Source organism: Haliotis rufescens, unplaced genomic scaffold (assembly GCF_023055435.1).
Source record: "Haliotis rufescens isolate VD_foot unplaced genomic scaffold, xgHalRufe1.0.p SCAF_6, whole genome shotgun sequence".
Taxonomy (NCBI): domain Eukaryota; kingdom Metazoa; phylum Mollusca; class Gastropoda; order Lepetellida; family Haliotidae; genus Haliotis; species Haliotis rufescens.
In genome coordinates this window covers 29,362,267-29,650,624 of record NW_025964334.1, presented here as the reverse complement: position 1 = coordinate 29,650,624, position 288,358 = coordinate 29,362,267, and the positions used below count along the sequence as shown (strand labels likewise).

At 39.7% G+C, this 288,358-nt stretch overlaps 2 protein-coding genes across 14 annotated transcripts; one reads left to right on the top strand and one right to left on the bottom strand.

The window, feature by feature from the left end:
• The first annotated feature begins 883 nt into the window (after positions 1–883).
• Positions 884–52,501, top strand: LOC124141042 (harmonin-like). 4 transcript variants are annotated; one of them, XM_046508910.2, is made up of 20 exons: positions 884–958; positions 13,473–13,540; positions 21,355–21,438; positions 24,907–25,034; positions 25,946–26,019; positions 27,610–27,718; positions 28,483–28,507; positions 28,883–28,943; positions 31,758–31,861; positions 32,614–32,758; positions 34,161–34,217; positions 35,328–35,485; positions 41,319–41,386; positions 41,934–42,157; positions 43,307–43,438; positions 44,062–44,121; positions 44,811–44,907; positions 47,786–47,895; positions 49,158–49,213; positions 51,064–52,501. In XM_046508910.2, exons 1-20 carry the CDS (start codon positions 920–922, stop codon positions 51,074–51,076), a joined length of 1,812 nt encoding a protein of 603 aa, XP_046364866.1. In that variant the 5' UTR covers positions 884–919; the 3' UTR covers positions 51,077–52,501. The 4 variants fall into 4 exon arrangements, with proteins under 4 accessions (XP_046364866.1, XP_046364867.1, XP_046364868.1 ...); XM_046508911.2 differs by lacking the exon at positions 884–958 and adding an exon at positions 8,045–8,232; XM_046508912.2 differs by lacking the exon at positions 884–958 and adding an exon at positions 10,255–10,315.
• A 54,512-nt stretch (positions 52,502–107,013) lies between these two features.
• LOC124141045 (LIM domain only protein 3-like) lies at positions 107,014–284,815 on the bottom strand. 10 transcript variants are annotated; one of them, XM_046508919.2, is made up of 7 exons: positions 284,759–284,815; positions 195,278–195,328; positions 186,217–186,273; positions 137,429–137,518; positions 113,201–113,423; positions 112,398–112,523; positions 107,014–111,042 (listed from the first exon to the last, which is right to left on the bottom strand). In XM_046508919.2, the coding sequence occupies exons 3-7, from the start codon at positions 186,221–186,223 to the stop codon at positions 110,841–110,843; spliced, it is 648 nt and encodes a 215-aa protein (XP_046364875.1). In that variant the 5' UTR covers positions 186,224–186,273; positions 195,278–195,328; positions 284,759–284,815; the 3' UTR covers positions 107,014–110,840. The 10 variants fall into 10 exon arrangements, with proteins under 10 accessions (XP_046364875.1, XP_046364869.1, XP_046364876.1 ...); XM_046508913.2 differs by lacking the exon at positions 284,759–284,815 and adding an exon at positions 254,241–254,317; XM_046508920.2 differs by lacking the exon at positions 284,759–284,815 and adding an exon at positions 243,867–243,884.
• Between the last annotated feature and the right edge of the window lie 3,543 nt (positions 284,816–288,358).

Here is a 288,358-nt window from a genome sequence, read left to right as displayed (position 1 = left end):
CAGAACGGTTCACTCTTTATTGAAAAAATAAAACCGATAGTATTTGGATGTCAACACTGTTTTATTCATGACAAGTTAAGAGTATAAAATCAAAAATTTCAAGTAAACAATAAATTGGAGTGCTCTCCTTCGTAAATATGTGTAGAAAATCCAAACTAATATGCTAATACTACAGGAAAAGGATTCTCAAAGGTATAACAAAAGTGGTGATATGTGTTAAAAAATTTGTTAAAATTGTTGAATAATATATTTGTTGTGAAATGGCGGTAATTTGATGAAATTTTGTTTATTCTAGAAGATATAAATTGTAAAAGAAAAATATTACGATAGATATGATCAAAGATATATGTATACATTGGGTCACCAAACATTTCCTTTTCATTATTGTCTTACACCCCTTATAAATCATAAGTAGATCCCAAGAGGCTTCCATGCCTGGCTACCTGCGCAGATTCGACAAAATTGGGATGGAATGCACTAAAGCGTTTTTCGACCGATCAGATCAATTTCATTCCAGGAATTCGACTGATTATGGTGTAACCCAATCAACCGAGGCACGTGGACCTGACCGGAGACATAAAGAAGAATCGCTTTCATAGACCAACAATTTGTTGGTTGACACCTTTGCTTTTTAAAAGACATATGTATTCCCTAAGATTGAAATGTCTAAATATCGTGATGTTGTATAAAATTTGGCTCCACTTGATATGTATTGGCAAGCAATATTTTATTTATATATATTTTATTGTGTTGCAATTTGAGCAACAATTTGAGCAACAAAGAGCATTTTTTCTGTCAAGGTATATTAACTACCCCGAAGATTTTAACATTTTGAATTTACCCCCTTGATGTGTTAAGACGAAAGAGTTACTTCCCTTGATGCGTTCTTGGAAGCGGAAGCCGACCGACAACAGTCTTGATGATGGAGAGAAAGTTTGCACGTTATTTTCACGAACAGGTGGGTAACACATGTTTATTTAAACCTGTATATTAAAGGTTGCTTATTTGAATATTGTGGTATTGTGCTAACACTAAAAGCTGCGTGAGAAATGGCGTGTCTTACACTTCTTGGGTGTGTCCAAACCTAACCCCATTTGACAGGTGCTCGAATAATTAAAAAAATGTCTATTTGTAACGACCCCGAATTTGTTATGTGAGGCATGTTTAGATGTACTCAGTTGCCAGTATTTATTCATGGAACTAAGCTGCATAAATGTTAGATCTACGCCTTTGTGTAAACATAATAATAATACCTTAATTTAGGTCAGAATAGTCACAATTATTTCATGTTTTTTTAGTAGTTACTGATGCCAAATAACATAAAGCCATAGTCTTTTAAATATACAGATATTCTAAAACTGCTTTAATAAATGTCTGAAGTGTCAACACAACAGTATCACACCCTGAGCTCGGTGAAAATTGCCATATGATTGATATATTTACACATATGGGCTTATAAAATATAATCGTGATAATTCAGTCTTAATCTGATAATTTAGTTAAGTCAGTCTCGTTTCATATTTTATGGTCCTTTTCGTGTGAAATATCAATACAATATCTAATATACTTGATGCCAATGCTATATGGTTTGTATAAGGCTACGTCTGTGTGTTCCACAACAGATTAAGGTCAGTGTTAAGATGATTATGGTCGTGCAAACACCTCTGGGGTTAACCATAAATAGCACAGAACTGGTAGAACAACTTTTGTTACCCAGTTTCATTCACCTTGGATATTGATCCAATATTTACATATAGCTTGTTTCAGTGCTCCAACAAGTAGTAGAATATCAATGAGAGCTGTGTAATGTCTAGTATTTTGTATATCAATATATTGCAATACATATGTATTGTGATATATATTTCAATATCTTGTCATTAGCATTAGCATTTCTTATTGTTTTTTTCACCATAACATTAAAGGGACTATGCTTGTCCTAAAAGGCGACTATGCTTGTTGTAAGATGCGACTTACGGGATCGGGTGGCCAGGCATGCTGACTTGTTTGATGCATGTAATTGTATCTCATTTGCGTGGATCGATGCTCATTATGTCAATCACTGGATTGTCTGGTCTAGACTCGATTATTTACAGACCACCGTGATATAGCTGGAATATTGTTGAGTGCAGCATTAAACAACAAACAAACAAACAAATATACTTTGTTCTACAAGACTATTGAATCAGCAAAAAGAACACTTTTGTTGTGGTGTAAAAAGCTTAATATTCAGGGAAACAATAATATTTTCTGATTTTTCTCATATTAATATTAGTTATGTAATGATATAAAAAAGAACCCAAATGACTTTTTTTGTTCAATTTTGGGATTGAAAAAAGAAGAAGTTTCCTATAAAAGAGTATTCATACTCAGTGAAAAGTTTAAAAGATTTCCTGGATCCAATCCCCTTAAACAACATTTTTCAGACAATAAGACTACAGCACACACTCGCATTATCTTTCAATACTGCTGAAGCAAAATTGTCTGCTTATAACATGAACAGTAACATATAGCAAAGGAAGTAATCAAACCTTTACCATGTTGTATTTGTTTTTATGTTTGTTGTATATATCCCAGCTATATGACAATGGTCTGTAAATAATCAAGTCTGGACCAGACAATCAATGATTGATATTGTGAGCAATGATCCATGCTGTCAGGGTACGATGACATGCATCTACCATGTCAGCAAGCCTGACCAGGTAATCCATATGGTCTCCTCTCACAACCAGCATAGGTTGCTGGAGAACGAAGCTACCTTGGAATCCCAACAGGGGCCTTAGCATGTATTTAGTTTGCATATAAATGAAAGTTTTGCATGGAAGACTTATTTTTGTAAATATAGAGTAAAGGATAGATTTATTTTTCTATTTATATTTTATTTTTTTGGTTGTAAATTTGATTCATCTGATATGGTACCTTTCATTTCTTTTCTTTTTTCTTTGTATTAATTTTCCAGGTATATGTGAACATATATCGTCAAAATTTGCAATTGATTAATAATAAGGCTAAGTTCAGTGCAAGTTAATGCAATAGATTTTGGGGATATATATGAAAATGTGTAGACTTTGTAAGTGCACTTGTCACTTATAAAGATGAGCCAATGGATCTACAAAATGGATAGCTCTATTTTCTTTTACAGAATGCACTGGTCTGAACTTGTGTCAAATATTACTGAACACAGGTATTGATTGGAATTGTAACCTGTTGAGAATATGACCATTGAATTTGAGGATATACAACACAGTACAGATAGTTGTTATCAAGTTTCCCTGTTTGTCATGTTTATCACTGAGCAAGTTAACCACCGCATAGTAGCCATCCATACTAGCCTTGTTTTCTGTTCTCCCTCTAAACTATCATTGAAGAAATAAAATTATCTTGTTTAATAATATATCTACAAAATAAAATAATAAGTAAATCCAAATGGAGCCCAGAACAATGCATAATTTCAGATAGAGCTAAGGCATTGCCGCAATCTGGACTTGCCAAATCATTCTAGACTTGACGTGGATTCATTATTTCATTTATTCTCTAGGGGCTGGAAGACTTCTCTCTCCCTGGTAAACTGTATTAACACTCTGATCAACCATTGCTAATGACATCCATACTTTCTCTTAAGATGTTGAATGAATTCTAAAAGCAAGGTTTTTACAGGTTTGAAAAGGCTTTGAGTTTTAAGGTCCCTCTTGACATGCTTGAAAAGCCTTGATTTTTAGTGTCAACCTTAAAAAGACCTGAAAATCACCAAAATAGCTAGAAAAGCCTTGAATTTGTATAAAATGAAATAAACTTGTTTATGAAAGTATTACAATTTATGACTGAATTTATTGTATTTGTTTGTTGTGAAAATATATCATGCCGTTTCTTAAATATTGCAACTAATATATAGTGTTTTGAATTATGAACAAATATTGACACATTAAGGCAAATAACCCAGCTAAAAAAAGCCTTGAAAATGACAATTGAAAGCCTTGAAAAGACTTTGAATTTGAGTGTTCCATATCTGTATGAAACTTCAAAAGTGTTCTATCAATATGGCATCTGATTAATAATTACAAATATGTTTATCTGATAAGATTAACCTTACTTTGTTTGAATGATTACAAATTTGGAGATCCTAATTTTGTAATTGTGATAATTGTCCCATGTGCAACTAGAACAGAACATTTTACAGATTATTTAATAAGTAATTGACACTGGAATTTTGTGAGAAAAGGTGAATTATTTATGATTTGAAAGTTATTAGTATTCGTCATGTTCACAGTAATGTTGTTTGATGTTTCACATGATTCATGCAATATTCTGTAGTCACACATTAAGAAGGTATTAAAGCACTGTCAGAACCAGTGTTGCCAATATAGCAGAATCGTCCTTGTTTGAAAGTAGTAAGCATTCTTAGAAGAACAGGTTTTGCTGATTTACAAGCAGCAGTGTGGCATCACATGTGTAGAAGAAGTGTGACACATTTTGTAGCCAACATTGGATATTTATACACATAAGCACGCATTTATGGAAGCATGCATCACTTAAGGCATGCATCACAGATTTAGCAGCAACATCACAGACTTAAGAGAAGCATCACAGATTTAAGAAAAGCTTCAGAGATTTAGAGGAAGCATCAGCAATTTAGTAGCAGCATCACATACAAAGAAGCAGCATAACAGATTTAGAGGAAGCATTATAGATTTAGGAGAAGAGTCACATATTTAGAGGAAGCATTACAGATTTAGGAGAAGAGTCACAGATTTAGAGGAAGCATTACAGATTTAGGAGAAGAGTCACAGAATTAGATGAAGCATTACAGATTTAGGAGAAGAGTCACAGATTTAAAGGAAGCATCACTAATTTGGTAGAAGAGTCAGATTTAAAGGAAACATTACAGATTTAGGAGAAGAGTCACAGATTGAGAGGAAGCATCACTGATTTGGGGGAAGAGTCACAGATTTAGATGAAACATTACAGATTTAGAAAAGTCACAGATTTAAAGGAAGCATCACTTATTTGGGAGAAGAGTCACAGATTTAGAAGCATTATCAAAGATTTAGAAGAAGCATCACATATGTAGAGGAATCATCACATATTTAGGAAAAGCATAATATATTCAGAAGAAGCATCAAATACTTTATAAACAGCATGAAATATTAAAAAAGAGAACCAATCTTTCTGAAGCTGCATCACATGTTTAGCTGCCGTGTCAGATAGTTGGCAACACAATCACACAATCATTTCCATGTCGGACAAGATACGTATATCACACTTTCCAAAGCCATTTCACAGAAGACACATAACACATTTTGAAGCCATGTCACAAGATATATGTCCGAAATTGAGCGGCACATCCTACTCCAGAGAAGTTTATAGATGGTCCTGATGTTGTGCATGATGTAAAGTTGTCATCATTGTTTCATCGACTCCAGTAGCCCTTGCCAAACACACAGTAGTATCACGACACAATAGCTAGCATTGTGGCATCATCTAGTCGTTACACAGGTAAAAACATCACTGATAAACTATCCGCAGCACAAACTGTAGCACTGGTGGCTCTGTAGACGAAGGGCGGCGTGCAATCTAGGGGGCTATTGATTAAACATTATCAACAGGCTAACAGCTGGTTAGTTGAGTATAGTCTGTATCAGATTGAGACTTCCCGGACGACCACAGATTGTGTACATCTACACCGATCTTGTGTACAGGGAGACATGGCAGTAAATCATCTATCTAGTGCGAGCATCAACAACTTCTGCACGAACATAAGCCAATAAATAACATGAATATATGATTTCATACTCATGTTGTCATGGTAATACATGTGTTTAAGCTAAGGTGTTAATATATACAGAAAAGGGGTACAGAAAAAAAAAAGATAGGGATAATGAAATATGTGTTTCAAACTCCTTTTGAAATTGTGTGCTCAGCCTTCACTACAAACAAATATATAAAAAAATATTCATTATCCCTGACTTTTTTTAGTTGAGTCTATTATGTAACTCTGCTTGGGACATGTTAAACTCTATGTAAATAGAACAGATGTGAAGTACACCTTTTTTAGTTGATGAAGGAAAATGTTTTTTTTGTTTTGTTTTTTGCTATTGATGTTCATATCCAGTTACTGCTTGCTGCGTTTATGGTGATGATAATGGACATGTCAATGTGAAGTACCATGTTGACTTATATTTGTTGACCGCCCCCGTGGTCTTGTGGTAGAGCGTCCGCCCGAAGAGAGGAAGGTCCGGGGTTCGATCCCCGGGTCGCGTCATACAAAAAGACGTTAAAAGATTGTACTTGTTGTTACCCTGTCTGGCGCTCGGCATTAAGGGGCTAAAACAAGGACAGGTCGGCTCGGAGTCAGTATACTGTGTCTGAGTGCGGTATTCATGTTAAACTGCGGCATGGTATCTCAGTGTGCTACCACTATAAATCGGCATCAGTCCGGACTAGTACAAGCAGCCACACATACACGTGCATGCACGTCGCTATATAAGTGCAATAATCTTGGACTCGACGTTAAACCCAATTTCACCTCACCTCACCTCACTTATATTTGTTATCAACAGTGTTGGTTTGAAACTTCAGGAAGGTCCAAATACCCCCAGATTATCATGACATAGTGTCTATTTGCGTATGTGTCATCTGCATGGCATTTGGAAGTAAAACAAGAAAACATTAGTCGATGCTTGTTGTAGGATCTTGTTTTGTTTGTTTGTTTGTTGTTTAACGCCGCATTCAGCAATATTCCAGCCAATAATCGAGACTGGACCAGACAATCCAGTGATTGACATCATGAGCATCGATCCACCCAACTGGGATACAATGACATGTATCAACCAAGTTAGTGAGCCTGACCACCTGATCCCGTTAGTCATCTCTTACAGCAAGCATAGTCACCTGTTAGGCAAGCATGGGTTGCTGAAGACCTGTTCTACCCCGGATCTTCACAGGTGTTTGTTGTAGGAGCTGAAATATATAGATTGTTTATTGTTTGTTTAACACCGCACTCAGCAATATTCCAGCTATGTGACGTTAGTCTGTCAATAATCGAGTCTGTACCATGCAACTAATTGATTGACGTTAACATCGATGTACGCTATAGGGATACAATGACATGCATTCTGACCTAGATGAAACCTGAATAATGTTTCTCTCTCTGCTACCAGATTTCTTCTTGTACTATCATGGGTATTAAATATGTACACAAGGTTTTTTTTGTGTATAAGCATCATTACAAAACTTATGTACATATTTAATGCTCATGATATAAAATATCAAAATATGATATCATTGCAATGTTCTAAACCACTTAAACATTAAAGGTTTTCTAACATTTTTGTTTTATATAGGCATCATTTCATATATGTATCATGATATAACATTTATACTAAGTTTTCCTATAATAATTAGATCCACATCAAGTGCTTTTATGAGTTATCATGGTGTAATATGTATACATCATTTCATATAATTATAGTTTAGCAAGTAATACTTATCATCAGGTAAAATGCATATATAAAATATCAGTAGTTTCAGTTATAGCCTTTTAGATAGATGCTAGCCTAAGGTAATGGGAGCACATCTCCTAGACATACTATTCAGTAAGACAAGAGTTATGTCTACATCTATGTCTATGATGTGGATCTAATTATTATAGGAAAACTTAGTATAAATGTTATATCATGATACATGTATATGTACATATTTAATGCCCATGACAGTACATGTATATGGAAGTGTGAAAATACCTGGCTACTAAAATCTAAGAACGGCTCGTAAAAACATATCCAGGCAGCCTGGGCTAGTGCTCTGGAACAATTATTTCACAAACTGATCATAGGTAGTGACAAGGTATTGGCTTACAGTATCAAATTAGCCATAACTGACTTTAACTGTAACTCTGGTTTCTCCATTCAAAGGGGAGCCCAATAAACACACAGTAAAGTAGGTAATTGAAGCCTGTGAAAGCTGGGAGTGGAGGATGATGTCATGTCTGTGTCCTCTGTGTGTAAACAGCTTAATTTGAAACAGTGTATAGCAGCCAAACCTCACTTCAGTTGGGCCTTCCTTAAATCAAGATATGAGTGCAGTTGTCAAAGTCTCACTCGATAAAAGATAGCACATTTATTGCTGTTATTTTTGTGCTACAAAGTGCAGGCCTACAGTTTTCTTGAAAGAATTTATCCCAGTGTTATTTCAAGTACAATGGTATCATTAACAGGAAATGCGTTTTTCACAGAAAAGGTAGGTTTGTGACGGTTTCCTCATGTCAACATCCTGTCTTCTTCAATGTATTTATTTTTTTATATTTTCTTAATACATACTACTAAATTTGTATTTATCATTAATCTCAAATGCATACATATAAGTACTATATATCATATTAAAGTATCATGTGGTCTTTGTGTTATTGTTCAGAATATTTTACGATGTTAGAAATCGTTGATGGTTGATTTGAGGTGAATGATATTGTTGTTTGATGCCCTGGCCATGTACGGTGAGAGACGGTGCTCGGCATTAAGGCAAAAACAAGGACTGGTCGGCTCAGAGTCGGTATATTGTGTCTGAGTGGGGTATCCTTGTTAAACTGTGGCATGGTATCTCAGTGGGCTACCACTGTGAAACCGACATTAATCTAGACTAGTACATATCACACATGCACACACGCACGCACGCACGCACGCACACACACACACACACACGTCATGCATGCACACACACACACACACATCGCTATATAAGTGCAATAATCATGAACACGCCGTTAAACCCCCTTTCACCTTACCTTGCCCGTGTGGAGACCTGTTTGTTGCAACAATACCAGCGTACTTCTACTATTGTTACCAGGTTCATACTGTAAAGACTTTTGTTGTTGGTACAAACTACATCCCTGTTGAATAGTCTGAACATGGTTGACACATCCTGCTTTTGAAAATACCACATTCAGGGTAAAAAAAGAATATTTTTAGTGTCCCTTCACACAATGGAAAGTTAGGGTGTTGAGAGATAGTTACAAAGGGTGTCAACAGTAAAAGTTATTTCTGAAAAGAAACCTTCATTCTCTACAAATAAAGTTGTCATAATACAATTTCATTGCATGTGATATAAATATCTGTGTAGTGTTTGTTTTAGAGAAAATGACAAAAGTAAATTTTCCGCAAGATTATGATGAATAAATAAGCATTAGGCCTCAAAAGAAATTGCTTCCTTATCATAAATACAATTTTTTTTCATGTGGACTAATCAAGAATAGATTTGACCACACACAGCTGCTACTTTGTCCATCTAATAATGGATAGTCCTCTGCCATTTTTATTCTGTGGGATAGGGGCTGGGACGTTTGTTGGAGAAATATTTTTTCTGTGGCTTCTGCATAACTACTCGCGACTTCCATTCCGGACTATGCTTTTTAAAGTATTTTGAATAAGTCATACAGTCCGTAACAGTTGTTTTGTGTTGAGCTTTAGAGGTTGCATGATTAGAAAACATATTCCGCCAACAATGTAACATAATATGAATATTTCATTTTTATTTTTTTATTAGTAATGAAGTGTTTGTATTGTTATATATCGTGTAGTTGTCCGATTTTCGATCGCGAACGTTGATACTACTTATTTTCGTTTATCCGACATACTCGTTAGTCCGACATAATCATATGCAACCAATAATGTCAGATTAACGGGACCTGACTATTATGTTTATTCATGTTTTATTATGATTATTGAGTTATATACAGAATGAAATTCAAATAGAACTTTAAAATTACATAACATTTAAGGGAACTAATCTAGCCAAGTCCACAAAATACTGATTAACATAATTAATCATTTTTCTGGTATTTTTGTAAGGAACCAACAGATAATATCTTCTTTATTTAACATTTTTTGGTTCTTTTAAAAATGCTATCAATTACAACATATCTTAGCATATTATGTATGTAACATGATCAATTTTTGATCATGATTGGCAAAGAATTGTCAACACAGAAAAGCAATTTTTTAAAGACATGTTACATGATGATATGTACAGATGATATGTTTAAATATTAATCCAAGTGTTTGTAGTAATATTTATCGAAGATATGATAAGGTGTGTAAGATATTTGTTTACAGTATTAAATGTAATAGTACTGCATTTGCTGATATTGATACTGGAAGTACCAGACAGTCCATGAGATACGAGTGTGACATGCGGGCTACACACCTGTTGTGGTAAAGTCCATGTAATTATCATAGCCACTGGTATGTATGTCTGATATGGCACAAAAACTTGTCACTTTCTGGGAAGTTACTGGGAGTTGATAATGTATAGGCCGTTTGTGCGGAAGGTAAGACCTTTTACATTCAACAAATAAATTGACTGAAGTTAAAACATTCATAATTAAGCATAATTGTAGTCCTTAATTGACTTTTTCTTTTTCTTTTCCTAATTCTACAGATATTTTACATATATTGATATTTTATTTGACATAATTTCAAAACTTAATTATTTGTCTTTGTAGTAGAATAACAATGAGTTGTATCAGTATGTAAGGTATGTAACAAGATAAATTGAAATATAAAGCAATTCCTTTTTTTAAGATTAAGTAAATACATTTCATCTCATGAATATTAATAACACTATTCAATCTCACCTCATGCTTATCATATAGTCTATAATATATTCAGTCACTTAGATCGCTCAATACAGAAATGTGTATTGGTTGATGCATGTCATCTTATCCCAATTGCATAGATTGATGCTCATGATATCAATCACTGGATTGGATGTTCCAGACTCAATTGTTTACAGACCACTGTCATATAGCTGGAATACTGCTGAGTGTGGCATTAAACAACAAACAAACAAGTAAATCATTAATACTTGCAGATCAGAAAACACATTTTTTACTTCTGAACCATGTACCCGTGGATAAGCTGACCCCTTTCAATAGAATCTTTTTTCTGGTCCTCAAATTTGGCTTATCTGCGGACATAAATGGTATAATATATAATGTTATATGTTCATACATAGCCTCTAATTATACATCTGCTTATAACAAATTATTATTCACTTCTCCTGAAGCAATTGTAACATAGGTTAGTTTTCATAGTGTGATTATATCCTACTGATTACAGCCGAAACATAAATGTTCAAAATATGTGGGTATTAAAAATAAATAGAAACTTGTTTGTAAGTTTTTTTCAGACAGCCAGTATTGAATCTTGTAATTGTTCAAACTGAATATGTATCCTTTTATTATAAGACCTCTTGAATATCACTTATATAATTCTTTGCCAGAACAACTTTCCAATAGAGCTGGGACGAGTCAAAATTAACTACCCGGGTACCTGACCCCTAATTACCAGACCCTGCCCGGGTACTCACTGTAGGTCTCAAGAGATGGGTACAAAATGTCCGATAGGGAATTGCTTGACCAGAATCCTGGCAAAAAGTATTTAGGTACACTATAAAACGATCTGGTCTTGCATAACTGAAGTTGACTAAAGCTTTATCTTAATTAAAAATATATGTAAGTTACAAGGTATGCGTGAATAGTCTGAAAGAAATGTGAACATTCGTGACCTGTTGTGTATTCATGGAGTTCTAGATAATTTTCGATTTTAAACAATATGTCACGTGACTAACAAAGGGTCCGGGTAGTTCTGTGGGTACCTGGGTGCTACTCAGTACCCCCCTGACCCGAGTATCCAAGTTACCCGTCATAACCCTACTTTCCAACATTTCCTGTCTTTAATTTTGTAACCATGGCGACACTGAATTAATCATGCATTAAGATCACGTTGTGAAAAAAGGCCCTGGCTAAATATAAGAAATCTTTTCATATATGATTAGGAAAAAACAAAAAAACAATTTTAACATAATCATGATAATATGTAAATATTTTCAGTTGTATCATGAAGTTTTCTTATTTTACTGATAATTTTCCCCATGAAATACACTGTCTCTTACTATTGTTGTACTTCCCTGTGTGTGTCTAGTGTTTGGATATCTTTAGTTTGTTGTCCAAAATGAACACACAGATTTTGTGGCAGTTCACCCTTTCTTTAAACAGATTGTGGATCAAATTCCAGTTCCTTGTTGGTTTTTCAAACAATGGGCATGACACCAAGGGAAGGTGTCAAAAGGCAGGATGTCATTTTAAAAATAAAGTACCTATTAAATAGCCTTTGTAAAGTTGATGCTTAACTGTTTTGACAGTGTGACATTGAACGGTAAACCGTTTCATTACAAGTTTAGTGGTGTGATGATTGCCAATTACCTGCTGAAGACTTTTTGATAAATGAAAATGCAATTTTGATATTGCCCCCTGGTTTGTGAGCAAATAGTCTCGTCATGTGAAATGTGAAACAATGCAGATAAGTCACCTTTGCAACTTACAAATGTGGGTTTTGGGTATTCAGAATGTGACATAACATAAGGATAAGTTATAAAGACAGTTTAGTAGTTTGCCCGCCTTTTCTACAAGTTCACGCAGGTTTATTTCACTCTGCAAATGATTTATACACTTGTCATGTGCTTCAGCCAGTATCGTGATGTATTGAAAGATTTATTTTAAGCTTGACGAAAAAATATTTGTTTATCATGTTTAGTACCAAGTTATGATGTAGTTTTACAGCCTGCTTTAAGATTAAGTATATTCCTATTTGTTGTGTTGTTAAGAATTGACTTCATCATTTTGTGTATTTATGGATGTGTAAATGTAAAAATTGTTGTGCAATCCTCATAGAACAGTACCTTGTCTCTTTGTTTACAGCAGATTCAGGGTCACTGGTGGCCCAGTCGCTTAAGGCGCCGCGATACCTGTGATTGTGGGTTCGAATCCCGATTCGCTCATATTAAGTTTCTAGGTTTTAGCACCATAACCGTGCTAGTGGGTTTCACCGAAATGGTAAACGTCTGAGACCTGCATCACTTCGGGCTTTCCTCCCCCATTAAGCTGACTCATTCACTCACTCACAGCAGATTCAAGCAATATATGTGCACCTTGATTTTTACCCCTTTTTTTCCATAAACGTAAAAACATTTTGAAGTCAATTCTTATGAATTAATATGTCAGCAATAAAACTTCAGTCTGCTTTTTCATTCATAACACGCACAAAAATGAGTGAGTATGATTTTACACTACTTTTAGCAATATTCCAGCAATATCATGGCAGGGGACACTAGAAATGAGCTTCACACGTAATCATGTTGGCATTTGAACCAGGGCCTTAGGCGAGAAGAGCAACGCTTGAACCACCAGGTTACCCCACTGCCCCCACAGGAACCTGAAGACAACAATGTGAAATCAGTGGCTTCCTTTAGCGCAATAAAGCAACAAAAGCCCCACCAATTCTATTATCAGCCAATCAGGAAACAGTAGTCCTTCCATAGTTTCATATTGGGTGTATGGAGGCATAAACGCAAAAATAATTGCTTTGTTAACCAATCAAATACACTGAACTGTGAAAATGTTTGAATTTATCTCATGATCTTTGCAGGTGAAGGAACTTATTCTTAATGAGAATGAAAGGGAGCAGATCTTTCAATCTCTTCGGACTTATCAATCGTAAGTACACAATATATATCTGGCATCATATGAATCGGCATTAAGTTTGTTGTTTAAAGCCACCCTCAGCAATATTCCAGCTATATGACGGCGGTCTGTAAAGAATCGAGTCTGGACCAGACAGTCCAGTGATTGACATCATGAGCATCGATTCACGCAATTGGGATACAATGACATGCATCAACCAAGTCAGCGAGCCTGACCACCCAATCCCGTTAGTCGCCTCTTACGACAAGCATCGTCGCCTTTTATGACAGACATGGGTTGCTGAAGACTTATTCTACCCTGCATCTGAATCAGCATAAAGAAACTGGCATTGCTGATACATGTGTTTTTGTGTGTTTATAAAATATAATGAGGGCACATGTTAGAATGCAGGGTACTGTGAAGAGTTGTGTCCTTTTGTTGCCAGGATCTGATAATCATGGAATTCCAGATTCAGAACATCATCAAGGCTGGAACAGAAATTGGTATTTTTTCCTAATAATGTGTTTCATCAACAGAATGATTTTGTTTTTGTTATCAATTTGATGACCATAAGTTGGAACACTAGCATGGCTCTAAATTGTGCTCATGATTCTCAACCCGTGGAAATCTGGCGTAGAATAGGTCTTGTCTTAAGAGGTGACTATGTTTGTCGTTTGAGGTGACTAAAAGGGTCGGGTGGTCAGATTTGCTGACTTGGTTGATGTGTATCAATGCTCATGATGTCAGTCAATGGATTGTCTGGTCCAGACTCGATTTTATGTATAGCATGATTATACTGCATGGATTCTGTTCAAATTAAGGGAACAGTTTCCATTCTAATAGATGAGGTAAAGTGCAAAGTTTGATTTTGTTATGTGTATTTTCGGAAAAGAGATAATGTTTTTCATGTTGTGAACTTTGAATATTTTTGTTTACTTCAACTTTTGTGCGACCTATTGCTTGAAAACAACTTTATGGATTCTTTTCCAATTAGGGATACAGTTTCTATGCCAGTAGGAGGGGTGCAATGCAAAGTTTGTTTTCAATATTTGGGTTTTCTGAAAACATACAGCTATTTTAAAAATGTTTGCTTAGAATTTTTGTTCCAAAATATTTGTGCGACCTATAACTAGAAAACTACTGCATGGATTCTTTTCCAATTTAGGGAACACTTACCATACTAACATAAGAGGTGCATTGCCTATTTTAATTTGATATGTATTTTTTCTGAAGTTTTTCCCGTTTTTTTTAAATATGTTTGTGTCAGAGTCATGGGTATTAGTGAGCCCAACTCACTTTTTGTCTTGTTGTTTTAATGGTAATGCACCAAGAATATTATCTTCTATTACCACCTGATAACTGTTTGATATTTGATTTAATTTGTCATAAACCACCACTATACAAACACACTGATAGGTCGACCATGATAGACAATGAGATCCCATCCTTGTACGTTGCATACCTGAAGTAGATAACACTAATCTCGTTGGGAGCCTTGTCTTGAACACGTGAATGCACAAACAATTTATCAATATGTTGCAATACATTGTGGTAACCACACAAACAGCGCTTACCATATTTAACATATTTTATGTTCTGTTGTATTTGAACCAGAAACACAGCGATATTGTTCCCAGACTGCAGGGCAGAATAGGTCCTTAGTACCCCATACTAGTCTCTCGGTGGGGATTCCGATTCTGGGGCAGAATAGGTCCTTAGTACCCCACACTAGTCTCTCGGTGGGGATTCCGATTCTGGGGCAGAATAGGTCCTTAGTACCCCACACTAGTCTCTCAGTGGGGACTCCGATTCTGGGGCAGAATAGGTCCTTAGTACCCCACACTAGTCTCTCGGTGGGGATTCCGATTCTGGGGCAGAATAGGTCCTTAGTACCCCACACTAGTCTCTCAGTGGGGATTCCGATTCTGAGGTAGAATAGGTCCTTAGTACCCCACACTAGTCTCCCCTTGGGGATTCCGATTCTGGGGTAGAATAGGTCCTTAGTACCCCACACTACTCTCCCCTTGGGGATTCCGATTCAGGGGCAGAATAGGTCCTTAGTATCCCACACTAGTCTCTCAGTGGGGACTCCGATTCTGGGGCAGAATAGGTCCTCAGTACCCCACACTAGTCTCTCGGTGGGGATTCCGATTCTGGGGTAGAATAGGTCCTCAGTACCCCACACTAGTCTCTTGGTGGGGATTCCGATTCTGGGGTAGAATAGGTCCTCAGTACCCCACACTAGTCTCTTGGTGGGGATTCCGATTCTGGGGTAGAATAGGTCCTCAGTACCCCACACTAGTCTCTTGGTGGGGATTCCGATTCTGGGGCAGAATAGGTCCTCAGTACCCCACACTAGTCTCTCGGTGGGGATTCCGATTCTGGGGTAGAATAGGTCCTCAGTACCCCACACTAGTCTCTCGGTGGGGATTCCGATTCTGGGGTAGAATAGGTCCTCAGTACCCCACACTAGTCTCTCGGTGGGGATTCCGATTCTGGGGTAGAATAGGTCCTCAGTACCCCACACTAGTCTCTCAGTGGGGATTCCGATTCTGGGGCAGAATAGGTCCTTAGTACCCCACACTAGTCTCTCAGTGGGGATTCCGATTCTGGGGCAGAATAGGTCCTTAGTACCCCACACTAGTCTCTCAGTGGGGACTCCGATTCTGGGGTAGAATAGGTCCTCAGTACCCCACACTAGTCTCTCAGTGGGGATTCCGATTCTGGGGCAGAATAGGTCCTTAGTACCCCACACTAGTCTCTTGGTGGGGATTCCGATTCTGGGGCAGAATAGGTCCTCAGTACCCCACACTAGTCTCTCGGTGGGGATTCCGATTCTGGGGTAGAATAGGTCCTCAGTACCCCACACTAGTCTCTTGGTGGGGATTCCGATTCTGGGGTAGAATAGGTCCTCAGTACCCCACACTAGTCTCTTGGTGGGGATTCCGATTCTGGGGTAGAATAGGTCCTCAGTACCCCACACTAGTCTCTCAGTGGGGATTCCGATTCTGGGGCAGAATAGGTCCTTAGTACCCCACACTAGTCTCTCAGTGGGGATTCCGATTCTGGGGTAGAATAGGTCCTCAGTACCCCACACTAGTCTCTCAGTGGGGATTCCGATTCTGGGGCAGAATAGGTCCTCAGTACCCCACACTAGTCTCTCAGTGGGGATTCCGATTCTGGGGCAGAATAGGTCCTTAGTACCCCACACTAGTCGCTCAGTGGGGATTCCGATTCTGGGGCAGAATAGGTCCTTAGTACCCCACACTAGTCTCTCAGTGGGGATTCCGATTCTGGGGCAGAATAGGTCCTTAGTACCCCACACTAGTCTCTCAGTGGGGATTCCGATTCTGGGGCAGAATAGGTCCTTAGTACCCCACACTAGTCTCTCAGTGGGGATTCCGATTCTGGGGCAGAATAGGTCCTTAGTACCCCACACTAGTCTCTCAGTGGGGACTCCGATTCTGGGGTAGAATAGGTCCTCAGTACCCCACACTAGTCTCTCAGTGGGGATTCCGATTCTGGGGCAGAATAGGTCCTTAGTACCCCACACTAGTCTCTCAGTGGGGATTCTGATTCTGGGGAAGAATAGGTCCTTAGTACCCCACACTAGTCTCTTGGTGGGGATTCTGATTCCGGGGAAGAATAGGTCCTTAGTACCCCACACTAGTCTCTTGGTGGGGATTCTGATTCCGGGGAAGAATAGGTCCTCAGTACCCCACACTAGTCTCTCGGTGGGGACTCCAATTCAGGGGAAGAATAGGTCCACAGTATCCCATTTTTGTTTAAGGAAAGACTAATGAGGATTAAATGGTCACAATGTGTGACCTGGTTGAATGTGTATCATGTCTAAAGTGTATGGATCTTTGCATATGTTGTCAGATAGTCATTTGCCTGGCTCTGCTTATATACTGACTGACGTGATATTCTGGAATATTTATGACAGTGGCATAAAATACCATTGCTGAATTTTCTTAAGTACTGGTAAACACTCTTTGCTTGAGACATATTGCAGATATAAAAGATCCGTGAAAGGGAGATTATTCTAATTCTGCATTTCATTAATAGCCGGGCGGTCGGGTAGCCTAGTGGTTAAGCGTTCACTCCTCTTGCCGAAGACCCGGGTTCGATCCCGACATGGGTACAATGTGTAAAGCCCATTTCTGGTGTCCCCTGTCGTGATATTGCTGGAATATTGCTAAAAGCAGCATAAAACCATACTCACTCACTCATTGATAGCCACTATAATCACAATAATCATTAGGCCTGAAAATCTATCTATAGTAAACTGTCTGTAATAAGCGGGGAGGGGGGTCCTTCAGATTTGCTTGTACAATATTTGAATCTATGCCCCCCCAATTTTGATATTATAAATTTTAGGGTTTATCCAGGTTTATGATAAGGACTGCTATTCTGTCATGTCAATTTAGAACAAAGGTTAACATAGGCAAGGTTGTGAATATAATTTATGGATTGGTGTTGTAATTTCTCATAGTATTGCTCCCACTGTATATGTCGTTTGTTATGTAGACTACGGTATTTTGGCACGCAAGGACATGTGGTTTACAATGAGTTCTTATCAAGTTACTAGGCTTATTTAAATTTCGTTAGTAATCTCTGTAGATTGTTGGAGCTGAGCGCAGCTGATAACCCATAATGCAGCTGGGTCACTGTCATGGCAGCCTGAAGCTGAATCTGGGGTAACAACTGTGACTTTTTGCAGCAACCTTCTAAAGTACTGCAGCCAAAGTGCAATCTGTTAAGGAATACCAAACACTTTCACTTGACGATTAAATAATATTTTTGAAAAAGCAGGGTTTTACTGGATGCAAATATCCGGATCCAGTTTGTCTACATATTGTATATGGATGCAAAAAATACATTGCAAATCCTGTGGAAGCGGAAAAGTATGACTGTTTGAACTGTTGAATATATCAGAACGTTGTTGATTGTATGAAACATATGACTAATACTTCTATTCTGGTAAGGTTATTCTAGAAACTTTTCATCCATTTACTTTACTCTGCCCTCAACAACTGCAGCTATTACAGCTATTTACAAGATAGCCTCTTCTCTCAAGTGAGACATCCCCGTAGTATGGGTTTTCAGACGATAAAGAAACATACATAGTTTTCAAGCTAGTCACAAGAACAACCGTAAAACATCTCACTCACTTATAAAAAATAACTTTATCTGAAAATCAAGCCATCACCTGAGTTTTGTGCCACAAACAACATTAAATGTAGTACATGAAAAGAACTTTAATTGCATACAAATGATAAGCATAATATGGGTCCCGCCTCGGTTGCCTATGCGAGGTGACCCGGGTTGACACCCTTGGGTCTTGGTGACCCGGGTATGATGAATGAATGTCCTGGGGTCTCAGGGACCCAGACTAGTGTATAGTGTTGGGAGGGATATGCCGGTCCTGGGGTCCGTTGACCCCAACGATCCCTAGGGATAAGCAGGTCCCGGGTCGTGCTGACCGGACAGTACCTCGCGTAATGCTCTTTGGGGGCCACAATCCTTCCATGCTCTGAGTATGGAGTAGCTGGTGAACATCCAAGAGCCCCCAAAGAAGTACAGAATATAAGTGAATAGGAATATAAGATGAATATAAGTACTCGTGAATAATAAACAACTGTTGAACATATAATACGTACTGAAAATATATGTGCCTTAAGGGCGAGCCCAGGCAGTCACTCAGTGCCCCAGCGAGTTACGCGCAAGTTACAGGCGACACACAGCCTTGTGGACTTGCACAAAGGTGGCTTCAGACATTCTGATGTACTAAGCATAACAGTCCTAAGTCCACCTGCCCATAGTCTTAATGAGGTGAACCTCACTGTTAACTGTGGCTGCCATTGTAGCCACCCCAATTCGGAAGAAATGCCCCGGGTAGTCCGCGGAGTTGAAGCCAGCTAGTGTGAGGACCCTACCTAACCATGAGTACACCGTCTTGGATATGGGTAGATATTCCCGACTGACAAACAGCGGATGCTGGTTTGCAGCATTCTTATGGAAAACAGTCTGGACAAGGCCGAGGAGGGACATGTCATGGTGTCAGTATCGAATAAAGCAATACGAACCCCTTGCCGAAAGGGATCAGTCTTTGACGCTTTAAGGTTATAGTACATTTTTTCTTAATGTCACTCATGGTGCTGTTCATATTGGGATCAAAGTTTGCCGAGCATGTGACATCTCCACATCTAAGGAATCCAAAGAACGCTGTGAGGCACATAATTCCATCAGCAAGTCATTGAATAACCCAACACATCAGCGCTGAGCTGCTTGACAATGGTAATTAACACGTGGTAAGTCACGGAAGTCTCTTCCTCAGCTCTGGTGTTTGGGCACGTTTGTAGCCTCTTAGAAGGGTTTGGATCCTATTCAATGCACCTTTTAAGATGTCATCAAAAACCGTCCTGATGCTGGCTTGCAGATCTGTCAATCGGATATCTGCCTGGCAGCTGTTTTGGACACTGGTCCTCAATGATTAGTCATGGGCTAGCGTGAATTTCGAAGGTTGCAAATTGACATTGATTTCACCATCTCCAATAGGTCTGTGTGAATGACATCCATCAGTAAAATCAGTAGTCCCCTCAATTAAAAAATAGACTAAATCCCTGAGTTTGCTGCTTTGTAAAATTTGTGGTATTTATTTTTCATACATTAATATCAGCACTGATTAGCATTACATGGTGACCAAGTTGAAGAAATGGGCTGATTGTAGCTTTTTACATCAGTGATGAACATGTATTCATGAGCTCAAAACTCACTGAACTCTACTTTTGGCACCAGACCGCCTCCATGGTCTAGTGGTAGAGCGTCCGCCCGGAGAGCGGAAGGTCCGGGGTTCGACCCCAAGCCACGTCATACCAAAAGACGTTAAAATATGGTACTTGTTGTTACCCTGTCTGGCGCTCGGCATTAAGGGGCTAAAACAAGGAATAGTTGGCTCGGAGTTAGTATACTGTGTCTTGATTGGGGTATTCATGTTAAACTGTAGCATGGTATCTCAGTGTGCTAGCACTATAAATCAGCATCAGTCCGGACTAGTACAAGCAGCCACACACACACATACACGTACATGCACGTCACTATATAAGTGCAATAATCTTGGACGCGACGTTAAACCCTATATCACCTCACCTTTTGGCACCAACTGTTTAAGCACTGTGAGTTTATATATCTGCCACTGTGCCCACTGTTGGGAACCTGGGTTAGAGTAGGTTCCCAGCAACCTAGACTTGTTATGAGAGGCAACTACAGGGTTGGGAGTCAGTCTTGGTGACTTGGCTTGGGACTTTGCTTATAATGTCAATCAGTGATCACTGATTTGTCTGGCCCTGAATATTGATTATTTGCCATCATGTTGTTGGGATATGGCTGAGTGTGGCATTTGATACATGGTTTGTATGCTGTGTCAATGCTGTCCACAGATTTCAATCCCACGGTGCATGGGTGGCCCAGTAGGCCAAGGCCAAGCTAAGCAGGCTCTGCTGATCATCGATTCAAATCTCGGATTTGCCCTAAAAATGTTCCTCAGTTTGTCCGCACCAAACACTTGCTTGTGGTGTTTACCAAAGTGATAGATGCCTATAACCTCAACCACTTATCATCCACACTGACATGATGTGTAACCGAAGCTCTGTTCAAAGCAGCTTTGAACCCAACTCACTCACTCCACTGGTTAAAACAAGACAATATTTTTAACAACACATGTAAGGAACAAGCCCCTTGGATGACTGGGATTTATGTTTTTCGTGACTGTAAGGTGGTTTCTAGCAAATTCAAGGTGGCATTAAACGTAAGTCACTCACTTGCTGTTTCTTCCACTCCTACAGGTCCCAGGAGCTGCATGATCTGCTGACGGAGCTGAGGAGGCTGCTGAATGAACCATCCAAACTGGAGCTGTATGAACACATCAGGTAGTTGTCTTCCTTGGCCAAAAGATGATTGGTAGTCATGCATTGAGTGAATAAGTATGGATTTACGCCGCTTTTAGCAATATTCAAGCAATATCACGGCGGGGGACACAAGAAATGGGCTTCACACATTGTACACATGTGGGCAATCGAACCATGGGTCTTTGGCGTGACAAGCTACCCTGTAGTCCTGCAGATAAAGGACACATCATATGTATGTAATTGTGGCTGTTTCCTGAATGATCAACTCTACCGTGGTCATGTATACAACAAGGGCAGATAACTCTCATAATTCTAGTACAAAATCATTCTGGAAAGCTCTACTGACTCCTACTGCCTCTACGGTCTAGTGCCTCTCTGCGTGGAGAGTGGAAGGAATGGTGGTTCGATCCCAAAAGATGCTGAAAGATGGTACTTCTTGTACCCTGCATGGCGCTCGACATTAAGGGGATAAAACAAGAACTGGTGGGCGAAATCAGTGTACTGTTTCTGAGTGGTGTAACCATGTTAAACCTCACCATGGTAGCCTAGTGGGTACGCTAACACTGAGACTTTGAAAACATTTCTTTATTTCTTCATTTCTTTAATTTATTTTTTAGAAAAGAACATTCCTGTCTCTGCTGTGTTCATGTGGAATCAATGAAACTAGACTTGGTTTAGTTTGATCTATAATTGCCTTGGGTTTTAATAAAAACAAAAATTATAAAATGTAAATTTGAAAGTCATGGAGCAGGATGACTTTGTGGGCTATGCACGTTGCAATATTAGTGCAAGTTTCTTGAAAGCAACGTTAAACCCCATTTCACCTCATCGACTCATTGCTGTCAACTGCAATTCAAATGCCATGACAGCACTGAATATTTTTTACCAGTTGTTCAATATTTTTCTGCTTCTGACAATTTACGACAAATGCATTTACAATAGTTTCTACTGCCACATGACATTATTCTTAAGGAAACTTATGTGCTTAGGAGTGTTTTAACATGACATCCCCTGTGGAGATGTGAGGTCCAAATACCTCCCCAGTGCACCATGCTTGTTATAGGAGTCTACTAAATAGGGGTTCTGGGCTGAGACACTTTGACTGATTGCATGTCATTTTACTTCGATGGCATGGATCGTTGCTCATGCTTTCATTCACTGGTTTGTCTGATCCAGGCTCCATTGTCAGCATGATGTAGCTGGAATATTGTAGACTGAGGTGCACTTAAGGTGATATGTTTTGAGACATTCCCAAGTCTCAGCAAGTGGGACTTGTTCTAACTCTCTGACAACTGTACAATTAGCATACAGTATTTACCCTGTGAAGAGCCAAGGCCTGTTACCGTCAGTTTACTTTTTAGACCATGGCCCCATTCCACCAAGCAGTCTTCAGAAGGCTATATTTAAGTATGGTAGAACTGTGGAACTCAGGTCCCAGGACCTGATTAGAGACCAGGCTGCCGTTGTACAAAACAACCTTAGCCCTAAGACTGTTGTAAGTCTATGTTAATGCATGGGAGTTACGATCACCTTAGCGCTAATATCGCTTTGTATGACGCCCTGCCTCATTCCACAAAGTAATGTTAGCGCTATGACAATTGTAAGCATATGTTAAAGTATGGAAGTTACAACCATCTTAGTGCTAAGATCGCTCTATAGAACAGGGCCCAGGACCTTATTAGGGTCCAGCTCTTATATATTATAGTCACCATCTTAATTACTTTCGTAGATATGATGAGAAGGGATAATCTAATTTATGACATGGTATAGTATTCAAATGTTAAAGGTAGAAATCCTCAGTTGTAGCTAGCTCTGCCTTCATGTGATAACCTGGTCTATTACAAAGTCTTGCCCCTTGACCCAACTTTACTCAGGGTGGCTCTTAATAGATAAAAAAAGGTAACAATTTCTTGTGATGGTCAGTTTACTGTTACATTATGTAAATTTGATGCAGGTCTCAGTTCATCAAGTTTTGCTGTACTGTAAACTGATGGACTGTTGTAAGAGTCTAGTAATGAGACACTCCCTGATGCAGGTCTCAGTTCATCAAGTTTTGCTGTCCTGTAAACTGATGGACTGTTGTAAGAGTCTAGTAATGAGTCTCTCCCTGATGCAGGCCTCAGTTCATCAAGTTTTGCTGTCCTGTAAACTGATGGACTGTTGTAAGAGTCTAGTAATGAGTCTCTCCCTGATGCAGGTCTTAGTTCATCAAGTTTTGCTGTCCTGTAAACTGATGGACAGTTGTAAGAGTCTAGTAATGAGACTCTCCCTGATGCAGGTCTCAGTTCATCAAGTTTTGCTGTCCTGTAAACTGATGGACTGTTGTAAGAGTCTAGTAATGAGTCTCTCCCTGATGCAGGTCTTAGTTCATCAAGTTTTGCTGTCCTGTAAACTGATGGACAGTTGTAAGAGTCTAGTAATGAGACTCTCCCTGATGCAGGTCTCAGTTCATCAAGTTTTGCTGTCCTGTAAACTGATGGACTGTTGTAAGAGTCTAGTAATGAGACTCTCCCTGATGCAGGTCTCAGTTCATCAAGTTTTGCTGTCCTGTAAACTGATGGACTGTTGTAAGAGTCTAGTAATGAGTCTCTCCCTGATGCAGGTCTCAGTTCATCAAGTTTTGCTGTCCTGTAAACTGATGGACTGTTGTAAGAGTCTAGTAATGAGTCTCTCCCTGATGCAGGCCTCAGTTCATCAAGTTTTGCTGTACTGTAAACTGATGGACTGTTGTAAGAATCTAGTACGGAGTCTCTCCCTGATGCAGGTCTCAGTTCATCAAGTTTTGCTGTCCTGTAAACTGATGGACTGTTGTAAGAATCTAGTAATGAGTCTCTCCCTGATGCAGGTCTCAGTTCATCAAGTTTTGCTGTACTGTAAACTGATGGACTGTTGTAAGAGTCTAGTAATGAGTCTCTCCCTGATGCAGGCCTCAGTTCATCAAGTTTTGCTGTACTGTAAACTGATGGACTGTTGTAAGAATCTAGTACGGAGACTCTCCCTGATGCAGGTCTCAGTTCATCAAGTTTTGCTGTCCTGTAAACTGATGGACTGTTGTAAGAATCTAGTACGGAGTCTCTCCCTGATGCAGGTCTCAGTTCATCAAGTTTTGCTGTCCTGTAAACTGATGGACAGTTGTAAGAATCTAGTAATGAGTCTCTCCCTGATGCAGGTCTCAGTTCATCAAGTTTTGCTGTACTGTAAACTGATGGACTGTTGTAAGAGTCTAGTAATGAGTCTCTCCCTGATGCAGGCCTCAGTTCATCAAGTTTTGCTGTACTGTAAACTGATGGACTGTTGTAAGAATCTAGTATGGAGTCTCTCCCTGATGCAGGTCTCAGTTCATCAAGTTTTGCTGTCCTGTAAACTGATGGACTGTTGTAAGAATCTAGTACGGAGACTCTCCCTGATACAGGTCTCAGTTCATCAAGTTTTGCTGTACTGTAAACTGATGGACTGTTGTAAGAGTCTAGTAATGAGTCTCTCCCTCAGGCCCCTCGTGATGCCCAAGCACCAGCTGGAGTACAGCCAGAAAACCCCTCAGACTCCGGGCATCAAGCTCAGAGTCATCCGACTCAAACGCCAGGCCGGAGAAAGTCTGGGGTTTGCGGTCAGGGGAGGTAAGTCACTCTAAGACTCTTTAACTTTTAACTATTTATGTATGTCAAAGTGAAGCCATTCTCCTAAGATCATGACAGTTATCATGGTTATTTGTTATCCCCCGCGACTCCACAGATCTTGAAAAACGTGCGATATTCCCTTGCCAGACTTGTCATTTAGATAGATCTAGCAGTGAAAATGGTGCCTGATGATAGTTTCTGTCTTTTGAACAATTTATTTTTCGAGTTTCCAAAGCAACAAAATATTTATAGAACTAGTTGAAGTATTTGCCATTGCAGGGGATGTTGATGACTTTGACTTCTTGTACGTTTCCTGTCACCCTTGAGTTGACAAAAGTTTTCAACATGTTAAATTTCCATATCAGCTTGTGTTGGCACAGCAGAATTTGTTGTTTACACACTCCTGCCAAGTTTTCTGTTTGAAAAAGTGCATCCTCAATAATCCTGCTTATCATATCTCCATTCTATTATGATGTGCACCCTGGACCCATTGCGGAAGGAACGTTAGCATGTCCAGTTGTATTTGAACGTCTCTCCCAAACACGGCAAGTCAAGGTACAGGTCTAGAAATTGGATGGGATGACTATTGTTAGTGTCAAGTCAACTGACACAAAATCAAACCAAAAATATAATAGTGAATGGGTCCAGATATATTTCATAACAGAATGGAGATATGATAAGCAGGATTATTGAGGATGACTTTCATGAAGAATTCATGTCTCTCAGACTTGGATGTTTAGCATTATTTAGTGGGACATGTGGTTAAAGTGTTATGGTTAAAGTGTTAGCTTGTGGCATGATTCCTAAGATGTATCAAGCTATTTCCTCTACCATAATATGCCTGTAACAGAAGCCTTCTTCACTTGATCACTCGTATGTATTTTGGTTTCATGGCTGTATTTTGTTTTCAGGATTTGAGCATGGTATAGGAGTGTTTGTGTCTCACGTGGATGCTACGTCACAGGCCAGCAAGCGAGGGCTCAAGGTAGGTCCAACCCAGTGTCGAGCTCACGACCATCAAAGGTGTTTGAACTGTCGTATTAAGATCACCAGTGAAGATCCAGGGTAGAATAGGTCTTCAGCAACTCATGCTTGTCGTAAAAGGCAACTATGCTTGTCGTAAGCGGAGACACACGCCATCGTACCTCAATTGCGTGGATCGATGCTCATGATGTCAATCACTGGATTGTCTGCTCCGGACTTGATTATTTACAGACCGCTGTCATATAGCTGGAATAGTGCTGAGTGCCGCGTTAAGCAACAAAACCAACCAACCATATATTGAGATCCCTTTCACAATATATTTTAATTTAATCTATCACCAAACAAAGTGATTCAGGCGAGAGACTAAAAGTCAATTTGTCAAAAATAGGATAGTAATTATGTCAGACAGATCCTGAAATTGCCTTTTGCTATTTACTGATTTGGGGCATTTTTCTTTTTCTTGATTTTCAATCATATCCATGGCAACAACTTTTTAAGATATGTTTGTCTTGACCACATCTCTAAAACTAAAAGTTACTTTTTCTTGAAACTGTGCACACACAAAGACCAGGTTGTCAACTGGTGCCTTTTGCTATTTAGGGACTTTTAGAATATATTTTTTCCATTTCCATGGCAGGACTTTGACTCTGTTCATATTGGTGTGTACCTGACATAGAAATACAATGTTACGAATCCCAATTCCATGATATTGTTTTGATAGCTCAGTAACTACTCTTGTATACGGACTGACAAATTAGATAGAAATTCTCTCATCAAGTTGGACTTAAAGTAACAGTCAAATGATTTGTTGTTTCAAATTTGTAGGGGCTGGGGTGATTTTTCATCTTCTGATAACTCTTTTTTCATGATGTCACAGCATTGTATGACATCATCATTTAATTGTTGCTGCATGTTAGAAATTGAGGGAAATGTGCAAATGCATGTTTTTAACTGTTTAGCACATATTTGAACTTTTTATCTATATACGGTTAAAATATTTAAAAAAGTTATTTACTATTTATTATACTTTTATGCGAAGGATGTTGAGGGATTTCACTATAGACCGCTATTGTAAAAAGTAATAAATAATTTGGCGCAGTACTTAATAAATGCGCCTAGTGCAATAGAATACACATGAACTCCTTCTTTTTCAATTGGAAAGTCACCATTGAATGCAGCGTTAAAATATGGACTTTAAAATCATGCTATTTTCCCATTGGGCCTGCATAGTTACAATTCCTAGATAAATCTCTGCATCATCATCAGACACCAACCATTTCATATTCACCTGGGGTTTTATTTTTCAATTAATATTCCTCTCCCCCTCCCCCAAATAATTTTGGGGTGCCTGAAAAATCTTTTACTCATTAAAAGTTGTTTGTCCTTCACATGATTGAAGTATAGCATTATGTAAGTAAACAACTGCAGTCACCCAACAAATAGATCATATGCTTAGGTTCCAGGACCTTTGAAAAAATATTAAAAAATATTGCGATTTGGGGTCTTTTTCACCATTTGTTGACGAGTAAGTATTCCATGCCTACCAGCCTGGTATGTTGGAAAGTACATGATGATTTGTGTGGTATTTTAGGTTGGAGATGAGATTGTTCGGGTCAATGGGTACACCATCGCTGAAGCCATACATGAGGATGTCCTCAACCTCATCAAGTCCCACGAGGAAATTGTCCTCAAAGTGACACGTAAGTCCACAATCATGATGTCCATGTGATGCTCAATGGTTCAGAGATTTTTAATGTGTAAGTCAGCACCGTGCAATATTCCTGGTACATGGTGGTGGCATGTAGACAATTGTGTGTTGGCTAAACAAATCAGTGATTGATATGAGCTATGTCCCACTTTGTCGAGGTATGTTTCCCTGCCTAGCTTTTGGCAGTAAGGGGACAAAACAAGGACAGGCTCAGAGTCAGTGCAATGTGTCTGAGTGGGGTATCTATGTTATTCTGCAGCATGGTATCTAAGTGGGCTAACACTATAAAACTGGCTTTTGTCTGGACTAGTACAAGCATCCGCACACGCATGCATGCACATCGCTAAGTAAGGCAAATAATCGTTTGAGGCACCCTATTTGGGGTTGTATAGAGAATTAGAATACTACAATATGTCAAAAACAGCTGATCATTATGTCAAGATTAGGTAGTGTTGTGATCATTTTTAAAATCAATGATGTATGATGTATACAATGACTTGGTTGATGCATGTCATTGTATCTTAATTACGTGGATCGATGCTCATGAGGTCCAGACTCGATTATTTGCAGACCGCCGCCATATAGCTGGAATATTGCTGAGTGCGGCGTTAAACAACAAACAAAATAATCTTTCAGTATCCTTCAATAAACAATAAATAAGATGTAATGTAATGACAATTGATTATTCATTACACAATTATGAATGATAGATTTTCAATTGTATATTTAATACCAGGTATATTCATTTGTTTGCAGATATTGGAATGCTTCCAGTTAAGAAGTATGTAGCCCTCTGACTTGTAATGCCCTTTTGTTTATCAATGTAGAATTAATAATAGGTGTTGATGGTATGTGGTTGCATCAACAACCCCAGTAATTGTGTTCCAACTTGTGTTTTCCGTATTCCTGAAGATCAAATACAATTCTTACCATCAACATTTATTGGACATTATCAGATGTACCTCTCATGTCATCAAAATACAATGAAAATGAAAATACAATGTCAAGAATGAATTTGGTTGTATCAGCATGTGAGTTCTTTTTAATTCTTCACATGAAGTAATTAATAAATAATAGTATGAAATTCAGTGTGAAATTCAGTGATATTTGATGAAATGATTGTATGGAAGTATAGCAGCTCAACATCTTGTTTCAGTAACCCGAAGGAATCGGTCTGTTGGAACTATGTAGAAACTCTGGACTCCTCCAAGGCCTTGGTGAGTTACAACTGAATACAAGCCTCAGAGGTTCCAGGACCCCCAGTACCCCATGCCTGTCTCCTTGTGGGGATTCCATTGCCCCAGTACCCCATGCCTGTCTCCTTGTGGGGATTCCATGGCCCCAGTACCCCATGACTGTCTCCTTGTCAGGATTCCATGGCCCCAGTACCCTATGCTTGTCTCCTTGTGGGGATTCCATGGCCCCCAGTACCCCATGCTTGTCTCCTTGTAGGGATTCCATGGCCCCAGTACCCCATGCTTGTCTCCTTGTAGGGATTCCATGGCCCCCAGTACCCCATGCTTGTCTCCTTGTGGGGATTCCATGGCCCCAGTACCCCATGCTTGTCTCCTTGTGGGGATTCCATGGCCCCAATACCCCCATGTGTCTCTCCTTGTGGGGATTCCATGGCCCCAGTACCCCATGCTTTGTCTCCTTGTTGGGATTCCATGGCCCCAGTACCCCATGCCTGTCTCCTTGTAGGGATTCCATGGCCCCAGTACCCCATGCTTGTCTCCTTGTCGGGATTCCATGGCCACAGTACCCCATGCTTGTCTCCTTGTGGGGATTCCATGGCCCCAATACCCCAATGTGTCTCTCCTTTTGGGGATTCCATGACCCCAGTACCCCATGCTTGTCTCCTTGTAGGGATTCCATGGCCCCAGTACCCCATGCCTGTCTCCTTGTGGGGATTCCATGACCCCAGTACCCCATGCTTGTCTCCTTGTAGGGATTCCATGGCCCCAGTACCCCATGCCTGTCTCCTTGTGGGGATTCCATGGCCCCAATACCCCCATGTGTCTCTCCTTGTGGGGATTCCATGGCCCCAGTACCCCATGCTTGTCTCCTTGTAGGGATTCCATGGCCCCAGTACCCCATGCTTGTCTCCTTGTGGGGATTCCATGGCCCCAGTACCCCATGCTTGTCTCCTTGTGGGGATTCAAGGGTCCCCAATACCCCCATGTGTCTCTCCTTTTGGAGATTCCATGGTCTTAGTACCCCATGCTTGTCTCCTTGTGGGGATTCAAGGGTCCCCAATACCCCCACGTGTCTCTCCTTGTGGGGATTCCATGGCCCCAGTACCCTATGCTTGTCTCCTTGTAGGGATTCCATGGCCCCAGTACCACATGCATGTCTCCTTGTAGGGATTCCATGGCCCCAGTACCCCATGCTTGTCTCCTTGTAGGGATTCCATGGTCCCAGTACCCCATGCTTTGTCTCCATTGGGGGATTCCATGGCCCCCAGTACCCCATGCTTGTCTCCTTTTGGGGATTCCATGGCCCCAGTACCCCATGCCTGTCTCCTTTTGGGGATTCCATGGTCCCAGTACCCCATGCTTGTCTCCTTTTGGGGATTCCATGGCCCCAGTACCCCATGCCTGTCTCCTTATGGGTATTCCATGGCCCCAGTACCCCATGCCTGTCTCTTTATGGGGATTCCATGGCCCCAGTACCCCATGCTTGTCTCCTTGTAGGGATTCCATGGTCTTAGTACCCCATGCTTTGTCTCCTTTTGGGGATTCCATGACCCCCAGTACCCCATGCTTGTCTCCTTGTGGGGATTCAAGGGTCCCTGTACCCCATGCTTGTCTCCTTTTGGGGATTCCATGGTCCCAGTACCCCATGCTTGTCTCCTTTTGGGGATTCCATGGCCCCAGTACCCCATGCCTGTCTCCTTATGGGTATTCCATGGCCCCAGTACCCCATGCCTGTCTCTTTATGGGGATTCCATGGCCCCAGTACCCCATGCTTGTCTCCTTGTAGGGATTCCATGGTCTTAGTACCCCATGCTTTGTCTCCTTTTGGGTATTCCATGGCCCCAGTACCCCATGCCTGTCTCCTTATGGGTATTCCATGGCCCCAGTACCCCATGCCTGTCTCTTTATGGGGATTCCATGGCCCCAGTACCCCATGCTTGTCTCCTTGTAGGGATTCCATGGTCTCAGTACCCTATGCTTGTCTCCTTTGGGGGATTCCATGGCCCCAGTACCCCATGCTTTGTCTCCTTGTAGGGATTCCATGACCCCTGTACCCCATGCTTGTCTCCATGTAGGGATTCCATGGTTTCAGTACCCTATGCTTGTCTCCTTTTGGGGATTCCATGGCCCCAGTACCCCATGCTTTGTCTCCTTTTGGGGATTCCATGACCCCCAGTACCCCATGCTTGTCTCCTTATGGGGATTCAAGGGTCCCTGTACCCCATGCTTGTCTCCTTATGGGGATTCAAGGATCCCCGTACCCCATGCTTGTCTCCTTATGGGGATTCAAGGGTCCCTGTGTCCCATGTTTGTCTCCTTGTAGGGATTCAAGGGTCCCCGTACCCCATGTTTGTCTCCTTATGGGGGATTTAAGGGTCCCCATACCCCATGCTTGTCTCCTTGTGGGGATTCAAGGGTCCCCGTACCCCATGCTTGTCTCCTTGTAGGGACAGGGGTAGAATAGTGGCAGTTGATGTTTCTAAGAATAAATTCATAGAAAATAACTGATATTGACCAAAAGTTGATTGAGTAACAAAAATGCAAGCCATAGAATGTTAAATTACCTTATGGAATATTTTTCGGATTTCTGGTTGAGTGATGTCATCAGCTTTGTATGTTCTATTCCTTTTTTTCACTTTTAGTATTTCAAGTACAGATTATATGTGCAGGCTCTGTGTTTATTTAGTTATATTCCACAGACAGTGTTTTACTTCAACATATGGAAGAGGAGAGATGTGCTGAGTTATTTCCCTTGAAACATTATCAAGCATGTATTCAGACTCACCCATTCTAAATACTCAAGCAATATGTGTAAATATCTCTGTCCCATTCCAGCAAGAGATTCTGGACAAAGATGCACAGATAGAAAAGAGAGGTTCCTCAGGCCCAGAGCTGAAAATCTTCATCAACACGACTGGTGTCTCCTCCATCGGATGTGGGTCAGTACATACTCTAAATGTTTCAGACCTGGGCAAGAAGTCCCTAGCACGCTATTGCTTGTCATAAGAGGTGACTCAATAGGAACCTTTAGCCAGAGACGATGGTTTGTTTGCGTGTAATTGTACCCCAATGACGTGGGATGCTCATGATATCAAACACTGGTCTTCTAACCAAGACTTAATATGATGAAATGTTGCTGATTGCAACACAGAAGAACAAACAAACATCATCATCATGCTTTTTGTTTAACACCACACTCGGGAGTATGCCAGCTGTGTGACAGTGGGCTTGTAAATAATCTAGTCTGGACCACACGATACAGTGATTGACATCACAAGCATCAATGTACACTATTGGGATGCATCAACAAGACTGACCACCCGATCTGATTAGTCGCCTCTTGTGGTAAGCATAGGTCAATTAGCTGGAATATTGCTAAATGCTTGTTGTATACTTGTCGGCCTTATTGGCGGTATAATGGATATTCATGGATATCTGACCCATGGGGTTCCAGGTTAGAATTGGTCCCCAACATCCTATGGTGGTCGTCAGTTAGAGGTTACTAAATCAGATGTTGTCAATCACTGAGTTGTCTGGCCCATACTCAGTTATTTGCAGGCCACCTTTGTGAAGATCGAATATTGCTGAGTGTGGCATTAAACAACACATAAACAAATCCTAAATATGAAAGACAACTATTGGTGAATGACTATGTCATGTATGTTACAGTGATATGCCATTTTGTTGCCAGGATTGTGAGTGGACCATCCCACTTCCCAGGGATCTTTGTAGAGAAGGTGCGCTCCGGGGGACTGGCAGAAGAGGTCAACTTGGAGGTCGGAGATCAGATCATAGAGGTCAATGGAACAAGCTTCCTTGGGATCACGCACAAAGAGGTAGAGTTACCTCCCCTATCTGACACAGCCACTGTTGGCAGGAGTGGGTGAATATGTTGTTTTGTGCTGAAGTGAGAGCTGTGAATATCTTTATAACTGCAGTTTGTAAGTATGAACATAGAGAAGATTGTGTTAATGAATGTATGTTGTTTCATTTGGCATTCAAATAATGGTTTCTGTGATGTTATTCTACAATCTCATTAAAATAAGATTTTTTTTCTTCTGATATTTGTCGCAAACAAGACCTGACGTCAAAGGAGGTCAGGTGAGGTGAACTTTCTAAACAGCCAATCAGTGAGCTTCTAGGACAGGACAAGTAATTTGGTGACTCGGGTCATGTGGGTACTGAGTAGGACCCGGGTACCCGCACTAATACCCAGACCTGAGGTTAATCACACAATATATTGTTTAATGACAAAAATGATATAGAACACAATGGTTACGCGACACATCACTCATGTTCACATTTCTTTCCTATTGACTTGTATATGTTTGTATAAAGATAAAGCTTCAGTTAACTTCAGTGTATGCATTACCAGATCATTTTTAGGTGTATCTAAATACATTTTGCCAGGGCATAGTCAAACTATTCCCAACTGGACATTTTGTTTCCATCTCTTGAGACCTACAGCGGGTAGCCATGTCGGATAGGGTAATAGGGGGTTTGGTACAAGGTAGTAAATTTGGACTCGTCCCGGCCCTAGAGGCTTATACATTTTCTGTATGGAAAAAAAATGAATGCAAATGTACAGTTTTTAATGGAGAATTATCATGACTTTGTACATCATGGTATGTGGGGGATACTTTAGACATTGTCATTTCTGACTGCAGTTAATTCTGCTACCCATGCTTGTCGTGAGAGGCGACGATGCTTGCCGTAAAACAGACCATGCTTGCCGTAAAAGGCGACTAATGGGATCGGGTGGTCAGGCTCGCTGACTTGGTTGATACATGTCATCATATCCCATTTGTGTGCATCGATGCTCATGATCTCAATCACTGGATTGTCTGGTCCAGACTTGATTATTTACAGACCACCGTCATATGGCTGGAATATTGCTGTGTGCGGCGTAAACAACAAACAAAGCAAAAGACTACAGTCAACATCTACACTGAAAAGGTGTACTCAGGTTTGGTTTTGTTCAGACCAAACTTTGTAAATCACATTGGAACGCGTTGGCAAAATTTAGAAGGTTTTTTGGGGGGGGTGTTTAGAAATCTGACACCTGATTGGCTGAAATACCCACACAACAAGTTGTGTGGGTATGATGGTCAGCTTTTGATAAGGCTCACCTGATCTTGATGAAGAGAGGCATTGAATCGGAGTATAGATCTTTTGTGATGAAATTGCTGTGTTGGAATTGTTCACAGACTATATTAGAGATGCTATATTTGCATACAGGCTGTGGTCACCCTGAAGAGTAGTACCCAGCTGAACATGATCATCAAGAAGAAAGTTGTAAGTATATTGCATCCATGTGTTTAGCATCTGTTAAGATTTATCACAACCAATGATTACCTGGTACAAACCAGTGCAGCAGCCTGACGATATTACCAATTGCTCATTACTTCTCACAATGTGAACATAGTAAAGTTTCACCAAATAACATGTAAAACTTTTTGTTGAAATTGCAATTTAGAAAAGTATAAACATACCCATACCCTTCATTCATTTTACACTCAAGGCATGGCAGAGGCCTACAGGCACTGAGCTGTATCTCCGCCAGGATTGGTCGTGGGTTCAAATATCAATATTGCCCTGATTATGATTCTTCTCTGTCTGCACCTTTCATAGTCCTAATGAGTCTCTACAAAGTGGTAAACATATACAAATCCTGTGAATACCAAACCTCAATTACATCATTGCCATAATCCTGTTTGTATAGTGTCATCACACTATAAATATCTTTTCAATTTTCAACAGAAGTCCTCTTCAGCTTATCCTAAGGCTATAAAGTGCGGAAGTACAGTGCTTTTTTTTTATTGTTTTGCTTGTTCAAAATAGATTGTAACCAAATATACAGTTGTGCGCCATCAACCTGGAAAAGGGTCTCCCTACATCAACAAGCATACAAACTCCTATTGCTACATTACCAAAACATGAGATGCATAGTAAAGCAGTGCGCATGTAAAGGGAAGTAACTGTGTGCTATATTGGATCGCATTGTTTTTAAGTATTAGGATCTTTTTTAAAATGGAAATAAAAACGAAACGTACGTCAGACTATATGATGATGCGAGCGGAGCCTGAGAACCAAGACTATTATTTTTTTTTAGCCTAATAAAGTCATTCAATCATTATTTACCCTTATGGGACTTCCGGATTAGAATACGTCCCAAGCAACCTATGCAAGTGGCTAGGTGCGACTTCTTGGATCGAGTGGTCAGGCTCAGCGACTTGGTTGATCAGCAACATTGATCATTGCTCACAATATCTATCATTGATGAGTATGGTCCACACTTGATTATTTACAGGCCGCCATGATATAACTGCAATATTGCATAGTGTAACATTAACAACATGGCCTTATTTAACAGATGACAATAGGAGAGTGATCAATGTGTTGTAGGGGCTGCCACTGTTCCAACATGGCAGTAAAAGACAAAGGAAGCCAGAGCCAGCTGCCAGTTTTAAGCCTACTATTGTGTCTGAGGAGCCAACTCCCGCGCCTGATTCCCGGACATCGTTTCGTACTCTCCAGGAGACCAATCAGGTTGTGAGCAGCAGGTACAGTTACGATGTGCAGAAACGACGGGTCAAGTTTGATGACCATGTTTACCATTAGACGTCCATCTTGGCAATGTGTTTTTGACATTTTCAGAAGAAATATGCTAGGTTTGATTGTTGATGTTGATTAATATGCTACAGTGAAAGTTTTGTACTGACGTGGAATTGTCATGGAGATGTATAGACGTTAACTGTTATCATGCAGAAACAGGGATTTTTAGGAAAATAATGTTTTATGGTAACTGTATGATTTGAAGAAGACACAGACTGATAGACTCGGTGTCACTCTTCATATTCAGTGCAACCCTGTGAATACAGACTTTGTGTTAGGAAATTGTCCAAATTATCAAAAGTCAGATACAATGAATTATCAGCACAAATAGTGTAACTTTATATACATGTGAGAGTTACCAGTATCATCGTCCAGAGGTCGGGTTTCCTTAAAAAATTCAGTTCAGAAAATTTATTAAATTGTGTGTTGTAACTCATGCCTCATTTATCATGGGCAGTCAACTGATTTGTTGGGGAATGTTTTGAATGCTGAAATTCTCATTTATGATTATTTTATTGTGTACTAAACATGTGTCTAAGCTAACTTACCTTGGCTTAGTCAATCAGATGATGAGGATAGGTTGTTAGATATACCATGTACACATCTTACCACATTTATCAGGTTGTACTGTTCATTCTGGTCATGATGAATGGCTGAAATAAGATCTTAAACAACAGATATTATTAAATCTGAAATTATGCCTTGAATTAGATCTGAAATCTAAAACAGTTGCAAGAATTAGATTTGCTACAAGATCTGAGACAATGGGTGGAATAAGATCTGAGAAAAGGGATAGAATTAGGTCTTTTGTTTACTTTTAGATATGAAACAATGGTTAGAATTTATTCAAAATAAATGTTTATTTATGTATTTAGTACATAAAATTGATATTTCACTTGAGTGAAAAAACACTTTATGCCGGAACTGCTTTTAGTCAGCTTCATTGACAGAATGTTTACTGTAAGATTGTGAAGATACAACCTGCAGTAGTTTAGGCTTTCCATCCACAGTGGAAGTAAAAACCCACGATTGATATAACTGAGGTACTGTTGCACTCTCCTACCCAGAGTTCCATGCGACCAGCATAGTACCTCTGCCACAGGTCGGTTCCATATGACGATTCGTCACATCTAACACAGTCAACTCAAGATATTGCATATGTTTTCATCTGTTTCATTTTTGACAAATCTACATTTCTAGATAAACATATGTCATAGAATGGTTAACTTTCATTGAGAAAATATCCTTAATCGTGAAAAACTATTTCCATTTGCGTAGTTATGATATGTTTACATTGGTTATACGGCTCCAGGTACTGTCATCGAAGCCCTATGGAGAGCTAGCGATACGGTCAATTTGATGTGTAAATATGTATTGTCATGCAACTCACTGTCGCAGTTGTAGTAGCATAGTTATATAATTATTCAAAACAATATGTAAAGTGCTCCCAAATACTTGCATTAGTCCGTTCTATACTGATTTCTGAAAAAGCGGGTTCGTTTACAAACGAGAAAAGTCTGGTCACGTGATATGCAAATTAGCCTGTGGTAGTGGTGTTATGCTAACTCATTGCTGCGCCGGAGTGTGGTAGTGTTGAAAGCAGTGTTCAACCCATCTCACCTACTTTGTATGATTCAGAATGAAATATGATGGGGTGAAATAATGATGAATAATGAAGAATTCTAACATATTGACTTTCTAGCTTTCACTGCACACAGTTGCCATCTAATTCTATATCAGACCCCATCATGTCTGCCAGAATATATACTGATATTAGAATACCAGTATCTATATCCACTCAACTATGTCTGGTGGTAGCAGATATGAGAAATATTGACCATGTTTTCAGATTCTGATTGGGCAATGGGCATTATTCCCAACTCAGCTAAGTGGGATGTGTGTTGATATATGCTGTGGCTGTGTAGCTTCCGCTATGATGTCAGATATGTATCTGTGCAGAGCCAAATGCTGTAGAACAGTGATGATGATGATGATGATGATGATGTGACAAATCAGATATGTATCCGTGTAAAACATGCTATGTTCATATAATGTGTTAAACTGTAAGACCAACGAACCTGACTTGAAGAAGATTGCAAGACATTTAATTATTTTGGGGGAGAACCACGCAATTTGAAATGTCCAGGTATTTTTAAAGATTTTTCTTGTTCTTTTTTTTTTCATTTTTTGGTGGTGGGGTTGGGGAGTGGGGGCCACTTACAGATCAAAATACTTCACCGAAAGATGTGATGAATTGGACATCATATCTACCTAACTTCTCCATGTAATAATGTTTCATTCCACTGTGGAAGTTCATAAGTGCTTTGATATGAGTTCATTGACACACCATCACTTGATAAATAGCCTTTGAGCACAAATTTGAAATCATTACCATCAGTTATGTGTGTGAAACTAACTTGAAAGTTCTGGTTGTGTTTGATGAGAGTGCTCTCCCTTTGATTGGTGTACTAAGTCAGGGATTTAAGAAACCTTGGAATTAACCCAGCGAAGTCTCAAAGTTAAGTAAATTATATCCTTCCTGATTTTACTAAAATATGTCCTTCCTGAATTTACTGAAATATATCCCTCCTGAATTAACTAAAATATATCCTTCCTGAATTTACTAAAATGTATCCTTCCTGAATTTACTAAATTATATACCTCTTGAAGTTACTCAAATATCCCCTTTCTGAAGTTACTCAATCATGTCAATGATTCCATCTTGAATTTATTTCTATGAAACCTGGAAGTGAAAATAACTCTTCAGAATTAAGCAAGTACAGAGGTATTGACTTTTCATGTTTATATGGGAATATACATTAAGATGAATACAAGCATTTTGTCAAAGTCACTGCATTTAGAAGTCTGTAGTTTAGTATATGACTTTACACTGTTGTTTTGCAAGAGATGTTTGTCATCTTTTTCTCATTTGTTATGATCTTTAGAGAAATAAAAGTACAGATAATTATGTCTTCTGATGTTACCCTGTTCTACAGTGAAAGATATAGAGAGCTGTTTCAGCATACAAGTCGTACATGCTGTGATTTCACCAGGTTATCTACATCCCCAGCAAGGAAGGAATCATTAGGGATTATCCACTGTATTAGGCTTAAAAAAATAAAAGAATTGGATCTCAGGCAATGACTTTTGAGAATATAGTGCGCAAGGGTGGTGCTTTTTTATTTTTATTTTGCTTGTTCAAACTAGTATGTAACCAAATATACAGTGTACCAACAACCTGGGAAAGAGCCTCCCTACATAAACAAGCATACAAACTCCTATTGCCGCCATTACCAAGACATGAGATGCGCAGTAAAGCAGTGTGCATGTAAAGGGAAGTAACTGTGTGATATATTAGATCGCGTTGTTTTTAAATATTAGGATTTATTTTGATAATGGAAATATAAATGAAACGTGCGGCAAACTATATGATGATGCGAGCAGAGCCTGAGAACCAAGGCTATTATTTTTTTAGCCTTATATGCCCATTCTATTATGATAAAAACCCTGGACCCTTTCACATCCAAATCATTTCTTTGGAAGTGATATCCCCCTCTCCACCTTTCTATCATCAGCTTAGAATAGAAATTGACTCTTCAGAACATGATTTTGGTATAGATATAGTTATAGCAGCTGTGTACATGCTGTAGGAGCGAGCCCTTGATACATTTAATCTAATCAGAAATGTCACTCTTGCTTGACAACGTTATTAGGATCTATACTAAAACATCGCAATAATAGTATTTTAATGTTATCCATAAATTGTGTCTACTTTGACTGTTATGAATGATGTTGAGTGGAAATTATTTTCCTAAGTATTACCATAGGGGAGTCTGTACAGTTATATTGGAGATTTGGTTGGACGGCTCTTTTTTCATAACCAGACTTGAAATGAAAGTATGGTGGTGAACGGTGTCCAGGGTATTTATAAAAATAGAATGGGGATGTAATATACTGTGTGATCAAGGATGGGAAGGACTCTGCTGTGGCCTAAACTTTAAAGTGTTTATATAAGTGCCATTGTATTTGTATCTTTAGCATTATTTGAGAAAATGGGAACATAGTCCACAACCAATGTTTATTATTCTTTTTTATACACAAAATGGAAGTGGCGTTTTGACGTGAAACCATTTTATCTAGGGCCGGGACGGGTCACTCAGTGCTCGGGTCAGGTGGGTACTCTTTAAGGACCCTGATACACACGGGACTACCCAGACCCATGGTTAGTCACATGATATATTGTTTAATGACAAAAAATACCTCGAACTCTGAATAACTACAGGTCACAAATTTTCACATTTCTTTCGGACTATTCACACATTCCTCCTGCCTTATATATTTTTGAATAAAGATAAAAATTCAGTCAAATTCAGTTATGCAAGACCAGATCGTTTTTGTAGTGTACCTAAATACTTTTTGCCAGGGCTCTGGTCAAACAATTCACTATCGGACATTTTGTACAAATCTATTGAGACCTACAATGGGTACCTGGGTTGGGTCAGGGTACAAGGGGGTTGGGTACCCCGGTAGTAAATGTGGACTCGTCCCAGCCCTAGTAGTATCCATTGCAACAATAGTGACTTATGGATGACACTCCATGTTACTTCAATGAAACATATCAGTACCAGTGTACTAGTCATCACCACTTGAATAGAATCACAAAATATCGCAATTATTAATTAAGGAAGATAGCTGCATGTGTTGTAAAACTTATGTTAACAAAATTAAAGCAAGCCATTCCGGTGATAAGGAATATTGCTTACAGAATGACAAAATATGTGCTATGTGCTAGAAAGGTTAAACAGAAACCCAATAAACCAAAATGACGCACATAGTAGACTTTAGTTGAAACTCAAGGACAGGAAGCATGGAGCATATGCTGTGTTTTGTAGTATGTGAGAAGAGGTTTGCAGTTGGGTGATGAACTGGGTGAGTTTAGATGGAAATACACATGTCCCTATGATTTGGTCCTCCTGGTTTAGTTCTTTACTCCAGCTATTGGTTCTATAGCAGTAGTTTTATCAGGAATTCAGTTAGTTTCTATATTCAGTCATGCAATAGTTATTATTGTGAGTTAGTTATTATGTTTTGTATTCGATGGTTAGTTATTGTGATCTGAATGTTCATTAGGTAATTAGTGCAGAATGGGCTTGTGTTCTTCATGCTTCCTGTGAGGATTGACAAGAGTGAGATTTGGATGGTCACAATGTGTCACCAGGCTGGTTATGTGCCGTCCTACACAATGAATTGCTCATGCTACCAACCATTGGTTTGTCCAGCCCAAACTGGATTAATTTCAGACCACCATGATATAGCTGTAACATTGCTGACATAAACCAACACTCACTCACTTAGGAGTAATGGCATGATTGTGTTTTTGTGTTAGAGGCAGTTCTGATAGATGCTTTTGTTTATGAGTTCGTTAATATCAATTATCGTAAATATATTTCAACATTATCACATACATATTGATATGATGTTTTTCAATAGCTCATAATAATAATTCTAGTAAATATGAAACAGCAATAGTAATGAACCTGATATTATTTAGAAGTAATTCTTGCATTGTCTGCAGCAAACATGATCATAAGACAAACAATCTGATGTTAAATCCATGGTACTTGTTTTAAGTTTGATAATGTGAAAAATGTTTGCTATGTGCATAATATTGTTGACTCTTTGTTTAAAGAAAACAGTATCCGCTGCCTCTCTCAGAAATGTCTTCAGTCCTCAGGCCTTGTATTCCATAACTGGATGGTGAATATGTTTGTTTTATTGCAGCACTCACCATGCTTACGAACCTGACGTGCCGCCATTGGATCAAGAAGAGCTGATTCAGCAGCATCTGAGTGAGATATTTATACACATTTAGACACAAGGATGTAGGGAAATACTGCACATATCACATACTCCAAATTTGGCTGGAAGTCTGGATATCTGAAGTCTGGGTTACTGGGGTCTGACTATGTCCGACTTCATAAACACATGACTTGACTGTATTTCCTTGACAAGCATACCCACTATCAAGTGACACAGCAATTTCTACAGTCATGCTTCTAGGTTTGTCACCACCTTACACATGCTCATGGGTTTTACCAAAGTGGTAAATGTCTGAAACATGCATCACTTCTGGCTTTTCGTCTCACATCAAGCAGACACGCCATGATATTACTGGAAAACTGTTCACAGCAGCGTTACACCAAACTCACTGTCTCGCTCTCAAGTGATGCCACAAAGAGAGGATTTATTGCATACATCTAGGTTCACCCTGTTGGTAGTAGGACAGAAATGTATCATGTTTTTTCCAAGGAGTCATATGCTAGTGTCAGTGGAGGCGCTTCATATTCATATTAGTATGAATTGATCAATTAATAATACATTGTTTTATTTTTACAGATTCAAACCGACCAAAATTCATGTCAACTGTGATGGTAGAATCGCCCCGTCCCCAACCACCGCTCGAGGTGGCACCCCTTCCCCCACCTCCGCCCCCAGAGGAACTAGAAGCTACGACCTCATTCTCTGCATGGTCAAGTCCGAGTGAGGCTGTTGACCACACTGCAGACCAGAGTGAGGCTCCAGCTGAAGACTGGCATGAAGAGATGAAATTCTCACATCAGGTATGACAGAAATCACCAGGCCCTCCTATCTCTTGGAATAAAAAGCATTGAATGGGTTTTAAATGAAGGCATATTGGTAGCATAGCTTCCGTATTGGTTGGTGGTTGGTTGGTTGGTTCGTTTGTTGTTTAACGCCGCACTCAGCAATATTCCAGCTACATGACTGTGTGTAAATATTTGAGTCTCGACCAGACAATCCAGTGATAAATATGATGAGCATCGATCCACGCAATTGGGATACAATGACATGCTTCCGTATTGGAACCGAATGCATTTATCATGCGTACAAAAAGAAACACTATCGGATTTGACAGCGGTTGTTAGCGGAATACGTGCACAGCCGCTATGGGAAAGTCGGCCAAATGCAGTGAATATCTTCAGCTGTATCCATCAACAGCCATTAATACAACACCCTTTCAATGTGGTGATAAACAAATAAGTGACAATCAAAGTAATTTGTTTTCTTTTGACTCGAAGTCTTGATTATAAATCATAACATCCATGGCATTGAGCAGCTAGTATTCACATGCATCAGAATTCATTATCTTAAGTAGGAGACATGTTTTTTTTTATCAATTATCACACATAAATGGGCAGTAGTCAGATATGGTCTCCGAAAACATGCTGAAGATGTCTGATATCTCGCCAATCTGCCTACCTGATGCCAGCAATCTTGGTAACTGTGTGGTTGCTCTCTTGTTACTGGAATGTCAAGACCATGCCCCAGCCCGGGCTCAGTTAAAAGAAGTGCAGTTACATCTGCTGTCTGTCGTAGATCTCCTAAAGCAAAGGGATGAAATAGCAAAGGCCAAACTAACTCTATTTCTGAGTAATGGACAGCTACTTGAACATATATAAACACAGCAGCCAAAGATAAAAATGAAATTATATCAACATACGAAAAAAAAATCATATCAATATAAAAATAGAAATTCTATGAATACCCAAACTCCCAATAGACGTGTACCCTACTCACACACACGAGTCCCAAAGACGGACAGGCCAACCAATATTGCTGAAGCAGAAGGCGACCTCTTAAACATTTAAAGCAACAACAACAATGAGAAGGGGATATTTCTTTATTAAACACATGCTCTCGGGTCTGTAAGAGAGACGATGCATTTCTCAATGTTTGTGTACTTCTTTCAGCCTGTGCAGCTTGGTGGGAAGGCGGCCATCTTAGCTGCCCGTCAAGCCAAGAACATGGGTCCAACTCTCCTCGGTCCGAGCAGTATGGCTGCTTTCACAAACATGGAGGACATAGAGGACCCTTATTCGTTGGTAGGTGGGGACAAATATCAAATGGGACTCCATATTAATGTTTCTTCAAAGGATTCTGTAGGATGTGAGAAATCATGCCCCGAAACGTTCCACAGAACATCATTCTAGCTGAAGAGATGACTAAATTTGATACCTTCAGTGTGAGACAAGGTCATCCTACCTATCATGCTATAAGACACTAGTTTCCTAGTGAAGACTCCATTTTTTATAGGCCAGTTTATAAATACTTTGAATTTAACAAATATATCCGAAACTCCTAAGAAAATCTGCAATAATTTGGAAAGCTTAGATAGCTGCTTTCTGTTATATTAGAAGTCGTTTTTATTAAAAACATCTTTCAATGTTATCATTTTAGAGACTAAATGTTAGCCAATAATTGTCCTATTTCATTATTTTTGACAAAACTTTTCCTCAGAGTGTCGATAATGACAAAACAAGGGAGACAGCCCATGTTAGTCAAGATGACTGATTTGGGTGACACAATAGCAATATTGAGAGACAAATGCTGTTCCATGTGTGCCTTTTATCAGATAGAACTAACTATGTAGTAGACTAGAGAATGCTTGGTTGTTAAATTGTTTGCTTTCAATTTGAATAATTCTACCACTTGCCTTGGTCTGCAGTTTCCCCCTGAGGTGAGCGATGGCAAGGATCTGTCTGTGATCACCATTGCAGTCGGTGAGGTAAGTGTAGTCTGTCTGCCAGACCCTAGAGCATGTTTTTTAAAAATTAAGTCTAATTCAAGTCTAGAATGACTTGGCAAGTCTAGATTCCCTGAGCTGAAATTAAGAATTGTTCAGGGCTCCTAGGGATTTTATTTTTCATATTTTGTAGATATATTTTTAAATTAAGATAACTTTATTTCTGGGACTGATTGTCAGTCTAAGGTAAGTAATTCTGTTTGGTCAATAAAAGATTACTAACCTGTATTATAATTTTTTTTGATGACTTTCATCATTTCTTTTTTATGAGAAATTAATCACTTTTTCCAGATCCCAGTCACCCAGTGCTCAGTGATGTAGTGACAACATATTTTTAAGAATAAATTAAAAAGTATTTTTAAAAATGTTTTGCAGCAGACGATCATGGAAGCCAAAAATGTATCAATTATAAGATAAACCTTGTGTGTTTTCAATTTAGAGCTTTCAAACTACCTGTAAATCTAATTTGAACCTGAACAGGATACTTATTTGAAGAGGTATCAATGACGTACAGCCAAACTTTCAAAATGAATTATTAAGTCATTTCTATTTCCCTTTGAGCAGGCTTTCATTGTTTACCGGTAAGTATTCTATCTGCAAGTTTGGTACTTCAGTTTATTCATGAAATCAGTTTATAATATGAAATTAATATAGTCACAACATCTATACAGAATGAGTCCCTGGGAATCGGCGTTGAAGGTGGAATTGGTACCCCACTGGCTGACAAGATCCTTGTGGCAGACATATATGGGGCTGCCGAGAGACAGGGTAGGTAACTCTTGCAAATCTCAAGCACAACAAGAAGTGGTGACAAACAAACTGTTGTTTCCTTATGTTCGTGGAAGATGGAACTGAACTCAGTATTTGGATCTCAGTTGAAAAAGTGATTGTTTGTCTTGATGAAGACCCCGCTCTCTTGTGGGGTGGTTTGCTCACATTGTCCTCTTCTAACATTTCTCAGTGAAGTGATTGGCTTAAACCTTTAAGAGACTGGGTTTTATGTGTAGGATAAAGCACGTGCAATTGTTTTTATGATATATAAAACCCACATTTGTGGGATAAGGGTTTTAAATATCATAAAACCCCAAGGTGAAGTGCTTTATCTAACTTATAAACTGAAAAAAGAAACTTTAAACATTTACATACTTTCCATGAACCCTAAGAAACGGGCGTAAAATATCTGTTGCTGGCGTTCGGTTCTTGAAAAAGACATTCTAAAACGCATTGCGATTTATCAGCGTCTCATGGCTATGTGGAACACTCACTTGGCTACAGATACGAAGGTTGCGTGTTCGATCCTCGGGAATATAAAGAAAACTTTTGTCATTTGACTTTACATTTCATTACATGTTACAATCTGAACGGAAATTGTACTAATAAAATACCCGGGATATTATAAAACATTATATTGCAACAATGCCTGGAATATCCTATGAAATCCTGGGGATATATATAAAATACCAGGGACATTACAACATCCCTGTTTATGAGATTTAACCCGATTGGAGAACAATAGGATGATGTCACTGGAGGGTTATAATACTGTTTATTCACCCCCCCATCCCCTTCAAACCCCCCAAAATAAAAAAAAACATGGTGAGTCCTAACTGCTTTGTTTTCTGTATACAGGTGAGATAGTCCGCAGTGCTATGTTCTCTGTATGCAGGTGAGATAGTCTCTCTGTATACAGATGAGATAGAGTCCCAACTTCTAAGTTCTCTGTATACAGGTGAGATAGTCCGCACTGCTATGTTCTCTGTATACAGGTGAGATAGTCTCTCTGTATACAGATGAGATAGAGTTCTAAGTTCTCTGTATACAGGTGAAATAGTCTCTGTATACAGGTGAGATAGTCTCTCTGTATACAGGCGACATAGAATCCCAACTGCTAAGTTCTCTGTATACAGGCGAGATAGTCTCTCTCTGTATACAGGCGAGATAGAATCCCAAGTGCTATGTTATCTGTATACAGGTGAGATAGTCTCTCTGTATACAGGCGAGATAGAATCCCAACTGCTATGTTCTCTGTATACAGGTGAGATAGTCTCTCTGTATACAGGCGAGATAGAATCCCAACTGCTATGTTCTCTGTATACAGGTGAGATAGTCTCTCTGTATACAGGCGAGATAGAATCCCAACTGCTATGTTCTCTGTATACAGGTGAAATAGTCTCTCTGTATACAGGCGAGATAGAATCCCAACTGCTAAGTTCTCTGTATACAGGTGAGATAGTCTCTCTGTATACAGGTGAGATAGAGTCCCAACTGCTGTGGTCTCTGTATACAGGTGAGATAGAGTCCCAACTGCTATGATCTCTGTATACAGGTGAGATAGTCTCTCTGTATACAGGTGAGATAGTGTCCCAACTGCTATGATCTCTGTGTACAGGTGAGATAGTCTCTCTGTATACAGGTGAGATAGTCCCAAATGCTATGTTCTCTGTATACAGGTGAGATAGTCTCTCTCTATACAGTCGAGATAGAATCCCAACTGCTATGTTATCTGTATACAGGTGAGATAGTCTCTCTGTATACAGGCGAGATAGAATCCCAACTGCTATGATCTCTGTATACAGGTGAGATAGTCTCTCTGTATACAGGTGAGATAGAATCCCAACTGCTATGTTATCTGTATACAGGTGAGATAGTCTCTCTGTATACAGGCGAGATAGAATCCCAACTGCTATGATCTCTGTATACAGGTGAGATAGTCTCTCTGTATACAGGCGAGATAGAATCCCAACTGCTATGTTCTCTGTATACAGGTGAGATAGTCTCTCTAAAAACAGGCGAGATAGAGTCCCAACTGCTAAGTTCACTGTGTACAGGTGAGATAAAGTCCCAACTGCTATCTTCTCTGTATGGGGCGGTCGGGTAGCCTAGTGGTTAAAGCGATCGATCGTCACGCCGAAGACCAGGGTTCGATTCCCGACATGGGTACAATGTGTGAAGCCCATTTCTGGTGTCCCCCGCCGTGATATTGCTGGAATATTGCTAAAAGCGGCGTAAAACTATACTCACTCACTCACTCTTCTCTGTATACACGTGAGATAGTCTCTGTATGCAGGTGAGATAGTCTCTGTGTACAAGTGAGATAGTCTCTCTGTATACAGGTGAGATAGTCTCTCTGTATACAGGCGAGATAGAATCCCAACTGCTATGTTCTCTGTATACAGGTGAGATAGTCTCTCTGTTTACAGGTGAGATAGAGTCCCAACTGCTATGGTCTCTGTATACAGGTGAGATAGAGTCCCAACTGCTATGGTCTCTGTATACAGGTGAGATAGTCTCTCTGTATACAGGTGAGAAAGAATCCCAACTGCTAAGTTCTCTGTATACAGGTGAGATAGTCTCTGTATACAAGTGAGATAGAGTCCCAACTGCTATGTTCTCTGTATGCAGGTGAGATTGTCTCTGTATACAGGTGAGATAGAGTTCCAACTGCTATGTTCTCTGTTTACAGGTGAGATAGTCTCTGTATACAAGTGAGATAGAGTCCCAACTGCTATGTTCTCTGTATACAGGTGAGATAGTCTCTGTATACAGGTGAGATAGAGTCCCAACTGCTATGTTCTCTGTTTACAGGTGAGATAGTCTCTGTATACAAGTGAGATAGAGTTCCAACTGCTATGTTCTCTGTATACAGGTGAGATGGAGAAGGGGGACCAACTGCTGATGGTGAGTGGACGTAGCTTCCTCGACCTAACGTCAGCCCAGGCCCTCAACATCCTCCGCGAGGCCGAGACCAACAACATGGTATGTAACATCATCGACCACCATACATTGCACTCTCACCTTGACAGGCTGCAGGGATGTTTCATGGATAAGATCAAAGATGGAAACAGCAAATATTGTCTATGTTGAAAAGTGCCATGGCCTGTTGTAAGGACCTATGAACACCTGGGTTAGATTTGGTCTTCAGCAACACGTGCTTGTCGTAAGAGACGACATACAGGATCAGGAGGTAAAAATTACTGACTTGGTTGATGCATGTAATCATATCCCAATTGTGTGGAACAATGCTCATGATGTAAATCACTGGATTGTCTGGTTCAGACTCGAATATTTACAGACCGCTGTCAAATAGCTGTGATATTGCTGAGTGTTGCATTAAGCAAGGAACAAACAAACAAACAAACACACACACAAAACCTATTGTAAGGGAATTAGTCAGAGGTGGAAGCAGGATTTTTAAAAGGATGTGAGGCAGTACAGAAGTGATAGAAGGGCACAGTTGACATGCACAGGGTGTCTGAACAAAGGGCTTTGTGCCAAGCTTAAACATATTTTGTAGACTTGATTCGTAAGACAGTGACTGAGACCTCTTGCATTGTACCATTTCACATGTCAGCCTTATATATAATGGTGTCATGGCTCAGGATGCTGAGCTGCACTGAACATTACGACCCATGAAGATAAGGGGCAGAATAGGTGTTCGGCAACCCATGCTTGCCGAAAAGGCGACAAGGCTTGTCGTAAGAATCGACTAATGGGATCGGGTGGTCAGGCTCGCTGGCCTGGTTGATGCATGTCATCGTATCCCAATGATGTCAATCACTGGATTGTCTGGTCCAGACTCGATTATTTACAGACCGCCGTCATATAGCTTGAATATTGCTGTGTGCGGCGTTAAACAACAAACAAACAAAACAAACCTCTGAACATTCCACCCCTACCCTAAGTCATCCCATGTTGATTTCAAATAAGACAGGTTAACTATATTCATATGAAACAATCGGATGTACTTCTTTTCAATAGTACATGTATATTAATGTCAGTTTAGTTTAATTTAGTCTGGACTAAAAAAGGTTTCAGTGTATATACTCAATCACACTGCCTTATGGTGATAGTAGGAATGGTCTTAATCAGATCTAAGAGACCAATTACTAATTAGACAGTGTGATTAATTATCCCAAATTACTTTTACATTTGTTTAATACAACTGATAAAAGTATTAGTTTAACAAAGTGAGTTTATGAGTTCACCATGTCCCTGTATGTAACTTGAATGTTCCCCAGGGTTCTGTGAAGGTGATTGTGGCCAAGGGAGGATTGCTCAATGATGAGGATGCTGTGTAAGTAGCTTTAACCTTATTCCTGCTGAAGGCAGATAAATCTGCCCTTTGGGTTTCAAGGTTTGTGGGTCAGTGTTAATGATAAAAAAAATCAAAAGGGCTTAGCGAAAAAAGAATAAATGGAATGGATGAAGCTAGTTTCTTATTGTCATTAGTTAGGTAGGTCCATAGGCAGAATATACTATTGACTTGAACCAAACTCTTCATGAGGGAACTTAGAGGCAGAATCAGGATTTGTTAAGGGTGAGGTGGGATTGGTGGTGGTGGAGGAAGGGTCGGGTGTGTGTTCAGGGTGTGCAAATTGGTTGTGCATTGGATTTGCATGCAGCAATTTTATAATGTGACTTGAATGAGTGAGTTGCTTTGAACAGTATTTAAACACTTAGGTTAAATCCATGGGTACGGGAATGGCAAAACAAGGGGGGTGTTACCTTCCAGGGATATCTTCACTTTACTGTATACACTAATATTTCAATAAAAGCAAGTTTTTTTTGTCAGTGGGGTTCAATAATTATATTTTGTTATTTTCAAAGGGGGTGGGGTTCAGAACCCATGATTCCCACCCCATAGATCTGCCATTGGACTCACAACCAATCTGTTTCACCATTACCACTGAATAAGTTCTTAATTGTTCCTCTTATGGCTAGGCTACATTGTGTGTAGGTATGTCTGTCAGGAGCTTTACCACATTCCTGAGGCAAGAGAGTTAACTGACTGAAGTCCAGTTTCCACCCTTGCCGAACTAGGCTGGTATTCCTGGTCTCGATCGTAGCCCCACCAGTGGCTTTTACCTGTTATGTCCCTTCTAGGGGCGGTCGGGTAGCCTAATGGTTAAAGCGTTCGCTCGTCACGCCGAAGACCCGGGTTCGATTCCCAACATGGGTACAATGTGTGAAGCCCATTTCTGGTGTCCCCCGCCGTGATATTGCTGGAATATTGCTAAAAGCGGCGTAAAACCATACTCACTCACTCACTATGTCCCTTCTAAGGCTCTCCAATCAGATTCCACCTCTAGTATCACTTGCGTTTGCTTCACACAAAATGGTGGCGCCCGGTCAAGACAATCTGATCGATAATCAAGATCTATATTGTAATAAAACGGGTCTTACATCGTGAAATGCATCAAATCACGTGAACACATGAAAAGATTTGGAACATAACAAGTTGGCAGTGCACATGCTTTGCAAATCCTGCAATCGACTGAAATCTGCTCGACAGTTTATGAACCGGATTTCAATTTCGGTGCGTGATTTTGATTGGACTATGCATAGACTCGTTAGTCCGGCCAAAATGTAACTCCATAATACCAGCCTTGTTCGGCAAGGGTCGAAACTGGACTTTTATAGTCAGTTAACTCTTTTGCCTCGGGAAGATGGAGTTTTACCTGTGTCAAAAAGAGCAATTCCAATTACCCAAGATATAAGACTATTGGCATCCCACAACACTATAATGGGGATTGTTTGGTTACAATGGCTGTTAGAGCCACACGTTTGTGTTCTTATTCATGGATTTATTTTTGCTCGAAAACTTCTGGTCAGTTGGTCGGAAAACATTAAAGTGAGAAATTTATTTAAGATTTATTTTGTTTATTTTGTACCTTGAGAAGTTATTTGTTGCCCTGTAAGCAGTGATAGTTGATCTTGTCTGTCCTGCAGTTAAATTATTCTTTTGTATAAACATTTCACAATATTTACTTACATATGTATTCGTATATTGCAGAATAAAAATCCTAAGAGACCTAAGTCTCACCAGTGTAATTATTATGCTATTTGTTTACATAAAGCTACCTATGGAACTACATTGAGTTTAAGAGACACAGAAATATTTTGGATGTTTGTTTTGGCTTTCAGGACCTACTTCTAGTACAGGACTGCTGGAAACTATGGAAACCAGGAGTCTTGGTCCAACCACTCCACTGATAGATTTCCATCATTGTATTTCTTGGTAAACAGATATACCATACAAAAATCAAAGAAAAGAAATCAAATAACTCTTCAAGTTGTACCTTTTTAAAAAGAATTTTGTAAGGGCATTTATTTTTTATTGGTTGGTTTACAGAGGTTTTGGTCTAAATTCAATGTAGATGGTTGAAATATTGCTTCGTTAAATTTCAACTTCCAGATCAGTATTGCTGATTGGTCAACTTTGTTTTGATCAAAAGTCATTATTATTTTTTTCAAATTTCAGTGTAAATGTCAGTGTCGTAAACCAACTTTAGAAAAAGGCCTAATGAACACAACCCTCCAAAGTGGCTCCCTATGTCATTGATGCAAAGTTTGATTTGACTTCTTACAACACTCCAGTATGCAAATATTGAAACAAAATTGTTCAAAACTTCATCCTTCCAGCAATTCCTTTTGAAGGTCACTTCAAACAGATGTTGTTGCATTTATTCTAACCACTCTGTTTTAAGAACACTCTGTGAGAACCATGTTATGTGAGCACAGACTTTCAGATCCCAGATAAGCACAGGTTCCACCTCACACTGACATTAATAGAATTATACCTACAGAGCTTCCACAAAGATTGTCCATCCCAAGGCTCTCCTCAAGAATGAATAACATGTTATTTTTATATTCAAACTTGACTTAATTTACATTTCCCAAATGTTCTTACAATGTTTAAGTGAGTTATCCTCTGTCATAATGTCAGTCTTTTATACACTAATGTCTTCCTGTAGAGGTATGTGAGTGGATTAATTCCTGTATGCAAGTATTGATGCAATATAATTGTTATTAACCCATCTCATAGGGATTATGGCTGACTAATCATCTTCAAAATTAAGCATTGATTCATCTTGCCTAGAAAAAGGTTTTTGCATGTGTAACAAAGCTTTGTCAATATTTTTTGTATGAAAACAGGCTCACTGTAAGAATATCCAAGGTTCTATGTTTTGATATATTATTTACTCGTATTTATTTGTATACAAGAAGCATTATTCAGTGTTTGAATATATTTCAGAAATATTAAATATTTAATTAATTTAATTTCAAACTGAAAAATGTGTTTTACGAATTTGTGCATCAAGGATGAAAAGCACATGACACCATTATCCATGTTTGTTAAGTCATGTTATTGGGACACATGTTGCCCAGTTGTCTAATGTGCTGCATTTTCACCATGCAGAGTTATGTCCCTTAGATGTGCTGTGATCCTCTAATCATTGGTTTGAATCCCAGAAATGCTGTGATTATGATCATTGGTTTGTCAGCACCATACACATGTCCCCAAGTTTCAAATAAATGGGGGGCGGTCGGGTAGCCTAGTGGTTAAAGCGTTCGCTCGTCACGCCGAAGACCCGGGTTCGATTCCCGACATGGGTACAATGTGTGAAGCCCATTTCTGGTGTCCCCCGCCGTGATATTGCTGGAATATTGCTAAAAGTGGCATAAAACCATACTCACTCACTCAAATAAATGGTCTTTAGCTTCACCACTTTGGACCATATCAAGCAGACACGCCATGATATAAGTTAAACTCACTGGTACAAATTTAGACTGTTTATGTTGAAGGTCATAGCATAAGCTGATGCAGTAATTGGAAACTTCAGGTGTTGAAGTTTGACAAATTTTAATTTTTACTAAAACATGATAAAACAGTTATCAAAAATTTAAGAGGCATTTTACCTTTAGCAAAAGGTTAAACGATTGTACATGTTTGTGAGTGACTCATTGATATTTTGAGCAACGAACACTTCCGTTGGAATACGATGACACAGTGTTAGCCATGTTAACCAACCTCATCAGCCATGTGAAGATTGGGATTAGAATCGGTCTCCACCAACCCATGCTTGTCATACGAGGAGATTAATGCGATAGAGTGTTCAGGCTTACTGACTAGTTAATGTACGATATTGTATCCCAGTTGCACAGATTGATGCTCATGATCTCAATCACTGGTTTGTCAGGTCAATACTGGACTATTTACAGACCGCCCTCATATACCTGAAATATTGCTGAGTGCAGCGTTAAATGACAAACAAACAAATCTTACCTAAAACAGCATAGGTTACTGGGAACCAATTCCAACTCAGAATCCTCACTTTGGGTTATTATGTTTATTAGTAAACATGTTGTGATTAGCAAGCAAATAAACAACACTGTAATTTAATGGGGTTTATTAGTCTGTTTCATGCCTTCATATAATTACTGTCAGTTTCACCAATTACTGGGGCGGTGGGGTAGCCTAGTGGCTAAATTGTTTGCTTGTCACGCCGAAGACCCGGGTTCGGTTCCTGACATGGGTACAATGTGTGATGCCCATTTCTGGTGTGATATTGCTGGAATATTGCTGAAAGCGGCGTAAAACCATACTCACTCACTTCACCAATTACTCTGATTGCATATGATGCAGTCAAGACTGTTGGTTTCAAGTTGCTCCGATGTGCACTCATGCTCTAATCTAGATGAGGCAAAAAACAAGTATGTGTGCTTCCTATTAGCCATCCAAATATAGGGTAGGTACGTCAGGGTTGTTTTAAAAAAAATATATTTTAAAATTCTTCTTTAAAATACGCTAATTTGCCTGCTGTCACATGACAACTAAGTGTTGCATACTGAAGATAATGACTGATTTATCTGTAGTGAAGTGCAGCAAATTATATGTTACATAAACACAAAATACTGAAAAAATTGTGTAGCAACTTGGGGAAAAAACACGAAAAAGGGTTTAGATCAGTTGCTTCAGGTTTGGGTTGCTTGAGAGACCCAAACATTTTTTTTTGGAGTGGGCTTTATGTCAATTAGGCTGCGGAATTAAAACCTAAGAGACTGATAAGCTCATCCACTTAAAGTTAAGTGACGTCTATGTTGAAACGAGAAAACTGTCTCCCCAACAGAAGTAATATACACATGGACAATAATTAAGCAACACTAAATATTGCCATACAAAATAGCAAGTTACTAATATACAGAACGGTAAATTGATTCTGTAATGGCATATTTGTAACTATTCCCTGGCAATATTTATTTACGAACTTTCAGTTGCCTCACATGCTTTGATATTATCATGTCCTTGTGACCATCTGGGGTCTTAGGCCAACTTTCCTACAGGTATCCTTGTTAACTTAGATAGTCACCATGTTGGAATCTTAAGTAGAAAGAGAGTGCTGCAAACAGCTACTCATTAAACTTGTCCTGTAAATTGGGTGAAAGGCCTTGGTTGATAATGTCATTGTATCCCCATTGCGTAGATTGATGCTCTTGATGTCAATCCCTGGATTGCCTGGTCCAGACTGGATTATTTTCAGACTGCTGGAATATTACCGAGGGCCGTGTTAAACAAAAACAACATCTACTAGGCAGATCTAAACCATTCTTACTGTATACAACCATGCAATATCCACCGATTCTTCCATTACATTCCTGCTTGGCGTGTAGCTGCAGGAGTTGTGCCAATCAAGCTTTCTATTTTGTGATGATTATTATTTTTATTACATTTATACACATAAAGTCAAGTCATATTTCAATCAAATCTGGTCAATTTGTGATTGTTTACCTCAACTGTTTTGCCAATAAACCCTTTAGTCCACATTTATTTGGTTGCTGTTCTCACTGACAACATTGAAGTGTTCAAATTTTAGGTTGCCTGCCTCCATGGTGTAGTGGATAGAGTGTTTGCCAGGAACCTGGAAGGTTCGGTCTCCTGGTTCTGTCTTACCAACATACGTCAAAAGATGCCACTTGTTGGTAACCTGCCTGGTGCTCAGCATTAAGGGTCTGGCTACCTTGGAGAAGACAATTTTTTGTGTCTGAGTGGGGTATTCATGTCAGATTACTTCATGGTATCTCAGTTGGCTAGCTAGCACTATAAAACCAACACAAGTCAGGACAAGTAAAAGCATGTGTGTCTGCATGCAGGCACTCACATACACTCATACACACACACCAACTCCCTCACACTCGTGCATGCGTGTGTATATATGCAATAATCTTGAACGAGATGTTAAACCCCATTTGACCTCACCTCACCTCACCTCACCTCCTGGTTGAGTGAAACAATGAACAGTGATGTGCATATACATGTATAACAAGGGCAGTCATTCTATCGAAAGAAGGGGCGGTCGGGTAGCCTAGTGGTTTAAGCGTTCGCTCGTCACATCGAAGACCCAGGTTCGAATCCCAACACGAATACAATGTGTGAAGCCCATTTCTGGTGTTCCCGCTGTCATATTGCTGGAATATTGCTAAAAGTGGCGTAAAACCATACTCACTCACTCACTCACTCACTATTGAAAGAAAACCATTGTATTGACAAAAACCCCTTGTATCCAATCATGCAGGTGAACATTTGCTTATCCTTGAAGGAGGTTAATGATCCTTTGACTTAGTCAGGACAGCCTCTCTGTGTACGAACATCAACCATTCATATGTACAAAGTGAAATAATACTATACTAAATATTGTCTTTTTAACAAGTACGTATACTTTCTTCTGAGTGAGTGAGGTTGCCTCTGTGGTCTAGAGGTAGAATATCTGCCCGGAAAACGGAAGGTCGGGGTTCGTTCCTGGCCATGTCATATCAAAAGACGTTAAAAGATGGTATTTGTTGTTACCCTGCCTGGCGTTCGGCATTAAGGTGCTTACACAAGGACTGGTTTTCGAGTTAAACTGCACCAGTCTCAGTGGGCTTGCACTATAAAATCGGCATTAGTGTGGTCTAGTACAAGCAGCCACACATACATGCATGCACATCACCATATAAGTGCAATAATCTTGGACATGATTTTAAACCCCATTTCACCTCACCTGACATCATGTCGCCAGTGGGGTAGTCATCACCATGTTTGACCATGTTCCTCCTGTGGTGGAGGTGAGGAGAAATTGAGTTTATTGTGTCTTTCAATAATATTGCACTGATACAGTTACATGCAGTGTATGTGTGGCTGCTTGTACTTATGCCAGTTTTATAGTTCTAGCACACTCAGATACCATGCTGCAGTTTAATATGCATACCCCATACAGACTAAGTATACTGATTCCGAGACGAGTTCTTGTTATATCCATTTATTGCCATGCACCAGGCAGGGAAACAACAAGTACCATCTTTTAACGTCTTTTGGTATGAGGCAACCAGGGGAATAAATCACCAACTTTCTGCTCTCCAGGCAGACTCTCTATCCACTACACCACAGGCGGTTTCTAGGCAGACACTCTATCCACTCATCACAGAGACGGTCTCCGGGCAGATGCTCTATCCACTACAGCATGGAGGAAGTCTCTGGGCAGACGCTCTATCTATAACACCACAGAGACGGTCTCCGACAGACACTCCATCCACTACACCACAGAGATGGTCTCTGGGCAGACTCTCTATCCACTATGCCACAGAGGCGTTCTCTGGGCAGACGCTCTATCCACTACACCACAGAGGTGGTCTCCGGGCAGACGCTCTATCCACTACACCACAGAGGTGGTCTCTGGGCAGACACTCTATCCACTACACCACAGAGGTGGTCTCCGGGCAGACACTCTATCCACTACACCACAGAGGTGGTCTCTGGGTAGATGCTCTATCCACTACACCACAGAGGTGGTCTCTGGGTAGATGCTCTATCCACTACACCACAGAGGCGGTCTCCAGACACACTCTCTATCCACTACACCACAGAGGCTGTCTCTTGGCAGACACTCTATCCACTACACCACAGGGGTGGTCTCCCACAGACGCTCTATCCACTAAACCACAGAGACGGTCTCCGGGCAGACACTCTATCCACTACACCACAGAGGCGGTCTCTGGGCAGACACTCTATCCACTACACAACAGAGACGGTCTCCGGGCAGACACTCGATCAACTACACCACAGAGGCAGTCTCTAGGCAGACACTCTATCCACTACACCACAGAGACGGTCTCCGGGCAGATGCTCTATCCACTACAGCATGGAGGAAGTCTCTGGGCAGACACTCTATTCACTACACCACAGAGACGGTCTCCGGGCAGTCACTCGATCCACTACACCACAGAGGCGGTCTCTGGGCAGACACTCTATCTACTGCACCACAGAGGCGGTCTCTGGCCAGACACTCTATCCACTACACCACAGAGGAAGTCTCTTGGCAGACACTCCATCCACTACACCAAAGAGGCGGTCTTCGGCAATATCAGGTCAAATGATCAGTCCACTATACCAGGGATGGGTCTGCTGCGGCAGAGTAAGGTCCTGTCAATACACTGTGTCTGAGTGGGGTAGTTATGTTAAACTGTGGCATGGTATCTCAGTGGGCTAGCACTATAAGATCAGCTTCAGTCCAGACTAGTACAAGCAGACACGCACGCACGCACGTACGCACGCACGTACACACGCACGTACATCCCTATATAAGCACAAGCATCTTGAAGGCAACGTTAAACCCCCATTTCACCTAACTTCAACAGAGTGACTGATTCTTTGATCGCTGTTTCAGTTGAGGTAGGATAAAAAGGTCATAGACCATTACAACTTTCACTGTTGCGAAACCCACGAGCAGGGCATGTTGCTTACAAACCTTGAAACACTTATCAGGGCGAATTTGATTTCGAACCCTCGAGCAGAGGTTTCTGGCACGCCCAAGGGACGCAACTCTACACAGCGAATACCGCGATTTAGACGACATGGCCATCCGTGCCCTCAATTTGCTTATAAAATCACACCTAAATAAGGAACACTGTGATCACGAACGCCATGCAAAGAAGACCCGTGTGCGCAGTTTTGTTACATCTGTTTTCATCATTTTGGGTTGATATTTTCTGAGTTATTAATGACTTATAAAATCCACAAAACACCAGTGTTTATGGGAACAGTGTTGGCATTGTCTTGCTCAACAAAGCGTATCGTGTAATGAATTAAACAATTCTCGGCGCATGCATGACGCGTATGATTGACTACCGGGACGTGTTTGCAATTGCCATTAGATATCCCATGTTTTGGGCTAGAATGCATGTTGGGTCACAAACTGACTGCACTTATCACGCCACATCATCACAAATGCAACGGTAAACAAATTACTCCGGTAAAAAACACGTATACAAACAAATTAATTTTGAGTTTAGATTAGCGAGATAGATTACCGAGTGTTTAGAATACAAGTGTCCAATTATACCCTGGTTTGTTGTTTACAGTTTACCAGAAATTTCAGAGGCTGAAACAAGGAATTTGTAGAATGTTTTACGTTCCTATTACGCAAACAATTTTCATAGTGTTGATTTATACTATGCAGAAGTGTGATGTCAGTGAGAGATTGCGGCGGCACAAAGAGTCGATTGTGTGAAGAGGCTTTCCCCCTGCATAATGCCCCTCCCCCCTGCACGTGCGCGTAAGGGGGTCGGATAGATATGCCATACGGCGAATTATGGGACCCGAGTTAACATGACTTCCAGTCAGCCTCTTCTCTTGTCAGAGACAGGCGTCGTCAATGTCGCCGTGGATGCTGCGTCTGGGGGCAGGGGTGAGCATCATGGAGAAGATTTTGAACCCCAAATAGTTTTTTCACAAGTTATTACTCTGTCCTCAACAAACTTAACTGGTCCGCAGAAATGCTTCTTTCTCAAATTCTTAGCCCAACTATGAATTTAACACAATTTTATTATGAGTAAAACAACTTGTATTACATTAGGAATTTAGGATTAAAAGAGTAAACCGGTGAAGTTGTATAAACAGTTCAATTCTTTGATTTGCAGTTTACAGTTGTGCATGATGACGCACTTGTTTGTTATCGGCTTCCCAGTATATAAGAGAACAGTTTACAGTTGTGACGTCGCATTTCTTTGTTATCTTCCTCGGAGCGATTTACAAGTACGTTGTCAAAAATCCTTAAGTTTTGGGGTGGAATTCGGAACAAAATCCTTAAGTTTGGGGGTGGAATTGTGTGTGGGGATGGGGTGGGGGGTGGGTGTAAACCGATGAAGTACACTCTTTTACAGTTAAGATAAATAGCATCGCTAATCACTTTATATTTAATCTGAAAATGAACAACATCACTGTCGGTATGAAGTGAAATCAAAGGATCGTGCCAGTACAAACCATATAATTGTTCTGTTGGTGTTGATCCACAGCTCTGATAGATTTTCTGTACATCCTCTTCGATGACATCAACATTTTCAAAAAATAATTAAGGTTTAGTTTATGCTAGGGTATGTCGCACAGAACTGCTCCCGTAGCTGATTCATCGTGCTTTCAAAAATGATTGTGATGTAAGAGGGGGAAGTGCTTGGTGTGGGTTAAATGATTTATACAATGGGAATACTAACAAGAACATGGTCAATGGTCTTTAATAACTGTTGCCTTGATATTGTAACGGCCCTGATGCCTCGGGCGCACACATTGAGACAATATACGAGTGAGTGAGTGAGTTTGGTTGAACGCTCCTTTGAACAGTATTCAAGTTAAATGACGGCGTGTCAGCTTATTGGGGAGGAAAGCCCGAAGCGATGCATTCCCCCGGACGTTTACCGCTTTGGTACACAAGTATGGTGCTGACAGACCTCGAAACATAATCGGAGCGTACCGGGATTCGAACCCAAGATCATAGGTTTCTGGCGTGCCCAAGGTAGGACTGGACCACCCGTGCCCCAGAGACAATATACGAGTCAATATGTATTTACAATGAATCAAAATGTCAACACCGTATGTATTGACCGCGCAATAACATCGTGTCACCACCTACTGGTAATCCCGGATAAGTTGAACCAACTCACAAAACGCGTTTGAGACAAGTAGGCTGTGCGCAGGGGTTAGGCAAACATATTTGGTTTGTTACAGGTAGCGAGGGTGTATGTGCACGCGCAGGTCACGACGATGAAATTGACTGTGCCCCCGTAGACACACATGCTGCTCATAAGACTATTCAGAGGCAGGTGTGACAAGGCGAGACCAGTATGCTTAGCCGACACGCACATATCAATCGTACTAATTGTCGCGGACAACCCGCTACCCCTTTCTTCATAATGGTACGCGCCAGTGGTCTTACCTGAAACATTGTCATTCGGGATTAATTGTCAGGTCACAACCCAACCTACCCTGGCTTACAAGTAGTTCAATCAGTTAGTTTGTTGTTTAACGCCAAAATATTCCAGTTATGAGGCGGTCGAGTCTGGACCTGGCAAACCAGTGGTTGATAGTATAAGCAACGACCCATGAGTTCGGAGATCGACGACATGCAAACAACCAAGTCTTCTAGCCTGACCACCCCGGCCATTTAGTCACCTCTTACAAGCTTAAACATATAAACCTAAACAAAAGAATCTTATCGCTTGTAAAATTAGTTTTATCTGAATTAAAGACGATGCTATAAGTTAGAACGTTATCAGAAAACATTCACCAGAAAAACACCCTGTGCACGCATGAAAGTCACTGTTTGCAGGATTCAGTGAATTTCGTGCAGTCATGAAAAATGGGAAAAAAGGGATTTGGGGGTATTGTTAAAAATGTTCGTGCGGGATTGTTGCATAAATATCCATGTGGGGCAGAGCAAGGATGCAGCACCAAAAAGAACATCAGAGAAATGCCGAGACTCAGACAATAGAAACGTGACACAGCTATTGGTATCAGAAACTTGTTGAGCCGTTATCAGCAAACAGGTCCAGACACAAGACAGTCCAAGATCGGGAAGACCAAGGGTCACAACGCCAGCTGAAGACCGCTACATCCGGACAATCCACCTGCGGAACCGATACGTGACGGCGACGTGAACGGCGGCGACGGCACTGGGACATCAGCAGCAGACGAACAGTCTTACGACGACTCTGCATTGGTGGTATCAGAGCCTACCACCCCCTCCATGGAATGGCCTTGACCCCTCTACACCGCCAACGCAGATTACAATGGGCAAGAAATGTACGTCGGTGGCAGCGGCGTGATTGTGAAAGAGTGCTGTTCACAGATGAAAGTCGCTTTAGCTTGTTCCGAAATGATGGCCGAGTTCGTGTTTATCGACAAAGAGGGGAGCGTCTTACACCTAACTGCATCAGAGATGTGCACCCTTATTCTTCTTGTCATCATCCGTGGGAATCTGACTGGCCAAAGATACAGAGATGAAGTGTTGCGACCTGTTGTGCCATTCTTACGTGGACAGCCAATGGGTACCCTTTTGCAGCGATAATGCACGACCTCAGACCGCCAGACTTGTTCGGAAATATCTGAACAACGTTAACGTCAACGTATTGCCTTGACCAGCATGTTCTCCAGGCATGAATCCCACAGAGCATCTCTGGGATCATCTTGATCGAAAGCTGAGACAACGCGTACCTCCCCCAGCAAACAGACAGCAGCTTGAACACGTTTCACTGGATAAGTGGCGCAGAATTCCTGCTGACGTCATCCGGCAACTGACGACATCCACGAGGAGACGTATTTTGGCGTGCATTGATGCAGGGGTGGTCGCACACGCTACTAAGGACATGTTTTGTTACATGATTTGACTTTATGAGCACCTTTTGAGTAGACTCTGTTTGACTCGTGTTAATGTATTTTGTCATTTCGCTCAGCCTTATGGGAAGTGCACTGTCGGTATGGCATTGCAATTTTGCCCAGACATCGAAAAATGATTCCTTTCATTAAAATAATCATCATATAGTTAACAACTGTCTTTGTTTCTTTTTTTTCGAGCTAATGAACAAGGTGAGAAGTTTCTTTTGCCCCGTAGTTTAAGTTACTGGGTCTTCTAACCCGGAATCGGGGCTGTCGGGTAGCCTAGTGGTTAAAGCGTTCGCTCGTCACGCCGAAGACCCGGGTTCGATTCCCGACATGGGTACAATGTGTGAGCCCCCCCGCCGTGATATTGCTGGAATATTGCTAAAAGCGGCGTAAAACCATACTCACTCACTCTATCCCGGAATCAAATGGACAGGCGTACACATCACTATTGGTTCACATGTAGTCTGTCTTACTGACCCTGATACAAATATATATCAAATACAGCCCATGCAAGTCTATAATGTTTGGTAAGTCTAGATTACTACAGTTCCAGGAAATCTGAAAATGAAGAGAGTCACTGGGCTCCCTTTTATTATAATTTGATTAAGATAACTGAACAACTGTATTTTCTGTACGATATGTTCATTTCAGAGACTAGATGTTAGTCTAGTTCACATGTAGAGATCCACGGAGTAGTCTTGTCGTTAAAGCGTTTGCTCATCAGGCCGAAAATTCGAGTTCGATGCCCATATGTCAAGCCCAATGTTTTTCTTGGTTCGCGGATCGTGAAATCAATAACATGTTTGTGGACTTTGTTTAAGAGATAAGTCGTTTTCTTAACTGACACATTTTCTTAAGAATAATTGCAGCTTTTAAAACAAACATATATTGACAGACACACATTTGGCGGAAACATACTATTAAATTAATTACAATCCACAAATAAAGATTTGTTTTATTAATGTGTTACCCAGAGAAGAAACGGACGCCTTAACATGAACTTATTTATATACACTCACCACCATAAATCGAAAAAGAGGATATTTTGATTCTAACGAATAAATAAACTTATTTATTATGTTGTTTTCATGTTTTTTAGTTAATTTATCGAATATATAGACAAGTCTTTTACCTTTTTAAGTTGATTTAATTCACATACATGTAACGAAATAATGCTGAATGAAACTTTTCTATCTCTTTTATCAAATCCACTCTATCTATACAGTTATAACTCCCCAAGTTCTGCCGCCTTTAAAAAATCGTTTTAGCATTTTTTTGTAAAATGTTTAAATTTAATCAGTTCTGGAATGTAAAACTCATTTATCCTCATGGTGTAAATTTTTGAAAAATATAAAATCTACTTCCTTTAAACATGTTATTGTAATGTCATTTGATGGCATTAAACCATGCAGACATAGGTGTGAAGTTTCATTTTTCTAAATTGTTCTTTTTTTATTTATTCCCTCGTGTTGCAACACTAGACACATTGACGAATCGCCATCATCAAGATTTATAAATCAAATCACATCAACTATCATCCACACTCCGTACGGCCTATTGGGTGTTCTCCGGGGCGCACTTCTTGCTCCACGCGTATTCGGACATGACGCTATTAACAAAAGTGTTGCGCTGCTCCCAAGGTGTTTGTGAAATTATATTTCCCCATCCCCAAGCGGGTGCCTATACTAGACACTGACATTTCAAATTGACCCGAGTTTTCAAACTGATTATTTTTTATTATCTTTATTACGGTGAATTTGATGGAATCACCTCTACTAAGTCGAGTCTGTTACCCTAATGATTTGAATTTAATTTGCAGCAAAAGCCAGGCCCGACAGGCGTGGAAGATTTTGCGGATAATATTCGTAGAGGCACGTTGTAATTGAATTAGGTAGCCTAACTTGACCCACGCTTGACATACAATTGCTGAAATTTGAAACCATTGATAGGGTTGTTAATTGTATTCCCGCCGCTAAATCCAATATATTTTCATAATACTTTTGTGAAATGCGTTCTGCAATGCCGAACCGTCTCCCATTCCACACTAACAGTCTAGTTTGATCTCAGTCATTGAATCTCTATGGATACTATTCACGTTCGTATCGCTACATTCAATCGTAACTTCTCCCGACCGGGATCTCTTTGACAAATGAACTTTCAAATCTATGCTGTCAACAAGGGGAGAGAACTCAGTCTGTGCTGGGGTTAACTGGTGGCTTGGTTGGTCGACGGAAAACGCTCGCGATCAAGCCAAATTGCTTCCTCTATTTTTCATAAGGTGACCTAATAAAAGAAAAGGCCTAATTGGAAAGCGAGACCCAGCTCCGCACACATGCATTGTACAATGTTATAAGAGGTATCTGGATGAAAGATCCGCGATTTGTCGCCAAGAAATCGAACCCAGCCCTACTTCAATCAAATCCCATCCCATAACAACTTTCAGAAGTTTTAATTGAACAAGTTTTACCCATCGCATGACAATTACATTGCAGATTTTGTTGAAATTAAGATTTGACGTGAGGGAAACAGTCGATTCCGCTTGATTAACTAACTGAATTTGAGACAGGTTCCCTCTATAATGCTCAGACCATAACTCGGGACGAACATGGACGATCCAACTTATCGCCAGTTGTCGTAATTGCTCCTTCGTCAGTCTCCGGGATGGTATTTACATAGTTGATGTCCGCGACATTGGTTGACGTCAACGATATATACTACTCAAAAGAAGTTAAAGAACACCCGATTTTTTTCATATGATTATAGTTAATCGGTCATGGTCGAGAAGTATTGCAACACTCGGCATTCCATTTGTTCTTGTTCCTTAACTTGTTTTGAGTTGTATACGTAGAGTGAGGGAATCTAAATTTACGTGATTGTAACATTAGCTATATTTTGGCGGCCTTTAATAAATCGAGTCTTGTAAAAATTGGCGCAAACTGATTGGCAGCACGAGCCACGACTCACGTGTTCAGGGTACGAAGCCATACAATCAGACATGGGGTGTATTGTAATAACGCAACTCAGCGTGCTCTAGTGACTTGAGTCCAATGTGAGTAAGTGAGTATGGTTTTACGCCGCTTTTAGCAATATTCCAGCATTAGCACGACGGGGAACACCAGAAATGGGCTTCACATATTGTACCCATGTCGGGATTCGAACCCGGGTCTTCGACGTGACGAGCGAACGCTTTAACCACTAGGCTACCCCACCGCCCCTAGAGTCCAGTGGGAGATATACTGGGGAATAATGAAGACAGGTGACAGTCATTACTAACATATTCTCACCATCAAAAGTTCCTGTGACACCAATATTTTAGTGTATTTTTCAAACAAGTAAAGTTTGGTTTTCAATATTGTAGTACATGTATGGAATCAAGTCAAAAAAACGCAAATGCTACAGAAAAGCATGCATTCCATGCAAAAGTTGACTTTTACGCAAGCACCATGCATTTCACTACCCAAGAATGGGTATAAAAAGTGCGTTAACGGGATTCCATATGCATTGTTTAGCATCGTGCTGACAATAACCGCTCAGAAAAACAACAAAATTACTCAATTATTCAACATTACGAAATGCCACGCCTGTCCGAAAATGAGTGTCTGCGAGCCATTGGTATGCTATAATGAATCGCCCCGTTTTAGACAAAATAACAAATGATTTGCACGCCAGGTTTGTGAAGAAAACACGTGCACATCGAGAAGCCTCCATCTGAACATAAGGGAACGATAGGCAATAGTTTATTCACCAAGCAGTCATAGGTGTATATAAATACTACCTGCTAGATAACCTCAGTTGTACACGAATCGGATCGTGATATTATATTTATCGACTTAGTTGAGATTTAACTTATTTTTGTGAGGTATCAGTAATGTTATATTATCGGATGAAAGTGACAGAACAATAATAGCTGACTGTACATTAGTATGTGATCAACCAGGTCAACTCAGAATCAAAATTTCATCTCTGATGGGTAGAGTAATGAAATAATATTCTTGGTAGTTAGCACTGTTTAACTTTATTATCAAATTTACCTCTACATTATTTTGAATTATAAATTCTGATGTGAAAGATACATTTAAAATGGAATTATAACATTATTCAATTGTGAATTATATGTAGATTAATCCCTAAGGTCGTCGTGTTCCAAGCCTTGAGGCAACGATTATTTAATTGTAGAGCTAATAGCGTTACTTGAGAAATGAATATAGAAGTCCCTTTGAGGGATATGTTCCCCGATAGCTGTAGTGCTCGTCCCTGGCGAGCCATAACAGACACCCAGGAATGAATATCAGATATGATTGGTACAATTATAAATCATACGACGTCTCTGGGGGAGATAGACGCGCCCTTGACTCGTGCTGCACGTGTTTCTACACATGCACGTGCTATCAGGCGGAGATTGTGACGCTCACGACATATAAAATACACCCTAAATTTGCTTAATTTCTGTATTTGAGACTTTGGGATATGCATACATGTGTTTGTTAGGCACAACATATTACATGTTCGTCGAAATCGTTTTATGTGTGATGGTTTTATCATTTTATCATCCCTGATCTAACAGGAATCTTTAAATTCTCAGGGTTGAGCGAGTGCAGAGATTTAGCAATTTTAAACCTTTTCTTCTTCTTCTTCTTCTTCTTGAAGGAAGAAAGAAAAAATACTTTTGAGACAGGTTTGAGTATGGGTGGTCTTGATAGGACGTATTGATAACAATAAATGACTCCCATCAGACCGGGGAACTGTTTTTATCCATTTTAGAGGGGAAATGTTCGAAATAGCATCTTTACTTTGACACCACTGAGTTATAAATACTCGATTTTAATGTATACTACTCAAAAGAAGTGAAAAAAACCGTAAAAGGAAACGTGTGCCCTGTAACAATTTTTGAGTTGTATAATTATATGCATTGCAATGGAATAGAGTGGTTCCTTTTCACTACACCAAGTATACAATGTCCCCTTCGACTGTGCCCCCGGGGGTTCCAGGTGTGGAAGAGGTGAGGTGAAATGGGGTTCAACGTCGCGTTCAATATTATCGCACTAACAGAGGCGTGCGTGCGTGCGTGCGTGCGTGCGTGCGTGCGTGCGTGGTACTAGTCCGGACTTATGCCGGTTATATAGTGCTAGTCCACTGAGATATCATGCCACAGTTTGACGTTTGTGGATGAGTGAGTAGGTGAGAAAGTCAATGAATGCGTGCGTGCGTGCGTGCGAAAGTGGATGGATGGATGGATGGATGGATGGGGGCGTGAGAAAGTGGATGGATGGGTGCGTGAGAAAGTGGATGGAAGGATGGATGCGTGAGAAAGTTGGTTTGGTTTGTTGTTTAAAGCCGCACTCAGCAATATTCCAGCTATATGACGGCGGTCTGTAAATAATCGAGTCTGGACCAGACAATCCAGTGATTAATATCATGAGCATCGATCCACGCAATTGGTATCGATGACATGCATCAACCAAGTCAGCGAGCCTGACCACCCGATCCCGTTAGTCGCCTTTTACGACAAGCATAGTCACCTTTTACGGCAAGCATGGGTTGCTGAAGACCTTTTCTACCCCGGATCTTCACGGGTCTCGTGAGAAAGTGGATGGATGGATGGCTGGATGGGTGCGTGAGAAAATGGATGGACGTGTGTGAGGTGATGTGAAACGGGGTTTAAGGTCTTGTCCAAGATAATAGCGCTTATATAGCGACGTGCATGCACGTGTGTGTGTGTGTGGCTGCTTGTACTAGTCCGGGCTGATGCAGATTTATAGTGCTAGCCCACTGAGATACCATGCCGCAGTTTGACATGAATACCCCACTCAGACACAGCATAGTGACTCCGAGCCGACCAGACCTTCATTTGGCCCCTTAATGCCGAGCGCAAGACAGGGTAACAACAAGTACCACCTTTTAACGTCCTTTGGTGTGACGCGTCCGGGGACCGAACCCCAGACCTTCTTCTCTCCGGGAACACGCTCTTCCACTAGACCTCGGAGGCGGTGATGGATGGATGAGAAAGTGGATGGATGCGTGAGAAGGTGGATGAAAGGGCGAGTAGGTGAGAAAGTCACTGTAGAAGGATAGATGTATGCGCGAGAAACTGGATAGATGGGTGAATAGGTGAGAAATGCACTGTGGATGGATAGATGTATGCGCGAGAAACTGGATAGATGGGTGAGTAGGTAAGAAAGTCACTGTGGATGGATAGATGTATGCGCGAGAAACTGGATAGATGGGTGAGTAGGTGAGAAAGTCACTGTGGATGGATAGATGTATGCGCGAGAAACTGGATAGATGGGTGAGTAGGTGAGAAAGTCACTGTGGATGGATAGATGTATGCGCGAGAAACTGGATAGATGGGTGAGTAGGTGAGAAAGTGGGTGGATGAGGGAGTGAGCGACTTGAGAGAAAAACTGTGATAACTGGTGAGTGTGTAAAAAGTAAAAACGTGGATTGGAGAGTCAGAAGGTTAGAAAGTGTGGATGGACGAGACATGTACATGACAGCAAACATTACTGCTACATGTAAAACACTGAATGACAGCAAACATTACTGCTACATGTAAAACACTGATTAACAGCAAACATTACTGCCACATGTAAAACACTGAATGACAGCAATCATTACTGCTACACGTAAAACACTGAATGACAGCAAACATTACTGCCACATGTAAAACACTGAATGACAGCAATCATTACTGCTACATGTAAAACACTGAATGACAGCAAACATTACTGCTATACGTAAACACTGAATGACAGCAAACATTACTGCTACACGTAAAACACTGAATGACAGCAAACATTAATGCTACATGTAAAACACTGAATGACAGCAAACATTACTGCTACATGTAAAACACTGAATGACAGCAAACATTACTGCTAAATGTAAAACACTGAATGACAGCAATCATTACTGCCACATGTAAAACACTGAATGACAGCAAACATTACTGCTACACGTAAAACACTGAATGACAGCAAACATTACTGCTACACGTAAACACTGAATGACAGCAAACATAACTGCTACATGTAAAACACTGAATGACAGCAATCATTACTGCTACATGTAAAACACTGAATGACAGCAAACATTACTGCTATACGTAAACACTGAATGACAGCAAACATTACTGCTACACGTAAAACACTGAATGACAGCAAACATTACTGCTACACGTAAAACACTGAATGACAGCAAACATTAATGCTACATGTAAAACACTGAATGACAGCAAACATTACTGCTACATGTAAAACACTGAATGACAGCAAACATTACTGCTACATGTAAAACACTGAATGACAGCAAACATTACTGCTACACGTAAAACACTGAATGACAGCAAACATTACTGCTACACGTAAACACTGAATGACAGCAAACATAACTGCTACATGTAAAACACTGAATGACAGCAACCATTACTGCTACATGTAAAACACTGAATGACAGCAAACATTACTGCTATACGTAAACACTGAATGACAGCAAACATTACTGCTACATGTAAAACACTGAATGACAGCAATCATTACTGCTACATGTAAAACACTGAATGACAGCAAACATTACTGCTATACGTAAACACTGAATGACAGCAAACATTACTGCTACACGTAAAACACTGAATGACAGCAAACATTAATGCTACATGTAAAACACTGAATGACAGCAAACATTACTGCTACATGTAAAACACTGAATGACAGCAAACATTACTGCTATACGTAAACACTGAATGACAGCAAACATTACTGCTACACGTAAAACACTGAATGACAGCAAACATTAATGCTACATGTAAAACACTGAATGACAGCAAACATTACTGCTACATGTAAAACACTGAATGACAGCAAACATTACTGCTACACGTAAAACACTGTTTAACATCAAACATTACTGCCACATGTAAAACACTGAATGACAGCAAACATTACTGCTACATGTAAAACACTGAATTACAGCAAACATTACTGCTACATGTAAAACACTGAATGACAGCAAACATTAATGCTACATGTAAAACACTGAATGACAGCAAACATTACTGCTACACGTAAACACTGAATGACAGCAAACATTACTGCTACACGTAAAACACTGTTTAACATCAAACATTACTGCCACATGTAAAACACTGAATGACAGCAAACATTACTGCTACATGTAAAACACTGAATGACAGCAAACATTACTGCTACATGTAAAACACTGAATGACAGCAGACATTACTGCTACATGTAAAACACTGAATGACAGCAGACATTACTGCTACATGTAAAACTCTGATTAACATCAAATATTACTGCTACATGTAAAACACTGAATGACACAAAGCGTAAGGTACGGTGACATACTTCTAAATTGAAAGAGATATTACACGCCCATGACAGGGTATTAAGCTTAATTTATTGCGGGTTGTATGGTGATAGCGCAGGTTACGAGCAACCTGACTTGGCAGTGTCATACATGTCACAACAAAACCGGTTCCCGATCATACAACACACCTTCTCGATACAGCTGTTACACAGGCACCTGCCACCGGAATATATATTACAGTCAGCGACCTAACAACAAATCACCATCTAAAAAATAATAAGTATTATCTCGATCTCGACAAATGATATTAAAAACGCACATATATTGTCCTGAACACAATGTCATGTTAAAAAATAAATAAAAAAAATATAATAATACATGTAAAAAAAATATATTATTATTCCAAAATATGTTACCAAATATAGTTTTAGTGATAAGTGTATTACATATCCGAGTATCGCTTATGAAGCCAGCGAACTCAACCATGATCGCCGTCGATCGTCTGGCTCGTGAAAAACGTGTTTTGTCTGATGGGATATCACGTGTAACACGTGAAATCATTACTCAGTTAGGTGTTGTTTCCCACATGTCTGATGAATAGGTACAGAGCAATGCATTTACGCAAAGACATTGACAGTCGCGTTTTGGGGAAAAAATCCCACCTTATAGAGTGCAGATAAAACGTAATTATTGTGAAACTTTAGCGAAGCTTGAAATATAAGGCAGTTAGTGACCATTGTCAAACAAACCAAGTGAAACTTAGTATATGGCCTTTTTATGAAGACCTTTTCCGTGGTCTAGTGGATAGAGCGTCTGCCCGAAGTGCCGTCATAAAGCTGGAATATTGCTGAGTATGGCGTAAAACAACAAACTAAACATCTGCCCGAAGAGTAATCAGAAGACGTTACAGGTAGGTACGTGTTGTTATTAATACTGTGGGATCGCCACATTGGTCTTGTGGTAGAGCGCCCGCCCGGAGAGCGAAAGGTCCGGGGTTAGATCCCCGGCCGCGTCATACCATAAGACGTTAAACGATGGTACTTGTTGTTACCCTGTCTGGCGCTCGGCATTAAGGGGCTAAACCAAGGACTGGTCGGCTCGGAGTCAGTATACTGTGTCTGAGTGGGGTATTCATGTTAAACTGCGGCATGGTATCTCAGTGGCCTAGCACTATAAATCGGCATCAGTCCGGTCTAGTACAAGCAGCCACACACACACGTGCATGCACGTCGCTCTATAAGTGCAATAATCTTGGACGCGACGTTAAACCCCATTTCACCTCACCTACATAAGTGCAATAATCTTGAAAGTCACCTTGACGCATCCTTCACACATCTCCCACATCGACGCATCCTTCACACATACATCATACACAGCGGCGCAACCTTCACACATACCTCGCCCACAGCGCCGCACCCTTCACACATACCTCGCCCCCAGTGACGCATCCTTCACACATACATCGCCCCCAGTGACGCACCCTTCACACATACCTCGCCCACAGCGACGCACCCTTCACACATACCTCGCCCACAGCGACGCAACCTTCAAACATACATCGCCCACAGCGCCGCATCCTTCACACATACCTCGCCCACAGTGACGCATCCTTCACACATACATCGCCCCCAGTGACGCACCCTTCACACATACCTCGCCCACAGCGACGCACCCTTCACACATACCTCGCCCACAGCGATGCAACCTTCAAACATACATCGCCCACAGCGACGCACCCTTCACGCATACATCTCCCACAGCGACGCATCCTTCACACATATCATTTATCACTCGCATGCATCACTGACACATTTCACACACCTTCGGCACGACTGTTATCGCCGAACATAACAAACGTAACTATTTGTGATATTAACAAATTGCACCCTGTGTTTTGACAGCAACGTCGGGGACACCACCGCACCTCCGCTACACTTTATGTCCCCGATTAATATAAATTGAGGCCAGGAGTTCCCGAACTTTCAACCAGATTGAATTGTATAAGGTTACTCCCTTATGAATCAGAATGGTTTCCACCAAACACATTTCATTAGAAAGTTGATTTCAGTTAATTTTTTTCGCGAAACACGAGATGAAGATTAGAAGGGGCGCGTCATTCCATCAAACTGATGGGGATGCATTCCCAACGACAATTAGGAAAGGACTGTATGAGAGAGTGTTCCAATTGCCCCATCCAAGTTATAGCAGCGTTCTGCACTGCTGGCCTGACAGTTCACCCCGGGGATCGGGGATCACCCCCCATCCAGGGGATCATCCCCCACCCCGGGGATCATCCCCCACCCCAGGGATCACCTCCCACCCCAGGGATCACCCCCTGCCCAAGGGTATTGTAATGTAATAGAGACTTGTGCCAATAACTGCTTTATAGTTTTGCAATGACTTTCGCCCTAGTGCCTCACTCATGCAAGATGATGTGAATTATAGATAGCTGGGTCGGGGGTACTTTGTGTTTTCCAAATGCAAACACACGCTTTGAGAAAGTAAACACCTCCCATTGAGCACTTTCACATAGGGAAAACCTTGGTATTGATGCCTCTTATTAATTATTGATGGCAACAAACTTCAAAAGGTTTTCAATATTTGGCCAAAATATTAACCGCTTTCCCAAATTGGGTTTAAATATTAATTTATTCATGTTACAAGAAGGGTTCAGACGGGAAAGTGTTTTTTCTCGGTGATGGTCGTTTTGCCGTCCAAAAGTTAAAAATAAAGAATGACTTTGCCTGTCATTCTTAATTATGTCAAGACTGAAGAACGAATGCCCTGTACCACTCATAATATCTTTATGGAATATATGTTCCTGAAGAACGAATGCCCTGTACCACTCATAATATCTTTATGGAATATATGTTCCTAAAATTGAAAAAAGGGTAATAGTGATAAACATATATGAAAGACATCAGCACATAAACAATATGTGAATCACAACTGTGATGTTCTTGGTTCCAAAATATAAGTGTTACCAGTATAAATGTGTGATGGGTGTGATAGTGGTGGAGCAGGTCTATATAAATGTGTGATGGGTGTGATAGTGGTGGAGCAGGTCTATATAAATGTGTGATGGGTGTGGTAGTGGTGGAGCAGGTCTATATAAATGTGTGATGGGTGTGATAGTGGTGGAGCAGGTCTATATAAATGTGTGATGGGTGTGGTAGTGGTGGAGCAGGTCTATATACATGTGTGATGGGTGTGATAGTGGTGGAGCAGGCCTATATGAATGTGTGATGGGTGTGATAGTGGTGGAGCAGGCCTATATAAATGTGTGAAGGGTGTGGTAGTGGTTGAGCAGGTCTATATAAATGTGTGAAGGGTGTGATAGTGGTGAAGCAGGTCTATATAAATGTGTGATGGGTGTGGTGGTAGTGGTGAAGCAGGCCTATATAAATGTGTGATGGGTGTGGTGGTAGTGGTGAAGCAGGTCTATATAAATGTGTGATGGGTGTGATAGTGGTGGAGCAGGTCTATATAAATGTGTGAAGGGTGTGATAGTGGTGGAGCAGGGCTATATAAATGTGTGATGGGTGTGATAGTGGTGGAGCAGGGCTATATAAATGTGTGAAGGGTGTGATAGTGGTGGAGCAGGGCTATATAAATGTGTGAAGGGTGTGATAGTGGTGGAGCAGGGCTATATAAATGTGTGATGGGTGTGATAGTGGTGGAGCAGGTCTATATAAATGTGTGATGGGTGTGATAGTGGTGGAGCAGATGGGGCGAGTGAGGGTAAGTGGGGGTCGTGTCTACTTTATCCATCGCTGTCCTGCTTCCCCCTTCTCGCATCCCACCCACATCCCGCGGATACCCAATACCGTCTTCTACCTTCTCACACTCCGCATCCCCCCCCCCCCCCCCCCCCCCCCCCCACACACACACACACACACCATGCTGACTGAAAATATATACTTTTGATAGAAACAGGCAACGTCATTTGGACAGGCAATTGAAAAGTTAAAAAGGAGCCCTTTGCCTTCCCAGTGAGATGGCAGCAAATTTTTGGAAAATCTAGACTTGCTTCATTTAGGGCTACAGCTTTACAGTTAGGGCTGTATGTGGGGTGGGGGTGGGGGTGGGGGGTGGTAATATGGTTTAGGTACAATCTACAAGCTGACATGTCGTGATAACTATTAAAGTGTTGAGTGAGTGAGTTGGGTTTAACGCCGCTTTTAACAGTATTCCAGTTATATCGCGGCGTGTCAGCCTAATGTGGGAGGAAAGCCCGAAGTGATGCAGGACTCCGACGTTTACCACTTCGGTGAAACCCACGAGCACGGGTATTGTGCTGACAAACCTAGAAACATAATCGGGGCGAACCGGGATTCGAACCCACAATCATAGGTTTCTGGCGTGCCCAAGGGACGCAACTCTGCACAGCGAATCGCGGCGCCTTAGACGACTGGGCCACCCGTGCCCCCATTAAAGTGTTGAAATCAACTTAAAACCCAATTGTTTTCAAGTTTATAATCCCAGTCATAAAAGTTGTAAGATTAGAGTTAGCATTTTATGCTAAAATCTTTGTTAAACTTTGTATACGTACTATCGATATAATATGAAATAGAATCCACCAAACAGATAAGTATTTAATAATAAATAAACAATGTTCGGATCTGCTTTCCGATAGCCATCTTACATATTATATGTCCGATTTTTTATCATTATGTTTTACTTGCATACAGTCTCATTAGACGAAATATTAGATAATTAAAGATATGTTAATTTGTCAAAGGGTTAACGATCCAGTTGAGTGGCCCACTGCGTAGGCACTTGATAGTCGCGACGAATGCCGATGTTCGGTTCCCCATACGGGTATAATGTGTGGAGCCCATTATTTGTGTCCCTCGGTGTTGCGTGGCTGGGATGCACCTAACTGACTCTGATATTTAATACAATGTTTAGAAACGAGAAACATAAAATATGCAACGGCAACATCAATTAATATTATTCGAATGATTTATAATATATATACATTGCAACATCGCCATCATAGATGTATACAGGAACATTATTGTTAAAATATGGCGACATATATATCTTTCGATATGCTGATGGTTTTATAAACAGCTAGCGTTGTACTACCTGTTCATCACTACATATACTGAAATGGTGAAAAGGGAGATAGTTCTGTGAATATACAAATTCTTTGTTTCAATAAATGTGACGTTTCGGTGTACACCACTTGCTTGATAACGGTGCTAGTATCCATTCGTGACCAACTCGTGTTATTCCGGGACAGGCCGAATGCAGGTTACGGAAAGAGGCGAGTGGTGACGAATGTGCTAGTATCAACACCGTCGTATGTCCATGGAACTCCCTTGTTCATCACACTAGCATCTAAATGCCACTTCAGGAAGTCACTAAAACATCTTCCAGAGGCTAGGGAGTTAACTGACTTTAATAGTCCATTTTCCAGTGTGGATACTGGACTTTTAAAGTCGGTTAACTTCCTTGTCTCGGTAAGATGTCACTAAACCGGTGTTTTTAATGGGTAACGACAGCGGTTTAATATTAACATGTTCATGTTTTGGACATCTTAAGCCGCGTCTCATTTACAACGCAAGGAGACCGCCTTCGTGGCCTACTGGATACAGCGTCTGTCCCCAGAACCAAGGTCGGTGGTTCGATCCCCTGGCCGCGTCAGACCAAAAGATTGACGCTGGGCATTAAGGGGATAAAAAGGCACTGGTCGGCTCGGAGTCAGCCTACTGTATCTTGATGGTGTATCCATGTTTAAAGGCGGCATGGTTTCTCACTTGGCTAGCCCAAGCATCAAATGTCATGTTTTGTCCAATCAGAACTTACGTTAATTCATGACGCTTACTGAAATTATTGCCATACAGTTCGCTCCGATATGCAAAGCGGAGTGGTGGAGTATTCTAGTGTTTAAAGCGGTCGCTCCTCATGCTGAAAGCCCGGGTTCGATTCCCCAGATGGGTACAATGTATGGAGCCCATTTCTGATGTCCCCCTTCTTGATGGTGCCGGGATATTGCTAAAGAAAAGGAAACTCACTCATGCTATGAATAACAACCGCCGCAATCTAACAATGATTGCACGCGGTCGACTTTTCCATCTCAAAGTTCAGTATATTAGGTAAAGTTAACAAATAATATTTTGCCAGATAATACTGTCAATAAATTCTTTTGCCGTGTTTTTTTCACAAACATAAACAATGAAATAACGGACACACTCGATATCCTGAAAATAAATGTGTTGAGGATGAAAAAAGCTTCGCCTTCAAGCAGTAACCAGAAATATTTTGTCTCCAACAAGAATCCCAGAACAGTGCGACGATACCACTATCCGTATTGCATCGTCGCACTGGAAGAATAAAAAAGAAATGATTCCCGTCTGTTAATCATATTTTCATTGAAACAAAATGATTTCATATTAATGTTATGCTTTGTCCAATCTAAACTTGCGTTGATTCTTGTTCATGACGTTTACTTAATCTTAATATGCAATTCGCTCCGATGTAAAGCGGGTGGGGTAGCCTCGTGGTTAAAGTGTTCGCTCGTCACACTGATACCCGGGTTCAACTCCCGACATGGGTTCAATAGGTGAATCCAATCTCTGGTGTCCCCGGCCGTGATATTGCTGGAATATTGCTAAAAGCAGCGTAAAACCAAACTCACTCCGACACGAAGCCAATACATCAATTTCAAGCACATATGACCAGTATAATGAAGATCACCAGACGCTCTCAGTACCCTTTGTTATCCCCGACATGAAAATTTACTTATTCAAAATTCAACCTCATGAATAGTTTGACTAAAGTTTACGAGGTCCCGACAGTGGATGAACAAATACCGTATTGAGATCCCGTCGCCTTCCATCTATACAGAGACTAGCTCAAAGATGCTTCAATCGATTAACAAGTCTCTTTCAATGTAAAACGTAATCCCTTTTTCACTAAAGTTAGTTTGTAGCTTCGCGAACATTGTTGTTTGTGATTACCATAAAAGAAGGGGTCTAGACGTGTATAATTGTTCATGACAGTAAATCTTTAACCACTTTCCTATTCATTAAGACTGTGGGCTGATTCGATAGAGCAATCAGCCCCATCGGAGCGCCCTGCAAGAGATTAACCCTCCTGGTCACGCTACACCAAATTTGATGAGGTGGAAAGTATAATTGTAAGATGTGAGATCGTTATCACTGGTCAACTTTATTCTTGAGGAGGCGGTAAGTTTGGGAGGCAAGGGGATTCTTTGTATTCGTTGCAGGAAACTGTTTATAGAATTACACATACTTTGCGACATCCCTTCCAACAGCAGGCTTACGTTTGTTGGGGACAAACAAGAGTACGTTTTTTGAGAGAAGCAATGAGATTGGGTTCAAACATCTATCTAGCTGTTTTTCACATTTGGCTTTCTTCTTATGATCTTCGCCTGTTGAGGAAACAGAAACTTGTGTCATCGCATACGTCAGTCGGCAAACCTCGCCCGTTTCTGCAACCGCAAAGACTCGGCATTCCCGACTCGTGCCCCTCTCACGGCCATTTTTGCGACCGGGTTGCGTCTTTGTCAACAATTGTCAACTCGTTGCGTAAATGTTCACATATATTTCCCCATATATTATATATATTTCAGTTGCAATTTAAAACACATCGGGATGTGCGGGATTATACAGTATGATTAAATACATACAACTGTGTCTTGTGTATATTTTTAGATGCAAGACATATGTAAAATCAAACATTATTTCTGAGGGATTATTTGACGAAGACCTTGAAATTATACGCGCATTCTGATTGGTTTGTCGTATTTCCGCAAGCGGCGAGTTGTGACGAATGAAGACTCGGCTGTGAATGTAGGAAATGGGACAACTTGTCCCCCATACAGTAAACAGTCTTCCGCCTAAATACGCTCGCGGATGCACCTTTTATACCTTATCAGTTCACCTGTATTTAATTTTCGTTAGTCTCATATATATGTAGTTACTTATATAGTAGTTTTTATCCTGAATATATTCCAAAGATACTTTGATATAACAACGTTTTAAAAATATGGTTCCAACATGGTGACTGTAAACGAAAACATGACAATACCTGCACAGAGTGATCATGGCTTGTGTTGAGAACAAAGTGATCTTTCGCCATTCATAATCACATATCACTACCAGATTATGAAGTTATCAGATTAGCAGTTTTCTGCGACGTTCATCTGACAAGACTGTCGTTGCTGTCGGCTGCAAGATAGGATGTTTACGTCATGTGCACGTCATGTGGCAGCAAGGTCGACAGCTCAACTTTGGTGGCGGCATTAATACAATGGTATCGAGTCACCTCAGAGATTAATTTGCAACAGCTTGAAATGCCCGTGTTCAGATTGTTCATATGTATGTGTAGACCCGTCATACGATGGACAAACCTGGAGGAAAATTCCGGGGAAGAGTAGTGTCATATTCGAGCTGACTCGTGTGGTCGGGCTCGGTGGTCCGATGGCGTGGATGGTTGCTCGTGCTTTCAGTCACTGGTTTGTTTGACCCATACTCTTGTGGTTAAAGCGTTAGCTCGTCACGCCGAAGACCCGCGGTTCGATTCCCGACATTGGTACAATGTGTGAAGTCTTTTTTCTGGTCTCCCCCGTCGTGATATTGCTGGGATATTGCTTAAAGCGGCGTAAAACCAAAAAACTCACTCACTCACTTGTTCCATGTCTTATCCAGAAGGTCACATCCTGGTCTGTCAACTAGGAGTCCAAGGCAGCTACTGTTTCTTGGTCCCGGTTAAATTTCTGACCAAGAGGTGTTTGAGTATTTTAAAATTTGAAAACAGGTGGTGGCCTCTAGGGTACAGGCCTGGTGAATAACGCCAATAAGGAAGAAACGCGTATTCCCATTCCGGTACACAGCCATGACTGGTGTGAACTGGAGCGTTGTCTTGATGGAGAACACCACATCGACGTCTGCCGCAACGTTTGCCGCGACGCTTCTCTTTGATCGACTCCACAATATTCACCAGTCATAGTTGTTCCCCATGGTAAATAATCGATGTGTATTATGCCTGTGCTGTCCCCAAAGAATGTGGACATAACTTTCTCAGTGCATCTGGTTGCTTGAAACTTCTTGGTTTCGTGGATTCTTGTTTGCTCTCGGAATTAGAGGTTGTGACTCGTGTACCCTTCATTTCATTCGATATCATTCTAGGAACCCAACCGGCACAAACCTTTGACATGTAGATGTTCCTGAAGGATTGTTTCTATTGACCTGTACGAGAAGCATTACTTACACATGTAATGGGCTTATTGTTCTGTAACAGGTTCTGGACAGCATCAATGTGTTCTTGTGTGGGACCGCCTCCGTGGTCTAGTGGTAGAGCATCCGCCCGGAGAGCGGAAGGTCCGGGGTTCGATTCCCGGCCGCGTCATACCAAAATACGTTTAAGATGGTTGTTGTTACCCAGTGTGGCGCTCGGCATAAAGGGGAAAAAAGATGAACTGGTCGGCTCGGAGTCAGTATACTGTGTCTGAGTGGGGTATTCATGTCAATGTGGTATCTCAGTGGGCTTGCACTATAAATCGGCGAAAGGCCGGCATCTTACTAGTACAAGCAGCCACAAATATGCGCGCGCGTGCATGAACGTCACAATATTATCTTGGACGCGATGTTAAACCCCATTTCTCCTTAACCTGAGCAGGGGTCATCTTCCAAACTCTCTCCCACGTTGAAATTTCAATTAATTGTGGCATTTGATTTTTGGGTTCGAATCCCGGTTCGCCCCGATTATGTTTCTAGGTTTGTCAGCACCATACCCGTGCTCGTGGGTTTCACCGAAGTGGTAAACGTCTAAGACCTGCATCACCTCGGGCTTACCTCCCACATTAAGCTGACACGCCGCGATATAACTTTAATACTGTTAAAAGCGGCGTTAAACCCAACTCACTCACTCACTGAAAGCTGACAGTTGACATTGACCCCAATTTACCTCGTATCCGATCTAACCTTATCCCATCTTACCTCGTATCACATCTTACCTCGTATCACATCTTACCTCGTATCCCATCTTACCTCGTATCACATCTTACCTCGTATCCCATCTTACCTCGTATCCAGGGGGCACGGGTGGACCAGTCGTCTAAGGCGCCGCGATTCGCTGTGCAGAGTTGCGTCCCTTGGGCACGCCAGAAACCTATGATTGTGGGTTCGAATCCCGGTTCGCCCCAATTATGTTTCTAGGTTTGTCATCACCATACCCGTGCTCGTGGGTTTCACCGAAGTGGTAAACGTCTAAGACCTGCATCACTTCGGGCTTTCCTCCCACATTAAGCTGACACGCCGTGATATAACTGGAATAAAGTTAAAAGCGGCGTTAAACCCAACTCACTCACTCACTCACTACCTCGTATCTCATCTTACCTCGTACCCCATCTTACCTCGTATCCCATTTTACCTTGTATCCCATCTTACTTCGTATCCGATCTTACCTCGTATCCCATCTTACCTCGTATCCCATCTTACCTCGTATCCCATCTTACCTCGTATCCCATCTTACCTTGTATCCCATCTTACCTCGTATCCCATCTTACCTTGTACCCCATCTTACCTTGTATCCCATCTTACCTCGTATCCCATCTTACCTTGTACCCCATCTTACCTTGTATCCCATCTTACCTTGTATCCCATCTTACCTTGTATCCCATCTTACCTCGTATCCAATCTTACCTTGTATCCTATCTTACCTTGTATCCCATCTTACCTTGTATCCCATTTTACCTCGTATCCCATCTTACCTTGTATCCCATCTTACCTTTATCCCATTTTACCTTGTATCCCATCTTACCTCGTATCCCATCTTCCCTTGTATCCCATCTTACCTCGTATCCCATCTTACCTCGTATCCGATCTTACCTCGTATCCCATCTTACCTCGTATCCCATCTTACCTCGTATTCCATCTGACCTCGTATCCGATCTTACCTTGTATCCCATCTTACCTTCAACCCCATTTACCTCGTATCCCATCTTACCTTGTATCCCATCTTACCTCGTATCTCTTACCTTGTATACGATCTTACCTCGTATCCCATCTTACCTCGTATCCCATCTTACCTCGTATCCCATCTTACCTCGTATCCCATCTTACCTCGTATCTCATCTTACCTTGTATCCCATCTTACCTTTATCCCATTTTACCTTGTATCCCATCTTACCTCGTATCCCATCTTACCTTGTATCCCATCTTACCTCGTATCCCATCTTACCTTGTATCCTATCTTACCCTGTATCCCATTTTACCTTGTATCCCATCTTACCTTGTATCCCATCTTACCTTGTACCCCATCTTACCTCGCATCCCATCTTACCTCGTATCCGATCTTACCTCGTATCCCATCTTACCTCGTATCCCATCTTACCTTGTATCCTATCTTACCCTGTATCCCATTTTACCTTGTATCCCATCTTACCTTGTATCCCATCTTACCTTGTATCCCATCTTACCTTGTATCCCATCTTACCTCGTATCCCATCTTACCTCGTATCCGATCTTACCTCGTATCCGATCTTACCTCGTATCCCATCTTACCTCGTATTCCATCTTACCTCGTATCCGATCTTACCTTGTATCCCATCTTACCTTCTACCCCATTTACCTCGTATCCCATCTTACCTCGTATCCGATCTTACCTTGTATCCCATCTTACCTTCTACCCCATTTACCTCGTATCCCATCTTACCTCGTATCCCATCTTACCTCGTATCCCATCTTACCTTGTATCCTATCTTTCCTTGTATCCTATCTTTCCTTGTATCCTATCTTTCCTTGTATTCCATCTTACCTTGCATCTCATCTTTCCTTGTATCGCATCTTACCTTGTCCTTTGCGGAGAGTTGTGTTCGTGGTGACTTGGGGGTTACGGATTGCCCAGTCGTCTAAGGCGCCGCGATTCGCTGTGCAGAGTTGCGCCCCTTAGGCACACCAGAAACCTATGATTGTGGGTTCGAATCCCGGTTCGCCCCGATTATGTTTCTAGGTTTGTCAGCACCATACCCGTGCTCGTGGGTTTTACCGAAGTGGTAAACGTCTGAGACCTGCATTACTTCGGGCTTTCCTCCCACATTAAGCTGACACGCCGTGATATGACCGGAATACTGTTAAAAGCGGCGTTAAACCCAACTCACTCACACTCACTCGTGGTGACTTATGGTGGTGTTCCCTATGGGTCTACGGCTGTCTTTCACGATATCCGACACAAGTACACATGTGTTCCAAGGTGTACGTTATGTTCACAGGACGGAATTCTTTTCATGGAAAGGGGACATATTACTTTGAAGAATAGGACCACGCAAAGATACAATACACACTAGATACCTTGGCCAGGCAGGATGGTTCCAGGCCCCGATCCACCAAGCCACCCCCGCAAGGTTAACCTTAACCACTGAGGTAAGAATTAAGGTAACCTTCACAAACCAACCTCAGACCGAGCTTAACTTGCGCTTAGGTTGTGATTGTAAGGCTGTATGACAGCCTCTGCTGAAACCATCACTCAATATAGAGCTGAAATTTAACTGACTAGGATTTCATGCCTTTTTCTAACACAATTTGTGACTGCCGATTTACATAATCGTCAGATTTCTAAAATTGACCTACATGCGGTTTAAAATCCATGGGTACATATGATGAAGAGCCAGCTGTATTTAATTAATAATAAAACCTATAACACAACAATTCTGTAAACATCTACCAAAACTACCAAAATACGTGACCTACCAAAATACAAATCCAATCGCGGAAAAATTGTTAGGGCAAAAAAAGACGCAGGTGCAGCTTGTCTGAATCGTCATCAGATATTACTTGAAGTGTCAATTTTCTTTGTATATGTAGCTGATCATGATAATAGGTAATAATTCTCTCGGTAGCAATGCTGCTTATATCCATGTTCTATGAACGTATCTAAACATACATTCACAACACAATGTACTACAACTACAGATATCGACTCATTACTCTCTTATACATTCGTCCGTGCAAGATGTCGATTCCGGAGCAGATCTTGAAAACCGTACACTCTTTCTTCACCAAATTTGGAACATAAATAGGACAAATTGTGAACTGGTGCTTTTTGATAGTTTGGGAATTTCAATTTTCGAGTTTCCATGGCAACAACTTTGACTTAGGCTAGAAAAGGCGGTGTGCTCGTTTCACCAAACTTGACACACAGATAGGCCTAGCGGTGAATAGCGATTATTTACGGGCCTCCGTCAATTTTAGTGCAGTGTTAAAGAGCAAGCAACCAATCGCACATAATCCTTCTTCATTACGATAACACAAATATACCCGCGTGTCTCATAATAGTGCAGCGTTAAAACCTATACGCACGCACGCACGCACGCACGCACGCACTCACACGCTAACACACGCTCTAGATTCTAACTCTTCGTTTGTTTACAAAAAATAAAATAAGACGCTGGTGACGTTTTGTAACCGTTTGGTAAATGCTTATACATCAGCACCTCATGTACCCTATATTTATATTTTACAAAACTCTTTGCAGAGTTGCGTCTCTTAGGCGTGCCTGGAACCTATCTTTGTTGGTTTGAATTTTTGTTCGACCTGGTTAATGTTTCTAGGTTTGTCAGCACCAAACCCATGCTCGTGGCTTTCCCCAAAGAGGTAAACGTCTAAGATCTGCCTGGGGCTTCCCTCCCACATCAAACTGACCAACCGCGATATAAGCGAATACTGCACAAAGCGACGTTAAACCTAACCCACTCACTCGTGGGGAGCGGAGATTCTTTGTCCAGCCATTTTAAGCACGTAATTACCCTGTCAAGTGTAATACTGTTTTCCGTAAATCACTACCAGTAACAGGGAAAAAGAGCACATCCGGGGTAAAAAGAAATCAGTTTATTACAGTGACATGATACAGATTTGTTAATTCCACTGACATGAATAATCCAGATACGAGAACATTCAGGTGCCCCGCAAAGAGTGGAGGTCACAATATTTCCAACACCAACGTTTGTCCAGAGAACATGTGGTCATCGTGCCCGAAGGCGGTAACAGGTGTTCATGCTATCAACCACTGGTTTGCGTGGTCCGGAGTAATGCATATACACTATTCAATGTTTAAGGACCACACGATTCTTTCATTTAACTATAGTTAATGTCATGCCCTGACAGATTAAGTATTTACATGTTATAATATGAAAGACACGGTTGGTCCTTAACTTATTTTGATGAGAATACATGCCACCGCCATATATAGCTGTAGTATAACTGATTGCGGCGTAAAACAGCATTTATTTACTAGTTTTACAATAACTCACCCGTCCAGTCTGCAGCAATGATAACAACAACAGCAAAAAACAACAAATAATCACGTTGTAATAAAAAATCTCCGCTCTTATCCTAACGCAGGAAATACGCTATTAACACACGACTGGAATTCGCAAGAAGTAATATAAAACTAATATGATGAATTTGCATGTAGCTTGGATTATACGAAAACAATTCAATTACTAACATAGTGTCTTCATTATACCGCTCGCCTAATCGCTTGAAGCAGGCGGACGAAATTGGTGAGACGTTGATCTGAAGAAGCACTGGCATGCCGTATGGAGGAAATTGCCACTGTAATCGTTCTTGTAGAGCTAGCGCTATGATCAGCCATACAGGTTAATGAAATTGGTAATGGGTTCCCATAATGCAACAGAACGGAAATTATCGTTGGGCAAATCGACCGACAATAGATGGCTTTTTCGGGGTTTAGTTTATTGAGCGTTTTAGCTTCAATTAGGCAATAACCCGAGTTGTATCTATGTCTGTCAATCGGACGTGGCCACGGCGACTTTGGGATTGCAATATTATTTGTATATTATTGTTTGTATGTGCTGTTCTGGGAAGTCCATGCATGCTTTCATTCATCTAGTGTCTTGTTATCTCAATGAAACATGATGCTATCTTTTCAAGTCAACACATTTTCTCTAAGAGATTCGCCTAAATACAGAAACTGTCTTTTGCGTCCGCAACCCAAGCGATACATGTGCCATTCTTGCGTTAATGTGTGAATGTGAATACTATTCTGATTATAAAGCAGCTGAAAAGAGCGAAGTAAGCTAAAAAAATACTTCATTCCTGAAGTGTTGTTAAACGTATTGATGAATACAAGATTACTGCTTAACGGTGTTGGTTTGTTGTTTAAGGACGCACTCAGCAATATTCTCAGCTATATGACGGCGGTCTGTAAATAATCGAGTCCGGACCAGACAATCTAGTGATTGATATCATGAGCATCGATCTACGCAGTTGGGATACGATGACATGCATCAACCAAGTCAGCGAGCCTGAGCACCCGATCCCGTAAGTCGCTTCTTACAACAAGGATGGGTTGCAGAAGACCAGTTCTAACCCGGATCTTCACGGGCTGCATAGCTATGAATGGGTAAGTTGGGTTCTATATAATAAAGCCACTTTTAACAGTACTTCAGTTATTAAGCTGACAAACCAAGGTTCATAATCAGGCCGAAACCAACCCACGAACAGCGGATCCTGGCATGCATGAGGCACATAACTCTGCATAGCGATTAACGGCGCCTTTCACCACCGAATCACTCGCTAACACGGCCGTATTTGGCAACATTAATGGAGAGCATGTGTGCAGTATTTGCACACCAACTTCGTGAGAAATTAACAATTAATATTCTATGACGAGACTGGCTGATATCGTTGTTTGCAATTAACACATTCCTATGGAAACATAAGAAATAATATTATGTTGATACACCTTAGTTTTTCTGTAGTTTTATCAAGGTATACGACTCCGTGAAGATCCGGGACAGAATAGGTCTTCAACAATTCATGCTTGCCGTAAAAGGCGACTACACTTGTCGCAAGAAGCGACTGGCGGGATCGGATGGTCAGGCTCGCTGACTTGGTTGATGCATGTCTTCGTATCTCAGTTGCATAGCTCGATGCTCATGATGTCAATCACCGGACTGTTTTGTCCAGACTCAATTATTTACAGATCTGCGTCATACAGCTGAAATATTGCTGAGTGCGGCGTTAAACAACAAACAAACAACCAAACTGAACATCTATCACCGTCTGGGAGAACATACAATGTCCTTGAATACTACTCAGCTTTTGATAGTGATGTTCTTTTATCCGCCATGATACATAACAATGATTCTCATACAATGCCAAGTGTATATTTAAACATATCTGACCATCCCTATCAAAGGCTGAGTAGTATATTAGCTTTTATAGCTAAAATGGATAGAATTATCATAAAAACGCCCGCAAGTTATCAGAAATGAGCGGGCCACTGTAACTTGATAATGCCCTCATATTACTTGACGACGGGCCATTATCACGCCCGTTGTTAGGTGACGTCATAGGATAGGGATAGGTGACGTAACGTTCAATAGTGACGTCATCTGGTTTGTTCTATGACGTTTCCATATTTGTAAAAGTGGGTCAGTGACATTCGTGTTGATTGCAGTAAATGTTTCAAAATCGACATTGTTGTTTCTTTTTATTTGATAACAAATTCCATCCATTTTAGCTATAATAACGGTAACGCTATTTTTCAGGGCATTATCATTTGCAGAAGCCCTCGGTCTTTTCAACTGCCCTCCTTCGTCGGGCAGTTAATGGAAGACCTCGGGCTTCTGCAAATGATAATGCCCTGAAAAATAGCGTTACCCTTATATTATCATCCAAAACTGGCTCCCACAGGAGATATCGCTTGGGTGAGATCAAGCGATATCTACACTGTAGATATCGCTGCAATGAAATTGCATCACAATGCTTTGCAGACCATTGTGACGTCATTGGTTACTATGACGTCACAATCAAATGATATCACTGATGGTTCTGCTACTGAAGCTGTAAGCAGTACTTTTTACACTTAAGACACTGCTTATTACTGTTTACAAACTGAAAAAGTTGGAAGAATGATGTTGGATGATAAATAAAATCTCACCCTCGTGTCTTTTGATATCAAATATATCAACACTCGTTGATAAAAGTGGGAAGAAATCCTTGGCAAGCCTCAGAGTTTTCCCACTTTTATTAACTCGTGTTGATATATTTGATATCAAAAGACACTCGGGTGAGATTCTCTATTTCACCCGGCATCGGTGATCTCAGACATTTATCAAATGATATCAGTGTAGATATTTCCAAAAAACATGGGAATTCGGGATATATGAAAATAAAAACAAATCGGTTGGTTCTTAACCTCTTCCGGTTGTATAATTCTGTATATACATATCTACATTGATTATGATATTTGACGCAAATGTGGCCTTGATAAAGTTAAGATACTTTTGGCACAAAGAAGCAGAGGAAACTAGTTGATGTCTGGTTACTATTGTGTGGAGCACTTACAAAACCGTCCATTAGATAACCGATATCAGTGTACGTGCTTTAAAATTGTTTTAATTCACCTGATGAAGCGGAAGTAGTAGTCCTGAAACGCCGTTACAAATAATAAAGAAGTTTTTACCCATAAAAAGGATCATATGTTCTTGAATATGTCACTTTGTAAATAAAAATAAAAGTGTCATGTCATAAAATTAAAAAAAGATAATAACTAACAAAAATGACTATTTTATATGAAAAAATATAATTGGGGCACATAATGTTTTTCAGCCGTGCGTGCGTGCGTGCGTGCGTGCGTGCGTGCGTGCGTGCGTGCGTGCGGACGACCAACATATATAGAATTGTAGCACCAATATTTCGGTGTTCATTGTTCATTATCACCGTATTTCTCTCGTGCGCATTGCAAAACTGGCAGTGAACAACTCATTCGCGAAATTCAAAAATATCATACAATATTAACTCGCAATATCTGTTCACCTGAGCGGTACAATATGTCTTTAAAGATAACATTAACCAAAAATAAACCACATTCTGATTTCCCGTTTCGAAAAGATATAAAATGATATCTGAATTATTTTGTATTTTTTTGTTCCGTTATCATGGCACACGTGAGTCAAATCAAGATATTTCATTATAAATTCATAACTCATGGCCCGTACTCCGTGAATCACAAGGTCAAATTAATTCGTTTCTCGATAACAATGTCACCTTTTACTAGATAGGAATACTAACGGGTAGAAAAAACATAAACTTCATGCGGAAAACAATAAAACTGACTGCGATAGTTTTCAGCAACATTTAGCCGAAGTCTTATCATATACTGCCGCTAATAAACTTAATGGAAGGAATGTAAAAATAAAGCACAGTGGTGTTATCTCAACAAGTTTGCTCGCTATTAAAAATTCAAAAGTCAGGTATAAGGAGCTAATTTCTGGGATGATCACGTGTACACCGTCAGCCGGAGCCGTCGTTATCGTTGACAATAGTATGAATGATCGATGTTGTTTTAATCCGAGATATGTAAGTAAATGACTGTATCGACAGAATGCTTTTCGTCGCACGTGGAGGTGTGAGTAGGCTGTCTCATCTTTGGTTTAGCAGATCGTTCACAGCGACAGTGTCATATCGTGAGAGAATTATTTTGTTTTGAAAAAAGTAAGTCAAGACTCTTATAGTGATAATTAAGGGTTTGTTAAACTGTTTGAGTTAAACACATTTGTAATTAATATCATTTTTAGGGTGCTCTTAGGGGATGTTTATTTCCATCTTCGAATATCAATCCTGAAGTTATGTTATTTTCTCATTAAAACCAAATCTATTCTGATCTTGCTTTTTATCAAAAGTAAATTAAATACAGGGATTGATTGGTTTAATGTAAAACCTCTTGTGGATATTTTCATTTTTGCTAGAATAAACATACAACTAGTTTTATAAGAAAGGCGTGTTCATAAAAGTACCCCGAATTCCGTTAATTGAATTCCATTTTAGTCGACCCCAATAAACTCTGTTTTGTCATATTGATAAAGACTTTCCTAAATGATGAGTAATAAAAAAATATAAAAAAATGCACGTCAGTAATTTATCATAATCAAATCATCATAACAATTACGTATGGTGTGTAGACATTCGCTCTCAGAGTGTACCACAGTGGCAGATTTCTACATTCTTTACCATTTTATTTGGAGATCTTCAGTCCATGTTCGTCTCCCGCGATCCTATCACTCGATCAACATGCGAGTACGAGCACTGCTATCAGCGTTTTACATTTCACCTAAATCATTCATATACGAGATCTGGGTAATGGCAGTGCCACGAATGGTATTTTCTATGTCAGTTGAAGAGAAACGGATAACACGATTTATTTCAACTATATCTAAACATTCTGTGAATATCTGCTTGTATTATTCATACAATCTGCGAGCAAACGCCACAAATTTGACAAAAAATGATATCCAAATTAATGAATGATTAAAACAATGATAAAAGGACAGGTTTAGAATTTACTTGATAGATTGCTCTCCGTGGTTGATTAGCTGTGAAGTATTTCTGTACCGGTTGACAGATTTACAGTATAAGCCGATATGATAAGAATATAGATATTTCCATACTCTAATACCAGATGGGTCATTTTGAATATTCTGAAATTATCTTCATTAAAATTTCAATTTTGAAAATCCCCCCCCCCCCCCCCCCCCCCCCGTTAAAAAAGGCTTTAAAGATAAAAAAAAATCTTCTCGATAAAATATTGCAGGTATGTTAATAGTTGAAGCCAATGCTGCAAAATGATCAATAATTAATTTAATTATAACACAATCCGGCAATTGAGATTACACACGAAGGTACTTGGCGAGTGCGGCATAGTTTGGCGATGTAATAAAGAAGGCCTCGCGGTCATCTGTCAAAACCGGACCAGATTTACTGCTCGAATTCACTGTTAATTTATCAACAGGGGGCACAGATGGCCGTAATTTGCTGTGAAGAGTTGCGTCCCTTGGGCACGCCAGAAACGTATGATCGTGGGTTCGAAACCCGGTTCCAACCGATTGTATTTCTACAGGTTCGCAGCACCATACCCGTGCTTGTGGGTTTCACTAAAGTGGTAAACGTCTCAGACCTGCATCACTTCGGGCTTGTCTCACACGGTAAGCTGACACGTCGTGATGTAACTGGAAAACTGTTAAGAGCGGCGTTAAACCCAACTCACTCACTCACTTATAATAACACGAAATATTTTACTGATCCGGACTTCCTTCACATCGCATTCGCCACGAAGATTGTGGGATAATACTGACCTTCCTGGTATGACTTGTTCAAAACCACGTAAAATCTATATCACTGCTTTTAAAAGTTTTCTTGATATATAGTCTAGTATAATGATGATGATTGATTGATTATTGTTTAACGCCGTACTCAGCAATATTCCAGCTATATGACGGCGGTCTGTAAATAATCGATCCACACAATTAGGATACGATGACATGCATCCACTAAGTCAGTGAGCCTGACCATCCGATCCCGTTAGTCGCCTTTTACAGCAAGCATAGTCGCCATTCGTATAATAATGTGGAGTACGGGTTGTCCGGTCGTACAAAGTCTTGCACTAAGCAGTGCTGAGTTGCCTCCATTAGACGTGCCCGACACCTACATGTATGATCGCGGGTTCAAAAACCAGTTCTGCCCGTATCCTGTTTATCTGTCAGCACCGTACCTGTGCACGCCGTCATATAATTGAAATACTGTTCAAATGCGGTGTTAAAATCTGTATCACATCGGGCTTTCATTAACATGATAACTCCCATACCTTAACATAGACTTACGACAGTCGTAGCGCTAAGGTTATTTTGTACAACGGCACCCTGGTCCAGATTCCAGTATTTATAGGCCGTTGTCATTTAGCTGAAATGATGCTGATTGGGACTCTAAACACTCACATACTCTATCAACAGATTCAATAGTTCTACAATGTATGCAATGTGCACAGTTTAAACTGTCTTTAGACGACCGCCTCCGTGTTCTAGTGGTAGAGCGTCCGCCCGGTGAGCGAAAGGTTCGGGATTCGTTCCCGGCCGCGTCATACCAAAAGACGTCAAAAGATGGTACTTGTTCTTACCCTGCCTGGCGCTCGACATTAAGTGGCTAAAGCTAAAACAAGGACTGGTCGGCTCGGAGTCAGTATACTGTGTCTGAGTGGGGTATTCGTGTTAAACTGCGGCATGGTTTCTCAGTGAGCTAGCACTATAAATCGGCATCAGTCCGGACTAGTACAAGCAGTCACACACGTCACACACGCCACAATGTAAGTGCAATAATCTTGGATGCGACGTTATACCCAATTTCACCTCACTTAACCTGTGTTAGACCTCGGTGGGATTCTGGAAAGGACTTGATCGCATGTACCCCATGCTTGCCGCAAGCTAACCCCGTTGTTAGACTCTGTGATGTTGCCAATTGATTCGCTACTAATGTTTTCATTCGCTGGTTTACCTGGTCCAGACTCGACCATACACAGGCTGTCGTGATACACTGGATTATCACAGACTGGGGCGTTAACCAGCATGGGACTGGGGCAAGATGATTTTTGTAATAATAATTGAGTGGACACAACTGCTGTGTCTCATCCATTACTGAGAAAAAACACGACTATAGGCTGTGCATGAAAGACATGCGTCGATTGGGGAGATGTGTTGCAGAACGACTTGGCAACTCATGATGTAAATTCCACTACATGAGGTTGCCAAGACTCACCATAATGATTCAGCCCGTTGGCTGTATAACCACAGGTGACTTCTCTATTGTTGACAATAATAGCCTTCGTCGAGTTGTCAAATATGGCCCAAAATATCGTGAACAGCCTGATAGGGATCACAGCTTCAAAATCATTACGGATGGTGTCGAATGTATGCCCCCAAAAATGTGTCAGTAGAGAAGAACCTGCTGGATGTCTTTCACAGTGGGTTAAGTCATTGCACAGACTGAAAAGAGGTAACAGAATTGAAAAAAACCCATTTTCTCCCACCCAGCTGTCATCCAAAGACTGGTTGCACTACATTAAATGTTTGACCGGCTTCAAATAACAGCCAGTATATGTAAGCGCCACTACATTAACTGTTTGAATAAAAAATACTTGGCATAAGTGACATATCAAATATTGCCACATACGGCACACCCGATGTTTTCACCTGACAGATTAAGTATTGACTTTTGAGTAGAATATATTTTGAAATCCTTTCTGAACTCTGGTTGCAGATTTATATTTGGATACAGAAATAAAGATATGAAATAATTAAGAAATAAAGTAAATAATTCCCAATGTCTTAGAGTGAGTGAGTGAGTATGGTTTTACGCCGCTTTTAGCAATATTCCAGCAATATCACGGCGGGGGACACCAGAAATGGGCTTCACACATTGTACCCATGTCGGGAATCGAACCCGGGTCTTCGGCGTGACGAGCGAACGCTTTAACCACTAGGCTACCCGACCGCCCCCCAATGTCTTTGATGTAATATTCTGGGAGGAGGGCTGGCATTTTGGTAAACGACAAGGCAATGTTTCCGTTGCTGCTTTAAGACACACAATATTGCTCTACTGAAAAGAGGAGTTGAATGTTTTTGAGACCCAGAACGTGTTTATTGTAGGACATTCCGTGAACAATCATATTTTACTGTAGAAACCTGAGGCAATAATATATTTCCCAGTATAATCTGGAACACATTATTTTGTATGAAACAATTCCCTCAAACCAAATAATCTGTCCTTATACCTTGCATTATCTGTAAGTGCGTACGTCTTTATATACCCAGCGTCATTATTGAGGGGTCACGCAGATTATTACAGATGAAAGTATTAAAAATCGTTGCTGACTTGATTGATGCATGTCGTTGTATCCCAATTGATCGATGCTCATTGTGTCAATCTTCGAGCAACCACAACAAATCTGAAAAAAATGATATTCAAATTAATTAAAGATTAAAACAATGATAAAAGGACAGGTTTAGAATTTGCTTGATAGACTGCTCTCCGTTGTTGATTAGCTGTGAAGTATTTCTGTACCGGTTGACAGATTTACAGTATAAGCCGACACGATAAGAATATAGATATTTCCATACTCTAATACCAGATGGGTCATTTTGAATATTCTGAAATTATATTCATTAAAATTTCAATTTTGAAAATTCCTCCCCGTTAAAAAAACTTTAAAGGTAAAAAGAAATCCTCTCGAGAAAATATTGAAGGTATGTTGATAGTTGAATCCAATGCTGCAAAATGATCAATAATTAATTTAATTTACAAACCTGAGGCAATAATAATATATGTCACAGTATAATCTGGAACAAATTATTTTGTATGAAACAATTCCCTCAAACCAAATAATCTGTCCGTATACCTTGCATTATCTGTAAGTGCGTACGTCTTTATATACCCAGCGTCATTATTGAGGGGTCACGCAGATTATTACAAATGAAAGTATTAAAAATCGTTGCTGACTTGGTTGATGCGTTTCGTCGTATCCCAATTGATCGATGCTCATGGTGTCAATCACTGGATTGTCTGGTCCAGATTTGATTATTTACAGACCGCTGTCACATAGCTAGAATATTGCTGAGTGCGGCGTTAAACAGCAAACAAACAAACAGTTGCACCTGGAATGACTGTTACCTGTCATGCATTGCACGTGCGTGGGCTAAACCCCTTGTTGCGTTCAGGCGCGTGTTTGGGGTAGCTTTTTCCATCACATTCAATCTTGCATTTGCATTGTTTATAATAGTCGTTGTCCATTTTTTCCAGTTTCCTAAAATCATCCAGTCAGTGTGACATACACTCTTAAAAAAAAGAAACGCATAGGTGTTTTGAGAATTCCAATTAGATTTTTTTCCCCAGCAATCGTCATAAAGACAATTCTTATGTTTGATTCCCGTTAATCATGTCATGTTTGTTGTGCATTGCGCGCAAACACATCTCAAAATGTTTTTTGTAAACGTTTATCAGCAAAAATGCAAAGGATGCACGGAAATTGCTTTCAGAAAAAGTTTTCAGCACAATGCACGTGCAAACATATTCTCATTGTCGCTCTGTCGTAAGGCACTGTACAGTTCAAAGATCATAATTGGGTATAAAGAAAATGGTCATAAGCGAAATAACATCTCATCGTCTTGAAAACATGCCTCATGTTCACTACATATCAGATTACACATAGCTACATGGACAAACCACGGAGTAATGGGCCAGAACAGATTTCCAATATGGCTGCAATGGCGATCATGTGTGAAATCTGTTCAAAACCCTGTGTTGAAGATTTAATGCTATCATTGCTGGGATCACCCATGCAAAATTCAAAGGGCTTCTTGACAAGGCTCACATGATTCCTCGACCCAATGATAACACAACTTGACATGCAAGAATTAACATGGGTGTCCTGACATCGGTGACTGGGACAGTTGAACATGGGTGTCCTGACATCGGTAACCAAAGCAGATTAACATGGGTAATTTGGCATCAGTGACTGGGACAGGTTAACATGGGTGTCCTGACATCAGTGAATGGGGCAGATTAATATGGGTGATTTGACATCAGTGACTGGGACAGGTTAACATGGGTGTCCTGACATCAGTAACTGGGGCAGGTTAACATGGGTGTCCTGACATCAGTGACTGGGACAGGTTAACATGGGTGTCCTGACATAAGTGACTGAGGCAGGTTAACATGGGTGTCCTGACATCAGTAACTGGGGCAGGTTAACATGGGTGTCCTGACATCAGTGACTGGGACAGGTTAACATGGGTGTCCTGACATAAGTGACTGAGGCAGGTTAACATGGGTGTCCTGACATCAGTAACTGAGGCAGGTTAACATGGGTGTCCTGACATCAGTGATTGAGGCAGGTTAACATGGGTGTCCTGACATCAGTGACTGGGACAGATTAACATGGGTGTCCTGACATCAGTGACTGGGACAGGTAAACATGGGTGTCCTGACATCAGTGATTGAGGCAGGTTAACATGGGTGTCCTGACATCAGTGACTGAGGCAGGTTAACATGGGTGTCCTGACATCAGTGGCCGGGGCAGGTTAACATAAGTGTCCTGACATCAGTGACTGGGACAGGTAAACATGGGTGTCCTGACATCAGTGACTGGGACAGGTTAACATAAGTGTCCTGACATCAGTGACTGGGACAGGTAAACATGGGTGTCCTGACATCAGTGATTGAGGCAGGTTAACATGGGTGTCCTGACATCAGTGACTGAGGCAGGTTAACATGGGTGTCCTGACATCAGTGACTGGGACAGATTAACATGGGTGTCCTGACATCAGTGATTGAGGCAGGTTAACATGGGTGTCCTGACATCAGTGACTGAGGCAGGTTAACATGGGTGTCCTGACATCAGTGGCCGGGGCAGGTTAACATGGGTGTCCTGACATCAGTGACTGGGACAGATTAACATGGGTGTCCTGACATCAGTGACTGGGACAGGTTAACATGGGTGTCCTGACATCAGTGACTGGGGCAGATTAACATGGGTGTCCTGACATCAGTGACTGGGACAGATTAACATGGGTGTCCTGACATCAGTGACTGGGACAGGTTAACATGGGTGTCCTGACATCAGTGACTGGGACAGGTTAACATGGGTGTCCTGACATCAGTGACTAAGGCAGATTAACATGGGTGTCCTGACATCCGTGACTGGGGCAGATTAACATGGGTGTCCTGACATCAGTGACTGGGACAGGTTAACATGGGTGTCCTGACATCAGTGACTGGGACAGATTAACATGGGTGTCCTGACATCAGTGACTGGGACAGGTTAACATGGGTGTCCTGACATCAGTGACTGGGACAGATTAACATGGGTGTCCTGACATCAGTGACTGGGACAGATTAACATGGGTGTCCTGACATCAGTGACTGGGACAGGTTAACATGGGTGTCCTGACATCAGTGACTGAGGCAGGTTATCATGGGTGTCCTGACATCAGTGACTGGGACAGGTTAACATGGGTGTCCTGACATCAGTGACTGGGACAGGTTAACATGGGTGTCCTGACATCAGTGACTGAGGCAGGTTATCATGGGTGTCCTGACATCAGTGACTGGGACAGGTTAACATGGGTGTCCTGACATCAGTGACTAAGGCAGATTAACATGGGTGTCCTGACATCCGTGACTGGGGCAGATTAACATGGGTGTCCTGACATCAGTGACTAAAACAAGTTTTCTGTATATGATGGATCTTTTGTCATATTTTAGGGTCAACGAGTGTACTGGCGTCAGTGACCATTGTGAGACTTAACTGAAAGGGTTAACATGGATGTACTGACATCTGATAGGGTTAACATAGATGTACTGATATATGTGATTGATAGGGTTAACATTGATGTACTGATATATGTGATCATTGTGGGGGTTAACACAGGTGTACTGACGTCTGAATATTTTGGGGGTTAAATGTATATACTGACATCTGATAGTGTTAACATGGATGTACTGACGTCTGTGAATATTGTGGGGTTAACATGGATGTACTGACATCTGATAGGATTAACATGGATGTACTGACATCTGTGATTATTGTGGGGTTAACATGGATGAACTGACATCTGTGATTAATGTAGGGTTAACATGGATGCACTGACATCTGATAGGGTTAACATGGATGTACTGACACCTGTGATTATTGTGGGGATTAACATGGATGTACTGACATCTGTGATTATTGTAGGAGTTAGCATGGATGTACTGACATTTGATAGTGTTAACATGGATGTTCTGATATCGGATAGGGTTAACATGGATGTACTGACACCTGTGATTATTGTGGGGGTAAAAATGGCTGTATTGACATCTGATAGGGTTAACATGGATGTTCTGATATCTGATAGGGTTAACATGGATGTACTGACATCTGTGATTATTGTGGGGGTTAACATGGATGTACTGACATCTGTGATTATTGCGAGGGTTAACATGGATGTACTGACATCTGTGATTATTGTGAGGGTTAACATGGATGTACTGACATATGTGATTATTGTAGTGGTTAACATGTTAACATTGATGTATTGACATCTGATAGGGTTAACATGGATGGACTGACATCTGTGACTATAGTGGGGTTAATACAAGTGTACTGACATCTGATAGTGTTAACATGGATGTACTGACATCTGATAGGGTTAACATGGATGGAATGACATCTGTGATTATAGTGGGGGTTAATACACGTGTACTGACATCTGATAGGGTTAACATGGATGGACTGATATTTGTGATTATTATGGGGGTTAATACACGTGTACTGACATCTGATAGGGTTAACATGGATGGACTGATATTTGTGATTATTATGGGGGTTAATACACGCGTACTGACATCTGATAGGGTTAACTTGGATGGACTGACAGCTGTGATTCTTATGGGGGTTAATACACGTGTACTGACATATGATAGGGTTAACATGGATGGACTGACATTTGTGATTATTATGGGGGTTAATACACGTGTACTGACATCTGATAGGGTTGACATGGATGGACTGATATTTGTGATTATTATGGGGGTTAATACACGTGTACTGACATTGTGATTATTCTATGAGTTAACATGGATGGATTGACATTGTGATTATTGTATGACTTAACCTGGATGGACTGACATTGTGATTATTGTATGACTTAACATGGATGGACTGACATTATGATTATTGTATGAGTTAACATGGATGGACTGACATTGTGATTATTGTATGACTTAACATGGATGGACTGAGATTGTGATGATTGTATGAGTTAACATGGATGGACTGACATTGTGATTATTGTGTGACTTAACCTGGATGGATTGAGATCTGTGATTATGAGGGTTATCCTGGATGGACTGACATTGTGATTATTGTATGACTTAACCTGGATTGACTGATATCTGTGATTATTGTATGACTTAACCTGGATGGACTGACATCAGATAGGGTTAACATAGGTATACTTATATTTGTAAATACTGTGAGGGTTAACATGGATGTATTGACATATGTGACAATGTGTAGGGTTGAGTTAGATGGAGTGATGATGACACCTGTACAGGGAAGTTTCAAAACTATTCAAAGCTACACAATGAGTGATGGCTGTTGGACATTGCTACACTACACACACTGAACCAGTGAGGCCACATCTACACTGTCTGTCCATGGTGCTGCTACACCCCAGCATTGCTACACTACACACACTGAACCAGTGAGGCCACATCTACACTGTCTGTTCATGGTGCTACTACACCCCAGCATTGCTACACTACACACACTGAACCAGTGAGGCCACATCTACACTGTCTGTTCATGGTGTTACTACACCCCAGCATTGCTACATTACACACACTGAACGAGTGAGGCCATATCGACATTGTCTGTCCATGGTGCTACTACCACCCAGGATTGCTACACTACACACACTGAACCAGTGAGGCCACATCTACACTGTCTGTCCATGGTTCTACTACACCCCAGCATTGCTACACTACACACACTGAACCAGTGAGGCCACATCTACATTGTCTGTTCATGGTGCTACTACACCCCAGCATTGCTACACTACACACACTGAACCAGTGAGGCCACATCTACAGTGTCTGTCCATGGTGCTACTACACCATAGCATTGCTACACTACACACACTGAACCAGTGAGGCCACATCTACAGTGTCTGTCCATGGTGCTACTACACCCCAGCATTGCTACACTACACACACTGAACTAGTGAGGCCACATCTACACTGTCTGTCCATGGTTCTACTACACCCAAGCATTGCTACACTACACACACTGAACCAGTGAGACCACATCTACAGTGTCTGTCCATGGTGCTACTACACCCCAGCATTGCTACACTACACACACTGAATCAGTGAGGCCACATCTACACTGTCAGTCCATGGTGCTACTACATCCCAGCATTGCTACACTTCACACACTGAACCAGTGAGGCCACATCTACACTGTCTGTCCATGGTTCTACTACACCCCAGCATTGCTACACTACACACACTGAACCAGTGAGGCCACATCTACACTGTCTGTCCATGGTTCTACTACACCCCAGCATTGCTACACTACACACACTGAACCAGTGAGGCCACATCTACAGTGTATGTCCATGGTGCTACTACACCCCATCATTGGTACACTACACACACTGAACCAGTGAGGCCACATCTACACTGTCTGTCCATGGTGCTACTACACCCCACCATTACTACACTACACACACTGAACCAGTGAGGCCACATCTACACTGTCTGTCCACAGTGCTACTACACCCAAGCATTGCTACACTACACACACTGAATGAGTGAGGCCACATCTACACTGTCTGTCCATGGTTCTACTACACCCCAGCATTGCTACACTACACACACCGAACCAGTGAGGCCACATCGACACTGTCTGTCCATGGTTCTACTACACCCTAGCATTGCTACACTACACACACTGAACCAGTGAGGCCACATCTACACTGTCTGTCCATGGTGCTACTACACCCCAGCATTGCTACACTACACACACTGAACCAGTGAGGCCACATCTACACTGTCTGTCCATGGTTCTACTACACCCCAGCATTGCTACACTACACACACTGAACCAGTGAGGCCACATCTACAGTGTCTGTCCATGGTTCTACTACACCCTAGCATTGCTATACTATACACACTGAATCAGTGAGGCCACATCTACACTGTCTGTTCATGGTTCTACTACACCCCAGCATTGCTACACTACACACACTGAACCAGTGAGGCCACATCTACAGTGTCTGTCCATGGTGCTACTACACCCTAGCATTGCTACACTACACACACTGAACCAGTGAGGCCACATCTACACTGTCTGTTCATGGTTCTACTACATCCCAGCATTGCTACACTACACACACTGAACGAGTGAGGCCACATTTACACTGTCTGTCCATGGTGCTACTACACCCCACCATTACTACACTACACACACTGAACCAGTGAGGCCACATCTACACTGTCTGTCCACAGTGCTACTACACCCTAGCATTGCTACACTACACAAACTGAACGAGTGAGGCCACATCTACACTGTCTGTCCATGGTTCTACTACACCCCAGCATTGCTACACTACACACACTGAACGAATGAGGCCACATCTACAGTGTCTGTCCATGGTGCTACTACACCCCAGCATTGCTACACTACACACACTGAACCAGTGAGGCCACATCGACACTGTCTGTCCATGGTTCTACTACACCCCAGCATTGCTACACTACACACACTGAACCAGTGAGGCCACATCTACAGTGTCTGTCTATGGTGCTACTACACCCCAGCATTGCTACACTACACACACTGAACGAGTGAGGCCACATCTACACTGTCTGTCCATGGTTCTACTACACCCCAGCATTGCTACACTACACACACTGAACCAGTGAGGCCACATCTACAGTGTCTGTCCATGGTTCTACTACACCCTAGCATTGCTACACTACACACACTGAATTAGTGAGGCCACATCTACACTGTCAGTCCATGGTGCTACTACATCCCAGCATTGCTACACTTCACACACTGAACCAGTGAGGCCACATCTACACTGTCTGTCCATGGTTCTACTACACCCCAGCATTGCTACACTACACACACTGAACCAGTGAGGCCACATCTACACTGTCTGTCCATGGTGCTACTACACCCCAGCATTGCTACACTACACACACTGAACGAGTGAGGCCACATCTACAGTGTCTGTCCATGGTGCTACTACACCCCAGCATTGCTATACTACACACACTGAACCAGTGAGGCCGCATCGACACTGTCTGTCCATGGTTCTACTACACCCCAGCATTGCTACACTACACACACTGAACCAGTGAGGCCACATCTACAGTGTCTGTCCATGGTGCTACTACACCCCAGCATTGCTACACTACACACACTGAACCAGTGAGGCCGCATCGACACTGTCTGTCCATGGTGCTACTACACCCCAGCATTGCTACACTACACACACTGAACCAGTGAGGCCACATCTACAGTGTCTGTCCATGGTGCTACTACACCCCAGCATTGCTACACTACACACACTGATCCAGTGAGGCCACATCTACACTGTCTGTCTATGGTTCTACTACACCCCAGCATTGCTACACTACACACACTGAACGAGTGAGGCCACATCTACACTGTCTGTCCATGGTGCTGCTACACCCCAGCATTGCTACACTACACACACTGAACGAGTGAGGCCACATCTACACTGTCTGTTCATGGTTCTACTACATCCCAGCATTGCTACACTACACACACTGAACCAGTGAGGCCACATCTACACTGTCTGTCCATGGTTCTACTACACCCTAGCATTGCTACACTAAACACACTAAACAAGTGAGGCCACATCTACACTGTCTGTCCATGGTTCTACTTCACCCCAGCATTGCTACACTACACACACTGAACCAGTGAGGCCACATCTACACTGTCTGTCCATGGTGCTACTACACCCCAGCATTGCTACACTACACACACTGAACGAGTGAGGCCACATCTACACTGTCTGTCCATGGTTCTACTACACCCCAGCATTGCTACACTACACACACTGAACCAGTGAGGCCACATCGACACTGTCTGTTCATGGTTCTACTACACCCCAGCATTGCTACACTACACACACTGAACCAGTGAGGCCACATCAACACTGTCTGTCCATGGTGCTACTACACCCCAGCATTGCTACACTACACACACTGAACGAGTGAGGCCACATCGACACTGTCTGTCCATGGTTCTACTACACCCCAGCATTGCTACACTACACACACTGAACTAGTGAGGCCACATCAACACTGTCTGTCCATGGTGCTACTTCACCCTAGCATTGCTACACTACACACAGTAAACCAGTGAGGCCACATCTACACTGTCTGTCCATGGTGCTACTACACCCCAGCATTTGGCCAATGTTGCAGCCATTGTAGTGACACCCACCATGTTTCAACTACATGTACCCCATTCTCAACCCTCCCAGAACCATAAAGTGAAAATACATCTTTCTCAACCTTACAAATCTACAAAGTCAGTACCCCATTGAACCCATCCAACTCACAAGTTCAAATAATCCATTCTCAACCCTGTCAATCCCCTCAGTCATACACCCCGTTCTCAGTCCTCCCAAAAATGGAAAGTCAAAGACCGCAAATATTTCTGTCTTTGTAAAATGTATAGTGGATGGAACAGGTTTTATTCATTAAAGTATGCTGTGTGCACCAAAACATTCACACATTCACAAGGATAAATGGATGTAGTATAGGTCTTCAGCAACCCATGATTGCCATAAAAGGCGACTATGCTTGTTGTAGGAGGCGACTAACGGGATCGGCCGGTCAGAAGATTGATACATGTCATCATATCCAAATTGTGTGGATCGATGCTCATGATGTCAATCACTGGATTGTGTGGTCCAGACTCGATTATTTATGGCCGGTTGGCCGTCATATAGCTGGAATACTGCTGAGTGCAGTGTTAAACAACAAACAGAACAGACAGACACAAGGTCAAATCATCCATTTTTAACCTTCCCATTTCTCAGTCAAATAATTCCATTCTCAACTCTTTCAATCCTCTCAGTCATACACCCGATTCTCAGTCCTCCCAAAAACGCAAAGTCAAACACCGCAAATATTTCTGTCTTTGTAAAATGTATAGTGGATGGAACAGGTTTTATTCATTAAAGCATGCTGTGTGCACCAAAACATCGTGTCAGGATAAACTGATATTAAATCCCGATGATAAAGTTACAATGTTCCAGTGGTGGTAATTACTACAGTTGTCTTCCTTGGTAACTCCTTGTGTTAGTTAAAGTCATGTTGAGTTGCAGCACGCAATCAAAAGCTGAAATACGCAAAATTGACCCGGCGCCAACTCCCAAATTAATGAGCAGGGCACACTGGCAACCCAACGCAAATACCTTTGCCCCCATATGATGTAAATTGACTCTGAGTGTGTGCTGCAGTCTGATTGGTGGAAAAAATCGTTATATAGGATTTGAAACCTTGGGTGAGTGAGTTAAATGCTGCTTGGAACAGTCTTTCAGTCATATCACTGTGTGTTAACTTGGTGTGGGAGTGACACAGGTGTTAAACATTTGCCAGTTTGAAGCCATGAAGTGTGGATAATTTTTTACTGTATATGTATACATTTTGTGATCATAAGACTTGAGAATTGAATTATAAATCACCAAATTACTTTGATTGACAGTATTCTGCTAAACAGGCAGTTCAGTTGTGATTGGAGCATATATGATTTCATCACTTGTATAACATCATTGCATTCCAGAGTGATATAATGTTGAACAGTAGTTTATTTGCATGTAGACAGTTCTACTGAGCTATGACTCTTGTATCTATATTATATGTAATATATTCTCTCTCATTTACAATTCACTGTTTCACTGGAAACATGTTGGGAACTATATATTATTGCTACTGTAGGTCTATATAAATGCACAGAATCAACAATGAGCCTGTATCTTAGGCAAGTGAGTTTGTTCAAAATGTACCTCTGTTCACCCGGCATTGAGTGGGTACCAGGTAGGATGAGATGGCAATGTGGCTGTTAACTTTCTAGCGCCTCACGGGCAGCTTGGGTTGTATACTCCCCAGGGAGCTGAGAATGAAAACCTTGTGCACACTGATCCATTCACAATGGTAATAATAGTGTAGCACCATGAGCATCCACTTGGAATCTGGTGCATTATAAATGCACTTATTATTATTATTATTATTATTATTGAACTGAACATGGACAGAAACAAGCAGCAATTGTCAAATCACAACCACAGAGAAGTTTCATGTCAAAAGGTATCACCAATTCTGTAAGCATTCATGTGCAATATGAGATGCTCTTTTGCCATGTGCTTCCACTGGGCTATAAAAATGACAGGATTTCAATCTTGACATGTCAGATTTCTTATAACTGAAGATGAACAATAACAAGGCGGACACAAGACCAACATCAGAATGCCATCAGACCTATTTTGGCTAGGCTAACCCAGCAGAACATGACTTAGGCCACCTAGGTGACAAGGGTGGTCCAGTCGTCTGAGGTGCTACAATTTGCTGGGCAAATTGCATCCCTTTGGCATGCGAGAAACCTATGATTGTGGGTTTGAATCCCGGTTCACCCTGATTGTTTCTAGGTATGTCAGCACCATACCCGTGCTCATTGGTTCACAAAAGTGGTAAACATGTAAGACCTGCATTGCTTGGGACTTTCCTCCCACATCAAGCTGACACGGCTTGAGTACTGATCAAAGTGGAATTAAGTCCAACTCACTTACAACTAGTGCCATCAACAGGATGTGGATGCATTCACCACTTCTGAATTATCTCAGATAGGCTCAAGGCAGGAACACTAAGAGTTACCACTCCTACACAGGACTCCCACACAGGACTGCTACATTTGACTTTGTAGTCACTTCACAACAGCTACCAGAAACCTGACCTGACCTTCACCTTGACCTGGCCAACAGACAGACATCATGGGGACTGCCTCCGTGGTCTAGTAGTAGAGCGTCTGCACGGGGAGTGTAAAGGTCCAGGGTTCGATCCCCTGCTGCATCATACCAAAAAACGTTAAATGATGGTACTTGTTGTTACCCTGCCTGGGACTTGACATTAAGGAGCTAAAACAAGAACTGGTTGGCTTGGAGTCAGTATACTGTGTCTGAATGAGGTATTCATTTTAAACTGCGGCATGGTATTTCATAGCACTATAAAATTGGCATTAGTCCGGCTTAGTACAAGCAGACACACACACACGTGCATGCACATTGGTATGTAAGTGCAATAATTTTGGATTCACCTCATCTGACATGACCTCACCACACTAAATGTCAACAGTGGTGTAATCGTCACCGTGTTTGTCCATTGCTGTGGTGGAGGTGAGGAGTTTATAGTTTCCTTCAAAATTATTGTGCTTATAGAGCGACATGCAGTGTGTGTTACTGCTTGTATTAGTCTGGACTTATGCCGGTTTTATAGTTCTAGCCCACTGAGATACCATGCTGAAGTTTAACTTGCATACCCCATACAGACACAGTATACTGACTCCGAGCCAACCAGTCCTTGGTCCTATTAATGCTGAACACCAGGCAGGGTAACATCAAGTAGCATATTTTACCATCCATGGTTTGCGGAAACCAGGGTATCAAATCACCAACAGAGGTGGTCTCTGGGCAGATCTCTATCTACTACACCACAGAGGAAGTCTCTGGGCAGACTCTCTATCCACTACACCACAAAGGTGGTCTCTGGGCAGACACTCTATCCACTACACCACAGAGGAAGTCTCTGGGCAGACACTCTATCCACTACACCACAGAGGCAGTCTCCAGGCAGACACTCTATCCACTACACCACAGAGGTGGTCTCTGGGCAGACGCTCTATCCACTACACCACAGAGGCAGGCTCCAGGCAGACACTCTATCCACTCCCTCACAGAGGCGGTCTCTGGGCAGACTCTCTATCCACTACACCACAGAGGTGGTCTCTGGGCAGATGCTCTATCCACTACACCACAGAGGCAGGCTCCAGGCAGACACTCTATCCACTCCCTCACAGAGGTGGTCTCTGGGCAGACTCTCTATCTACTACACCACAGAGGTGGTCTTTGGGCAGACACTCTATCCACTACACCACAGAGGTGGTCTCTGGGCAGATGCTCTATCAACTACACCACAGAGGTGGTCTCTGGGCAGATCTCTTTCCACTACACCACAGAGGTGGTCTCTGGCCAGACACTCTTTCCACTACACCACAGAGGTGGTCTCTGGGCAGAGGCTCTATCCACTACACCACAGAGGTGGTCTCTAGGCAGACCCTCTATCCACTACACCACAGAGGTGGTCTCTGGGCAGACGCTCTATCCACTACACCACAGAGGTGGTCTCTGGGCAGACGCTCTATCCACTACACCACAGAGGTGGTCTCTGGGCAGATGCTCTATCTACTACACCACAGAGGTGGTCTCTGGGCAGATGCTCTATCTACTACACCACAGAGGTGGTCTCTGGGCAGACGCTCTATCCACTACACAACAGAGGCGGTCTCTGGGCAGACTCTCTATCCACTACACCACAGAGGTGGTCTCTGGGCAGATGCTCTATCTACTACACCACAGAGGTGGTCTCTGGGCAGACACTCTATCCACTACACCACAGTGGCAGTCTCTGGGCAGACGCTCTATCCACTACACCACAGAGGTGGTCTCTGGGCAGACTCTCTATCCACTACACCACAGAGGTGGTCTCTGGGCAGATGCTCTATCCACTACACCACAGAGGTGGTCTCTGGGCAGATGCTCTATCTACTACACCACAGAGGTGGTCTCTGGGCAGACACTCTATCCACTACACCACAGTGGCAGTCTCTGGGCAGACACTCTATCCACCACACCACAGTGGCAGTCTCTGGGTAGACGCTCTATCCACTACACCACAGAGGTGGTCTCTGGGCAGACTCTCTATCCACTACACCACAGAGGTGGTCTCTGGGCAGACTCTCTATCCACTACACCACAGAGGTGGTCTCTGGGCAGATGCTCTATCTACTACACCACAGAGGTGGTCTCTGGGCAGACACTCTATCCACTACACCACAGTGGCAGTCTCTGGGCAGACACTCTATCCACCACACCACAGTGGCAGTCTCTGGGCAGACGCTCTATCCACTACACCACAGTGGCAGTCTCTGGGCAGACGCTCTATCCACTACACCACAGAGGTGGTCTCTGGGCAGATGCTCTATCTACTACACCACAGAGGTGGTCTCTGGGCAGACACTCTATCCACTACACCACAGTGGCAGTCTCTGGGCAGACGCTCTATCCACTACACCACAGAGGTGGTCTCTGGGCAGACTCTCTATCCACTACACCACAGAGGTGGTCTCTGGGCAGATGCTCTATCTACTACACCACAGAGGTGGTCTCTGGGCAGACGCTCTATCCACTACACCGTGGAGGTGATATCAGGTCAAACGATCAATCCACTATACTAGGGATGCGGTCTGCTGTGGTGGAGTAACAACCTGTTCAGTGATGAGTCACATGATCTGCTGCAAAGGGCAGATGTGAGAGGAAGGGTAACAAACACCCACCTGATGATGGTACTCCGTTCTTGGCCGTGCACACATTAACAATATGTATAAAAACAAAGAGCTGGCAATTTTATCGTTTTATTCTCTATCCATCATTTAAATTACACATCATCTCTCCAACAGAAATGATAATGAAATTATGATACATGAGGACTGAGCGTCACATGACCGTCACATGACCATCACATGACCGTCACATGACCTCCAATCAATGAACCATATATACATACATGAAGACTAGAATCAACCTTACACCCTCACTGACTAGAATGGTATCAGACACAAAACAGAACAATTGAAAACCTCAAATACTGTTTTGGTGTAATCCTGAGCAAATAAAAATAGTTCATTAAGAAATAAATATTTAGTGATTATGCCATTTTCGAAACTATGCTTTCAACAAAGATTATTAATATATGTATATGAAAACAATTTGTTTAAATATTGTAGCGCTTGTAATTATTTTCTACTTCATGTCATTTTGTTTTCTGAGATTATTGTATATTAAAGATGTGTCCTAATCCATAAACAAAATAATCGTAATATATCTTCCCAAATTTTGATATATGCATTTTGATAATTTGGGGCACTATATGTACTTTGATTAAAAACTCACCCCTTGTGGCTTGGACAGGAGTGAGTGAGTGATGTGTGAGTGAGATGGTTTAACGCTGCTTTCAGCAATATTCCAGCAATATCACGGCGCGGGACACCAGAAACTTGGACATGAGAAACACCTTGTAGTCAAAGAATTTGCAAGTCTTCTGGCATTGTTTCAAGTATTTTCAGAATATTTTTTTTTTGGGGGGGGGGGGGAACATGTTTAAGAACAGTTGTAGAAAGTATGATTTTAGTTTGAATACTGTGGCAGCCATGGAATGCAGAATTCATTATGAAATGAAGTGGGGTTAAAAAAACTTGCAGAAACTTACAGTTTTCATGAAATATTTGTACAATATCCCTGAACAGACAGTGAGATAAGTGTGACATCCAAGTTTACACTAGTTCGGCCATCTTGGATTTTACAGCCATCTTGGATTATGGGGTGTAAGGTTTTCATGAGAAATGATACAATATGAGGGGGTTACAAAAACACACATTTGGATAATACAGTCTTTCTTCCTCTCTCAAATATATCAACTAATTAACTGTAATGTATCATTAAATCTATTTGAGAAATGTGTTAAAAAAAATGTCTTCTTATAAGTACTCATTTGAAACAGGTTCTATTTTGATAATTATTTTCATTATGCTTTTAGTGCTTGTTGTAAGTACATATAATTATTGTTTTCATTTACCCATTTCCTATGAAGGTTTTGTGCAAGTCTGAATTTTGAAACAGGCATTAGGTCAAGAAAGAACAAATAAATACTCCACCAGGTTGATAACTAGTTGGCCGACTTTCAGGTGCTATGAAACTCTTGTTAAGGCTTCTTCAATGAAGTTAGTAAAAATGACTTGAGTTGAATATTACTATGATATCCATTCTGCAATATGTGACCGCAAACATACTGACAATCATTCTCAAGTTAAATTCACTAAAGATACTATTCCCCTCCCCACTACCAATATGTGTGTTTCTTTTTTCAGCCTATTCAAATAGGGGGCTGGTGGGTGGGGGTGGTGGTGGTGGTGGTACTTCTCTTGTTTTTTTAATGGCAAATTGCAGCCTGCTTTCAAATGAAGATGACCGGTTTATGTATAACTAAGTGCAACAAATTTATACATGTGGGACAAAATCCGTACAATACTGGATAGTGAAAAACGTTTTGGATCAGGGGCTCCAGATTTGGGGAGGGAAATTGGAAACACACATTTTTGCAGGCCAAATTGAATGACAGTGGGAGAGAAGAAAGACTGTTGATGTTGACTGAAGAGATCATTGTTATAGTATCGCACAACAAAGCACTCATAACAATAACTGGACTGCCACAAGTGGGAAAGACACTTGATGCAAACAAGAAACATAATCTACAACATGAAGACCTTTTTCATTGTATTTTATACATGTTTTTCTCTCCGCATCAAGTGCCTGTGGTCGGCTTTCACATCAACAGGTTACTAGTCATGTCAAAACTGAAAATATCATGCCGAAACCATTGGCCTATATTTATGAATTTAAATACATCAAAAAAATATTTCCAACTATATAATACAGCAAAAGAATATTTTTTTGTGTTGAGAAGATCTTATTTTAGGCTTAACGTATTTTGGAATAGCATATCATTGTTCGACTGAATCATACGGACATGCCACCATTTAAGTCTTGTTTAATATTTCATGTTTGACATGTATTAGGCAAGTCATACTGATGAAGTTCATAAGGTGTTTGAAATGACCAGCAGATCCTGGTAACAAAGGGGGGTAACTCTGCATGTGAATTGTGGCAAAGGGCCTGCCCCCTTGTTTCTGTAGATGTTGAAAGAGTTTGTTAATCATGAACCAGTTTTACTGGTGAGAGTCTATACAAGTTCAGTTGTAACCTGTTGATGCCAGCCTTTTAACAAACTATTTGTCACATCCTGAAATGTACGTAAACAAACAAAAAGTAACATTGCACCTCAGAATTGGAAAAACAGTGTGATACAAATGAGCAATATTGAAAATGAAAACAACCAGGTCATTATTTCACTTTAATAATGCACAAAGATAATAAGAATCATAAATAAAATGAACTTCACTTCAAGCATTTTTTAGAAATCAAATTTATCTAACCTTTCAACGGTTTCATTGAAATCATTGAAATAATTACATTTTAAACAAAACATTTTTCAGGACATAAGTATATCTCTTATTCTTATTCTAAAACCATTCACATCAAATTAATTAATTAACAAAATGAAAATCTATCGAGTGCAATATCAAGTCTTTCCATAAATACCAGATTTTCAAGAGTGATTCAAGAACAAACAAATTAACAAGTTTGATATTTAATTATAAACAAACCATGAAATTTAATAAATAAAATAATGTGTTTCCTTGTGGAATCTAATGTCAACTCTAAACCCTCATCATTATATGTACATCTTTGGATTGCAGTATATACAGTTGGAGGGAAACTGCATGAGTTGACTAGAATACACAAGCACATGAAACACTTGTATTCATATGCAGAAGGACCATGATCAATTTCATAATAATAACACATAAATATATATTAAAGCTTCATCTTATGTTGACAATGCATTATCAATTAAATAAGTTTTAATTTTTTTATACTTTTGTTAAATTTCTCTTTGTAATGCACAATATAAGCATTGTAACAGTTAACATTTTGAAATGTGATCATGAACCTTGTTTTACCATGTATTATCCTCACCCTAGAACCAAGTGCAGTATCCATACTTGTGAGCAATGCACATCTAGAATTGCCTTTTGCTTTCAAACATGTAACACTATAAATATGCTCTGTTGTTGTGTTATGGCACAGTCAATATCAATTTAGAAAGAAAAATCCATAAAATGTGATCACAAGTTGATGTAGCACACAAAGTTGCTCGTTTGAACAGTATTCACAACTGCTTCCCTTGCAAGAGCCAAACTTTCATTGGCTGCCATTTTATGAATTGTTGATCAATGGTCATGGGTTGTAACACTGCAATTTCTGCGATGATTCAAGATGTCTTCTTGTCAAATCCAGCACGTGAACAAAGCACACTAAAATGTGAATACACAACAGTACATGTGTAATATACACCATGGGCAGATAACTCTGTATCAATCATTGAGAGTTATCTCCCTAATGTCACACCACCACACTCATAGCATGACCTCTCATACTTCAAAGTTCAGGTTGTAAGATTGAGAACAGAGAAATAACAATGATGAAGAAACTGTACATCAGTTTTGCACTGCAACAAGTTTGTCACATGCGCCGAGGGATTGATGACTATAACGAGCTGGGGCTGGGACTTCCGTATCCACTAGACACATCATCACTCAGGCTCTGGGTCTGTCTTTTCATCTGGGACAGGGCATTGTAGCCGTAGTTTGGAAGGTTGGTCATGTTGGCGAACACCATGCGTTCCTCGTAGTCGTATTCACACAGTATCTTGTTATCACACAAGTAGAACCGATCTCCCACACAGAACCTGCAACAGATATAAGGCTTAATGTACTTCACTCAAGTCTTATTGACATTTACCATATTCCTAAAGATATCAACAGATGTTTGGAGTGTTAAAAGATACGTTGCTCATAGAAATAACAAATTGTAATTTTCAAAATGAAAGAATTAGCATCATATTTAATTCATCCAAGTTACGATATATATGATTAACAATATTAGTACCAAATTTCTTTCTTCAGTCATGTAGAAAAGTGAGTAAGTATGGCTTTACGCCGCTTTCAGCAATATCACGGCGGGGGACACCAGAAATGGACTTCACACATTGTACCCATGTCAGGAATTGAACCTGGGTCTTCGGAGTGACGAGCAAACGCTTTAACCACTAGGCTACCCAACCACCCCCATGTAGAAAAGAAACTAGGTAACATTAACACACATTCTTAATTTGATGATGCCAAGAATATAATTATTTTTGAATTTTGGAAAACATGACCTTTAATCATTTGTACTCTCCATTGGCAAACAAGGTGATTTTCCCTATTTTATTTCTAAAACTGAAAGTAACAAATTTAATCTAACCTAATCACTTTTCTCATAAATAATTTAAATATAAGTGATTGATAAAATTGATATTTATTATATTTTCTTTTTCTGAAATTAATATCACATATCAGTCAAGTTATTGACATGCTGATCCAGGTTTATTTGTTTCACATCAATGAAATTTCGTACGGATGTCAGGATCACTTACGTCTAGACTCTAGATAAGTTGACACAATAAATCTCTCTTAATTCCCCTGCCACCTCCTCCACACATCTAACCCCAGGCCACATGTACCTGGTTGGCTCGTTAAGACAGGTGATAAACACATCAGGTGAGCAGACAGGAGCAACAGGTAGCCTAATCCAGCACAATTATCCCCAAGATTTACCTAAACAAACTCTGGATGTGCCGTTGGGTGTTGACATGGTGTCTTCAGGGGAAGCTTCAGATCAGGATGTCAACTCTCTGACTCCCATAAAACTGTCAGCTGGGCCATGTTGGCCCTTGTTTTAAGTTTATATTGCTTTGAGAATTTCCTTATGTGGTGTTAAAATGTAATGGATATGACTCGAGTGTTCTTTCAGGAAAGTGACAATTTAATGAGAGGATATTTTTTCAAAGGTCATGTACGCTTGTGCAGACATTCGTTTAACTGCGGGAACTGCTGGATTGATTTTTTCTATACTGAACGTCATGGTGTATTTGTACCTTGAATATCAGATTTCCTTTCAAATATTAAAACTATGTATAAAGAAAACAATTCATTATTTTGGGGGTAAATAGTATAAAAATTTATTAAATTTAAATTCTGAATAAAGAATATGTTAATTTACCTGTGATTGCACTGTTGACAAGCAAAACATTCCAGGTGATACACATTGGTCTTGGCCCTCATAACCATCTCAAACGCTGGGATCATCTTCGAGCAGGCTGAGCAGTAGCCAGTTGTACCAAATAATCTGAAATTAAAATTTAACAACACGGTTTAGCATGACAGAATCAATTTCAGTACATGGATGAAAAGGGCACTTGCTGAACATGTAGTCACATGATACCATCAGCATGGCTTGAGTAAGCAGATAAAGCCATAAGAAAGTAAATGTTAATGCAAATTGTAATTTACCATCAGCACAACATTTACGAGACAATATCTGGCTTTTTGCTCTTAAAAACATCTTTGTCTAAAATCAGAACTAAGTGGTGCAGGGAGGGCTGCAAAGGAGCAGTTGATATCTATACACTTTGCTAGCTTCTGAAAGTTATAAAGTATTTACAGCCTTTCAGTGACTGATTTCAGCAGATCTGTTTTCATCTTAAAAATTGTAGAAAATTGGATTTGAAATGTTTCTATATAGAATAATTATCAGCAGTCCTTCAAACTGGTTCCAATATTCAATCACTGCACTATGTTAATCTACAGATTAATGACTGGTGTAGTCTTTATGATTATTGCAGTCTGTTAAGGGACACCCAATTCTTTCATATTATTATAGTTATTCTGTCAAGACAGATTACTATGATCGGTAATATGAAAGAATTGGGTGGTTCTTAACTTCTTTTGAGAAGTATATAAGCATTACAATAGCTGTCATGTTTTGATCATTGTGAATGTGTCCAGCACCTGTCTGCACCTCACCTCAAATAGTCTCTTCTGCAGAGAAGCAGGTTGGCTTTTGTGAAGAGTGTGGACCCGACTTCACCGAGACGGCAATCGCAGCATGAGCACTTGAGACAGTCTTCGTGCCAGTACTGCTCCAGAGCCTTCAGCAGGTAGCGGTCACTGATGTTCTTCTTACATCCAGCACACTCCTGCCGCTTCCCCATCCCAGACGTGGCTTCCTGAGAGATCTGCATTGGGCCTGCAAGAGATCAAGAACTATTAACTCAGAGCTTCAGATCCAACAGCTTATGCAGAGATACTGCGAGTCTAACAACTAAATATTTTCAGAGTGATCATGTATGCTTTTATGTGGGTACTATTGATATCAGTAATAAGTCCACATATAAATCGCCAATTTCCACTCAAGTGAATTCTCATGGTGCTATATTATTATGAGCCCGGTCAATGGATCAGTGTGCACTCGATTTTCATTCTCAGCTCCCTGGGGAGTATACAACCCATGCTGCCTGTGAGGCGCTAGAAGGTTAACATTCAATGCTGGGTGAACCGAAACATATTTCACACAGTCACCTGTGTGAGGAGACACCACATGTGCTTCAGTGAGGAGCAGAACAAAAGCATACAGTTTCTATGTGTGGAATCAAACCCAGACCATCCAATTTCTATATGAGAGACTGGAATAATCCCTAAGAAACCAGGATCAAATCTAGAAACCTTCATCAACTTGAAATAATAGTGAGTAGGGTAATACAATGTTCTGTCATCATCATGGCAGTAACAAGGCACCATACCAATGTGTGGGAATTGAACCAGAGTCGTTAGTATGACAAGCCAATGCTTTAACCAATGGGCTAAACCACCCTCACTTGGAATAAAGGAAACAGGAAGAATTAGAAAATCACTGCAATCCAATGTCAGTATTACTTGATACAAGTTTTGATTACATTCAAAAATGTTTCAACAAACAGGATTCTAGTGTTGCATAAATGCCATGCCCCTGAGTGCAATATACACACTTGAAGCTGGCCCTGACTGACAGACCTCTTACAGGGTACGCTGGTCTTGTTGATAAAGACATAGCCACTAGCATATAAATGTTGACTGTCAAACTGACTGAGCAGTTCACTGTTGTGATAAAAAAATACAGCTACATTACACAATGCTAGGTGCATGACCCACTGTATACACATGTTTAAGTGCTTCATCAGGGCTTAAAACAACACAGTGCAGCCCAGAGCGAGGATAATAATTATGCCCTTGATGTCAATAGCACATGTTTTTCTTTTCATTGGCTCACAATAGTATCCACTGCATTGTGATTGATACTGTCCCAACCAAACAGCCATTGTTTCAGATGTTGAAAACGTAAACTCGCATCACACAATGGCTTCATTAACTATAAACTATGTTTGATGTGTGGCTGAAAAATCAAAATATTAATTACAACAAATTTGGGAATTGGTGATGCAATTATCAGGAAATTAAAATTCAGTGTATGAACATTAAATAAAAATGCATATCCATAGTAACAGCAGTTTGCTGATACCGGATCCTATCCTAACCCAATGTACTGACCCTGGCTGTCGCCTTCCTCCGTCAACATCCTCTCTATAGAGAAGAGCATGCTTTAGTTACTGTAGGATCACAAACACAAATACCCAGTCCACAATACTCCACAGCAGATAGATCCTACACAAATCTTGGCACAACAGAACAGGTGGTCAACATCAGAAGCTCCTGATGCATGTTCAGCTCCAACTTCAAATTGGTGAAATACTGACGTCTACAAATAGGCACTTCTGATTGCTTGTTATCAAACTGTGTTGCTAACTTTCCGATATGTAAGTCAAATACTAAAGCATCCAGAGGTTAGTGCAGCTGGCTGTCCTGTACCGACTATGTATCTTGTCACAACCCACACTATATACCCTCCAATCAATATACCATTGGTCTGATGTGAGCAGTCTGCTTGGCTCACCTGTCTGTAGTCTGCGCTGCCACCAGTTTTAATCTGGAGACAATAGGCTGCGGATCATGTGTTACAAAGCTTCTCTGGCTGTGTGCGTACACCAAACACTGCCTCATTAAGCAGACACTGGGCTACTCATGGGTCTAACTGGCCTTAGCTCCAGCTAATGCACTGAAGTCTATTATCAATTACCACCCATTATACTGAAACACTTACATTTATTAGCAATTAAAAGTCATTATTGCCAGGTCCCCTCAGGCATAGCTTGCAATCACAGGGGACCAAACATTAACTGCCAATATTTACATAATAAAATTGGCATGCTAGCAATAAAACCCTGAAACAAAACAATGGAGATACTGCTTGAATGGAAGGCTCCACTATATGGGATGATGAAAATGTGACGTGCTGAAGTTTTTTTGAATACACTTAGCTCTTGGCAAAACATTTCAGTTGATCAGTGTTCTCAATGACATATGATCTGGCATTTATGGTGTCTCTGTTGTTCTATGAAATTAGTTAGATCTCTTTATAACACAACGGTACAAATTCTCATATTTTGGATGTGTTATGTGGAGTAATGTTGTGAAAAGCAGACAAACACCAAGTTTAGTTTTTCATTATTTTAAAAAGATTGATTTTTTAAAATTTGAAGAATAATATTGCAGTATTATGTCAGCTCAGATAAATATTACTGCAGCAAACTGTGAAATTTAGCATTCATAAAACATTGCCAGATGGATGAATATTTTATTGAAACTGATCCAGATTAAAAGGCATCATGTTGAAAACCATCTTTGAAATGATATAATTAAATCCTTCATGACGTTTGCAACAGACTAGCAACCCGATGCTTTGATAAGCAAATGTCAACCACACTGATGGTGACTCCATTTCAATTTAATGAGGAAAATCTAAAAGACTTGCAGATACACACTTATGCAATACTCCTTTATAGCGATGCAGTATTAAACCTATTCTTTTTCAGTGAACATCTATTTTCATTTTATACAGATTTCTTAGTACATTTAGATTAATTTTTAACAATGCAATTTAATACAGTTTATTTTCAATTAAATACACTATGGATCATGTTAAGGTGTGGTGCAGTCTGTAAATATATATTATATGTAGGTTAGGTTTCATTGTTTAAGACATGTTATATTTAGTCTCAAACTAACAAAAATTAAACCTGTTCATTGTGTAGATTATTGTTGTTTAATGCCACACAATTTATACAATATTCCAGCAATTTCCCAACAATATTTAGTTCCAAGTAATGTTTCAGCCAATCATTGCAGGAAGACCAGAAATGGGCTTCACATATCGTAACCATGTGGAGAATCAAACAAAGGACTTCGGTGGGATGAACAAACACTTTAACCACTGGGCTACCCTATTGCCCCTGTCTGTTCTGCTGATTGCACAAGAGACAATGAGTTTCACACAGCACTAATAACAAAGCTTAGACCTAGACTGGACATGCGGACCAGACCAAGGAATATGGTCCTCGAACAATTATTTAGATAGAGACATTATTATTCAGATGAAGAGATTTGAAGAGAAACAAAAGAATGTGTTTAGGAAAAAAATGGACACTTCAAGTGAATCAAGAAAGAATGGAAAAAGCATTGAATTTAAAGATGGTTGTTTGACACGAGAAGAGAAACAGAAGATAAATATTTATCCGTGATATCAGCTACTACTCAACCACATGGTATGCATCACAGACCATAGCTGAAGCAACCATGCAACTGATTTGATTGCATACTTCAAACATTAAACAGCTTCAAAGCAAAATAATTGTCACTCTTAAAATCTAATCTTATGTTGATGGTATATAAACAGAGCTTTTGCTTGAGTAAATAAACTCTAATTATCTAGCAATACTGGAAAACTTTTCAAGGCGTTCATCCTCATAATGGCCATCTTTGTTGAACACTGCATCACTTAGTTCCTCAAGATTTATCTAAGCTGACAAAGCATCATGCATTTGTGTTCCTGAAACATTGCACTTCAGAAAATACTTAGGTTTTCAGGATTTGGATTGGCAACATTGAAACCTTGCAATAAGACGGCAGCCTTTGAAATAAAGGGAGATGTTGGGGTTGGGATATTGTGAAGGGAAATCATTGGATCCTTGTCTTGACATCAACTTTACAATTAAATGTCAGGAGGATAAGAGTGGGCTCTGCATGCTGAACTACTATAGTAAGAATTCTCCAAGAACCCCATTGTGTGGTGTCGGGACCCACAACAAATCCAGTAATAAGAAATCTCAGTGTGGTGTATGGTAATTTCTAAATGATAAAAAAGAATTGTACATATTTAAATAAGAATCTTAATTCAATAAAAATAATTTGGGTTCAAAGCAGGACATTACTTAATGCTATGAATCCAGAGATTATGAATCATATTTCTTTCCAATCATGAAATTATTTTATTGCCTAAACACAAAAATTTACCATTGAACATCAAAGGTAAAGTTATACACTACTTTGTAACTCCACTGTCACTTAACTTCAGCTGCAACCAGGTTAATTTTATTTTAGTTTGCTATATATTTATTTCAAGCGATATTCATATCATGATATTCCTAACACATTCAGGCTGATTACTGTTAGACCACAACAATACGCTTGTTGAAAGATTTACAACAGTTTTGAGTGTGTATTTACAGTACAATGACATGGGAGTCCAACGATCACCATTGTTTCGAGTACATGGGTCAATCAGTGGGTATTGGTCAGTAGGATTATACTTACATCACACTACAGGAAGGAGGCTAAAGCTTAGTGTTATCACATAATCTCACACAACTACAGACCAAACTCCAAACTCCAAACTCTCTAGAAATGTAAGACTCGGTCATGAATAGATATCAAAGATGTCAAATTGAAGAATGCTCATTCATGTCCCTTGATGATGGACAAATAATATTTGATTCATTTTTCAAAAACATAATACCAAAACTGAAAGAAAATATAATTTTGGAATAGCGGCCTATAGAAAAACATATAGAATTATGTCCACTGAAACAAGAGCAACAAAACTGTACATCAAGGGTCAGACTAGTCTTGTAGACCCTTGTGAAAGGCTAGTACAAGACAAAAAATATTAGACAGACGAGGAAGCACTAAATGCTTTCTCCCCAAATCTAGTCCCACAAACCAATAGTCTGAAACAAGTGGCCTAGTTGGAGTTCACTCGTATTGTAGACCTATCTCTGACATCAATTACAACCACAACTACATGTACTCAACTGCAACAATGCTACAATTTTGAAATCCGATTTACAATCAATCAGTCATCACCTTGGCTGTCTGAATCGTCAATCAAGCAGGGATCGGAGTCCGAAGAGGTTTCCTTCTTAATACCGTCCTCCATTGTAAACTAGTCTAAACTACAACTAGTGGACAAGCAGTGACTGTAGTGACCATGTGTTCGCCTCCCAGTATCCCAACTGGCTATTCTCTCAACACTAACACTCGGACTACCGTTTCCCTCACAGCTCATCAGGATAAGCGGCAACTCAAGTGGCATCCCACTATTGTGTAAACAACCTGCTCGGATGTAAGTACTACCGTAGTGCGTAGCAAAATCTTACATAATCCTCTTATCAGGGAATATATTTGCATAATATTATAACTTAGAAGATTACTGATATATTTAAGGGTAAATTTTCTAAGAATGAATTCAGAGGACATTAAAGTCGATATGAAATATCTGATATTTGCTATTGCCTTGTGCAGTAAGGTTATCTGTTATGACCCGGGATTAAAATCAACTTTATTCTAGAGCAAAACTGAGGCTAAAATAGGGCAAACAATCCCAAATCACTACTAGGTGAATAATAGAATGTGTCCTTAGCGAGCAGAAAAATGGCAATATGACAGTTATATGACTGCAATTTATACGACAATATCACCTCAATCTTACAGAGACATTTACAACATGTGAAAAACTCTAGTGTGGAGTAGGCAAAACACTGATTGAAATCGAGTGACAAGTTATGTGATCCTTTTAGAAATATTCAAATATTGTCATGGTGAAGGACACCTAATTGTTTTACATCCTGCAACCACGTGGGAATCAAACACAGGTATTCTGTATTATGATTGAACACCTTAACCATTTCACTACCCATCTATCCCTGGTGTACAATGAAAGTAAAACCATCCCGAGCACTGTTCCATAAAAGCTCTTAGCGCTATGACTGCCATTAGTTACGATAATTTTTGTTATTTTTGGTTTTTACATAAATCACAGAATTAAACATACCATCACCCATCACAAGTCAAACTCAGCCGGAGTCTTGTTCCACAAAGTGATCTAGAGCTACCACTGTAGAAAATCTAACTTACCTACTCTGGTCATTCCTGCTCCCCATTTAACAAAGCCATCATAGCACTCTCATAACTCATAACTCCCAAGTTTACAATACAGTAAACTAAGGTAATAACAAACTCAAAGAGACCACTAATTTTAGTTCGTTATAAGCCTATATACAGCAAATGTTGAGACAAAAAAAGAAGTTTGTTATATCCATCAGTTCATTATAAACATAATTTACTGTAGTTGTATAGCTAAGACTTCTTCCCGAAATGGGGCCCTTGTAAAAATATCAACCCAAGAAATACACATACTCATCACCCATCTTAACCAACCTCAATCCTCAATTCAGCTGATGTTTTAAACAGAGTACCAATGATTTATTCTGCAAATTATGTTAAGATTTGGTATGACTGTTTATTTCATAAATTACTGTAGTTCGGTCAGGCAATCTTTTGAAGGATTTGAGGCTGACACTAACCACGGGAGATTATAGGCCCTTAGTATCAGGGCTCAGCTCTCACAGATTAGGCTTCCCTACAAGTGGATATCTAATCTGCCACATTTGTTGATTTTCTACTGGGTTACATGCATGGCTCCAGATTCAGTAAGTTTTGCTGTTTGACTTCAATTATGTGCCCCATGATAATGCATTATGTGATTTTCCTTACAACCAATCAAACATTCATACTGTTTATAACCAGATGTCTGACCTGGCACGCAGTTGTTTTCAAATATTTCCTTATGGGATAATCAAGATTGTAAGTGTGATGTCCATATCCCCTCCCTCCTCAAACCACCACCCTTCTCTTGTGACCTCACCCTCAGATGTCTGCCCTTCCCAAAACCCCACCCTCGTACTTCTCCTTCTACTCCTGCCCTTCAATCCCTTCCCTAGTACATATCCTGCTGTCACCCACAGATCCCCTCCGTCCGATCCCCTCCTTCCTGCTCTCCCACCCTTGGAACCCTTGGAACCCTTGGATCCCCTCCCTAGTGCTCCCCCACCCACAGATCCCCTCCCTCCTGCTCCCCTCCTTCCTGCTCCCCCACCCTCGTATCCCCTCCTTAGTGCTCCCCCACCCACAGATCCCCTCCCTCCTGCTCCCCTACCCTCCGATCCCCTCCTTCCTGCTCTCCCACCCTTGGAACCCTTGGAACCCTTGGATCCCCTCCCTAGTGCTCCCCCACCCACAGATCCCCTCCCTCCTGCTCCCCTACCCTCCAATCCCCTCCTTCCTGCTCCCCCACCCTCGTATCCACTCCTTAGTGCTCCCCCACCCACAGATCCCCTCCCTCCTGCCCCCCTACCCTCCGATCCCCTCCTTCCTGCTCCCCCACCCTCGTATCCCCTCCTTAGTGCTCCCCCACCCTCCGATCCCCTTCCTCCAGCTCCCCGACTCTCCGATCCCCTCACTCCTGGCTCCCTACCTCGGTCCCCACCCTTCTGCCCCCTGACCCCCTCCCTCCTGTTCCCCTACCCTCACTGCCCCAAGCTCTTGCTCCCTCACCCAACCAGGACCCATCCTCCTGGTCCCTCAACCTCCGCCCCCTCCCTCACCCATCCGATCAGGCCCTCCAACTCCCTCGCCCTCATGTCCCATCCCACCTGCTACTCTTCCTTCAGTGCCCCCACCTCAGAGATCCCCTCCCTGTCCAACAATGTCCTCTCAGCTGAATTCCCTCCAGACTCCTTCCCTCCCGGAACTTGTTCAGTGTAGTGGAATTCCAGGTCAAGAGAGGGGGACCCCTCACCAGCAGCTGCCGAAGGAGATAAGATTGGACCTGATCTCTAATCCCCCATTTCCCAATCCCCTTGTTTATTCTAATTATGCCATTTCTCTCCCTTTGTTTGTTAGCATAATTTCCCCCTGTCCTGGGAGGTCCACCCGTGTTATTGAAGTATATTCACATCGACCCAGCTTTCACGTTGAAATAATAACATCATTGATTAATCTGATTACCTTCTCAACTTAACAAATGATCCCCATTTGAAATATGATGATGCCAGTTAAGTTGGATAGAAAATGAAGACACACAAAGAGAATCAATAAATAAACCAAGCTAGTTCACAAAACATACTCAACAATACTTCACCACTAATGTAAAACAACTTAGAACCTATGTCAAACAAAGAAACTTAATATTCATTAATGTATTATTTAATAGATCACACTTGCCTTACAACTATAAATATATATCATGGTAAAAGAAATCATACCACAAATGTTTTATTAAATTAATACATTTGATCTACTTATGTATTACTTATTCAAGATCCATCTTGAAATTAATTAAGCAGTGTTTTTTTTACACTTGAAGTTTGTCATAATTTCTAAAATTAAAAGAAATAAAAAGAGCAGTGGGAATTTTAAAATTTATTAGTTGTGAGTCATCCCAAATATGAATCTAACAGTTTATCATAAATTTACATATCTTTTATGATATGCTATGAAGCGATGATTTATGCTTAACGGAACTTGGGCCAGCCATGCTATCTCAATGGGTAGACAGCATGTTGCTCCAGAAAGAGTTTCAATTCAGACAGATGGTATGCCTCCTCTACTGAGAGCTACTTCTTGCAAGTTGCGTACTTACACACCAGAGAGCTTCTTTATATCATTAACTTATCTATTAATCGTCTAAATGTCTAACTGGTTGTCTGGACAAATGGAACATGTCAGATAGGAAGGCATCAATTTTTAAACTGGTGACTCAATTTTGCTTTGAAGTAGTTTGGAAGCAGAGTTGGGCCAAGTCCGCAGAATCTCCTACAGCTGGCTTGCATCATTTTGACAACACACCGACAATGACTCGCTTGTAAGCAAATTATTAACCAATTTTCTATGTAAATAGCAATGGAAACAGGCCGTGGAGAATGTCAAATAAGAGTTATTTGGTTTCAAAATGTCGTAATCTTATTGGCATCAATCATGAAGGGGAGTTCTCGAACAAACTCGGACAATTAGAGGCTAGACCTGTCTCAGCTGATAGTCGGGAGAAAATAGTTCTCACCAAACATAAAAACCTTAAATCCAACAATGGCCTATTACAACATCAAACATAAAAAGTATGTGTTTTGTTCCTTTTTCAGATATGTTGATATACAACTATATCAGATTTCAGTAAATACTCCCGACTTTATAAACAAGTGTAACTTATTTATTATTCTAGATGAATGGTAATTCAAGTTTTTCAGCTATGATTACAGAATTTGTTTTACTTTTCTTATTTATTAATAACTGCTTCACTTTAAAAAAGCAAAATAATCAAATACCCAAAACTGTTTTTCTTGTATAGTAATACGTCAAATAACAAATAACACAATTTGAAATTTCCAAGACAAGATTTTGCCCAAAAGCTAAAATGAAGTTTTAATGATCTAACTTCGCTTCTCCTTCAGCAGTTAATCGTCATGCAAGACTAGCAGCCAGTACTGCAGGTGGGTTGCATACACACAAGTCAATAAAGGCCTATCCATCCTGCCACCACCAGCCCTTGTAAATCACCAGCCAATGACATCATGTTTACTCAAGGTCAACTCCCAGGTTAACCAATTATGATTGGTTGAGGCAAGGTATGGCAACCTTTGACACCAGACCACACAAGTAAGGGGCAATTAGCGCAAATTAGGCCTGGCAGAAGCGTTGGAGGCATTTTCTTGGATTTAATAAGTAGTCGGAATCAGAGATTATCTTGATTAACCAGATAAAATGCATAGTTTCAACAAGCATTAACTTACTTTACACTCACCTTCCTGAGATATTAATTAGATTGTGAAGAAGGTTCAACAGTCTTGGGTAACCTCCCTGTGATTTAATGGCATGACCCAGCGTCCATGCTTGAGAGATGATTGATATAATGGCTTACAGTAGACATAAATATTTTCATGAATTTATGTTGGTTTTGTTTACTTTTGCCGCATTTAATTTACGACAAAACCAAAAGATCATGATGTTTCATAAATTCACAAGAATCTAAACAAATCTTTTACAAGTATCAAGATTCTGTTTCACAACAAGCATGCAGTGATATATCGCAAATACTATCTCAAATCAACATATCAGGCTTTACATATCACTGTTTCCTAAAATTAAGTTTACTTCTATCTCCTTACAATACATATATTTGGTTTAAATAGAGTGGCCTTAACTTAATTATCAATTCATTTATCAATAAATGACCTTCAGTCCCTCCAACTAAACCTGTATCCTATCTTTCAAGCGAGTCTCAAAACTCAAGGTACCTTCACAAGCTGTGGAAACTCGTGGCAGCTCCGGTCACCAGTCCATGTCTCCGACTACAGTGTAAGTACCTCACATCAAGGGAAGAACCCCGAAAATATCCATCAAGTGTAACACACGAAATGCATTAACACCCTCCTCAACAGACCACCACTCTGCACTGTTGTGAAGATGGTATGTGGTGATAGAATAAGCACGAAAACAAACGTCTTGCCCCATGCACAGCTCCTTGCAGGGTACAAAGCATCACTTGAGGCCCTCTCTCAAAGAGGCACTTTATGCTACCATAAACATTGCATCCAAATACTGTAAATGTTTAGATGGAGCCATTAGCGGTTGACACCTCACAGCCTCGATGTCATTCGAGACACATTTTCCCAATTCCTGAAAATTCAATTTTTTGCATTGGTGCGAGTGAGCTGTACGATGTTTTTATAGCCTGTGCATGCCGCTCTCGTTACCATATTGATGAAAGCTTAATTCTCAGGCTCCGCGACTTTATACCCGGACCACAGCCAGAGAAATCACAGCGGAGGTCGACAGCACCATCTTTGTTTTCATTCTTTGAGAGTATCACAGATTTCCGCACTGATTCATGAGCATAACTAAGCTCTGATCGGTGTGCTTGCCGTGCCAATCATGTCCGCGTTTATTTCCTATATTGGATACATTGCAAACTCAGGGCTCTTTCCTCGCGTCAGATGGACACGCAATACGTAGTTCTTCTCACCGTGAACATACATTGTTGTGAAAAATAACAACATATTTTCAAAAGGTTTTGTATTACACTGTAATTAAAGAAATTAAAACCCTTGTTCGCTTTTGTTCTTGTTGTTTCTAACAGGGAACACCTGGTTTGTTTAAGAGTTATTGTTTGAAAAAACAAAAAGGTTTCCAGATTAAATGGTTCTCATTTTTCCCTCGACACGTTTTTGGTGATTTCCATGCCAATAACTTCTTGTCTTTTTTTAATAGTTTTTACCATGTTGTAGAAACATGCAAATAATAAACTTGTTTCTTCTGAAAACCTGGAAGAATTACTTTCCTTATTACACTGTTGCCTCTTTATTTATAATCTCATTAAACATTTTAATATTGCCATCAAAATTATTCATAGAATCATAATCACACATAAAGCCCCCAAACACTTGGTAAAGGAAAATATTATCTGAGCTACCCACCGTCCTTTATACATTCAGCATAAGAGACGTTGAATATTTCAGAAACAATATTCGAACCTGAAACTCCCCAATGTATTCTTTGACCACCATCAAATAAGAGCTCCATTATAAAATCAGGATATAAAACAAACATTTTATTTTGAGAGCTTTTAGCACATAGGGATTTCGAGAGGAGGTAGCAGGCTACTTTAAAACAATCAACACCAAGCATTCCAGACATGGACGAGAAGATGGGACTATGAGGTGCTGAAACTACTTTCCTTACCACTAGCTGAAAATCTCATGTCTACTTCACTTGTCATATGGTAAAGACAGCCAAGATTTATTGTTAGGACACATACCCTCGACAATAAGAAATATGTGAAGCTCTTGAAGAATGTACATATATATAGTGGTTAAAATGGAACATGTTGCTATAATTCTTGCAAATGGTGGTACATAAGTATATTATGACAATTTGAAAATATTTGTGAACACATTTTGAAAGAAATGACACATCAATTTAGAGAAGTGTGAATTATTTTAACTTATTTTATGAAAAAATATCAACAGCAGTGAAAATAACTAGTTCTATGAGATATACAATAAATAAGTCATGAGAAAAAATGGTTTCAGCCTCGAAAAGTATAATAGCTATGAAGTTTATTCAAATGAAACTTTTATGAAGGCACAAAGACAATATTGCCATTTGTTATTCCACAGCAACCTACTTCTGTACTTCCAGAGACACTGGTACTGTTAAATTAGAAGTAAAATAATTCAACATTTAACTGTTAAAATTGGAACAAAGGCTACACTAAATACTCTATTCATACGAACAAAAAATGATTTTGTTTGAATATTCATTGAATCAGAATTTTATGGGAACTCTTGTATTCTGCAAAAACGTGTGGCCATTCAGTTTATTTAATAATGATTACAAGATACTATAATGACTAAAATCATAAAGTAAAAATGGGATGTTTGTGTTAATAGATAGAGCATATAAGGAAGAGAATTTATGGACGTCAACTTCTTTATTATGAGGAACGTGAATGAAGGAGTAAGCATATACTCCGAAACGTTGTGTTCCTCATAATAAAGAAGTTGACATCCATAAATTCTCTTCCTTATGTGTATCACTACTAAATGCCTTTCAAAGACTAGATAGAGCATAGTATATATATATTTAGATGAAATTCAAACTTAATTAATAATTGGGCTCATATGTTAACAGTGATTAACATAAGTGTATTTTAACACTCTCAACGTGCAGAGAACAGCTTGCTGGATTAATACATGTCCAAACCACCCCTTTACAAGCTTACATATTCTGGTATTGCAGACTCACATCTAAGAGTGTCTTACCTGTTGGCGAGGGGTCCATAGTTTCACTTTAATTTCTTTCCTTTAGGGAAAAGCTTCACCAATATTTGTACTCCTGTATTAGATTTTAAATGCTGCGTCAAATCTTCTACATAGAGTGTTTCCTCAAGGAATGAAATAACAGTTTTACAGTTTTTAAATTTGACACATATTACTTCAGAAAATGCTTAATTAAGCAATTCAAAAGATGAATTTATCAAATGTCCCATTTTCCAGACAATGTTCCATGTCCCATGTCTCCATACAGTTCCTGTCACAGTGTCCTCCGGACCAATATCACAATAACTGACCAGGTCCGCAAAGTAGCCCTTGTAATGTTACTGGCTTCATGAGGGAGGGTCCAAGCAGAAGGCTCCAAGGGGAGGGCTCACAAGTGAGCTGGGCCCACTCACACTAAAGTCACTGGCCTGTAGGATTACACAACCCTTCTGCATTCAGTGAAACCCACAGCGTCAATGCAAACCCCAGTTGCCTTCAATGAAACCCACACCTGCTCCTCCGTGATGACAAGACTTCAATGAAATCAGCCACTTTTGTGAAACCCCCAGTTGGCAAGACATCCGGTCTTCAATGAAACCCCAGCCTGTCCCCGCAGATGACAAGACTGTTCAACCAGCAATGAAAGCTCTGGCTTCAATGAAACCCCAGCCTGTACCCCCCAGATGACAAGAAGACATCCAGTGCCGTCTCCCCCATCATCTCCATCTGTTCTCCACCAGCTACAACTCAAGTCCCATGTTTACCCCTCTAATCACCTTCCCAATACATCAACATGCCACAGTGTCTACCCAATTACCGACCAATTAAGCAATCAGGAGACAAATTAAGTGGCCGACAGTTCTCTGTTTGCTGAAGCAAGTTCCGCTAATACACAGTATATCCAAAGTTTACGTGTATATCACCACACAGTCCACTGAGATACCGGCTTGATAGTGTTTGGACTAGAATATACTGCCTAAGTTTGACTTGTGAATGTTGGACTCAGGCCTGCTGTGGAGCCCTCCTTCTATAGGCTGCTTGGGGGGCTATCTCCACTCCTAAACAGACATTAACCCTTTAATTGACAAGCTTGCATCTACAGATAACCAGTGAGCTAACCTCCATCATCATCCATTAGGGCAATTAGACTCCAAGGCAGAACAGATTGGAGAGGTCACTTTTTCTGGATTTATTTTTTTTTCTGCTGGCAATCATGGAACTTTTTTTAACAGGTACATGGAAGTTCATGACATCTCCCGACGTACATGAACGCATTGCTAATAAAGTACCCCCAATCCAGACCAAGTGATGAAAAGGGAGGAAGACTTCTTAATTAAGGTGAAGGTATATGTGCACATAACACTGTCAATGGGTTCTTGTTCTGGAAACGTAAAGGAACAAAATGGAGACTTATAATAACCAGTGTTAGGCGTTAAAAAGCTATTGTTCAGTTGTTTGCTATATAAAAACACATCATCAAAGTAAAAAAAATATTCTGGGAGAAAAGGGAACCATTACGGAAAGCTCTGTATGATATGAGTAGGTTTGAACACTGTTCTTTCAGCAATATCCAACAATATCACAGCAGCGCACATCAGAAATCGGCTTCACAAAGTGGAATTGAACTAGGCCTTGGTGGGTTGAGCAAACACGTCAACCAGAAGGCTACTCCAGTGCTGTTTGACGTGATATCCTGCATATATCCTTGAAGTTGGTACACACCCAACACTCCCATTTCAACTGTGTAGCAGTAGTACTAAACAGCAGTTACCATTGTCCTGCCAAATTGATATGTCCATATATATATTGACATTAACTTGTCAGAAATACTAATAAAATGCTGTAGCTTGTTAGAGTGAGTTTGGTTTAACTCTAGTTTAACCAGCATTTTCTTCATATCAAGTGTGAAATCGGCATCATCATCATCATCATCATCATCATCATCATCATTATTATTCATATTAATGCAAGTCTGATTAATGAGAATGAACAACAAAGTAACCTACTTGTCTTTGACATTACCACTTGGTGAAACCCAGAAGCGCTGGTGTGGTGTTGATAGGACAAATCTGGATTCCAACCAATGATCAACGGATCCATAAATTGGTGCATATTTAGACCACTAACGAAACATGTTTGAATAAATACAAAACTATTAATCTGTCACAAGTAAAGTCACTTTCATCACACAAAGAATGAAGGATATATTGTACTATGATGTGTGTCATATTGCAACCTACATATAATATCAAGACTTACATATCAAAATACATAAATAAACATCATATCACACATAATCTGTATTGTTACAGTTGAATAGATTTTGAACAGCAATACCAGACCACGCTTGGTTAGTAAACAGCTTAGGTATATCAAAACAAAGAAAATTTGTATAGCTAAAATATATAGCTATATATATATATAATTTAGCATAAATCTGTTTGGGTCTGTTGGAAAAGATAAACTTGATTACTGATTATTTGATAACAACCACAAACATCTGAATAATGGTATCTGTTTATTCTTTAATCCATGAAAGAGTCAGGCAAATGAAAATAAATTCAAACTATTTGTATTTCATTTTCTTTTGGTTCTGGTTGGTCGAATCCTAAAGAGACAAAATTGAAACAGTGTGTCCTACAGATGACTTTGACAAGGAGTCATGATCGGAAGAGTTTAGATCTGACATCATACAAAGCAGTTCTGAGGATGCTACTACTACCACAGCCTGATCCCACACTGTAAACCCTCTACCTTACAGCTCATCCATAATAGCATGTCTACTGCACAGCATGTTTGAAATTCAACATGATACTGCTTTAGTTTTGTTATTTTCATATTTTGTTATAGTTTATCTATAATGTCTGAACTGTTTTTTCCCCGGCCCTTAGTTTATATAATGTCTGAACTGTTTTTCCCCCAGCGCTTAGTTTATATAATGTCTGAACTGTTTCCCCCCCCGGCCCTTAGTTTATATAATGTCTGAACTGTTTCCCCCCCGGCCCTTAGTTTATATAATGTCTGAACTGTTTCCCCCCCGGCCCTTAGTTTATATAATGTCTGAACTGTTTCCCCCCCGGCCCTTAGTTTATATAATGTCTGAACTGTTTCCCCCCCGGCCCTTAGTTTATATAATGTCTGAACTGCTTTCACCCAGCAATAAGTGGGTGTGCATGTACGTATATCATCCATCCATCAATCAGCATTGCGATAGTTTATAAACTTAGCCAACGAACTATCAGTGATTAATGAAAATAATATTCATCATCATACATATGGATTAGATTTCAAACAACCGAAGCAACTGGAAATTGAAACTTTCAGATATAAGACTCTCCAAATCACCCATCAGAAACCAGCGTTATTACAAGAAGTCCTTGACACCCTCAGATTAAATTTGATTAAAACAGTCATGTTACCAACACTCTCTATGTAACGTGTTGCACCAATTCTAATATTTCAGGATCAAAGATTTCATTTATTTTAGATTATGTACATAATTCATTGTGATAGATCATTTATTAATGGGAACATATGTGTTTGATAATTCCAGGATTAGCTGTTCGAGACAGGATAAGACCTGAACATTGATTTGTCAGAAATAATCAAAATATGAACACGTCAACCCTAAAATGGATGGCTTCTTGTTGATAGAATATTAAGGAAATTGAGCCTGCCAATTACACCAAATTAATTTAATCAAGACCTAATCAATCACTGTATTTACTTCCTATGTCAAAGATGCAATATCAATATCATTTAATTGTGCACCAAATACAATACAAAATCTGCACCGAAATGAATCAGCCACATATCCTAAAAGTTTCTACCATTTCACAAAGTTTTTGTCATTTCACAAAGTCAAGCCTGAAACATTCATATAGGTATAGCAGACTTCATAATTACCTTGCTCACAAATTCGGAATATACTCCAATGAAACTTCACTTATTACTTCGAATGATTTCAAACTGACAAGTCTATTACAAGCATGAATTCACCAACAGCAACGTAATGCACGGCATGATGATGAAGACAGAGTCCTTGCCAAAATGGATTCAAGAGTGGTATAAGAAAGTCCAAGTGAGAAACGTAACGCACTATAGAACCGTTAGACACTTACCCATTTCGTCTGTATATCTGTGCAGTATAAACAATATGAGCCTCTCTCGCTAACATACACACTGCTCTCAATGTCCTATACTGACGTGCATCAATTAACGAGAATCGTGTTTTTGTTCCAGTCGAATCAATATCTTTCTCCATACCAGGGTGCAAAACAGTAGGGTGAAATTTTCGGGCTTAAAAGCCTTTAATGACTTGGAGTGTCAATAGACCCTAACTGGTTTTCTCTGTTCAAGAGGAGAGATATAATGCGTGTTAAGAGTAAAAGCCTGTCCCACCGTTTCTGCTTCCTCGCTGTAAGTGGCGATACAAACTTGTGTGTCCCTAAACATGGCAAGATTGTACATAGGAAATTACAGCACTACAGTGCAGGCTAATTAAAGACACGTCTCAGCATAGAGGACAGCCGAGCTGAAACACAGAACCGCTTTTAATTGCTGGCTCCAGTGGACACATATCCATAGAGAGACTCTAATTCCTTCTTTCCTCTCCAAATTAAGGAATCTGACGTGACAGGATTTTGCAATTTCCAAACGAAAAAGAATGGCTTTGATCAAGGGGTTGAGACCCCTCACACTCCATTTCAACTATATCCACCATTTTTCAATTTCCTGTAAACCATAACTTCATTTTCGTTCATTTCATAAAAACAGACAGCTGGCAGTATCGAGTGAGGAGAAAGCATACAAGACCACTTAACAATGATAACCTATGCAGAACAAGCATTATCCAAAGAGAGGCTCTAAAGCATCAAGCATGTCTCGATGAAATATCAGATTCTCCACTAATTAGCCCGAAAGTGACAATGTCAAAAAATCTATACATAACAGAGAAGATGCATTCATTAAAGCAACACTGTCATTTATATCAATAACGGGCTCCTGTTTGTAACAGAAAAGTCGCTTCTCTCCTAGAGATAATTGGAGTCTGTGTGTAAAGCCTAATATTTGTACCACTACACTGAAAACAGCCAGATTTAAGGACATGAAACCATCTAATTTGGAAAGTCAATTATGTGTTTTTTTACTAAAGCTTTGAGGATTAAAAGACAACTAACTGCTATGATTTAGCAGTTTATGACATTATCAATTTAAATAACCACAGGAGATAGTTAAGAAAATATTTTAAATATATTTGTTTCCAGTGATATAGGAAATGAGATGAGAAGAACAATTCTCTGCCAGCAGACCCCTGCAGATATTTGAACACTTCCACATTTTGGACAAAAAATTCAGAATTAGTGTTGGCATTTCAAAGTTTCTATGAGCAGTATCGTTAAAATTTGCCAAATTATTTTCTATCAATTGATTTTCTTTGACTGTAGGTTTTATACCACCACTCTTCAATAATAAAGAAACCCAACTTCAAAGACAAAACTCTAACTTGCTTTTCAGGAAGTCCTCTTTAACAGAAAATAATTATGAAATTAGGTAAATTTGTTCTTGTATCAGAAAAGGGAAACTCAAGGCCCTATAATGAAGCAAATTTGCTGCTTTTAAGTCCCAAATCAATAGTTCTTTCTACCATTAACAATATAAAAGGCTTTACTTCAGTGTAAACAGTTGCTTAATGATGGCCTGCCCAAACAGACTGATTTATTGCTTTGGAAGACTCGAGTCAATCTTTTTAATTTATATTCAAATCAAACGAAATTCTATTGATACAATCATAATTGTGTGTACATAATGGAAAAAGTGTATATATTGACCAGTTGTCATGTCGATCCAATCTTTGCCTGTCACCAGGGCTCAATAATTCATTGATTCTATGTGTTCTTTTCTAATCTCACGAATCAGTGTATCAGTGTATATATAGACAACACAAGTCTCCACATATCCTCATCTTCCACCCACCTACCTTACATTCCATCCGTTTGTTGTACATATATCCACACAGAAATGCTGCCATCTGATCATCCTTCTGTCTCTTCACCCATCTGTCTAACCATCAGGCCATCCATTCAACCCATCAATTTAACCATCATCTAACTATCCATTCATTCAACATCTGTCAACCCATCCATTTAACCATCATCTAACTATCCATTCATTCAACATCTGTCAACTCATCCATTTAACCATCATCTATCCATTTATTCAATCATCTGTCAACCCACCCATTTAACCATTATCTAACTATCCATCCATTCAACCATTGATCAACATCAACCCATCCATCTCTCACTCAACCATCTATCTAACATCAACCCATCCATTCAACCATCCATACATCCATCTATCCCACATGATAGCACACAAGAGAGGTTGCATGTGTTGTTGCTCTAATAGCTGATCATCCAGGCTAACAAGAAGAAAAATATGAAAAATTCATCTCATAAAAACTTTCTCCCTTATGATGATTTGTTAAATATATATTATCTAGACTTGCCTATTTTAATCATCTGACCTGTGATGACCTGTGTAGATCTGGGTAAGAGGCGACTAACAGGATCAGGTGGTCAGGCTCGCTGACTTGGTTGATGCATGTCATTGTATCCCAATTGCGTAGATCGATGCTCATGATGTCAATCACTGGATTGTCTTGTCCAGAATCGATTATTTACAGACCGCCGTCATAACAAACAAACAAACAAACAAACTGACCTGAGATAACTAGGATATGCGATTGCAGCCTTCACATTTGGTGGGCAGGACTATTCCTATCAAGTGATTGATCACACAGTACTGACTACACAAAGTAGCCATTGTGGCCAGACAATACCCCTGTGGGAATCCCATGTTAGAATACATCCCTATCAACTTATGCTTCTTGTATAAGGTGACTACATAAGTCACGTGGACAGGCTCTGTGACTTGGCTTATTGTGTGCAATAACACCTTGACAGCATGGTCATTTTCTCATAATATTAATCACTGGTTTGTCTGGTGAACACTTAATTATTTACAGGACGCCTTCATACAGCTGGATTATTGCTGAGCGTGGCATAAACAAACAATTAACAAAATATTCCCCATTCTTGTAGCCCTTAAAGGGAGACTATGCTCCATGATCTGGTGCCAATGTTTGGTCATGGTCTTGATGATATAATTTGTGATTTGTGTCAAAACGAGACATTGTATACATTGTATGTGTATAATTTGGGTACTAGCGCTATAAACATCATCAAATTTCAGTTTAGAGATGAAAGAATAAGGTTTTGGAATGACCACATTCAAATGGCTAGGACTGCCCACTGCCTAGTCTAGTCTCCCTTTAAAACAATCCCGACTAGCACAAGCCTCTTACAAAAGTATGCAAAGTTCCTTACAACACAAATGTGCACAGACAGCACCTTCAAAGATTAGAAAACCTATGTGATGGAGCTTACACCAACCGTACACCAATGAGATAGACTTCATACTCACTTTAGCTGTGTGATAACCTGAATACTGAAGACACACTGGAGATTTCAGATCTGAGATGTGTCCATGTGCAGTTGCAGCACCACAGAGGGGTGTACATCATGTAGCTGCCGATGAGGCACACAAAGACCTGACAGCCCCGTCTGATTAGCGGAGGCTGTATAAAGAGTAGATCCAGGTACGATAATTTGCTACTTGGCTCCTTGTTGAATCAGTGACTAACTTTGGAGAAGATTACCCTCTTATTGGACCAACTCAATCAGGGGGCTCGTTTGATTTTAATTACCTCCCTTGCATTATGTCAGTGTATAATTAGGCAAGGCTTTGTTAAATTAATGAAAGCTCATTTCGTTGTGATTAGTCTGATGAGACTGTAATTAGAATGAATGAGAATTTAATAATTAATAATTGATAATTTTAATTACTCTGTGCAAGAGCAAAGCCCCATCCAACACTAAAACCAGCAGCTTCATGCATACTTGATATACATAGGTCCATAGTCATTCAACATACTTAGTGAACAATTTAAAATCTTAAAGACACCACTATCTGTGATTAAGGCCAAAGTAATGTATGCTACAGTATTCTATGCCAATTAATTTGAGTGGATACTGGTATTTGTAAAATGCATAGCACAGATTCTGATGCAAGATTTCCTCAGTACATTGTAATTAAGTAGGGATTTTCAAACATTCAGTTCAAAAGTTCATGTAGTAAACCTGTTCACATGAGACTGGGTTTTGATGGAAGACTAATTAGGTACCAAATGTCTGAGTGCTGCTTAAGGTTGTTGAGGCTACATTCTTCATGAGGTCACATTGTTCGTGCAGCCACATTGTTCATGAGGCCACATTGTTCATGAGGTCTCACTGGTCATGCGGTTATATTGTTCATGAGGCCACATTGTTCATGAGGTCTCACTGGTCATGCGGTTATATTGTTCATGAGGCCACATTGTTCATGAGGTCTCACTGGTCATGCGGTCACATTGTTTGTGAGGTCATATTGTTTGTGATGCCACATTGTTCATGATGCCACATTATTCATGATGCCACATTGTTCATGAAATCACATTGTTAATGAGATCACATTGCTGGTGAGGTAATATTGTTCATGAGGCCACAATGTTCATGATGCCACATTATTCACGATGCAACATTGTTCATGAGATGAACATCAATAGATTTGGTGAGATATAGATTGTGTACCATGATATATGCAGTATGACTTGTTTCAAAGTTAAATCCAAAGTGTGACTTGTCTCGGGAGATTAAAGGCATTGACCACTTTGTCAAACCCATGTCAGACCAAGGACAAATTTGAAATTAGAGCCCAAAACCAGCAGATCCTGGTACCCAAGGGAAGCAACTCTGCACATCTCCTGTTACTATCCGCCACACAGACCAGACCCTAGTCTGCTGATCCATCAACTGAATGCCAATGCCAGCTTCTACAATACATCAGCAGCAATCTTCAAATAAAACCTCGTAAAACCTAATAAAACTATCAGCCAATTCAAAACCTGTACGATAAAATGTTCCAAATCAATTGACCTTTATTCTCCAGAAAGACTTGTAGCAAGTCTATAGCCGGAATCCCCATTGTTCCATTAGCCCACTGCTACACTGCATTAGCAGGGCCATATAACAGCATATATCACCAACATGCTTTAACATGAGCTTCATAAAAACATCCTACATGTCCATCAACTACTTCAAACTGATTGATGAATACACAATTTCAAGACGTAAAAGAAACCGCAAGTATGTTAGCGTGTAGCGAGTTGAATTAGTTGGGATGTCCCCTGGCTTATTTACACACAGAACAAAAAGCTCAGCTGTACTTAGGAGTGGAGGACCAATAAAGGAAATGTAGAAACACAATAAATTAAACTTGAAAGTTTGCTTGATATAATTATTGAAAGAAAATGTTTAAAACTTCAAGGGTATTGGTTGATTAAAACACAAGGAAGAAATGAGGTAATTGTTGAGTCACTGATGGTGTCACCTTGCCGCTGCTGATAAACAACTTATACTACAAGATTAAAGCAAGAACTGCTTGCTAAATTATCGCTTAATTCCATGTGAAAAACACATGATGAGAGGTTTAAAATTAAATTGATTTGTTTACTTATCTGCATGAGAAACAAGCTCTTGAAGTGGCACCAAACAAGGCTACTTGTCAAATTATGAGCAAAAACTACTTCTAAAGAAATTTGCTTTAAAGAATGCACTTCATAGTATATTCTTGACGAGTAGTTCTTCTGTCAACATATTTAATGATGATAATTCTTGTTGTTTGACATTCAACAATGGTTGGTTAAGTCAAATGGCAGTTTCAATATACATTAACAATAACGTTCACATACCAAAATGGTATACGTCAATACACTACACTACACAGCTGATGGATGTGCTACACAGTTATATATATATATGTTTTGATATATAATTTTGTTTTTTGTATGTGTCTACAGGAATGTAAATTATGTATGTCTGCATATATGTATATATGAATCATAATGTCTTGTCTTTTAAAATTGCATCTGTCCCGTAATGGAACGTTTCTGCAATAAATATTATCTTATCTTATATGTACAGCAAAACCTAACAAACATTCATTTCTTGTAATGGGATTTTAGAAAATGTTAATTACCCATTTATTTAATGCAGCCTTTTGAACTAATGCCTCTTTCCAATGTACCACACCCATGTTGCAGAGGAACACATTGCTTATTGAGAGAAAATTCAGAACAGCTCCACTCCCCACCCACAGATTCAGTCCTCTCCCTACCCCTCTTCCCACCCCACCCATACATTCAATACACCCCACCCATACATTCAATACACCCCACCCATACATTCAATACACCCCACCCATACATTAAATACTCCCCATCCACACATTTAATACACCCCACCCATACATTCAATACACCCCACCCATACATTCAATACACCCCACCCATACATTCAATACACCCCACCCATACATTCAATACACCCCACCCATACATTAAATACTCCCCATCCACACATTTAATACTCCCCACCCATACATTCAATACACCCCACCCATACATTCAATACACCCCACCCATACATTCAATACACACATCCACACATTCAATACACCCCACCCATACATTCAATACTCCCCACCCATACATTCAATACACCCATCCACACATTCAATACACCCCACCCATACATTCAATACACCCATCCACACATTCAATACACCCCACCCATACAATCAATACTCCCCACCCATACATTCAATACTCCATAACCCACCCATACATTTAAAAATCCCCACCCATACATTTAAAAATCCCCACCCATACATTTAAAAATCCCCACCAATACATTTAAAAATCTCAACCAATACATTCAATACTCCCTACCCATACATTCAATACTCCCCACCAAAACACCCTCTTCTCCCCCACAAATGGGACCACCACCAAACAACAACAATCCCCCCCCCACACACACACACCTCACCCTCATCGTGTTCATTATCTGCCTCTGCCTCTTCCCTCCTCTCCATTACCTCTAGGAAAAACCTAGCAATACAATTAACTTCACCGAAAGGTTGCCAAAGTCACAAACAAGTGCTTGAAAGTCACTCCCAAGCAGACACAACATAACACAAACACAACACAGCATACACAAGCAGCACCTACCTGTCACTCCACTGTTGTCCAGTCTCAGCACTTCCTCACCAGTCAGCTTGCTTTGTGGGGACAGTTTTCCGTTCATATTGCAAATGGGATCTGTAACATGGGGAAACAGAACCACCATACATTACAAGCCATTTCAATTTTTAAGAATCTTGTCAGCATCATTATTTGACACACTGGCAAGCAAGAGTGAGACCATGACTGTTTCAACTCAAGAAGGACCTGGGACCTTGCATAAACACATCGCCACTTAAAGCTGGCTAGGGTGTAGATATGCCACTGTAATCATAGCAAACCACTAAATGTACTTCAATTACATTGTAGCCATACAGCTAAATGCACCTCTATTAGCAATGTGGCCTACAGACATATAATACAGGATTGGGTTTCGCCAATCTCAAGTCATGGGCGCTCTCAGGCCTTTTAGCCAATAAATCCTGCACCCACTAGAGAGAAAGAGAGTGGTTCACTTCACTACAGTGTAACAGGCACTTGATGCCATCTATTCATGGTCAGGGCGAGGCTTTGTGATACATGGGCCCTGAACAGGCATATGATAGACATTCAATACTGGTACCACTTTATAACATTAGAGATAGAAAGACAATAGACACTATGAACGAGTTCTCCTTTGTCAGTATGTGACGCCCTTTTACGGTCATCATCAATTAATGAATATTGGTGATTTTTCAGGGCAAAACTTTGAGAAATACTCTCACTACCCTAATGATAGACTAACATCTAGTCTCTGAAATGAACATATGATACAGAAAAAAAACAGTTGTTAAATTTTCTTAATAAAAATTTAATAAAAAGGAGCCCAGAGACTCTCTGCAGTAATCTAGACTTGCCAAACATTATAGACTTGCATGGGCTGTATTTGATACATTTGTATCAGGGTTTGTAAGACAGACTACCCTAATGATTAGGATAATTGATATTAAAACTATGCCTAGTAAAGTGTGTTTCTCAGCACATGGATATCAAAACTGGTTCTCTTTGTAGTAACAATGAAGACAGAGCTGACTTACAGATTTCAACTTCATTATTTCAAAGTGACATTTCCATACACGAGTGAAACTATCCAGCACACTTGCTTGATAAAGATAACAGTACCTGTAGGGAAACATGTCACAGAAATAATAAGGAAGTTGAAATCCTAAAGTAAACTCTCTCTCTCCTTGTAGATTGACAGTATTATCCCCTAATCATATTTAGGTTAAAAAACAGGTGAAATTGATACTGAAAGTGTATGTTTCCTTATCCACATCTGAGTAAGATGAACAAGGAAATATAAAAGTTGAAATGAGGTTGAACTAACCATAGCCCAAACACCAATACTTTAAAATAAATATAAATTGGATGGTATCACTTGATATCTGTGGCATGAAAAACATAAGATTTTATCAATTCTTTATTTGATGAGATAAGTGGAATACTATCCATGTCTATAATACTGTCTTGGGGTGAAATTCAAGATCGTTTCACATATATAGCGACCTGTGTCTGTTTGTGTGTCTGCTTGTACTAGTGAGTGAGTTTGATTTTACGCCACTTTTAGCAATGTTCCAGCAGCATCACGGCGGGAGACACCAGAAATGGGCTTCACACATTGTACCCATGTCGGGAATCGAACCCGGGTCTTCGGCGTGACGAGCGAACGCTTTAACCACTAGGCTACCCGACCGCCCCGCTTGTACTAGTTTGGACTAGCTTGTACATGCCGCAGTTTAACATGGATATACCTACTCTGACAAGTTTTACTGAATCTGAGCCAACCAGTATTATTTTATTGTGTAATGCCGATGGTCAGGAAGATAACAAGTACCATCTTTTAACGTCTTTCGCTAAACACGGCCAGGGTATCAAACCACTGACCTGCTCACCAGACAGATACGCTATCCACTTGACCACAGAGGCGGTCCATATCAATAGTCTCCGATGCATTATCATCAAAGTCTATGTATAATGTATACATTGTCATATATCTTCACATATGACTGAAGAAAATAATGATCACATGCCACAATAGCTATAAGCAGTTCTGTAATATTTCACCTGGTTCAATCCATGAAGATTACGACATAACACTGACAACTTCTTGGTAACCAAACAAATATACTACCTTTCTCAAGTAGTTTCCTGTGAGGATAAAAGCTTTTGTCTTTGATGTTAATGTCCTTCCATTTGAGCAGGCTCAAGAATATTCAGCAGTGAGAGACAAGTACTGAACTGCATTTGCTTCTCTGCGATGTATATAGCTTTCAACCCAAGAAACATCAAACTAGAGAATTAGATTGCCGAGAAATTAAATATTAATTATATGCGGACATTATACGGTGGTTTGTCAATTAACTTAGTCTAACTGGTGGTTTCTCATTACGAGCATTAAGTGTTCTGGCCAAAGATATGCTCTCTCCATTAAAAAAGGCCCCATCAACGTGTGAGGGACTGCTGAGATGCCATTAGAGGCCTTTGACTCCAGGACCCCGCAGTCGAAGAATCAGTAAATAGTGACAATAGAATTGCCAGCTAAATGTACCTCAATTAGAAAACAACATTGATGCTGGTTTAGGTTTCACAACTAAAAGCCCTGATCTGATGGTCCACACAGATCCAATTAACAACTCCACTCAAGCGAATGGAGGGCCGAGACACGAGAAACTGATACACGTAGCAAGATAGACTTTTCATCTTTTGATATTAACTGTTAAACTTTGACAAGAACAGTTAATATTTAGTCTTCATGATTGCAAATAAATATCTTATTTGAGAAACAGAAAAGATAGAGAATAAAATTCAACCATTGTTGACAATAAAACAATACCTGTTTCTTTCATAAAACCTATTGATAGGTTTTCATACAACTAGTACACTCGAGGTCACTCGAATTTTAGTTAACATCGCTCTGCAGAAATAAACATTAGCTCTGGGATTATCATCATAAATTTAGGCTAATATATTGGTTTGATTTCTGATGAAAATGATAGTAATGAAAACAATAATTTGAGTTCACATTTCAAACCTTCAAGATGACAAATTCTATGATGAATTAGTGGTATTCCGCTACACATATTCAGTAAAAGACATCAAAAGTTGCCTTCCAAACAAGAAACAAACCATCTGGCTTGTCTTGAAATCAAATTTTGACTGAGGTACTTCAGTAAATGAAATTACTTGTTCAACTATGGGTTATTAAAAATGATCAAATATCATGGTGCATCAGGAATTCAGAAGAGAAGTAAGAGAACCTCATTTCCAGGGACACTTAATTGAAATGAGATATGATCATCAATTATCAGAACTCTTTCCCCAAGGAATTTCTAGACAATGTATCTCAAAGGAACGTGACCATGACTATAAGAAGCAAAATAATTCTTGCATCTGTTTTCTCTTCAAGTAAAATACAAAATGGTGTTGAGGACGTTTCCCATGAGGTCAAATCTTCAAAGTAGTTTCTAATCATGATGAAATACAATGATTTTAGTTGTAATTTCTCTTTTTTATGACCCTTTGGAATTTTTTATATTTCTTTGCATACAACCCTCTTTACAAAACAGTTTCTTGTGAATTAAGATTATATTTGGAACATTTCACTTCAGGGTGTTTACAAACTAGAATTTAGAATTTACAGTGTGAATTTTTTTTAACTGTGTCTAGAATTACAAAGAAGACTCAACAAGCAATTAATATAACAGTTTTAGCAGACTGTCTGGGAAAAACGACAAGAATTTGATTATGAACGTTCATGAAACTAAACAAGTGAACAGGAAGTCATGTGATGTGTTTTTTACAAAGGTCACACCTTATCCAATTACTGACTAATTCTCAAGCTATGATACACATTTCATTACGTGAGGCTTTTTTCTGTTGACAAAGGGAACAAAACAACACCTTCAAATTCTGGTGACAAAAAGTTTAAATGATTTAATAAAGACTCACCCACAAGGCTGTCGCAATGGAAAAATTAAGTTCTCATTTTTTACAAAACAGTCCCTTGTAATTCTCAGTGGAATGACACACGAGTGACAACTTTCATGGGAAAAGGTAATTTTCTAATTACAAAGCCTAGTCTACTGACGGGATCCTATTGGGGATAAACTATTGTTCGAGGCTGTGACACTTACACTTTTTTGTGTTGTCTTTCTGGAACAGCTATTTGTGTTTGAAGCAATAGAAAAGAATTATTGAGTTAAAGCAGAAAATCAAATAACCGGTTTTACCATCAAAACTGACAGACAAGTAGTCTCTGTAGATTCCTCGAAAAGACAATTAACGCTCCAGTAAATGCATTTGATTGAAAAAAGAGGAAAAAATCACATTCCATGTGCAAAATAATAAGAAGCGAACACATCCTTTGACACTACGAGATTAGGTCAGGTGACTCTACTGTCAGATCTGGTAAGGGAAACTAGAAGATCATCATGGGATATCAATGATTATGTGTCACGCTACAGTGTATACGGTAAACGAGGAAGTTCACAATATGCTAATTCTTACTTTGATGTTACCAGTTGGAATATCTTCCCAAACCACTTCATGCATATTCATCCCACTAATGCATGTCACAAATCAGCTTACCAACTTTGAACTTCTCAAATTTGATGTAAAATTATTCTATTTATCTTGACGAAACATCAAATTACCATTTATAGGCACTTTTATTTGTATTGCTTGCTAATATAGACTGCAGGGTGAGCTTGGGAATAATTGAAACAAAATGGAATTGAAAGCTAATACTACTGTCACAAGAAGATACGTTTTAACTAAAACAGTTGAACACTGTCTGTGAAACAATTTACAGAATGTTTAGAACTGTAGGGTACAGTTCAGTCCGGTTCACACTTATCTCCATTGTCATCATGTTGAAATTGTACTAGTCAACACTATTACGCTTTTATCGTTTAAAACTAAACAATACTGTTTAACTCTATTGAAATTCATCTACATTAATTGTAATTGTTTTGTAACCAATTCTGACCAATTTGATCAACAGATCATGAATTTCATACTCAGATTTTCTACCTGTCTACTTTTCCCTTCAGTTATTTGACCCAATATCAACAATAAATCACCCACTGGCTACAAATCTCAATACAGTTATATTTGATATGAACACACAATGCCATTTAGAAAGTGGTCAAATGTAACAAATGTTATATTTGGGATAACACTTTCTTAGTAAAGTTCAGATTCTTGTACTATTTTGGTGTTGAGTCCCTATACTTTACCAAGAAAGTGTTATCCCAAATATAACAATTATATTTGATATTTCTCTGAAAAAAATTGAGATTCATTCATAATGCCCAAACATACATCACATGCTACTCCAACATGATATTGTGGTGAACAGACCTCTTCTCGAGTTACTTATTACACAAGTCAAATGTCATTCAAACTTCCATCAGCACAAGCACAGGACAGGAGAGTGTGACTTAAAGGGGAGCTATGTTTAGACAAACTGACAGCCCCAGTCGATTAACCCATTCAAACACTCTTTCTTTTCCTGCAAATTTAAAATTTTACATACCAATCTAGCAGTTCATGACTGCAGAGACCATAACATATTTGATAGTCTCTGATGACTGTGATATGTAGAGATATTGTGTCTGTCACACAAAGGCCATGGATTAAATCGTCTGGACCTTCATTGAAACTGGAATTGGCCAATAGGCCCTTGGACAATGTCCCCTTTAAACTCACCTCATGTGACTGGAGTGTCCTACAATGGGGCATAGCACTGTGATTTCTGACACAGAGAACATCTGTACATTAGGTATTATAAGGGCATTATGACATAGGATGATATGGGTGTGGCTGGTGTACAAGTGTGTGGTATCTACTGGCCTGATGGTTTGGGCTAGCGAGTTAACAAAGGCTTCACCTGCTGGTGACAGTCGGTAATGGATTTGACTTTGGGAGCAGGGAAAACATTGTATTTAGATATATATGTGAATGCGTGTTTGCACGTGATGCGGATATGAGATGTGACATGTGTGATGCTACATGTGATCTGTGCAAGGTGCAGAGAGGATATGTAACATGTGTGCACATGTATACACTTACAGATCAGGTTTATTAATAGTTGAGTCTGTTTAGCTACCGAGTAATATCCTAAAGAAAAAAAAAAAGGTAGAGAAAAAATATATAGTGAGTGAAAATGATAATGAAAGAAAAAAGGAGAAATAGCAATATATTGAAATGAAAACAAAAAAGGAGAGAGACGCCTAAATAAGAAAGAAAAAGATGTGGTAAAGGAGAAAGACATTTGAATTACAAGTAGGAAGATGTAGAAAAGGAGAAAGACAACTAAATAAGAAAGAGAAAGATCTAGCAAAGGAGAAAGAGATCTAAATTACAAATAGGAAGATGTGGAAAAGGAGAAAGACATCTAAATTACAAATAGGAAGATGTGGAAAAGGAGAAAGACATCTAAATTACAAATAGGAAGATGTGGAAAAGGAGAAAGACATCTAAATTACAAATAGGAAGATGTGGAAAAGGAGAAAGACATCTAAATTACAAATAGGAAGATGTGGAAAAGGAGAAAGACATCTAAATTACAAATAGGAAGATGTAGAAAAAGAGAACAACAGAAAGGATCTGAAGAAAGAATATAACAGGAGTAACAGACATAAAGAAGGAAAAGAGAAAAAAGAAAAAATTAATTATGAGGTTGATGATCCAATGCTAATGAAAATAATTCTGCTTGCTTCAAACACTGACCAACCTTTCCACAATCCAGCTTAAGGCTTAATGAGATGATAATCATACTACACCAAGCAATAACATCTCAACAAATGCATACCTTATTTTCAACGATCAAGTAAGACCTTGCAGCAGTGTCTGTCCAAGAGACATCTTCCAGAATTGTTATCACTATGCATCAATAGACCTCATTTGTGCTAATTTAATCACTAATTATGCATATTGACCATGTGACAACTTAGATTACCAAAATGCAGGGAGATACACAGTAATTATCTCCCTTGGGTGTCTGCATGCGGCAACATTTAGGTAGCGAGGCATTGTGGGATCCATCTTGCATGGGCCGATTGTGAGGCAGGGAATATCGTAACGGTATCTGACACAACTTCACAAAAACCTGCATGCGATTGTGACAGTGACGATTCCCGATCTCCATTCCACGAACATCCAACTAGAAGCCGAAAATGGAGTCTTCTGTTGAAGCTGAGTGCTTCTAATCAGGATTTTTCATTTGATGAGGCAGAAGTTAATCAAGGCTTGAGTCTCCGTCAGCTAGTATTAGCTCAGAAACCCATCTACGGCTTGCCTGCCCCGAGTTTTTACCCATTTGGCTAAACAAGACTCGCAAGGGTTCGATGACTCTATTTCCATTAGCGTTGGCAAGTACGTCATATGTCTACCAGTCTCCTTCAGAGGCACACTATCACCCTGACGATGACACCTTGTTTGTTTAGAAATTTACCAAATATTAGCAACATGGAAACTGTCACATTTATCTGTTTTGTCTCCTCAAAATAAATGGAATACCTCATGCCACAAATAAATGACACACGAACATGATCTAATCTACAAATAAATGATATCCTGATTTCTATCTGCAGAAGTAAACAATAGGTTATATTTGTATATGAGATATTCCATTCTGCTACTTTTTACACTGAACCTAAACACTTTATTTTATTAAGGTAGATTTTTTAAGGTAAGTGTTACAATTTAAAGGGGTTCTATTTATATCTAGGGATCTGCTAAATTTGTTACTATTAACACTGGGGTTACGACATGTACCGCTCGATTTTCATGCTTAATTTCAACCACTGTTAATGAAGAGGTCTCTGATACCCTTAACTAACCAAATCACATTTTCTTAAAAATATAAGTTCTGGCAGATCCAGAATCCTGGATACCCATGCAACAGAATGTGTATTTTGTGTCATAATTGATACATCCTGCAATTTCCATCTCATGGAGCCTATTCTAAACATCATTAATTATCAGTGTTTGACACAATGACCACCCTCTGACTCTCCCAGCATGGAGAATACTTGTCAGTCCCACAACAATTCTACAAAATTTACGAAAGTGGCATCGAGAACAATGGGAAAACGACAATCTTATTAAGCGAGAATGCTAACGTCACTTATCCATGTCTGGCTTAATCCTGCCCTTATCCTGGCTCCTGGCTTAATACAAATTAGGCCTACGAATGACACTTTGAATTTGGTCTTCACTCCATCATGGCCTAAGCTAGCGTTAAGGGAAAATATTAAGTAGATTGCATCAAAGTCCCTTTTTTTGAGCTACAGGCAACATCCAAAGATTTCACATTTCATTATCTTTAAGCTGTTCTTGTATTGCGCAGAGAAAATACCCTAGCTTCAGTTTTTGTTCTGCATCAGCTAATAGTGCTGCAGGATAAGAGGAGTCTTCTGTTCCTACATGATGAATCGCTGATACATTTGTGTATTTGTGAGTGACAGCATACGAAAACTAATAATACTGGAAATATTTAACCTCAAAATTGTATCTGTTGACCTGTTTAATTCTCTTATTGATAGCGTGGGATAATTTTATTAATCAATTATTGTGAAGAATTATGAGAGAGGGGATGGGAGAGTGTGTGATATTTCCGTCATGACAGTAACCTCTCAGAAATGATGTACAATCTGGAATAGAAAAACTGGTGACTGCTTAAGAGTCTCAGGAATAAATACCCACGAGTGCAGTTGGTACATCCAGAACTGTTGTCATCTGTGATTTCCAATACTCAGCAGCCATTTTGACCATCTGATTCACACATATCAATCTCCTTTCAAGCCTGATAGGATCATTGCTACCATTGAATCCATACAAAATATGAAACACACAAGAATCCTACAGGACATCCTTGACTTCCAATACTCGGCAGCCATTTTGACCATCTGATTCACACATATCAATCTCATTTCAAGCCTGACAGGATCATTGCTACCATTGAATCCACACAAAATATGAAACACACAAGAATCATACAGGACATCCTTGACTTCCAATACTCGGCAGCAATTTTGACCATCTGTTTCACACATATCTATCTCCTTTAAGCCTGACACGACCAATTCTACCATTGAATGAAACATGAGAGGAATATGGAAACACAAGACTCCTACAGACTTATGTTATAAATCGGGTCTGGAAAATTTACAATACATTCATGCAACATAATATAGTGTGTTAACATGATACACAGTGTTATAAAAATATGTTTTCTATTTTCATGTCCAAAGATCATCAGAATTGCATCAGTTTTGTTTTTTATCTAACATGCAGTTTCCCAGAATTGCATCACAAGAACACCTGCCAAACAGTCAGCCATATGTGCGCTGGTGATCTTAACATGTTTCATCTGTACAAATGCGGACATGCGATAAAGACTGATCTGAAAACTGCTCTGAAGTGGAAAAGGCTTGGAGTTTTTTTATTTCCAAATGTGCTATTGAATAAATCACATTACATGTCACATCATTGCTGAAAAACCCTGATAAATATCATGTCATGAGATGCAGAAACATTGCATCTCTAGCCATACAGGTTGATACGAGCTAGACAATACTGTGCACAATCATGTCAGGGAGACATAAATACATCCGATATCAAGAATACTTGCATGGAAACAGTCAAGATCTGAGTTATATTTCTACATATGATATCTATATAGAAGTACACCAATAGTTGCACATGTATCGGGTGATATAGGATCATATAACCCACAACCGATGTACAAAGGCATAGCTACAGAACCATTGTAACATATAACATTGATATCAATCTCATATAAAATCATCAGACATATCTGTTTCCAATGGACATTTTATTTAAAGTACTTAAATCCTTCAACAGCAAACATGTTTGAAGTAAATAATCCATAATATTATTGTTCAAATAACAATCATAGGACCAAGGTTTTTTTACATTGGTAATAATAGGTCTAGCTTTCACAAAAACAACACTTTTCCGTGAAATTATCATGAAAAATATTGTACAAAGAGGTCTTGACCACAAATGAAAATGAAACTATTTTGCACGATGAATATGGAAACAATATAGGCAAGAAGAAGTATTACATTAAAGCGTACTGTTAATACAACGACCACGTTCAACGATATTATCTCACCTCTCGCACAGCTAGATCGGCAATGATTGGCTCCACATATATATTTCACCATGCAATACGAGGCGATATTCTACATGCTCTCAACACAGTCATTATTAATAGGATTAGATTAAAGGCTGGGCTCTCGACATCATGTAATTCCCTCTTACCTGACCGCAATGAACACAAACGACTCACAACAAAGAGAATGGCATCTAACAACGTAACTCTGTCTCCAAAACCAGCAAGAACACCAGACCACTTCTGAACCGATTCCCCAACAATCTCCCCATGATTCCTATTGAGAGACGGCCAATACGACATCCAAATTTTCAATTTGTCCTTTACCAAAGCCGAGATAATGAAATTGCCATTTTCCTTGTAATGGAACATGGACCCTGGTCAATATTTGCCAAGTCGTTTGCAACTAATTAGGAGGAAATTAAAATCAGGAGAACTGTATGGAAATATAGTTTATCACAGAAGCCTACCATTTACCCCTGGCCCATTGGTAGGAACAAATTGAAACAATAAATTACCCACGTGCCCTGAGGTGGCAGTCTGAATCACAATTCAATACTATATTGCTACAAAATTGCTAATAGGGCACCATCCCTTAGAGTGATTGACTGGCTGCAAAAAGTCCAACTTTGGCTGTATCTTCTGATTGCAACAATGCTAATTTCTGGATTCACTTAATTATTTAAACAGTAATCATCCCCTTAGCTGATTGGGGTACCTCTCCAATTAAGAACTTCTTCAAGGGGGCTGTTGTGGAGCTCAATTAGTTCCACAATCTGTAGGGTAGGTCACCTAGATTGAAATCTTTAAATGAGTTTCCATGGTGATTTATCACGGATTTCATCATGACTAATGAATTTAGGGGTGTAAATTGTTTATATGCTAATTTTCTTTCTTTTTCTTTGACATTACTCAAATTATAATTTCTTAAAAGTGACTGTTCCCATCCTCGTGAATCCTGTACAGGTCTGTTCTGAAGTAGGATAGAAAACATCAGATCTGTGCTGTTATTTTCAGATCAGAGTGAGTTGGTTGGGTTCAATGACATTTTGTCAAGTACTTGTGTACAGTACTACATGTCAGCTTTACCTTTCAAAGACGTGTGCCAATTTTCAAAATCCAAATGCATGGTACAGTGCTTACATTCTGGAGAAGTTACAATTTGACCAATTAATTAGCAGATCCTGCTATGCCTAAGGTTAGTAACTCTGTACAATGATTTGCTGCACCATAGATGACTGGTCCATTGTACCCCACCTCTGATATCAAAGATGAGATATAGAAAGTTTCAGAAAAGGAATCTCACAAAACCCTGAGTGAGTGAGTGAGTGAGTGAGTGAGTGAGTGAGTGAGTGAGTGAGTGAGTGAGTGAGTGAGTGAGTGAGTGAGTGAGTGAGTGAGCAAAAAACATCTTAAGGTCAACCTGCATTCATCACCAATGCAGCAACATACAGAAGTGGACATCAGGAAAGGGTTTCATTGATCCAAGAATTAAACCAAGGCATTCCACATACGGAATGAAGGGAGGGATGCTAATTGGGATTGTTCAATAGCCAATATATTAGCTAATCTCGACGTGGGCACTTATTAGGTCGAATACGGTATATGATGACATGTCAGGTTGATGTGAGATGAAAGCCTAATAATTGCTCAATAGTGTCATGTTCCCCTGTGACTGAGATGTGTAAGAGTTACCCGCCCTTGATTTTGGCATGCATGTTCTGCGGGCAGGATGGTAAAGTGAATCGTGTTGCCCAGCCTGTTTGTTGTATAAGGGTTAAGCAAACATTGCCTGAATACAACGTTACAATTTATCAAATCAAGATATGTTTTATCACAGCAGAATAACAGTGCTCTCAATGAATGATCTGCAGCAAAGAACGTGAGTTAGTATTGTTTCCTGTTGTACCCTGGTGGCCTGTAAATAATCTAGTAGCCAGCGATTGATGGCATGAAGTGGGTCCAACTCATCTGAGAACTATATCTCACTCATATCTGACTTAGTGTGTGCACTAAATATGGCCAAAAAACAAAACAAATGCAGGTCTTACAACATTAGTGAAACCCACATGCACTGTATGATTGTTGGTTGGTTGGTTGATTGGTTGGTTGGTTGGTTTGTTGTTTAACGCCGCACTCAGCAATATTACAGCTGTATGACGGTGGTCTGTAAATAATCGAGTCTTGACCAGACAATCCAGTGATTAATATCATGAGCATCAATCCTCTCAATTGGGATCAATGGCATGCATCAACCAAGTCAGCGAGCCTGACCATCCGATCCCGTTAGTCGCCTCTTACAACAAGCATAGTAGCCTTTTACAGCAAGCATGGGTTGTGGAAGACCTATTCTACCCTGAATCTGCATGGGTCTGGACTGTATGGAGCTGACAAACCAAGAGTATTATTACCAGGGCAAATTTTGGATTCTGACCCTAGATCATAAGATTCTAGCACAACTAAGGGACTTAACTCTGCATGGCAAATGTGTTGCCTGTGCCCTGTGACTTTATCCACTTCATGTCAAGGGAAATAGGCTTTGGATATATCACTGATAGTCATGTGACCAAGGACAGTCCCATGTTGACATGTGCCCATATGCCCAGATAGTGCTATGCAGTTCACACAATGTAACTTGCCTTGGCTGACTACAGATGGCAGTCTGATGATTGGATGAACTTAGGAGATTATCTCCCTACAAAAGATCTTTGGCATCCCTCCCAACTAAACCCTGCTTCCATTCTACCAACACCCTGGCCGCAAATTAAATCACATACCATGATAAAAGCCATTACAAGCATACAGCACTGCTTCCCTGTGTGTGTTATTAAACAGTGCAATCTAGCAAATTGACTCTGTTTTACAATAGGGTTAATTGATTCTGAGATCCATTTACAAAATATCATAACACAATTTGTCAGCTGATAGCTTTCATTAGAAGCTTATTGATATAATCCTGATAGCAGGGGGTGAAACTGCTGTACTTGTCACTCTGCTTCAAACTCCAGAGGAAAAACGCTAATTGATTTTTTTTTCTTTCAAATTACTTTTTTGGTATTCTTTGAGGATGCGCTTTAATGAATAATTTGAGACATGGGTCTACCCCACTGAAAACCTACAATTATATGTGCTCTAGTGTTATCTTTATCCGACCTGTGCAGTATGAATGATGCCTGGTATATTCCAGCATGTTCATCTCCAATTCGTGCCTAACAGCAATGGCAGTATCAGCACCTATCCTGACCTCACCAACAACCACCAAGATGTAATCGGGGTCATATTGAGAGTCCTGTATCTGCTTCAAGACATTACTACAGATGCAATTTTTGTAACCAGTCACCATCAAAAGTATTATTACATATAAAAAAAATAATTCTACTAAATACTATGAACAATAATCTTTCAAAATTTGTATTTATAAAATATGTCATAACACTTGAAATTAAAATATATACCAAATGGATTTTTCTTGGTCAAACTATATTTTTCGAGAAAATCAAAGACTTCAAAAGCTCGAAGATCAAGATATTTCTTCCTATTCACAGTAAAATGGTTTGAGGCGCTATAGTTTGAATTTGATCTCCGACTTCATTACTTTGACTTCATCCAGGGGTTGAATGATTTATGGTATCTACTGTGTACAGTATCTGTGCAACATCATTATTTCAAAACTACTTTATTGTTTTTACCAAACATTCCCTTATATTCTTTCTTCAAGTCGTTCTGTCACTCAAGAGAAAATACAATATACATTATTTGTTGTATGGAGAATGTGACTGCCCAGAGTCTCTTGTCTTAAATGTTATTAGTCATTTCTTCAGTATGCAGATAAAGCCACCTTTTCAATAAGAAATGTAGTAACTTAATGCAATAAGTAGACAACCAAGCAAAAACAGAGTGAGTGAGTAAGTGAGTGATTTGTGTGTATGTGTGTGAGTGAGATTGTGGGTGGTTTGAGTGAGTGAGATTGTGGGTGATCTGAGTGAGATTGTGGGTGATCTGAGTGAGATTGTGGGTGGTTTGAGTGAGTGAGATTGTGGGTGATCTGAGTGAGATTGTTGGTGGTTTGAGTGAGTGAGATTGTGGGTGGTGTGAATGAGTGAGATTGTTGGTGATCTGAGTGAGTGAGATTGTGGGTGGTTTGAGTGAGTGAGATTGTGGGTGATCTGAGTGAGTGAGATTGTGGGTGGTTTGAGTGAGTGAGATTGTGGGTGATCTGAGTGAGTGAGATTGTGGGTGGTTTGAGTGAGTGAGATTGTGGGTGATCTGAGTGAGATTGTTGGTGGTTTGAGTGAGTGAGATTGTGGGTGGTTTGAGTGAGTGAGATTGTGGGTGATCTGAGTGAGATTGTTGGTGGTTTGAGTGAGTGAGATTGTGGGTGGTTTGAGTGAGTGAGATTGTGGGTGATCTGAGTGAGTGAGATTGTGGGTGGTTTGAGTGAGTGAGATTGTGGGTGGTTTGAGTGAGTGAGATTGTGGGTGGTTTGAGTGAATGAGATTGTGGGTGGTTTGAGTGAGTGAGATTGTGGGTGGTTTGAGTGAGTGAGATTGTGGGTGGTTTAAGTGAGTGAGATTGTGGGTGGTTTGAGTGAGTGAGATTGTGGGTGGTTTGAGTGAGTGAGATTGTGGGTGATCTGAGTGAGTGAGATTGTGGGTGGTTTGAGTGAGTGAAATTGTGGGTGGTTTGAATGAGTGAGATTGTGGGTGGTTTGAGTGAGTGAGATTGTGGGTGATCTGAGTGAGTGAGATTGTGAGTGGTCTGAGTGAATGATATTGTGGGTGGTTTGAATGAGTGAGATTGTGGGTGGTTTGAGTGAGTGAGTGAGTGAGATTGTGGGTGGTTTGAGTGAGTGAGTGAGTGAGATTGTGGGTGGTTTGAATGAGTGAGATTGTGGGTGGTTTGAGTGAGTGAGTGAGATTGTGGGTGGTTTGAGTGAGTGAGTGAGATTGTGGGTGGTTTGGGTGAGTGAGTGAGTGAGATTGTGGGTGGTTTGAGTGAGTGAGATTGTTGGTGGTTTGAGTGAGTGAGTATGTGAGTGAGATTGTGGGTGGTTTGAGTGAATGAGAGATTGTGGGTGGTTTGAGTGAGTGAGTGAGTGAGTGAGATTGTGGGTGGTTTGAGTGAATGAGAGATTGTGGGTGATCTGAGTTTGAGTGAGTGAGATTGTGGGTGGTTTGAGTGAATGAGAGATTGTGGGTGATCTGAGTTTGAGTGAGTGAGTGAGTGAGTGAGATTGTGGGTATTCTGATGCAAACACATCAAGAACCATAACCTTGGATTTGAACACATGATGAGCACAATCCTACCACATAGAAACGTAACAGCAGGTTGAATATAGCGTTTTTTAAAGCTAACTTGCCACATTAACATCTTTGAATGCAGCTACTTTGAAGCTACTTTACCTTATGATTATTTCATAGAGCAGATGTATGACAGCCAAAGCCTCTACCTACAACTCGACTACTAGGATCCTTCCTTTCATATTTCAAATTAAATTTTAATCCTTCAAGAGAACCATCCACTTGAAAGCAAATCTCTTAAAATGTATTAAAGTTTAATGGTCACACATGTGCACTGGTTTCTTGGCGTACTGTTGTCCTACGTCTGGATCAACCAGCCCTCGATGGCGGGTCACATTTCCAGCAGTTCTGACAGACATGACCACATTTGATCCCAGTACTCTGTGATCCTGCTTCCCAACATTTGTCTCTTTACAAATGGATGACTGCACAATTTATGATAATCATTAAACTTTTACCATAAACTTTGAAGTTTTCACTCCTGGGAATGATTGGCCCGTTTCAACCATGATTTATACGGGAAGCTCTATACCAATATTGCTGTTAGACACAGGAGACTAGTGCCGACATTTTTTACACATTAATCATGGGTTTCTAGGTTTGTCACAATTGTAGATAATACTTTGACAAATTTTGATACATCCCTTTCAAACCAATTGATATGTGATATTGTCATTTATTTCGTATGTTATTAGAACATGGCATCGCTTATCTTATGATTAACTTTGTGCTAAGGCTGTTGTTCCATCCAGACAAGCTGGTGGTTAAGAGAATGAGCAGAGAGACACATTGTGGGGGTATACTGACACAGCGGGGAATGTTGGACTGCAATCACCAAAGGGTTACAGTGAACGACAATACAGCTCTATCATGTTGGCCTGTAAATATCCCAGACAGGACCAGACAAACTAGTGGTTGATTATCATCACCTTGATAATCTATTTCAGTCTGTTCCGACAGCAGGAATAGGGCACTGGGGATCTGCTCCGAAATAGCAATGGAGGAAGTACAGAAATTTCAACAGGTTAAAACTAATGATGATGATGATGATGATGATGATGATGATGATGATGATAGCTTTGAAAACACAGAGTACACTTAGGAACATAATCTTCATTTCAGAACACCATACATTTTGAGTGACATTCAAGTGACAGCTAATGTACACATATTTAACCCTGGTTAAGTTGACTTGTCAAGATTTTAACAGTTTTAAGTTTCTCTGACATATCTTTTACTTGTGTGACACAAAACCCTCCAGGCCTACAGCTTGATGTACAACATTTATAAATATCCTCAAGATGAGACTCATTGTTAAACCAGACCCGACACCCTGGAAGAGGGAGCAGTCAACATGTCATTCGTAATTCAAAGAAACAAACTTGGTACACGAAGTGACCCCACTTAAACCCCTTGTCAATAAACATTCAAAACTTCATGTTAACAACAGAAACAAAATACTTCATACAAAAAAGCGACATGTTTTTTCATTTGTCACCTCTCATTTGATACGGCAGTGACCGGCAGCAATGGCCGACAACATTGACCGACAGAACAATGAATAAACTGCACTCTATTTCACCGCTATCCACCTTTTTAGGAGAAAATTTGCAAATATTCTTTTGAGGGAATTAAGAAGGAGAAATGTGTGTTTTGTTACAAAGAATGCACTGAAACTGTTAAAACCACTCTCTACCGTTTGTCTTTCTTAGTCCATTTCCCATGTCAATTTTTTGACTCTGTCCATTAACTTGAGACTAAACTCCAAAGCTTTGATTATTGAGGTTTCAAACTGGACTTTTTAAAGAAGGCATAAATCCCAAACTAATTTTGAAATGTGTTTGGTTCCCTGGCCTCCCTGCTTGATAATAGAGACAGAAAAGCTTTTAGCTCGATTGATATAAAGTCTCAGGGCAGACAAAGCTTTTAAAATGAAAGCATGCGAACACTTTGTCATGTTCTGAGCATTGCTGGATACTGCCTAATGCTAAAGACCAAAATGGAGCACTGCTCTATGCAAATCTTCTGAAAGCCGGGTATTTCCATGCTCACATGTAAGCTCCGTCAAACAAAATGCAGTGTAGGACATGCCCATCTTGAGCAAGTCTGTTGATCTATGTTCAATGTCGATGCATACAAAGAGTCTTCCAGTGTACATTGGGGTTGATATCACCCAAGTCATTTTGGACAGGTATCACCAGGTCAAGATACACAATTTTTCAGAACTATATTTTCTTACCTCATATTTTAATGCACTTTTAATGAATGAGTATGGTTTTACATGGCTTTCAATAATATTCCAGCAACACCATGGTGAGGTGTACAAGAAAAGGCTTCACAAATTTTATCCATGTGGGAAATCGAACGTAGGCCTTTGGATTTATTAGTGAACGCATTAACCACTAGGGTACCCTACTACACTTACGAGTGAGTGAGTGAGTGAATATGGTTTTACAACTATAATCCAGCAACATCATGATGAGAGACACAAGAAAAGGCCTCACTTATTTTACCCATGACGGTGTCATCAGCGAATGCTCTACAAAGATCCAACAAACATCCTAACATAATTTTGAGTGAATACAAATTCATGACAAAACTGCATAATGGACTTATCATGATGAAATGTTGATCTGTACCTGTTTGTAAACACCAGTAAGGGCAGGTAACTCTAATAAAACCATCCGCTACCAGAGTGAGCAGAAAAAGGAAAATATGCATAAAACACATTCAAGTGCATTCAATATTTTTCTTTAATATACTATGGCTTGGCGAGTTATTATATTTGTGTTTTATTGGCGAAACTGCCCTAAATAATGCAATCATATAAAAAAGAGGCAAAAGAAAAGGTGGTACAGTGTTCCCTCACTATTGCGCCCTTCAATATAACACTAACTCGGGTGTGGAGTGCAGTAAAGCATGGCTCCCAAAATTTACCGGTACTTACATTATTAATACACTCACCCCACCTCACTTTTCCCCACCCCACCTTTCCTAACCTCACCTCTTTTTCCTCACCCTGGTCTATGTACAACTGACAGTATGTTTATTTCAAAGCCTGTGTTACTCAAACTATTGGTTTACTTCGTATGTCTACACTTTATTGCAGGACAATTTATTCTATATTCTATTTTCTCAAACTGTGTTTATGTAGATGTATGTGTCCAAACACAGACACCAATACATCACAAGTCACTGATCAGTGCATAATGCAACAATAAAATCTAGGATTTTATGCCCAAATGATTTCACTCCGATTTCAGTTATCATAATGTTTTCACGGTTTATCAGTGTACAATGAAGCTGACGACACTGACACTTTTGGCCTGATTTTCTAATGCAACACATTTCACAGGTCAAGCCAAGTGCATAGCAACCACATTTCACAGGTCAAGCCAAGTGCATAGTAACACATTTCACATGTCAAGCCAAGTGCATAGTAACACATTTCACATGTCAAGCCAAGTGCATAGTAACAGATTTCACAGGTCAAGCCAAGTGCATAGGCACACATTTCACATGTCAAGCCAAGTGCATAGGAACACATTTCACAGGTCAAGCCAAGTGGATATTTCTTTCAATGAAGCATATCAATAGAAGTGGAACACTTTTTCCAATACTTTAATAACCAAGATTTCTTAATTGATTTTTCATTGAAAAGATTGAAAACATGTTCTCACACTTACTTTTGCCTTCTACTAAAACTATTAAAAGGGAAATTAGAAAAAGACTTAGAAGAATCTGGAACATGGCAAGAGTTTAGGATTTTAAGCAGCATTTAGTTATATTGTAGTATTATACAAGGGGGACACCGCTGTGGGTCATGAAACCCTGCCGTGTGTGTCCCGTGAACCTATTAAACACCAGTCTACACCATAAACAAATGTAGAAATCCAATAAAGTTTGGGTCAATCATTAACCTCATTAACATGGCATGAGACAGCACACAGCAGAACTATAAATGTGTTCCGGCATCACCCCAACTAAATAAATCTATCACAAAACCCAAACACCCAAAACAGAGAAGATCTGACATTCTACTCAACAACTTGATGTTCCATTTTCATCCCCTAAAATCATAAGTATCTGTCAAACAAAACCCATTCTCATCCCCCTCTTTGCCCTCCTATCACTCCCCTCACTGTACCCCAGTCTCTCCTATTACTCCTGCCACTGTAGCCCAGCTTTCACTATCACTCCCCTACTGTCTCCCTTCTGTCACTAACACCCTACTGCCACTGCCCCTCCTGCTATCACCCGTGCTATCAGCCCCCACCAATGGCCCCATCCCCTATCACTGCCCCCCTGCTATCACCCCTCATACTATCACTCCCCCCACCAATGGCCCCATCCCCTATCACTGACCCAACTGTCTCTCTTGTCTCTAACCACAACCCCTTCCACCTCTGCCCCACTGCTATCACTCTCCTATACTATCACTCCATACTATCCCTCCCCCCACTTCCCCTTCTTGCTCTACCCCCACTGTCCCCCCCCCCCCCCCCCCCCGATAGCACTACCCCTCGCTGTCCCCTTTCTAGCACTAACCTCACTGTCCCCCTTATAACAGTAACCCCTCCTTATCCTAGCCCCCTACAATCACCGAGCCCCACTGTCCCCCTTCTAACACTAACCTCACTGTCCCCCTTATAACAGTAACCCCTCCTTATCCTAGCCCCCTACAATCACCGAGCCCCGCTGTCCCCCTTCTAACACTAACCTCACTGTCCCCCTTATAACAGTAACCCCTCCTTATCCTAGCCCCCTACAATCACCGAGCCCCACTGTCCCCCTTCTAACACTAACCTCACTGTCCCCCTTATAACAGTAACCCCTCCTTATCCTAGCCCCCTACAATCACCGAGCCCCGCTGTCCCCCTTCTAAAACTAACCTCACTGTCCCCCTTATAACAGCAACCCCTCCTTATCCTAGCCCCCTACTATCACCGAGCCCCGCTGTCCCCCTTCTAACAGTAACCCCTACTTATCCTAGCCCCCTACTATCACCGAGCCCCTCTGTCCCCCTTCTAACAGTAACCCCTACTTATCCTAGCCCCCTACTATCACCGAGCCCCTCTGTCCCCCAGCCCCTACTATTATTAACCCCTACTTACACTAGCCCCCTACCATCACTAGCCCCTATCATTCCCCACCACCCTCCCCGAGCCAGCTGTTTCCCCACACAACATCTCCCTCCCCTCCACCTACCTGCACAACTATCACATCCAAGTGCCGTTGTCCGCAGCCATGAGACCAAGGTCTGTCAAGATCTCGATCCCTTATTTCAAGCAGATCAGAACCTCTATTTGTGTGGATTTCAATGTGTCGTAGTTTGCCGCTTGGACTAACTGAATCTTACGTAGCTCCGTGTAACTGCCTCTTCCTGTCTATCTCAAGCCTCTAATTCTCGCTTGCCGACAGGAACCATTTGGCTCCCTCTATGTTGATCATGCCCACCCATCCAAATGAACCTTTCTTCTTCTCTGCCTTTGTAATTACATGTACAAACCCCCTCCGCATTCTATAGATGAAATCAGTGCAATTTACTCGAGAATCGAGTTTGTGCTTTATGTGAAAACACAAGGCTTTACGCGGCGACATGTTTTAATTTATTTCATCGAGGTCCATTACCCGAGACATGGACATTTTGTTGACAGTCCATAATTTGATGGTCTCGTCTACAAGTGATTCCGCGGCAAGAATCCATAAGGCCGACGACTTTAATCTCCCTTCATTTTCAAAGTGATTCCACATTACTCCTTGTCAAACGAGGGAGTTTAATTATAATAATCAATCTAGCGAAAAGTAATGAAATTACATTAATCGTTGGCTCTCGCCATGGGCCTGAGTAATCAAGACATGAAATGCTGAAAAAAATTAGAGGAAATTAAATCTATGTGGCTATTTCCTCATTCACCCAAATTGCACTGTGTCTGTCTTTTTATCAAGCGTGCACAGTCCTCTAAGCGTTCGCTGGGCTATTTCGGACTCTAATGAAAAATGGTGTTTCAATCTGCAAAGTGATATCGTGTAGTCCATTGCAATGGGAAGCATAATACTTTACTTATTTTTGTAGGATTAGGTCACTGATGACTTCATTATAGAGGCTTATTAAAAGAAAATCTGTCTGGGAATTAATACGTTTGCCAGTCTTTACTTTATCTGTTTTCATTGATCTTCAATAAACGAAATTGAAATGACAGAACTCGCCTAACAAGAAACTCCGTTTATTGGATTTTTTAACCCCTGGCTGAAACAGAACGGGGCCAAGACAGCCTCATCATTAAAAGGGCTGATGTGAATATGTTCCTTTTATTTCAACAGTCAATAAGAAAAATGTGATTCCCATCAGCAAATGGGATAAAGGCCCTTGTTTTCATTACGAAGGTTTCGACCGGGGCCTAATCCTCGTACTGACCTGGGCGAATGGTGGAAAAGTATTGGGCGTTTGAAAATAATTATATTCCAACCTCCCGTCATCCCATCAAAATTAACGACCAGTGAATAATTATTGAAACATTTTATCATCAGCAAGCCAATAGAGTTTAAATCTACTTTATGATATCAAACTTTTCCATAAACTTGTCGTTCAGAATTTGGAAGGTTAAAAATACAATTTTAAGAGTAATACTAGATGTCCCTTAATTCTCAATACTTTCATGTTTTTATACAATGCCAGAAAAAGCAATGAACAACAACATGGATTAAGCAAAGTAGGTACTCAAGTAACTTCTGAAAAGAAAAAAAGGTTACAAAAACCTCAACATTTTCTAATAATACCCTTTGGCATTGCCCTGACAAGACCTGTGGATGTTTCGGCCAAACAATTCTTGTCATATTCTTCAAGTTGTTCAAGGTTAATTAAATCATTCTGACATAGAAGTAGTAAAAAAAGTTGTTTACATTTTATCTGAAAATCGCGATCTGCATTATGTTACATGAGTGGTGCTAGCACAGATCTCATTAACATGTATGCCATGCTGAAACGGTTTTAGACTCTATCACCTCATTTTGTTTATTCTCCTCATAGCACCTCGTGCAAACCTTGACTTAAGTTCAAGGAAACCTATTTATTTAAAACTAAATATTTTTAGAAAAACCTGATTTGAATGTAACTGCCTATCAACAAAATATGGGCGTGCCATTTATGTATTGACAGACGGAATTGAGATAAAATCTAAATGCTTAAAACTGAAAGTTAATTTTTGATATTTTATGCTTCAGATTTAATTTTTCAGGAATATAAAACATTAAGATTGCTGTACAGTGGCTACTTGTGACACTAATATCAAGTAAACAGCTTATTTATTTATTTATTTATTTATTTACTTATTTATTTATTATGTGTTCAAGCTTAAAAAGCTTAAAAAGATACTTTTTCTTTATTTGTATTTCTTTTAAAACATTTTAGTTTTTTTTGTATCTGACTGATGCACTGTTGATTGATGAAAATTGAACAACTAAAAAAGGCAGATTTTGAGAAATATATAACTTTGAATCAAGTTTACAAACTGTTGGATCAAGAAAATTCAAATTACATAAACTGTATTATTTTTCAAACCTCATCAAGCAGTAGATTATGAAAGTGAAAATGTCCAATTCGGAGTCTTTGAGGGGGTAAAGTAACAATATGGCAAAACTAATAATTTTACTATTTCTGAAAAGATACAAATTATATGTCTCCTGGTTATTAAAACAATTAAACCTCCCAGTAAATAATAATCCTCCGAACTGATTTACAAGCAGTGCTGTCATATAACGTTATGACAACCTGTTGTCATACAATTCACACATCTGTCAAAAACTGCCATTACCATGTTCACGTAACTTAATTCCTCTCCAACCTCCAATTGGCATCATATGGCCTAACTCTGTCACAGCTGGTCACGCGACACGTCATGCACATCACATGGCACTCATCCACGTCACGATCACAGAACCATTCACAATATGCTAATGGATAAAAGTTGGTAAAGCGATTGTTCATCAGATACATCCGAAATCTGAAAGAATTTGTATTAATTGCATTAATATATTCTCGCTGCACTCAAGATCATTCTGATAGTCATATTTGCGACGGAAAAAAAGATGGCTGTCAATTGTTTTGGATTGTCATGCGTCCGGGATGTGGTGACATCTGTCAAAGACACTTATTGTTATTCATTGGCTATTCATGAAATTATTGTCATTTCTCCCATGGAAAGACCATTCAGATGTGAACACTAATCTTTTCATAGTAATTTTAGCAGTGGAAATGGAAATAAAAATAACCTCTTCTACCATGAAAGTGATGGACTATCCAGTAGCATTGCCTTCAAACGTCAAGCACCTTCACTCACAGTGAGTTACAGTCTATACTGGAATGAGGAATTCCTATCAAGGACTACATGATTTGAAAATGATTAATTTCTCAGCCCAAACTGTGGAATTTTATGTTTCTAAAACATCTGTCAAATACTTCGACACTTTTGATGGGGATATTTTTATTTTTCCATAACTGATTCTCATTATATACTACTCAAAAAAAAGTTGAGGACTACCCGTTAATAGTAATGTGAAAGATTTTGGTGATCCATAACTTCTTTTGAGCAGTATATGTCAAGTGTATATCTATATACAATGACTTATCAAAAGTTGGGTAGTACATAAAAGAATTTGGAATCAGTAATGTCAACTCTACATGGTGAAAAACATCAACCACATTCAAAGGCATGTTCAATTTCTATAAATGATATAAAACATAGGACCGAGCCTACATGAACATTTTGCAACCTTTGATGCCATTTTTGTAATTTCATTACCTGTCATTTTCATTCTATCTGAATTTTTGTTGTCATTTTTTTACAAAACCAGTTACAAATTTACAAAGCGAGGGTTTGGTGTTAGGGAGCTTTGAGAATTATTTCAGTAATATCACAGTTGGGGACACAAGGAAAAAGCTTCACACATTGTACCCATGTGGGACACTGAGCCAGAGCATTTGGCATGATGAATGAACGCTTTAACCACTAGGCTACCCCAGCGCCCAGAAATGTACATAGAAGAGTAATGGCACACATGGGGGAATGAGTGAATGATGTTTTCAACACTATCAAAGCAATGTTAGTGAGAGTTTTACACCTCTTGGGGGTGGGGGGTTGGTGGGGTGGGGTGAGAATTACCAGCCAATGCTTTAACCACTGGGCTATCCAACCATCCCTATACACATTAATGATAGGACAGCAAGGTTGAGTGAGTGAGTGAGTATGGTTTTACGCTGCTTTTAGCAATATTCCAGCAATATCACACCAGAAATGGGCTTGACACATTGTACCCATATCGGGATTCGAACCTGGGTCTTCGGCGTGACGAGCGAACGCTTTAACCACTAAGCTACCTGACCGCCCCCAGCAAGATTGAGGAAACAAACCTAAATCTAATGCATGACAAGCAAGCACAATAACCACTAAGCTTCTTCTCATCACCTTAAAACATTCTAGATGCCATATCAGCTGTTCTCTGAGATAACATGTTTACTGGGAGCTCAGTGCCCATATACATTAAATGGCATATCACCATGGCAACCAGAGTATTCTCGAGTGAGTGAGTGTCCTGGGTTTAACGCTGCTTTGAACTGTCATCTCAAGGCTTAATGTGAGAGGGAAGACAAAGTGGTGCAACCAATGTGCATGGGTATGGTGCTCACAAACCATACGGCATAATCAGGGCAGCCTAAGATTCAAACCCGATTCATCATGATAAACAGTCTGAATGTGCCTGTATCATCACGAGATTTCTTGACAATGAGGCTGCCCTTCCATGTGAGAATTCTCAACCTTGAACCAATTGTAATATAAATGAGTTCAGAAAATGTAGAATCCTTGTAGCCATTTCTATTAATAACTTATCCATACAGTTAGTACCAGTGAGGAAAAAAGCACCAGTGAAATCTTTGTTCATGAACTAATATTCATGAATAATTCATCAATCTTGTTCATTTTCTAAGGAGCCAGGTGGCAATTGAATATGAAATTTGGATTGCCAGATTTAAGTTTAAGCTAAAAATGAGAAAGTCTTTCAAGCCCCAAAACTAGATGCATGCTTTCTTTAGAATTTAATTTTAACAAAATGGTTTACAAATTCTTTGAAAGATTGTTTCACAACGAACAAGATTCACGTGCACTAAAGTAATAATGAAAACTACTGAGCTTTTAAATATTGTTACAAGTTTGAGATAATACCATGTACTTCAGGTGGACTTCTCAAGCAATAATAAACAGGATCCAGATAAGTCGCTATTGGATATGAGTGGATATCACCATCATATCCCTGAAACAATTCCAAGCTAACTGGATGCACTCTCGAGTTTCGGTGAATTATTAGAGCAAATTTCCTCCCAAATTGTGACGGTGGCATCATTGCTGGCTTATAGCAGATAGAAGCATCAACGGTATTTGCTTTAATTCTGCTCCTGTCAGCATTTATTTGCTGAGAAAAGAAACGAGACTAGGGCATTACTTTCTTGCGAAAATTCTTGTTAACTTGAAGGATATTTGCCAGATTAAGTTCATACATAACATTTGCTTTTGGAATAGGAACGTCAACGCAAAGAGATACTAAGTGGTGATTTATTGTTTTCGAATAAGGCTCGACCATTGAACTGATGACACCAATTATGTGGGAAATTGCCAGTTCTAATCCGGCCTGCTTATTCTTCCAATTAGGTGCAACTTGTTGGCATGCCCAGTAAACTAAATCCTCAATTATCCCCAGTCAAATTAATGACCTCCCATCGCCATTGTCTCTATGATTTTTGACGGATGTACATAAATTTCTCAGCAAACAAATGAAAGTTGGGATGATTAATTCAATGTTTTGTTTACGGCCAAAAATGGACGATGAGTACACATGGACTGTGTGCTTTCTGAGATTGCAGCCAGCCCAGGGAACATGCAGTGGTAAATGAACATTTACGATTCGTCTCATTTAGCATTCGGATTTACATAAGAAGGCAGGAAAGCTAAAATCAATTAGAATGATGAAAATGATCAAAAAGCTCTTCTGATACAATTAGTCTCCCAATCAGTGGCCAGCCTTACTGGGCTGGTAAAGACCCGATCAGCTGATAATGATCATCACAAAATTACGTGCAAAAGCTCCCACAAAAATCTCTGCAAATCATCAAAGGGAGGCAATTACGAGGCATTATTTTTCAGCAATTTGGGGATCCTTAGAGAGCCAATCACTGGGTCTAATAACGGCTGTGACGCGATCAGACCTGTCCCTCGTTTGTCTTACTAAACTAAAATGGAGGAAATATGGACCTGGCAATGCTACTGTGGACAGATCAAGATATTGCCAGGCCATTAAAGCAAAGGTCACTCTGGAATGTTTCTTTGAACTTTTCCACGAAGGATGGTTCATTAAAGTTCTAATTTGCATGAACTCATCTGGGTGGGTGGATGGACGAGTGGTCAGGCAAGTGAGTAAGCAAGGAAGTGAGTGGGTGAGTGAGTGAGTTGGGTTTAATGCTGTTTTCAACAGTATTGTCAGCTTGATGAGGCAGGTATTAAATATTACCACTTTGATGATACCCACAAGCATGAGTATGGTGAAACATAATCGGGGGTAACAGAGACTGGTCATAGGTTTCTGGCATGCCCAAGGAATGGAGCTACTTAGACTTGCACCACTCCAGGACTTCGACATCATGAACAAAACAACTTAGCCACCAGCTACCCCCCATCCTCCTAGCCCTGAATGATGAAGTTGAATGGGGTGAAATGGGGGTTTAACGTCGCGTCCTTGATTATTGCACTTATATATTCCTTATTTTTTCTGTTCCACAACCATTCAACTGTTGACGGTTATTACTCTGTAATTTTTATACTTCCTCACAAACCAAATCCAGAATATAGAGAATCTCACACGAGTGATAAACGTTACATATATCCAAGGATATCAATGTATCTGAGTTTGGAAGACATGAGGGCGGATTCTATTTATCATCCAGAATCAGTTTGCAAACAATAATAGCCAGTGCCTTGAGTGTAAAACTACAGCTAACAGACTTCAGTGGCAGAGAGAATAATGATGTCATATGATTGTGATGTGATGGTATCCAGTGATGTCACAATGGTCTGCAAAGCATTGTGCTGGTATTTCATTGTAGTGACATTTCCTAGGAGATATTGCCTTGATCTCACAAAAGCGATATCTCCTGTGGAAGCCAGTTTGGGATGATCTTTTTAAAAAAAATAATTAATAATCTTTTTCAATTTCTGTATCAGATTTAAGTTATGACTCTTTTTTGAGTCAATAAAGCAGAAGAATATGCAAATATACATAGTGAAAATTGAAGTGCAAAATGAAATGAAAACCCCAAACTCAGTTCCAAAATAACATCAAGACATGAAATGGCCCGAGCTCCCCTACCTCCATCACAGTTACAACACTCTTGCACTTACAATATGAATCAACCTTAATATTCAACTTATTTCCTGTTCCTGTGGCTTATTATTTGTATTTAGTAATTTCAAAATGACTGGCAAATTATACAAAAGTGCCCAGTTTTACCGTCACCTGTAGCTTATTACATTAATTTAGTGAAGTGGTTGAAATTGCTGACAAATCAAGTCCAATTTCGCCCCTAGGAGAGGGGTATAAGAATGTGATTGCAAAGTCTGCTTCAAACTCGCTGTTGGGTAACATCCACAGTATGGCAACTGATCATGGACAGTGTGTATTAATACTTGGCCAAGGTGCACAAATATATTTGTTAGTTAGGTTCTGTGACACTATCATCACTTTGTAACTTAGCAACAAGATGCAACCATTCCAAATTTTTCACAAGTTCTGGATTTAACTTTGGTGAGTGACATGTTTCAAGCTATGGCTGCGAAGCTTGTACTAGTTCAGACAAATGCAGATCTTATTGTGCTAGCACACTGAGATACCATGCTGCAGTTCAACATGAATACCACACTCAGATATAGTATACATACTCCGAGCCGACCAGTCCTTGTTTAAGCCCTTTAATGCTGAGCGCCAGACAGGGTAACAACAAGTACCATCTTTTAACGTCTTTTGGTAGGACACGGTCTGGGATCAAACCCTTGACCTTCCGCTCTCCAGGCAAACGCTCTACCACTAGACCACGTCAATTATTACAGTGTGTTGGTTTAATGCCACTTTGAATAGCATATCAGTTCTATCACATCATCAACGTGATGCAGGCCTCAGATGTTTACCACTGATATCAATGAGCATGGGTATTGTGCTGACAAACATAGCAACATACGGCAAATTAGCAAGGAGAATTTTGGATTAGAACCCCCGATCACAGGTTTCTAGCACACCCAAGGGATGCATTTCTGTACAGTGAATTGAAGAATAGAGATGTTGCTGACAGGCTGCAGATCACAATCAAGATGAATCTGGGATTCAAACCCTCAAATTCAAATCTGGCAGACCAAAGGGAGGCAACTCAACACAGTGGATTTGGGTGTCTTCGACTACGAGTGCTCCAATGCCTCCCAAAAGAAGTTTCACAGATAATCATTTTATTTATTCATAAGTTGACTTCATTCTGTCATATTTCACACAGAAATATACTACTCAAAAGAAGTTAAAGAACACCCAATTTTTGTATATGACTATAGTTAATCTGTCATGGCTGGTTTGTCTTGCAACACACATCCTTCCAATTGTGGGTGTTCCTTTACTTGTTTTGAGTAGTATATATTCATTATCACACGACTATTTGTTGAAAGTGACATTGATAAGAAATTGCTAATATTTTTAAGAGCTGGAAGGAAAATAAATTATTTACTTTTTGTGTTTCATAGATTAAGATGTGTTATTTAGACTACGTATATTCTGCTAACTAACATGGCACAGCTGAGGTGATGAATGATCTGATTAATATAGGAGTGTAAGTGAATGTCGATCAGACTTAAGTTTATCATTCTCTGATAGGCGTGCCTCAATGGTCTATCCACTGCCTATACTCTCAGAGAGATAATGGCAGGATGCTCTAGGGTGAGTGAGTGAGTTGGGTTTTATGCCACTTTGAACACTATTTCTGATATTTCATGTGGGAGGAAAAATCCAAATTGATTACGGTCTTAGACATATCACCATATATGGACATATAGCCATATATAGATATCAAACAATAGACACCATAACTCCTAGAATACTACCTCCATTACATCATAACCAAATATCTGTTTTGGCTGTTCTATAAAAATCTTTACTGTCCTCTGTCCTGTCAGTTATCTAATGAGTAGTTGCACGGGAAGCAGTATCAAAACTGACCTAGAGTGCAAGCGCAAGCCTGGAATACGTCACTTCTTATATATAGCCATGGTACTTCTTGTAAGGATCATATAATCTCTGTATGGCGATATAGCACTACATATTTCAAGTGAGTGAGGAAGTTTAACGATTATATTTTAATGTATTTCAGTCATATCATGGCGTGTCAGCAAAATTGTGTGATTGGGTGGTTGGGTTGGTGGGTGAGATAGTGAGTGAGTGAGTGAGTGAGTGAGTATGGTTTTACGCCCCTTCCAGCACTATTCCAGCAATATCACGGCGGGGGACACCAGAAATGGGCTTTACACTTTGTACCCATGTGGGGGATCGAACTCAGGTCTTCAGCATCCCACCCTCCCTAAAACTGCATGAGAAAACCCTTTGTGATACAGGTCCTAAATGTTTAGTGTGGTGAAACCCACAAGCGCAGGCATGGTATGAACACACCTAGAAACAAAATCATTCATAATTTTAGTTTGCGTACAGCTGCTAACTCCTATGAGCATACATGGTGAGGTTGCACTTGAAAAAAACAAAATATCCCTGGTCCGTTATCTCAGATACTTGGTACATTATTTTACTGGCAGTTGACCAATGGATACTCTTACTGCTCTGAATCTCTGTAACATACTTTCCAATACATAAGGTGTGTGTTGGTCTGCATTAAATTTAACAAAAGCCCAAACTTTCTTGTATTTAACTCTGGGGATTCCGGGTTAGAACAGGTCCCTAGCAATTGCTGCTGGTCGTTAGAGACGACCAAATAGAACAGGTGGTCAGGCTTTTGATTGATAGATTGTGTGTCATCGTTCCCCAATGGCAAGGTTTGATACTCACAATATCGACCACTGGCAGACTCCATTACTCATATCACATACTGGAATGCTGAGTGCGGCATCAAACAACAACAATATGAGTATTACAATCCATGACTAATTATTCAAAAATCAAATTTTCTATTGATTCATGTTGTACAAAAAAGGAATATTTCAAACAAACATTTTCCTTCAGAAATTTCTTTTTATGAACAAACTTCAGACTCTAAACAGCATTTTTAACAACATAACTCGACTTGCTTTACATTCAAATTATTCGGCTGTAACACCAGTCCGTGTACATACGTTTCCATGACAACAAGAGAAATGGGAACGGCTGTACAATAGTGTCATGTCCAGGCTTGAATTCTCTTGAGAATTTACAAAATTGTCAAAACCTTAAGAATAAGCGATAAACGTGAGAACCGACATTTGAGACGGAACTGACAAAATGTTATCGATCCTTTTGCCCATGATTTACACCTGGGCTCTCTTATTTAGACTTTAGGGGGATCGTCTCTCCATATCAGTTTGTGTAACTTGAACCATGGATTAACGGAATATATTTCAAATCTTAGCTCATGGTATAAATACATAATTGTCTTAATATCGTGTTGGAGCAATCTTTGACAGTAAAACATCTTCAGCTGACAAAGAGCTTGTCAAATATGTATGTTAACGTCAAGTGTGCATGCTGTCACGTCCATTATAATGAAACTCGATGCCACTCCATGGCACATGCTACATTTTTACACACACTTTTATGATATTTACATAAATTATACAGAGATTCACAGATTCTCATTTTCCCATCTTGATGTACATGTTCTTTCTGTCATATTGGTAGTTAGATTACATTTTAATTATAGCTGTCAAAGGCCATGCCACTTCTTGTCTAAATAATTTGACATGATGTGAAGGCTCCGCGAGTGAAATCAATACAGTTTTAAATGTAATTATTGAAATATTTGCATCATTATTATCATTGCTCATTATCTCAATTATGAATATTACTGATAATGTAAATAGATTGTTATTTCCATATTACTGTCACCGCCTTCATCAGAGGTCATCGTCATCACAAATATCATTATCAGAATCACGAACATACCGGTAATTGATAATGTTACCATTATTATTACATATTATCATCACCATCACCATCATTTCTCGATCCTCTCGCCATTTCCACAAACCCCGCTGCCCAGCATCAATCCCCCAGGATTATGTTGTCATCATTATTATGTCTTCATCATCATCATCATCATCATCTTCATCATAATAATCATCATCAACATCATCATCATCATCGTCATCGTCATCATCATCACCATCACTATGGGCAATATTATTACTACATTGTCGTCATCATCATCATCTTCACTGTCACTATAATTACATGTATAAGCAAAATTATTACCAAATTGTTGTCATCACCATCATGAATGCCCATTGACACTTAATAATCCTACATCATCATCATAATCATAACTACAGCCATTTTCATTATCATCATCATCACCATGGTCATAATTTACTGATTAGTACGATTAATATATATATTATGTTGTTGCAGTAAATACCCTTATCTTCATCATCAATGTAACATTAATAATCATAATAATCATCAGTACCTAGTATCATCATGAATAGCTGTTATTCCCATAATACATCATCATCAAGATGATTTACTAATTACTAATTTTTAATATATATAACTGACGTAATTATCACCATCACCACTGTCACCATTACCATCATCATCATCATCATTGACATTTTTTCATCCCACCATCCTCTGCAAGGATCCTCCTACCTGTCACGAACCCCCCAGGACTCAGCACTGAGAGCTCCACACACAGACCAGATTGCCTCCAACAGCAGATGCTGCTCTAATTGAACACGGGTAAACTACAAACTTTTTAATGAGTTGAATCCTGGGAAGCTATGAGATGTTTCCTCAGTTATCTGTACAGTTGACACAGTCCAGGTGACCCACTCCACCCCCAAAACACTAACAATCTTTGTCCTCAGACTTGAAAAATTAACAGCTCAAGTATTTCAACCCCACCCCTCTGCTTAATTGGCGTAAGCAAGGTCCATTAATCCAAATGAACTGACCTACAAAGGAATCTGTTGGAAATTACAGGCTGGCTGGACAAACGGATGAGTGTGGCCCACAGATAATGGCCTCGCTGTCGTGTGTGAAAAAGCACAGCACAGGCAATTTGCTACAAATACAGCAAAAGAGAGCTCATTTTCAAATAATAGACCCCTTCTGTGACATGGAACTAGCAAGTGTGTTCAATTATTGTGAAAGTCAGCCGTTGAGATGAGACAATTCCAACCAATAATGGATATTATGCCAAGACCGCTGTCTGTTTTTGTTAGCTTAACAATGGGTTATAGTGCGCATATGGGATTTTTATGCAAGATATGGCAACACAAGGTCCAATGGCTTATGTGCCCATCAGAATGTATCGAGGAACATTTACGTCTGCTAAGGAATTATGCCGAAAAAATAAAAGACCCGCGTCAATTGTGAACAACGGGCTATTTGGGGCCGCGTGCAAAGCAGGAGATCTTTCCTGAAAAAGCGAAATCCCATCCTTCAAAATTGGTTTTCAATATTGAATAAACCAGCGGATCAGAGAAAATTGGGTTTTCATGATTGTGTCACGGTGCCGTAATGGGTTTTGACTTTACCAAATCCTTTCTGAACAAATGCTCCAAGTCAATTTGGGGGGAGTATGACTAGGCATTCTAATGGCAGATCAGGCCTCGCGTTTGAAGACTTTTCCCTGGGAACCGAGCATTTGGAGACCCAGCACAAGTAGCGCCCTCTCGATGGAGTAGTTGCTTTTCATCTTAAACCCCCTCCATGTCCACAAGATCGAGTTTTTTCCTTTCGCAATGACAGACCACTTCATAAGGCTATGGCATAGCAAACACGATGGAGAAAATTAAAAGACACTAGTAAAAACTCAAAAGGAGATTTTAGGTCTAATTGTGTTTGTCCATTATTTCAAATTTAACTTTACGAGACAATATTCCTGCGTAGAATGAGAAATCTGCAATAGACAGTCTAGTAACAAGGCAGCAAACGCCTTCAGAGTGAATGCTTAATCTGTACCGTGGAATTCAAAGAATGGTAGAAGAAACATTCCTGCAACACTTCTGAAGATTGTGATTTATTTGGAAGTTAAGAAGAAACTGCTCTTTGAATAAAGATTTATTTTTTTCCCTTCTAAGATTACACGTAAAATCACGTACTAATTCAATTATTCATGTACAAAAACTTTATATTAAGAATTTTCATTGGGAACTGATGATTTTTTAGGTCATCTTTTGCATGAGATATCAAAGATCGTTTCTGAACTGTCTCCAGAATTGGTACTTGTTAAATCAATTTGACTCATAACACACTATGAAACTATATGAAACTATATGAGACTATTTGAAATTATTTGAAATTATATGAAATTATATGAAACCATGGTGGATATGAGACATAGTAGATCAAATGAGACCATAGAAAATCATATGAAACACCATATGAGACCATATGAGACCATATTAAACCACATGAGACCATATGGCCATAGAAAACCATATGAGACCACACAAGTCAATATTAGACCATATGAGACCATAGAAAATCACATCCAAGCATATTAGACCACAAGGCCATAAAAAATCTTATGACCACAGAAAACCTTATGAGACCAAGTATGACCATATTAGAACCATATGTCCTCATAGATAGGGAAGCAGTCGAGAGCAATGTAGTCAAACAATGAAACATTACTTCCTGTTTGAAGATTATTACAAATGACTTTCCCACCCCTCCCCATCCATTAATGATAAATACAGTTTCCGCTGATCCGATCCCATCATAAATATAACAAGTGTTTCATGACCTTGTGCATGGCCATTCATTATCAGGAGTCTTGTTCAGGAAATACTGTAGTTTAGACGACCAATCATAGTTAAACATATTTCATAAGTTAGGCCACGACAATTAATTGCTATCACCATTAAAAACATCCCCTAGGCCCAAACTCAAGTCTTTTGGTTCTCGATGCTACCAATATGCCGCTGTTCACTCTCTTACACTCAGCCTCCGGTCAGTTCCTACTCGGACATCTTTCAAGTCAAGACAAAAGACATACCGTACCCCTTTGAACGTTTCAATTGACTATGCATTCATGTATTTCTCATGTTATTGTGTATATATATTTTGTGTGTTTCATATGCCCCTTTGTGGTGTGGAGGTATGGTGCCATATAAATATATCAGGTGACTGCAGTTTTACACCATAGTCACCAATATTGCAGTAATGAGGGCTTAGAATGTTTTAAATGGGGGGGGGGGGGGGGGGGGGGGGACTATCCTCAAGAGGTTTGCTTCCCTTTCCTGGCTCATTGTTCAAGATGTTATAATTAATATCTGGGTGTCACTGAGACATTGTTCTCTACAAAATGCAAAATTGGTATACATCCTGAATTAGCAGACAATAGTATTGCTGTCTGAGGGACTTGAATCAAACTTGGCAGTTTGCCCAAGCATATTCCCCCCTTATGCAATAGCCCAGCCATGTCACCAAGGGGGTACTGTACACCTTCCTACTTGTGTAGAGAAAGGAACCCAGGTATTCTGCATGGCAATCAAACGCTTCACCCACTAGGCTACCCCACTGCACATAAGTCACCTGTAGATGATTAAGCCTTGGTCAGGCAAACAATGGTTGACAGCATGAGTACCAATCTATGCCAATGATACACAATCAGTCAGGTAATCCATTGCAACTTCCTGATCCTCGATTGGATGAGAACTTAATTTAAGCATGGGGCATTGGGGACCAATCACACCCTTCCATCCTAACAGGTTGATACATGTCATCATATCCAAACTGTGTAGATTGATGCTCATGATGTCAATCACTGGATCGTCAGGTCCAGACTCAACTACAGATCACCATCATATAGCTGGAATATTGCAGTGTGCAGCATTAAACAACAAACACAAAAAGTTAAAATAGCATTTTTCTATTTGTGACATGTTTAATTTGTTTTCTATAATAAAAGTACAATCTCAAGGTGGTAGTTGATTTCATTTACTTCATTAAGCTAATAAAATCACAAACAACATAAAACCTTCCATTCAATGAAGAGAATAAGAACTGTCATGAAGTGCACTCATTTAGTTAATATTAAGAAAAAGAAAATTCTAGAGACCAACTCATGACCCAAATACAATTCCAAAATAAAGTTTATCAGCTGAGCTAAAAAAATTTCAAGTAGCTCTTCATCCCAGAGCATTTCACTCTCTACGGTGTGGCAAACAGATTTAATTTGAAGCCAATATTAAATTAAAGGCCACAGAGTTCTAAGTATGCAATATGGAATAAGATTATCAACCATTATGGAATATGATGCGACTCATGCATATTATTCGTTATTACAGACACAGAGACAGTTAGTTATTCATTACGTGAAGCAGGGAGACAGGTAATGTATCATTGAGAAATCTACTTGCTTGTAAACTGACTCAGCTATGTCGTCTCAATCGGACACATAAACCCAACGATTTCAAACCATTTCACCACTTTTGTCTTCTTTATTTACATAATTCCTCAGAAAATTGTGTGTTGGTACTATAAACAAAGATAAAACATGAATATCATAAAACGTCTTTTCATGCATTAACCCGTATGTAATTCTGAGCAGAGTACGACTGTCTGTAGGTCCTTGGTTTGAACACAATATATTCTACTGTTCGCTACACCACTATATTACAACAATTCAAAATGTATAATTGAAGTCAGGCCAAAAAAACAACAACTTGTTTCAAGTAACATATGTTCACTGCTAGTGCCACGTAGCTGTAGAGACAATGGAGACATGGTGGCCGGGATTTCAATTCTCGAAATTTATGTGAAGTACCAGCACAGGTGCTAGTACATTTTATCAAGCAAGTGTCTCTTTCATGTTTTGATATTCAGAAATTAAGCTGGGCATTTATGCTTTACACACATAACTTAAATGGTTGTCAAAGCCTACTATGTAAACAAACATTGTGAATTTTATTTGGGGGTGTAATTATACTACAGAAGAGCGTGTCATCTGGGTTTGGCTGCGGATGCAGGGTTTCAATATGCCGAATGGGTTTAGGCCTTATGCTTTGTATTATTTGGTAGCAGTAGCGGTACTAATCTGACCACCAAAATTAAATTTTAGGATATGGATGGGTAGGAAGAAAACACAACTGTTTTAAATTAGTTTTATTTGAAGCTGCTTTTAACACTTTCAGTTATATCATGGTCTGGCTGTGTAGGCAGAAAGCTAAAATGATACAGGACTTAGATGTTTCTCATTTTAGGAAAACCCATTAGAATGGGCACTGTATTGGCATACCTTGGGTTTAAATCAGAGCTAGGATGGGATTCGAACCCATGAGAAGCTTATCCTGGAACAGTTAAGAGACAGCTCTACCACTCCACTCACAAGGGTGCATGAGGAACAACAGTGAGTGAGTGAGGGAGTTGGGTTTAACGCCGCTTTTTAACAGTATTACAGTTATATCCCGGCGTGTCAGCTTAATGTGGGAGGAAAGCCCGAAGTGATGCAGGTCTCAGACATTTACCACTTCGGTGAGACCCACGAGCACGGGTATGGTGCTGACAAACCTAGAAACGTAATTGGGGCGAACCAAGATTCAAACCCACAATCATAGGCTTCTGGCATGCCCAAGGGATGCAACTCTGCACAGCGAATCGCGGCGCCTTAGACGACTGGGCCACCCGTGCCCCCAGAGGAACAAGAAGTCATTAACCTGGCTTCTGGAAACACAGGTAACTCATTTTGGTCTTGTGTCACACACATTTCTGGACTAGCACACCTAGTGCAATGAGGTTTATACCCGTCTTCTCGAGGCAAGGGAGTTAACTGACTTTAAAAGTCCAGGATTCACCCTTGCTGAACTAGGTTTGAATTATGGAGTTACATTTTGGCTGGACTAACGAGTCTGTGCATAGTCCAATCAAAATTCTGTAAAGAAATCAACATCCGGTTCATAAATAACATGGCAAACGCTATGCCAAATTCGTTCGATTGCAGGATTTGCAGAGCATCTGTACAGTCAACTGGGCATCAACAGATATTTTTCAAATCTTTACATGTTTTTCTGGATGGGCGACGTCAGTTTGTTTGAAGCAAGTGCGAGAGATATGATAGGTGGAATCTGATTGGTCAGTAGGAGGGACATAGAAGGGACACAACTCACAATAGCCCAGAAATTCCAGCCTAATTTGCCAAGGGTGGAACCAGTACTTTTAAAGTCAGTTAACAACCTTGCCTTAGGCAGATTGTGGTTACAAGGACATTGGAAAATATCTTAGAATAGCTATTAATTTTACATGTTTTGCATAGTAATAACAAGCTATGTGACTATCATTATTACTTTGATGAACAATATGAAATACTAATAATAAACAACATGAACTAGCAGATGTAATATACCAAACACTAAATTGCACAGCATTGACTTTATCAAGTAATATTGTGTAAAATTAATTTTTCGTACATATATCACATGGGGAACATAAATCCAATAAAATAATAGTGATTGTATATTGGACATTCCTGTCATGGTACATATGTCATATATCCTCCATGTGTTATTAACAAAAACTTATTTCATATTTATTGCAATTTGAATGAAACTATCTGAACAAATATCTCTCATTTACAATAGAACTTCATATCAATCAGTCTTACCAATATCAATCAAGTTAGGAGAATAAGGTCGAATTCAAAATATCATGATGTTATACTCCTTTTTTTGTCTTTATTATGGACAACAGAATTCTCATCAAAATTCAAAAAACATTGAAGTATACCACTGCATTTTTAATAAGTAATAACACCACTTCATTTTTTAATTAAGTAATTATATTGACACATCTTGAAAATCCTTCATTTCTAGTCCTATTTATTTCTGTTCCTGTGATTGTCATGCTGATTTCTATCAATACATGCCAAATAAAATACAATATGCAATACTACCATAGAATGTGGTACAATGATAAGTCTTGTAGTATGTAATATCAAACATTAATAAAGGCCGTATGGAATATCATGATTAAAATCCAGACTAAAATTGGTTTATTTTGTTCTTCCTATCATTTTGGATCTTATTACATCCTCCAGAACACTGGCTACAATCATTACATTCATCACAGCATTTTGATATATGTTATGAAATATGTTTATATGCAGTAGCATAGCAACTGATTTCAATTACTGCCTTGTTTTATTTCAATATCAAATATATCCAACATATCAAATAATATTTTCCTATGAGATAGTCACTACCTATTTTGTAAAAAATAATGAAATTAGTCTGGACATTACATGATGAGTGTACAAGTCCTGTAGGGGTAAAACACAGACCTTACATGGCACACAGCACCGCGGCTCTCGTCTCGTCATGCAGGTATGACATCTGTCCAAACTTGTCATATAGGTATGACATCTGTCCAAACTTGTCATATAGGTATGACATCTGTCCCAACTTGTCATACAGGTATGACATCTGTCCCAACTTGTCATATAGGTATGACATCTGTCCCAACTTGTCATATAGGTATGACATCTGTCCCAACTTGTCATACAGGTATGACATCTGTCCCAACTTGTAATACAGGTATGACATCTGTCCCAACTGGTCATATAGCTATGACATCTGTCCCAACTTGTCATGCAGGTATGACATCTGTCCCAACTTGTCATCATGTAGGTATGACATCTGTCCCAACTTGTCATCATGCAGGTATGACATCTGTCCCAACTTGTCATCATGTAGGTATGACATCTGTCCCAACTTGTCATCATGCAGGTATGACATCTGTCCCAACTGGTCATATAGCTATGACATCTGTCCCAACTTGTCATGCAGGTATGACATCTGTCCCAACTTGTAATGCAGGTATGACATCTGTCCCAACTTGTCATACAGGTATGACATCTGTCCTAACTTGTCATGCAGGCATGACATATGTCCCAACTTGTCAAAAAGGTACAACATCTGTCCCAACTTGTCATCATGTAGGTATGACATCTAACTTGTCATACAGGTAGGACATTTGTCCCAACATATGACACAGGATGTGACATTTGTCCCAACATGTGACACAGGATGTGACAACATGTCATGTAGGTATGACATCTGTCCTGATGTGTCATGCAGATGTGACATCTATCCCAACATGTCATGGAGGGTATGACATCTGTCCCAACTTGTCAAGCAAGCATGACATCTGTCCTAACATGTCATGCAGCATATGACATCTGTGCCAACATGTAATACTGGGGTGTAATACATATCCTCAGTAAACATGACATGTCATGCTGGGGTGTTATGCATGTCCTCAGTAAACATGCCATGCCATGCCATGCTGGGGTGTAATATATGTCCTCAGTAAACATGATATGCCATGCCAGGATGTAATATATGTCCTCAGTAAACATGATTTGTCATGCTGGGGTGTTATGCATGTCCTCAGTAAACATGACATGTCATGCTGGGGTGTAATACATGTCCTTAGTAAACATGACATGTCATGCTGGGGTGTAATACATATCTTCAGTAAACATGACATGTCATGATGGGGTGTAATACATACCTTCAGTAAACATGCCATGTCATGCTGGGATGTAATACATGTCCTCAGTAAACATGACATGTCATGCTGAGGTGTAATACATGTCCTTAGTAAACATGACATGTCATGCTGGGGTGTAATACATATCTTCAGTAAACATGCCATGTCATGCTGGGGGGTTTGGAATAATAACATTTGCTCATACACTAGCTTCTGTTACCAGTCCAGTGCTGGCAAAAGAAGAGACAATTAAAAGCCTGATTTACTTCCCATGTCTACAATACAGTCCCATGTGCACCCGAGAAGTACAACATTACAAAACAACAAGCAATAAGTGACCACCACTTTAAAGTACATATCAGAACTATGAATAATTCAAACTATATTCTGCACTCATTCTTAAACAGCCTAATCACATCCCAGTGCACTGCATAAAATACTTTAAGTACAATAGAATTTAAACAGGCTAAGCCATGGTCCCACGGGCTGTTTATAAGCAGGGCCTGGTTATTGTCAATTGTCAAGACGTTGATAAAATCAGGGGTATTAAGAAACATTTATTCTGATAGCAATCAAGTCACTGTTTCAGTTCACTTAAGAGCCAAGGAATTATAATATTCATAAGAGTTGTTGGGAGCCCTCTTTACGCTCTATTTTTAATGGTATCATTTCACTATCAGTAGCATTCTCTCTCAAAACATGCAAATGGTAGTTTAATTTTTAATCAAAACTGTTATTTCTAAATTTGAAACTGTTTCGTTAAGTGAAATCGAGACTTTCAAAATAAGCTAAAATTGCTCGTTTATTGCCTGATGACAAATTTGCTTTTAAGTAAGCCATTATAGCACTTTAGACTGTAGGCGAGTAGCTGAAAGCGATCATCTTGAACCACATACAATCCTGCTTTAAGAGCTACTTCACTCTGCATATTAGCATTACTATTTGAACAGCAGTTATCATAATGCAACGATAGCACAAATAGTTCCATTTATTCACGTACTCACATCACTACTTTAACATAAATAGGAAATGATACAACCAACGTATGGATAATGTTTGTAAACTGTTGTCGATCTCACGGCCATAAGGGAAAAGTTCAAAATAACATTTTGCTCAAGGATATGTATAAATTAATAAAAAAGGAAGGGATATCAACATAAATATATTCAGAAATAATATAAATGATTTCCTATGACAATGATGTGTAGAAAGATACTTGGTTGGAGAGATAGATAAAAAGAATACCCAATGTGGGATTAAAATAGAATTTAAAATATAATTTTATGAATTTTGCAATGTACAAGAATGTAAAGCAACTTTGGTGACTGTTTCATGGCACATAACATACAGAGTACAGCGGATCAAAATAAGTGAGGTGTAATGGTGGTCAATGTTGCATTCACACTATCACACTTATATACAGGGATAAGAACGGAAAATCCTTTTCAGCTGAAACTTCTTTTTCAATGGAGTGTTGTCCATAATTTAGAGGTGTAAATGGAAGATTTTAACAAATCCGGCGCTCAAAATTTGAGGAAATTTGCGGCTCTGCGAAAGATTCTCACCCCTGTATATACTAACAGGCACACACATATGTGTGTGGATGCTTGTACTAGTCTAGGCTAATGCCTGTTTAATACTGCTAGCCCACTGATATATAACATGTCACAGTTTAACATGAATACGCTGCTCAGACACAGTATACTGACTACAAGCCGACAACTCCTTAAGGCAGGGAAACAACAAGTACCATTTTTTAAAACATCTTTTGGTATTACACGGCCACCACTGAGGTGGTCCAATATCAAAATCAATGTTAAAACATAGCATGGATGAAGCTGAAGCTGAATGAAATACAATTTGTATCACCTTGTTTACAATGTTAAAACACAACTTTGGAAAAACACTATCGGGCATCTGCCACCACAAATCAAAACAGCCACAAATACTGTCAACAAAAAACAGAATTTGCAACAACAAAAATTATCAACAGCAACATGAATACATCAACAGCAACACAACATCTTCCACAGCAATACGTCCGCAGTAAGAAACGACAAGAAGAAACAGCCTACCGTTACTGTCTGGTTCCGCACCGAGCGCTTCCTCTGGATTTAACATTGTGTTAACTGTGAAGTAACAGTTTTCAGCTCTGTGTATATGACAAGCCCAGATTAGTCGCGCTGTACAGGCTAACCACTATCAGTGCCTGCTAACAACTTTATGAGGGGAGCCCAGCTCATATTTTATGAAATACGAGAAATGAAAGTAATATAAATGATTGATCAAAGCTTAATTGTTGTAATCTCAGCATATGGGTGTCTACACATCCCAACATGCAATTACAGGCATAGTAGGAAAAAATGAAACCTTGGAGGAGCTCATTACGCATAGCAGGGGGGACAGGTTGGAGAATGGGACTGACCCGAGGTCATATGACACCTGCAATTATCCAATGATAGATTAAGCTTGGGGTGAAGTCACATGGTTGAGGGGAGGATACAAAAACTCATTAAAAACACACTTGGAAGTGACAGCCTCTCCTGTTTCAGCAACTACAAGCTTGAATTTTCCATTACCCGAAGTCAGGGTGATGGAATACAACATAGTCACGCGGATTGTACGCACAGGTCTAAACCTGCGGTTATTATGGCAGAAATCACTGAAGTTGACCAGTTAATAACATCGCAGATTAAGCCCTGCAAAGGCAATTACTAGACTTCAGAGAGAGAAGACTGATACACGCAGCCTCTGTTCGCTCCAAGTCGGCTTGCAGGCTGTGTCGTAAATTCTACTGTGTGAGAGTGATTGGGTGTAAAATAGTAATCTACCATTCCTTAAAGACCGTATTACTTACTGTCCGAAATCACCTTGTTGATTAAATCCAAGTGATATTAATATCAGCCACATTGTAAGCTGATATATCGTGTCGACTTAATAGTTATTTCATTTAATAAGGTATTGGGCAGGCCGGCAAGCTAATTTGCTATGATACACGGCATAAGCTTATTACGTAGTGCTACCAGCGGACATGTAGGGATTCGGGAATCCTTACAGAAGCTAATACACTGGATTAAGAATCAATTTCGCAATGTGGGAAGCAGAAGAATGTCAAATCTGTCTATAAAAAAATAGAATCAATGTTATTACATTTCCTAAACTGAGAGTCTTTATAAAGACCATGAATTCGCTTTTCTGAGAAAAACTAAACTGATTATTTGAAAACTGAATTATCTTATGAAATACTGGGAATATTATTACTTCCAAAATAAAGACTTCTTTGATGAACTCAATTTAATAAAAACATGACATAGATAACTTCAAATGTGCAATTTTCACTTTTTTTTAAAAATGTTTTTGTATAACTGATATTATGCTCATGTTTGTTATTTTTAATCAAAAGTAAATTGTAAAGTGATGAATCTTGATCAGAGAACATCATTATCCTGTGAGGGAGAGAGTATCATGCTGCTTTTAGCAATATTCCAGCAAAGTCAAAGTGGGGAACACCAGAACTGGGCTTCACACACTGTACCCATTTAGGGAATCAAACTCTCCCCTTCAGCATGTCGAGCGAATTGTTCAGCCACTAGGCTACCCCACCACCCCATCTTGACAGTCAATTAATGGGATAATAATGTTAGAAGTACTAAAGAAAGCCAAGCACATACACTTGGTACAGCAGTCAAAGGGACAGAACTCCTTCAATCTAAGTCGTCTGCTTGTTGCTTTGATCAATAACTAATTCTCAATTCTTCCATCCATCGTCACTGATGAAAAGAATCAAACGCGGGGCCGAGTTTACAAACAAAGTCAATGAATATATGCACAGATCCAGATAAATAGTTGCAGTTTGTATGCAAACTTCACCACAGGGGCATCGAGTAAAACTTTCTGAATTATACTGTTGTCAGCTTCAGTTCAGCAGAAGCTGTAGTTAATGTCAGCACTGTCCTACATATCTGAAGCATCCCTTCAGGATTTCCTTCCAAATTAAACTTGCATGGCATGATATTAAATATCTTTCAAAGCAGTATTAAACCCTACCCACTCAATCACCCCTACTCACACACAGAATCACATACACCCACACACACACTCATTCACTAGCTGATTGATATTACAGTTCGTTATTTTCATGTCAATTATTATTATACTCTATAGTTATTGACATTATGAATAATGTGAGTTCGGTATATATCACATCAAAAGACAGGAAACGTTTCTTAAAAGATTACAGCTAATAATCATAGACCATATATGGAATTACCAACCACGTACCTACAGAAAAAAACTGAATCTATTCAGCAACAACAAAATATGTCTGTCTCCAAAACTTTCTTTTGAGAATATGATACTTATTGGGACTTTTAACAACAGGATTAAAATAAGATATGAAATATGATTTCGGAATTATTTCCTTAAGTCCTCTTATTCACCATGTTCTGAAGAACTGCATGTTTTTCTGCTGGAAGAATTACCAGCAGCAACCTTGAAGCATAATTTTTTCAGGAAGATATCAAAGATAATAATTTTGCCAATTTTGCCAATTTCCTGCTATCAAATTACAAAAACTGCTTTCCGGGAATATGACAAGTCATACACAAGAAAATTTCGAAAAAACTCATAAATTACAAATCTTGCCCATAAGATATTTGTTCCTGTTGTGCTGCTGCACAAATTACATATCATATGTTGTGTGTAGAGCTCCAATTATGTTTCCAAGTCTTTTTTCCCATTGCCATGGTAACTGAGTCATCTTAATCTTTAGCCAAAGGGAACTTGTAATTACAAGATACATAAATCATGGCTTGTGAGGAATAAAAACAATTGTGCCCATTGTACATCCTGACATACACATGGTATCTCATCATACCTGGCGCTGAGGGTATAACAGGAATTCTAGGATCATGACATTATAACGACCGTTTTTCTTGGTATTAATTACCCTTCAAGCAAACATATGATAATCACAATTCTTCATATTTGAACTCTCATTCTGAGACACAGTTTGGAAGGTTACAGTTAATAAGAAACTTTGAAATTTCAAATCTGAAACATGTCCAAATTCTTCAATGAGAGAATAACAAGACATTTATGTGCCCTGCCATGTTGCTTTTTATAGTAATGTTTTGTTTGTTTGTTTGTTTGTTGTTTAACGCCACACTCAGCAATATTCCAGCTATATGACGGCAGTCTGTAAAATAATCGAGTCTGGACCAGACAATCCAGTGATTGACATCATGAGCATTGACCCACGCAATTGGGATCGATGGCATGTATCAACCAAGTCAGCGAGTCTGACCACCCGATCCCGTTAGTCGCCTTTTACGACAAGCATAGTCGCCTTTTACGGCAAGTATGGGTTGCTGAAGACCTATTATACCCCCGAATCTTCACGGGTCTTTTATAGTAATGAGTGAATGAGGTTACACAACGGCATCAGCAGTATCCTAGTAACAGTAACATCATAGAGGCCTTTCAATAATAGAGTGAGTGAGTGAGTATGGTTTTACGCCGCTTTTAACAATATTCCAGCAATATCACTGATGAGGGCACCAGAATTGGGGTAATCAAACCCGAGCCTTCAGCAAGACAAGCGAACACTTCAACCACTAGGCTGGGGCTCATTATCAAAGTTATAAAGAGGAAATCCCTCTCCTTACTGATGGTTGCAATTACAATTAGATTTAACCCCAACTGAATTTAGAGAATTAGAAAATGTGAACGCCCACACCCTCCTTAAATAAAATTTGTGTCCAACCCCATCATAAATAAAGTATTTTTCAACAAATGACATGACACTTATTCTACCCAGGAATGCCCATTGTAAGAGAGGAATTGGTTACAATGACCTATAATACAATCCAAGAAGTTGTGAAATAATTGAAATATCAAACAATGTCTAAACTTCCAATAAATTTGATATCTAGCTATCAGCAAGAAAGGCGCACATCTACAGTCCTGCTCACTCTTATAATGAGAGCATCAAACACACTGAACACTCATCTTCACAAAATCAAACATAATTTTGATTCTTTGAAACCTTCATACAACAATGTTCTATCGTTTCATTCCCCCCCAGAAGATCCGGGGTAGAATAGGTCTTCAGCAACCCATGCTTGCCATAAAAGGCGACTATGCTTGTCGTAAGAGGCGACTAACGGGATCGGGTTGTCAGGCTTGCTGACTTGGTTGATGCATGTCATCGTATCCCAATTGCATGGATCGATGCTCATGATATCAATCACTGGATTGTCTGGTCCAAACTTGATTTTTACAGACCGCCGTCATATAGCTGGAATATTGCTGAGCGCGGCGTTAAACAACAAACAAACATTCTTCACATGATGTCACAAGCTTACCAACACCTGCAGTTATGTGTGTCTGATCCTTTTTCAGGTTCAGACTAAACTCCTTACACAGTACTCAGAAGTGGGTAAGAGGGAGGTGTCAAGAGTTTGCAAGATATAAACACAAACTGTAAACAATAAACAATGCGGTAAAACAATGTTTGAACTTTCATGAGTGAGTGAGTATGGTTTTAATGTCGCTTTCAGCAATATTCTAGCAATATCACGGCGGGGGACACCAGAAATGGGCTTCAGATATTGTACCCATGTCAGGAATCGAACCCGGGTCTTCGGTGTGACGAGCAAACGCTTTAACCACTAGTCTACCCGACTGCCCCTGAACGTTCATGAAGCATGTTTCATGATCTTCACATTTGTCAAGATAAGTTAACACGTCCTGTCCTGACTTGGTCTGAAAACTGACACCCTGCTTTTGATACTGTCCCTAACATGTGAACCTGCTCTTGTGCCGCCTCATCTGTCAGCCTGGGTCTAATTCACTTTTCTTGTACAAGGTCTTAATTTTTAAGGTAACCACATAGCTTGAAACAGATGAAACATTAACATTATACATGCCAAGGAAGAAAAAAATACACATGGAGTTTGTAACATCAGCAGATATTAAAAAAAACCCATCACATTGCCACTTTTTAAAATTTGTATTAAAGCACGTCTCTGAAAATGTGAAATATTCATCAATCACAACAAAGTTCAATTTCAGTAAAGTAAACTTATAACTAACATGAAATGAAACCATTATGATCATGTCACGCAATTGTTGTTGCCATTGATTTTAAACCAGTAATTCGCAGGCTATTCCGAAGGCCCATTTTAACAAGAAATTATACATCTACCATAACATCTACCATAACATCATTTATGTCAGCGAAATCACTTGAATCTGCATATTCTACTTCTGGAATCAACAGATTATCACAATGTCTCCATCTTCAGCAACCCATGCTTGTCATAAGAGGCGACTAACGGGATCGGGTGGTCAGGCTCGCTGACTTGGTTGATACATGTCATTGTATCCAATTTGCATAGATTGATGCTCATGATGTCAATCACTGAATTATGCGTGACGAGCGAACGCTTTAACCACTAGGCTGCCCGACTGCCCACCACTTTAGTGAATGAGCAACATAGATACGTGCCACTGACAAACTAAGGATGAATAAAACATAAAACAGGGAAATTCTGTGACCTGAGGTAGACTCGCAGATCCTGGCACAATAAAGGGACACAATTCTACACAGTTATTGCATTGTCCTTTGTTTAACTAAATACCCTCTGAAATGGCATCTTCACAATCATAGTCATAGCTCAATTCTTAGTTGGAGATTGTAACAAGAAATTAGCATTAACACTATTCCCATGGGGCACATTAGAATTTGTTTGTTCATATGGTCATAAATATAAACTATAGAAAATAGTAGTATAAAGCCTAAAGAAGAGACAGGCACTAGAGTTGCTTTATATCATATAAATGACTAAATGTGAAAGAAATACACACAAAAAGGCCCCTTATCCAGAAAAAATAATTTATTGTACCAATTCCTAAACTCAGTCTTGATAAGTATCTCTTAGATAAGCTAACTTGAGTAGTTTCTGAAAAACTTGTCCCCATTGCAGATACTATGCACTGTAAAATGTAAAACTAACATAGATCAAGGGCTGTAAATGTGTATGCTCAAAATTTAAGAATTATGGCACCAATCTTCGAACAGTCTTGACAAGAATCATAGATAAGCATGCAAAGTTTCATTCATGTAATGTCAGTTGTTCCCATTGTTCCCATTGCAGACACTACACACTTAGTTGGAAAGCATGGAGCAAGGGCCATAACTCTGTACAAACATAATAGACAGCACCAATTTTTGAATTCATTTAAGATCATGACCAGTACTATCAGTGTGTAAAATTTATTTCTCTAACTTCAATAGTTTTTGAGAAAATGTGTCCCCATTGAGAAGTAGACAGATAGATGGTAGGATGGACGTATGGATGGAAGAACTCCGTTCCTGTATCCCCCGCCCCACTTCATGGTAGGGAATAATAAACATTGTCTTTCATGCAGTATACTAGCTGGGGAAAAAACAGCAAATCACAAACACCACTGCAACACAATATCTCAGACCAATATGACAGATTAAAAATGAAAAATGTACAACCTGCATCAAAATGACAAGGCGTGAAATTACATATGTAAACTGAACTAACCAGCCATCAGAATGTCCGTCTCTTCTGACTCGATAGGGTCTGTAAAGTCACGATCCACTGAAAGCATATAAACAACTAAATGTTACTTTTCAAAACTCAAAAGATATTATCACTTAATGCCGTCAGCTTTATTAGACCAATAAAATTTCAACAGAGGCATGTGGGAATTCAGCCCCCATCTTCACCCTGGGCTAGATACAAGGTATTTGCAGATACCCCAGCATACTGATGACATAGTGGTTCTTGGTCCATACCAGATATGCTGCTGTTACCATAATGAAAAATATCTGTTTTGAAATTCCAATAACAGCTGTCCAATTTGTGAAATCATAAAAAGCCGTAGTTGCAGGCAGTTTTGAATAATTATCATGTTGAGAAATATAAATGGGCCTTTGTTTTTCCAGCCTAAATTATTTATTGTTTTGATGAAAAAATACAAAAGCCATTAAGATTTTCCGATTTTGATTTCAGAAAGGGTGTTTTTATTCAACATGAAATAAGATAATATGAATTTGTTGGTGAGATCATACAATAGAGGGCATGTAACAGTTTGTTCTCAGTCTGTGGTTTCATGGGTGATAATGGCCGGTCACACTCGTACAGCTGTAACAAGCTTACAATCTAGTCTCTGTTTTAGGCAGTAATTTAATTTCTTTAACTCCAGGGGCTTTGAAAGGTTTTGTAACGTAATTGTGCCAACTGTTTTCTGAGCGATTGATAATACGAAGCATGTATGTACGTGTAGGAGAAATGTACACACAAAATATTAAGATATTCTACCATCTTGTTTGTTTTTGTTTAATGGCGCACTCAGCATTATTCAAGTTATATCATGGTGGTCTGTAATAATCCAGTCTGGACCAGACAATCCAATGATTGACATTATGATTATTGATCTACGCAATTGGGATACAATGACATGCATCAGCGAGTCTGACCACCTGATCCCATCAATAGCCTCATGACAAGCATGGGTTGCTGGAGACCAATTCTGACCAGGATCTTCATGCGGAAGACAAACATGAGTTGCTGAAGACCAATTCTAACCCGGATGTTCACAGAGTTGTATTCTTATAAACATGTATAGTTCATATAACCTAAGCTGTTGATGAAACCAATGTTTCACATTTCTACATTATTCCTCTATGCCCTCCAAACATTTCTTGATAAATTGATTGAACAATATCCTTTATAAATGAGAAGGAATATTTAGTAGTTTAAAATTTTTGAGCCAAACTCCAATTACACTAAAAAATATATGAAAATAAATAATCCATTATGTACTTATCTCAAAGCTTTAATAGTTTCCAAAAGATGTTCAAGAGGATCATCAATTAGAGAAATAAAAAAAATCACTGATACATAAATAAACTTTGGATGAAAAACAACTTTTAAATCCTTGGAAAACAACAATACCTCAGGTTAATTTACACAACAAACTTAAATGTATTTTTCTTCATAGCTCCCAATATCCAAATATTTCTAATTGTTTGAAATTCATTCTGTTTTAAGCCTAAATCAACTGAACGCACATTAGCCATCATGAATATCAAGGGAAATAACTCAGTAAGGATTAAGTGATTCGTCATCCTCCCAAGCTCGTAACTGTCACATAACAGATACAATGCCCTTTTTGTTCCTGAGACGTTTCTCATTAGACAAGATTTAATGTGAGAAAATCTGTTCAATCACACACAAGGTGTTCTCTCTCACACTAATTCTGGGTTGTGTGTACTCCTAGCAAACTGTACATTTCAGTGTCGCCTCGTGCCTCGTACATGAACATGTGAAGGTTAGTTTGGCATAATATTGACAATTAATAAATGATACCAAACGTCAGACTTTTCCTTTACCGAGAATTGATCTATTACATTTTTGTTTCTAAGAGTGAGTGAGTATGGTTTTACGCCGCTTTTAGCAATATTCCAGCCAGATTACAGCGGGGGTCACCAGAAATGGGCTTCACACATTGTACCCATGTCGGGAATTGAACCAGGGTCTTTGGTGTGACTAGCGAACACTGTAACCACTAGGTGAGTGAGTGAGTGAGTGAGTGAGTGAGTGAGTGAGTGAGTGAGTGAGTGAGTGAGTGAGTGAGTGAGAACACTGTAACCACTAGGTGAGTGAGTGAGTGAGTGAGTGAGTGAGTGAGTGAGTGAGTGAGGGAGGGAGCGAGCGAGCGAGCGAGCGAGTGGTGTTTAACACCAACTAAGAAGAACAGTATTCCAGTTATATCACAGCATTTAAGATTACTGTGGGAGGACAGCCCGAAGTGATGCAGGTTTCAGTTGTTTACTACAGTGGTGAAACCTACAAGCACGGGTATGGTGCTGACAAACCTAGAAACATATTCAAGGCAAACAGGGATTTTTTCCATGAATCCAGTGAATGGGGAAAGATGGAATTTTGACAGGTGCTACAGTCTGAGTTCTAATGAGTTCCATGTGTCGATGTACATACCTCCATTGATATTTGTGACCAAATGATCATTACAAGTTATTACAAGAATAATATCTGTGAAATATTTGTGAAGTGAAGTGAAGTGAAATTGGGTTTAACGTCGCGTCCAAGATTATTTCACTTTAATGCACTTATATAGCGACGTGCATGGTTTGATTGTACTAGTCCGGACTGATGCCGATTTATAGTGCTAGCTCACTGAGATACCATGCCGCAGTTTAACACTCATACCCCACTCAGACACAGTATACTGACTCTGAGCCGACCAGTCCTTGTTTTAGCCCCTAAATGCCGAGCACCAGACAGGGTAACAACAAGTACATCTTTTAATGTCTTTTGGTATGATGCATCCGTGGATGGAACCCCGGACCTTCCGCTCTCTGGGCAGGCGCTCTACCACAAGACCACAGGGAGGTCGTGAAATATTTATGTGTGACAATTAGAACTAGTTTAGTTTGACTTTCAGTATTGGACCCAAGGTGGGATCGAACCCCACACTGGCATGTTGAGTGACACCTTAAACTACTGGGCTCCTGCCCCTGAGATTCAAACCCTGATCTTCATGAACAAGTAACCATCAAGCTACCCTCTGCCTCCCATTACGAAAGAATTACACAACATGAATCTTAAACATTTTTACATAGAACATGGGCTGTTGCTCTTCAGCATCTCAGTAAATTTTGAATCTAAAGAAACATTCCTTATTGACATTAACACATTAGTTGTAATGAGTTGACACTGTCAATTGAAAGAAAATCCTTAATCAAACTTAAATTTAATGATCACCATATAACCTAAATATAAATCAATCATAATTAAGATATTTACTCAAGGCAAAATAATTAAACACCTGACTGTTTATGTTGAATTACATAATACCCGTGCAATAATTGATTGGCCACGTTTTCCTCCTTTCGCGGGCCAGGACTTTTTCATTCCAGCTGTGCAAAGAGAAACTGAACATAGATTTGTTTATAATTAATAATTCAATGTTAACTTTTAATTTCCCGAATGAATGTAAACACAGAGTGAGATTTCCGCTCACGTAACACGCACAGGCTGACAGAACGAGGAGGTCATGGGCCCCCTACTGCTTGTAGATCATGATAAGACGCACAACAAAAACATATTTCTTGGATGAAATGTAAATGTAATTTTTTTCTCCCAAATAAAACAGTTCCCTGCAGGCAACAATTATGTTAGTAATTTGAAGTGTGAAAATTGCTAATGAATGACAATTTAGAAAAACAAAACCAAAATAGTTCACTTGGATGAATATAAAATGGCATTATTATTAACTACGTAAAATATTTTGTGTTTATAAATCAATTTCTACAGTTATGTGAGTGCGTATGGTTGAATGCAGCTGTATCACCTGAAATGGGCTTCACATATTGTATTGATGTAGAGAATCAAACTTGGACAAGCTTTGCAACCGTCCCTTTCACAGTTAAACTACCAAACTGGCATAATCTTTCAGTATACACAATACACTACATGTAAGGTAAATCTTGGGACAGTAGGTTGTAAATTGTACCGTATTAATACAAATAGTTAAAAGTATTAAAAGTTCTAAATACTGAAGGGGCCCTGTATTCAAAGGCCCCTCCGATCTGCGGCTGTTTCCAATAATCATGGGTTTGAATCCCAAACTTGCTTTTGATCCTTGGTGTTTGATGAAACGTGATATAACGGAAATATTCAGTGACACACTACTAAGACCCTGCTATTGGAAGACAAAAATATAAATATAATTGACACATCATTTCAACAAAGATCCAACACAATATACACTACACTCAAAAGATGTTAAAGAACAACCAATTCTTTAATATTACTATAGTTCATCTGATACACCACACCATATCAACTCCTATTCAAAATAACATTTGGTATTAATAAACGAGCATGTCTATATTTGAAGAGATTCCCACTACCGATAATGTTGTGAACCTCTTCAAACTATTAAGATGAAATATTCCCATCAGGAAAATAGATGATTAGCTAATGATTAATCCTTGTCCTTCATCTTATCACCGAAAACAGAATTAAATTTTATGCCGAAGAATAATTTCAAGAACCTTTCTCCTTTCGACTTGTATGGTAAAAACATGAGTTTGGTGCAGTTATATTGATTTCTGTTTTAATCATAATTGACAACGGTTCAAATTCGTGATCATAACTTCTCCCTCAAACATCAGAAATCAAGCCTTCCTAAATCTGCAGCATCTTGATGGGGGATGGAATGAATACTGTCCGCGATGTGACCTCACCGAGTACAAATCATCTTCTAAAATGAAACGGCCTTTGAAAACTAAACAGGGTCTCATGAAAAAACAATATCTTCACCCTCTCTTCAGCTTAATGAAAAAATAGCAGCTTATACAAAGAAGAGCAATACTTCTCGCGTCTGCTTCTTGGGGGGTTACAGGGTCGGCAGGGACCTTCTATTTCCTGGCAAACCGAGCATAAAAGATTTGTAGCAAGTTTGGAAAACTATTAGAGAGTTGCAGGTAGGCAACCAGGGCTGATCCTCTCCCCAATACCCGTGCTTCCTCCTGCCTGCTTCCAACAGATTTATTAAGATTGGCGAAAATGCTCGGTCAAGCACCCCATGATTATCCATTGTCCGAAAGCATGGTGAAATTATCTGCGATCAAATTCTTCACTTGAGTTGACGAGCTCTAATGAACACTATGGACAAGCCGTGGAGTCTCTGCTAGTATTAGCCTCAGGATTACTTCATTTCCTGCAAAACGCTCCTGCTTAGAAGTGGCAATCATCTTCACACGATTTAGTGTTTGTTGCTATTAGCAAAACCGCCTCTACACGACTCAAACGGCTGGATATAATTCATGTCATTATGCACAGATTCAGAAATAATGTATGAGTTCTATCATGACCTTCAAAGCTTTGAAGGAAGGAAAATCTTTTAAAATATTCTCGGAAAATGGCTTTGAGAAATTCAATGTTTAATTTCTTTTGAATGAAATATTGAAATATTAACAACAATGTTATACAGTGTGGGGTCTCATCTCTATTCTCTTTGAACAACAAAAGGACACTGAGCATTTTTTCAGAAGTTCTTTTAAGCCGAAACTGTAGAGAACAAATTTATATATTCTTTGTGATGAAAGAGTTCAATGGATTTTTTTCCTGTATTTCTATACTACTTCATTATCATCATTTTACATGAGCTTTTTTATAAGTGCTTAACTTTAATGCTGTGAACTTGCTGATGCTGTGTAGAAATGCTCAAAGTGATTTTGATCATATAAACGAAATATGCAGGTTGATAACAGATGTGTACAGACTGAACTATCAATGCATAGGCCAATGGCAACTATATGTGACAAAACCCTTTCCATACCCACGAGAAATCTCTGCTATGAGAAGTCGATTGTATGATTCGGACTTTATCATGTGCATGTGTTTATGAATTACAATCAAATAGAGAAGATACCAGGTGTTCGCAAAAAGGTGAGTGTATCCTACCCCACCAGTAACACACATCACAAACGCATGCAAAGGCAAGTCAATTGCAAAAACATCAATGACACATTACATATGAATAACTAAAACTGATGCCCCCTATCAATAGTTTGTTTAGTGAGTGAGTGAGTGAGTGAGTGAGTGAGTATGGTTTTACGCTGCTTTTAGCAATATTCCAGCAATATCACGGCGGGGGACACCAGAAATGAGCTTCACACATTGTACCCATGTCGGGAATTGAACCCGGGTCTTAGGCGTGACGAGCGAACGCTTTAACCACTAGGCTACCCGACCGCCCAGTTTGTTTAGTAAATGCAATGAAATGAAAACATATGGTTCTTTTCCAAAAAGATCATTATGAGGGTACTTAGAGGTCATTAGTCAAGGGTGTTTCCTTATTGTAAATATCATATGTTAGGAATAAAAATTGTATTATGCAAGCCTATGGCTCATTATCAAATATCATTCTTAACCTACTCGATGACGTAGTTTAAGAAATCTTATATAAAAGACATTTTTGAGAGAACTGTAATGTTGATATTGAATAAAGACATCCAGTTTGCATGGAACACTGGGTTTGTTCTGTGTTCTGTTGGTAGATTGCTTTGACCTTACAACAGCCACACGTCTTGTAAATCATGTAATATTGTAACATCATATCCTTACAGTAATAATGATGACGTACTGAGGGATCGCACGCTGACCAGTGACCTATGAGTGAGTGAGTTGGGTTTAATGCCGCTTTAAACAGTATTCCAGTTATATCACGGCATGTCAGCTTAATGTGGGAGAAAAGCCCGAAGTGATGCAGGTCTCAGATGTTTACCACTTTGGTGAAACCCACGAGCACGGGTATGGTGCTGACAAACCTAGAAACATAATCGGGGCGAACCGTGATTCGAGCCCACAATCATAGGTTTCTGGTGTGTCCAAGGGACGCAACTGTGCACAGCGAATCACAGCGCTTCAGACAACTGGGCCACCGATGCCCCCCTCCCCCCTCCCAGTGACCTACGACCTAGGACATTACATCAATACTATTGTAAACACTACATGAACTGCATATTTGCATATTTATCTGATCATGATATCAAGTTAAACAGATTTATTGCATCGATAACACTAACCATAATATGATAAAAGTGGGTATCCATTCTAAAATAGATGTATCCATTGAAAAGATGGACATATTTGTATAGCAGGCAAGGGCAGTGGAGTAGCCTTGTGGTTAAAGTGTTTGCTTGTCGGCATAAAACCATACTCACTCACTTACTTACAGTGAGTGAGTGAGTGAGTGAGTGAGTGAGTGAGTGAGTGAGTGAGTGAGTGAGTGAGTGAGTGAGTGAGTGAGTGAGTGGGTTGGGTGAGTGAAGGAGTGAAGGAGTGAGCTTGTGCATCATGTTGACAAGCGACCTATGATATTTAGTTAATTCTTCTGAAAGCCTTCCATAAAAATTTATTTAACCAGGCCTATGATGCTGACTAGGGGTGAAATGATACATCAGTTCACCGGGGCATCATAAGTTTTCATTCGCCAATACAATACACAGTACATCTGTATCGGTACAAGATGATACACTTGCTAAAATACATTACTGCTCATTTAATAACCTCCCGGCGTGTTTGTCATTTAAAAATTGAGAAGTGTGTTGTTATTAAATTCTATACTATAAATAGCCACAATGAACATGTGTCTACATATAGAACCTGCTCTGAAATTTTTAAAGTCAAGATGTTTCCACGTGATTTGACGTAAATATGGATATTGTGTTATGTATCATATTGTGACCTTTGTATCATGATACATATCGTATCATGATTTTGCTGTATCTTTCACCCCTAGTGCTGACAAACCAAGGATCGTAATTGGACTGACTCTGGCACCCATGACACAGGATCCTGGCATGCTTAAAATGGGTATGAAACACATATCCCTCCCTTCCTTCAGCATGCTTTGGTCCCATTGCTCTAACTTGCCTTTGCATGTGTTTGTGATTGTTGCCACCGGTGGGGCAGGATACACTCAACTGGTAACATCCCTATTTGATAGTGATTCACAGACACATGCTCATGATATAGCCTGAATAATACAATCAACTCTGCTTTAAGCAATTATATCTTATTAATATGGAAAGAGTTTTGTCGCTTTTATTTCCATAGTCTGATTGCATTTTAAATCAGGAACATCACAAATAGAAGTATCTATTTTCAGATGTTGCAAGCACACAAGGAAAGGAGTGAGGTTTCCCAGCTTGCAAAAGTGCAATAAACTTGGACAGCAGGATACTATTACTTGCACAACTGATTATAGATAGTTGACAGTGAAAAGGACTTCCATTGAAAATTTGAAGACATTATAATGTGATGACAGTTAAAATATAGTTGTTTTTTGCAATGATGCTCTATCCACTCGACACGGAGGACGTTGTTATGTTTTCAATGGACATCATTAGAATAATATTATTATCATACCAGTGTCATAATTTGTAAATTTCACTAATTCTAGAATTTCAGCTTATATAATTTCAGGAAGTGAGCATGACAAGTGCAACCGAAAATTTGTTTGACTTAAAATGCATAAGTCTTCACAACTTCATATCTCCAATATCTCAGTCATTTCATTTTGTTCATGTTAGACAAGATAATCAGACTAACATTTCATATAGTGAGTAACTCCTGGATTCTAACATCACTTGAGAGCTATGTGAAGATTAACATGCTAAACGGAGCATGAGCCTTCACAACTGAAAAGTATCGAAGATATTATTAATTTAAGTTTAAGCGCTTGCTATTCAGCATCAAAGTCAATGGTAATGACTCCAATGTTAAAAGTTGAACATTTAGCATGTTCCTAGAACATGTTCCTACAGCAGCAAACTTTAAGGACCCCATGATCCCTTTAATTTCGGACACTGCTTTTAAGAATTCATCTTAATTAAATCATTGCATCAAATTTTTAAAATATAAACAATGATATTAAATAAGAAAAGAGTGACTTCTTATTCAAGCTGTTCAAATACCTATCTCTACTCAGATAATATCAGAGTTAATCTACCTACATACCAAACATCCGTATCTAAAACTTCCACCAAGTAGGAAACAGACATACCTGCTTTGACAAGATCTGCATCAAAGGTGAGTGAGGCTGTGTCGTCAATATCTGAAGAAGGAACAATAATCCATCAGTCACATGACCAAAGTATGGTAAAGAAGCCAATTTCACAACATCTGAATCTACCAAAAGTCATGAAAAGTCAGTGAAATTCAATACCAAAACGTTCCTCTTTAGCTCTTTGTTGACCATGAATAATTCCTTCATAACACCTTTATTCCTTAAGACGAAATCATTTATTGTGCAGCCTCATTCTCTTGGTACGACTACTCTAGGAGTCTAATGGATGAGCCCAAAAGCTGTCAGTCCATTCTGTATTCTGTGAACAAAGCAGAGCCTGATGGGTAGAAAGTGCTAATGCGTCTCTCGGTCCTGTTGGAACACCAACACCCAGAAACAGCAATCATGTTGTCGAATCATAAAACTGGCAGAGAGGGATCAATTAACACACTAATACTGCCCAACTCTTCCTTGCCATTTGCTTTCTGATCTCACAACAGAAAAAAACTGAGAGATTTAATGGCCGATCTTTTCATTCATGTTTAAGAAAGTCAAATCGTTGAAGTAGGCCTTGAAAGGGCCTGTCATTAACACTGGCACACAGAGAGGAAAACTAGCGAAGCGAGAAAGATCTCTATCATTGCCCTTCTTTAACAGTCAATCACCAATTCAAACGGCAGTGCACACTCTTACGAGTTTGTGACTTCTGCATTTAAACCATTAGATTCTTCAGCCGATAAAGATGTCTCGGCGATTCACGCGTTGACAATATAGTGATATTGACGGGATCATTCTCCCCGTGGTCGCTGGACGGCAGGCAATTATAATTGTTTAAATGTATTCGTGACGATCACCTTCAGCCAAACTAGACAATAGCATTTACATTATTTTTCTAATTAGGTTGTAGCCACCTCGTTAATCATGTGGAAATGAGAGGGCTGACAATGATTGGAGTGAGGAAAAGCAGATTATTTTGTGAATTACTTTTAAATTTTGTGTTGACAGAAGTGTAAAGGTTGCATCAATATTGTACCATTCTTAATGATGTTATTGAACAATTTTCAGAGAAGACTTTAGAATGGTTGATGAATATATCATAGAAATCAATATTTTCACTTAATGATAAAATTTTATTTTATTCAAATTCTAATCAGGCCATATTCTTAGACTATTGATGTCATAATACAGAAGACAAACAGCAGATGATAATACATGGCTGCAGGCTTACTGACGGTCATTCATAAGTGTCAGAGAAAAACACAATGCAAAATCATCAAAATAAGAAATTAAGATGTTATTTTCAGTGTCTGTTGACTGAAATGCACTTGTCTCCTTCTACTGAAAGGATTTTGAGTTAAAAGTCGTGCGAAGCTAGTAAGAAATAATGGCTTGTATATGCCTTGTTTCCATGAACAGCAAAATTTATGAAAAACAGTTATATTCATGAACATGTATAACCTACAGTTCAGTCTCATGAAACACCATGACATTGTGGTAGACATTATTACAATCACAAAATTGTATCTCACACTCGCTGACTTTGCCGGTTTTTTTTGCAAATGATTGTACTGACAAAATACATATATTCATTCAAAACAGTGTCGATAATATTCATTCAAAACAGTGTCAATATTTGAATGTTATTGTTGAAATCCTGACAAACTGTTTTTTAACAAAAATAGGAAAAAACAATAAACATTACAAGTTTTATAAATATAATTCTATAACAGAGTACTGTATTTTTTACACTCAAAATAAAATCCAACTACAAGTAAAATCCAACTACAAGAAAAATAATAATACATAAATCAATATTTATGCATCTTGAAATAAACAAATATATCATAATTTTCTTTTGTAATTACACATATTATACAAAGAAAATAAGTTCTGACTTACCATCAAAAATAAAATCCATTGTGTTGAATAAAAAACGCAAGTTTATCCACAAGCAAGACTACCAACTGCACAGCTGAACAACACGCTCAACACTAAGTCAATTCACACAAATAAAATTCTGAGAAAACACAACTGACGAAGGTGTGATTTATGTCTGTCACACATCAACTAATCAACCTCATCATCAGTTTTTCTCTCTCCTCGATTGGCCGTCATAAAACCTGTATGGATGGCCAACAAAACTGCCACCCTGCCAACCCAGGGTAGAATTGGGTAATTATGACAAATTAGAAAACAAAGTAAAGAGAACACTGCAACTGTTGCCTCCAACTACTCGGGAATTATAGAGGTTAGAACCGGCAGGGTATATCACCTGATGTTATCACCTCTTTAGCTGTCGTGGTTGCCCTTAGGGTTCATTGGTTGCAATATGGTCACAGTGCAAGGAGTGCTCTGCCCTTGGGTCATGTGATCAAAGATCGGAGCTCACAACCAGATTCTTAACCTTAGGCGACTCATCCAAAAAGGTGTCGAAATTAGATCTTCTTGAACTCAAAGATTTAATGGAGAATACCCTATGATGTGCTCACAAGAGATATACATAACTAATGCATGACAGCGGCATATATCAGATAATTTATTTATGTACATTATTTTCTAGTAATTGTCTATGACTGCATTAAAAATACTTTAATTACATGTAAACATCAAATTATTCAGTATAGAATGAACCAATTTTGTGTGAATATTATTTTTGTGTGTTTGTTTCCCTGACACCATGAGAAAATACTTTTTCAAATAAACTGTATCATATGTTAAAATCAATTAGTATGGCCACAATTATACACATTATTATCGTATTAATATCAACAGAACATGTACTTTCTACACTATATAATCAAATCTAGAAAACTAGGATCTTCCAAAAATAAACATTTGTCCAATGTCATGTCCAGTGCTTACAAACATATTTGATAATTCATGGTTGAGTAATAAATCATTTTCAAACAAGTATTTAAAATGTTGACGGGTTAATGCAAAAGAGAAGTCATATTAATATACTGATAAAACATAACATGTACAAATAATCTTGCAAATAAGTTGAAACAGTCACTACAGCCAAAACATTATCTGTAGCTGAAACAGTGACTACAGCCAAAACATTATCTGAAGCTGAAACACTGACTACAGCCAAAACATTATCTGTAGCTGAAACAGTGACTACAGCCAAAACATTATCTGAAGCTGAAACACTGACTATAGCCAAAACATTATCTGAAGCTGAAACACTGACTACAGCCAAAACATTATCTGTAGCTGAAACACTGACTACAGCCAAAACATTATCTGTAGCTGAAACACTGACTACAGCCAAAACATTATCTGTAGCTGAAACACTGACTACAGCCAAAACATTATCTGTAGCTGAAACACTGACTACAGCCAAAACATTATCTGTAGCTGAAACACTGACTACAGCCAAAACATTATCTGTAGCTGAAACACTGACTACAGCCAAAACATTATCTGTAGCTGAAACACTGACTACAGCCAAAACATTATCTGCAGCTGAAACACTGACTACAGCCAAAACATTATCTGTAGCTGAAACACTGACTATAACTGAGGCTATTCCAGTACAATAAAATGTTTCAAAGAAATGTTTGAAACAACACCAACTGCTTATATTATATCAAATTTCCTTCACAACAATGATTTATAAGTGTAACAATTTGAGGGGGAGTGGAATCACTAGGTAATTGGTAGCTCCATCTGCCAGAGCAATGAGCCATATGACACATCCATTTAGACACAATGACACTAATAAGAAGATGCTATCTGCATCGTCTGCAACAATATTTGTGTTGGATACATCTCCTCTGAGACCAGGAGAGGAGAACAGGCATTAGTTTGACTGCAGAAAGAAGTACAACTGTGTCCTGGGGCATGGAGCATTAGCTTCAAGCCTTGGGCCATGCTCACATTCTTGACAATCACAGTAATGATGTCTTAAGATTTATGACAGGATTTATCTGATTTTATCACCAGGCCCTGGGAAGCGCTGTGACACCGTGCTCAATGCAATGATTGACTCGCATAAAATTTGAAATTTTCACTGAAGTATGAAGTCAAATCACGAATGATCATGCCAAGAGCTTTCAGTCCTACATTTTTTATTTCATTTAAAAAATGTAGTCTAAGAATGCACTTAATTCATTCTCATCTGTGGTTGATATGTCTTAGGAAACCAGGAAAATGTCCAAGACATTCATATATTACTTACAAGAAGTTAAAGAACACCAGATTCTTTCATAATACTACGGGAGGTAAGGTAACCTAGGGGCTAAAGCGTTCGCTTGTCACGCCGAAGAGCCAGTTCGATTCCCACATGTGTACAATGTGTGAAGCCAATTCTGGTGTCCCCTACTGTGATATTGCTGGAATAGTGCCAAAAGCGAAATAAAACTATACTCACTCACTCATATTACTATAGGTAATCTGTCACTGCATGACAAATTAACTATAGTTATATGAATGAACTGGGGGTTCTTTCATTTCTTTTCAGTAGTATATATTATTTGGAAGACAATTTGATGACATTTCAGAACTCACAAAGAGAGAACTTCCTCTCAAGACTTATTTGTAGTACATTTCAAACTTTGGTATTGCCATGTTGTTACAAAGGTACAATGCCATGTCTCATTTCCTGAGTCAACACATTGCTGTTTAATAAGTGTGTGTGAAGATGTAACTGTTGGTTGGTTTGTTGTTTAATGCCGCACTCAGCAATATTCCGGCTATATGACGGCGGTCTGTAAATAATCGAGTCTGGACCAGACAATCCAGTGATTAATATCATGAGCATCGATCCACGCAATTGGGATATGATAACATGCATCAGCCAAGTCAGCGAGCCTGACCACCCGATCCTGATAGTCGCCTTTACGACAAGCACAGTCGCCTTTTACGGCAAGCATGGGTTGCTGCCTTTCACGGCAAGCATGGGTTACTGCCTTTCACGGCAAGCATGGGTTACTGAAAACCTATTCTACCCCGGAATCTTCACGGGTCATGTGAAGATGTAACCGTTTAAATCAATTTGTGTGTGAAACTGAAACATTGTTTCCATGTCATTAGCGGTAATCACTTGCAAGATTTACATACTCTGAGATTTGAATTAGTAGATTCCAACTTTCAACTTGGGTCAGTCAGTCTGATCCCAGTCCCTCTCATGAATGGGTGACGTGTAGTGACTAGGGCTGGGACGGGTAACTCGGGTACTCGGGTACTCGGGTCAGGTGGGTACTAAGTAGGACCCGGGTACCCACAGGATTACCCAGAACCGTGGTTAGTCACGTGATTATTTTGTTTAATGGCAAAAATTATCTAGAACTCATGGTTACACTATAAGTGACAAATGTTCACATTTCTTTCTGACTATACACACATTCCTTCTGACCTTATATGTTTGCATAATGGCATAACATCCATCAACTTCAGTGTATGCATGACTAGTGTATCTAAATTTATTTTGACAGGAGTACGGTCAAATGTTTCCCAATCGGACATTTTGTACCTATCTCTTGAGACCTTCAGCTTGTTCCCTGGGTGGGGTTCGGTAAAAAGAGGGTGGGTACCCGGTAGTAAATTTTGACTCGTCCCAGCCCTAGAGGTGACAAAGGGTTTAACGTTAAAGATTATTTATGTGTGTGTGGCTTTTGGCTCTTATTCTAGTTCAGTTCTATGCCATTCAAATAGTGCTAGCCCACTGAGATACCATGTCGCAGCTTAACATGGATACTCCATAATGACTCCAAGCTGGCCAGTCATGTTTTATCCCCATAGCGCCAAGCGCCAGACAGGGTAACAACAAGTACCATCTATAACATCTTTTGCTGTGATCCAGTTGGGGACTGAACCGTCCACCTTCCACTCTCTGGGCAGATGCTCTATCCACTACACTACAAGAGGCATTTCCTTCTTATGACCTACAATGTGATCTGGAGCTTTCTGTCATCTTGTGTGCATGCTCCTCAACCGGCTATATTCTGGTAGCTTACCTGGCCTGCGTTATGTATGAAATTACTTCAATACTTTGTGTTTATGGAGGTATAAAGGTAAAAACTGGTGTGTAAATCCTTTTAGTCTGAAACCCCATGGGGATTCAAGGTCAGTTTAGGTCCCCAGGACCCATCTTTGTGGTGAGTAAGTGAGTGAGTTAAAATTTAACGTGGCATCAGCATTATTTCAGCTATAGAGAGATGAGACCAAGTTGATATATTCACAAGTGCGTCATGATATTTGGGCATAACAACATCATTTGTACATGAATACACAATGCCATTTAGAAAGTGGTCAAATGTAACAAATGTAACAAAACATGGGCTATAAGCCACCAGTACAATCTTTGTGGTAAGACTAATGAGGATTGCAGGTTTCACTGTGTGACTTGGCTGATTGTGCATCGTCTTTACAGACAGTATGCAGCATTGCAGGCAGTCATCCAATGACTTGTTAACCAGAAGTTGTCACAGGCTGCTGTCCATTAGCTGTAGTTCTGCAGCAAAACACAACATTCACTCTCACCTGCAGGGGCAGCATCAGTGTCAAGAAACATTTGGCTGAAATATTTTGAGTGAGTGAGTTGGGTTTAATGCCGCTCACTCACTCACTCATTCATTCATTCACCATCGCCACCCCACCCCGCCCCACACACACCACACCACACCACACCACACCACCCACACCACACCACACCACCCACACCACACCACACCACCCCACCACACCACACACACCACACACACCACACCACACCACACCACACCACACCACACACACCACACACACCACACCACACCACACCACACTTCTCCTTGGATGATATATGTGATATATGCATGAAACACATGAGCTGGCGAATCGTTCCTGATATCAAACATTACCATGCCGACTATGCTCTCAGGACTTCATTCATATCATGCCTTAATTGACAAAATGACATCAATGCATTACAGGAAGAAACTAGCTTCCTGCTACCCAACACCCCAATCAGCAGCCAGTTAGAGCCCAAGTGATTATAGATGTCCTCAGAACAGCTAATTGAATTATGGTGTGGAAAGTGCTTGCAGCTTGTTCCTCCTGAGTGGTCACTTGACGGCAGGGCAAGTGAAGGGCTAACTGTCTGCATGGCTTGGCTGCAGATGCTAGACATCCACGCAACCATTAGTGGTATATTTTACTCAATACATACCAGGTAATATATAATGGCTAGACAAGGAACTCACTGGCTCTGCAAGTCTGGAATATATTTTCAGTTTCTCCATACATAATACTGTATCCCAGGACAATCAGGCACGGACGACTTATTGCTGGGAAAGTGTCACATGTTTGTGGGACTGTGTATATGTTTGTGGGACTGTGTATATGTTTGTGGGACTGTGTATATGTTTGTGGGATTGTGGATATGTTTGTAAGACTGTGTACACGTTCTTGGGACTTATTGGGTATGTTTGTGGGATTGTGAGACGAATATAAACAAATAACCTACTGACAACAGATTATTGGTCCCTCATGAATTAATGTTGAAAGTTAAAGAAGATAGATGACCCATAATTCCTCGTATGTCGTAGGTTTTTTCTAAATATTATAAGGGACCGCAATTAACTGTGCAGAGTTGCTTCCCTCAGGCAACCAGAAACCTATGAGCGTGAGTTTGAATCCCAGGTTCACCACAATTATGCTTCTAGGTCAGTCAGCCCCCTACCCATGCTTGTGGGATCACCAAAGAGGTCAATGTCTGAGATGTGTTCACATGGGTGAATCCACAAGCATGGGTAGGGTTTTGAAAAATCAAAATCAAATCAAATCTAGGATTCAAACCCACAATCAGTGGATCCTGTCATAACTAAGGAACACAACTTTGTACAGCTAATTTGTCGACCTTAGACCACTGGGCCCTAGGGTCCTTGTGTGGAGGCCTACAGTACAACCATGAGGTGGTCATCACGTCGCACACATGCATCAGGTGACAGAGAAAGGTGGAATAAGAATCAAACTGTGAAAACAATTCCCCCCAGTCCTTTCATCATGACTAATAGGGCTACAATCAAGCCTAATGCATGTTTCAGTTTAGAACAGCTTAACCTAAATACCTATATGGGTCATCAACTTTAGAAGGCTTAGTGAGACTGGTGATTCCTTCACGACCCTCAGGCTGTAAACTACAGGTTGGTACAGTGGTCACTCCCCCAAAAGTAAACATGTGTAAATCTGTGCAACAACTCATGCTATTTATGCATGCTATAAATTCATTTATTGGCTTAGTTTGAGGAGCTATATTAATGGTATAAATGTTTATGATTGTGGAGTAGTCTATGAAGCTGTGATAGGTCCATGAGTTTATGAGTGGTTCCAGAGCTATAATCTATTAATCTTAGCAACCTGATGTTTTTTGTAGGGCATGTGCAAAAACAAACCATGAAGACGTTCTGAGTCAATACAGAACACGTTAAAAACATTGGTTTATGGATCCATTGACCCTTAAAAAAAAAGACTCCTGAAAGAACAATTTCTTTCTATTCCATCGACTGCAAACTTACATCTCCACCAAAAAAAACTTGAGCACACAAAATGTTAAACTGTAAGACTAACTTCATAAACAGGGGACCAACATTTTGTTTTTTTTAAAGCTCATACATTTTCACATTCGATCTGGAATCATCACACAAAGTTTACTTACGATGAAATAAGTTACACAAACATTTAGAGGAAAGTGATCAAAGAAGCTATTGGTACATAGATCTAAAAAATATTTTATGATTTGTTGCCAATTGGAGAAGTAGAGGCGCGGTGTAAATCCTACAGTGCACATATGCTGACTTTTCATACAGGATGCTCTGTAGCCTTGCTCCAAGGCTGTACTGAAAGAAAAGTCTATGGATGTGTTGTAATTCGATCCTCCTAATGGGTAAGTCTAGATATGTGGACAGCAAGGACTCCAGTCTCTTACATGGACAACTTGTCCTTATTACTTACATAATCTAGAACTTATGATTTAAACTAATAATTATTGCCTTAGAGACTTGTGCAAGTCTAGATGATCCGTAGCCCACATTAGTGACATACAGAAAAACTTACATCTAACAAACAATGAGTGAGGGGATGTATGTTAACGGCAGGTAATGGGGCACCAATAGTGAGTGCAGGTCAACTACCGGGGTAAGTGGCTCCGAGCAGAACCCCACAACTGTATGGTTTTGGTCATCTGTCATACAGACCCTGAAACAAACATTTCTAATACAGTCCATGCAAGTCTACAATAGTTGGCAACTTCTGAAAAAGATGAGAATTTCTGGGCTCCTTTTTATTTTATTTTATTTTATTAAGACAATTTAACAACTTTTATTTTTGTAAACTATTTTCAATACAGAAACTAAATGTTAGTCTATGGTACTGTCAGACTGAGACACTAATTGGATCTGAACCAATGATCAGTATATCCTGGCATTGCTAAGGGAGACAACTCTATATAAACTACAAGAACACCATGGAACTGAAAGAGGTTTACAGATCAAGCAACAGTTGCCAGAAGCCCAACCAAAATTCAGCTGGAATTGTTTAAAATTTCACTCCATTTACCTACCCACCTTAATTCAGATCTACAATTTGTAACAGAAAACAGCTGTTATTTCTAAATATTAACAAATCAAAACCATAGCAGGGTCTGTGGCCATTGCAAACATCTGGAAGAGATAACAAACTATCTGCCAGAGGTAACTACTTGTTACTGCCCAGCTAGTAAACATCCTACATATGAGTTGACATTAACTTACTTCCACACCAACTGACCCACAGCATCTCTAACAAATAATATTCACATAAACAAACTGACATTAATTATGAACCCTCAAAAGATTGTACAAGTCCACTTGTAAAAGTTATACATGAAAAGTTGTCTTAAGGATGGAAAATGTTGTTAAGATTTATTATATGTCAAACTAAACTTACGTCAAACTAACTGTCCTATTTCATATACAATGTAACTGTAGTTCATATCTATGTCTTTTATATACCACTGTATAATACACTATTGTAATGAGGAAACTTTATAACACTTCTTGGATGTTTGTACCCTGTCCTATGTGGGCGTTTTGTACAACAAAAAATATATTCAATTCTTTTCCAAAGATAATTTACTGGTACCCAAATGAAAATCTGATGTCATGCCAATTATAATATCATAGTCATTAGCAAGTCAGATAGGCCAAAAGTATACACCAGACTCGGAACAAAACAAGTTGAAGATTATAAAACAAACTGGACATAACTGCTTGTATCGCGGTAATTAGCAGGTCTTAGATAGTCTGACAAGGATGTCTTTTACAGGTACAACATTTATCAACAAATATTTAACTGGTTTATTTAGTTCTCTGAATTAAAAAATAATTTCCAAATAGGCTTAAGCAAGTCTTCTGACACTTCTTTAGCCTCTTTTGACATGCAGGAGATTGTGGGGCCACTTCTAGCAGGAACCCCAGGGGGTGGGGAGGGGCTAGTGTTGGGATAGATGCTCTGGCAATGAATCTTCCCCTCCGTAACCCAGCACTCCAAATATCAACTCCCCATGTGAAGATCTGAGTCAAGTGGCTGTCTGTCCCCAGGGCGAGTGTGGTACACAACACAATGGTGGGGATTTGACTCTTTCATAGCAAACACCATCACTTTCAATGGTGGGCCACACCAAATTAACACTTTCTACCAAACATAATGTTAGTTTTGTTTTGCTGTTACTTGTTGTTTGATGTTTAAGCCATAAAATATTTCATTTACCACAGGAAATGGTATAATAATAATAATAATAATAATAATAATAATAATAATAATAATAATAATAATAATAATATTATTATTATTATTATTATTACAGCATTATTATAGAAATATTACAGTATTATTATAGAAATTCAGTTATACTGATTCTTCTTGGACAAATAACACAAACCCAAAGCTTCATGAAATGAAATACGAAAACTGACTGTGCATTGCTGAATAGTTTGAGTAAGCAAGTACAAATACATCAATCTGTATGATTAATATTTAAATATATATAGCATTAGCAGGAATTTGACACAATAAATAACATGCAACACTGACATAATTTTTCATGAATAGTCTGAAAAGAAATGATAATTAGTTGTGATTTATTACCCTAACTCTATCACAATTCATATCCAGTTTGATTTCATGCACAAATTGATGACATACAAAAATGGTTTTACAGTTTTGAAAATGAATTGTTTGATTGTCATCTGTCAACTTCTAAGTAATGCCAAAGTAGACACAATTTATGGATAACAACTTCTTTAATTTCTGTAAGACATCGGTATTAGGATCTAAACCGAAACTTCGCCTTCACAGTAATTAAAGAAGTTGTTATCTATAAATTGTGTCCACTTAGTTTTGAAGATTGTCATATTAACTCGGTGTAAGTGCAGTTTAATACAAAATAAAACACACAATGGACTTTTCAACATTCTTTAAACAGTTGGTGAGAAGGCAAAATATATATTTCTTTTTCAAGAGATGAGTATTACTACTGCTGACCTACAAATGATATACCTGGGAGCCAAAGTTCCCAGAAAAAGCTATACCAGAGCCTCCGGGAATGGTCTGATTAGTGATGTTGGAGTCTGTAGACAGATCTTCAGGGTAGAAGCTGCAATGTGCTTACAATAACCATCACCACAATGACTCATATTCTCTGGGAGAAGGCTGCCACTACATACAGGCATGTTTTCTCATTTTACATTTTGTTCCTGTCTTTCTGAAACAAGGTATATCAGAAATCTATAATGTGACTTGATTATGACAATTAACTATTTAAGATCTGATCATCCAAAAAACAACATTTCCTTGGTATACTTATAGGTCTGACTGCACGGAATACTGCAATACACTTTTCAAACGATATGCATTGCAATTTTTGTCTGTGTTCTGGTATATTGAATAAAAAACAATATAACCAGGTTTGTTATTATAATTGTATTGTTTAACCTAAAATTTACAGAAATTCATTCACAAATGATGTTTCCCTTCCAAGATGATTGGCAAAACATCAGAAACGCAGAAGTGATTTTTCTCCCACCTTGTTATCTCCCCTGAATACAAAATTGTGGCGACTGACCATGCTGAGTAATATTTACTTTAATGTGTTGAAAATAGGATCTGCATGTATAATCAGTGTCATTCATTGTCAAACACTGAAGCTTCCAATACATCGCAATGTGTACAATGTGTAGCAATACAGATACCTGCATTAGATTACAGTACAAACGTTCTGCCAATACTATGGAAAATACAATGTGTAATGGTTTACATAACCACTGTGTCATGTCCAGACACTGATAATTCTTCACAAATCCATGATAATACAGTGTCAAAAACTTAATGATAGTATATTGACTTCCATACCCGAGCACATCTAAACATGACCTCATGATACCATAGTGTATATCCTTCCAATACCCCTCTATCACACTACACTGCTGGTCTAAACATGACCTCATGATACCATAGTGTATATCCTTCCAATACCCCTCTATCACACTAGACTGCTGGTCTAAACATGACCTCATGATACCATAGTGTATATCCTTCCAATACCCCTCTATCACACTACACTGCTGGTCTAAACATGACCTCATGATACCATGGTGTATATCCTTCCAATACCCCTCTATCACACTACACTGCTGGTCTAAACATGACCTCATGATACCATAGTGTATATCCTTCCAATACCCCTCTATCACACTACACTGCTGGTCTAAACATGACCTCAGAACTTTTACATTTATCGGTTTAAATAATACTTTATAGACCATATATTAGTCTTCATGCAGTGATGTGATACTTTAAATCCATATGATCATATCAATGTAGAGGACCGGTGAAGATCCGGGGTAAAATAGGTCTTCAGCAATCCATGCTTGTAGTAAGAGGCAACTAAAGGGATTAGATGGTCAGGTTCCCTGACTTGGTTGATGCATGTCATTGTATCCCAATTGCGAGGATCGATGTTCGTGCTATCAAGCACTGGATTGTCTGGACCAGACTCGATTATTTACAGACCTTTATCATATAGCTGGAATATTGCTGAGTGGAGCATCAAACAACAAACAAACAAAACAAACAATGTAGTGATGACACGACACTGTATTCCCTACTGTTTAACTACTTAAAATTACTCTGCTTCTTCGGCATTGGTGAATCTCATCATCCCATATGGTATTAGAAATACAGTGATACAATAATCTATCGCCTTATGTTAAACCACTTAAAGAAAAAGACATTGACCGGTCGGATGCATTGTTCTAAGCTTACATGGCTCATCTCGCCATATTCCCCTAGAGAATGTACTGCACCAGTGACCACACCAGAGTGAAGGCTTATCATGTGACTGACTTTTCTCTTGTTTGTAAACAAATGCACTTATTCTGAAATAAGCACTGACAGGCCTAAAGCAAGCCTTTCGGTATTTTTACATATAGTTATATATTATATAGCATGACAATATAGCTTTACAGATCAAAGTGACCATATGACTAACTTTCCTTAGACCTTTGATGACAGTACATGAAGGATAAATACACATGCAAATGGAAATATTTTTTACATTTTAGGATATTTTTCCAATGAGATTTATGTGTATCTAAATGTGTAGACTCGTCCAAAATGAAACGGATGAAAAACACTTGAATGGACTGTGTTATATGTGACGATGTGACAGAGGTACTCCGCTGGCCGCAAGGAACTCGGGGTTGGAGAGTGATTGGCTTTGTACAACCGAGGCATTTTTTATATTGTAGTCTAGACTTTGATAAACACTGGCTTCTAATCTAATCAAGTTGACAATTAATATTTTGTAACTCACCTGCCAAAAAAAACACATGAGTTTTCTCTTCAAGTTTCCTCAAATAAAAAACATGATTGAAGCCAGTTTACTCTGCGTAGTGCTTACATTGTCAGCTTCGCTGTGTGGAGCTCTATTGTTTTGGTTTGAGATTTGAATCTGTCATGTGACGTCACACTTGCAAATTATTTCATGCATGATTTAAGAACACACAGAACCATCGATGTACTGTCCCTTTAAGACAACACTGCTTCTTCTGCGTTGAAGGGTCTCATCCCATGTTATTACAGAAATACAAGGGTATGATAATGTATATTGTTCTGTTAAACCACTTAAGACTAGAATGCTTCTTCTGTGTTGGAGGCCGGTCCCATCCCATGTTATTATAGAAATACAAGGGTATGAAACTGTATATTTTTTCTGTTAAACCACTTAAGACTACACTGCTTCTTTTGTGTTGGAGGGTCCCATCCCATGTTATTATAGAAATACAAGGGTATGATACTGTATATTTTTTCTGTTAAACCACTTAAGACTACACTGCTTCTGCTTTGCTGGTTTCATCCTGCCATAGTACAACAGAAATACAGTGACAGGCTACTGTAGGCCTTCTGATTGGCCTAATGATGACCTGAGGACTATAGGGATGCAGTGGTCAACCACATGGCTTCAGGGCAGGGGACTCAGCTTGACCACACAGGGCACCGGGTCCTCATTATAACGGGGTATTATCATGTCACTTGTCATAATGGTGATACTATCTCCCCGCTTGCCATTCAGAAACAATTTAGATTGCCAGATGACCTGTCAGCAGTGGATTTACAAATGTATCTTATCTAATGGATACTCTGTGAGTGAGACCACAACATACAGAGCTGTCTATCTAACTACCAGACTGCTATGTGCTCTGAAGTAGACTTCAGATATGACAGACCACTAAGCTGTAAGGAAGAAGGCAAGCAGTTATTTCAATCCTGTGATAACATCAAGAAATATTTAGACTATAAGAAAACATTCATCCCTTTGAGTGTGTATCATTTACACAGGTTGAGGAATATATCAGCAATACCATGATGGGAGATGGCAAGACTGAGCTCAAAACACTGTGTGAATGTGGGAAACTGAACCCAGTTAGGATGAGTCAATGCTGTAACCACCTATCTCACTGAACCCATCTTAGAGAACCATGTGCTTAAAGTGTCTTGCAGTGTTGTCAGTAAAGTGAGCTGCAATGTTCTCAGTGAAGTGAGCTGACAATGTTGTCAGTAAAGTGAACTGCAATGTTGTCAGTAAAGTGTCTTGCAATGTTGTCAGTAAATTGACTTAAAATGTTGTCTGTAAAGTAAACTGCAATGTTGTCAGTAAAGTGTCTTGCAATGTTGTCAGTAAATTGACTTAAAATGTTGTCTGTAAAGTGAGCTGCAATGTTGTCAGTAAAGTGAGCTGCAATGTTGTCAGTAAAGTGAGCTGCAATGTTGTCAGTAAAGTGAGGTGCAATGTTGTCCGTAAAGTAAACTGCAATGTTGTCCGTTAAGTGAGCTGCAATGTTGTCAGTAAAGTGTCTTGCAATGTTGTCAGTAAAGTGTCTTGCAATGTTGTCAGTAAATTGACTTAAAATGTTGTCCGTAAAGTAAACTGCAATGTTGTCAGTAAAGTTAGCTGCAATGTTGTCAGTAAAGTGAGCTGCAATGCTATCAGTAAAGTGAGCTGCAATGTTGTCTGTAAAGTAAACTACAATGTTGTCCGTAAAGTGAGCTGTAATGTTGTCCGTAAAGTGAGCTGCAATGTTGTCCATAAAGTGAGCTGCAATGTTATCAGTAAAGTGAGCTGCAATGTTGTCAGTAAAGTAAACTGCAATGTTGTCCGTAAAGTGAGCTGCAATGTTGTCCGTAAAGTGAGCTGCAATGTTGTCCGTAAAGTGAGCTGCAATGTTGTCCGTAAAGTAAACTGCAATGTTATTAGTAAAGTGAGCTGCAATGTTATTAGTAAAGTAAGCTGCAATGTTGTCAGTAAAGTAAACTGCAATGTTGTCAGTAAAGTAAGCTGCAATGTTGTCAGTAACGTAAGCTGCAATGTTATCAGTAAAGTGAGCCACAATGTTGTCAGTAAAGTGACTTGTTATTTATTATTGTTATTTGTTTGCCTGTCCAACATAATGTATGACTGTCCTAGGTTTGTGAGCATGCTAAGTATCAACAAGCCATCACACAACTGTAGATCTCGGTCTCTCAGAGATTCTCAAAGTTTGAGTCTCACAGGGCTAAAACATTTCTGCTAAAATGCTGTTTCGGGTAACTTTTAATTTATATCTGTTTGCATGCTGCCCAAAGTGTATAACTTGTTGCATAAACTGACAACTGCAATATACATGTTTAAGTAACAATGAGCGAGATGTACTGCCTGTTTTATACTCATATGAGTGAGTGAGTGAGTGTTCTTTACGTGATAGTTACAGCACTACAGGCTAAAACTAAGGCCTTTGCATGACAAGAGAACACTTTAACCACTAGACTTTTCCCCCAACCAGGGACTCAAAATCATTGTGTTACACAATGGTGACCTCACTGTGGCCACCCAATCTCCACTTCAGTCTCAGCACAAGTATGAAGTGCTGTGGCTTGTGCTTCTCGAGCACCATCATAAAGCTTTCAAGGAAATAGATCAACATTATCCGTCATCAGCAAGTATTAATTCTCACTTGAGGAAATATGTTTTTCCTGTTTTGTAATTTTACTCTTGATAATATTATCCGGTTATAACAGAATTTCATAGTGGTTACATGAATTTGTTAGTTTTGTTATAAGGCGAAATATATTTTTCTCAAATCCTACAATATCCCAACTTTTGCACAACAATTCCATGTGGTTTTCTTTGTCTAAATCTTCATTTGTCTTGAACAACCCGGGAAGATATATCATCATGTTTTGGCGTCTTGATGTGAAATATTCCAATCATTCAAATCCTTCTTTCTATCAACATTATCATGAAAACAAGAAATCATATTTCAGTTGGTTTGAGGTCTTTTTAAATTAGCATTATGGGATTTAATTTCAATTGTAACATTCGAAAATGTTTTCCTGTGTTATTATACAAACAACAAATCCTGTATCAGTTAAATACACGACACATGTGACCATCAATTACCACTCAACATTTGACAGGAATATTCGGTATCACAAAATTACAAATGTCCCTATCAAAAGTTGAGAAGTATAGGAACATGTGATTCAGTGTCAAGTTTAAATCAAGATGATCAGAGAGCTGATAATTCAATTTGTATGTGGTAGGATTTCCATAGTCTCTGTCCCAGACCCCAGATCATCTATGCCATAAAACAGTCACCCCCCATCCCATTTTCATGACAATTCCAGATCCAGCAGCCTATATATACTCATCCTCTATCAGCTCTGAAAATAAGAGATTTGAGGGTACCTTAAAAATTGAACATACCTTTTTTTCAAATCATATTTATTTAATCTTATACATAACTCTATTTTTGGAACTATATGTAAGTCTAGTATGAGTTATTAAGTCTTTACTGCATGACAACATCTAAACAGCCACAGACACTAAGTCACTTTCCCTCCATTATCCCAAGGCGTGTATATTCTCCCTTACTACCTACATCACCAAACCTGTGAAGATTCCAGTTATAAGTATAGAAATATAGATCCACAGCAACCTATGCTTGTCATAACATGCGACCAATCGGTTGGTCAGAAGTGGTTAATTGGTTGACTGCATGTCAATGTATCCCAATTGCGTAGATCGATTCTCATGATGTCAATCACTGGATTGCCTTGTTCAGAATCTATTATTTACCTATTGCTGTCATATAGGTGGAATATTGCTGAGTGAGGCGTAAAAAACAAAACAACCAACAAAAACCAACCTTAATTCCTGAACTTTCAAATCCAATCCACGGCTATGGTACAAAGATGTGAGGTCAGAGGACGAAGATTCTATACCATTACCTAGATACAATACACTCCACTTTACAAGCCAAGTCTCTTGCATAGGCTCACAACACCACCTTTTAAAACATTCACATGTTCAATAAATCGCAACACCTCCAACAGAAACCACAGGAAGGTCAGCAGAGATAGGGTCAATCAATTGTGGCAGTATCCATGTACGTGAAGTGCTCTGCTGGCAGGGGGAGCTTCTCTCCTTCAAACCAGCACTGAAACAACACTGCTGCCTCCACTGTCCGATACCGCTGTCCCTCCTCCGTTGACCTGGGACTTACCCTCCCTGGTGTAGCAGTTGGAGACTCCTTTCTTATACAAGGACAGCTATGGCTGGGGTGGATGTAATTATTGTGGGAGGTGTCTGGATGTGTCTCGGAGGGCTACAACACCTATAGGCTTACGATGGAGTGAGGCAGGCCGGACTGGTGTTGCTCTTACAAACACATGCGACTGCTTCTTGATACTCCATCAGTTTAATGAGGCTCTGTACCACTGCCCCTACACAACCCTCCATATTGATTTCTTTTCAAGAACTAACCATCTTAATGGCTTTCGAGACTCCTTAGACAATATTGTGTAGACTACATAACTGAGAACTCAGTACATTATACTGACAGATTTGACAGAATACTCTTTATAACTGCTTACATCCCTCCGAGATGAACTGTCACAGATTTGTCTTCAGAGACAGAGCAGGTATCCCCTGCTTATCATAAAAGTGATAAAAAGGTGGATCAGGTGGACAAAATGTCTGACGGTTATGGATTATATTCTGATGAAGATCAGCTCTCATGTATCCTGCCTGACACTGTGCAACCCCACTAAAACAGATGTACAATGTTGTCAGATTTAGTGTGTCTTTGAGTATTTAACACCCATACTCTAGAATGAGAGTACTTATCAGAGTGAGTGAGTGAGTGAGTGAGGTTTTACTCCACTTTTAGCAATATTCCAGCAATATCACAGTTGGGGACACCAGAAATGGGCTTTTACCCATGTCGGGAATCGAACCCGGGTTTTCGGTGTGATGAGCGAATGCTTTAACCACTAGGTTACCCCGACCACCCCAGATATGATCAGAAATGATGGATGATGTAAGAGTCAACTAAAATAAACAGTTTCTGTAAGATGTTAATTAAAGAAAACAGTATTGCCTTCAGAATGAACCGGTCCACAAGAAATTTATTTAATCTTTCCCTTATTTTCTAGGTAGGCAGAATACTAATTAAAACTGTTAAGCAAACAGTCAATCACTGGATCATCTGGTCCAGACTCTAATATTTAAATACAAACATCATACAGCTGGAATATTGCTAAGGACAACATTAAACAACAAACAAATGTTTAGCAATCATGGCTTCGTAATTTAGGCAAGGAAATATAACTTTAAAGCTAAAATCTGAATCTTAAAATTGACATAAAAATATCAAGAATTTACCAAGTTAATGGCTCACCTTAAAAAATACAAAAATGTATGATTTAATGACCTGCAGGCTGATAAACATTTTAATACCTTTTCATTGGCCTAACACCCAAAGTAGAACCTCCTTTCCCACTTGGGTGAGGAGTGTGCCCTCTCCAGGCCAGCAATATACTTGTAATACTATCATGATATAACAGTTGGGTTTAACGCCGCTTTTAACAGTATTCCAGTGATATCGTGGCGTGTCAGCTTAATGTGGGAGGAAAGCTTGAAGTGATGCAGGTCTCAGACGTTTATTACTTCGGTGAAACCCACCAGCACGGGTATGGTGCTGACAAACCTAGAAACATAATCGGTGCGAGTGAGTGAGTGAGTGAATATGGTTTTACGCCGCTTTTAGCAATATTCCAGCAATATCACGTCGGGGGACACCAGAAATGGGCTTCACACATTGTACCCATGTCGGGAATCGAACCCGGGTTTTCGGCGTGACGAGCGAACTCTTTAACCACTAGGCTACCCGACCGCCCCCATAATCGGTGCGAACCGGATTCGAACCCACAATCATAGGTTTCTGGCGAGCCCAAGGGACTCAACTCTGCACAGCGAATCGCGGCGCCCTAGACGACTGGGCCACCCGTGCCCCCAAGTGCTTTTATGAGTTATCATAGTGTAATATTTATACATCATTTCATATAATTATAATTCAGCAAGTAATACTTCTCATCAGGTAAAATGCATATACATCATTTCATATAATTATAGTTTAGCAAGTAATACTTATCATCAGGTAAAATGCATATATAAATATTACACCATGATAACTCATAAAAGCACTTGATGTGGATCTAATTATCATAGGAAAACTTAGTATAAATGTTATATTATGATAATACTCTGTACACCTATTCCACTCACTGTGGTGTTAGTTTCATAGCCTGTAAAATGTCATATTTCATGATAATAAAAGCAAAACAAAACCCTTTCCATAATCATAAGAAATCTCTGCTAAAAGCAGAGGCCATTGTATGATTCAGACTGTATTATAAGCATGTTTTTATGAATCAAATAGTCATGAGTTTGCGAAAACGTGTACCCTGCCCCACTGGTGTCATCCATCACAAACACATGCAAAGGCATGTCAAATTAATATTGTAGTATCTCATAGTTTACAAATGAAACATTTACAATCTCCATGGAAACTGTTAATCCTGCTGAAAAGCTGTGATTTTCTTCATTTTCACTATATCATGTATAATATTGGATTGACACTAACAATGTGACTAGCTGTCACCTGATGGTTTATCTCCATGGAAACATCCCAGAAAAACTGTCAGTTAATACTTGTCAGTTAACAAATATACAAACTTTATTTAACACCTGTCTCAAACTGAAAAAAAAGCTTCCTCTTCCTCTATGATTGTACAGTATTCAAGTCAAATCGAGGTGAGAATTCTAACTTGGAAGCCATTTTGTACCCCAGATGCTCTTCATGCAGCTTTTAGCAGGCAAATGTTTGACAAAAACACTATTTTCTCATTACAAAATGAATTGTGATTTCTTTATTTCTTAAATTCAGAAGTATTTTGGCATTTCATTTATTTAAAAAAGATAAAAGCCATTTGTCTCTTATTAGTCCTGTTATCAATAAAATAACTATCATCTCTGAAAAACTAAACTTTTCCCAAATCATAATTACCTAAATTGGAATGGTTTTAATTTCAATTTGGGCATTTCTATTGACATGTGTCAGAGGCCTGGATTCAAATATCAGCTTATGAGAACCACTAACCAATATGTAACCTTAATATTTCACCATTACAACAGTGGGTGACATCCCAAATCTACAAACTGTTCTCATGTGGGGCATCGAACCTGGAACTTCATGCCACAACCAAATCCATTAACCACAAGGTAGTCTGTCCCTCCCACCTTTACTATAAAGCTATAAAGCTCTAAATGTAGACTAACATCTAGTCTCTGAAATGAACATATTGTACAGAAAAAAACAGTTGTTCAGTTATCTTTATACAAATATAATAAAAAGGAGCCCAGTGACTTTCTTCGTTTTACTGCAGTGATCTAGACTTGCCAAACATTATAGACTTGCATCGGCTGTATTTGATATATATTTGTATCAGGGTCTGTAAGACAGACTACTCTTAATGAAATAAGTCTAGATTTTCCACAGGTATCTCCCATCTCACTGGGACCCCTTTTCAGTTTAAATATAATGTATACTACTCTAGAGAAGGTAAAGAACACCCAAATCTTTCATATTACCACACATCTTTAACTTCTTTTGGGTAGTATATTTTCAGAGACTGAGCATGTGTCTAACACAGACATCCCTACTAGGAGACAAGCAAGGTGCAGGGCAAGAACCCCCAAGGGAGACATGTGGTTTTGGGGAAGATTGTTACATAACCATAATATCATTGAAACAATCCAGTTAAAAAGTCTCAGCAGCACTTTAACTTGAACCCAAACACAGCCCAGACACCCAACATAGACCACCACATGGTGAATCTCAACAATAGTTTCTAATTAGTCGTCTCACACATTTTTCTAATTTCTTATACCCTTGACATCAATATTTGCTTAAGTCCTTCCAAACAGGTGAAAATATAAGATCAACAAGACGTCCATTCCTGCTGCGCCCCAAGCAGAAGACATTTATAATGACCCTCATTAGTAGGGTCTCTGTGCGGCCTTGTGGGAAAGCCGTATGTGTATCACTGCCCCACCTCTTTCCCTTCCCTCCCTCATTACCGCACACAGCTTCATTAGGCAGCATTTAGATACAGCTGAAACGGACGAATAATGGCTAGAATTAGACCACCCTTCACGACAGATCCAACTTTTTTGGTCTCCGATTTAAGGTCCTTCCTTCCTATGGACGGAATGCCACAATCAGGGTGAATCCAGGAGAAATTATCAAATTGCAAACCTCTATAGCATCCAAATGAAACTAGCTCAAGATTGATTACATTAGAAGCTGAGCATCAGGGCTTGTACTAAAGACGTGCTCATTACTGAGATTTTTACATCATGTTCCACACTGAAGGAAGTCGTGGCTAATGGGGAACTTGATAACAAATCTGAAGAGGTAATCCCTGCCTGGTCAATAGCACCTTTGCCTTTAATAGACGGAATAATCACCCTATTACTGCTCTGCCCTTGCCTGTCAACCCTAGTTACCGACTAGCAGACTTGCGATTTTATTTGTAAACGCATTTCATTCCAACAGATACCTTTCAAACTTGGGGATGCAGATGTGGAAGAATTACATCTTAATCAGGTTTCGGGTTGTGGTGGATACATCTTCATTTGTAGCCCTTCGAGACGAGGCGATATATGTAATGGGAATTGTTGTATCTCTGCCTCGGCTTGTTACAGGTTCAACGATGGAGAACATGTCTGTCCATCATGGCAGATCCATCTTAAAGATGAATGGTTTATACTTTGTTTCCTGATTTTCCAGCCTCCATCGAGTTGTTTCGGTCTTGATGGCAAGCCATGTTACAATTTCTTTGCAGATTTTGTTATCACCACTGTTGATGGAAATTGAACTACTGATATGAGTCTAAAGAGTGGTCTTAATTGCAGACGCAACATTAGCCCTTTCTTCTGTAGGACTAATGATCTTTGTGGTTAAATCAAGGTCCTGAATAAATATTTAGGTCTGAGGTTTAACCAAATAAAATTGTTGAACATTTCTATAGTTCCTGAGGGAGATCAGTGGCCAGGAAGGTGAGCGGTTGAGAGTGCAAGTGAGTAACTGAGATGACTGACCCACCATAGTCAGGCAAACAGACCCTCAAACAAATATATCCAACACATCTCATGTCAGTCTAAAATGTTGTCAAGTCTAGATTACTGCTGAAAATGAAGAGCTACTCTGGACTCCTTTCTATACTATTTTATTAAGATAATTCCTCAGATTCAATTCAATATCCAATGCAGACACAGAGCAGAAAAAGGCCATATCATCTTCAACCAATCGTTCCAAACATATAGTAAGCTGACCTTGATAGGTGTGTTGATGCGTTCTGAAGGCCACAGTCATATCAAGGTAAAAGGATGTACTATATTCCACATATTCAGCTCCCTGTATCAATAAGTGCTCTCACAAATAATTCATGTGTCTTGTGTCCTCATGACTTGATGGTATTCCATTATAATAGATCATGACAACTGTTACAACTGTTTCAGGGGGCTCACTACCAAACACCCATCTCGCTGCCAAACACAACACTTCACTACCAAACACCTGCCTCATTACCAAACATCCACCTCACTACCAAGCACCCATCCCACAACCAAACACCCACCTCACTACCAAACACCCACCCCACAACCAAACATCCACCTCACTACCAAACACCCACCCCACAACCAAACATCCACCTCACTACCATACACCCACCCCACTACCATACACCCACCCCACTACCAAACATCCACCTCACTACAAAACATCCACCTCACTACAAAACACCCACCCCACTACCAAACATCCACCTCACTATCAAACATCCACCTCACTACCAAACACAACACCTCACTACCAAACACCCACCCCTCAACCAAATATCCACCTCACTACCATACACCCACCCCACTACCAAACATCCACCTCACTACCAAACATCCACCTCACTACCAAACACCCACCTCACTACCAAACACAACACCTCACTACCAAACATCCACCTCACTACCAAACATCCACCTCACTACCAAACACAACACCTCACTACCAAACATCCACCTCACTACCAAACACAACACCTCACTACCAAACATCCACCTCACTACCAAACATCCACCCCACAACCAAACATCCACCTCACTACCAAACACCCACCTCACTACCAAACATCCACCTCACTACCAAACACAACACCTCACTACCAAACATCCACCTCACTACCAAACATCCACCCCACAACCAAACATCCACCCCACAACCAAACATCCACCCCACAACCAAAGATCCACCCCACAACTAAACATCCACCCCACAACCAAAGATCCACCTCACTAACACTCTGTTTCACTACCCATCACCCTGCCCCACTACCAAACATCCACCTCAGTACCAAACACAACACCTCACTACCAAACATCCACCTCACTACCAAACATTCACCCCACAACCAAACATCCACCCCACAACCAAACATCCACCTCACTTTCACTACCCATCACCCTGCCTCACTACCAAACACCCACCTCATATCAGTTTATTGTCCCCAAGTAAATACACACGAAGAAAATCACTGTGTGTTGCCTTGTTTCTTCTTGCTATGAATATCCCAAAACAATCGGCGGTGAATCACAGAAAATGTACACAGATGCCGTAATCGACTGCTCAATAACATTTGCATATCTGAAAACACATACTGTTTATCGAATTTACAAAAAAGTATCAGTTATAAGTATCTGTCACTTTCTGAAGAACTGTCTCTCCACATATAATATCACAGTCTTGAATGAGTGAGTGAGTGAGTTTGGTATTACGCCGCTTTTAGCAATATTCCAGCAATATCAAGGCGGGGACAACCAAAATGGGTTTTACACATTGTAACCATGTCGGGAATCGAACCCAGGTCTTCGGTGTGAGACAAGCAAACGCTTTAACCACTAGACTACCTGACCGCCCGCCCCTCAGTCTGGAAAGCGATGACTTCACGATACAATGGATGACATAGACTCAGAACCATTAACAAAGAAGAGAGACTGTCAACAGTTCATCTGAAATACATCAGCGTTTCACTTCATAGCACTTTGTGTTGTTATTCTGACATTGACATCTCTTCTGTGATCTTTGTCACAATATACATACTGTATTGTGACGACATATATCGAGAAACGTATCTCATTGTGACTAGTGTATCAAGATACATGTTGTATGGATACCAGTGTATCAAGATACATATTGTAACAATACCAGTGTATCGAGATCTGTATTGTATCATGACCAGTGTATTGAGATACATATTGTATCAAGACCAGTGTGTTTAAATATGTATCATATCGATAACAGTGTATTGAGATCTGTATTGTATCGTGAGTGAGAGAGTGAGAGAGTGAGTATGGTTTTATGCCGCTTTTAGCAATATTCCAGCAATATCATGGCGGACACCAGAAATGGGCTTCACATATTGTAACCATGTCGGGGATCGAACCCGGGTCTTCGGCGTGACAAGCGAACGCTTTAACCACTAGGCTACCCAACCGCCATGTTTTGTATCATGGCCAGAGTATTGAGATCTGTATTCTATCGTGGCTAGTGTATCGAGATACATATTGTATCGTGACCAGTGTATCTAAATATGTACCGTATTGTGGCCAATGTATCGAGATACGTATCTTATCCCGACAAGTGTATTGAGATATGTATTGTAGTGTGGCCAGTGTAGCGAGATATGTATCGTACCATGACCAGTGTATTGAGATATGCATCGTATTACGCATGACCTGTATTACTGTACTCCAAGAACCCCTTTCGGATAACACCATGAAATGACAAAAATAGGTTTACATTATCTAACCATGTTGTCCTTCAGACTAGGGTAATCTGTGTGATAAATGATAAAACTAGCCACTAAGTCGGTATTTAACCTACACTTTTGCAAAAACTGAATCAATGTCAGGTAACCTAGCAACATAATCTGCTGATTGGATATCACACATACAAATATTGCAAGTTTCCTGCCTTGCCAAGTTAAACATTTACAATTCCAAACATTGAAGCCATTTTCAATTCAGATGATTTAGATCTTTTTCACAGCAGACCTAACATCTTGAAAAAAATTCTATTTGAGTTCAATTACAGAGATATTTCAAGGACTTACACATGAAATGAAAGCCCAGCAAAGGATCTTAAGGCCATGAACAAAGGTTATCATGATGAAGATGAGAAATAGTCAGTAAATAGCCCTGCAATTATCCACAAGTTTGCCTAATTATACCGTTTGTCAGTTCTGGTCTTGAGAGCTCCCTCTAGTGGTGAGAGAAGATACTTTTCCTGTTTGATTGCCTGGTTTTGCTCAAATTGCTTGCTTTTGTTCTTGTCCATTTAACTTATCGCACTTGACTGCAACTGGTTAATTGGTTGAGATTCGCTGATGGAAACTGGCGGAAAAATGTCAATTTGGATGTTGGATTTGTCCTCGTATTAATATCCTTCTGGAGAGCGAAGCAATTACTATCAAAAGCAAAAAGCCGGGCTGTGCGTAATTCCGAGATTTCCGCCCAATCAAGGAAGCAAGCTGATGCTCACAGTAGATTTGTCTTAAATCATAAGACCAATCTCTGAATAGATTTTGAAGCCACGTTGTGTAGTGAGGAGCTGCTCATCACGGAGACAAGATCTTATTGTTATATAAACCCTCCGTGCAGACAACTCGAAAATGTACTGAAGCTCACCATGCCAGTAGGGAACAATGCGAGGCAGCGATTGTTTATGTTACTTTGTTGGACACATGCTAATTATTATAAAATCATGCGAGATATCCCTAATGCACTATGAATTCCTACATTCAATTAAATTTATAATTTTATTATATACTTCAGTGTGAAAGACTGAGCATTCCGAATTTGAGAAGAGTGAAATTTTCATTGCAGTGAACATAACACTTGATATTTCACCCCTGTGAACATAACACTTTGATGGAATTGTTGTCATACAAGAATGACCTCCCCTCAAATCGTCTGCCTTTATCATAAGTGTCTGGCCTGTACACAAACTGTTCACGTCCTTTTTCCGTAAGTTCCACATTGACACGACAGAGTGTCAATTATGGAGTAAACATCGCTTAATGCCATTTGTTATTCTCTTGAAAATGTATTGTTATAAACTGCCAATTTCTCATTTAACTCGTCAATCAAGATTGTTTGTTTCACAAAGAGTGTTTTTTGTTACTTGACCAGCGTGTATCTCGAAATTTTCCAAGAATATTTTTGGTTAAAGTTGATTTTGTATTTAATCATTTCTATATGTATGATACAGAATTTTCGTGACCCTAAATATTTTTTGTTACTTTTATTTCTATTTTTTAAGATTTTGCAAACACGAAACTACTTATTTAGTCACAAATACAAGGGGTGGTGGACCATCCCAGTGTGTTAGGTAGGGAGAATTTATGTTTCAAGGTTTTACATTTGTAATGAAATAATAAAATTTTCTGGTAGACAGCTACACAAAAAGTATATAATATGATATCCTCTATATATTTTTCAGACTGGATAATGTGTCACAGTGTTATGTACTGGTACATGAATTTAAGCGCTCTTCTGGTCAGGTAACACAGAGAAAACAGCATTGAGACAGTGGAAGAGATTCATTGCAATGAACAATTTGATGATAAATAAGAATATATCTATCTGGTTAGATAAATGTTCATCAGTACATAAACTTGAATTAAAGTGTGCATAAACTCTTTCCTGAGTGAGTGAGTGAGTGAGTGAGTGAGTGAGTGAGTGAGTTGGGTTTAATGCCGCTTTTAACAGTATTCCAGTCATATCAGGAGGAAAGGAGGAAAGCCCAAAGTGATGCAGGTCTTAGACATTTACCACTTTGGTGAAACCCCCAAGCATGGGTATGGTGCTGACAAACCTAGAAACATAATCAGGATGAATCGGGATTCAAACCCACAATCATAGGTTTCTGGCGTGTCCAAGGGACGCAACTGTGCACAGCGAAATATGGCGCTTTAGATGAATGGGCCACCCATGCCCCCAAACTCTTTACTAACCATGGGTGAGGCATATGATAATAGAACCCATCTCCAGACATATATTTGACAATCTCAAAGCAGCATGGTCCCAATATGTCAACAACAACACTGGTTTACTACGAGCATATCACCTCATTAAGAGTGAAAACAGTACAGAAAAACATGTACCGCCAGCTCTTGTGGGACAATACCATAGAGACCATGCAAAGCTCAGGTGTGGTGTTTGCACCAATTTAACTGGAATTTGGCAGACACGACAATCCACCTGTAAAAGAATGCATTTGGCCTGTCTGTGACAATAATGAAACTGAGGATAAAAGTCTTGCAATTTTAACTGGCACCCTTTTAAGATGATCTCTGGTATGATCTTTTACAAGGAGCCCAGTCCAACTGTGATGATTTACGGTGTGACTGTGTGCGTGTGTGCGAGATAGGCCTTCGGACTGTATTATAATTTTAGAGTCCCCCACTTCATGTTACATTTTTTCATGGTCTCCCCACTTCCCTACAATAAATTACCAGTCCCTAAATAATGTTGAAATATATAAAAAACTATTTGAAAAAAATAGAACTCTCATTTTGTTATGGCCCCACACCATAATTTAGTTTTGATAAATTTTGCCAAACCTCCTTCTGCTTTAAGTTTTTCAATGCTATTTAAAGAGCATAATTTATTCATTCAAAAGCAGTCAAAAGAATTATGAAGACACAGAAGGATTTTATAGCAATAGTTTCTTTATACCTTCTGTAAATAATGAATGTACAAAATTTATTTTTGCCTATGCCATGGATAATCTCTTGTAATTTCTTTATGGAATGACTTGTGTGTAAATAATGTCTTCAGTATGCAGAATGTCATGTGAAAATTGTACACATGCGATGAGACTTCCATTATTTGTCTGTCTGTGTACAAGAAGGTGAAACCTTGCTTATAGTCATCTATAACTGTTTTCGTAACTGGTTAGCTTTGATAGGTTGAATATATCTTAGGTGCTGTTTAAAGTTGTATTTTTTATTTTTCAGATCCATCAGTGAGTGAGTGAGTGAGTATGGTTTTATGCTGTTTTAGCAATATTCCAGCAATATCACGGCGGGGGACACCAGAAATGGGCTTCACACATTGTACTCATGTCGGGAATTGAACCCAGGTTTTCAGAGTGACGAGCGAACACTTTAACCACTAGGCTACCCCACCCCCGATCCATCAAAGCGCAGTAATGCCAGTGAAAATAAATTTTAAGTATTTTCACGTTATGTTCTGATTCAGGATTGTAGTTTGCAGCTTCAATTCCATAACTTGAAACATACAATAGTGTCCCCTTATCAAACCCAGTCCTATGTGAGAAACACTACACTGATGCCAAGTCAACACCACTGATGTACACGTACTCACCGACTACCGCACTGATCTACATGTACTATATTCCTAATCACACAATGAATTAGCTATCATCTGGATCTTAGCCTTTGGCCTTTGATCAGAAGAGGATATATTAAATGCCTTAAACAGTAGGTCAAAGGACCTCGAGAACAACTGATGATGTTGTCAGGGTGATTCAAATGTATATCTGGCTAATAATTCTTTTTATTTGTACCTATAATATCTATGAAAATAATCCAGCTCCAGACAGAAGGCCACGTTCCTCCTTCCTGTTGCTATCACTACAACAAACGTGTGCCAAAATACGCAGCGGGGAAACCCCACAACTTTGCTTATCCCCAGACGCCTGGGAATCTAATATCATAACTATTGTGGAAAATATTTATTTGTGTAGAACTTCGAGACAATAAACACCCACGCACACACCAGAAGAGGGCTTAGGCCCAACAATAACGCTATGAAATTTGATCATAAAATGATAGGCTTTTTTCACTGTAAAGCCACTTAGCAGTTTTCCCCAAAACTGAAAGGATGTTTTTAGCTGTTATTCCGAACATCACATGATAATATCTATTTCAATAAAAATACCAGAAATAACACAGGAAAGGGTACACCTAATTTTATTTATAGTTTTGTTTAGATATGGGACATTAATAAACAAACACATTTTCATTCTCATGCCTGGATATGGTTTGACTATAATTACCACAAGCTTTAAAAATTAACTGTTAAACCACAAGCTTTAAAAATTAACTGTTAACTTTTATACATTAAGATTAGACTAATCTTTAAAGCTATTTTCTCAAAAGGCCAAACTGAATAAATTTCAACCTATTAATATAAGATAAAATATCTTTCTTTAAAAAAAAGGAAGTATGTTTTCAATTGCAACAATACCTGTATATTCTGCATCAACAGTTCAGGAAAATTTCAGAGAGAGTGAGTGAATAATGATGGTAGTTGGTTCAGGAGTCTCTCTTGACACTAGAGCATTTGTTTATTAAAACAATCACCCCCATTGTATTCTCATCCCTTCTCAGCTCTAGCAGCCTACACTCACCCCCTTCACAGCTCTATCAGCCTACATTCACCCCCTTCACAGCACCAGCAGCCAACACTAATCCCCTTTTCATCCCCTTCTCAGCTCTAGCAGCCTACACTCATCCCCTTCTCAGCTCTAGGAGCCTACACTCACCCCCTTCACAGCTCTAGCAGCCTACACTCACCCCCTTCACAGCTCCAGCAGCCGACACTAATCCCCTTCTCAGCTCTAGCAGCCTACACTCATCGCCTTCTCAGTTCCAGCAGCCTATTCTCATCCCCTTCTCAGCTCCAGCAGCCTATACTCATCTCCTTCTCAGCCCTTGCAGTCTACACTCATCCCCTTCTCAACACTAGTGGCCTACACTCATCCCCTTCTCAGCTTCAGCAGCCTATTCTCATCCCCTTCTCAGCTCCAGCAGCCTATACTCATCTCCTTCTCAGCCCTTGCAGTCTACACTCATCCCCTTCTCAACACTAGTGGCCTACACTCATCCCCTTCTCAGCTTCAGCAGCCTATACCCATACCCTATTCACCTGAAATCAAAAAAGAACTGGAGGTCCTTTAAAGAATTATTTGTATTTTTTTTTTCTTTTGGGGTACTTCATGTCTATCAGCAATGTCTCGGATCATTTTGGCTAGTAAGAAATAAGAAATTTACAACACAAACTGAAACCATACAAGAGAAGCACAAAGGTTCACATTTCGGTTTCCAAAAAGACAGATATATAACAAAATACATGTCCTCACCCAAAAGAGAAATATAACACAAAACGTGTCTAAATATTTCTCTTTCTTTGCAACTGAGCCAAAGTCTATGGACATGGGTGACTCCGGATCCTAACAGCATGATGCAGCCATGCCACCAACATGGAACAACAAGCTACGTGGGAAGGAAAACACCAGTTACCATAACTGACAAACACCAGTCTGAAGTGACCTTTCTCCAGTCGTGGTGGCCATTGGGAAATATGCAAGGATTAGGTTGCTATCAGTGGTTACAAAAACAGTCACGCTTGCATGTATAAGATTCCTCAGACTTTCAACAAACATTTTGAAAGTGTGGTGCATATACTGGTTGTTCAAAGTGAGTGGCATGGATTTAGCGTTTGAGCATCATTTAAAGATCTTTTGAATCAAAACGTCTTAAAGCATGTTTAGTAGTCATACAAAGTACATATTTACACCCCTCAAAAAGCCATATGTGATTCCATTGGTATTTAAAAGAAACATACAACTGCCCTGATCCATCCACCATCGCATATGCATATCAAAATCCTGGCTGTAGGCCGACCTGTACGCCATTTTACTTTGTTTACAGTGCATTAATCTATATGATTTGGTGATCTAGTGATGCCATGGTGTATTGTAGTACTCTACTGAACAAGATATAGTCCTGCACCATGACCGTGGAATATATTTATTTTATGAAAAAATAATAATCTAGAAATGCATACAAAAGCAAGTCTGGCCAGCTCAAGCTAGCTCTATTCCACAGGGAATTTTTTTTATTTTTAGAGCAAAGAGTGAGTGAGTGAGTTTGATTTTACGCCGCTTTTAACAATATTCCAGCAATTTCACGGCGGGGGAAACCAGAAATGGGCTTCACACATTGTACCCATGTCGGGAATCGAACCCGGGTCTTCAGCGTGACAATTTAGAGTCAAGAAGGATATTGTGTAATATAAGATTTCAGAGACTAAATGTTAGTCTAAACAAGATACAGCAACAGGGATTCTGCAAGTAAACTCTTCACTGTGACGTCAGGTCTAGTGATGACATTTATGCTCGTTAAGACTGGTAGTTTCCAGAATATGAGTCAGTTTTTAATGTTTTTTGTCTTCAGGAATTAATTGACTTTAAAACAAAATTTCTTCAAGATACTTGATTTAATATGCTTTTAAAATGATCTAATTCCACATTTAGACTGTACATCTCCTTAAATAGGGCCCAGGCCGGCCAGTTGGCAGTCATAGCAAATTTGATTCATGTAATTAGAAGCTCATATACAGTGATCCCTCGTTAAAACGCCACGGGGTCCAAATAATTGATGAGCGTTATAGATGATCAGTGGTTTAACGAAGGTCGAGTCGTAGGTGGTAGATGACCAACAAAACAGTATACATGCTCTGATACATGATCGTATACACGATCTACGTTGCACATTTCAGAGTTTCAAAAAAGATTAGAATAGATGTTATTTATGACACCTGTGTAAAAAAAGATTTATCGAGTATCAATATGCGCTTTCAAAAAAAAAAAAAAATCACATCATATCCCTTCAAGTGAATAAGCAGGTAGATCTATAACAAACTTGGTCAATAAAAGTATGAAGTTTGGTATAAAACATCACTAGACATGAAGATTTACCATTTAAAATGTATTTCCTGCTCTCAAAGGCTAGATCAGCAGATAATGTTTTCTGAGATGGGGGAAAACATCGTGTCTTTGGAAAACTTGAGTTTGTTGAAAATGTTAGTAAATTTTGGGAGCCATGCTTTATCGTGCGCTATAACCGAGTTAGCGCTATATTGAAGGGCGCAATAACGAGGGAACACTGTACTTTATAGTATCCTCGTGTTATGGGTTTTCAAGCCCCTCAGGAGTATTTCTCATTACGTGCCTAATAACAATTCAAATACACTAAAATTAAGTTTTACCTTTGAGAACATTTATTTCTGTTAACACTTGGATGACCAAATGACCATGTCTTGTTAATTTTATAGTGATAATGTCGATCAGGCACCATCTTGTTACCATCACCTGATTTCAAGCATAGGTTGCTGGGGACCTATTCTAACCCAGAATCCCCATGGTATGATCAGCATAGGTTGCTGGAGACCTATTCTAACCCAGAATCCCCATAGTAGCATAGGTTGCTGGAGACCTATTCTAACCCAGAATCCCCATGGTATGATCAGCATAGGTTGCTGGAGACCTATTCTAACCCAGAATCCCCATAGTAGCATAGGTTGCTGGAGACCTATTCTAACCCAGAATCCCCATAGTAGCATAGGTTGCTGGAGACCTATTCTAACCCAGAATCCCCATGGTATGATCAGCATAGGTTGCTGGGGACCTATTCTAACCCAGAATCCCCATAGTAGCATAGGTTGCTGGAGACCTATTCTAACCCAGAATCCCCATAGTAGCATAGGTTGCTGGGGACCTATTCTAACCCAGAATCCCCATGGTATGATCAGCATAGGTTGCTGGGGACCTATTCTAACCCAGAATCCCCATAGTAGCATAGGTTGCTGGGGACCTATTCTAACCCTGAATCCCCATGGGATTGCTTAACATGTGGCCAACCGGTTTGAAAATGAGAAATGAAAACATCTGTTACCAGGGTACAGAAACAGAAAGAACAAAGTTAATTGTATATCCAAAGTTAAAAAGTATATCCACAATTTGTGCCCAGATCGATTGAATCAATTCACAGATGGCATGCAAGCTTTTCAGAACAAAGGGGTTACAGTCACATTAATGTAAACAAATGGACTGCAAGAGTGTTGTTTCCAAAACACACATATTATCCCTCACATCAAAAATGTTAGTCACTTTCTCAACTTACCCAGTATGCTATTTCATGGTATTTCTTGGTAGCTAAAATATTTGGTCCAACAATACTCTATGTTATTTCTGGGTAGCTAAAGTACTTGGTCCAACAATGCCCTATGTTATTTCCAGATAGCTAAAGTACTTGGTCCGACATCAAACTAAGTTATTTGTGTGAAGCTAAAGTACTTGGTCCGACATCACTCTATGTTCTTACTGGGGACGTATTCTGGATTGGAATATCAAGGAGAGACAAGCATGAGGTACAAGGGACCTATTCTGCCCAGAAATGACAAAGCGTGACAAGCATGGGGTACTGGGGACCTACTCTGCTCCGGAATAACAAGGAGAGACAAACATGGGGAACTGGGGACCTATTCTGCCCCGAAATAACAAGGAGAGACAAGCATGGGGAACTGGGGACCTATTCTGCCCCGAAATAACAAGGAGAGACAAGCATGGGGTACTGGGGACCTATTCTGCCCTGGAATAATGAGGAGAGACAAGCATGGGGAACAGGGGACCTATTATGCCCTGAAATAACAAGGAGAGACAAGCATGGGGATCTGGGGATCTTTTCTGCCCTGAAATAACAAGGAGAGATAAGCATGGGGTATTGGGGACATATTCTGCCCTGAAATAAAAAGGAGAGACAAGCATGGGGTACTGGGGACCTATTCTGCCCCGAAATAACAAGGAGAGACAAGCATGGGGTACTGGGGACCTATTCTGCCCTGAAATAACAAGGAGAGACAAGCATGGGGTATTGGGGACCTATTCTGCCCCGAAATAACAAGGAGAGACAAGTATGGGGTACTGGGGACCTATTCTGCCCCGTAATAACAAGGAGAGACAAGCATTGGGATCGGGGATCTATTCTGCCCCGAAATAACAAGGAGAGACAAACATGGGGTACTGGGGACCTTTTCTGCCCCGAAATAACAAGGAGAGACAAGCATGGGGTACTGGGGACCGATGATGCCCTGAAATAACAAGGAGAGACAAGCATGGGGTATTGGGGACCTATTCTGCCCCGAAATAACAAGGAGAGACAAGCATCGGGTACTGGGGACCTATTCTGCCCCGAAATAACAAGGAGAGACAAGCATGGGGAACAGGGGACCTATTATGCCCTGAAATAACAAGGAGAGACAAGCATGGGGATCTGGGGACCTATTCTGCCCTGAAATAACAAGGAGAGATAAGCATGGGGTACTTGGGACATATTCTGCCCTGAAATAACAAGGAGAGACAAACATTGGGTACTGGGGACCTATTCTGACCTGAAATAACAAGGAGAGACAAGCATGGGGTACTGGGGACCTATTCTGCCCCGAAATAACAAGGAGAGACAAGCATTGGGATCTGGGGATCTATTCTGCCCCGAAATAACAAGGAGAGACAAACATGGGGTACTGGGGACCTATTCTGACCTGAAATAACAAGGAGAGACAAGCATGGGGTACTGGGGACCTATTCTGCCCTGAAATAACAAGGAGAGACAAGCATTGGGATTTGGGGATCTATTCTGCCACGAAATAACAAGGAGAGACAAACATGGGGTACTGGGGACCTATTCTGCCCTGAAATAACAAGGAGAGACAAGCATGGGGAACTGGGGACCTATTCTGCCCCGAAATAACAAGGAGAGACAAGCATCGGGTACTGGGGACCTATTCTGCCCTGAAATAACAAGGAGAGACAAACATGGGGTACTGGGGACCTTTTCTGCCCCGAAATAACAAGGAGAGACAAGCATGGGGTACTGGGGACCGATTATGCCCTGAAATAACAAGGAGAGACAAGCATGGGGTATTGGGGACCTATTCTGCCCCGAAATAACAAGGAGAGACAAGCATCGGGTACTGGGGACCTATTCTGCCCCGAAATAACAAGGAGAGACAAGCATGGGGAACAGGGGACCTATTATGCCCTGAAATAACAAGGAGAGACAAGCATGGGGATCTGGGGACCTATTCTGCCCTGAAATAACAAGGAGAGATAAGCATGGGGTACTTGGGACATATTCTGCCCCGAAATAACAAGGAGAGACAAACATTGGGTACTGGGGACCTATTCTGACCTGAAATAACAAGGAGAGACAAGCATGGGGTACTGGGGAACTATTCTGCCCCGAAATAACAAGGAGAGACAAGCATTGGGATCTGGGGATCTATTCTCCCCCGAAATAACAAGGAGAGACAAACATGGGGTACTGGGGACCTATTCTGACCTGAAATAACAAGGAGAGACAAGCATGGGGTACTGGGGACCTATTCTGCCCTGAAATAACAAGGAGAGACAAGCATTGGGATTTGGGGATCTATTCTGCCCCGAAATAACAAGGAGAGACAAACATGGGGTACTGGGGACCTATTCTGCCCTGAAATAACAAGGAGAGACAAGCATGGGGAACTGGGGACCTATTCTGCCCTGAAATAACAAGGAGAGACAAGCATCGGGTACTGGGGACCTATTCTGCCCTGGAATAACAAGGAGAGACAAACATGGGGAACTGGGGACCTATTCTGCCCTGGAATAACAAGGAGAGACAAGCATGGGGTACTGGGGGCCTATTCTGCCCTGAAATAACAAGGAGAGACAAGCATGGGGTACTGGGGACCTATTCTGCCGTGGAATAACAAGGAGAGACAAGCATTGGGATCTGGGGATCTATTCTGCCCCGAAATAACAAGGAGAGACAAACATGGGGTACTGGGGACCTTTTCTGCCCCGAAATAACAAGGAGAGACAAGCATGGGGTACTGGGGACCGATTATGCCCCGAAATAACAAGGAGAGACAAGCATGGGGTACTGGGGACCTATTCTGCCCCGAAATAACAAGGAGAGACAAGCATGGGGTACTGGGGAACTATTCTGCCCCGAAATAACAAGGAGAGACAAGCATGGGGTACTGGGGACCGATTATGCCCCGAAATAACAAGGAGAGACAAGCATGGGGTACTGGGGACCTATTCTGCCCCGAAATAACAAGGAGAGACAAGCATGGGGTACTGGGGACCTATTCTGCCCCGAAATAACAAGGAGAGACAAGCATGGGGTACTGGGGACCTATTCTGCCCTGAAATAACAAGGAGAGACAAGCATGGGGTACTGGGCACCTATTCTGCCCCGAAATAACAAGGAGAGACAAGCATGGGGTACTGGGGACCTATTCTGCCCCGAAATAACAAGGAGAGACAAGCATGGGGATCTGGGGACCTATTCTGCCCTGGAATAACAAGGAGAGACAAACATGGGGAACTGGGGACCTATTCTGCCCTGGAATAACAAGGAGAGACAAACATGGGGAACTGGGGACCTATTCTGCCCTGGAATAACAAGGAGAGACAAGCATGGGGTACTGGGGACCTATTCTGCCCTGGAATAACGAGGAGAGACAAGCATGGGGTACTGGGGAACTATTCTGCCCCGAAATAACAAGGAGAGACAAGCATGGGGTACTGGGGACCGATTATGCCCTGAAATAACGAGGAGAGACAAGCATGGGGTACTGGGGACCTATTCTTCCCCGAAATAACAAGGAGAGACAAGCATGGGGTACTGGGGAACTATTCTGCCCTGAAATAACAAGGAGAGACAAACATGGGGAACTGGGGACCTATTCTGCCCTGGAATAACAAGGAGAGACAAACATGGGGAACTGGGGACCTATTCTGCCGTGGAATAACAAGGAGAGACAAGCATGGGGTACTGGGGACCTATTCTGCCCTGGAATAACGAGGAGAGACAAACATGGGGAACTGGGGACCTATTCTGCCCTGGAATAACAAGGAGAGACAAGCATGGGGTACTGGGGACCTATTCTGCCCTGGAATAACGAGGAGAGACAAACATGGGGAACTGGGGACCTATTCTGCCCTGGAATAACAAGGAGAGACAAGCATGGGGTACTAGGGACCTATTCTGCCCCGAAATAACAAGGAGAGACAAGCATTGGGTCCTGGGGACCTATTATGCCCTGAAATAACAAGGAGAGACAAGCATGGGGTACTAGGGACCTATTCTGCCCTGGAATAACGAGGAGACAAGCATGGGGAACAGGGGACCTATTATGCCCTGAAATAACAAGGAGAGACAAACATTGGGTACTGGGGACCTATTCTGCCCCGAAATAACAAGGAGAGTCAAGCATGGGGTACTTGGGACCTATTCTGCCCTGAAACAACAAAGAGAGACAAGCATGGGGTACTGGGGACCTATTCTGCCCCGAAATAACAAGGAGAGACAAGCATTGGGTACTGGGGACCTATTATGCCCTGAAATAACAAGGAGAGACAAGCATGGGGTACTAGGGACCTATTCTGCCCCGAAATAACAAGGAGAGACAAGCATAGGGTACTGGGGACCTATTCTGCCCCGAAATAACAAGGAGAGACAAGTAGGAGGTACTGGGGACCTATTCTGCCCCGAAATAACAAGGAGAGACAAGCATGGGGAACTGGGGACCTATTCTGCCCTGGATTAACAAGGAGAGACAAGCATCGGGTACTGGGGACCTATTCTGCCCTGAAATAACAAGGAGAGACAAGCATGGGGAACTGGGGACCTATTCTGACCTGGAATAACAAGGAGAGACAAGCATTGGGTACTGGGGACCTATTCTGCTGTGGAATAACAAGGAGATACAAGCATGGGGTACTGGGGACCTATTCTGCCGTGGAATAACAAGGAGAGACAAGCATGGGGAACTGGGGACCTATTCTGCCCTGGAATAACAAGGAGAGACAAGCATGGGGTACTGGGGACCTATTCTGCCGTGGAATAACAAGGAGAGACAAGCATGGGGAACAGGGGACCTATTCTGCCCTGAAATAACAAGGAGAGACAAGCATGGGGAACTGGGGACCTATTCTGCCCTGGAATAACAAGGAGATACAAGCATGGGGTACTGGGGACCTATTCTGCCCTGGAATAACAAGGAGAGACAAGCATGGGGTACTGGGGACCTATTCTGCCCTGAAATAACAAGAAGAGACAAGCATGGGGTACAGGGGACCTATTCTGTTGGTCAACTCCGTGAACTGCTCCTGCTTCAGAGTAAAACCTTGCTAGTTCAGGCCTTTATATTCTTTGGTCACTACATGTCCTGGATGATTATAGACACAAATAATGTACTCTCTGATGCCTTGTGTTTCATTATCGTGAAACCTGTTTTCAAATGAACTGGCTTGGAACTGAAACAGCAGAGATGAATGAGGCATCTGTGAATACTCAAGGCCACAGAGCTGCCCATGGAGGAGGGAATTACCTTTGTTAAAACAAGCGATATCTACAGAAAAACTACGAGGAACTACACATTATCTGTCCTGAGTGAATAAATGGTGTAGTGAGTGAGTGAGTGAGTATGGTTTTATGCAATATTCCAGCTATATCATGGCAGGGGACACCAGAAATTGGCTTCACACGTTGTCGGGAATTGAACCTGGGTCTTCGGCGTGACGAGTGAACGCTTAAACCACTAGGTTACCCGAACGCCCCGAATAAATGGTATAAGTCCTGAGCCTTTGGCAAGGGACTTATAGCATTCATTCACAAAGGGTAATTTTGATCTTTTAAGAAGGTTATTCTAAATATTACTCATTCATGTTTCAAGAAAGAAAATGAGGAAAAACGTATGAAATGTCAACTCCACAGATAAACGTCACTGAAGGCAGCATTTTGTTCAAATGACATTGCCTATATGCCACATGTTTGTTGTTTGTTTTATGGTATGGGCATCAGTATTCCATGGCGGCCTGTAAATAGCAGTGGTTGATATTATAAACAACATCCAACAGCACACAGTGAATCAAGTCAATAAGGATGCCTCTAAAGACAAGCAAGGGCCTGGGGACCTACTGTAACATGGGCATGGTTCTAAGACCTACTGTAACATGGGCATGGTTCTAAGACCTACTGTAACATGGGCATGGTGCTAGGACCAACTGTAACATGGGCATGGAGATGGGGCCCTACTGTAACATGGGCATGGAGATGGGGACCTACTGTAACATGGGCATGGAGATGGGGACCTACTGTTACATGGTGCTAGGACCTACTGTAACATCAGCATGGTTCTAAGACCTACTGTAACATGGGCATGGAGATGGGACCTACTGTAACATGGGCATGGAGATGGGGCCCTACTGTAACTTGGGCATGGAGATGGGGACCTACTGTTACATGGTGCTAGGACCTACTGTAACATGGGCAGGGAGATGGGGACCTACTGTTACATGGTGCAAGGACCTACTGTAACTTGGGCATGGAGATGGGGACCTACTGTTACATGGTGCAAGGACCTACTGTAACATGGGCATGGAGATGGGGACCTACTGTTACATGGTGCAAGGACCTACTGTAACATGGGCATGGATATGGGGACCTACTGTTACATGGTGCAAGGACCTACTGTAACATGGGCATGGAGGTGGGGACCTACTGTTACATGGTGCAAGGAGCTACTGTAACTTGGGCATGGAGATGGGGACCTACTGTTTCATGGTGCAAGGACCTACTGTAACATGGGCAGGGAGATGGGGACCTACTGTTACATGGTGCAAGGACCTTCTGTAACTTGGGCATGGAGATGGGGACCTACTGTTACATGGTGCAAGGACCTTCTGTAACATGGGCATGGAGATGGGGACCTACTGTTACATAGTGCAAGGAGCTACTGTTACATGGTGCAAGGACCTACTGTAACATGGGCATGGAGATGGGGACCTACTGTTACATAGTTCAAGGAGCTACTGTAACATGGGCATGGAGATGGGGACCTACTGTTACATGGTGCTAGGACCTACTGTAACATGGGCATGGAGATGGGGACCTACTGTTACATGGTGCAAGGACCTACTGTAACATGGGCATGGAGATGGAGACCTACTGTTACATGGTGCAAGGACCTACTGTAACATGGGCATGGAGATGGGGACCTACTGTTACATAGTGCAAGGAGCTACTGTAACATGGGCATGGAGATGGGGACCTACTGTTACATGGTGCAAGGACCTACTGTAACTTGGGCATGGAGATGGAGACCTACTGTTACATGGTGCAAGGACCTACTGTAACATGGGCATGGAGATGGGGACCTACTGTTACATGGTGCAAGGAGCTACTGTAACATGGGCATGGAGATGGGGACCTACTGTTACATGGTGCAAAGACCTACTGTAACATGGGCATGGAGATGGGGACCTACTGTTACATGGTGCTAGGACCTACTGTTACATGGTGCAAGGACCTACTGTAACTTGGGTCTGTCTAAGGTGCTACATGTGACAAGGTTAACAAGTTTGTGTTTGTCAGTTTCAGGAAGACCCTAAATAGAATGATATCAGTTCAAAGTTCTGAACTTTGGTTCAGTGTGCACCTGCTGGTTTAATTAAATCAAAACATTTTTCTTTAATGTTCCAATGATTTGTGACTGATGTTAATATTCATAGGATGCACAATTCAATATCTCAATAGTATTGCTTTCAAAATAAGTTTTATATTCACAAAGTTGTCATGGCATGAGGAAACAAATGAATAATTACATTTACAGTTCTGAACTAAAATCACACACATGACAAAAGACATCTCTTTAAAAGTATGGTATCGAATATCAATTTGTTCATTTGTATAAAACAGGGCACATCTTTTTCAGGAAAATAATACATTTTTAAACAAATGTGACTCAATGCTGCATGCAATTAGAAGGTTAAAATATGCTGTCTGAATAGACATAATAAGATGCCTGGAAATCTTTAGAACTATTTACCATGTCCAAGCGATATGTGTATACTTTGCTAAATACCACTTTTTGTTAATTGCAAAGTGTGACAAATGTTTAAATCTGAATCTATTAATTGTTCAATTTTGCTAAATTTTGTCAGAAAACCTTCACTGTAATATGTTTTCATGTTGATTCTACAAACAGAGCAGTTTTATCATCCATTGTTGGTTGACATCACTGCATGTGTCATCATTCTGTTCCAGAGGTGCTAAGCAACCTGTAGAATAAGAGGGTTATCGATTACCATATTCGCTGTAATGACCACACAGGGTGTTTGAAAATTGGGGTGATTTTTAAAACCATAAACAGCAAGTTCAATTTTGGTGTCTGAGATTGAGCAATAGTGAATGAACTTAGTTCAAATGTTGATAAAACTAAACCTGTTTTGATAATAGTCAATGGGCAATTATATACCCTTCCTAAGCTGATATTCTTTTTAAACAAATTTATATATAAAAATAAAATACAGACTCATGTCCGGTCTTAGGATTGGTCTAGAAGTTGGTCAGGGAGACTTCATGGAACAGGACACTAAATACGATAGTACCAACTTAAGTTGATAAAGATGTTTTCACTTTTCCAGGTGTCATTGAGAATCTAAAGCCAGGGAATTTTATATTTGAGCCCTCCATCCATGAAGTCCTTCAATCAAACCCCTGCAATCTGAGGACAGATAATGTTCATATCCTCACTGCTTATTGACACAGTATATTCTCGTCCAAATCACACTGTAAATTAACTGATAATTTCCACACTAAAATAAGTAATTTTCCACAGTTTTATTTTCAAAAGTAAATAATAAGACATACATTTTACTGAAATTTGAAACCATAAATTATCTGAAAATCACCTTATGACCAGAGAATGGTGGAGATATGGGAATAAAAAAATCAGTAATTAATAAACTCGATAACTCAATCCAAAGGATTGTTCATCCTGATAATGAGTATTAAATTATAATGATGGTGTGCTGCAGATATGAGTGTACAGAAATAATAGTTCGAGCAATATTCAGTTCACTCTCCTACAGAGGAGAAAAATGAGTATGCCAACTTCAAAACAGAACACAAAAATGCTTAGGTTCTTTCACATTTGTTATTCCATTGTAAAGATCATAAATTTGTTTGTATTCATGTCCTATTACTGACACTAATAATGAAAATGGGGCTGGATCCCTGATGAATACTGAATAAAGTCTGCCTGTCTGTCTGTCTGTCTGTCTGTCTGTCTGACACAGACCTTCATCTCCTGCTTAAGGCTTTCAGTGTGACAGGTAGGATGAATGATGAATGAGAAATTAAGTGAAAAAAGTATATATGTAAATGTAATGTAAATGATGCACAAATTATAAAAAAATAATGTCCAAATGAAAGCATGAATGAGATTGAAATTGGGATAAACAGTTGTCAGTTGGAACATAGCTTACAAATAGAGGTGTTGCATTTACATATGCAGGCTAAAGGTAATATATATAAATAAAGATGAAGAAATACAAAAGGGATGAAAAAGGCAGGGAGGAATACTGCCAACAAACTCATGTCACGTATGTCCACAGCAACTATAACAAGTAAAGCTTTGTCAACAGTCTCAATGTAATAAACACCATATATAACAAGTCACTTACAATAGAGGCTTGTAAAACGATCAAACAAAAATATCAACTATCTCATATAGCCTAAATCTGCAGTAGTTCCACACAAATAGTACCAAGTAAAGCCTTGTCAACATTCTCAACGTAATAAACACCATATATGACAAGTCACTTAAAAAGAGACTTGTAAACAACAAAAGTTTGTTAAAACTAAGTCCGCAGTAGTCCACACCAAAATACCCAGTATCCAAGTAAACAGGTTCAGTGTAATAAAAGAAAAAAGTAACCAAATACAATGACTTGTAAAATGATCAAACGAAACTGCCAACAAACTCACTCATGTTTAAGGCTGTGTCTGCAGGTAGATCCCAAAGAACAATACTGAGTATCTCACGCTTGTGTATCAGTCAGATTGTATATCCCTCCCACTGGCATTCAATCTTGCTCTAACATTCTTAATCCCAGCTAAAACATGTGTCGCTCTGCCTCGGCCAGATCAGGCCCAGTAGGCAGGGCAATAAAACAGCTGACCTTCTTGCTACTTTGTAACAACAAATCTTCCACCTCCAACCACTTCCTGACCAGGGCTACCATGTGTATTATATTAAGTGAGCTGGCTTCATTATAATGTCCAGGTTTGTTATAATAGCGTAATGAGATTCCTACGACTCACATACAATTTCCTGGTGAATGGTTACCATGTCTAATGTAATAAGCTCTCCCTTTATCATAGCCAGGCTTCAAAACACATGCAGATTTAGCTACATAGCCTAAGTTGTGTGGCTAAACATTATGAAACAAAAAACATGAAACTATCACTTATGTGATTTAATTAATTGTAAAGAAATTTCTTACAATTTAGTTTAAAAATGTGATTTAAATAAAAAAAGATTTTTTTCATAAATAACTAGTTCTGGAACCTGATTTTGGCAATATGGATTATGTAATTTATTTGAGTTTTAATAGTGAGTGAGTATGGTTTTATGCCGTTTTTAGCAATATTCCAGCACTATCACGTCGGGGGACACCAGAAATGGGCTTCACACATTGCACCCATGTCGGGAATCAAACCCTGGTCTTCGGCGTGACGAGCAAATGCTTTAACCACTAGGCTACCCTACCGCCCTCTACTAACATAGTATTTATCAGAAATAAAGCTTTTAGATGAGCTGTACATGAAGTTCTTTGAATGGTAATGCCGATGGCCCAGATAAAATAGTGATGGCAATCTTAAATGAGAATGTGTTTATAGTCAATAACATGTCTCCCCCTCCTTTTTTGATACATTAGTTAAAGTTGTAGTCTAAATGTGTTTGCAAATCCAAAAAACAATACACATAAAAGCAAATTATACACTGGAAAGATAATGGTTTCAAGCAGAAATATTAATTAGCTGTAGAGATGTAGAAACTAGTGTTACTTGTTGGTCTAAATTGGTTCCATGGAAACACAAGAAAATATAAAAGATTCTTTGTTTAAAAAGATGAAAAGGCAATATTTGAGCATGTAGTCATTGCACATGTATAACTTTATGTAAAATTAATCATTAGTTTGAGAGTTATGGATCAGAAACAAAGCCTTGAGTCATTTGAGACCAAATGGTTTCCATGGAAATATTACAAAATAAAATTTAGTTTAGTTCAGCAGAAGAGCAATACATATGCTAAGTTTCATTGAAAACATAATGAACGGATTTCAAGTTATGGCCCAGTAACAAACCCTACCCTTTTTTAAGACAAAGTCGAAATTGTTTCCATGGAAATGTAAAAAAAATAAAATTACAAAATAATTAAATAGCAAAAGCACCAGTTCAGCTGATGAGTAATGCATATGCCAAGTTTTGTTGAAATACATTGAACGGTTTTCAAGTTATGGCCCTATGTCGGATGCCAACACCCAACAGTGAAGAGATATAACTAAATCCTCAGCAGCTGTACTGAGAATTTTTTTTTTTTTAACATCAATACATTGTGACAATGTTTATCATATGAAGCCAGTGATCAATGTCCTCTTGTACAAATACAAGATAAACACATTGATGAAAGTATGAACACTCTCAATGAAAAGTATGATTCACAAAAATTATTTGAGAATTCAGAAATTAAAAATGGGGTTATTAATCTCAATCAAGGGAGAAAACTTTTTAAATTACAACAGCTTATATAGAGCTCATGGTGAAATGTGAGGAGAAGTGAAACAGTGTTTGACTGTATGTGTGTAGCTGCTTGTACAACTAGTTATAGTAACAGCCCACGGCAATACCAGCCTGCAGTTAGGCAACCCACTCAGAAACATTAACTGACCAAAAGTCAGACATCTTTTTATGTCTTTGGTATAATGCAACCCAGGTATCAGACCTTCCTCTCTCCTGGGCAGATGTTCTGTCCACTATACCAAGGTTGTTGACATTAAATGAGTTCAAGGATGCACCAAAAGTCTTCTTCCAGTTGTCACACTTATATTCCAAATGACACAATAAACCGACACAATAAACCATCTTTATGAGTGCCCTGTGGCACACTTTAAAAAAACATAACATTTCTATCCCTGCTGTGTATAATATTGTAGCAGCCTGGTTCTGTTGAACACGGGAGTCATGCCACAGTGTATCACCCATGACAGATTTACTATAGTCACATGAAAAGAGTGAGTGAGTGAGTGAGTGAGTGAGTGAGTGAGTGAGTGAGTGAGTGAGTTGGGTTTAACGCAGCTTTTAACAGTATTCCAGTTATATCGCGGCGTGTCAGCTTAATGTGGGAGGAAAGCCCAAAGTAATGCAGGTCTCAGACGTTTACCACTTCGGTGAAACCCACGAGCACGGGTAGCATGGTGCTGACAAACCTAGAAACATAATCGGGGCGAACCGGGATTCGAACCCACAATCATAGGTTTCCTGCATGCCCAAGGGACGCAACTGTGCACAGCTGGCCACCCGTGCCCCCCACATGAAAAGAATTGGTTGTTCTTTTACTTCTTTAAGTAGTATACATTAGCTGTCTGCATGCAGGTAAGATGAATATTACTGATAATTGATGAGGCCAGCCAATATCTAAACTCAGTCCAGTCTAAATGATGAAGGCTTTTCATTTTACAAGATACATACCATCTACTACAAACTTCTTTTCTACCTTTCTTTATCATACTACTCAACTTTTGGTTGGTTGGTTGGTTGTTTTACGCCGCACTCAGTAATATTCCAGCTATATGACGGCGATCTGTGAATAATCGAGTCTGGACCAGACAATCCAGTTATTGATATAATGAGCATTGATCCACGCAATTGGGATACGATGACATGCTGAATTTTTGACAGGGATAATCTGATATGTCATTCTATTTAAACATACACTTGACATATTATGAGAATCAGTTTTGTGTGTCATGGAAACATTAAAAAAATATTTCTATGGAAAGTGGAGTAGTATATCTGATTGGGTATCCACCTGCTCTACTGTTTGAAAAAGTGGGAAATATATCAAGAAATTAAGAGATGTGTTTTACTCATCTATTATTCCACGGTCTACAAGAAAATGGATGGCTTAAAAAACTCCGAAAAGTATTCCGAAATATTTTGTGGACCAATAGTTCCTTTTTTTATCTTTCTTGATATTTATTGAATTGCAAAATATTAAAAATAGGAATAGGGGAAAGGAAGGGTAAGGAATACAGTTTTGTCTGTGTGCAAACTTTGCCCAGTAAATAGACCATAGCAGTTAATTTGTTAAGTGCTGATTTAGTTCCAAGTTTGGTTTCAACAATTTCTTTCAAAACCCTATATGTCATGTGCAGACATTGTTGATGATAAGTTTCAGGCTTATTTAGAACTATGTGTATGTTTCTCAATCAAAAATTAAAACATCCACCAACTTTAAATTTCATCAGTGTGTAAGTATGGTTTTATGCCACTTTACAATGTTCCATCAATAGCATGGCGAGGGATGCCAGACATGGGCTGCACACATTGTACTCAAGTGGGGAATCAAACCCGGGCCTTTGGCTTGACAAGCAAATGCTTTAACCACAAGGCGACCCCACTGTGACCTAATATGCATTCATTTTGAATTGTGTATTTACTATTTTTAATCCTGGGAAATTAAAACTAAGAAATAAACTTTTGAGACATTCCCTGTTTCTTATTTGTCACATCAACACAAAGGGAAGAGGTTAAGCTAATGTTAATGCACTATGGTAAACTTCCTTGTTAAAGAAAAGAAAATCATTTGGGTCATTAAAGGTTGCATCTCAGCTTCCTGGAATTTTTCATTAGATTATCACATCATGCTTTCCTCAAAACTGTTCATTAATAATGTTATTGGCACTTTGCAAAATAGTGAGTGAGTGGGTTTGGTTTTACGCCGCTTTTAGTAATATTCCAGCAATATCACGGCAGGGGACACCAGAAATGGGCTTCACACATTGTACCCAAAATCGGAAATCGAACCCGGGTCTTCGGCTTGACGAGCGAAATCGAACCCGGGTCTATGGCGTGATGAGCGAACGCTTTAACAACCAGGCTACCCGACTGCCCCCTTTGCAAAATATTAATCTGAAGCTAAGCCATTATAAAGAATATACATTAACCAGCCTGTTCATCATCAAAATAGCAGAAATAAATTATAAAAACCAACAAATATGTTTTGGTTATTACTTGTTTACTTTTTTGCAGACATCTCAACAATAATAATGTTTGATATGTTATTGTGTCTCCTATTTGTGCGCCAGGTACAACTTGTGGACAGGAGAACAGATTTACATTCACCTTCATGCTGGCATATTGACAAACATAATCTGTGATACAAGTCAACAGAATTGGCCTGGCCTGATTATCATCATTGTCGGTCCCACAAAAAAGGTTTATTCTGATAAACAACAAGATTGCATAATATCTGGCCTTAGAATCATCTCCTTTGTGTCCTTGTTGAAATTTTCAACATTTTAACAGATCTTGACGAAACACAGACACACCATTGAAACATGCTGGACATGTAATTGAAATTAATTAGATGAAATTCAATAAAAAAGCAAACTACTTCAAGAACAGCTACGGTATCATGCAGACTGGTTTAGAAAAGCAATTGCAGAAATATCTTAATGAGCGTGGAAAGAGCCCATTGCAATGATAACAGTGGTTGCTAGTCAGAAAGCTCTCCATCAGGCGCCAATTATGGTGTAAACTAACACTCCGACACAGCTAGAACAACAGATGAAGGTGATAAACTCCTGTACTTGTTTGTATTACACTGTTGATGAACTCACAGTGCTTATATACTTACACTAATGTGGTAGCTTACAACTTCCACGGCGTGCAGCCATCATGTTTTGTAGAATGTAGCCACTTCCTCATCTAGTCGAAGGTCACGCCGCACTTACTTATATTGACATATATAGAAATAACTTTGTGCCTATTGAACAATAAATGTGTCTACTTGGCTTTAATTGAAACTGTCGAGTAGTATTTCCAGATATGATTACTGATAATTTTTTTAATTTAGAGTGTGAATATATTTAGACATATTTGAAAAGTTTGTCATGTGGCTGTAATGTACCTATGATGCGGTCATGGTTGTTGATTATATATTTTTACATACGGGAGGAAGAGCCAGGGACATTTGTTACAATAACTTTTGTATTACTGCTTCAAGACATGCATTTGGAGCCAACTACACACTTTTTTATATCCAGTGAACAATTATGTTATATGTGTGAACCTGAATGAGGAAAAAAAAAAGCCCCCCCCCCCCCCCCCCCAATCCCAATTCTAAACCTGTTAATATTTCAAATTCATATCTGTTAAAAAACAATAACAAAAATGACACATTTAAACACACACATCAAAATCCCAATTTGAAATCTGTTAATTGATAATATTTAACATCTGTTAAAAACTTTGACAAAAACACACATATCAAAATCCCAATTTGAAACCTGTTAATTGATAATATTTAACATCTGTTAAAAACTACCGTATTTTCTTGAGTATAGTGCGCACTTTTTTTCGAAAAAACACAGCTGTGTAGAAGGGGGTGCCCATTATACACGAATTATGAGTTTGGATGTTTTTTTCCCCCATGGAAAGAAATTACCGTGAGCACGAAACACCGGAAATACCATGTCAACAAATCCATACTGAAGTACGCAAAATAATCATGTAATTACACTGTCTGGCTATAAAAAGTGTTCTTTGTATATCTGGACTTATGTTTGTAACTCATTTCATTAATTTTATTCAAAATTCCTTATAATATTGTTTTTATTAATTTTGGCGAAATCGTGTGTGAAGCGATCGGAAGATCGCACAACTCACCGTTATTAACAGCAACCACGGTCAGAATACCGCTATTGACGCCTTGAAACGAACTTTATTTGACAGAGAATGGATACATATATCATAAATGACATACTTTGACTCGTTAAAAGTCATATTTGTTTTTGTTTGACGATTCTATGTCAACATGAAATTCTCGCGATCACGTGCGCGTGAGCCTTGATGTTGACTGGTCAGACTGGTTCCATGTAAAAAATAATACCCGGCAATAGCGATAAGCTGCTTCGCTTAGGGTTATTATTATTTTAAATATGTTTAGTAAAGGCTGCATATAATTAAGAAAATAATGGAATATATTATTCCTGATAACAAAAATAGTTTCAGATACAATTGTTGCCGATCCTTGCATTAAAAATCCTATAAAGTTATATCATTGGGAGTGTCTTGACCGAATCACCGGTCGATTCCAAGAAAACGTGTGTACAGCTGATTGCTGTTTCCAGCTTAGTTTACGAGAAAATACACAAGGTAATCTTAATCCCTAGATATAAAACAATGCCTAGCAGAACAATAAATACTATTTCAACGGTAAATAAACATGTCTGGTGATTTTTTATCTCAAATTTCGAATTTGTACTGACGAAGTTTCTCAGCACCCGTTCGATTGCCGGACTTCGCTGAAAGGGTACGGTGTAAATTTTTTCTGCGCATAATATTCAATTTTTTTTTTCTCCAAAATATTGAACCCGCTAGAGGGGGGTGCGCATTATACATGGGTGCGCACTATACTCAAGAAAATACGGTATGACAAAAACACACACATCAAAATCCCAATTTGAAACCTGTTAATTGATAATATTTAACATCTGTTAAAAACTATGACAAAAACACACACATCAAAATCCCAATTTGAAACCTGTTAATTTTTCATATCCATATCCCTTAAAAACGACAAAAGAAACAAAGAAACACTCCACAAATCCCAATTGAAAACCTGCTAATTTTTTATACTCACATCTAGAATAAATGACAAAAAAACACCAAAGAACATCCCCACAAATCCCAAATTTGAAACCTGTTGTTATTGTAAGCAAACATATTCCGTTTCAAATTAAATTTACATGTTTCCAATCTACCTTCAAAACCCTAAAAATAAAACACAGTAAGTTCATCTTCAAATTCTTTTCCTTCCTTGGATAATTTTCAAAAATATCCGTTAAAAACAAAATTAAACGGATCTGGCCTTTATATAGATTTCAGCTGGTTGAACATCTAAGATAAAACTTTCATGATAATAAAAAGAAATTTTAAATTAATAATAGATATGTGATAATGGACATATAATCCAAAGATTGAGTATAGGAACATTTCTTTATGCCTTGCAAAATCATATAAGAATAGTCTGTGGATTAACACTTAAATATAAAAAAAACAAAAATTAAAAAAACAAAAACATGGAGAATCTAGGAATGGCTCATCAAACATTTTTTGCACAGGCAGACAGACATATGTACTACATGGCATGACAGATTGACTATAGTGATATGAAAGAATCAGTTGTTTTTTAAACTTCTTTTGGGTAGTTTATATGATTGAATGCAATACAGACATCTTCCTGAGGCAAGGGGATTAACTGACTATAAAAGTCCAGATTCCACCCTTGCCGAACTTGGCTGGAATTCTGGAGTTCCATTTTGGCTGGACTAACAAGTCTATGCAAGGTCCAATCAAAATCACGTAACGATCAAGGCATCCAGTTCATAAACATGGATTCAAAACTCAGATTTCGGTTGACTGTAGGATTTGCAAAGCATGTGTACCACCAACATCCTTTCATGTTTTTAATCAAGGTGCTCCAGTGATTTGATGCACTTTGCTGCGTAAGACCAATTTTATTACAATATAAATAATATAATATTTAAGTCAATCAGGGAATGTAATGGATAATTGAATCATCTATTTCTCTGCCATTGATGTCATGTTGCACATTAGGACACTGACCAGACTTGACACAAACAGGTAATAGCTTCATTCCATGTATGATGTCATTCTTTATTAACATCTTCATAAAATTCTTCTCTGGTTTGCTGGAGCCATGTTCTTGCTACTATGAAGACATTTGCTTACACTGTACAGATGCACGTTTGATTGTAGTGAAAGTTGTTTTTCTCCATTTTGAACAGAAGTCGAATTACATGTCAGCCTGATCTGGGTGGAAAGCTTGAGTAGGTTGCAGGTTCAGACACTTATCACTTTGGTGAACCCACAAGCACGGGTCTGGGGCTGACAAATCTAGCAACATAATCAAGGCAAACCAGGGTTCAAACCCACAATCATAGGAACAATAGTTATCATTGTAAATAATTCTAAGAAAACTACATCTATTACATCATTGCTAAATTCCTATATTTTGGCTGCAATCACATCAAAACTAATCTTCACACTTTTCAACAGAAGTCCTCTTCACTATCAACTAGTTGTCATGTCCCAGAGTGGCAGCTTAATCACTTATCAGCCAATAGTCTTCCTTCCTTCTTTGGAAAACAAAGGCGTGGGGGAAGGAACTGACATCTGCAGTCTTAAAACGTAGGAACACCATTTGATCATCACAGATTGACCCAAAGTGATGCCATGGTAGATTAATGTCCAGAAGTTATTTTCAGATAAGGAAGTAATATTAAGATATGAAGTGACATCACAAATGGAAATGATGTCATAGACCAGAATTAACATTATAGACCCGAGATAACTGGAAGTGATGTTATAAAACGAAAGTGACATAATAACCATTTGGAAGTAGTGAGTGAGTGAGTGAGTATGGTTTTACGCCGCTTTTAGCAATATTCCAGCAATATCACGGCAGGGGACACCAGAAATGGGCTTCACGCATTGTACCCATGTCGGGAATCGAACCCGGGTCTTTGGCGTGGCAAGCGAACGCTTTAACCACTAGGCTACCCAACCGCCCCCATTTGGAAGTAACTATGTGACCAGAAGTAACATCAGAAACCGAATATGATGTCAGGCAATGATGTCCTGTTGAAACGAAAACCAGAATTGACGTCAAAACCGGAAGTATGATAGACTGGAGGTGACGTCACAGAAACGGAAATGATGATCTGTGAGATGGTTTTTGAACATCTGTGACATCATTTACATGCCTAATAACAATTATAACGGTAGTTCCAGTGAAGGTACCACATATTTGTTTGTTGTCATTGAGTTTTCAAGTCCTCTTGAGGTGATTCAATAGTTTGTTAAACCCTTAGGATTGGAAACAACTTTTAAGGGATTGAATCACACAAATTAAAAACAAATTCTACAGTCAACTACACTGGTCGTCCACTTGAGGCAGAGCTGGCCTAGCCCTCTGATACGTTCTGGCAGTGATATAATAAAGGTAGAGTATTCACAAGAATTATAGGAACAATGGTTATCATTGTTAATAATTCTAAGAATACTGCCTCTATTACATCAGAAGTACTCCCACCCTCCTCCCTCACCTCATCTGTTTCTGGGTGAAAAATCTGAAGATTAGTTTTGGTGTGATTGCAGCCAAAATACAGGAATTTGGCAGTGATGTAATAGAGGTAAAATATTTGCAAGAATTATAGGTTTCTGGCATGCCCAAGGAATGCAACTCTGCAGCAAACTGTGGCACTTTGGAAGACTGGGCCACTCGTGCCCCAACTTCCCACATGAATGACCACCATCAACACATAATTTCAAACTTTTCAAGTCATATTTACCCTGAAGGATATATTGCTTCAATATATGTATGATAATTGTATTGTGAGTACCAAGAATCATATCTTGCCACAACTGTAGCAGATGACATAAAAATGGCTGCTTGTGAATGATGTCATCCCTTTTGGGACAGCTTATTCCCTTCTGGAATGTAAGCACAAGCATGAAAGAAATATAAAGTGTGATAACTTAATTAGGCAAGAATCACACAAAGACAAACAGTTCTACAGTAAAAAAGAATACACAAATATTCAACAAATGATATGTCAATGATATACTGCATTGACTTTATGTCCACATACGATAACAACTGTTTCCTTGATTGCACATATAATAAAAGTTATTCTTAAAAACAACATTAACAATAACAAAAACAAGGAGCCTTAAAACTTAGAAAAGTAAATCGATGTGAAAATCAAAATAAATAAATGACCCTACCAAATAGAACTCAATATTTTCCTTAAATTTTCTTTACGATTAAACTGATCAGGCACATGTCTTTGGCATCATAGGATATGTGTAGCAGAAGGTGTAACTTATACTTTTTTAATACCGTTTATTTTAATTTTATGAGACTGTCTCTTCCCCAAGTTTTTTTAACATAGTGAATACTGTAGAAATATATATAGTGAATGTTTGTCTTCATTTGTTGACATCACTGACACTGAAGAAAAGACTGCCCGACAGCCTCTCTGAAAACAGTACATGTGACATCATCACTTTATGTCTATACATACAATAACTAGAGATAGGGCAGTGGATATGTACGAAAACAGACAATGTCAGAATTTTTTATTTTAGAAAACAAAGTTGATAAGAATAAATGTGTATCTTAAATGTCGAACCAGTCATATGCATAAATACTTCCGTCATTGATGCGCACCAAACAAGCCAGTTTCCCCTGAAGGAATGATTTGAAAAAAAACATCAAATCATAACTGCAGGTACATGCAAACTCTGTACACAAAATGCTTGCTGTATGTTATTATTGATGAGTGATTGGTCTGAACAAAACAACGACAAGCAATGAGCACTGATGACATGATCGGTCTGTCCACAAGTCATGTAATGCCATGTACTGGCCAGAACTGAAAACAAATACCATTTCATGTTGATAAACTGATAGACTAACATTTAGTCCCTGAAATACAGTAATGTATAAGGTTAAATAAAAATATTAATAAGGGAGGCTTAAGGAACACTCAAGTTTCTTACCAGTAACTTCAGAGTAACAGCTAAGAATGGGTTGAGTGTAGGTTGCTAGAGCTGAGAATAGGATGAGAATGGAATATGGTGATTGTTTGATTACAAACAGGAATAAAAAAATATGATTAAATATAAATCCTCGAAGATCTGGGTTTGAATTGGTTTTCAGTAACCTATACTAAAATGTTGTAATGTGACATAGGGACTCCTTAAATTACATTAATCAAAGTTCATGATGTCAACCACTGGATCATCTGGTCCAGACTTGATCATTTATAGACATGTCATATTGCTGGAGTGAGTGAGTGAGTATGGTTTTACGCCGCTTTTAGCAATATTCCAGCAATATCACGGCGGGGGACACCATAAATGGGCTTCACACATTTTACCAATGTCGGGAATCGAACCCAGGTCTTCGGCGTGACGAGCGAACGCTTTAACCACTAGGCTACCCGACCGCCCCTCATATTGCTGGAATATTGCTGAGTGTGACATTCATCAACAAGCAAACAAACAAACTAGATATATGCCCTGGGGTCTGTAAGAGAGACTAGTAAACTGATTAAAGATCTGTGAATGTCTATCATTACCATTCTAAAATAAACACTGACTAATTGACTCAATCCCCTCAGTTGACTTTAGCTCATGACTAAAATATCAGAGATGTTACTTTTTTGGGCACATTTTGCAAATAATTTACTTTCACCTCTTAATAGTTTCAGACAAAATTGAAAACAGCCACATAGTTATGTTAAAAGGTCTACATTTCTGAAAGATCTCTTCAATTTCTTTTCAGCTTAACAGATCCTTCTACTTATGTATGACTGAGAAAGCCTTCTACCTAATGGCCTCAACGTTCTGCTCGGAAGAGCAGCGGAATTACACAACCCAAAATAACCTTCAAAGTAATAAAACTGCATATCCTACTTAATGCTTTTTGACATCACAATCTTGGCAATAATGTGTGCTAATTTACAAACTTTTTCCATTGTTTTGTAAGCATCCCCTGGGGTCCATTACATGTTGTTTCTCTGCTCAGGCTGCTCAGGCTGTGCCAGGGTTGGTGATTACCCAAAAAACATTAACATAACTAAATGGACAGAGAACTGCATCCAGTACCTTGTCCACGGCTCTGTTCCTCACCATCAATGATGATGGATAGGCGTGTTTAATTTACGTCTCTACTTTGGGCGGGCGGTAGAGAAAAAGCAGTGAAGAGACAAACCAGGGAAATCAGACCCCAGATTCCATATATCACCAGGACAGAGAGTCGAGTAGGGGGTGGCCAACCAACATAATTACCAATTATAACAGGAATAACGAAAATGACAATGATTTTGAATAAACAAATAAAAATAACCATGACGACACAGCAACCTAGGGATTGGGTGATCAAGGTTGTGACTGGGTGGACTGCATTTCACCGTATGCTGATCATGGGTTTTTGCTCAGAATATCAATCACTGGTTTCTCTGGTCCAGACTTGATTACTGACAGGCCACTGGCATACACCTGGAATATTGCTGACTGTGTAAACAGAAACAATCTTATTGCTGACATATTATTGCTACTGTAGCTGTCATCATTATTGTCATCATTTGTTATCTCTTTACAATTGTTATTGTTGTGGTCACTGCTGTCCTTGTTTACCATTATTATTAGTCTTGTTCTTTTAGAATTGTGTTGTCATTGTTATTAATGTTGTCCTTATGATCACTCTTCTGTTTTGGATTTTATCATTGTTAATATTTTCTGTCTTTGTTGTCGTGTCTATCATTATTGTGATGTCATTGTTATTATCATTGATTTCATAATTGTTATTATAATTGTTATGGTTATCATTGCTTTTTTCATGAATTCAGAGTATAATGACACTCGATTAACTTAGGCACCATGTACAACAAACATTAGTGTCTAGGGATCCATTCTGTCCCAGAATCCACAATGTGGGTCAACGTTACAAAATTAGGTCTGTCTCGTTTTTAAATTACACCTGGACCCAAAACTCTTGCATTTATAATGTACAATATTGTCCAAAGATCTACCTATTGACTTCAGTGTAAGAACTCTTCTGGGACTTGTCCTTCAAACGACCTCAGAACTATGATGATTATCATGTTATAACATGAGGGTGATAATCTCTCTATCATTTAATAATCAATGAATCTGCATATGAATACAATGTTCAAGTGAAATGCCAATATTATCAATCAGTGCCAAATGACTTGCAAACATATTTGTCTACAGAAATGGCAACACATTGAGAAACCCCTATATTTAAGAAATAAACAAGTTGGAATTGTTTATCGTACAATGACACACTGCAGTCTTTTATTGTACAATAAACAATGACCGCAAGTCGTTTATTTATTATATGAGACATCAACATTATGTCCAGCCTCTTTAAGGATGATGATAAATTGTACAAACTTGAAAAATATTTACCCATATTTAAATATTGATGACTCCCTCAATACAATACAACCTCGGCAATGTCGGACAAGTCCATTTTATGCCCAGGAAATATATCAACACTTGTTGATCAAAGTTTTACGTCAGATGTAATATCCAAAGAAATTCTCGTGATACTCTCTATGTAATTGCTAAGTCAGCTTTGTGGAACAAGGCCTACTACTTAATGAGCATGTAAGTCAAATTTCAGTAAGCAGTGAAACGGTTGGAGCAGCACAATTTTTGTCGGCCTATTTCATCCTTACTACCGGTAATTAAATAAACAAGTGGAAATGTCATAAACTGATTTCAGATTTTTTTAAAACAGTAAAACATGGATATTGATAGGTTTTAAAATTGAAGTTTCCAGAATAATTCAGTAAGTGTTGACTGTCTGGTGTGGCGAATGTCTCAAGAAGAACTAATGGCGATCAGACTCTTATCCTGCTGCAAGTTGCATACAGCTGTAAGTCTGTCAAAGTGTCAAAATGTTACATTGTCTCCCTGGGTAAGAACAGTTTAACATGGAGCAGATTGGTGGGGTTGGAGGTGGGCAAGTGTTACATCGTCTCCCTGGGTAAGTACAGTTTAACATGGAGCAGATTGGTGGGGGTCAAGGTGGGGAAGTGTTTCATCGTCTCCCTGGGTAAGTATGTTTTTTTAACATGGAGCAGATTGGTGGGGGTGGAGGTGGGCAAGTGTTACATCACCTCCCTGGGTAAGTACAGTTTAACATGGAGCAAATTGGTGGGGGTCGAGGTGGGGAAGTGTTTCATCGTCTCCCTGGGTAAGTACAGTTTAACATGGAGCAGATTGGTAGGGGTCAAGGTGGGGAAGTGTTTCATCGTCTCCCTGGGTAAGTAGAGTTTAACATGGAGCAGATTGGTGGGGGTCGAGGTGGGGAAGTGTTTCATCGTCTCCCTGGGTAAGTACAGTTTAACATGGAGCAGATTGGTGGGGCTCAAGGTGGGGAAGTGTTTCATCGTCTCCCTGGGTAAGTACAGTTTAACATGGAGCAGATTGGTAGGGGTCAAGGTGGGGAAGTGTTTCATCGTCTCCCTTGGTAAGTAGAGTTTAACATGGAGCAGATTGGTGGGGGTCGAGGTGGGGAAGTGTTTCATCGTCTCCCTGGGTAAGTAGAGTTTAACATGGAGCAGATTGGAGGGGCTCAAGGTGGGGAAGTGTTTCATCGTCCCCCTGGGTAAGTACAGTTTAGCAGATTTGTGGGGGTCGAGGTGGGGAAGTGGAATGGGGAATGGACATGTTCAGGTTGGTTCTGAGTTAACATTGGGGCAGATGGGGGGGTATCAGTTTATCACTAATAAATGTAAGTGTATTTCAAACCACCAGTTTGACATAAACCCAAGCATACAGGGAGCTAGCTTATGTTTAATGTCTTATCATTATCTAAATGAAGGGAGAGGTTTGCTCTGGTTTTGCAAATCGACTATCAAAACTCATCTTCCTGAAGCAAGGGATTTAACTGACTGTAAAAGTTCAGTTTCCACCCTTGCTGAACATGGACAAGCAAAAGGAAAAGAACAAGAACAAGCAAAAGGACAAGGACAAACACAAGCAAAAGGACAGGGGCAAATGCAAGGACAAGATACGGAGATGGACAAGCACCAGCACAAGGACACAGACAAGGACAAGGACAAGGACACGGACAAGCACATGGACAAGGACACAGAGAGACAGACAAACAGACACAAGCATGCACATCGCTATATAACGCAAAAGCCTTAAATGCACCGTTACACCCCATCTCATGATGGTACGAGTCAAAATATCAACCCATGAGCAGTACATGAAATTAAGGGTGCGTGTGTTTGCGTGTGGGTTCTTGAGGTTTTTGCCTTTATAATTTGAATCTAGGAACCCCCTTAATCATTAAATTTCATCATTTGCGTTCTGACAAGGAATCCTTGACTTTCATGCATAATTTCAAACGCGAATTAGTATTATCTATGCCACCCACCTGAACAATCCTCCATGGTTTTCCACCAATTCTTGTCCCTCTCCTCAAATGTATTGTATGTACACACTTGTGGAATATCTCAACACATCTAACCACGACTACACTGTGCTACCTTATCAAAGTCACTTATTAAATATTCATACCCATGCCCAACTCATTCCTAAACTGCTTGCAAAAGTCTAATTTATTCCACTCATGATAGATATGACCAAAACCAACAGTTTATTGAAAACATCAAATTTAAAACAATTCATGTATGCAAAGGAATTAAATATGAATTGATCAAATTATTTGACAGATTAAGGTACTGTTCACTTCTTTGTTAAGCTGACTGAGAACAACTTCATGTGACTGTGTTTAGTGAACTTCTCTAATTGCGGGTGACAGACCCTAGTCAGGTTTCCAAATCATTAATATACACCGAGATGAAACCGCAGCAACATGCCCACCATACAAATAGCCACACAGTATTCATATCATGGAGCAGGCACAGTCATTCAGCATAAGGCGTTCATACCTGATAGGAGGAAGTTTAACTGTATCTTTGTTGTTATAAATTTGTAATGTGAAAGCATTTACCCAAAAATACACGTTAGATACACACTGAATGATTAAAACTGATATATATATCGCATGAGAAGATGACCTTTGCTTTGTAAAGAAATGATTTTCATTTTATCAAGACAATATTCTGATTCTTATCTATCTGGTGTGCAGAATGGCTTGACTTGCATGTTCACAATACCATACGCCTCTTCATTAGTGGGCATTGTGTTTTATTACCCACAGGTTAGAAATAACCGAGTTCATAAAAATCGTTTATGCACTAGTGCAAATATCACTTCTCGCACATTGTTTCCATCATCTGGACGACATTATTGACGTAATTTAAATGTCATTGTGATGTAAGGACGGATGACGTCACACTGGAAATGACGTCAGAGCTGAAGATTGTTCAAGTCATTCAACAAATTGTGGTTTTTGAGGACAGTGGTGGTGAACAGTGCAATTTTGTAAAGGGGAGCTCAAAAGGATTAAGAAATATTGTGTGATAAAGAAATTATTACACTCACATGAGTGTCATACTGGTTTTACGAAACTCATGTAAGAATTCATGTACTGCCCTCGCTCTCGCTCAGGAAATACAAGAATTCTGATACTTGTTTCGTAAAAACCAGTATGACACACATGCTCGTATCATAGTCTCTATTTACACCAGGCTCAGCTTTGTTCCTGGATTAAAATGTAAGCTGGTAAATAATCTAGTCTGGACTGCGAAAAAGCCTTGTTGATAGAATGGGCAATGATGTGTGCCTTCTGGGCAAGATGACACAATCAGCCACGTCACACAATCAGCCACGTCGCGCAATAAGCCACGACGCGCAATCAGCCACGTCACGCAATCAGCCACGTCACACAATCAGCCACATCACGCAATCAGCCACGTCACACAATCAGCCACATCACACAATCAGCCACGTCACACAATCAGCCACGTCACACAATCAGCCACGTCGCGCAATCAGCCACGTCGCGCAATCAGCCACGTCACACAATCAGCCAAGTCACGCAATCAGCCACGTCGCGCAATCAGCCACGTCACACAATCAGCCACGTCACACAATCAGCCACGTCGCGCAATCAGCCACGATATGCAATCAGCCGCGTCACGCAATCAGCCACGTCACGCAATCAGCCACGACACACAATCAGCCACGTCACACAATCAGCCACGTCACACAATCAGCCACGTCGCGCAATCAGCCACAACACACAATCAGCCACGTCACGCAATCAGCCACGTCATACAATTAGCCATGACAAACAATCAGCCACGACACACAATCAGCCACGTCATACAATCAGCCATGACACACAATCAGCCACGACACACAATCAGCCACGTCACACAATCAGCCACGACACGCAATCAGCCACGTCATACAATCAGCCATGACACACAATCAGCCACGACACACAATCAGCCACGTCACGCAATCAGCCACGACACGCAATCAGCCATGACACACAATCAGCCACGACATACAATCAGCCATGTCATACAATCAGCCATGTCATACAATCAGCCATGACAAACAATCAGCCATGACACACAATCAGCCACATCACACAATTAGCCACGTCACGCAATCAGCCACGACACGCAATCAGCCACGACACACAATCAGCCATGTCACACAATCAGCCACATCACACAATCAGCAATGACACACAATCAGCCACATCACACAATTAGCCACGTCACACAATCAGCCATGACACACAATCAGCCACGTCACGCAATCAGCCACGTAATACAATCAGCCACGACGCGCAATCAGCCACGACACACAATCAGCCACGTCATACAATCAGCCATGACACACAATCAGCCACGTCACGCAATCAGCCACGTCACACAATCAGCCACGTCACACAATCAGCCACGTCGCGCAATCAGCCACGTCGCGCAATCAGCCATGACAAACAATCAGCCACGACAAACAATCAGCCACGTCACACAATCAGCCACGTCACGCAATCAGCCACGACACACAATCAGCCACGTCACACAATCAGCCACGTCACACAATCAGCCACGTCACACAATCAGCCGCGACACACAATCAGCCATGACACACAATCAGCCATGTCACACAATCAGCCACGTCACGCAATCGGCCACAACACACAATCAGCCATGACACACAATCAGCCATGACACACAATCAGCCACGTCATACAATCAGCCGCGACACACATGGTGAGCACCCAGTCCTCATCAGTCGGCTCTTAGAACAAACAAGGGCAACTGGGGACCTACCCAGGAAACTGTGGGTATGTGGTTCTTCTGTGTGATATGGAGGTGATGAAATGCCTGGCCACTAGGGGTGGAACAATTCGCCTAACATTCGGTCCATCATGATAGTATTGATACTGTGCCATGATTAGGGGTTCCTATTGATACCAATCATAGAAATTGATAATTGTTAACTAAATATCGATCAATTCAATTATCTATAAATATCAGAGAAGTAAATATGCAAAAAGGTTCGAAAGAAATCAACATACTTCATGCCACTGGTGAGTACTGACACATTGATGCTCAGATTACTTAGTGGACATTTAAGTTAAAACAACAACAGTTGTTTTCCGTCTTTTGTAATTGACATGATTGACAGTAACAAGTCTGTTTTCGAAAACTTAAACTTTATTTCATCACAATTGTTTTTATAAGATATTATCGATGACACAATTTTCAAATCGATAAACGTAAATATTTCTTCCCATCGATGATGATTCTGATTATCAATTCTTTTAGCCAGCCCTAGCCATGATACATTAGTGTCGCTAGAAAACGATACATATATATATGAGTGACATGTACAGTTTACATTTTTCTGCAGGGATAGTATCAAAGCTGGCTGCACCCAAAAAATTGGTGACAAATCTTGCCACTGTAGGAGGGGAAACCGGTGTGTGAGGTTTCACATAACTCAGAAGTAGATTTGATCCAGCGTCCTCGAAGTGGCTGTTCTCTTCAGATAAACCTAAACATACACAATGACACACAGTGCAGGAACGTCATTGTATGTCCTCAAGTCTAAGATTTGGGTTTAGCTCCAGTTTCTCTAACTTTAGTAGGTATTGTAAGATTAAACTCCCTCTCCTGCCCTCTGTCAATCATGTGCTGAGTGTTCAGAGAGGTGAGTTCTGAGGACCTGGGCCCTGTTCCACAAAGCGATCCTAACGGTAAGATGATCGTAACTCCCATACTTTAACATAGGCTTACGACAGTCGTAGCGCTAAGATCGCTTTGTGGAACGGGTCCCTGCTCACTGAGGTGAGCATCAGCAGTATCGCCAATTTCTCTGACAGTAGCTTATCATTCAATGAAGTGTTAGTCTCAAGAAACTATAGGTATTTCAATATCACATTCACATCCCATAATGTTGAAAACCTTGGGGTTAGAGGTTTCTGGTTAAAAATCGCAGACATCCATCTCTTAACTAAGGGATGTTGTCCAACTGGATAACCTTCAAAGACTGGATGAAAGGCTGACAAAATCAGACCGAGTGGTGTTAATAGTTCTGCATTGACTATTTTCACTATACAAGTGTGCAAGGTAGTCTAATAGAGACTCAACAGAGGTCTGAAAGGGATCAATCTTCCTTTGATCACACCAGCAAGTCCACCTGTTCCAGGCAATATTGTCAGCACCTGGTGTCCCTGGCTAGCTGCCACTGGTGGGAGAGGAGTTCAGAAGCTTTCTCTGTTACGCCTCTTGTCTTGACACCGCACCTGAAACCTCCCAGGCTGCCAATGTGAGGGTGTTGTTTGCCACCTGTGGGTGTGGCTGATTCAGTGGAAAAGATATCAAATTTGCTACTTGAAGCAGGATACATATAGCAATTGACATCTCCAGCAAGACAGCGTACCATGCTTGGTTTCGCCATACAGGGGTTATTATCACAATATCTCCCCCTCCTGGTCTTCCATAGACATCGGCCTAGCAAGGAGATTGGGGGGAAGGAATACCCCATCCCTTGGTTCCATTATCAGGAAGGCATTCTTCGGTTGAGCTCAAGGGTCTGGTCTCCAAATGCAAAAGGGCTTCATCTGGTACATTAGTCTCCATCGAGAATGGGCCCCAAATCATCTTAAACTAAATGAACAAGTCTGGAATGAGCTTCCAGTTGCTCAAGTCTTGGAGGTGACGGGGCTCCCAGTCTGCTCAGAGGTTCTCTATCCCTGGATGGTAAACCTCTGTTAGTGACAGCTGTTTTTTTTAATTAAAGTCCCATAGTTTCTTGGTGATAGAATCAACTTCTGAGATTTTTTCCCTCACAAGCTTTTCACATTGGCCATAGCTGTCTGGTTGTCTGCCTGAACCAAATGAGATTTGTTGTTGCTGGCTCTGCAAAATGATAGAAGAGAGAGGACAATAGCTTTGAGACTACAGGGCATTTATGTGCAATTTCTTCTCCTCCAGAGACCACAGGCAGCCCGTCGACATTTGCCCACCTATGACACCCCATCCTAGTCATGATGCATCTGTTTGTAGGATCAGGTCTGGTGGGCTGCAATGATTGGCTTGCCATTGAAGTTGGACAGGTTGTTCACACACCACTTCATTTCTTTCAAACAGTCCTGTGACAGAGAAGTCTTTGTCTCGTAACTGTGGCAGTAGCTCCTTGCTTGCATGCATTTGGAGGTATCTGCAGTGGAGCTGAGGTGAAATAATGGCTCTCATCTGTCTGATGAGACTTGCCAGATTTCTTAAATTTACATTCCCTCCCTTCATTAAGTGATGACAGGATGTAAGGATATTGTCTACCTTCTCTGGGGGTAAAATATAATTCAGATCTCGAGATGATCTGAAACCCAAGGAAAGTTATGGACTGAGACGGAGTCAAAATTGACTTTTTTCAGTTTATCACAAATCCTAGAGTTTGGAGAATGAACAACAGAGTGACAAATGATGTCGTCCCAATAATGAATCAGCTGGATACCCAATTCTGTGCAAGACTACTGGACTTAGTAGTTTCCTGTACACTCGAGGAGGGTCGGGGGCATGTCAGAAGGGCATGCACCAAAATTGGTAAAGGGCACTCTCCCAGTGAAAGCGGAGGACCTTCTTCAGGTGTGAGGCTATTGGCATACTGAAGAACGCATCCTCGGGGTCGAGTTTGCACATGTTATCTCCCTGGCGAATCAAATCTCTCGGAAGATGCAAGCCTTCCACCTTCAAGTGCTTGTACGGGATACAAGCATTTAGAGCTTTTAGGTTTATGATGGGTCTGTTACTGCCATTTTTCTTTGGCACTACCAGCATTGGGTTAGAAACTGGCCTTGTTCTGACGACAGAACAGGAACCCTTTCTATGACTTTCTTTGTGAGCATCTTTTGAATTTCACATGTTCCTCTGAATGAGGTAGATGTGAATGGGGTTTTGGACTGGAAGAGACCCCAGGTGAAATTCGAATCCCTTCACTGTCTGTAGAATCCAAGAGTCCAGAGTAAACTTTTCCCAATTTTTGCAAAAGTGAAAAATGTCTAGGTTAGCGGGTGACTCACCTGTATGATTCTTATCAAGATTGTGTCAAACGTGACACAAAGGGCTCATGGTGTTCAAAATTCATATACTCATATATGTGCATATTTTCTTACCCGCTTGTAGCGGCCAACATACTGTTTGGTACTTGATCGTTTCGATCATGAGTCCGAACCTTCAAGTCCAGACCATCCACGAGATTGTTCGACCGGATGACATCATCAGATCAATGTGCCTATTGGAGCACATTTTTCTGATTAGCAAGGCCCACTGCGTCTTTAATGGACTGTTTGGGTTTAAAATGTCTAATGAACTTACCGAAAGTGGTTACTTACGCAAAACATAAATGTGTGTGAGGTCATTGAGGCCATGATGAAGGGTTTATTGGTAAAAAAATCTATGGGATCTTGCGTGGCGAGATTTCATCTACTGTTATAATGACCTACTTGGTTATCATGATTATGATAAGTACACTTTATGAAGTGAAATTGTGTTATGTTATCTGTTTGTATGTTGTTTAAACCCGCACTCAGCAATACTAGAGCTAAATGATGGTGGTCTGAAATAATCAAGTCTGGACCAGACAATCCAGTGATTGATACCATGAGCATCGTTCCAAGCAATATGAAGACATGTATCAACCAAGCCAGTGAGTCTGACCACCCGAATCTGTTAGTAGCCTCTTACAACAAGCATGAAGACCTATTCTAATCCAGATCTTCATGGGTCTGTGTTATGTGAGCCTTTGGCGTGCCCACCTTACTTTGATAAGGAAATACACTCAGCTGAAAAATGTACCCACTGTAGTATATTTGGTTTACACCATTTTGAACAGCATTTTGGTAATATGACGGCATGTCAGGTTGATGGAGGAGAAAAACCTAAAGAGATGCAGGTCTTAGACATTTACCAGTTTGGTAAACCCACGAGCACGGCTATGGTGCTGACAAACCCACAAACAATCAGGATAAACCAGGACTTCGAACCCATGGTCATTGGTTTCCGGTACACCTTTGGGACCACACGGCCACCCATGTCCCCAGCAGGAGAGAATGAGGGTGTCCTTATGGTGAGGTGAAATGGGGTTCAATCAAAGGATCAAAATCAGGATCAATCTGGTTTCCAACAGACCAAATATTAAAATCAGGACAAATCTGGTTTCAAACAGACCAAGGATTAAAATCAGGACAAATCTGGTTTCCAACAGACCAAATATTAAAATCAGGACAAATCTGGTTTCCAGCAGACCAAGGGTTAAGATTGACAAATGTTGTTTCCAACAGACCAAATATTAAAGTCAGGACAAATCTGGTTTCCAACAGACCAAATATCAAAATAAGGACAAATCTGGTTTCCAACAGACCAAGGGTTAAGATTGACAAATCTTGTTTCCAACAGACCAAATATTAAAGTCAAGACAAATCTGGTTTCCAACAGACCAAATATCAAAATGAGGACAAATCTGGTTTCCAGCAGACCAAGGATTAAAATCAGGACATATCTGGTTTCCAGCAGACCAAGGGTTAAAATCAGGACAAATCTGGTTTCCAACAGACCAAATATTCAAATCAGGACAAATTTGGTTTCCAACGGACCAAGGATTAAATCAGGACAAATCTGGTTTCCAACAGACCAAATATTAAAGTCAAGACAAATCTGGTTTCCAACAGACCAAATATCAAAATAAGGACAAATCTGGTTTCCAGCAGACCAAGGATTAAAATCAGGACATATCTGGTTTCCAGCAGACCAAGGGTTAAAATCAGGACAAATCTGGTTTCCAACAGACCAAATATTCAAATCAGGACAAATTTGGTTTCCAACGGACCAAGGATTAAATCAGGACAAATCTGGTTTCCAACAGACCAAGGATTAAAATCAGGACAATTCTGGTTTCCAACAGACCAAGGATTTAAATCAGGACAAATCTGGTTTCCAGCAGACCAAGGATTAAAATCAGGACAAATCTGGTTTCCTACAGACCAAGGATTAAAATCAGGACAAATCTGGTTTCCAACAGACCAAGGATTAAAATCAGGATAAATATGGGGGCAAAACACCTGGCAAAACAAGTTTGTGCATTTTAGGCCACTGGGCCACTGACACCATCCTCCCTGACACCCCCCCCCCCCCCCCCCCCCCCCCCCCATCCCCTACCCCCCCCCCCCCCCCCCCCCCCCCCCCCCCCCCTCCTGCTAACAGATTGAGACCTAGACTCCAAGTTGAGTAATATCAATATTCATACATGACAACCCACTGTGAAAGCTATCTATTTTACAAACCAGCTGACTTTATTGATTTTCTCACCTGCAAATTTTTCAATAATAAAAACCCCCAATAAATCGTGTTAAATTGCCTTGCATGTGTCAGAGGATCAAGAAAATTCAAATAGACATGACAGTCTTTTTCTAAGGTATACATCCAACAGGCCTGTCACCATCCCTGTGGAATGACATCTGTTGGAACAGATTGTCAGGGGATTAAACAGCACAGTTGGAAAGGTAATCCTAAACATCTGTTCTAAAACCTACAAAATTTGGAAATATATAACTAAACGAATAAGACTTAATTAATTACTATCAAACAAGCAACCCATAATGAAATATGGCAGCTTTTTTCGAACACAAATTCTTCATTTATAAATTATATATACAACTCCAACACAATGAATTTTGAAACATAGACTCTGCTAACTACTGGTGAGCAATCAAAATATATTGAACTACACATGATAGTTATTATTTCAAACCTAATATTTTAACATTGCATTCAAAGGAATGGCGTAAATTGAGGCACAAAAGATTTTTCCTCTTTGTCTTGTTATCACTATATCAGCGAAATACAAGTTTATTTGACCAAACCAATAACCATAACATAATAACTATGATGAGGGACATTTTGTATTCCTAGTTGGTAATATTTACTTGTATTTATTTGTATTTCAGAAGACCAAGTTGGCCTAGGTGAAACCCTGATATGGGTGACTACCTAACAAGTTACTCAAGCTGTGCTCCGTACAAGATGAATTGAATGATCCTCAACAGATTCAGTGATATTCAAATCAATTAGGTGTTTTCATGTTACAAAAAGTTATAGCTGGAAGGAATTTGTACATAAATAAATATTGTGCAGTAGTAGCTCTGAAAGTGACAAACATGAAAATGAAACAATAAAGTTAAAAACGAGATGGTTCTTAAACTGTCCCCAATAACCCAAGTGTCCCCAGTAACCCAAGTGTCTCCAGTAACCCATGTGTCCCCAGTAACCCAAGTGTCCCCAGTAACCCATGTGTCCCCAGTAACCCATGTGTCCCCAGTAACCTAAGTGTCCCTAGTAACCAAGTGTCCCCAGTAACCCTCGTGTCCCCAGGAACCCAGGTGTCCCCAGTAACCCAAGTGTCCCCAGTAACCAAGTGTCCCCAGTAACCCAAGTGTCCCCAGTAACCCTCGTGTCCCCAGTAACCCTCGTGTCCCCAGTAACCCTCGTGTCCCCAGTAACCCAAGTGTCCCCAGTAACCCATGTGTCCCCAGTAACCTAAGTGTCCCTAGTAACCAAGTGTCCCCAGTAACCCTCGTGTCCCCAGGAACCCAGGTGTCCCCAGTAACCCAAGTGTCCCCAGTAACCAAGTGTCCCCAGTAACCCATGTGTCCCCAGTAACCCAAGTGTCCCTAGTAACCAAGTGTCCCCAGTAACCCTCGTGTCCCCAGTAACCCTCGTGTCCCCAGTAACCCAAGTGTCCCCAGTAACCCATGTGTCCCCAGTAACCCAAGTGTCTCCAGTAACCCATGTGTCCCCAGTAACCCATGTGTCCCCAGTAACCCAAGTGTCCCCAGTAACCCATGTGTCCCCAGTAACCCAAGTGTCCCCAGTAACCCTCGTGTCCCAAGTAACCCATGTGTCCCCAGTAACCCAAGTGTCCCCAGTAACCCTCGTGTCCCAAGTAATCCATGTGTCCCCAGTAACCCTCGTGTCCCAAGTAACCCATGTGTCCCCAGTAACCCAAGTGTCCCCAGTAACCCTCGTGTCCCAAGTAACCCATGTGTCCCCAGTAACCCAAGTGTCCCCAGTAACCCTCGTGTCCCAAGTAACCCATGTGTCCCCAGTAACCCAAGTGTCCCCAGTAACCCAAGTGTCCCCAGTAACACATGTGTCCCCAGTAACCCAAGTGTCCCTAGTAACCAAGTGTCCCCAGTAACCCTCGTGCCCCCAGTAACCCATGTGTCCCTAGTAACCCTAGTGTCCCCAGTAACCCTCGTGTCCCCAGTAACCCAAGTGTCCCCAGTAACCCAAGTGTCCCCAGTAACCCATGTGTCCCTAGTAACCCAAGTGTCCCCAGTAACCAAGTGTCCCCAGTAACCCAAGTGTCCCCAGTAACCAAGTGTCCCCAGTAACCCAAGTGTCCCCAGTAACCCAAGTGTCCCCAGTATCCCAGGTGTCCCCAGTAACCAAAGTGTCCCCAGTAACCAAGTGTCCCCAGTAACCAAGTGTCCCCAGTAACCCAAGTGTCCCCAGTAACCCAAGTGTCCCCAGTAACCCAAGTGTCCCCAGTAACCCAAGTGTCCCCAGTAACCCAAGTGTCCCCAGTAACCCTCGTGTCCCCAGTAACCAAGTGTCCCCAGTAACCAAAGTGTCCCCAGTAACCAAGTGTCCCTAGTAACCAAGTGTCCCCAGTAACCAAGTGTCCCCAGTAACCCAAGTGTCCCCAGTAACCAAGTGTCCCCAGTAACCAAAGTGTCCCCAGTAACCCAAGTGTCCCCAGTAACCAAAGTGTCCCCAGTTACCAAGTGTCCCCAGTAACTCAAGTGTCCCCAGTAACCAAAGTGTCCCCAGTAACCCAAGTGTCCCCAGTTACCAAGTGTCCCCAGTAACCCAAGTGTCCCCAGTAACCATTTGCGTGTGTGCGTGCGGGGGGTGCGTGTGGGGCATGCATGCGGGGCATGCGTGCGGGGCTGCGTGCGTACATGCCCTCTATCCACAAGACAACGGAGGTACAGGTAAATGCTTCAACTGTGCCACAACTTCACTTATTGAGCTGACAATATGACCTCAGGGTTTCACCTAGCCTATGAAAGCTGGGAGGCTTCATAACTCACTGAATAGTTTTTGAGTCATGAGCACAATTTACAGTCATGCATGGGCTTAAAATCATAAACGTTGCATGTAGAAACCAGAACTGACTGATGAAAAGATGCTACAAATAAGATGTATCGAAGATATGATTAGGAATATTTAGGGTGAAAGGTTCATGCTTACATATTAGATAATGCTTCCTCAAAACCTCTAAAAATAAACCTTTTGGACCAATTTTTGCCTTACTGATACATGTAGTGTTCTTATATGTACAAAATATTTAATTGTTGAAATGGAGTCCAGTTTACATTTATATGAACAGATCTGATAACAATATCTAAAATGTTTCTTTAATTACTAAATAATGCCGATCCTGTCGGTCTAGAAGAGCCTCATCCTACATCATCATTTGTATCAAATCCACAGGACACCTGCATCATGACAAACTCTGCATTAGGAAACAACAATTTGATTTCCAAAAGGGGCCGGTATTTAAAAAAATAAATAATTAAGTCCCTGTTTTACTGAATTCTTTTTACAAATGCCTCACATTGTAGGAAGGGAAATAATGTGCCCTTTTCTTGTAGACTATATTTAAGTGTCCAAATAATACAGTTAATTAAAAAAGCAAATAATTCAGCATCTGTTTGTGTTTGAAAAAATAATTGATCTCCTAAACATTAAAAAGATAAGAGGTGGTCTCAAACCAAAATACAGACCCCCACCACCTGAAAACCATATGGTAGCTCCCTTATGATATTAAGGATTATGGCAAAAAATGGTAACAGTATGTAGTTTGCATCCTTAAAAATTCTATATAACATCCAAGATGGATGTTGATGACCTTTTCCCAATAAATTTTCTCCAAATGAATTAAATAAAAATGGAATATTTATTATTACAAAAGCAACTCTAAAAATTTGTACGCTAATATACTAGACTATAAAAATGAAACATTTTGCTTTATTTAATCACAGAATACTGTCTGGGGAAATTTACAAGGAGATTACCAATTCAACCAAAGATTAGTCACAGGAAAAACAGCAGTAGCCTTAAAATTACATAACTTAATACACCAACACTCTTTAATATTTCTTTTACATCCATGAATGTATTCATGTAATAATTTTATACCTAATGATCCTAAGATGTGGTCATAATTTATTGAAATATTGTTCAAATAACTTATCCCTTCTTTTCCACTTAGATACAGAGACAGCGTGAAAATCTCAATGTGTCATGACTTGTTTTAAACACATGTCATATGACCTAAACATATAACAGCATTTCCATAATCAACAATTACCAGCGTGATAAATAACATTTTTTTAAAGCTACCTGTTCCCATGGCAACTAAAGTCATATAAGCATTATAAATAAAATAAGCATGTACGAACCTTCTCCACCGGAAACTTGAAGAAGACTAACAGCAAATTGAAGGCTGCGCTCACAAAAGCAAACAAAATCTGCTGTCTATAATAATCACAAACATCTTTGTTGAATTCCGTTGAGAGTTGTGTGTAATGCTAACAACACCAGTTCCTTAACACTTCCGCCAATTATATCTTCCTCCACGCCATATTCTAGCCCGTTACCGATGTCTCGTCACACACCTAGCTAGCTTCAGTTTCACAAATATTGAAATAACAATAAAAACTTGGCAATCACCTAATAATGTGAGCCTCACTGATTTATGAATGATGACCGGATCCTAATGAAGCAATTTCGTCTACAAATAAAATAATTTCCTCACAGTCTGCCAAGGCTTCCTTCTTAAGCAAACATTTAGTTTACCCACTGTCTCTTGTTCAGATATGACCATGATCTATTTTCCTGATCCCTGCACAGAAATGACATGCAAAACCAACACAAATTTGACTGCTGTATCCTTATTGAATGTGTCAGCCTCATCCACTCTTAAATAAGCATCAAATAAGACGATACTATCTCCGTCTGCTTCCCAGATCAAAACCCACCCTTGACGCCTCTATCCTGCAAAGTCCATGGCGGCAAACACATTTTAATTTGATTCTATCTGCCCTCGGAAGTCAAAAATAAACTTGATGATGCACGATGTCTCCCTCAGATACATTATATTTTCAATATTTCATTGATTGGTATCAAGGAAGTTTGGAGTTACGAGTTTGTATTTCACTTTGGTAGGACCTGCTGTGACAGTTATGTGGCTCGGAGATAATGCGTGTATCCCTGACATCATCCTGGGTGTTGAATACGACCCATATCAACCACACATGCACTCACATGCAGGTTTCTACTTTTAGAAAAACATCAGTCTTTGTGATATACATGTCAGTTTTTCTTTCTTGGAAAACATGCACTTATATTTACGAGTTTATCGTGTGATCTAAAGAACATGACACTCAGGGGGTCCCCACAGTGTCAAGAAGTCTCTTTACTTGAATATAAATTACATTGTTATTTGATTTTAAACATTTGGCAGAAAACCTGTTGCCAGCCGTAAAAGTCTGGCTTTTCATATTTATTATGTTGATTATTCATGAGAGAAAAATAGTTTTGATTAGGCCAGACCACTTTATTTTTTTGTTCTTTGGTCCCTTCAAAAGTAAATAGAACCCCCCCAAAATACTCGTTTTTCTTGAAATTTCCATTTTTGTAAACTTTAAATTGACAGTGACAACAACATTTCCAAAGTTCATCCTCCTGCATATTGTTTAAGAAAATGAATGAAACATGAATCATACCAATTCATTATTCATGAAACAACCCTTCATTAGCAATGTGACATTCATTTGAAACATATTGTCATGGCAACAAAACCTAAACAAATATACTGTGTAGGCTTTTCTACACCAAACAACTTCATATAATTATCAAAGTGAATCAGTCCAAATATCCAATTACAGAAATGGCATCTGTCAGTTGTATGTTAGAATGAACTGACAAACTTTCCATATGTCTTTCTGTAACTGGGTCCATTCACTATTAGCCTGACAAATTTCCATGACGTTTCCATGTTTTACCAGGGTATTATGCCAGTTTCCCATACTCTGATATCAATAAAACTCACAACAAAATAAACTATGGGAGGTGTCAACTCAGAATAACATGGAAAATGGCAGATGGTTGAGTTTTGTTTATTTCCTGGCACTGATATATCACCCCCAAAAATTACTGGTATTAAAATACACACCCCACCCCCAACCAGACCCAAGATTAATTTTCCATTGTCCAAAACTACTCCAGTCCTGGGAAACTCAAACTAAAATTTGGTGACTTTTCCATGACTTCATGTCCCACACCAACCCTGGTGAAAGGCCTTTGATTATTTATTGGTTGGTTTAATTTTTTTTGGACCTAACATTCACTTAGGTGGTTGAAAAAATAAATGAAACATTTTCAACTTCCAGATACCGGGAGATAACTGATTTATGGTTGGATTAGATTTCATACATAATATTCACCGTTTCTTATCAGTAGCAGCAATAAAATCTGGTGGGTGGTTTCATTTCAACTGATTGTAAAACAGAGTCGTCCACACAAAACATTGTCAAAAGATGTTTTATTTTTATTTTCATTACAGTTTACTTTCGGTTTCATAAACAAACTGAAAAAAATACAAGGTCCAAGAGGCTTTGAAATTACATTCACTATGGTCATGCACTGGTGAAATAACATCTTAAATATTGATCATCATAATAATTACACTAAATGATAAAGACATTATTTCCCTCGTGTCGAAATATCATATATCAGTAATAAATAATATGTATCCTGATTGGCGAAGGCATGCATAATACTATTTTTATTCCCAACATATGAGTGAGTGAGTTAGGTTTAATGCCGCTTTTAACAGTATTCCAGTTATATCACGGCATGTCAGCTTAATGTGGGAGGAAAGCCCGAAGTGATGCAGGTTTCAGATGTTTCACTTCTGTGAAACCCACAAGCATGGGTATGGTACTGACAAACCTAGAATCATAATCGAGGCGAATCGGGATTCGAACCCACAATCATAGGTTTCTGGTGTGCCCAAGGGACGCAACTCTGCACAGCGAATTGCAGCGCCTTGGACGACTGGGCCACCCATGCCCCCTCCTAACATATAATATTTATAATATGGAACTCTGCTAATAATCTCTATATCCTATCTTAGAAGGAAAGTAAAGATGGTAGTACATGTTTACCACTGAGATAACGTGAACATGGGTATAGTAATGACAAACCAGAGAAAAAAGTGCCATTTTGTCCAAGTTGAGAATCTCCTTAAAATATTTTATTTACGATATTTTCTCATTGATCTTGCAAGTTGTCTCAATCAGGCAGACTAAAAGTAGTTCAGGCAAAAAGGGTTATTTCACCCGATTGAAACACCAATTTTATATTTGCAGATAAATATAGCATTTCATCTCTAAATAACATAATAAAAGTCACATTTCGCAAAAGAATAATATTTCTGTTTACTCTTAATCCTGATAAGCTATATTGGAAAATATTTACATCCAATTTGGGAATTCATACAAACTTCTGTATCCTCCTCCGAGAATGTCTTTGACTTTATAATAGTAATCCAATTCTTACATTATTGACAGGGATATAGCCACATCTATAAGTGAAATATTTCCCCACTACTGTTCAGTGATGCTAAATTGATATCACCACATACAAACACATATATCCACTCTGCATAAACAATGATGTCACTGTAAGTGACATCATCAAACAAGGGATGATGTCATGTGTTGCTATGAGCAACCAGCAGTTAGGTTTTAGAATTTAGAGTGAGTATGGTTTTACGCTGCTTTTTTAAATATTCTAGCAATATCACGATGGTGGGCACCAGAAAAGTATCCTTGTGAGGAATCAAACAAAGGTCTTAAGCATGACAAGCAAACGCTTCAAACACGAGACTACCCCACCACCCTTTAGAATTTAGAGATAAATCCTTGAAATAAACAGATTTCCTACTGCATTTTACTGAATTTAAGTGTTTGATAGATGGAATGTACAAATATTATTGCCAATTATCATGCATATATCGTCGTGTGAATGAATACTTTGAAACAATTCATTTTTATGTTTCTCCATTTATAAAAACATTCTTAATTACTCATAGATATAAACATGCCGATCGACAAGGAAGTATCAGAACCACTTGTCAGACTAGATGGCTCGAAGCCACATGACCTATGTTACAGTCAAGTTACAGTAGTTAAACAATCCATATCTAAAAGTATAGTTCTGTATTGTTGTTGTTTGTTGTTTAATGCCGTGCTCAGCAATATTCCAGCTATATGACGGCAGTCTGTAAATAATCAAGTCTGTACCAGACAATCAATCCAGTGATTGACATCATGAGCATCAATCTACACAATTGGGATATGATGACATGCATCAAACCAAGTCAGTGAGCCTTACCACCCAATCCTGTAGTCACCTCTTATGACAAGCATAGGACTTTGCCTTTTACAGAAAGAATGGGTTGCTGAAGGCCTATTCTAACCCGGATCTTCATGGGTGTAGAGTTCTGTAATAGGCTTATAAATTAACATAGCAAATCAAAATCTGATGTGGGATCATGCATGTAATGTATCAACCATTTTGATTCTTTGGTTTTGCAGATTGTCTATAGTCTGTCACATAGACCCTGAAACAAATATATTCTACATAGCCCATGCAAGTCTGGAATAGTTGGCAAGTCTAGAATACTGAAAATGAAGAGAGTCTCTGGGCTTCTTTTGATTATATTTTGTTAAGATAATCTAACAATGTTTTTTTCTGTAAAATATTTTCATTTCAGAGACTAGATGTTAGTGTTGAGATTCTCTCCAAACATTATTTTTCCATTTGAAAAAAACAATATAAACATAAATTTGAACAAAAATTCACCACATGATGGTCAGGGACAACTAAAAAATGAGATTTCAATGCATTCCATGAAGCAGTCCTGGAAAAGTCAAGAATGCAAATCTGTTTCTGGACAATCACAGGAAACTTGCCTCAACATGAGCGAAATAAAACCAAACACAACACGAAACATTACTTTACTAAACTGTTATGACAGCCATTTTACAGCACAGGATCTTCAAACCCTATTTCAGGAAAATTGAGCGTAAAAAAATGGGTTGCCATTTCACTAGCCTCAAATCAGGTCTGTTGGCTAAGTACTTTATAACTGTGTATTTGCATGTGAAAAGAAAAATGTAGCTGTATTACTAGGAACTGTTTTTTGCCATTTATTTCATAAAACACCAACAAAACTGTTAAGTTTGGCATCTCAAAATAGGGTATGTCCGGTAATCGGAGGCCCATTTTGTGTTTGCCGATTAGACAAGTCTTGTATGGTCTTATCAAAACACAAAATCAGAGCTAACTTTTTAAGTGTCATAATACAAGAGGCATGAAACAATAAATCATATGCCAATTTGCGAAAATCCATAGTATACTAAAGTTACAAAGTTAGTTAACTTTAACAAACATTGCCGAGTGGAACAAACATTTTTCGACCAAAAGGAAATGGGCAGGCTGGTGTAAATCTGCTTGTGAAAGAATTCCTGGCAATATTAAGCAGTAAATTGCATCAAAGTGACACAAGTATGGCATGCTGGATTAACATCGCAAGCTCCATTTACCACCTGATGACACAGATAAACTGGAAGCGGTCATGTGGAAGATATTCTCTGCTGAAACAACATTTAACTTTCGCTTGATTGGTGAGTTAAACTGAGGCTATTTACATGCGTAAGGGACCATTACCTTGGTGAAAAATGGCAGCACGGATTGGAATGCTTTGGTGAAGCAACAACATTAATATTGGCCCACGATGTTCAACACTGCTTGCTTTGGAGGAGATTTATGTCATTAATTATCATCAATGAAAGTAGTTGTGTGATTTATCAAACTTGCCGTTTCTTGGGATGTAAAACTGATATAGAAGGTTGATATGGAAGGTTAATATTAGTGGTTATTATTTGTGCATTTTCAGTAATGTCTTAATTGTGTTATGAGAATACATCCCGAGTCGTGACAGGGTCAAGACAAGAAACGTTATGTGTTGTTAGTGTCTGCATGTAACTGGTCATGCTGTGTTTCAGATTTGTTCTGGATTTTGGAAATACAAAGAAAGAAACGTAACATTGAAATAAAACTTTTAAAAAAGATCACATTTTGTAAGCAGTATTTAACTTTTAGAATTTTAAAGAAGTAATATTGTTTAATTTAGTTACTCAAAGATGAGCTAGTGAGATGTGAGTGAGTGAGTGAGTGAGTGGGTGGGTGGGTGAGTGAGTGGGTGAGTGGGTGAGTGAGTGAGTGAGTGAGTGAGTGAGTGAGTGAGTGAGTGAGTGAGTGAGTATTACTTATTGTAATAGCACACAGATTATTTGACAAGGAAAATTGCCCCTAACTATAGACTATTTTTTTTACATATAAAATAGCCATTTCTATAATCTGTATCATTTTTTAATTTTATGACAAAACAAATATTGAAATACAGAAACCAAAATCAGATATCTAATGACATGTTTTGTAGCTGTTACATGGCAATAGGTATTTGGCTACCATTTCAGATGCATCCTCTACTTCTTTGTATTATATAGAGGATATTACATGAGTGTTCATTTCATACTATGTTTACAACACAAGTGTCTATATAATACCAGAATTTAGGCACGAGTGTCGTAAACATAGTATGACATGAACATGAATATAATGTTCTATTTATTACTGAAGAAGATGTCTACATACAGAGACCAACTTTAGTGTTTACCTATAAGGACAGCAAGTCGCAACAGCAATGGAACCACAATTTTTCGAATGACGTCAACAATCTTCAGCTATGATGTTGTTTCTCGTGTGACGTCATTCCAACCTCACGTCACAATAAGATTCGAATGACGTCAACAAAGCACCCTGGATGACGGAAACAGTACACTGTTGTCTCGTGCCGTGATATGACCCTAGGGCACATATGACATATGTTTGCTCTCGTAGGTAATAAAATATCATATGACCTAGTACCTATGACCATCTAGAGGAGAGAGTATGGTTTTAAGCATCTTCCCTAGGCAAGGGAGTTAACTTACTCTAAAAGTCCAGTTTCCACCCTTGCCTAACTAGGCTGGAATTATATTTTAGCTGGACTAATGAGTCCATGCATAGTCAAATCAAAATCAGGTAACGAATCAACATCGGATTCGTAAACAACATGGATTTCAACGTGCAGATTTTGGTCAAATGCAGGATTTGCAAAGGATGTGTATAGATGTGAATAGAAGGGTCATAGAAGGGACAAAACTTGTAATTGCCACTTGTGGTGCTACGATTGAGCCTGGAAATTCCAGCCTAGTTCGATCAGCAAGGGTGGAAACTGGACTTTTACAGTCACTTAACTCCCTTGCCTTGGGAAGATGGGTTTTATGCCACTTTTAGCAATATTCCAGCAATGTGGGGACATGAGAAATAGGCTTCACGCTTTGTACCCTTGTGGGGAATCGAACCCGGTTCCTCTGCGTGACGAGCAAAATCCAATCTGGAGGAACATACAATAAATATTCTTGTACCAAGTGTCGACGCGGTATCGCGAATAGCTATCTTATTATCTGTTGTATAAATTATTTTACAATAAATTCATATTTTATTAAAACCAAAGTCTTACCTACAAACTGACATATTTTCAGTGTAGAATACTACATCATAAATGGAAAAATAACTCAAACAAGAAACGTTCAATCATTTACCTGCAACAAAGTTGGTGGGTTGCGGACAATATGTTGACATGTCAACAATTACAAGTCATGGTGATGTCCTTGGTGAAAGCAGACCACTGGACATAATTAGATTGTCCGACTCCACAGTTGATTAAACATACCATTAATGGCCTTAATCAGCTAATGAAGTCTCAAGGCAGTCTATGACCATTGTAGGTCAGTGTTGGAGGGCTCCCCTTGCCAATTACTGTCCCCCTAACCACATTGAGCCACCACAGAGAGGAGATAACCCCCTCAACAATCTACTTCAACTTCAACTTACAACCCTCCAGTAGCTCCAGTCATTCCAAAAGTCCACTCTTCCCATTGTTTCTTTCATTAACCTACAATTATCCTGTAGTGTGAGTGAGTGAGTGAGTTGGGTTTAACAGTATTCCAGTTATATCGCGGCGTGTCAGCTTAATGTGGGAGGAAAGCCCGAAGTGATGCAGGTCTCAGACGTTTACCACTTTTGTGAAACCCACGAGCACCGGTATGATGCTCGTAAAACCTAGAAACATAATCGGGGCGAACCAGGATTCGAACCCACGATCATAGGTTTCTGGCGTGCCCAAGGGACGCAACTCTGCACAGCGAATCGCTGCGCCTTAGACGACTGGGCCACCCGTGGCCCCTCCTGTAGTGTGAGTGAGTATGGTTTTATGCCGCCTTCACCAATATTCCAGCAATATCACAGCGGGGAACACCAGAAGGGGCTTGACATACTGTACCCATGTGGGGAATCGAACCCGGGTCTTCAGGGTGAAGAGCTTTAACCACTAGGCTACCCCACACCCCTCTTGAGTATTGCTTAATACTACTCATAATAACAATCCAGTCATATAACAATGTGTCAGCTTGATGTGGGAGTAAAAGGGTGAAGGGTGGAGAGAGAGAGCAGGGGAGAAGAGTGGTGGGAGGGTGAGTGGAAGGAAGGAGGGAGGGAGAAAGGAAGAGAAGAGATAAAGAGGAAGGAGAAGGGAAGAGGAGTAGGGTGAGTGGAAGGACAGAGGGAGGGAGAGAGGAAGAGAAGAGATAAAGAGGAAGGAGAAGGGAAGAGGAGTAGGGTGAGTGGAAGGATGGAAGGAGAGAGGGAAAGGGAAGAGAAGAGATAAAGAAGAAGGGAAGAGGAGTAGGGTGAGTGGAAGGATGGAGGGAGGGAGAGAGGAAGAGAAGAGATAAAGAGGAAGGAGAAGGGAAGGGGAGTAGGGTGAGTGGAAGGACAGAGGCAGGGAGAGAGGAAGAGAAGAGATAAAGAGGAAGGAGAAGGGAAGAGGAGTAGGGTGAGTGGAAGGATGAGGGGAGGGAGAGAGGAAGAGAAGACATTAAGAGGAAGGAGAAGGGAAGGGGAGTAGGGTGAGTGGAAGGACAGAGGGAGGGAGAGAGGAAGAGAAGACATTAAGAGGAAGGAGAAGGGAAGGGTAGTAGGGTGAGTGGAAGGACGGAGGGAGGGAGAGAGGAAGAGAAGACATTAAGAGGAAGGAGAAGGGAAGGGGAGTAGGGTGAGTGGAAGGACGGAGGGAGGGAGAGAGGAAGAGAAGACATTAAGAGGAAGGAGAAGGGAAGGGGAGTAGGGTGAGTGGAAAGATGGAAGGAGAGAGGAAAGGAGAAGAGATAAAGGAGAAGGGAAGAGGAGTAGGGTGAGTGGAAGGATGGAGGGAGAGAGAGAATGGGAAGAGAAGAGATAAAGAAGAAGGGAAGAGGAGTAGGGTGAGTGGAAGGATGGAGGGAGGGAGAGGGAAGAGAAGACATAAAGAGGAAGTAGAAGAGAAGAGATAAAGAAGAAGGAGAAGAGAAGAGGAGTAGGGTGAGTGGAAGGATGGAGGGAGAGAGAGAAAGGCAAGAGAAGAGATAAAGAAGAAGGGAAGAGGAGTAGGGTGAGTGGAAGGATGGAGGGAGAGAGAGAAAGGGAAGAGAAGAGATAAAGAAGAAGGGAAGAGGAGTAGGGTGAGTGGAAGGATGGAGGGAGGGAGAGGGAAGAGAAGACATAAAGAGGAAGTAGAAGAGAAGAGATAAAGAAGAAGGAGAAGAGAAGAGGAGTAGGGTGAGTGGAAGGACAGAGGGAGAGAGGAAGAGAAGACATAAAGAGGAAGGAGAAGAGAAGAGATAAAGAAGGAGAAGAGAAGAGGAGTAGGGTGAGTGGAAGGACAGAGGGAGAGAGGAAGAGAAGACATAAAGAGGAAGGAGAAGAGAAGAGATAAAGAAGAAGGAGCAGGGAAGAGGAGTAGGGTGAGTGGAAGGATGGAGGAAAGCAAGGGGAGAAGGGGAGGGGTAAGGCGGGGGGAGAGAGAGGGATAGAGCGAGAGTTCGAAATACCAAACTTTTTATGATCTGTTATACATATAGCAATCTGCCTGTTCATTGATTGAAGCTTTCAAATTACAAGTCATCTCCATCTTAACACATAACACTCACTTGAAAGTAACTTCCTCAAGTTTCCTAAGTTCAGTTACAAAACATACCTTGCAGAGGTGATGGAGATATTGTGATACCTTGAAACCTCCAAATATATTCTTTCTGCTGGAGTCATTGGTTTCAACAAGTTCTAACATTTATTATGTTAACAATGACAGAAGTGACATATTTCTAACCACAAGACTTCCCCCATTATGTCCATCGTCACCAGAATCAATGGCAAGTGCCACACAAGTCTTCTCAACATGACAAGCCACTTGTTAAAGACGCATAGAGCCAACTAGCTCCTAAACTGCCTATTCTTAATGATGTCTTCACTGAATATAATAGTATAAGCACCAATTATTTCCTAGCTTGGCCAAAAAGTCACGTCATAATTGCCGTTCAGCCTATCCTTGCCAAGGGGAATAAGAATCTTTTGAAGTCAACATTTCATCCGAAATATCTCTCGCCTCTCCCAGTTTACCTCTCAAACCTCTGATTCTAATCTTAAAAATTTTACAGATCGGCTGACAACCATGGCTAATTTGGCACTTTGGCCAGAAGCTTTGCAGAAATTCCTCGAAACTTTTCACACTAATTAGACCCCTGTCTAAATAAAAGGCTTTCTATCAATTTCCCAATAGTGCGGCTAACAAGGCGTCCATGTATAGCTTCCTCTTTAATTACAGCCAATTTTCTCATGCTTCTAGTTAGCTCAACATATGGTGCGCTGCTCTCGTCAAGTAAATCACCCGAGTGGCGGAATTGCAGGCAAAAATGGCTATTTAGTAGCCAGTTAATGCACGAGAAGTTTCCTTGTTATCCCCTTAGTTTTTATACAAATCTTTGCGTATGTCGAGAAACGATGGGCCTCTGTGAATGGGATTGAAATGAGAACAAGCTTGTTAGTGAACCTGACATGGGTACTTACATGCCAATCTCCACTACGAGGATATGAAAATTCACACCAATTATCGTAATTAGGAACATGTTAATTTGTACTCCAAAGGCCTCATTGTCTTTGACTGTGTCATTATAGGCTTGAGAGACACGGATCAAAGCGACATCAGTAGAATTGATGAAACTGATTACTGATTGTTATCACCATTAAACTTGGAATGTTTTCTTAATAATCCATGTACAAAAGAAATAGTTTAACTTGTTTCGCACATGGGACTGGAGCTATGGATGAGCACGACTCTAAAGCCATCTCACTGAGTGACCCTGATAACACTTCCAAGAATAAATACTTCTATTGCGTGTCTTTCTGTTCCAAAACATGATTTCATTCACTTATGAATAGGAAGCAAATGAAATCATCAAGCAAATAAATTGAATCTTGCTTCTTTAATTGCTTTTGTTCAAATGTATAAAATGTCTGATTTTCCTAGAAGTGTTGTCATTTGAGATTCTGTTTAATGAGCAAAAACAGTTCCAATTAGAATGGCACACAACACAGTAAGCAGCTGACAATAAATAGCCAAACTCAACTGGAACCTGGAATGGTGTCTGCAGGCCACCATCTTGCTAACATAATCAGGAGTTCAGGAACAGTGTGGAATGTTTCTGGCCCTCTGCTATTATTTCCTTGTTTCAAAGACAAGAGACAGTACAGCAAGATAAATGTATAGCACCAGAAGTGAGTGTGTGGGGGGATGGTTGAGTGAGTGGTTGAGTGGGTGAGTGAGTGGTTGAGTGGGTGGTTGATTGAGTGAGTGGTTGTGTGGATGGTTGAGTGGATGGTTGAGTTGATGGTTGAGTGGTTAAGTGGGTGGTTGATTGAGTGAGTGAGTGGTTGAGTGGGTGGTTGATTGATTGAGTGGTTGAGTGGGTGGTTGATTGAGTGAGTGGTTGTGTGGATGGTTGAGTGGTTAAGTGGGTGGTTGATTGAGTGAGTGGATGAGTGGGTGGTTGAGTGGTTAAGTGAGTGGCTGATATTTGTTTGTTTGTTGTTTAACGCCGCACTCAGCAATATTCCAGCTATATGACGGCGGTCTGTAAATAATCTAGTCTTGACCAGACAATCCAGTGATTAATATCATGAGCATCCATCCACGCAATTGTGACAGATGACATGTATCAACCAAGTCAGCGAGCCTGACCACCCGATCCAGTTAGTCGCCTTTTAAACAAGCATAGTCACCTTTTACTGCAAGCATGGGTTGCTGAAGACCTATTCTACCCCGGATCTTCAAGGGTCCGTGTGAGTGGTTGAGTGAGTGAGTGGTTGAGTGAATGAGTGTAGATACAGCAAGATAAATGGATGAAAATCTCAAAACCATAACAATTTCCCACTTGACCTGAACATCAGTAGTTTGTTTGCAGAAATGTATTTTAAAATATTTGATTTCCTTTTCAAGGCTATTCACAAGTAGATTACCTTTCTTCAAATGTAAAATACTAAATAATTGTACTTTCAAGTTAATATTTGTTTGTTTATAAGGAAATATTTTCTGGATTTACTTAAAACGTGGCTGTCCCTCAGCTGGACCAGAATAAAAAATAAGACCTAATCTATATCTAAATATTATAAAAATGTAACAAATATTGTTTTTCAGACTCTCAAATGAACATTAACTACATGTATCCCATAATTATCTAAAACCTAATTGAAAAAAAAATAAATTAGGTAAAAGAAGATGTCACTCAAAAGGCACTAAACTCCGTTACAACGTACCAATACTAAAAAAATAACTGCGCTATAGGAGATAACTCTCATACGCTTCCTCTTTTGGCAACATGTGTATGAAGATCATCTGCAGGTGATAGATCGATACCACATTTATGTAAAATGTTCAAGCCAATGACATCAAGATATGTCTGTTAATTAAAGTATGTTTTCTAAGCCTCAACTCTGTTACACTGTCTACAGATCTATATCTCATTCTAATTTCCTTCACTTTTCCAAGAGAAATTGGTTAGTAAGACAATGTTAGCAATGAGTATTTTAATTTCCATAAAAAGCAAAGCATGGTGGGATATGAGCCATTTATATAAGTAAGGTTTCTCAACTCCGTTACACTCAACTAATGCTGTACAGCCTAACGGAGAGGAAACATTTGTGCATCTGCACAATTTCGATAGTTATTGTCAGTACATAGCTTTGTTTTTCTTCAAGAATATTTTATTTTATTTTAACCCTATACCTGACAAATAATTTTCCCACAGTCAGTTAAATAAGAACTTTTTTTTCAAAATAGTCACTCAGACTGCTCTGATGTTTCTGATGAACAAAATGTTAGGACCTATGCTAAATGTGGATTTGATACTATTGATAACGCTCTTTCAGACAGTGTACTAATTATTGAAGACAGAACTGTTGTTTGTCACATTGATGGGAGTGCCTGGCTATTGTGTTTTGGCTGCAGAAAGCAATTTCATTATGCATGTATAAACAACGTATTTTCGGACAGTGTTGATGTTATGATTGATCTGAAATTTAATCATTACAATTGTGAGTTTTGTAACTATATTATAGTGATCTAAAATGGCATTTTAAGCAGCTTTGTGTTTATTTATTTCAACGTCTATACAAAGGGTTGAACATTAGTAATTTTGTAGACCCACTTTTGTATGCCATTACTGCAGTAACTGGCTTATAAACCATGAGTACCAAAGTTCTAACAAGTAACACAATACAGTGCATGTACTCCGTTACAACAAACTCAACTCTGTTATGTCAGGAATTTTTTAATAGATGATTTCTTTTGACAACTGACGAAAAACTTTGTTGCTTTTATGAGTTTTAACTTTAGATTAGGATTAATGATAATATATGTTGTGACAAAAGATGAAAAATACTATATTTTGGATACCGTCTTTCATGTAAATGACTTTGTTGTCTTGGCAAACTTTTGAAATATGGAGCGAGCACTTACAAATGTCCAATCATACATTTTATTTAGCCAGTTTCAATTTGTATTAACACTGAATTGTATTCACACTTAAAGTTAATTGCTGAATATGATTTTATATTTCAAAGCAACCTAGCGCTATTAAACTTACTTTCCATTTTGTGATCCGTAACGGAGTTGAATGTCCTAGCGGATTAGGCTAATTCATTAATTATTTTCTAATTAATTAAACACATCAATGCACTGCATTGAACTAGAAAGTACTTCTCAAGTATCATACTCTCTAATATCAAGAGAAAAATTATATTAGGGACACTTTTATTTTTGCAAGTTGATAATCAGAAAATTTGTCGGTTTTGAGATTTTTACCCACTTGTTGTTCCCCTTCCTGGCAGTCAGCATTAAGGGGCTCAAACAAGGATTGGTCGGACTCGGAGTCAGTATTCTGTGTATGAATGAGTTATTCATGTTAAACTGCTGCATCATATCTCATTTAGTTAGCAAATGTGGAGCACTATAAACTCGGCATTTGGCCAGACTAGTACAACTATAGTCTGGAAGGTAATTAAAGGTACCGACGTTTACTACAATATCTGAAAAACTATCGGACCTACTCCAGTCAAAGTTGGTATGAGATTATTAAACAGTCATACATAACTGGATATTACATTTAAAGACAATCGGTGCATGAATAAAAAATCTGTCTATTTAGCTATAACTATATTTCATCAACAACCAGACCTATTCGTCACGGTTGGTCGAACATTCATTGAAACAACCATCTGCATAATGCTACCCCTGCATCACAGGGCCATATGACACAGTTGAACCAATCAACTCAACTCGAAAGAGTGCACGGGAATCACGCACGCATGAATACGGTGTTAGCGTTGGGCGTCTCAATGTGTGTGATTCCCATGCACCCTTTTGAGTTATCAATCAATTATTTTCTACATATATAACTTTCAATCAGTCACCTTTTTATAATATTCCTTTGTATTTGACAATGTATCAGTATATATAGCATGTTAATTAAATATTAATCACCTTTAGTTGATTTTTCTGTATATTCTGTAAACTGTTTGGTTGTCATAGAAACATATTCATCGGTTGATGTGAAGGCCAGCCCTGGAGTGACATCCTGTCTGTCTCACAGCTGTGAGAAACAATGCTATGGAAAATTACCAGTCAAACTTTTGTATTTGATGTCTTGAAAAGCATTAATTTAATATTTCAGCTTTTCAGGTAAATATGTGTAATTGATGCAAAGGAATTTATCTGTTGAAGTCACTTGCTAACACCAGCAGATCCAAATGAAATCTTTAGACTAGGTGTGCGCTTTCATGCATTGATTGTTGCCCCAGTGAAAATACTTTGAAGACAGAGTTAGCAGTCTTTGAAAAAATTAAATTTGAATTGTTATCAAACAGAAAGCTCATACCATAATACGCCTTTTAAGGTCCAGGTATATCTGAAGTTTGTAGTTTGACCCTGTTGAAACTTAATGCATAGAGGGATCTTCCTTGTGTGGAGGCTCACTCACATGAGGCGCCACAATTTGCTGTGCAGAGTTACATCCTTTTGATGTACCAGGATCCTGTCAAAGTGGATTTGAATTCAAGATTTACCGATTATGATTGTTGGTTTGAAAGCACCTGTAAATATCTGTGACCTGCAGCACTTTCTCTTTCATTAGACCGACTGCCTCTGCAATATTGTGGATAGAGTGTCTGTTCAGAAAGAGGAAGGGTGGTGATTCTTGACCACGTCATACCAAAAGACATTAACAGATGGTACTTATTGTTACCCTATCTGGCGCTCGGCATTAAGGGGCTAAAACAAGGACTGGTCAGCTTGGAATCAGTATGCCGTGATATTGCCGGAATATTGCTAAAAGCAACATAAAACTCAACTTACTCTCTCCCTCAATCCACCATTTTGTATTCTTTCACTAATGAGTGTATCATTAACAATGTTGTATGCAAAAAATTCAATATTGAATACACTGAATTTTTTTAAAGAACTCTAAATAATAAGACTGCATGGTATTATCAGTATACTTCAATACACTTTTCAAACGCATAATATTGCAATAATTTTTCTGTGTTCCAGCATAATGTGTAAAAACAATATTACAAGTTGTCTTATTATTTGTATCATCTAACCTATAATGTACACATATATTCATTCATGTATGATGTTTCCCTTTGAAATTGATTGACAAAGGGCGGAAACGCAAAGTCATTTTTCACAACTCCCCTGTTTCCATGACTACGAAGTGCCAGTGACTGACCATACTGAGTAATAGGGGTGTCACGATAAATCGAAAAAGTGATATATTGCTATTTGTAAGCACTTAAAGTCAGTAAATCGATTGTTAAATCAGTTTCCGATCAATAGTATCGATTTCAGTAAGGAATATCGATAGTTTCGATTGTACATGCAATGCTGTTCAAATTTGTTTTTCTTTTGATCATGAGTGGTAGTAATTTACACATGGTAATGTGGAAGATTCTTTTTCTTAAATTTTTAGGGTAAAGAAAAAACAAATCAGTCATATCTCAAACTTTACTTTTTATTTGTTGTTATGGTTATCACATTCAAAGGAAACTTCAGTTCCAAGGTTTAATTCAACTCTAAAATCCATCTAAAATGATACACTCAATAGTTGCTTGCAATATCAACAGTTATCGCAATAGTTTCTTTCAATATCAATAGTTATCGCAATAGTGATTTCCAGACCAATAATCACCCGTACTGAGTAATATTTACTTTATATACCATTCCAGTTCAATATGTGCTAGGGATTGTGGACATATTTTGGACTCAAGTTCAATTCAACTTCCGGCTTGGTATTCATATATCAGCAGCAGAATAGCTTTGACAATCTTAGAGACACCTGTCACACTAATAGAACTTCAATTGAAAGAGTAAAAACATAGGGTTTAAAAGAACATGACAATAGATTACAAAGCCAGATCATTTGACATTGATTGAAATACATGACAGGTGGTAATTCGAAAATAATTTTGGCGGTCACACTGACCCAATGATTGATTTTAGCAACATACAATAAGCTGTTATGATATGCTACTGGTTGATGTCAGTGTTGATTCTCCGCTGATCGTATTTTGTTTTTGTTTTGTTTGTTGTTTAATGCTGCACTCAGCAATATTCCAGCTATATGACAGCAGTCTGTAAATAATCGAGGCTGGACCAGACAATCCAGTGATTGACATCATGAGCATCGATCTACTCAATTGGGTACGATGACATGCATCTACCAAGTCAGAGAGCCTGACCACCCAATCCCTGTAGTCGGCTCTTACGACAAGCACAGTCGCCCGCTGATTGTAATTGACACTTACTGAGGTTCACCAATCTGTACAGGTAAGGGCACTGTAGTGACAGTTTTATTATTACAGATACAGCGTTTTATTCACTGCTGAAGGTGAATGAAGTGAGACTAGTTGGTTCCTTATGTAAGAATATATGTTCACTAACGCTGTTAATTCTTCATACAGAATTTGTTATGTGCATGGCTTTTGTATGATAAATAATGATACCTCCAGAGTGGCAAATAATAGCCCATCCCACTGTCCATGAGGGGGTTAATTTTACGAAGGACGGGTGAAGAACTCACTCACTCACTCACTCACTCACTCACTAACTCACTCATTCACTCACTCAACAATCAATCAACCACCTTCTTAACCACTCAACCATCCACCCACACACTCCTGATCCTATAAAAGCCACTATACCATTTTGTAATGTTATTTGGTATGACGCGGACAAGGATCGAACCCCTGACCTTCAACTCTCCAGGCGGACGCTTTACCACGTAGTATATCTGACTAAAAAGAAAATCTGTGAAATATTCCTGGTTATTTAACCTCCTGTCATTAACAGAATCTCCCTAGCATTTAATATATCACATGCTCCAGTCACAATATGGTCGACACAACGTCGACATGACATTTTATTTACTTACATACCGGGATCGTCATCGAGAAGTTAAAGGCCTCAGAGACATTGACGTTAAAAAGAAGACATGACAAACATCAAATAGTTTCCCCCAAGCCTTACAAGTGATTGAATGAGTTTGGATTAATGCTGCTTTGAACAGTATTTAAGTTATATATCACAGTTTGTCGGAAAGCGAGTGATGCAGGTTTCTGACATTTACCCAGGAGTGAAACCACCATGGGTATGGTGCTGACAACCCTATAAATATAATTCAGGAGAATCTGGGATTCAACCCACACTCACAGGTTCCTGGCACGCCTAAGGGATGCAACTCTGCACAGTGAACAGTGGCACCTCAGACAACTGTACCATCCATGACACTATGCTATGATATTGAGTTGAGATGGATTGGTAAAGGAGGTTACTTGAAAACAATTATTAACTCACTTTGGATGCCATTGTTGGAAGATATCCTACATTCAGCAGTGAAAGCAGACTATGTGGTCTTTTGTACCTGAAATAGAATATATACAGTATACCCATAACAGAAGAAACAATCGATACATAGAGAACCTCACTAGGGCTGGGACAAGTCCAAATTTACTACCCGGGTACCCACGCCCCTATTACCCGGCCCTACCTGGGTACCCACTGTAGGTCTCAGGAGATGTCTCAAAATGTCCGATTGGGAACATTTTTAGCATAGCCCTGTCAAAACATATTTAGATACATGTATAAAACACTCTAGTCATTCATACACTGAAGTTGAATTAAGTTGTATCTATATTCAACCATTTGAAAAGTCAGAAGAAATGGGTGCACAGTCAGAAAGAAATGTGAACATTAGTGACTTGTAGTGTAACCATAGAGTTCTAGATAACTTTTGTCATTAAACAATATATCACGTGACTAACCACGGGTCCGGGTAGTTCCGTGGGTACCCTGGTCCTACTCAGTACCCACCTGACCCGGGTACCCGAATAACCCGTCCCAGCCCTAAACCCCACCCTCATGTCTTTTGTTATCAGATTTATCAACACCAGTCGATAAAAGTTTTAAACTCTGAAACTGTTATCATTTTGTTGTATAATGCCACACTCAGCAATATTCCAGCTATATGATGGCGGTCTGTAAATAATCAAGTCTGGACCAGACAATACAGTGACTGACATCATGAGCATCGATCCACGCAATTGGGATACAATGACATGCATCAACCAAGTCAGCAAGCCTGACCACCCAATCCTGTTAGTCGCCTCTTACAACAAGCATAGTCGTCTTTTAGGGCAAGCATGGATTGCTGAAGACCTATTCTACCCCGGATCTTTATGGGTCGGATGTATCAATACAATGGACAATCAGGGATGTTAACAGTATTGTATAATTTTGAGGACTGTGTGAGTAAATGTCAGAGATGACATTGTTAGGATTTGGATATTTTCCAATAAATTGTATATTTAGGTTTAAAAAAATAAAAGAATTGTTTATCAGGCAATGACTTTTGAAAATATGGTGCGGGTGGGCAGTGTTTTGTTGTTTAGTTTGCTTGTTCAAACTAGTATGTAACCAAATAAACAGTTGTGTACCTAGACTAACATATAGTCTCTGAAATGAACATATCGTACAGAAAAAAAACAGTTGTTCAGTTATCTTAATAAAAATCTAATAAAAAGGGAGCCCAGTGATTCTCTTCATTCCTGATACTGCAGTAATCTAGACTTGCCAAACATTATAGACTTGCATGGGCTGTAGTTGATATAAATGTATCAGGGTCTGTAAGACAGACTATTGTGTACCATCAACCTGGGAAAGGGCCTCCCTACATAAACAAGCATACAAACTCCTATTGCCGCCATGACCATAACACAAGGTGCACAGTAAAGCTGTGCGCATGTAAAGGGAAGTAACTGCGTGCTGTATTTGATCGCCAAATTTTAAAGTATTAGGATTTTTTTAGGGGAAAATAGAAATAAAAACGAAACGTGCGGCAGACTTTATGATGATACAGCAGTGCCTGAGAAACAAAACTCTTATTTCTTTCAGCGTTATATACTTATGCTATTTCACACTATGCATTTCTTCTTTCACTTCGATCCTATGTTGAAACTTGCTTGAACAGAGCTTCCAGCTTCTAAAAAACTATCCAACTATCAACTGGTGATATGATCCCGATATGCTACTCGAGTAGATCAGCTTTAGATCAGGTCTAACATGCAAAACATGTTTTAACGTATGACATTGTTAAATGAACGACCGCATAGATGTAAAGTACCAAGCGATACAACTTACAATCAATCCCGAAAGGAGCTCCAGTCAATCAATTCTACAAGACAGAGCACAACACTATCTCCCATGGACAAACAGTATGCCTCTGCTCAGCATCTCTCTAAACGCTTTGTCAAGGCTATTAAACACACCTGAGTGATTAAAGCATGCCAAAACAAGAATAGGAGTGAGTGAGTGAGTGAGTTGGGTTTAACGCCGCTTTTAACATTATTCCAGTTATATCACAGCATGTCAGCTTAATGTGGGAGGAAAGCCCCAAGTGATGCAGGTCTAAGACGTTTACCACTTCGGTGAAACCCACGAGCACGGGTATGGTGCTGACAAACCTAGAAACATAATTGGGGCGAACCGGGATTCGAACCCACAATCATAGGTTTCTGGCGTGCCCAAGGGATGCAACTCTGCGCAGCGAATCGCGGCGCCTTAGACGACTAGGCCACCCGTGCCCGAACAAGAATAGGAACAATCAACAATATCCGACAACACAAATACTCAAGGCAGATACAGCTTTGAGACACAATTTGTAACAGCTGCACCTTATGGCAACTTTGATCTTGAAGACCAAAGTGTCTTATGATGAGCGAATCCACCCTCCTATTGGGAACTCGCGATCGGTCTTGGAAACCTGAATAATCAAAAGACAAGAGGTAAGTTTAGAGATTCATTCTATAAATACGCAAAAGTAGGACGAGGGCAGGAACGAGTATACACAACTGTTTATTTGCATTGGTGAGCCATTCACAGTTGTTGAACCAGGGCCAGAGGACCAAACATGGGCAAACCCTGGACAAAGTGACGCAGATGTCAAGGAGATAGCGTAAGGTGAAAACTGTTCGACTTCCAAAAGCACCACATGATGATGTGGAGGATACAATTGTTGTGCAAGGTAGGGCTGGGACAGGTAACTCGGGTACCTGGGTCGGGTGGGTACTGAGTAGGACCTGGCTACCAACAGGACTACCCGGACCCGTGGTTAGTCATGTGATATATTGTTTAATGACAAAAATATCTAGAACTCTATGGTTATACTACAAGTCACTAATGTTCGCATTTCTTTCTGACTATGCACCATTCCTTCTGACTTTTCATATGATCGAATATAGATATAATAACTTAAGTCAAATTCAGTGTATGCATGACCAGATTGTTTGATAAATGTATCTAAATATGTTTTGCCAGGGCTATGGTAAAAAAATTCCCAATCAGACATTTTGTACCTATCTCTTGAGACCTATAGTGGGTACCCGGGTAGGGTCGGGTAATAGGGGGTGGGTACCCGGTAGTAATTGTTGGACTCATCCAAATAGGTGGATCCGGTTGGTTGGTTTGTTGTTTAACGCTGCACTCAGCAATATTCCAGCTATATGACGGCGGTCTGTAAATAATCAAGTCTGGACCAGACAATCCAGTGATTAATATCATGAGCATCAATCCACGCAATTCAGATCAATGACATGCATCAACCAAGTCAGCGAGCCTGACCACCCGATCCCGTTAGTCGCCTTTTACGACAAGCATAGTCACCTTCGACGGCAAGCATGGGTTGCTGAAGACCCATTCTAACCCAGATCTTCATGGGTCAGATGGATCGGCAGGCAATCTTCATTCTGGATGCGGACGCAGATGGATCAGGAGGGAGATCAGTGTCAGGCAATCTTCATTCTGGATGCGGACGCAGATGGATCAGGAGGGAGATCAGTGTCAGGCGATCTTCATTCTGGATGCGGACGCAGATGGACCAGGAGGGAGATCAGTGTCAGG

What these genes read in the sequence shown, in the direction of transcription:
- LOC124141042 (XM_046508910.2), top strand. Translation starts at nt 920, where the DNA reads ATGATGGAGAGAAAGTTTGCACGTTATTTTCACGAACAG. An exon ending in TGATCATCAAGAAGAAAGTT is followed by an intron (nt 34,218 to 35,327) that starts GTAAGTATATTG and finishes AATGTGTTGTAG; the next exon opens with GGGCTGCCACTGTTCCAACA. An exon ending in AGGCCGAGACCAACAACATG is followed by an intron (nt 47,896 to 49,157) that starts GTATGTAACATC and finishes AATGTTCCCCAG; the next exon opens with GGTTCTGTGAAGGTGATTGT.
- LOC124141045 (XM_046508913.2), bottom strand. An exon ending in TGCAGATCTTGTCAAAGCAG is followed by an intron (nt 186,274 to 195,277) that starts GTATGTCTGTTT and finishes ATATGCTTTCAG; the next exon opens with TGGATCGTGACTTTACAGAC. An exon ending in GGACAACAGTGGAGTGACAG is followed by an intron (nt 113,424 to 137,428) that starts GTAGGTGCTGCT and finishes GATCTCTTGCAG; the next exon opens with GCCCAATGCAGATCTCTCAG.